The following is a 288,358-nucleotide window of genomic DNA, read 5'->3' on the forward strand; positions in this document are numbered from 1 at the left end:
ACTAAGAGTCTCCTACTCTACCGAGTGAGCTATCTCAGATGACCCAACGGCTTCACTCAATATATGAGCAGTTTCCTATGTACTACTACGATTAATTAATAGCAATACATTTTTCTTCAAAAGGCAGCTCAGCGGGACTTAAACTCTTTTGAAAAAAAATCTGCAGGTGGGCTGTTGTTTTTCCTTAAGTGTCTGCCCTTCCTCCCCTTTTAAAAAATGTAACTGTCAGTGAAAGGTGATTTTTGTGAGCTGACACTCCCCTCCTCCTCCTCCTTACCGTAATGTCAAATGTTTCTACCCGGGCAGCTATTTCAGAGTTTGCACCCACCCACCGTCCACCCCGTCTGCCTTTCTTCTTATTCTCTGTTTGATTTCCTTTTGTTGCTAATCTCCGGAGATTTAAAACAACAAGAACAACAACCCAACCCCTCTCTCTTTTATATTTTCTGGGTTAGCTGGCCCGCCTTACCTGTTTGCAGCGTGTGTCCGCTGAGCGGCAAAAAAAAGCCCTGATGTTTGGTAAATGGCAACGATTGCCAATGATTGCGCGTGTGCCCCCTGCGCCGCGCCACCTGTGCGGATGTGGCGGTGCTGTTCAAACTGCGCGGAAAAAGAGGCCGGAGACTAAGGTGCCAAGACATTGTGATTGTTATGACGCCGCTTGGAGGGGTTGAAAGGGTCAGAGAGTCTCAACAAACCCCTCGCCCCCCCCCCCCACAGTGCAACTGTCTTCTTTGCTACAACAATGCGCAGGATTTTTTCTTGGTGGCAACTGGTGGTTTGGGGTTTTTTGTTTTTGTTTAACTCAGTGAAGGTATTAGCTTTGGAAAAGGGGAGGGGATTCCTCGGGAAAGCACTTAACAAAGTATGTGCCGCCAAAGGCCATTCAGAAGCCTTTTCCTCCAAAGTGTTAGTTCCACTACTAAACCCGGGAGAGGATTGTTTTGTATGTGTGTGTTCTGAAAAGCCACTGAAAAAATGAAAGGAAAGGGGAACTAGGCCTTAGGCTGAGAATCGCTGACATTTATGCGCTGTGCATGGGTGGAATGGACCCCATTTTGTGTTTGTGTGATGCACATAACTGGGAGGCGAGCAAAGGTGGCTTAAAAACTTCTTGGTGATAGTGTTGTTGTTTTCTAGCTCCGAGCTTGCCTTGGCCTGGGATTGCACACACCAGCTCAGCTGCAATGCAGCTATGCAATGTGCAATGGGTCAGGGCGATCCTGTGCAGGTTTACTAACAAAGTAAGTAAGCCCCACTGAGTTCAATGGGGCTTGACCCTTCCTTGGTAAGTAAGTGTGCAGACAAGAGCCGTGTAGAGGGTGTTCTGCTGTGTGTCGGTAATGGCTTGTTTCTATTGTTATTCCTATGGCTAAATACAATCCTGTCAAGACGCTCTAGTATGTTTAACGTTCTCCTCCACTACAGCAGCCTTAGGACATGCGACTCCTTTATAGTCTTGGGAACTGGTTTGCACAGAGAGAGAACCTGTTCAAGACAGGCCCCAACTCAAACGCCCACTGGTCACAAAGGACTCCTAGGTAATCTTGGGGCAATCGTCACCTCTTGTCCTGGACAACTGTGAGAAATCCAAACCCATAAATGAGCCCACACCCAAGTTAAAGTCACTCCAGAAAAGGTTTAGGTTCTTTGTGCAGAAAAGATATAGGTTCTCAGTTCCTTGATTCATCTACCGGTACTAGTCCGGATTCAGTTTATCAATTAATACCAGTCTTATGCTGAGCTCTGCTTAGCGTGAGCACTAGCCAACCTCCCTTATGCATCTGGAAGAAAGTTCCACGGAATTCTATGGGACTTTCTCCCTAGTTAATCTATATTCTCCCCCGGCTGCAAGTCTATGTGTATTTACTTGGGGAAAGTACCACCAAATATAAGGGAACTTATTCTCAAATGCTCAAATACTGGTCTGCAGCCTCCTCACCCCTCTTAGCTAACAGGTTACTACCAAACGAGAGGAAGAATCGACCCAAACCAATGGCAGTAGTTCAAAAGAGCTACTCCGCTTGTGTGCTTTGAATCTGGAATCCTCAAAAGGGTGTGAGTGGAAATCCAGATAGAAACTGTTTCTTTCTTGATGGGGGTAGGGGCGATTCTCTTGACCTGAGCCTGTGCTGTTGGCACCCAAACTCTCAAGAGGCAACATTACACACACACGTGCACACACACACTTATGTTTAAAAACAAATATTAGGAAGAAATTGATTTTGGGTACTATCAATTTATTTGAGCGCTACCAACGGGTGTAAATGCAAACTACAGGTTTTGCCCTTCTAGCTATTCAATACGCACACATTGAGTGACAATCAATAGTTTAGGCCAGGGGTGGCCAACTTCCAAGAGACTGCGATCTACTCATAGAGTTAAAAACTGGCATTGATCTACCCCCTTTTGGGGGGTTCAGGTCAAAGTTGTTGAGCTTTTAAAGGAAGGAAAGCCCTGTTTTGGGGGGTTCACGTAAAAGTTGTTGAGCTTCTTTAGGGAGGAGGAAAGCAACATTGACACTGAGCTTTTTTTTTTAGGAAGGAAAGCCCTGTTTTTGGTGATTCAGGTCATTTTAGGGGTCCAGGGCAAAGATGTTGAGTTTTTTTTAGGGGAGCCAAAAAAAATAGCTTCTTTGGGGAGAGCCACTGATCTACCGGTGATCTACCACAGACGTCCAGTGATCTACCGGTAGATCACAATCTACCTGTTGGACATGCCTGGTTTAGGCAGAAAGGTGTATATGAGTGTGTATAGGCTCACCCAAACTCACAGCCTGACTGATACTGAGTGGGCTGACTCCTATCCATGCAAGTATATAAGGGCATCTATGGATAATCAGCAAGCACGTTTCCGAACAGGCTAATACATTATGGAACATGTGCCAGCTGATATGCCTGTTACGCATAGGTGTGGGTGCAGGCATTCTATGTGCTGGTATCTTACATGGCTACGGGTCAAAATAGGTACAGAAATGCAACACATGCCTTCATTTGCAAGGGAGCAGTCAGACCCTCAACCCAGTTAAAAGCGTAGTTTCATTGGAACTGTCCACACACCTGATTCTTCGATAGTTAGTACCTTTTGTTTCAGTGGAATTTTATGTCACCGAAAATTGTATTTCTAGAGAGAAGCCTGCACCAGTTTAAAGCTAAATGCTGCTGCTTAAGTAGAATGCAGATTTATGCATTCACACGCAAATAGGTGTCTGTATTGGTATCCCCAAATTGTCACATATGCCTTTATATTAACATCTCTCCTCTCCCCCTTTCAAATCCAAAACAGGTTTACTTTGAATTAGTCACACAGATCTGAATAAAGCATACACCCAGCTGCCCGATCCTAGCCATGTTTACTGTGAAGTAAGTGCTTTTGCTCCCGGTGAGGTTCACTTCCCTAGGAAAAAGGCGTTAGATCTGATTGCATACGAGTGTTTCAAGGTGGGAATGAAACTTCTCTTTTACTCGGGTGCATATACACATACGCGCGTTCACGACGCTGCAATGCCAGAGACGCCGTGACGTCCAGCCCCGCTGGTGAGGAGCCACGAGGATGGATGTTGCCAAAGGAACTGTTTGCCTTCGAAAATCCTGCCCTGCCCCCACCCGCGCCGCCCCGGTTGTTTTCATTCTTCCTTTCTGAATACCTTGTAACACTCTGCAATTGGGGTGAGGGTTAAGTAAACAAGTGCAAAATCTTTATAGGGTTGGGTTTTTTTTGGAGGGATATGAAAAACAAAGCAACTTCCCCCCTTGTAAACTAGGATCAAGGAAGCCAGACACTTTTTTAAAATGGTAAAATTCGAATATGTTTTTACTGGGTTTAGAAACAAGTTCCTCTTTACGCAAGGAGCGTCCTTCATATGACACCGCATTCTCTTATAAGTCGAAAGGGGTGTTTTTATTTCAGAGTAACCAAAGCGTGTGTGTGTGTGTGTGTGTGTGTGTGTGCTATTTATATAATATATAAACAAATAAGGTGACTGAGACGTTAGAAAAAAGGGGAAGTAATGCAGCTGAAAGCAGAGGCAAAATATGCAGAAAGTCAATTCGGACGTTTTTCTTTTTTAAAAAACGCAAATAGCTGCGTCTCGAAATATTTTGATATCTATTACGTTTGGGATACAACTGACACATTTCTCAGGACAGTTCTCCTGCGCAAGGCCCATTGTAGCGTGTTGGGAACTCGTGGCTCTCCTTCGTCTCGCTGGCGGTGGGGTTTGCGTAAGAGCGTTTAGCAAAGGATTGTGTCCTGTGACGTGCAAAAATGTCCATCCGAGGGAAAGTGGGGCTGTGCTCGGAGGCGCGATGGGGAAGACCTTGAAGCGTGTTGGAGATGTAAACATTAAACACCACGGTCCCAATACATTCACCTGGAAACAAGGGCGCTTAGTTAGAACAGAGGCGCCAATATTTTGAAGGTGGGGAAACACTTCCCCCTTGTTTATCAATCCGGATCCTGTGCATGTTTACTGGGTCCTGGGTCCTACTACTTTCAAAGAGGCTTAGCCTAAAGGTTTGCACATTGATGTATTATTTTATTTATTATTACAAATGTAGAGGCCCTTCCTCCTCCTCAAAGGGAGCCCGGGGCGGCTCAAAATAATAAAATTGCTTTAAAAGAATAGACTGCAGCAAAAGAATTCTACTTCAAGTAAACCAGATCATTCTTAGTTTTCAGAGGATACTCCTCCTTCCTCTTCCTCTCTTCTCATCCTCATCGGTTTTAATCGATCTTACCTACACCTAGCTCCATCTGTAACAAAGCAATTGTATTATTTTCATCTAATATAATATTTTCAAACCTGCGCATGTTATTGTATGCTTGTGTAAAAATCCAGTTTTAGGTCTAAGCTTTCATAAGTAGGCCTATTGTGTGGGAAAGGCGGCTCACATATTTATGAAATAAATAAATAATTTGCAATGGCACATGACCTACAAGCAATGGAGATTTATTGCAAATAAATAAATAGACGAACGATTTTTCTGTTATGAGGGTTATTTTCCCGGAGTTTGCATGGATTTGCATCCTGGTTATATGAACGGTTCACTTGCAAGGAAGCATTATTGCGGATAAGCAAATTTCCAGTTTTGGGTTACTGAAAACAATACGACCATTGGTATCATTTACTGTACTGGGATCCTCGAACCTTCGATCCTCAATACCTTCCAGGTTCTTTTTCTTTAAAAATGTGATCTGTTGTTTCTCAAATGCCTTGAAATTTGGGGGGGGGCAGGATCTAGACAACCTTTAAGTCATTACAGCCCCATAAATATCAGTGGGAGAATTAAGCAAGTGCTTAAATATAGCCTGTTTAAATCAATGGACCTAATCCTACGTACACAAGACATACGAGTAAGAGCCCTGTTTGAATTACTTCCCAGTAAGCTATTCCACTAAACAGTCACAAGCTATATAGCACAATGACTTGGAAGTAAATCTAGTTGACCTCAGTGGAAGTTACTTTCCAGTAAACATGGGGCAGGATTAGACAGCGTAAGGACTTAAATTTGGCTGTGTTGTGGAACATACGCGCATGCTCAGCAGGCTGGTACACAAGCACACACCATGGACATTTTCCATTGGCAAATGTTTTGAGAGCATGATCCAAACAATTTACTATGTGTTTGCGTGGAAAGGACTAAATCCTGGGGAATGTAGAGTTTATTTTTCATAGGTTTAGTTTTCTTTTTTTGTTTTGGCAGAAGATACTTTATCTAAACTCAGATTATTTTCTCCCATGTCCCTGTTGACGAACTGTGCCTAAGGTGCCTTAAGGTGATTGAAGAAGGCGGCCTGTTGGTTAATTTAAAAGACCAAAAGACCCACCTTTCAATCTGTAACGGAGACAGGTAGCAGTTTAGCTCCCCAGCAGCAGGAGGAGGAGATGTGGGGGGAAGAATGCTTTTTTGCCTCCCTTTGCATGGTGAAGAGAATTATTTTGCATAAATGGACCGTTTGCCATTCTATCGATATGGGGTCTTTCTCACCACCAATATTGTTCATTCGCTCGGTCTACTTCGCGTTCCTAAAACTGAACTCACTGAAGCATCCATCTCTTCTGCACTCGAAGGGAGAGAGGTGTGTGGGTGTGGGTGTGTGTATGGTCTAGATTAAGAAACTATTTTGATACCAAGTTCAACTGTAATGGCAGACAGCAAAGAATGAGTGGCTTAGCTGCCTGGTGGAACAAGTAGATTTATTTTAGACAGGCATGAATATTTCAAAATTAATCAGGCCGACGATTACAGTGAAGGAAATTAAAGTGCAAAGCCCATTCCTTCCCACCCCGCCCCATAGTGTCGTGGCTAATATTTAATTTTCTCTTTAAAAAATGCCACCCCTTCTTTATTAGAATTGAAGGCGTGTGTGTAAGAGTCTTACAGCCTGTGTAAGAATCGAGCACCTTCTGTGGAAAAAGGCGGGGACAGACGGTCAGAATACGGGCTATTAATATGTTTGGATAATACAGTCTCTCTCTCCCTCTCTCCATCCCTCCCCCCAACTCCCAACACGCGACGAATGAAAGAACTGAACGTTTCCCATACATCCTTTACGCGGACGATCTGGAAGTTATTTCCAGAGATTCCGTGCCTTTCTGTACAGCTATGTTAGGAGGCACTACTGTGACTAGTGAGGACGGGACGTCCAAAGATGAGTTGGCTGTGTTGACATATGAAACAAATAATAAAAAGAATAAAAAAGAGGACATTGTTTCATTGCACACGCCTATAAGGACCATTGGAACATGGCAGCACCTAAAACATGCATTGACTTTGTTGCGTTTTATAAACACGAAAGCAAATAACCCTTCTTTATATCCCACAAGGGAAACTGATATTTCGACTTCAAAATAAGAAATATATAATTACTTTGGGTTTTTTTTTACGTGTTCTTTCTTCTTCTTGCTCTCCATTCCCCACCTCTCACCCAGGCGTTGGCTTCAATGGCAAGGGTTTTCCCCCCATCTCCTTTTCTCTCATTCTCTTATTTTTAAATTTGGTTCGGTTTTATTTTGGAGAGCAATGTGCAATTTTAAAAACTCTAGGCGAATACGCTGCCAAGAGCGCTCTCTCTCTCTCTCTCTCTCTCTCTCTCTCTCTCTCTCTCTCTCTCTCTCTCTCTCTCTGTGTGTGTGTGTGTGTGTGTGTATCCTTCAGTCTCTATTTATAGTCCCATTTAATGGTAGTGAATGGGTTTTTAATGAAAAGTTGACCGGCCACTTTACTTTCTCTAAATCCTGTACGTTTCAGTTAAATCAAGGGCGCCTTTTCTGCCTCCGCCTTCCTTCCACAACGTTGTTCTGTAAACAGCTCCAGTAACAGTTTAAGGCTGCAAACAAACTTTGATTCCTGCTACAACAGATGTCAGAGCTTCTTGAGTTTTGGCTGCGTCTGGGGACATCTTGTGATGTTTTTAGAGAACAGGACATGATCTCACATGGCGAGAAGCTCTTTAGTTCCTTAATCATTTCACGGTTCCTTCGGAGGCTTTCTTCCCACCTAAAACGTTTAGTTTCAGCTCACTGATCAGCTGCAAAGGCTCGACGGGGAGCGGAAGAGTTGAATTATTCCAACCTGCAAGCAGCCCCTAAAAAAAAGGAAAAAAAGTGGAAACTTTTTTTTTTTACCCCTCTCTGTCCATTTCACCAAGTCCTGAAAAATCAGAATGGAATTAGAGAAAAACTACACGACTCCCAGGACTGGCAGATCAGGTAAGGACTGAGATTATTCGTTTGAAATGATGCAAAAGAAAACTTTTTTAAAATAAATAAAAAAATCTTAGGGTTTAACATGTGTTTCAAAAGCTATAGACACATATACAGATAGAAAACCCCTGGTGTCTATAGATTTATATAGAAAGGCTGCCCGGTTAAATAATATTACTCAGGAGTAGTCGCAGGGAAGTTCCATTTGGGTTACTCTCGAGTAAATTGTTGACGGACTGCATTTATTTATCGCAAAGCACGTCCTGCCAAAAATCGGAGCTCTGAGTTTGAAGAAAATGTTATTTTGGGTGTCAATAAGAAGTTACGATTTAACGATACAGTGTGACTGCTATGTGTGTGCCTTTTAGGTGCGTGGATGTACATTTTCTGTCTGTCTCTTTCTCTCTCAATGTGCGTCGTAGAATCTTCTTCAAATAAGTTTATGTGCATAAATGTCCTGGAGACAAAGGCAGTAACCGGATCCTAAACATATTTTAACTTGGAAGGAATCTCAGCTGCCACATCGCTAGGATTTCTTTCTCGTTTGGGACCGAGATTTCTTTTTCTTTTTCCCCAAGTCTGCTGTGAATACAGCTTGAAACGCCCAGGTTGCAACCTGCATGACCGGAAACGCTAGACCCTTTCCATTACTAAAGTCAGTGGAAACCTCCGCTATGTCGGTTTAATTGGGGTGGCGCGGTTCCGGCTGCTGGAGACTTCAGAGTCGACCCGGATTATCTGAAGCGGTGGCACGGGTGCTACTACCAGATCCGGGGAGCCTTCAGGCTGTCGGGCAGGAGAGAGCGAGCGAGAGAGACAGCAAAGCGACCTGCCTGCCTGACTTTTTGCTTTCCCTGTGGCATGAGCTGCTGTGACTGCGGCCACTTTCGAGCTCTACGGCCCCTGCATACTAAATCCACAGCTCTTTGGCCTCTGGAGCAGAGAGGGGTGGCGGTGTTTGTAAGGAGAGATTTCAGAGCCAGAGAGAAATTGGGTCAGCAGCAGAAACAGGACATTTTCCGACAAGCCTTTTTCGAACATTAGGACGAGCCTGCCATGCGGCCTTTTCTGGGATCTTCCAAGCTCCTCAGGGTCTCCTTTCTCTCCTTCCAGCGGGAAAGCCCCAAAGCTTAACTCTGGGGGCGAGCGCGCGTTTGGAGAGTGCCCTGACAAGCTGTCTATAAATAATGTGATTTCAAGGCGATCGATGAGCTCTTTTATTAGTTAAATCGTCTGAATAATCGTTTCATCGATAAAGCATTTCATTGCTCTTAGCTCCGGGCCGGGCCAGGGTGGGGTGTTAGGGGGTCTGGGAAGGCCCACAAAGAAGGGAGGTGACGAACTGAATTTTTAAAATATATATATTCTGTGCCATCCGCCCGCCCCCTCCGCCACCTGCTCCTCCGTTCCTTCGGTCAGCAATTCCAAAGGTGACTTGCATGCTGAGCACCAGAGACAGCCCTCCCCCTGTCCTCCTCCTCACCCCCGGCACAATTCGCTAGCCCGTCTCCCGGCCATCCGATCTCCTTCCGCATTGGTTGGGTCGGTGGGGCGGCGAGAGAGGAGGGGGCTGTCGGCGCAGCAGCGTCTCCGCGCAGTTCGCCGCGATCGATTACTTAGCAATTATTGTTGCACAGGGATGGAGCTGCGCGGGGGTTGATTCTCTGCGGGTTACGAGGAGGGCTGGTGGCTACTGCAGGCCAACTGGTCTTCTGAGCTTGAAGGCCTATGTGTATGTGTGTGTAGGACAAGCCTGCGATAGAGATATCCCAACCCCACTGGGGAGATTAAAGGCAAAGGGGGGGGGGGAGGACGAAAAAACCCCACCCCATCTCTCTCCTTGGAGCTGGTGGGGGAGAGATATTCTCGGTACTTCTCCTCCCCCTACGTAATGTCACTACACGCGCCTGCTGCGCACTGGCTGCTGGCTTGGCTTCCGGGGCCGCTTGCCAAGAATCTTTGCCTACCCGCCGTAGTACAAGGCAGGCAGTTGTTCCACCGCTCTCTTTCCCTGTTTGAAATCGCTGCTCGTCACTCAGGCACTCTCTGATTTGGGGGCACCAGTCACGTCTCATCCCCTTAAAAGTCGTCTCACGGCAAAAAGTCGGCAAAAAACAACTCCCCTAAGGTTGCGATGGCGCTGAGCAAGCGCGCTTAAAAACGGCCAATGCTCACATTTTGGACACTTCGGGCCCTCTTCGGTTTCAAAGATCAGCCCAGGACAGGTGGATTTTAAGCCAAGTCGTGCCCCCCACTCCCGCCTCCAAATAGAGTGTGCCTGGGAAATTCTTCTCTGCTCTGGGGAGATCAGCTTGTTTGTTTGTATAAGGGGGGTAAAACGCTAGACATAACACGCGGCGTAAAGAGGGCGGGGAGGGTAGGCTGAAAGAGAGCAAAGGTCATGGAAAGGTGACCCCCGAGGTGATAATGATTGGGGCACGTCGCATAACTGTTGTTGTTGTTTTTTTAAGTGGGGCGGGGGGGGGGAGAAAAAATGGAGACGTATGGTAGTAGGGCATTCTGCAAGAGGCGGAGAATACTTTTATAGTGTTTATTATGTTCATGACGCTTAATCGAGTAACATAAGTAGAGAGACCTGCCCGGCAGGGTTTGCAAACCGGATGGGGACAATGGGTGGAGAAAGCAAAAGAAGGACTCATTTTGTATAGCCTACTCTTTGCTAAGAAGGAAGGGCTACTCCTTTTCCACGCTGAATGAAGTCTATCCCCCACCCGCTCCACTCTCTACTAGAAGCTTCAAAACAATACATACAATACCCCCCCTACAGTCTTCAGTTTATTTACTTCTGAGTCGACGCTTCGAGCTCCGTTTAAGCCACTGGCACTAGTTTGCAACTATCCTCTCAAGAATGTGGCTCCATTATATCTCAGACGACGGGCTCAATCCACTGGGAAGTTCTGCGCAAAGCCCCACTGGAACTAAAGGGAAGCTGCCCATGTGCAGAGCCTGCTCTTTGCCATGGATTGTGTCTATCCTCGGCCAATTTTCAAAGACACCTTTCCTTCCCCTGGAAAGAGAGAGAAATGCGTCATGACAATTTTCCATATTTGCTCAGCCCAAGACGTGGTTATTTACTCCGAAGAAATGTCCTCCGAGTTCGTGCCAGATTACAATAGTAAATACATTTACCGCGCAGTAAAATGGAGCTAAATGTAAACATCCTTGGTTTTAAAGATCAAGCTTAGGCTCAAATGTTCCTCTTCTGTGTCAAGTCTAGACCTACGGTACGGTAGTACTTGGAAAGGAAGACATATTCCTTGATTTCATGGAAGCGTGGCTCCAAGCCTGGGTTGCTGTCCTGTGGCTGTGATTCTAAACATCCAAATGGAATCCTAAGCTTGTTTATTCGGAAATAAAAGCTACTGAGTGAAGATGGGTTTACTCCTTAGTAAGTGTGGCGAGGACAGAACCTAAAGGGACTTATGCTGCAGGAAACACCTTCGATGCAGGCCCCGTTACCCGCACGCAGCTTTAATAGAGCCTGTCCCATCCACCCATGCTCCAAATAAAATAGGTAGGTCTGATTCTTGGTTCAGAATGCCTCTTTCAGACACAGCCCCCGCCATAGAAAACGTCCAGCAGGACTGTGAGCTTGGTTGGGGACGAGGAAGTGATGCAAGCCCATGAGCGTGAAAACGTAGGCCAGGCGAAGCTCGATTGAGAGCCGCCTTGGATCGACGGCGTGGGGGCTATGGGGAGTTCACTTATTCTCTGCACCGAAACACTCTCTCTCTCTCTCTCTCTCTCTCTCTCTCTCTCTCTCTCTCTCTCTCTCTCTCTCCTTCATTGAGAACAACGCCGTGTTGATGGACAATCCCGGTGCCTCTCGTGCCACTGAATCCAGGCAGTCTGTTAAGGGAGGCGCTTTTCCCCTCTGTGACCCGTGAAATAATCTATAGAATTGTTTACTTTCAGCTCTGATCTCACTGTCAAACACACTCCTGGGTGCAACACACGTGGGACCCACGCTTCCACTCTCGGTTTGGGCCATCCTGGGTGGGTAACATCGTTACTCGCCTCGTTTTGTAGGGTATAGTTCCTTTTCTGGTAAAAGAGAGAGAAAGAGGGGGGGAATCTGGCTGTTCTTGAGGGCGATGGCAGGAACCAGCCCCACCATTTAGCTATGGGAGAACAGGAGAGGGTGTGTTAAGAGGTATATGGGGCCTATGGGCAGAAATCAGGGGAGATTTCGCCTGCAAAGGAAATGTGGGCAGTCCAGATTTAAGTGGAAGGGAAATTTTTTAGCAAGGACCCGTCTTAAATCAATCTGGGAATGAGGGTGATGGTGGGAGATACTCATTTAGTGTGTTTGTTATTACATTACATTAACCAGGGACAGTGTTGATAACGACAGGCGTTTCTACCACAAAGGGCAAACTGTCACCCTTGTTATTTTTTATAAAAGTAAAAGGATTTGCCGCTGTGAGGTACACGGTACATAAGGTGAGGATAGTGATAACGGTGATGAAGATGATAGCTGGTAGCTTGCAAGATACAGAATGGTCGTTGCTGCTGTTGCTGCTGCTTCTGCTATAGCTCTCTGCGTGCCTGGCACTTTAACAGAAGCAAACTATTCCTTGCACCATGCACAGAGGACTGTACACTTTGGTTTTGCTCGGGGTGGCGGGGGAAGGGTGTCACTAACTGCGTAGAACCAGGGAGTTGGCCTTAGAGGAAAGTGTTCCTGAAGAATAATCAATGGTGATTATTGGAAACGCGGGTGTCTGTGTGGGCTGCAGTAATGACACTGATGTGTCCCCCTCCCAGCAGTCAGGAAACGGTGAGCGACAATCTGACAATGCACAAACCACTTGCAGTAAGGAGCTAAGATTAAAGTGACGACAGCAAGCGGGGATAACCTACAGGCCTACGTCCCTCGCGTTCAGGTGTAACTGGATTGCGAGTCATGCGGGGAACGTGTGAAAGAAGATTGCCACCCGGGTTCTAAACATATTTACTCGCAAGCGAAGGATTTTAAAATGGAATTTAAAGGCGCGCATAGCATCCTGGTGCTAAATACAAATAGGCTGCGACAGACTACAGGAAAGCTCCTCCTCAGCTAAGCTTCTTCTCCAAATATTTTTGCGCGTTAGTGCTGAGTTCTGAGCGCCGAAGTTCCCCAAGCGTAAAGCTGGTGGCAACACCAGCCTGGCTGAAAATATCTATCCCTCCGCTGTTTCACACTCCCTTGACCTACGCAACCACAATGTTATTAAAGGTAAAAGTAATAGCCTACTAATACACTGGCTTCAGTTTTGTTTAGCATGGAATTTAGAATCTCTTCCCCTCTCTTTCTCTTGTCTCTCAAACACACACACGGGGTGGGTGGGGCTTGCAGGTTTCCTTTTCCATTCCAAAATAAACCCCGCGGGCTCCACTGCTCAATTGGCTACAAGGAAATACAACAGCAGATGCGCCAAAAAGTGAAACGCGCGCCCTGCAACGCAAAAATGCGAAGGAAAAGGCGAAATATGAAAACGTTTCTTCCCAGGTTGTTGGTTGTCTGAAAATGAGGGTTGATGCAGAGTATCTCCTGTCTTCTTCCCTCCTACCTTCCTTCCTTATTTTGCTCAGGAAATCTTGAGGAGGCACGTGCACCCTGCTTTAACTTCAGAGAGATGATCTGCATATAATCCAATTAGTCTTGCTTTCTGTACAAACACAACGCGCCTGCAACCAGATTCCCCCACCCCTCGGCCCGTTGTTCAACCTGCTTCAGTTAATATAAGAAAAAGAAAGTAAGAAGATCTAGACGGGTAACAAATTAGGCGCCATTAACACCGAATGCCATAGTCCATCAGGGAGGTTCTCCCATCGAAATGAATTGGAATAGTGCTCCCGCGCTGGCCTCGTTTATCTCAGTGGGGCTCGCTGTCCTCGTTTCGAAACGTTTACATTGTTTATGGGCGCGTTTTGCAGGGGAGAGAAAGAAAGGGAGCGTGTGTGGTGGGACTTCTTCAAAAATCTGCTAAAGTTGCTTCTTTTCGTTACGAATGGCTGTGACTCATGAGTGGGATCCCAATCCACAAATTAAGGGGAGGTCTGGCATGAAAATAGAACGGTTTGAGACCTATATTTACTAATTGATCTCAGACACCTGTGACTTTCGAATTCTGGAGCCAGGATTCCTTGGGAGAACTCATTTTCTGAATACCCTCTTTGAACACCAGGACGATCTTGAAGCTAGGTGGTCGCTGGCAAAAAGCTTGACTTTTTAAGTGGTGGCTCCAGTCCTCACTAATCCCTTCTCTAGGGTGTTAGCCACTGGTCTTGAGGCTCATGGTCAAAGTTATTATTCTTTTTTAAACGTATTTTCGTCGTTAACTGCCGCGATGGCTGGTGCTCTTATCTCACTTGATTGCACGACGGTTGGTTTAGTAACTCAATGCATATTTTTTTGTGTGTAAAGCCCACACGGTTCAATGAAGCTTTCTTCCAGGGTGGTCTACAAAGGTTTGGAAATTTAGCTGTGGTGTTTTATATTCTCCTGCGTCTAGACAAAATGTCTGTACACTAATAGTAGTAGTAGTGTGCATCTGAAGAAGTGTGCATGCACACGAAAGCTCATACCAAAATATAAACTTAGTTGGTCTTTAAGGTGCTACTGAAGGAATTTTTTTATTTTGCTTCGACTCAGACCAACACGGCTACCTACCTGTAAGTAGTAGTAGTAGTAGTGATGGTGATGATGATGATAGTAATAATACTAATACTTTCAATGGGGATAAGCAACCAAACCCCCTCCATGCATCTCCTCTGACGTTCCCCCTTAAATCGGAGGGTTGCGTGAATCTCTCTCCAGCTTTATCTCTCTATGTGTAAAACCGAGCAGGATTCGTGAGGTTTGAGAAAGAACTGTGCAGAAGGAGAGATGTGCTATGCTCTGGATTAGGAGGGGAAAAATAAGCAGTGTAAAGACCAGTGTAAATTCTGCCTACTAAATCAGTGCCGACCAAACCACATATCCTGGGGCACTTTAAAAAAGTTATTTCATCGGAGCATTCCACACGCGCTTGGAAGGCAACAGTCTGGGCACACCCTTAACTTGGGTTGGGAGCACCAAAAGGATTAAATCCATGGGACCTAAGAGATGTGATGGGTCGTAGTGCACATCTCTCTGGCTGAAATCACTGGGATTTAAAGTTGCTTAATGAATGAATGAATGAAAATCGGTCATTAGACTGAAGACTCCATTGCTTTCAATAGGGCTTGGTTCCAAGTTAATGTGTCCAGGCATATTGGTTGCAGAACGTGATCATTATCATTGCTGTTGTTTAGTTGTTCTTGAAGTGCTTCACCTCTCTAGCAGCAGTGCTAGAATGACCGAAGAGACAGAGGGTTTATATACTAACTACAACATCACACACACACACACACACACACACACACACACACACAAAACACACACACACACACACACACACACCCCGTCAGAGGACAAAGCGAGCGCTCTCTCACGCAGTTAAGCCTAAGCACTTGGGCTGAAGCTGTGAATTCCACTAATTTCAGCACGATTGAGGATCTGGGTTCAATAAATAGGACACTGCCTTTAAATCAGCGGTTGCCTGATCCTCGTAGATACAAAGACGCGCGGAATTATAGCCCTCTGAGAACGCATTGTGTGTGTGTGTGAATAAAAACTGGCCCTGTATTTTGTTATAGCAGCTCACACTGAGCATTATTTTGCAAACAGAGAAAGGGTAGAGGGGAAGGGAGGCCCTCCCCCCACTTCGCGATCACGCCCCTAACATCTCTGCTTTCTATTTAGTCGAGTATGTACACGCTATGCGAGCAAAAGTGAAGTCGACAGGCGCTTTAGAATAACTTCGGCATCCTCACCAAATCCCATCTAGCTGTGACAAGCGCATTGGGGAGCTGAGCGGGGGCAGGGCAGGGCAGGGCGTGAGGAATGAAGCCGTGCTATGCCACTTTTACAGCCCCACCACTACCGTATCATAATCCTAAACATGTTTGTTCACAAAGGGGTCTAGGAAAGTATTGGAGGCTTAAGCACGAGCACACAAGTGTGCTGTTCACACGACGTGGACGTTCTTTTCTCGAGGACTTCCAATGCCCAAGGCGTGGATGTAACAACCCCACAAACGAAACTGATATAGGAATGAAAAGACATTGTATTTCGCCATGCTGTGAAAGAGCCCTCTTAGTCTTTTTTTTAATCTGGGGTGACTCATTGACATACAGGTTTCACCCCTTCATACTGTAGTGATGAATGTGCCACGCATGTACTGTATATATTGCGCTTGGGTGTTTGCATTCAGAACTGTGTGTGTGTGTCCCCCCTCTAGGATGTAAGCTATATTGACTTTCTCCCAAGGAAGCTTGTCTGGAATCGGGCTGCACATGAGCATAGCCAGGATATTTTTGGAGGGGGCCAGGCCTTTTACTCCTATAAAAGTGTGCAGAGCACTGGATGTCTAGGAGTTCAGTGGAAATCAATGGGATTTCCCCCCAAGTAAATGTATTTAGGATTGGAGTGTCACTGTTCCCATTGAAATCAGCAAGTGAGGCAAAAATGGATGACACATCTCTCCCTTCTTCCCTCTCTCACAAACACACTCACACACTCTTCTATGACCAAGTCTAAGCAATACCAGGTAAGCACAAAATCCCAGGACCTTGCAGGTAGGAAGCTGCCTAGGTGGAGAGAGGACTCCATCCAAAACCTTTGTTGTGAGGAATGTGGCCCCAGGGTAAGCCAGGAATGTGGACCCAGGGTAAGGTTTGCCAGACTGGAACTCCCCCTGCTGCTAGTTCCATAGGGCTGCAGCAGTGAGTTGCCCACCATCACAAGGAGGATTGGATGGGCTTCTTTTTAGACCAGAAACATTGTTAAAACTGGCACGAGGGACTTGTTCCCCAAGTGGATATTTTGGGAGGAAAGGCCTAGAGGACTCCAGGTTTACAACCCTGGGAATGTGGATAGGCAGAGCTGGAAGGCTCTATTTGCATGCCAACTGAGCAATGGCTAGTGAATTGCTAGCCATTGAGGTCAGATAGAGGTGGTTGCTGCAGTGGGAGGCTGGAGTCCAGGGGTGTTGATGGGATTTGATAGGTGACATTTTAACAAGGATTTTGGTGTTTTGAAATGCACCTCTTTATATTTAAGAGCCCACTGAGGCCGGTGGCCTCTCTGGTCTAATGCTTTTTCTCACGTGGCTAGCCAGATGTCTGTGGTAAGCAGGACCTGAGCACAAAGCACTTTCCCAACATGTTATTCCCAGCAACTGGTATTGAGAGGTGTGTGAGTGTTTTTGTTTCTGTGTGAATGAGGTATATTTCCTCTGACAGTGGAGGTAGAACATACCCATCAGGGCTAGTAGCTATTGATTGATAACATTTTCCTCCTTGAATTTATCTAACCATCTTTTAAACCCATCCAAGTTGGTGGCATCACATCTTGTGAATTCCACAGTTTTAACTATGCACTGCATGAAGAAGTACTTTCTTACTTCACATACATACACCTAAGTGGCTTTTTTAACCTAAGTAAAGCATATACTGAAAAGAACTCATACAGGTGTTTGAAAACACTGATACCACACAGGTATTGGGCTGGGCCTTCCTGCTAATTGTACACTCAGTAGAAAACAGGTATGTCACTCTGTAATGTGTGAAAACAGGCTGCAGAATCCCTTCAGAAGTGATTAAAAACCACTAACAGTTCCATAGGAGCCAACTTCTAGGGGCTGAGGTCCCTTTGGCCCCCATAATAAAATATTTGAGGGGGCTGCCCCCCAAGTTGATAGGCAGTGCCATTCAAATGGTGTGCACACCACATTTTGTGATTGATTGTGCAGGGCGGGGCTTACCTGAGCCCCCCAATATTTTATTCAAATTGGCACCCCTGAACAATGGCAATCTTCTTTGTGCCTATTTCAGAGCAAAATTAGCAAATGAATCTTGCAGCCTAAATTAATTTATCAATCAACTTAAATCCAATGTGTTTTTGATTAGCTGTTTTGTGGGTGGTGGCCTAATGTTGCTGAACTCAACTGATTCAAAACAGAACCTTGAATGTAGTCATTCCCTTTCCTTGCTGAATAAACTGTTATTTTTAATTAATGTCTAGGAACATTCTATTATAACAGCAAAGTGAGGATTTGAAATGCCTAAGGCTGTTGTTGGCCTTATACAGGACACGGGCTGTTTCTCCTAACATGGGAGCAAAATTTAACAGTCCACAGTGAGGTTTAGCTTTAGAAATAATCAGGCATAAACATACTCAGTCACTCTCAGTCTGAACACAAATCAACCCCATGTTTTCTACAGGAAAAAGAGACAGATTTGAGAACTGATGCACATACAATTGCTGCAAATTCCAGCAAGGTGCTGACATGGAGTGGAGGGTAATATGAAATGGTTAGCATTGACTCTGGTGAGAGCATATGGGTGCAGCAAGTTTGTATGGGGAGAGGCGTTCATCAATGACCGGAAGAAAGTGTCCAAGCTTGAATACAAAAGGGAACCATCTTCAAAGGCTGTTGAGCTGGGAAAGGGGGTGGGAGAAATGGGAAAGAAAGGAAAACCCAAGACACTGGTCTCTGTGCCCTGAGAAATCTTTGTGTTGTTTTATTTTCTCTCCCTCTTCCTCACCTAAAGTTCCTTGCAAATGAATACATGTTGAAAATTCACAGCCTGGTCCATATCCCACTCATAACGAAAGCACACTTGAACTTAAGAATACCATTTGACTGTGTTTTGTGGAAGGGGTGATCAGAAGTGATTTTGCAGCCGAAAGAGGCCTAGAGGAAGTCATTCTTATAGTGGGTGTCTCCTCTCAAGGTCCTTGACAAATGCAGTTTGGGGTTACTATGGAGCTGAAAGATCACATTCTGAGACATTTCCTTTCCTTTGTAAAAGTGCCCTTCACCCTCTGTTGTTGTTATTTAAAAACATGCTTCTCTGAGCTTTAGATCTAACTAGGAGTGTCATTTTAGATTTCATTCACACTGTGTGTGTGTGTGTGTGTGTGAGAGAGAGAGAGAGAGAAGGAACAGATTCAGTGGCAACCTTTAAAGAGCACAGGATAGCACCCTGCATTTCAAACTGATGAACTATGTGCTAACATGAGGTATAAAAGTAACATGGCAATGCTCTTAAGACAATTGTTTCTGGCAGTTAGTTTATCCAAGAGCAGGCCTTTGAGTCGTGCTCCCTCTGATAATCCCGTCAAACATACTCTGCACTGCAAGAATCAAACACTGGCTATTTGAAATTATATTCAATATTGAATATTGAATATATTAAATACTTCTGCTGGTTGAAATGAAAAAAAAAATTCCAGTACATTTTAAGACCATTTTTCGGTGAATTTTAAAATGCCTCATAATATCAGTATATCAGCCACACTCCTTTTGTTTAAGTCAGTGGATTTGTGGCTTTGCCATAGGGTATAGGCCCATTTAATGTAACCACAGTAGAAGCCTAGTGAGTCAGTTTACCTGAAATATGTGATTTGTAAGGACAGCCAAGTGGCCTTAAATTTGAGGTGGTGTGTGTGTGCCTCTCTAAATGACATCCCTGGACTTACTCTATGAATGAAACATATGATAAAATAAACAAGTAATTGGTCAAAGCTGCATGTGAGAAAAGCCCACCCCTGATAAAACACACAGTTGGAGGTCTATTTAAACAGTGAGGCAATTGTCTTTCTTGTGTTTCAGACCATATGTGATTATTACCAGAAAAGCTCTTTAAAAACATGCAGCTTGGTTTGTAAATGCCTAGGAGTCAGACCTTTTGGATAGGTTCAAAAGCAGATATTTTCTATGAATCTTATCCATCCCTCCAAAAGGCACCCCCTCACACCCCACCATTACCACAAAAATCAGAAATAGAACTCCCATATACTCCAGGAGAACCCAAGAGCCTCCCTCAAAAGGAAGCAAACTCCTATATACTATCTTTACTCAGAGACAGCACCTACCCAGACCAGTGGGGTGTGGAGTTTGCCTAAAAATGGTCTTTGGCTTGTGCTTCTTCTGGAGAGAGGGACACTCTGCAAACATAATGCATAAAAGCAAACACCCAGAGCACCAGCTTCCCCATTTCCTACCCTGACCATCCAGAACTGTGGTCTTAACCATGGACTGGGCTCTTTGCCTCTCCCGCTGACATCCATTGGAAAACAAATAAGCAAGAATTGGTTAAAGGGCTACAAAGCCATCCCTGAACTTTATGTGCACACAAACTCCACCACTCTTTTCAAAACACACAGACCGTTCCCAGCACAATGGAGGGGAAACAGGTTATTGGCAGTGGTTAAGGACAGCCGCTGCCCAGTGTATCTGAATGGCTAAGATTTAAACCAGGGGTGTCAAACTCAAATTCATCGGGGGCCGCATCAGCAGTTTGGTCACCCTCAAAGGGCCGGTTGTATCTGTAGGACAATGTGTCCACTCTTTATTATCATAAATTATTGTCACTGCATTCAATTATTACTGTTTTTGTAATAATGTAAGTAATAACTAGCTCTGAAAGCAGAAACATAGTCAGAATAATGGCAAGTAGATATTCAAATGTACAATTATTGTACAATTTATTGAAAAATGATTTTTGGTAACTGCACTGGGTGGTGGAGGCTCGCTAGGGTTTCATGCAGGACCTTTGCAGAGCTACTAGTACCTGGAGATGCTGGGGTCCTTCTGCATGCAGGACATGTTCTGCCAGTGAGCCACCACCCTTCACCAAAGGGACTGGCTGAGGTTGACTCACTGGAGCTGCTCTCCTGGTTCCAGGGTTTAAGGGCCAGAAGTATAAAGCAGCATCCTATGTTTCTGAGGAGAGGGAGAGGGAGAGGGAGAGGGAGGGGAGGAAGGAAGGAAGGAAGGAAGGAAGAAAGAAAAGAGGGAGTGGGAGGGAGAGAGGAAGGAAGGAAGGAAAGAGGTGAGAGAAAGAAGAGTAGGAAATAAGGAAGAGAATAAAGACGGAAAGAAAAAGAAAGAGGGAGAGAAGACGGAAAGGGAGAAAGAAGGAAGGAAGTAGAGGGAAAGAAAGAATAAGAATGAGGGAGAGGAAGAAAGTTGGGAAGGACGGAAGGAAGAAAGGAAGGAAGGAAGAAAGAAAGAAAGAAAGAAAGAAAGAAAGAAAGAAAGAAAAGAGGGAGCAGGAGGGAGAGAGGAAGGAAAGAGGTGAGAGAAAGAAGAGTAGGAAAGAAGGAATAAAGAAGGAAAGAAAAAGAAAGAGGGAGAGAAGACAGATAAAGAAGGAAGGAAGGAAGGAGAGGGAAAGAAAGAATAAGAACGAGAGAGAGGAAGAAAGAAAGGGAAGGGGGGGGGGGTCGCCGCCTTGATTCAGTGCCAGAAAAGAGCGCGAAGGGACCCAGGGGCAAAAAGCATTTCCCCGGCCCCAGCTGTTTGTCAGCGCTTTGTTGGCGCGGCGCTTCAGCAGCAAGGTCCCACTGCTGGGTCCCACTGGCTGGGGCGCTCGGCGGGCCACATGACGAGGTCTGGCGGGCCGGATTTGGCCCCCGGGCCTTGTGTTTGACACCCGTGATTTAAACTGTTCCAGCACCATTTTTGCTGCTAGTATTAATCTGGGCACCATCATCATATGAATGACCTTATGGCATTTACTGAGAATTCTGTGGACGGATTCTGGGCTTCAAACTGCAGGTGAGGGGTGGGTGAGTGATGGTTTTGTTGACCCCTGCCCCCACGTAAAAAACAAAACAAAAAAACAAAACAGCAACAGCTCCCGAGGACTGGTGAGCTAAACTAAGTCTTTATCCACGATATGCTAGTTTTCTATGTGCAGGCAGGAGTTGGGGCGGGGCGGGGCTAAACTTGTGTGAAAGTGTTAAAAAATGCAGTCCTTTCACTATCACCATTTTAAGCTGCAGTCCTAAAGAGTAACCTGGGAACTAAGTGGGAACGTCTGAATAGAGGCGCTTAGGATCCTCGCTGTCTTCCGGTCGACCCTCTAAATCTGCGTACCTTTTCGAGCAGCTCTTGTCAGTCTGATCATTCTTGGGGATGGATGCTTGATGGATGGGTGGATGCCCATCAGAAAGAGAGATAACTGTGTGTGCGTTTGTCCCGATTTCCACTGGCAGCAAGGGGCCAAGAAGAAGTCACACTTGTGACGCCTAACCAGAGGAAGTTCTGTCCGTCAGATAAGCCAACTTTGGCTTCTGACACCGCCCTCTTTCGTCCCCCTACCCCTCTCCCTATGGGCTCTCATTTCGCCAGCACTTCAGCGTCTCCCCAGGGCGACTCGCCTCTTACGATTTCCGCGGAATTCGCTTCCAGATCAGGACGATTAGGATCGCAGCTTGGTGCGCCCTCGACCTTCCTCAGCTATCGATCTTTGCGCGCACCGTGGGGCAATTAATTCTGGAAGTACTCTAGAAAGAGAGCGGGGAACAGGGCCTATTTCGAAGGCCACGCGTTAGGAGTGAATTTCCCCACCGCCTCACAAACAACAGCCCTAGATCCTGGGCTTGCTCATTGCCAGGCAGACTCTTAGTGGTGGGACGCAGAAGGTTCTCGCGCTCATCCTCGCTAACTGGGAAAATGGGGCTGTTTTTCCATCCTTGCATTGGATGGGCCGGCCGGCGGGGAAGCAGCAGCATCTTTGCTGGGAATGTCCCATTCTGCCAAAGCCTCGTGACCTTTGCTGCCGCTTTTCGCAAAGTTTGGAGCTCTCCCCGCTTGAGATCTGCTTGAGAAAAAGGAGCAAAAGGTTTAAGAGCTTCTCATGTCGCTGCGCACAAAAAGGTCTGTCATCAGGCCTCCTCGCACACAACGCTGCTCAGTTACAGCAACCCGAGATATCAAGAGCACCATGTTCAATAGGCCAACCTATAGATGGAGGAACACCACTGCATGGTGGGGAAACGTGCGCACAAATTGGGGGCCTTGCTGTCCACATTTCACACAAGGTTTTTCAGTGATCCTTTTTGCTTGCGTCTTTGCTAGGTGTATGCGTTACATTTTTGTGTGTCAAGACATACTGTGAATTGTACGCTTTGGTAACAACTCTTTGTTCAGACGACACAGAAATGTAGCCTGTGTTTCTTTGCTGAAGGAACCCTTCCGAAATCGCCACACTATTAACTGCAGCTGTAGAAAGAGAGGCATCCTGGGAGGACAGTGTAGTTTTTATTTTATTCTTAAAGGAACTCCCAGACATGACTGCAGCTGAGCAAGAGGCATTCAGATCCAGCTCTGTTAGAGTCATTGGGGGGGGGGGTTCTTCTGATTTCCAAGGATGGGTCGTATCGACGTAAAACGATACTTAATGTTTTTTGGCATGCAATCTGGGAGTGACTGTGCCTACGGCCGCAAATATTCACCTGTGCTCCTGTAGCAGATACGAGTGCAAGGATGTATTCAACTAAACGCAGTACACTGCTAAGTGTGCATTTACGATGCTTTAATTAGGTTCAAACGCCCATTAATACAAAAAACTTATATTACATCTCAGTGATAATGCTATGCTATCTTGAGCGTGTACGTGTGTATACTATGTGAAAACAGGGGAAATATAAAATGGCAGTTATACAAGACATAAGCATATTCACATATAGAAGGCCATGAAGGTTGTATAGGCGCAAGCACGTCATATGACACCTTGAGTCATATGACCAATATTGCTCTGTGTGTTTTCCATCACGTGTACCACAATGTTTTAGGTGCAGACACTGTTATGCCTATTGTATTACAGTAAATACAGGACAGCAAAACAAATTTGCGTCTGAATGTGTGTTCACACATATCCAGGCATAAAAACAGGCGCTGTCTCCATTTGTCTGTAGCTCACTGCGAAGCACTTGCACTTGGAAGCAAATCTCATTAATTAATTTCTGTGGAACTTCGGCGGTGCATTCGGATCCTAACGATGTTCATGCAGAAGGAATTCATTTTATTTCTTATTTGGGGTTTTAGTAAGTCTTAACCCCTTAACAATATACCTTAACATGGCTGTGCGTTGTTCCCCGCTTGGAGGGCGCGCGCCTGTATTTCTATGCACATAGGAATATTTTCAAAATATTACCGACAATGCACGGAGATCCAGTCCTCGCGTTTTTATTTTGTTATTTTCCCCACAAAGTAGAATGACAAAGAGCATAGTTACTTAGTTCTACCATGCATATGAAACCATATCCGGTAATAACTGTACATTTCATGAATTCTGAATAAAGCAGGCGAAAAGACCGTATCGAGTCACTTTAGGGCGGCGAATCATGTACTATTTCTAAAGCCAAAGAGAAGAGCGAACGAGCGGTTGCTCCCTATATTTAATGATCCTTATCTCGCTTCTCTCATTTTGAAGCCCGCTTTATAAAAGGGAACACTCTGATTTTATATCTCTCTCTGTGTAGCAACAGTTTTAAAAACAATCGCAATAGGGTTTTAAAAATAAAACAGACTTAAAATGCTCACACACCCATCTTAATGGGGTTTTACTAAAATGCAGACCATGACAAGTGGGACTCATTTCCTACTGGAGGAGGAACAAGTTCAGGACTGGGCGACTAGTGAAGGCCTTTCGTTGCGCCCAGGGCACGAGTGGATCGCGTCCTCTGCCTCAACCGCCCGCGTCAGTGGCTAGGGCAGCCCTGAGGCCTCTTGCGAGACGGGTTTCCCCGGCTGTTGATGGGAGTTCAATGGCAAAATCGATGAGGTCGGACTTGGCAGGTGGTGAGACGGAAGGAGACGCGCTTGGAATTACGGGCGGGCAGCGGCGTCTCCAGGCGAACCCAAGATCCTCCCTCAAAAGTGGGCGAACTTTCCTAACCTCTGATGAAAGGAAACAAGTTCCTTTCCCCGAGCACCAGTGTCCCAGCTCCTCCCCACACACCCCACTCCATTCTCCGCGCCTGGGGAGGACGTTCTCGAGGCTCCCTCTATGGGGACCGAAGGAACACAAGGCTGGAGCTGAGAGAGGCCTGCAGATGCTTGGCTGATGCTCTTCATCTTCAAGAAAGGGGCGACACAAAACACATTTTATTCTCCAACACACATGTAAGTGTGCTCTTATTCCAGGTGTACCAACTTGAATAAAACATTGGGAGGGGGGTAGGTAAGCCCCGCCCCGCATAATCGATCACATGCACGCACACTATTTGAATGGCAATGCCCATCAACTTGGGAGGGACCCGTCCAGGCCCCCTCAAATATTTTATGGGGGTTCAACTACACGCAACGCAATCCTGCAAGTCTCACACCTTGTGCACAGGATTGCAGGCATAGACACACGTTCGTACACAGGCAGTTCTTTCAGTCAGAAAACATTATTATACACAAATGCCAGGGCACGAGGAAGTACAGAGACATTTTCTAAGGCCTGGTTCACACATGCAGCGGGCATCAGCCTCCTACATGACGACACCTGATGGCTGACGTCTGAACGCATAAAGAGACTCCGTAGAGAAGCATCCTGACGCGGGGCGGAAAGTGAAGCCTCGTCTGCGGTGATTAATGTGCGATAGCCAATCTTCACCTCCTGAAAATAATGGCTCGACGTGGCAGCTAGCAAGGAGGAAAACAAACCTTTCAGAGGCTTATAAATGTAAGCAAACATTTTAAGATACATCTCTCTCTCTCTCTCTCTCTCTCTCTCTCTCTCTCTCTCATACACACACAATCACACATTTCCACCTGAACGAGGAAACGGAAGCTTTCAATGTTGGGGAGCCGGGGCGGAAGGTTTCTTCTCCCGCACAAAAAGGACAAGCCTTGAATAATGGGGACAGGAAGGAAAGGGACAAATGAAATGCACAGGCCCACTGCCTAGCCTTAATGAGCAGGCCACTCTCCCTTTCTCTTTCACCTCTCCCATATTGTGTTTTGATCAGGCCCGTCGAGACCCTTCGCAACCCCAAGTTCAACTCCCGCCCAGCTCAGAAATACATCAAAGCCCGCATTGACCCCACTCTCTGCTTCCGCGTGTGTGACGGCTCCTGCATTTTGTTAGAGATTTCACTTTTGCTGGAGAAAAGAACGAAACAAAAGCTTGTGTGTGTGTGTGTGTGTGTGTGTGTGGTGTGTTTTTGCGCGCACGGCCTCGTGACAGCCGAGGGAGCAGCAATCTTATATGCGCTGATTTGGGTTTCACGGAATCGCTTGTATTCAGCGGGATTTACTTCTGAGGGTCAGATTCCACGGGCTGCAATCCTAAACGCGTTTACTTGAGCGTAAGCCCTCACTGAGGGCAGTACTTCTGCATATAGTCAGGCTTATGAGGGGCTTTACTGATTGATACACGCACTCCTGCACTATCTTTTCCCCACCCCCCACCCCCAGGTGCCTTCATCAGCCCTCTAGTTTCTTACAGGCCCACAGTCGCTTGGGGCGCGCAAACACACAGCCCGCCATCCCCTCCAGTTTGTCAATGAATCCGCCTCCCCCGCGGGGCTCCGCCCGCTGCCCTTGCTGACTGCTCCGCCGCTGGCTAATCAGGCGCCTCCTCCCCCACCCCCGCGTTCGCTTCGCCCCCCTCCCTTCGGAGCTCCCAAGCGCCGCAGCCAATGCGCGCAGGGCCGTAACTTTACTTTTCTGATTGGAGGCCGAGGAGCTGAGTGACGGGCTGGCCCGGCGGCAGCGGCCGGCAGCACTTGCCCTCCCTGCCTCCTTCCCTCCCCCTCCCCTATCGCGGGATCCCAGCAGAGGCTGAAGCCCCCCGCAGCCGCTGTCCACATGAAACTGGGTCCTGAAAGCTGCTTTCGCCGAGAAGCGCGCTTCTCCGCTGTGGAGGGGGAGACACGCTGAGGAAGAGAGAGCTAGAGAGCCGCAGGACTGTGACGGCCGGCCGGCCGGCCGAGGAGTAGCGAGCGAGCGCGGCGCTCCTGAGCAGATGAGGAGAGATTTCCTGAGGCGCCTGGAGCTTGAGCGCCCAGGTGTGTGTGTGTGAGGGAGAGAGAGGGGGGGGGGAGCGCAAGTGCGCGCGCACGGGGTGGGTGAGGGGACCCTCCCGCGAGAGCTGGCCAGGTGAAGACACACGCGCGCACACACGCCAGCAGCATACAGACGCGCAACTAGAGCCAGCTCCCTTCGCGCTCGCCAGAGAGAGAAAGGGAAGCTCCCTCCGCAGCCTGAGGCGGGAGAGCGCACGCGCGCGCTTGGCCATGGGAGAGCCGCGACGCCGGGCGCCCGAGGAGCGCGGCAAACTTTAAGCGCGCGCGGAAGTGGGCGCGTGAGGTGGCGAAGCGCGCCGCGAGCAAAACGCCGCCTCCCTCCCTCCCTCCTTCTCTCTCTCTCTCTCTCCTTGTCGCGCGGCGGGGATGCCGCTGGCAGGCTCCAGCCGCCGCCGCCGCCGCTTTCTCCTCACCTCCTCTGGCGCCTCTCCAAGCCCAACTTCCCGCCAACTTCTGGGGCTCTGAGGGCGCCCGGCGGACGGAGGTCGTCGCTCGCGCCTGCCCGGTTGGGGAAACGAGGAGAAGCGAAAAACGGACTTCTTTCCTCCGCTGCTCGACGCCGCGCGGTTCTTGTCAGGACTTGGGACGCCCGCCGAGCGAGACACAGATACATACACGCTGAGGGAGACACCTGTCCGTAGCCTTCGCGCCCTCTCTGGGAAAGAAGCCATCACCTCAGAGCCGACGCCGGAGCGGAGACCTCCAGCTTGGCTTGCCGGCTGAGGAGACGGAGGAGGACGACGAAGGGGGACCCGCTCGCCCCCAACGCACCACCTCGCCTCAGACAAAAGACTGACCCGGGGCACTTCCCGCACCCTGAGGTAGCCCTTGCCTTCGTCGCGGTGGTGAAAAAGAAAGGAGATGCCTGTTGAAAAGTAGCCCCCGTGGATCTTGGCAGCTGACCCGTCCCTGCCCGCTTCTCTTCCTCTGCCTTGGACGACCTCAGACTTGAAGAAGCGCTGGACTCAGCTGCCTGTGTGGAGACTCTTCCCCCGAGCTCCTCTTCATCTTCATTTCCCCCCTTTCTTTTTTCCCCTTCTGTATCACCGGACGGGATTCATGGCTTTTTCCTCCTGGAGGTGGGAGAAATAAGGCTTCCTCCGCTGCCGCGGAAGCCCGAGCCTCGTCGGAGCCCGGAGGCGGCCGAGCCTGGCCAGGGGGACGCGGGGGGCGGGGAGGGGGGAAGGGCGACTTCGCAGCGGCGGCGGCGGCAGCAGCGGCGGCGGGGCCCGGCGAGCCCCCCCCCCCCGAGCCCCTTCCGCTGCAAAGGAATAACTTCCGCGAGGATTGCCGTGGTTCTTGGGCTCTCGGCTCCGAGGGAGATCTTCTTGCCTTTTTGAAGTCGTGCGGTGTTTTGTTTCCAATTTGTATCCAAACAACATTACTGCGAGCAACCCTCTACTTGACCTTTCCACTCGAAAAAACAAACAAACTAACCACCCTTGCCTAAGACAAAACAAAACAAAAAGTGATCCCAGGGAGTTTAGCTTAAGGTGATCTGAAAGCAAAAACAAAACAAAACAAAAGCCTCGAGCTCCGTGGATCGGCTGCCCAGATGGAAATACACTGTAAGCACGACCCGTTTGCAGCGATGCATAGTAAGTAGAGGCGGTTGGTTCCATTTCTCTCTGTCTCTCCCTGTCTCTCTTTCTCTGGCGTAGGAGGATTGAGCTCGCCGCCGTGCCTTTCTTTGCCCCGCTCCCCGAAGCTGCCGCCCCGTGTTTATTGGTTTAACTGGGAGGTGTGGGAGGGAAGGAGGAACGGGCTGCGGGGTCAGGGATGCTTTTGGGCATTGCTAGGGAGGCACGACGACGGTATTTGACCTGCTCTTGGCAGCCAGGAGGACGAGGGCAGAGCAGGAGGGAGCGAGCGGGGCGCTTGCCCGGCTCGCAGCCTCTTCTGTCCAGTTTGTTCCCTTTGTGGTTTCAGAGGAGTTAAAGCAAAGCAAAACAAAAGAGCCACACGGACATCCTCCTCTCTCTGCACAAACACATGTCTTGGGCCACAGTATGTAGGGAATGAATGGAAAGCGTTCTCCCTTTTGCTTTAGGACATGATCCAGCCAGAGCGAAACATTTTCGAAGTCCAAGTGATTTCAGTGGGAGGGTTTGAAGCATGTGCTCTAACTCCTCCTTCCAGCGCTGGGGAACTTAAGAACAGGTTCTCTTCGATTGGGTTGTGTTCTGTTAAAGCATCGTCACCATAATTATAGTAATCATAATAATAATCACTTAATAATGATGATGATGATGATGATGATAATAATAATAATAATAAATTCAGCTGAGAGTAGACTTACCTTTGTCTCCAACGCAGATTAAGTTAGTCCAGGAAACGAAAGCCAGAGCTTGAGCAAAAGAGCAGCTTCTAATATAACAGGCATCCCTATCTATCCTAAATGCATTTACTCGCAGGTAAATAGCATTGATTTCAAAATTGCTTACTTTTGCATAACGAATCTACCCAGCAGGGTGTTCATATGCATGTCTACACAGAAATAAGCCTCACTGAGTTCCATAGGGCTTACTTTCAGGTAAGCGTGCATAGGATTGTATCCTTACAGTATTTTTTTTAATCTATAGGAACCTTCCACAAGCAGGTTTTCATTATTATTATTTTTAAACTATATTTCCCCCCTTTCCTCCACCCACTTCTGTTTTTGTGTGTCTGACTTTCTCTCTGTCTTTGTGTGTCTTTTTCAAAGTTCAGGGTGGCCCTACTTGACTTCCCCCCTTCCTGTTTATTCTGCAGTTATGCATGGGAGGGAGAAAACGCCTAAGAAAATATAATCACAACGACAGTGACCACCAGATTATTTTAACGCCTTTCTAAATAAAAAAACTCATTCCGTATATAAAATGCAAACTTGGATTTAAGAGTCACATGACCCCACAAAAGAATAAAAAAAGTTTTGTCTGTAGTATATTGTTGGCAATGTTTATTTAACACAAGTTTTAGAAATAAAAATGACCAGCAGTTTTAAAATGCTGTATAAGGATAGGATTTGTTCTCCCTTGAAAATTATTTTTAAAAGGCAAATATGTGACGACTGAATAAGACAGGATCTTTAAAAGGGCCTTAAATATTGGAAGTTGGCTGTTTAAGTTAGCAAGTCGTATGTAATGTGTTTGCTTGAGATTTGTTGTGCTTGAGAGGGCTAGAGATTTATCCATTAACACAATGTTATGTGAAATGACATCTTCTCTCATGGTGAGTTAAACGCCGGATTAGATCCAGAGATTTCAAGGAAATATAGGGTAGAACTAATCGCATTTCCCTTATGCACAAGGGCCTTTTAGCCAAAACGGATTTTCTTTTCTAGAAAAAGGGGTGGTGGAAATCCATGTGCTCTATTTATCTATTCATCCATCCATCCGGCGGCGAGATGGATGTGATCTATATATCTATTCATCCATTCCCTCCCCAATAAAACAATTTCATACTAGATCATTGGATGCATGCAGAAAGCACAACGCAGGGCAGACAGGCTGGAAAGTACGGTATGCAAGAGCCGTCACCTACAGAGAAAAGTGGTAGAGGAACACAACCTCCAGAGCTGAAATTGTCTGGAAAGGTTAAGGCTACTGATGCGCGCTCGCTCAGCCCTGCATCGGAGGGGAGAGGCTTTAAAATAAGAACATCAAAAGGGTCTTCTCTTTTCTCCCTCCCTCTCCCCCCCCTCTCCTGGAGTTGCCTTTGTGCTTATTTGAAGAGAGAGAGAGAGAGAGCGCATATGCGTGGAAGCTACCAGGGGACTAGGGGTTTCCTCCATTAACCTAAATAATGATAAATCGATAACTTCTTCAGGAATTTTAGAAGGAAAACAAACGCGAAAAAGGGAGAGTGGAGGGGGTGGGGGATAGGACCCTCACCCACCGTCTTATACTTCCCCACCACCCCCAGTCCCTTCACGATCATGTTATTTTAAAGCTGCGCCGTCAAAAAGAAGCCAGTTGTTGCTCTCGTTTCCCAAAGTAGCGGGTGGGAAATGTGACTGATATCTTTACTGGACATTAACACCAGCGCGCTCCTTTCTGCCAGGAAACGTATTTTGTTCTGCAAGAGGCGCCAGAAACTTCGGTTCAAATGCACAGAAGGGAAAAGAGCCCTCGCAGTTTCCTCCCTGCCCATCCAGAAGAATCGCCTTCTAAATCAGACACAGCCTTTGATTATAAAGGAATCCATAGTAGTACTAGAAGAATCTGTTTCCTAGGAATCTGTTTTAGATTCGCTTCGAACCATGGCAGCACTGGGCGCTAGATTAGCATTCGCTTCATTGAGGGAACTCCCTGGAAATATAAACACGGAAAGGGCTCGAAAGCCGTGCGCAAAAAGACACCAAAATCCCCTCCGGAAAAATCTGATGGATGCTAGTGGAGGTCTTTATAACAGCCTCGATATATGTTTTGGTCCCGGGTGGGTGGGTGGGAGGAAACACACGTTTTCTCACGTTAACCACCAGCAGGGTCAAAACACACAGGCAGGAGAAAACCTTCACGCCCCGTGCTACATTGTAGCAGCATCTTGAGGGGAAAACCAGACCTTTGTAGGTGGACAGACAACCAGGAAGGAGTGAGCCTGCCTGCCTGCCTGCATACAACCTTGTCGTTTCTCCGACTCCCCCTCTGTGTTCCGTTATGGTAGTTCGCATCCTTACTCATAATTCACTGTGCATATTTTCTACATAGATTAAACTAGTTGATAGTCGGAATTTTAAATCGCACGTTTCCTATACTCGATGCATTAGCTTGAGCTGAGCTGACTTTTCAATTAGCATGATAGAGCTGGGCAGGCTTGGGGGAAGAGACATTTCAGTTACTTCTGGTTAACGAGGAGATTAAAACTGGACAATCTCTCCGAGCTCACCACCCATCATATATGAAGAAAACTTTTTCTTCTCTTGGTTGCCGCTTCCTTCCATATAAAGTTTTTTCTCTTTTAACTCAGTATTCGGTCATTCGCTCTCGACGCCAACAGTTAATGTACGTCTAAAGGCACATTGAAACACGGTCAGGTTTTGCAGACGGAAGAAAGGGCATCTGGGGGTGTTGATGTTTCAAATGACGTCCTCTGTGATGGCTCCTTCAAATTATGGAGAGCTCCCAAGCCAAAAATCTCATTTGCACCAATATTTGCCACCCCATCTGCAATATATAATAAGCCTTGCTCTCTATAGTGTGCATAGGAAGGCTGGAGTGCGTTGAGAAAATGAAAATTAAGAGAATAAATTATTCGGAATTATAGGCATTAGTGTGTGTGTGTGTGTGTGTGTGTGTGTGTAGCTAATAGTTGATCAACATAAGAGATACTTTTGAGGATGGACTACAGATCAGCCTCTGCATATGATCAAAATGAACCCCCCTCCAATGGACCAGATAACCAGCTGGACCAGATAATGCCGGAGAGAGTTGAGGCTTGGACGTGCCAAAATAAAATCATGTACAATAGCCAAAAAGAAAAAAAAATGAATTTCAAAACGTCCCATCTAGGCCTTTATGAGTGATCTTACCTTAAAAAAAAACAACCACCAAGTGACAGTGAAACTGAAATAGTGTATTAGATGTTTGTTTATTGATTGCTAATGAGTTTTCACCCATTGGATGCGTGTGCTTGCACCCCGTCGCCCCACATAACCTTCTGTTATCTGTCATGCCCACACTTTAGTCAAGAACCAGCGTTGGCGATTCATCAGTCTTGTAAAACTTTGTATCCAAACAGGCGGACTGACTCATTGTACAGTATGCATAGGTATAGATATTTTTTTCTACTTTTCTTGGCGGTTTAGGAATCTAATCTAATCTATCTATCTATCTATCTATCGTCCTCGAAGGAAGCATGGAATAAAAATATGATCAGTTAAATAAAAACAGCTGCGTAAGACACAGGCACAGCTATATAGCAATACATTTAGCCATGGGTACACATACTTAATTCAGCCTGTTTTGCATGCAGATATCTATTACTGATCACCGGCAAGCACATGGCCAGAAAATGAGAAAGATTCGTGCCGAACTTGCGACACCGGCGCATAGCATCACACACTCTCATACACACGCACACACAGACGCACCCAGCTTCCTTGTGGAAGTTTTTCGAGTAGCTAATTCTATAGCCGACATTTGTTGTTCCAGCCTTACTAAATATCTGCATCCTGATTTCTCCTGGGCAGACCAATTATCCCAAGAAGACAAGGAATCTTATACTGGGCAGAACAACGAAGAATATCTTATAAGAGCTGGGCTAACTTGCATTCTGAGAAAGAACTATCTGATCTTTCTGTATCTCGAGTGTGTCTCATCAGTTCCCTTTCCCTTTCAGAATTAATGCTTTTTATTATTTAAGAAAATTCAAACACCGATAACTTCTATCTGATAATAGAGAATTTCTGCCTGATAATAAGGAAGGCACACACTGCAGCTTCCCCACGGATGGATCGTTTTCTTTTCATTTAAACTAGTTATTCCCTTTCCGTCCCATAATTTTTCCCCAGCTAGTAAGATGACCGACATAAATCCGTAGTCCCCTTTAACTGCCAGCAAGAGACTCAGGAATGACTTGTGCGTCGTTTCCTTAGCCCAGCTTGCACTTTGATGTCACGGGACAACTGCACTTCCAGCCCACCAAGGAAGAGAGTGCAGGTCTGTCAGGATTAACAGCAAACAACCCATCCAGGCCTTGGGTAGGAAATGATCTTTTTTTCTAGCATTCTCCCCAGTCCATATAGCTTTGGAATGGAAACTCTGACTGCCTTCTTACTTCCCTTCATTTTGTACTGGATGAAAACCAAAAGGCTTTAGGTTTGAAATTGGCTATTGTGGGTGGGGAAGAAGGTAATATTTTTGGAAGCAGAGTATCATGTGCTCCTGTCTGTGTCTACTCTCTCTCTCTCTCTGTGTGTGTCTGTTAGTTTTCCTAAAACATCCACTTGTTTCAACTTTCTAACTCATTTTACTATCCTTTAGCATTGAGCTCCTTAGTTTATTTACTTAATCTGCCCCACCCTCCATAAGGACCAAACATTATATACACCCAAGGTCTGTAATTCAGGAAATGTGTTACCTACCTCACCCCTGCAAACCTTTTACAAAGGTGGAATATTAATACATTGTTTGATTTTGCTCCAATCATGTGCACTGTTGGGCTGCTTAAACCTTCAAACATCAATGGCACATCCAGAAGCAATAGCTTTGATTATTAGAATTAAAATGTTCCATAGCCTTAGTGAATCTTTATGCACTAGGATGCGAGGGAATTCTCCCTTCTGTTATCCCCCCCCCTTGTCTGTCTCTGCCTCCCCCCTCTCATAAATCGTCCTTATATTTGGATATTACAGTAACAGTAATCACCTGGTTGCAACTTTGTTGACTTGGGAGGCTACATTGCTTCATTCTTTGCCCTTGCCTAACTAGTTCAGGTGCTCCCAAGTTTGTTAAGTTCAGCAGGGTTTCATTTTCTTTCAGTATTCTTATCTGTTTCAGCTGGGAAGCTGGAACAACTCTACACAACATAACTTCTAAGAGCAGGGATATGCGGCTGTCTAAGTTAACTGATAAATCCGACCCCTTTCCTGGTTGCTGCTATATTAACCAGGATTTTAAATCAATAGAGATTGCATCCAAATGTATAGCTAACCAAGACCTAAAAGTACACAGTCCCTTTGCCTAATTTTGACTTTGCAATTTGTAATCTTTGAGGATTCTTACGCAGCCAGCATAGTGAACAATATTTCTATTAAATAATATTTAATAATGTTAAAGCACATCCACTGGGATAAAAATAATGACTGAAAACCATGTTCTTTCAACAGATGAACCCTTTTAATTTTTTTTTAAAAGCTCCTTCCTTCCTTCCTGGTCCAGACAGTATTTTAAAGCTCAAAATGAAGGCACCAATAAAACAAAGAAAGCAAAAAGTGGACTCACCAAACTTCATTTAAGGGCAGAACATAACTAGTTCAGCTGAAAAATAAAAGATTCAGTTTTTAAAATGATGAGTAGCTACAGTAAGAGTCTGTGCTTGGTTGACCCAAATTATTTTAATAATCAAGTAGTTATTGTGGATTTTTCATATGTCCTGACATACGCCAAAGTTTGACAGCAGTTTATGAATTGGAAAATTATTGGGTTTAAAATAAAAGTGTTTTATATATGTAACTGGTTTGTTTAATACAGAAACGGTTTGCCTTGTCAACTGATTCTGAACAGTTCAAGTCCTCTGTAAATAGAGAGATTAGCTTATTACTTTTGCTCAGTTGTTGCCAATGATGCTGGCTATTACAATTATTTGTTTTCAACATTGTAATTTCTCTATTATAAGTAGTTTGCATGATTAACAATTTGGGAGTTAATTATATTTTCTCAGTTAGCTACATGCCATTATATTTCACACTCATTGATTTTTACCCAGTTACCGGTAGCTGCTATTCATCTATTTGAGAACCATTTCACAACAGATAGATGTTTCACCCTGCTAAAGGAGAGTAGTGAAAAGACACACAGAGAAAGAGTAATCTATTTAGTTTGTCTGAGCCAGGCTCTGTAGGCTTCTAATATTTATAGAGACTCTTCTACATCCTATCAGCTAGAAGTTATTGACTGTACATACATACATACATACATACATACATACACATCTTGAGGACATATCATAATTAAACTGTGATTTTCAAAGTAAAAGTGAATGCTTGGCAAATTTCATCTTTGATTAATTTTTGCTAAATCTGCCCATATTTTCCCTTTATGGGAAAATATTTGGGCCTTATTTTCTAACCAAGTGAGATAGGACCCCTGCTCCTAAGCACTTTTACTGGAAAGTAGGTTTCATTGAGCTTAATGGTACTTAAAAGTGGGTATGCTAAGGATTTTCAGTCTTTATATCCACCCTATCAGTTAGGCATCATGCATGATTTTACATTGCCTGATGATTTCAGGCATTGGCCTAAAAATAACTTTTGAGAGATGGTTTTGCAAATCAGAGGCCTGATTCTCATGCCACACAATCCTGGGTAATTATTGAAGTAATTAGTTACACAAGTGTAAAATTGCTATCAGTGTCAAATTAGGTCTCAGTAAATAACATTGTTCCTCCTCCTCTCAGCAAATAAACCATAGCCATCATTTCAGAAATGGTGAACTGAAACTCTTGTTTAAGAATTTGCCCAGTGCTTGATGGTAGATGGGAATCTATAGCTGAAACTGGCCTTATGTAAGCATCTTCTAAACAGTCACAAAGATGTATTTTTTTCTCTGCTTGTTTTTGTTTTTGTTTTTGTTTCTCCCCATATGTTTCAGGACATGGAGGAGTGAATCAGTTAGGGGGTGTTTTTGTGAACGGTCGACCACTCCCTGACGTAGTCCGCCAAAGGATTGTGGAACTTGCCCATCAAGGTGTCAGACCCTGCGACATTTCCAGGCAACTACGGGTCAGCCATGGCTGTGTCAGCAAAATTCTTGGCAGGTAAAAGGAGATAAGTGAATCTCATTGATTCTTAAAGAGAAAATACCATGCTGTTTGTTATTGGAATGTGTTTTAAAAAACAGTTCAGTTTGTGACTAGGCAGATTCTTGGGAGTTAACCCAATGATGACAAGAATTTCAGAGAAATCCATATCTATCTATCTATCTATCTATCTATCTATCTATCTATCTACAACCAAATCTAGGAAATGTTTTAGAAATAGATCATTGAGAATATATTTAATAAGTTATTGATTATGGAACTAGTTATTATATGCTTCCTACTGAATATGCTGGCAAATCTGTGAGTCATCTCAATACTATGGAAAAGTACTACAGTATTTAGTGAGAGGTACCCTTTCCGTTTCTAAGAAACATTCTGTTTTAGCAATTCAAATAGTAAATAGTTGAGGCACACTCAACAGAACTAAGTAAGCCACATTGAAACCCACCTGAAAACAACAAATGCTCACTTAAAAATCAAGCCATTTTTAGTCAATTAATTATTTAATTTGCATATAATAAAAATCAATGTAATGATTAATAATCTTAATTATTGAGCTTTAAGTGAACCTATCTGTTCACAGTGGAGATGTTCTAACTGTGTAGCAACAGCAGAATAGTAAAAAAAGAAAAAGAAAAAAGAAAAGAAAAGGGTAGCTTCCGTTGTTTCAGTATGTAAAGTACTACTTGACCTAGGCCGAGGAACAGTATGATTGTGGACACAATGATTTTGAGCATGCTATGATATAATGCTCCAAATTTTTAAATAAATTAATCAGGTAGATTAAACTGATGTAACTTGGTTAAGATCATAATAATCAAGTATTGGCTTTTGCAAAGGAGAGTTTGTTAATGTACCATGTTACTCTGCTTCCCATCATATTAATGATACTCTTTTCTTTAGTCACACAAAGCATATACCATAATATATTAGTCTTTAAGGTACTGCCAGGTTCTGTATTGTCTCTCTGTCCACCCATTCCCCAGTAACTTTGAATAAAATCTGGATAGGTTATTTTGTTATCTATCACTTTTGTTTTTCACCTGCCTAACCTAGAAAAAGTTAAAGGTTTTTGGTTGCATTTGAGTAATTTCAGCTGCAATCCAATTCATGCTTTTGTGGAAGTCCCATTGCACATAGTGGGGGTTACTTCTGAGTAACCATGCATAGCTTATAAACAGTATAGTAATACTATACTGTATCTTAAATTTCATTTTCACTACTATGACTTTTGTACTTCCACTGACTTTTTTAATATAAAAAAAGCTATTCATAACCAGTTGTAAAGTGTTGTAGTTAGTGCTGCACAAATACAGTTTCTTTAGAAAGTTGTGCAATTTCACACTAACTAGAGCCAAATTCTCAAGTAATTTTGGTAAATTATGGTTCATTTTTTTTTAATAAGGACGTCTTTCCATCTCACTACAGAAAAAGGAACTTTTGACAATGGGTGCAAAACCAGTCCCATTTATATTAAAATACAAAAATTCTGCAGTAAAATCAAACATTTATAGTGTTCTGTGCATGTGAATCCTTTCAGTATCCCCATTCTCTGTGTGATATCCTCAGAGTCAATAGTGGGATATAGCGAAGGTCAGCAGATACAAGTAGACCTGGATCTTTTCTGTCTTACATCTATTTGACAAAATGTCAGTTCACTGGATTAAAGAGAAGGAGCCTTGATTTTATAGTGCCATGTGTGAAAAGACAAAAAACAAGCCAAAGATGTTCTGCTAACTTTAATGGAAATACTCTTGAGTAAGTAGTTTCAGGACTGGATCCTTAAGCATTCTAATATTGCTGATATTTCTTAAAAGAGGCAAGTTAGGAAACTCAGTGAAAAGCCTATTTAAGACACTGGTAGTGTTACGATTGCACAACTTTTCAGATTTTTGTTTGTGATGCCGGAGCAGGCCAATATGTATGGTCTCATGAATGTTATTTAAGTGCAGTTTCTAAAATTAAGAGTGTCAATGGCAGCAGTCAGTTTCGTGCCATTTTATCTTTGCTACTTCATCCCACCCCAATGGCAGTCACATCAAAGTTTAACTTTTAGCTTACTATTTCTATTAGCCAGTGAATAAAAGTAATAAACAAGCAATTCATTACCAATCAGAAAGAACATGTAAAAGTTTTACTGTTTCTGAATAGATTTGTCATTAGATATATTTGCATTGCTATGGAGCTAAGAATTGGGTTCCAGAGCTTTGTCATTTAAGTTGTCAACAATAAATTGGAATTTCATAGCTCATTATTTTCATAACTAATAATTACAGTTGGTAAAATGTCACTGTAATTGGAGCACTCTCTGTGTGAATATATATATATATATATATATATATATATATATATATATATATATATATGGAACTCGCACAGAAAATATGCTTGATTCTACATGTAGGAATAAATATTTCTTAATTTACAACAGTTAAACACTGGCACAAAATAAATAGCAACAGTGGCAAACCTTTCAAAGATGTCAACATCAGCAAATTGTTTCTATATTTAATAGTTTGTTGCTGAGCCATCTTAACTATGATTGTTTAACTGGTACTGCTTGTGAATATAATGGGACCTGTATAGGCAATGCATTTTAGCCCAATAACAATGCCAGCAACTTGAATATGGGTCTAGATTCTTCCCAAGACTTGACATTGCATTCTGGGGCGTTTGGTCTCCTCAGACTATAAATTAAGTTATGAATGGGTGCAGTTTGTCTTATGGTGGTTGTTCACAGCACAAATGAAATTATTAGTCATTACTTCGTTTGATACAAATTTGCTAATTTACCTACCCTAGCATTAGATGAAAATAAGAATTACGGTCTGTTTGAATCACTCAGTAATTCACGATCCGTAGAACCAAATCCACCTATTTTGCTGTACTCTTTGAAGCCCAGAAGCCAATCTGATGCAGAATCCTGTATACTATCATGTTTAAAATATTAGTGACATTTTAACCTAATAGTAAAAAAACAGTGCTCTCAGATCAGGTCTAAACCTGCTTAGTTTAAATAGTGTAATAGCATTAGGTAACACAGGGTTATGGCTTGAACGCTGACCTTTTAATGAGCAAGTCCCTGGTTTAAATCTCACCACTGCCGTTTCACCCGGTGGCTTAAGACAAGCCATTCTTTCTGATCCTCAGGCCCTTGCTATACTTTTTATAGCAATTTAGACTTCACTTCACTTCACATGGTTCAGCCTATTGCAAGCTTCCAGACCATTCTCTGGGTGGGAAAATCAGAATTCAAATCCCTGCTTGGCCATAAAGCTGACTGGGTGTCCTTGAGCCAATCACTCTCTCTGCCTCACCTACCTCATAGAGTTGTTGTGAGGATAAAATAGAAGGGAAAATGGCACCATGTACTGTATGCTGTTTTGAGCTCCATGGAGTAGTGAAATGTAAGATAAAATAAGTGAGAGGTATATATAATAAATAAAAATGATTTCTAAATCAGCTACTGAGGGACAACAAGTGCAAAAGGATATGTAGAAAATCAACTATTTTCCATTGTAAAAATAAAAAGTACTCCTCATAAGCACAGTGACTGATGAGTGGTGACTTTCTTCTTAAGTACTTTTATCAGCCTGGTTCTATTGACTTTGATGAGAAGAATTTAAATTAAAGTTATTTTCCTTAACTGGGTTGAGCTCAGGCATGGCTGATTAAAACAGGAGAGTCCATGAAGGCATATCTTATGCATTATTTTGTCATACAAATGTACACTATTAATTATTTTATGATATTCATTGTATATACAGTGGTACCTCGGGTTACAAACACCTCGGGTTACAGACTCTGCTAACCCGGAAGTAGTACCTTGGGTTAAGAACTTTGCCCCAGGATGAGAACAGAAATTGCGTGGCGTGATGGTGGTGGTGGCTGCAGCAGCAGCAGCGGGAGGCCTCATTAGCTAAAGTGGTATCTCAGGTTAAGAATGGTTTCAGGTTAAGAACGGACCTCCGGAACGAATTAAGTTCGTAACCAGAGGTACCACTGTACATGAAAACTTTGCAGCTTCATTAGACTCAGTGCCATAATTCAGAAGGCTCTAATAGCAAGCTTAATCCAGCCTTCCCCATCCTGGTGCCTTCCAGATGTTCAGAACTACAATTCCCATCAGGCCCAGCCAGCACTGTCTTGTTTCACTAGTATTTCTCAGCTAAAGACTTGTACAACAGACAATTTCTTCAAAAACCCAATGGGAAAACATAAACACAGGATGCAAGCAACCTACATATCCTATTGAAATCAACAGCAAAAGCCTCATAGATTTTAATTGTTCTAGAATCTCACTTCAGTGTCTTGCCAGTGTGGTGAACAAGGATATTAGGCCCTGACAAAGGGCACCCAGAAAGAAGACCCCCAGCTGAAATTGTGTAGTTAAATGAAAATATGATGGGCACCAAAGTGCTGGGTCCAAAATGCAGCCCAAAATTGTATAAATTTATCTTATTTTAATATGATGTGTGTCTGAGCCTTCTGTATAGAAAAAATGATTAATAATACAGATTTATGATATTGCTAGTTAGAGAGGCTTTGGTTGGTATACAAATAATTGGGTTTTCTATGTTGAACCTCTCCTGTTGGGACACTGCTGGTTTGTTATCATGGCTGTTCTCAACAAGTTAGTCCAGAGACCTTGATAGTCTTTACTCTAGTCTACAGTAGCTGAGCATTAGACTCAAAGGGTGTACATTACCTAAATTTTGTGTAATGTAACCATGTCCATTTTACTGGTGCCTGGTAGTGCTTGGTAGATTCATCTTTCATTTGCATCAGTAAATTGCAATGGGATACTGAGGAGAATGGTAGTTTAACGGTAAAGGCAGTAGTTCAAAAATTCTCCCTACCCTGAAGATAGCATCTAGGAAAAATGTGTTTTAATTTTTGCCCTTCACAATTATGAAGAAAAAGGATGTAAAAAAGGAGAGAAATTCGTGCACTGTTTTGACTGCACTTATCTTTCCATGTTACTGTTTTACCACTTAGTTGCAAAAAGATGTTAAGTCTTAACAGTAATTTACTACAAAAAGTTTTAATAGTAATTTACTACAAATGAGACCAATGCCCCCACCCCTATTTAAGTAAAAAAATTATGCCAGTGCCAATTTATTTTTATTATTGTTGCTATTACAGATTAATAACAGATATTTTCAGTTAATTTTCAATTTTCACTTGCCCTTTAAAATCACATCATTTTTATTGCCTTCTGGCCATGAAGGAAAACACACATGCACCTATAGTTGTATATCAAACAATCTATATCGGCAAATTTAAAAAAGAATTAGGACACAAATCATATGAAGTTAAACACTTCTAAGTCTTATTGATTTCAGTGGGAGAATTAAATACATGGGTTGCAATTTACTAGGGGTCCATTACATTAGAATATATAACGGTAATGACCACTGAAAATGCATTCCTGAATTGATTTTAATTTTTCTCCTTCTTTCCTGAAATTTTGTTGTAGGTACTATGAGACTGGAAGCATTAAGCCTGGAGTTATTGGGGGGTCAAAACCAAAGGTCGCCACACCCAAAGTAGTAGAAAAGATTGCAGAATATAAACGCCAAAACCCCACCATGTTTGCCTGGGAGATCAGGGACAGGCTTTTAGCAGAGCGAGTATGTGACAACGACACAGTACCCAGCGTTAGCTCAATTAACAGGTAAGGATCTTTTGGATGGTACAATGGAGATGCATTTGGGCAGTGTTTCTTACAATTGTCTGAAAATGGAATGGGTCAGTTTTGATTATTTGCAGGGCTCTTCACATGTGTAAAAGGCATTCATAACCATTTTGTGATCTGTTTCTCATGCAATGTTTGGTGCATTGAGCATAGCTGGAAGGAGCACCTTGTAAAAATTTTTCTGAAAGGCAAGAGAAAATTGAATATACAAAATAAATAAATATGAACATTTCTTTCTCCACAACACCCATTGTCTCTGTCTTGAATTTCCATTTTTCTGCCGTCCAAGATCCTGATATTTGTTATGTGAAAACTGGCAACATAACTGTTCTAATGCGAAAAAGTGTGAGCCTACAGTATAACTTTGGAATGTGGACTGGGAAATAAGAAAGAACTAGTCTAGGACAAGGACCATGTGGTCATATTTTGCTAGACTTACCATCCATCTTTATTATTGATTAATTGAAAGTGAATCTGGGTAGATCAGTAGTGCATCTGCTAATAGAAACAAGTGTGGTAGAATCTAGAGTGTCTTCCAGTTTATTGACCTGTGCAATGTGTCTATTAAATCTTATGCAGAGGGATGATTAATTTTGCAAAATTCTTTTGAGATTCTTGCATACAAAGTGCTATCTTAGATTGTGTATTATGAAGTTTCTGTAATTTGTAATTGTCTGGTGCATGAACAGTCAGGCTTATGAACAGTGTGTCAATTACTGCTTTTCTCAAGAAGCAATCACCATCCCAATGTGCATAATTGTAGTTCATCACATAAAAAGTTAAGTATATATTTCATAGGAGAACTGAAAGACAATTCAGCTATGATCTACAGTTTACTTCACAATAGTTCTAGTTAAGTCCACCTTGTTACCCCGAAATAGATGGCTTGCAGATCACATCCTTTGTGAATTATTATGTTAAATCCCGAGAAACCAAGCCCCATTAGTGGGAAGTGTCTTGTGTTTAAGGTAGCAGCACAGCTTAAATTGGGATATTTGGATTTTTTTAAAAAAATATACAACTTATTTTAAATTTAGAAAATTCATCAAGTGGAATACTTTTCTGTATTAGAAACAACAACCCCAAAGAAAAAATTCATGGAATTTCATGTAAATGCTCTTAAGTTTATCTAACAATAACACTCTCTTTGTATTGCTGGACATGTAATATATAGCTGCAAAATTATTTTATTTTTTCTTTTCGAGATCCAAGAATCTTTGGAACGCTCACCTACTTAGTAATTTCCTCATAGGATTTTAAAATGTTTTTTAAAAGGTTAGGCCAGGGTACAAAAAATGCTGCCTTTTGAGTGGTTACTAATCTAATTGCATATTTTGACCAGATATTTTGCAATGAGAATATACAGCTTTACACATATTAATAATATGAAGAAAGTTAGTCCTGTTGAAATTAACAGGGTAATTTAAAGCACTTCCAGATTTTCACTATTATTGGATGAGATTCAATCACATACTGTACTGGCAAATTGAGGTTGTACAATTAAAGTTGATGGGGAGGTCTTGCATGACAAACCAGCTTCACCTCCAGACTGACCTTTTTAAAATAAGGAAAGTGATGGGAAAATGTGCTAGAAAGTGTGGGATAAAATTTGCTGGATGCGACATCATTTAACCTCCGCACAAGCAAATAAGAATGAATGCTCAATAGATTGCTGATATAACCTAATCTCCTTAAGAACTTTATGCAGATGAATAATGATAAATGTTCAATAAATGGGTCACCTGATATTGCAATTGATTTATGTCGCATTGAATTCAATAGATGTGAAGTGCAAACAACTTCACTTTGGCTCCAACTTTTAATTCTAATGCCATTAAGAACATTGGCTTCTGTTTCCTAAACAGAATGAAATCTCAAGCACTTATATAGAGAGCATAACCTAATAATTTATCTGCCTTTCCATATGCTTTGGTTATTTGGTATTTACGTGCCCTGTTGCTATGATCATTGCAGGACTGTGGGCAAAATTATGTGTTCATAAAGTGTCTGGCTAAAATGAGGCTGTACTATTTTTGCATATTGCAAAGCCATTTATTTAAAATGTTTGGCTAAAACTGAGAAGTAAAACAACAGCTTGGCCTACAGGCCAATTAAGGGAAAGTACATGGACTTAAACCAATTTAGTCTCATTGATGTCAATATGGCAAAGCTGGCAGAAGCCCAAATATTCCTGGGTTGGTTTGGGCTGTCTGAACTAGTTTTTGCCTGAAAACAACTTTTATATCTTATGTGTGCTAGAAACCATCGGCCCAGCTATATTCATACTACTAGTTATACTGTTACAATGCATGTATCCTGATTCTATGCATAACTAGCAAGTTACTTAACATTTTGGCTTTTGCTAACTGCCCCAAATGAAATAATAATAATAATAATAATAATAATAATAATAATAATAATAATAATAATAATAATAATACCGCACCCATCTGGCTGGGTTATGAATGAAGAATACTGAAAAAGTTATGTATCATAATACATAACTTTTATATATCAGACCTGCTGATTCCGTCATTTTATAGCAGAGGCTTTGAAGAATTGAGTAGGGTTGCCATACGTCCAGAATCTTGTGGACATATTTGGAATACTGCACTTGGAAGCAGTGTCTAGGAGGGAAATCGCTTAATGTCTGGGAAAATCCGGATGTATGGCACCCATGTCAGCAGTGTCGTTTTCAGCGATTTTCCTTAAAAAACTTTTCTGTCCAGATTTTCCCTGTTTGAAATATGGCAACCCTAGAACTGAGTATTATTAAAAAAGGCTGCTTTGTACAATATCATATATACATGAATAGACAGGTCCCTACCCAAAAAGCTTTAAGTTAAGTAGTGAAGGGGAAATGAGGGAAGGGGGGGATGTAAAATAACAAAACAACAAAAGGAGGGAGGAATTTATTTATTGCACTGAAACCCATGTGGTTGCATTAAATATGGATGCTTAAACATAGATGTATGTGGACACACAGACACAGACACACACAGAGAGACACACAGACACAGACACACACAGACACACACACACACACGCACACGAACACACTCTTCAATATAGAGCTGTGTCATGCGGCTTCACCTTAGTCTCTGGGCACATCAGAGAGGCTAAGGTAATACTGTAGTAGAGGATGGATGAGAGTAAATGCAGGTACAATTATTTACATTTTATTTTTATTTTAAAATACTAGCTGTTGGTGACCAGCAACAAGGGAAACCCATTAACTTTATGCCCTGCTTGTGAGAACACAATCGTACCTTTCTGGCCACAGCTAGTAACACTGCTGAACTAGATATATACCTGCAACTGCAAGGCACATATTATGTTCATAAAAAGAGCAGGCACGGGTAAATTTTTTGCATATTTTTTCCCTTTTAGTTACTCTTGCTGTATTATTTTTGAATATTACTGCCTAATTAGTTTAAAATGATTAGTAGCTAAGTTCCGAATAAGTAAGTCACAAAACAGGTTGGTACAGTTTGCATGAGATAACCTCCCTGATGCAATCTGTACAATCTTTCTCTTTCTGTCTCTTTTCATACACACATTTATGTACATACATGAAGGGCTTAAAGGAAAGTTGATACCTTGTTGATTTTTGCATTTCAGATAATGGCAATCAAAATTGAAAATCATTTATTTTGATTCAAAAATAGTGTTTGTGTACACACACACACACACACACACAGAGAGAGAGAGAGAGAGAGAGAGAGAGAGAGAGAGAGAGAGAGAGAATATTACGGTAAATATCAATCCTGACTTATGTGTTTAGGACTGAGGTGTTGGTCTAGTTGTTCTTTTCTTTCAATTCATTCCTCTAGGTCTGGTATTCACAGCAGAGTCTTGATTCTACACCAATAATTGATAAAACACAGTGCCCGCTCAGCTGGGCCCCTGCTTACGTCATTTGTCTACTGTGGATATATAAAAAAATGTTTGCAAGATGACAAGTAAACTTGAATTCACCCCTAGTGAATGAAATGCTTTATAGTTCTGGGAAGAGAAGGTATAAGTGGAGAGACAATAGCAAATGGGCAAATACGTGCACATTCTGACAAAAAGTGCATGCTTCTGTCATCTACTGCACAACTTGAACAGTTTCTAGGAGAGGGAAAATTGGTGTCCTTTGAAGAAGCGACTATGTCTCTTTCACCAAGTACATATTTTTGTATAGCAGGAAATATATTGATCAGATATTTTAATTTGTAAGATGCAGAATAAATAGAAAATGTGTAAATAAATAGAGTTTGCAGGGCAAAGAAAGCAGGTCCATCTGAATATTATTTGAAAACCTAATAAAATCTAGCAATATTTAGGGATGATTCATAATTCAGGTGGCATTCATGTTTTGCATGTAGCATTTGATACCGGTACTTGAATGCATGAAATGAGGATGCGTGCCTGTGAGCATAGGGTGGACATGCAACAGGGAGTCACGATCATCAGTTCATTCAAAGCAAGTCTTCTCTAACCAGTTGCCCCCACCGAAGAACGTCCCCATCTTCCTTGACTAGCTTACACTCCATGTAGTATTGCTCTGTAAAATGGAGAAAGGAGACATATGGGACATTCTGCCTTATATATTAAAATAAGAAGTGCCAGGTTGTTCCCTGGCCTGTTTGGAAGGCACCACCATCTCCTCTGTGCTCTGAACAATCCCATATGTGCATGGGGTTGTTTGAGGATGCTCAGTAAGGAGGAAGTGAACTTTGTATATACTCAAAAATGTATTTTATTTTAATTGATCAGGAAGCCACTCTGGAAACCTTTTTGGGCAAACGCTGGGCAAAATACTTTAAAATAAATACATGTGCTTCTTTCTTATACCTAAAGGGAGAGAGAGATTATTTTAAATTATGGTAAGTGCTGTGTGAAGATCCAACACCAGCACTGCTCTGAACCCTGTACAGATGCCAGCAGAGTGATTGGTGTGTAGGAATTGCACCAGTTACCTGTTTGGTTCCCAAGGCCATTTACTCAATGCAAAATCAATCTACAGTCTTGTGCAGGTTGAACAGTCAGTTGCATGCTGAGATGCAGGCAATGTGAAATGTAGCAGCTGATTTGCAGCAGTGATATACAGTCTTCAGACCTTCATTCTAGCTAGACAGTGTGCAAGGCTTCTAGTGGAGAAGCTATTGTACATTCAGAGAATACTTGCAGAGCAGACCTAAGAAGCAGAGGGTAGTGTTGCCTCATCTTCTCCAGACTGAAATTCACAACTATGGGTTCCTGTTACTTTTAGGTTTGCCTCAGTTCCTACCCGTGTAAGAAGGCTGCTCACTGTGTCTTTGTATGATGTACTGCTCTTACCTTGCTTTCTTCTAATCAAACTCTTTTAGAGGTGGGTACTTTGCTGTATCTCTGCATTAGGTGTGATCAGATCAGTTTAGTCACCCATGATGCAAAGGCAGAGCAGAATTAACCACCTTCTGCACGACTCACTGCTCTGTTCCCTGGGTTTCTACAGTCTAAAACTATGTTCAGAGCGGTGACTTGTGCTGAAACAGGCCTTGAACTAGAATTGGGGGTCACAAACTCTTAAAATGCAAACCCTTTAGTGTACAGGAGTTTTCGGTTTTACTTATTTCTTTAAAATGTGCCTCAGCTTTCAAAACTTTTGGAAACACAGTATTACTCAAAGAGGGTCCCATCCTGAATTGTTCGTTAAGTATTAACACAACACAACAACTACAACCAAACGCTTCAGGTGAAACTTGGAGTAAGCCCATTGAAATTAACAAGCACAACTACCACAATGCCTATTAATTTCAGGGGGTCTACTCTGAGTAAACCTTAGTTGAGTACCACTCATCATAATCATCTACAGTTTGGTAAATGGTGCAAAGGAAGAGGCAGATAACAGTAATTTGGCACTGTCACTTTATGAGTTGATGTTCTGAAATACCAAAGAGGAAAATGGTTTTTTTTTTAAATGACAGGGGAGTGTTCTTCTGTAAATATACTAAACATGAAAAAACAAATCTGGAAGACAACCAGGCAAAAGCTGGGAGTGTGGCCAGGAACTCATCAGGCCACAAGCTGCCAGCTAAAATATTATATTAAAACAGGAATATATACTGTGTGGAGAATTATATCAATGAACTGTGTGCTATTTGATAAAAGACCATTCTATAGTGAGTGCATCAATCTTGTTCTTATTTAAACCAATGGCAAGATCTCCATTTGTGTCACTGGGAAAATATACAGAGAAGACCTTCTGCATTCAGTGCTCTTAATGTATCTCTACGGTGGATTTTCCATTGTTAACAATTTTATTTATTTTATAGAATCATAGAATCATAGAGTTGGAAGAGACCACAAGGGCCATCCAGTCCAACCCCCTGCCAAGCAGGAAACACCATCATTTTATGCTAACTTCAGTTCTCCAACCCAGCGTTAACAAAAGCCTAAACCATATGTAGTGTACACACACACACACACACACAATTTTGCTGCCTAAAATGTTGTGTTAGCAAATATTTTGAAAGTAGGAATGATTCTAGATATGTATGTATAAGTAAGTTGGCACAAAACCTTAATTTATGGTGATGTTAATGTTTAGGGCATTTCTACAAGTCTGTTGTGATCAGTCAACAGGAATGAGCAGAGAGGAAACACCACAGAATTACTTAGTTAATGAGACATTTCCTGTTGCGAGGGTTTAGAACTGTGCAGATTTGCTCACTGAATTTGGTGCTGTGAGGAAAAGCAGCAATCGCCCACAAACCTGCACCAGGGTCCACATTTTGCCCCAATCTGGATAAATTAGTCATGCTTAACTCCAGTTGAAATTAATGAGACAATGTATTAGTGAGATCAATAATATGCGTAATTATTATTATTGCAGTTACTTTATATCCATTGGAAGTCAATGGAATTTAAGTACTTAGATTTTAGATCCTGCGTTTTGGACACCATGTTGTTTATATTGTATATTTGGCTTTGGTCCATTTGCTCAGCTGCAATTCTTTCAGTTTCTTTTGATGGGGTGATTACATATATGAGTTACAGTGAATGTCCAAGCATTGTGAATGATGACATTCACACATGAAAGTGGGCAATTCCAGTTTTGTGAATGTATTAAAGTAGACATGCATTTCCCAACTTTTCAGCTATGGCTGACAACACATTTAGGCAGTTCTCAGCTCAGTGCATCTTTTTAGTTTTCAATTTGGGAAATATAATTGTAATGAAGAGGAATAATTTTCTTGGACACTCATCATGCTTAGTTATTGTTTACCTGCATAGCTGTTTTTTGCTCTATTGTTGTATACCTAATAGTAAGCAGCCATTTGTCTATATGCAGGATTATACGGACAAAGGTACAGCAACCACCCAACCAGCAAGTCCCAGCCTCCAGTCACAGCATAGGTAACTTTTTTTAATATACTTAAAAATATATAATGCAATTCATTCTAAAGAACTTTTAATCACTCTTATGGGCAGATAATTCTGCACAGAACACTTCAGCACACGTACTAATGCACCTTCTTTGTCATTCTCCAAGGGCTGAACATGGTAAATGAATTTTATAAATACTGCTAAAAGGTTTTGAATTTTACTGATTATTATGATAAATAGCTTTCACCATGAGACAGAAAATTGAAATCTAAACCAAAAAAAAAAATCATCCCACTAATGGGGGTCTATAGAATGTCAGATAATTAAAGTAATAAATCAAGAAAGGGATAGTTATTCATAACATTTTCTGCATCATTAGTCAGTAAGTAGTTTTGAATGTGTTTTTTTCTTCTATCAACCAACCCTTCCATAATTCTTTGTGCACTTGCAATTTTGAGTGAAGAGGTAGCAAAACTTTGAAAACTTTTTACTGCTTTTTCTTCTTCTTCTTTGCCTAATTCAGATGCAGACCATCTAACTCTAGTCATTGAAGAGTGATGGACTTTATATTAGCGTTTTTTTCTTGTGGAGTCTCTGACAGATGAGCATAACCTTGCTTAAAATAAGCTCTGTTAACTCAACTACTTTTATAATATATTCAAGCTTATGTAGTCCTGTTGAACCAAATGAGTGGAGTCAAAGTACTTCGGCTTAACTGGGTTGTAAGGCATGCTTCCATAGACCACTTTGGCTTAATATTCACTGCCTCTTTCTCTTCACTGCAGATTTTCAAATTTCCCCCCTGCCTAATCCTTTAGAACTGAATTTGCAAAATTTTAGATTGGAAAATCTCCATATATTCTGAGCTGTCAGCATTTTAGAATACTAATAACCTAATCCACAATCCGGCTAAAATGAAGTTCTTAGATTCAAGACAGTTTAATCTCAGTGATTTCAGTAGGGACTAAATTGGTTTAAATCCACATACTTCATTAAAAATTATGGACTGGAGTACAGGCAAGTAATCCTTTAACCATTTACTCTGGAATAAAATTCCGGAGTCCAATTTTAGAATCTTGAGTGAATCTCATGTATGAAGGGGTAACTCTCTCAACATATAGGAGGGCAGCAAATTGTTAGTTATTTAATCTATTATACTTTTGGCTCTTGGTCTGGGCACCATTTGCACTGTGTTGAGGCAGTAGTTCAGAGGATCTAGTGCCCCCAATGCTATCTTCATCTTCCTCAAGTCCCCAAATGCTGATACAGTTGCAGATTACAGTACCAGTCATATCATAGATGTCCTAGTATCAGGGGTCCTAGCAAGAATGCAATCTACTGTCAATTTAGAGCAGCTTCTCCAAACCCCCAGATGCTTTCGACTATAATTCCCAATAATTCCCATCAGCATCAGCTCGCAAGACTATGCCTGATGGGAATTGTAGTCCAAAACACCCAGAGAGCATCAGGTTGCAGGCAGGCACTTTATTGTGTTGGACATAAATGGTGGGAGATGTAGGCTCAAATCTCTGCTTGTCCAGGGGTTTATTTGTCCAGGCAAAATAATCATAACAAACTTTTAGACTGATGCATCTTGCAGGATGACGCCATATATGTTGACCTGAATGCCTTGGAGATGCAACCAGCAATCTTTTGTGAAGTAATATAGCATAATGTTTAAGAACATGAGCTGTAAGCTACTTATCTGTAGTTGTTATCTCATTTCAGCCATGACCTCTATGGCATCAATGGATTCCCTTAGGCAGCCACTTCTCATCTTAACATGGGGGTAATATAACACTAGCATACAGGTACAGAGTTGTTGTATCAGTTCCTGATAAAATAAACATGAAGCATTTTGAGCAGTTTAGAAAAGTGCTATATCCTATGACAAGGTTAGCTAACATGGTGATCACCAGATGTCTTGGACTACAACCCCCATCATGGCATATGGTTGAGATCTCTACCAGTGTTCTCATGGTATACACAGCTGACTCTCAACTTAGGCAGGGGTTATGTTCCAGGGATAGTGCATAAAGTCAAAATCGCTTATGTCAAAATATATAGAATGATGGGTGGAATTGCCAGTCTTTCCCCCCAGAGGCCCACCCCCATTTTTATTTTTATTTTTAAAAATTATTTGCCAAGCCCTTGAAGCTGAATGTGCACAAGTTGAATGCACATATGTTGTGGGTCTACTGTGTGTATATATGAAAATACAGGGCAGAATATTTTTGCAATGCTTGATAGGTACCTGATGCTAATTTAGCTTGCTGCTGTATAAAGCAGGTTTTTCTGTCAGCACCAAAAGCTAATAAGATAGGGCTGGGCTGTAAGACATGGCAGAAAATGAAATTTCAATGTTCAAGAAAGGTATCCAGGCTGCAAATTTCCCTGTTTCCCCTCTCCCAGCCTCCTGGTTGTAGGTAGTGGTATTGAAACACAACTATCAAAGATGGCAGTCATGGAAAAGTTGTTCGCATGGCTTCCTCTCTTGTGTGGATATGCGTATTGATTGGTTTGTTTCTAAATTACAGCTTCCACGGGCTCCGTGACACAAGTGTCCTCAGTAAGCACAGACTCAGCAGGCTCCTCCTACTCCATTAGTGGAATTCTGGGAATTACATCTCCCAGTGCTGAAAGCAACAAACGCAAAAGAGATGAAGGTAAGAATAAATACATATTCCTTCCATATTCTTTTTTATAGTTTATAGAAATAGTGAAATTTTATCCTCAATCTCTGCTGCAAAATTAATTATCTCCTTGCTACGAACCTGTTTCCCACTTAAAGATACCAATTTTCTTTGTATGTTAATTTGAATTAACACACACACACATACAAGCAGATAGGAGCTAATAAATTTTTATATCAGTAAAAATTATAATTTCAAAATAACCCATTTGGAAATTAGGAGCCAAACTATCAACAAAACAGAGAGATTTGAAAAGGCTTGGAATTTGCCTCCTTTGCCATACCATTTTGGAGGACACAGTTGCGAACTTTTTGTCCAGTGATGTGACTATTTTAATTTTACTTAAGAACTGGGTGGGAGGAAAAAGCATGAGATTCTGACATATTTCCTCTTGACTAAAATGATAGGGGCTTGCGGCTTTCCAACCCCAATTACTGTATGAATTGACAACATGGTAAAACACCTTCTGTTGCATAATCATTTTAATATGAGAACTGGGCAATGCCTTTGACTCTTCTTGCATGATCAGTTTGACTGAGGGTAGATTCACATTACGGTTTTTAATGATGACTTTTTTATTTTGTAGATTTCTGAATAATTTAAAACTGGGTACAGAAAGCATTGTGGCAAATAGTGGTGGCACAAGATAAACCTTTTGTTTAAATAGACTTGCTTTTGTTGAATGAGGCTTTTGAATGGTTCAGCACAAGTTCATTAGCATCAACTTCATCCAGCATTTCCTGGTTCAAGTCACTTTCAGAATGTGCCCAGTTGCATTTTGAATTAAAATCATTTACTAGGCTGGATCTGTCTGTGCTATGATTGAAATCTGTAATTGGTTTGATTTGTAGATTAATCAACTGAAGTTTGGTTGATTAATTTGTATGACCAATTTTTTAACAATAGAGGTATGAATTAAAAACACATTTTGGTTTATTATTTTCTTACATTTTCATAGCTTTCCCATAACAAAAATTCTCAGCAGCTCATGAAGCAATATGTTTTGATTGGTATGCTAATAAAACTGGGATTTTTTTTAAAAAAGAAGGGAAAATATTAAAGATTATATTCTGTTACAAAAGGAGTGGAAGTTATGTCTATTTAAGTTATGTTTATACATCCTTAAATATCTCAAAAAACACCTACGGTGAGGTTCTGATAATGTGTAATGTTATTCAAATTAAACTGATCAGTTACCAATTAACAGGTGGTAAGTACTATAATCAGGTAGTTTTTAAAATTCTAGTGTGCACTTAGTGTGCACAAACCTGATGAAAAGTCAACTCATGTTGGCTTTGGAGCACAACTCCCCCCCCCACATGTGAACCGACAGTGCTGCCTCCAGTTTTGGAGGGCTTTTACGTAAAATGCACTCATTGGGCCTCCTTCCTAAAAAGGCCCACCTGCTGTCATTGCAATTATCTTGCTCAATCTGTATAAGCACCCATCCTATGGTGTGATCTTTGAGGATGCCCAGAGATGTCTGCCCCTGATGCCAGTGAACTGAATTCTATGATTATAATTTTGTTATGGGTGAACTATGATTAAAATAATACAAGTAAAACTAGAGCTTTTCAGTTGCCAGAAATAGTCACTTTGATGATCCAGTAATTCTCAATAAACGTGAAAGCACTGATGCATGTAAATGAAACTCGGCCCTTCCACTGAAAGGCGTGGGGAGCCTGCTTGCAATGTGAACAGGGTGCACCCAATGTTGCTCTAGTGCAGTTCTGCTTTCTGCAGAGGAAGTCTGGTGACATCCCACCAGATGTCAAAGAGAAAAACAACTACCATACTTTTAGAGGACATCTGAAGGCAGCCCTGTTCAGGGAAGCTTTTAATGTTTAATAAATTATTGTATTTTAATACTTCTGTTGGAAGCTGCCCAGAGTGGCTGGGGAAACCCAGCCAGATGGGTGGGGTATAAATAAATTATTATTATTATTATTATTATTATTATTATTATTATTATTATTAGGTTTAGGGTTGTTTACAACTGTGTGCTCATCAGGAGTTGATGAATGTATAAAGTGGTTTGCTTAAATGTGTGCAATGAATCACCAGAGAACTAACATGTTCATATCACTGCTCCCCAAAGGGTTTTCAATTGAAGTAAGTCACAAATTCAGCTGTGAGTCACCAGTTGCTGAGCAGTCCAGTTATGGATGTGCATGTGTGAACTAGTATTGAGTGCAAAACTTCTGAGTTGGAAATCTTTTTAATTATAATCTGTTCTCACCATCTGTTTTGATGGAACTTGGCCTAATCTAACAGTTCCACAGATATAAAACTAATGCTTAGCAAGCATTTGCTACTCATTGAAGGTTCAAAGCACTTTACACATATCATGACAGCAATTATTGCAATCAACCAATAAGTTAGGTCAGTATTATCTTGCAGGCAGGAATAGAGGAGATATTAAAGGTCTACATAAATATATTTAGTGAATTTACAACTGAGGTGAGAATTGAACCAGGTTTTCCTTGGCCACAGCAGTGCTCACAACGCAACAGTTCTCAACAGCACATAATAATATATAATTCATAATGAAAAAATGATGCTTTATTGAAATCATATAGTCTCATTAACTGTTCCGTTTGTTTCACCCATAACAAATAAGTTATAGACAAAACAGGCAGCATAGCTGATAAACAGATAATAGATAAAACCACTTAGTCAATGTACATTTATTATAACATCTACAAACATAACAATCTTCATTAACTGTGACCAAATGTAGGGGAGAAGTCCTCCAGATATACCAAGGATCAGCAAAATTTTTCAGTAGGGGGCTGGTCCACTGTCCCTCAGACCTTGTGGGGGCCCGGACTATATTTTGAAAAATAATAATGAATGAATTCCTATGCCCCACAAATAACCCAGAGATGCATTTTAAATAAAAGCACACATTCTACTCATGTAAAAACACCAGTCAGGCCCCACAAATAACCCAGAGATGCATTTTAAATAGAAGGACACATTCTACTCATGTAAAAACACGCTGACTCCCGGACTGTCCATGGGCCAGATTTAGAAGGAGATTGGACCAGATCTGGCCCCTGGGCCTTAGTTTGCCTACCCATGAGATATACTAATCCACTGATGTTTAATATTTCCTTTGTATTGTAGGTTATGGTACATGTGCATACCTGCTACATCTACTACAAAGTAGTACTTTACTCATTTATTTTTGAGGATCAGTTTTTGGCCAGTGTGTTTATGTTTTGTAGGGACAGAGCTGCTTAGGTATTGATGAGTACAGGTGTGTGTCTTACTTTATAAAACTGCTTACGATGCACTGGGTTGTATCCAGTTGCTTTCCTTTTCCTGAGAAGTGGCTCTTTCATCCAGCACAGCCTTCTGGTAGTGGGAGAGGGAAACCTCAAATGCTACAGAAGGTTGGGAAACCATTTGAATGGCTTGGGAAGAGGCATAGGGGGCTGCAGGGGGAAGGGAGAATCTCTGAAGATTGCCAGATCCCTGTTCAGCTGATAGAGGGCTTAGCAGGATCCCTTAGCCTTACATTAGTGGAGGGGAACCAACTGGCTATAGAAAGATAAACAAATTGACCCCAGCAATCTCTTTCTCATGTGTGGAATCCTAAAACAACAAAACATTTTCCTTCTGTTAGGTTCCTCTAGTCTAACAAATTAAAAAAGAGAAACTTGGAAATGCATTCCTATTAATACATTTGGGAGTGAGCCCTATTGAACTCAGGAAATGTGCTGCAAAATGCCCACACTGAAAAATGGCTACAGATTTGCAACAAAGAGGTGCCCCAAAATGAATTTCCCAGTTTGAATGCTTTTATAATTTTGGTGTTAAAAAGAAGAAGGATATGGTTATTTAATGATAGGAAACAGTATAATGCATAATATGCAGAAGGGGACAAAGTTAACATTTTTTTACTTTTCCAAAGTGCAACATTCAGCCTTAAATATCATTTTTACATATTTGATATATTCACAGCTCTGCTCAAATATGGTGGGAAATACAAGGCAGTAATTATGTTCCACTTGCAGGTGCTGTGTGAGCAGGGCTAGCTAGTGGTATAGAATTAGTTCTATACCTTCCTTAGTTCCTTAGAACTAATAAACTGTATCCATGACACACTATGATCCATTACCTTTTTCTGTTCACCTCACCATTGACATTCTTTAGCAGATGTCACCAGTCTTTAACTCAGTGGGTTGCATGCCTGGTAGCAACAGGGGCAAACTATATCAGACAATCTTTATTGGTTTATGTAGCTGAAGGTGTCATTTCCCCCTCCTGTTGTAATATGAATTCAGAGCAGATGTGTCTTAGTGGGGGATCGGTTGTTTTCACTTATAACTAAAGGACACACTACTGGAGACTGACAAAAGAAGCAGAACATGGACAGCAACTAGACAGTAGATGGTTGCTAAATAGAGATGAATTCTTCACCTCCCCGCTTCTTAAAAGGCAGATACTTTTAGCCACAGTGGTGTTCTTGAACATGTTAACTTGCTTAAACTTTGCTAATTTCCCACTGCATCCCCTATCTCCCCACAGTTAAGAATGCATATTGGAAAAGAAAAGCTACAGAAGAAAATGTAGTCATTTTATTTTATAGTTTCAAAGTTGCAGGGGAAGTCATATGGTATAACAACTGGCCACGTGAAAAGGAATTGTGGCTTATTATATGCTATAAATTAGTAGAGAAATAAATGCTTTTTAAATGTTACTAATGGCTATGTTTTCAAGGTATTCAGAGTGAGAACAATGGAAATGAGTCTAATTTTAACAGGATACCAGGTGAATGCCTTCTGTGATTAACTTGTATTAAATCAGTTTGGGCTCTCTCTGGTTTTTATATAATATTATTTCTGCTGTATAATGCTATTTTTCTGTTCTTGTTTTAGAGTTAGTTTCTAAGTGTTGTTTTTAAATTTTTATTCATGGGTTTTACCTCATGTTAGCCACCATGAGCTCTTCTGAGGAAAGATAGTATTTGTGTCAAACATTGCAAGCAAGTTTTTAGTGTGGAGGAGATATTTTGTTAACATTTCAGTACTTCCCAGAAATAGATAGATGATAGATCCTATAATATACAAACATTTTCCTGAGATACATGAATCCAGTTATAAGTAGTACACCAGTCTTGGTTGTACTAATACTGACAATATGATGTAAAAGCATTTGGCCTTGATGGACCAATTTTTATCTTGTCCATTGTTCCTTTTGCATCAGCAGACCTGCCAAAGGCCTCAGAGAAGCTCACAAGCAAGACATGATAGTTCTAGCCACCTCCTGTTTGTCCTCCACATCTCATATTCAGCCTTAGTCTTGTGTTACGTGGTTGATTAAGGCTGTGTGCACACTGCTATTTACTCTGGGTACATTGTACTCTCATGCAACCAATAAATAAATAAATAAATAAATAAATAAATAAATAAATAAATAAATAAATAAATAGGCAAAGGACCCCTGGACGGTAAAGTCCAGTCAAAGTCAACTGTGGGGTTGCAGTACTCATTTCCCTTTCAGGCCAAGGGAGCCGATGTTTGTCCACAGACAGCTTTCCGGGTCATGTGGCCAGCAGGACTAAACCAGAGTGCATGGAAACTCGCACTAGTGTGCTTTTGAACTGCTAGGTTGGCAGGAGCTGGGACAGAGCAACAGGAGCTCACCCCATCATGGGGATTCAAACTGCTGACCTTCTGATTGGCAAGCCCAAGAGGCTCAGTGGTTTAGACCACAGTGTCACCCGCAGCCCTTATGTCTCATGTGCAGATGACACTACCCATGATGTAGCGCTCTCCTGTATTTTTGTGAGAAAAACTGCTGTGTGTTCCCTTCAAATTAGCTTCAATCTGAAAGCACAGATGACAGCTTCATATATAGGTGTTCCAGAGGGTGGTGGTGGTGGTCTGCAGGGGCAGAGAAACAAAAACCGGCAATGTGCATCAGCTGAAGACATGCTGGCTCCCTCTCTGGTGTGTACAGCAATGTGGAGGTATGACTTGTAATGCAATGGTGGGAAACAACCTTGTTGCATTTTAAGCTGCTAATGTGTACCTAACCCGAGAGGAATAAAGAGGACATGGGAGCAGGTATGGATCAGAAGGGATTTATGCATTCAAGAAAACTAGAGCCAGTAATCAAACAAAATATTCTTCACAGTGTTTGAGTGTGTAGACCTTCAGTCTGAGTTGGAATTAAATGAATGTGTTTAAGGCTGTATTTTTGTGCAATGCATTACATACATATATTTTCTGTTTCATTGTGGCCCAGTCAACGAAGCTGCAGAGGAAGCCGCCTGTAGGCAGTAGGGAAGGAAATACTTTCAGTCCCCAAAGAACATGCCATCCCATAGATTATCTGGTTTATCTGTGTATCTTGTCTGCTTGAGCAGAGTGTGCAGGGCATTCTGTGTTTCGAAGGTGTTGGCAAAGCCATCCAACTGGTCACATCCCTTTTAATTTTGACTTATTTTATTTTGAAACAAGAAATAAAAGGTCCAAAAGGCAGAGAAGGAGGGTTTTCTTCTTTTTTCTTTTGCGTTCATAATGTAATCTGTTCAAGGTAAGGTGGATCCTATGCCACTCCTATTGGAATACGAGGACAAGAGACTTCTTTAATGATACGTTTTTCATTTGCTTTCAAGTGCTGCTGTTGCTCCCTCTGCTGGCAGGAATGTTGGTAGCTCTGGAAATCCATCAGCATGGCTGAACGTTCCTCTTCTTTAGACACTTTAGGTCAGGGTTGGGAACCTGCAGGACCTCCATATCATTGGACTCCAACTTCCGTCAGCCCCAACCACCATGACTAATAGTCAGGGATGAGGGGAGTTGCAATCCCAACATTGGTTTCTCATCCCTGTTTTAGCAGTTGCCCCTGCTTTATGGAATGAATATCCTGATTTTTTTGATTTTTTAAAAAAATAATGTATATGATGAGGTGGACATAAAAACTGATTCCAAGATAAAATTAGATCGTCTTCTGCAAGACTTTTTAGTTAGTGCTGCGAGGCTTTTTGTTATTTCTTTTGCTGCAACAGACCAACACTGCCACCCATCTGAAATTTTGTTTGTAAAATGTTCACATTTTAAGCTCTCTGGAAAGTTACACACACACACACACACACACACACACACACACACACACACACACACACACACAAATATATAATTTTCTTTCCAGATGGTTTCAAATGTGAACATCTTAAAAACAAAAATTCAGATGGGTGGCTGTGTTAGTCTGTTGAGATTTATACAAGACAAATTATATAATTAATCTCTATTCTTACTTGGTTTTAATCTCTATTCTTACTTGGTATCCGAAGAAGTGTGCATGCACACAAAAGCTCATACCTATGACAAACTTAGTTGGTCTCTAAGGTGCTATTGGAAGGATTTTTTAAATTTTGTTTTGACTTACTTGGTTTTGTGAATGTTTGTTCTGTTCGGCAAGGTCCAAGTATGAGAGAGAAATGAGTGTGAGCTATTATAGTATACACAAACAAATGCTTATTTAAATAAAAAGGTGTGCCCCATGACTTTTGGATTTTAGAAACAAATCTGGATGTAACATTTACATGAGTTACAAAAAGCAATTTTTCAGAGACTGCAATGCAGAGGTGCCACAGAATTGATTTTCCCCCTTTGAGGCTGACTGGAAAAGTAACAGCATACAGAAAAACCAGGAGGATGAGTGGAGCTCTTCTTTGACTCTTTTTAGGAAATGCTATTGAATGTTATATCATTATTGTTTCTATAAACGGCTTAGAGATTTTCATTACATTAAATGGTATAATTATAAATGCCTGTTGTCTTTGTTCATGGAGTTTTCTTGGCAAAATACTGGAGTGGTTTGCCAGTTCCTTCTCCAGGTGGATCACATTTAGTCTTAAACTCTCAGCTATGACCTGTCTGTCTTGGGTGGCCCTACCGGTACATGGCATAGCTCATAGCTTCTCTGAGTTATTCAAGCCCCTTTGCCACGACAAGACAGTGATCCATGAAGGCAGTGATCCAGAAGTGCAAGCTGGATTTTGAAGGGGCAGAGGAACCAGAGACCAAATAGCAAACATGCGCTGGATTATGGAGAAAGCTAGAGAGTTCCAGAAAAACGTCTACTTCTGCTTCATTGACTATGCAAAAGCCTTTGACTGTGTCGACCACAGCAAACTATGGCAAGTTCTTAAAGAAATGGGAGTGCCTGATCACCTCATCTGTCTCCTGAGAAATCTCTATGTGGGACAAGAAGCTACAGTTAGAATTGGATATGGAACAACTGATTGGTTCAAAATTGGGAAAGGAGTACGACAAGGTTGTATATTGTCTCCCTGCTTATTTAACTTATATGCAGAATTCATCATGCGAAAGGCTGGACTAGATGAATCCCAAGCCGGAATTAAGATTGCCGGAAGAAATATCAACAACCTCAGATATGCAGATGACACAACCTTGATGGCAGAAAGTGAGGAGGAATTAAAGAACCTTTTAATGAGGGTAAAAGAGGAGAGCGCAAAATATGGTCTGAAGCTCAACATCAAAAAAACTAAGATCATGGCCACTGGTCCCATCACCTCCAGGCAAATAGAAGGGGAAGAAATGGAGGCAGTGAGAGATTTTACTTTCTTGGGCTCCTTGATCACTGCAGATGGTGACAGCAGTCACGAAATTAAAAGACGCCTGCTTCTTGGGAGAAAAGCAATGACAAACCTAGACAGCATCTTAAAAAGCAGAGACATAACCTTGCCGACAAAGGTCCGTATAGTTAAAGCTATGGTTTTCCCAGTAGTGATGTATGGAAGTGAGTGCTGGACCATAAAGAAGGCTGATCGCCGAAGAATTGATGCTTTTGAATTATGGTGCTGGAGGAGACTCTTGAGAGTCCCATGGACTGCAAGAAGATCAAACCTATCCATTCTTAAGGAAATCAGCCCTGAGGGCTCCCTGGAAGGACAGATCGTGAAGCTGAGGCTCCAATACTTTGGCCACCTCATGAGAAGAGAAGAATCCTTGGAAAAGACCCTGATGTTGGGAAAGATTGAGGGCACTAGGAGAAGGGGACGACAGAGGACAAGATGGTTGGACAGTGTTCTCGAAGCTACAAACATGAGTTTGACCAAACTGCGGGAGGCAGTGGAAGACAGGAGTGCCTGGCGTGCTATGGTCCATGGGGTCACGAAGAGTCGGACACGACTAAACGACTAAACAACAACAACATGACCTGTCTGTCTTGGGTGGCCCTACATGGCATAACTCATAGCTTCTCTGAATTATTCAAGCCCCTTTGCCACGACAAGACAGTGATCCATGAAGGCAGTGATCCAGAAGTGCAAGCTGGATTTTGAAGGGGCAGAGGAACCAGAGACCAAATTGCAAATATGTGCTGGATTATGGAGAAAGCTAGAGAGTTCCAGAAAAACATCTACTTCTGCTTCACTGACTACGCAAAAGCATTTGACTGTGTCGACCACAGCAAACTATGGCAAGTTCTTAAAGAAATGGGAGTGCCTGATCACCTCATCTGTCTCCTGAGAAATCTCTATGTGGGACAAGAAGCTACAGTTAGAATTGGATATGGAACAACTGATTGGTTCAAAATTGGGAAAGGAGTACGACAAGGCTGTATATTGTCTCCCTGCTTATTTAACTTATATGCAAAATTCATCATGTGAAAGGCTGGACTGGATGAATCCCAAGCCAGAATTAAGATTGCCGGAAGAAATATCAACAACCTCAGATATGCTGATGACACAACCTTGTTGGCAGAAATTGAGGAGGAATTAAATAACCTTTTAATGAGGGTGAAAGAGGAGAGCGCAACATATGTTCTGAAGCTCAACATCAAAAAAACCAAGATCATGGCCACTGGCCCATGGACTGCAAGAAGACCAAACCTATCCATTTTGAAGGAAATCAGCCCTGAGTGCTAACTGGAAGGACAGACTGTGAAGCTGAGGCTCCAATACTTTGGCCACCTCATGAGAAGAGAAGACTCCCTGGAAAAGACCCTGATGCTGGGAAAGATTGAGGGCACAAGGAGAAGGGGACGACAGAGGACAAGATGGTTGGACAGTGTTCTTGAAGCTACCAACATGAGTCTGACCAAACTGCGGGAGGCAGTGGAAGACAGGAGTGCTTGGCAAAACCGGCATTTTTTGTGATTTTGTAAAAAAAAGCCCAACTTTTCTGTCTGGATTTTCAGTTTGAAATATGGCAACTCTAAATAAATTTGACTTTAGGCGTTTCCGTGTGCTGCTCTGGTTCGCCAGAAGCGGCTTTGTCATGCTGGCCACATGACCTGGAAGCTGTATGCCAGCTCCCTTGGCCAAGTTGTGTTTGCATATATAAAATTTAGAGGCACAACAAGTGACTAAATATACTTACAAACTGATCTTTGCAAATATTTCTCCTCGTTCCTGTGACTCCCCCCCTTGCTGGTATACACTATTAAATGAAGGGCAATAAAGCTTAACATACTGTATTATAAATGTGCAAGATGCATGCATTTGCTGAACACCTACCACTCCATTACCTAAGAAGAAATCAAAACTGGATTGAAATACCCGCCAATGAAAGCTGCTTAGATGATAGTTCTAATTTGCTAGTATAAAGAATATTTGTAATGTTGAGAAGGGCATGGAAATTTATTTATTACAGTTCATGCAATTATATATTTTACATTTTGTTTATGCGTTCATGGTATGTTAAATATATCAATTGAAATTTGTTTAATAATTTCTTTATAAAGAGAGATGCTGAGGATAAAGTATGGGCTTCTTTATAATTTTTCTTATTTTCTTATTTGCCTTCTGATTCCTTTCTTTTTTGCAGGGCAATTTTTGCTGTGTGTGCACATGCATGTATGGATATGTGCTCTTGGGTGTTTATATTTCGTGTTGCCAAGAATTCCATGTGTACACTGGTATTCCATGTACATATTGGAAAGTGTATATTGTTGAGCTTTGCCTCCAGTGCTATCTGGGTTTTGAGCTGGATTGTACACGGTCTTTTGTGATTGTTTCACAACCTCTTCCTAGGATTAGGGTGATTTTCTTATTGGATAAACAGCCTATGTCTCTTTTCAAAGAGGCACATGAGCTGCCACCTTGCCATTATTTGAAATTCTTGCTTTGGGTGGCTATATGAGTATAGCCTCTGTCCCTGCAGAATTTGCTATGGTCTGCCTTTCACACTAGTGACTTGAAGGGTGCCTCAAGTCTCTCACTACTTTTGTGGAACTGATTCAAGCACATACCAGAAATATACAGTGGATTAAAATATTCTGCAACAAAACCACTTAGAAACAAACACATACTTTTTGCTGTTAGGAAAGTGATGGGGAAATGCTCTGAAAAGTTTAAGGTGAACAAATGATTAACAGGAAGATGTATAAAAACCCTGGTAAGCAAATCAATATGAATGCTCATTGATTGTTGAATAACTACCCTGCAAACAACTCAGAAGGAATGCTCAATAAAGTGTGTGTATAGTCTAACTTTCTGATGTTGTGTGAGCAAATCAGGATGAATGCTAAACAGGTTGTCTGAAGGAGCCTGTAGATGGTTGTGCTATTCCAAACATCCTCCAAGTGTGTCTGGATGTTATATTTGGGGGCTGCCCAGAGAAACAGAGTATGAGATGCAGAATGACAAATATTAAATATCTGGAATATTATAATTTAGAAAGCCTGGATGATATAGTGGTTAGAATGCAGGACTGGGGCCCGGTGGATGAGAGGGCCTGGGTTCCAATTCCCAGTTTCCAGGAAACAATCTGGGTGACCTTAGCCTAACCTACCTCACAAAAGTGTTGCAAGATAAAATGAATAACTTCCACACAATTTAATTCGTATCTCACCCTTTCTCCAAGGAACTCAGGGCAGTGTTGCTGAGGTTCTTGCTGTCTTATCCTCCATTTTATCCTCATGATCTTCATCTGGATTTGAAAAAGAAAAAATAGGAATGGCACCAATATGAGAGGGGAGGGAGAAGGAAAGCTGGCATCTCAAAGGTATACAGAAACTCAGCTGAGGACACCACCCCCGGCAGCACGATCCCGGCAGGGTTCCATCGCTGCTGCCTTCCTGCCCATGCTGGGCGCCCCACCCCCAGGACGCATGCCAGCCCTGCCCGAGTCTCCGCCCCCCCGGTGCCGGAGCATGAAGCTCCGCCACTGGACACAGCATGCTGCATCTAAATGCCCTTGAGGAAGAATATACTGTATATGAAATGTGTCAAGCTATTAAATTTTTGTTCCTGGGCATTTTTGAGATTCCACTTCTCCTTTTTCTCCATCCCCTCCTCTGAATAGGGATTTGAACCTGGGTCTGTCTGGTCCTTGTCCAGCGATCTACCCTGCCCCATACTGGTTCTAACACTGTCCTCTTCCCCCAAGACTCTAAGATCCTAGAACTGCAGAGTTCTGCATTCCTTTTACAAGACTTGAACTGCTGGCAATCATCTGCTCTGCGTTCAATAAGTCTTCACACCATTGCTTTAGTTCCTGTACTGGTTTGAGACACCAGCAGGCAGGCAGGAAATACCGTATTTTTCCATGTATAAGACTAGGTTTTTTAAACCCAAAAATTAGGTTTAAAATTGGGGTTCGTCTTATACACGGGAAGTGCTGAGGGGTGTTTTCTCTATATGGAGTCCCCCAAAATAGGGGGTGTCTTATAGACAGAAAAATATGGTAGTTCTTCAGTTTGGCCATCAGTACACAAACAGCTTCAAAAGATTAAAAGGAGGAAGGAACATTAACACTGGGGATTATCTTGCTACCTGTTAGCTTGCACATAAAACTCTTGCAGCAATCCTCTCCTTGCAAGATAATGTACCCAATCTAAAAATATTGGCAGCCATGAGGAAAAAAAAATTCAATTTGTATAGTAATAACATGACCAAAACAACAACAACATCTCAGTGGGTGGATTAGCCAGATCAAGCTTTTGAAAAACTACTGTATTTCCTTTGACTAGTAGTAGCCCAGTAACTTTAGACAAATGAACAATATAGCAAATAAGAGCATCTGTCTCATGCCAGCTTCAGTTTAGGATGCACAAAGACTGTATCCCTCATGTTGCAATGTGATTATTACTATCTGCAGGAAAGCAGCACAGACATGAAGTGTAGATAGATTTGCCAAGTTCTAGAGCTGTAGTCCCTATAACTCAGGGAAAGGACCCTAGGAGACAATGGATGGTGCCCAGCTGATTGGTGGCTGGAGCCTGTGGCACAGTCTGGTGATTCAGGAATGCAACTTGATAAACACAGAAGTGGACCCAAAAGCAGATATTCTCATCATCCCAATCAAAAAATGCCTGGCACCTGACCCTAAGATTTTACCTGGAGACCGTAGAGAAGGAGACAAAAACATTTGAAACTTCAGATCCAACAACTTTAAGTTACTGTGCACATACACGTGCAGTAAAAGAGGACACTATCAGAATATATTTCTTGGTGTGTGAGCAAAATGCTGAAATATTGGTAACAGACCTTAAATTTCAGCACAAAACACACTTTTTGACAGGATAAATATAAAATAGTTTTGGTCCTGAGAAGGCCTTAGTCTTTATAAGCAATATAGATATGTAACTATTTCAGTATAATTTTCGATGTGTTGCAGTATCCTAACTACAGTACTGTAAATACATTTGAGAGGGGGCACTTTCTCTTACATTCTTAACATTGGAAATTTGTGCAAATTCAGTTTATACATAATTTTGATCCAATGCTCTCCACTACACAGTTAAGAATGGATATATGGCATGGCCTGATAATAGAATAATAGCACCAAAGAATTGTAGAGTTGGTAGGGACCATGAGGGTCATCTAGTTCAACTCCCTGCAATACAGGAATCTTTTGTCCAAATGGAACTCGGATCCATCTGAGATTAAGAGTCTCATGCTCTACCGATGCAGGCCTTACTTTGTAGAATATCTCTAGCTGCTACAAGCCTGTTCATAAAACTTTAAAATGTTGTTTTTCAAGGTGTTCCTAAACACCACACCTCTCAGAAAGAGACCTGATTTTCAGATCATTTGAGACATAGTTGAACCAGTTTCTTAGTTCAGGTTTAAAGATATCCTGAGAAGTCAGCCAGGGAATCTGTCCACTCAAAACATCAAACAAAGAGCACTCAGGCAGAATGCAGTATCTTGATCTGGGAAATACCAAGTGCAACACTTGTATGTTTAAAAAAGGTGTTATGGATATTGGCTTCCTCTTTGATGTCTCATCCACATGCATGAGGAATAGTTTTTAATACTGTTTCATACATAGGAGCCAACTCCAGGGGGCTTGTCTCTCCTGAATGTATTTTTATACATTCACAACACCAATAATCTTTTCCATAGGTGAGCACATATCCTATGCTTACCTACGGTACTCCTACGGTACCTACGGTACTACCTACGGTACACACACAGGGAAATATCATTAGGGAAAAAAGCAGTGGTCTCTGGGTTTGTTTCTTTCTCAATCAGGTTGGGAAGATAGGGATGCTGAGAATACAGATACCCTGACAAATCCAGATCTGTTCTGCTGGGGGGCATTTTATTTATTAAATTTCTGTACCACCCTTCATCCAAGGCTTTCAGTGGCACCCTCCCTGTGGAACGCTGTCCCATCAGATGTCAAGGAGATAAAGAACTACACAAGGCAGCCCTGTTTTTAATGTTTGATATTTTACTATGTTTTTGTATGGGCTGTAAGCTGCCCAGAGTAGCTGGGGAAACCCAGCCAGATGGGCAGGATATAAATTTATTATTATTATTATTATTATTATTATTATTATTATTACCGTACTACTACACAATCCCCCCAGTTTGGACTGTTTAATTAGGCAAAGGCCTGAGGGAAGAGAAACGTTTTTGCTTGGTGCCTAAAAGATATGCAACAAAGGTGCCAGGCGAGCCTCCCTGGGGAGAGCATTCCACAAGTGGGGAGCCCCCACAGAAAAGGCCCATTCTCATGTTGCCCAAAATGGGTTCCACAGTGAGAACCAGTACTTCAGTGGTTAGGTGTTCTTTGAAGGATTTCCTTCTGAAATGAGACTCTGTGTTTTGCTTCCATGCTTATTGGACATTAGGTGGTCATGTCTAAATGTGGTGGAACCTGCACTGGAATTAACCATTGGTTTAAAAGGTTTTAAACATTAGTGTGTTGACGTGAACGTTCACTCAGCTGCCTGCATTTTAAAATTTAGAGTTCTAGCTGTGGTTTCTTCTTCTTGTTGTTTTTAATCTTTCCAAAAGTGCTCAAAGTATTTTACATGTATTATCCCAGAAACAATATCATTGAATAGCAGGGCAACATTATTCTTCTCATATTATAGATTGCAGGCGGTAACTGAAGCTGAGGGCAGTTTGTCAAAGGCAGGTTTGACAATATAAGAGGTGAGAGTCAAATCAGGCAATTCCTGGCTCACAACTCATGGGGCTTACTCCCAGGTAGTTGAGCATAGGATTGCAGCCTTAATTACATGACACTAGCTAATTGGATGTGGCTGGTGCTAACGTTATGTATTTTATTGTAACATGCATTTATATTTTTTATTGTAACACTCTATGGAAAGAATATCCAACCACAAAGCCCTAAATAAGTAGTAACAAATGCTTGATTCTCCTGCTAACCCCCACCAGCTTTTTCTTATCCTTAATAAGTTCTAAACGATCTTACAAACACTGTTTAATTACGGTAATCTGATGCCCTATTTCTGGCCCTACATCAATAAATCCAGTTCTTTGGGGTGACAATAGTTTCAGCTTATTTGACAGCTATGGGAAGCTAGCTTTGCTGAGTGCATGTGTGTGTATGTTTGTCAGATATAACTCCATCACTGTTGCCTTTCTCTCCTTCACTTCTTTTCTGTTTGTTACCCTTCCATTCACAACTGCTGTGTGTGTTTATTTGGGGGCAAACCAGAACAAGATGGTGTGCTATCTGGCTGTGAAATGGCTGCTTTTGTGTCCCCTTTTGGCTAGCCTCTGAGAGGTTTTATGAATGGAACCGTGTTTGCCACGGGGATCAGGTTCTGTGAAGAGCTCATTAATGGATAATGAATTCTACCCCCCTCCTTCTCTGAGAAGGAATGGTAGTGGTGCTGATGGTGGAGGGTGCAAACAGCAATGACAGGCATGATCTGCCGATGAATAGCTGCCCGCATTGAAAGGGTGACCGGGTGGCAAGCAGCACTGCTGCCGCTCTGTTCTGTGGCTGTGACTTTGATCTTTGGGAGTGTTGGTTTCTGCTAGGCCTCTCAGGGCCACCTATTGAAGCCTTCTTTCCCCTCCCCCAGGCAGAACCCCTCCCCCCCATACAGAAACATGCACAGGATGCTCAGCTAAATGCTAATGCCTTCCATCTAATACCCATCCGCTCCCCTAATAAAAGAGGAATGGAAAGAAAAAACATTTTAGTTTATGCCTTATAGGCAAATAGTAGTGAGTGAGGGTTTCTTTACTGGAAACATTAAAACGTGCGTGTGTGCATGTGCGCACACAATTTTTTTAAAAACATGTGTTCTGCTTTTCTTTTTACACAAAAAGCGGCACAACAGACATAGAAAGTGGCAACTTAAAATACAGCATTAAACACTTTCCTTCCTTAAGCATTCAGAAATATTTATATGTTCATGTCCTGCAGTAAGCAATCCCAATCACACCATGTGGATACATTAAATTAGTTAAACTCCTCATGTACTTGGCATTTAGTTGCTTAACTCTACAATATGTAAATTATCCGAAAGCGACTAAAAAAAACAACACAGAAGCTTAAGGGTGGGAGGGAAAATGGGGGTATTTTCTTATCTTTTTCATATGATGGAAAGCTCTTATCCATTCTGTTGGTTATGATGTCAAACAAGTACTTCTCTTGGCTTACTTTCTCCACCCCAACCCCCAAACTAATAAGAGGATAATATGTGTGGATGGGGTTGCCACTTTATTAGGATGAAAACTTATTCTAGTAAATTAGTTATGGTTCTGCCTTATATAATATACTGCTGACATGTTACTTATTTTTTTATATGAGAGGGATGCTGGTGGCTGTGGTCTAAAAACCATTGAGCCTCTTGGGCTTGCTGATCAGAAGGTCGACAGTTCGAAAGCATGCCAGTGCAAGTAGGTAAAGGCAGGAAGGTAAACAGCATTTTTGTGTGCTCTAGTTTCTGTCACGGTGTTCCGTTGCGCCAGAAGCAGTTTAGTTATGCAGGCCACATGACCCGGAAAGCTGTCTGTGGACAAATGCTGGCTCCCACAGCCTGAAAGCGAGATGAGCGCTGCAACCCTATAGTCGCCTGTGACTGAACTTAACCGTCCAGGGGTCCTTTACCTTTACCTATTTTTATAAACAAGATGAACTTGAGCTCTTGGTACAGCAAACTAAATATGACATAATAGGCATCACTGAAACCTGGTGGGATGAGTCTCATGACTGGAATGTAGTAATAGAGGGATACAATCTATTTAAGAGAAATAGACCAAACAGGAAAGGAGGAGGAGTAGCTTTATATGTTAGGGATATGTATACCTGTGAAGAGATCCAGGATTTAAAACTTCAAAGCCAAATTGAGAGTATCTGGGTCAAAATTAAGGGAGAGAAAAACAACAGTGATCTCATTGTGGGAGTTTACTATAGATCCCCAAGCCAAACTGAGGACACAGATGATGCCTTCCTGGAACAGATGGCCAAGCATTCCAAAGGAAGTGAGATAGTAGTAATAGGGGATTTCAACTATCCTGATATTTGTTGGATGTCAAACTCAGCCAAGAGCATAAGGTCGAACAGATTCCTCACTGGCCTTGCAGACAACTTCATTGTCCAGAAAGTGGGAGAAGCAACAAGAGGATCAGCCATTTTAGATCTGGTCCTAACCAATAGTGATGACTTGGTTAGTGGGGTAGAAGTGGCAGGATCATTAGGTGGGAGTGACCATGCTCTTCTGGAGTTTATTATCCAGCGAAAAGGAGCAACCAAGCATACTAAGGTCCAAATTCTAGACTTTAAGAAAGCCGACTTCAGAAAACTTAGGGAAACGCTGGGTGAAATCCCATGGACAGTAATACTAAAAGGGAAGGGAGTTCATGATGGTTGGGAGTTTGTTAAAAGGGAGATATTAAAAGCACAACTTCAGGCAATACCAATGAGACGGAAACATGGAAGGTGCCTAAAGAAGCCAGGCTGGCTATCTAAAGAACTTTTGACTGAGTTAAGATTTAAAAGGGATATGTACAAAAAATGGAAAAGGGGGGAAATCTCCAGAGAGGAATTAAAACATATAGCCAGCACGTGTAGAGACAAAGTCAGAAAAGCTAAAGCACAGAATGAACTCAGGCTCGCCAGAGAGGTTAAAAGCAACAAAAAGGGCTTTTATGGGTATGTCCGTAGCAAAAGGAAAAACAAGGAAACAGTGGGGTCACTCAGAGGAGAAGATGGTGAAATGCAAACAGGGGACAGAGAAAGGGCAGAACTCCTCAATGCCTTCTTTGCCTCAGTCTTCTCCAAGAAAGAAAACAACGCCCGACCTGAAGAATATGGAGCAGATGATTCAGCAGGGGAAACACAGCCCAGAATAAGTAAGGAGGTAGTACAAGAATACTTGGCTAGTTTAGATGTATTCAAGTCTCCAGGGCCAGATGAACTACATCCAAGAGTATTAAAAGAACTGGCAGAGGTGATTTCAGAACCACTGGCAATAATCTTTGAAAATTCCTGGAGAACAGGCGAAGTTCCAGCAGACTGGAGGAGGGCAAATGTTGTCCCTATTTTCAAAAAGGGGAAAAGAGAGGACCCAAACAATTACCGCCCAGTCAGCCTGACATCAATACCAGGAAAGATTCTAGAGCAGATCATTAAGCAAACAGTCTGTGAGCACCTAGAAAGAAACTCTGTGATCACTAAAAGTCAGCATGGGTTCCTGAAAAATAAGTCATGTCAGACTAATCTGATCTCATTTTTTGACAGAATTACAAGCCTGGTAGATGAAGGGAACGCTGTGGATGTAGCCTATCTTGATTTCAGCAAGGCCTTTGACAAGGTGCCCCATGATATTCTTGTAAAGAAGCTGGTAAAATGTGGGCTAGACAATGCTACCATTCAGTGGATTTGTAGCTGGATTACTGACCGAACCCAAAGGGTGCTCATCAATGGCTCCTCCTCATCCTGGAGAGTAGTGACTAGTGGGGTGCCACAGGGTTCTGTCTTGGGCCCAGTCTTGTTCAACATCTTTATCAATGACTTGGATGATGGGCTTGAGGGAATCCTGAGCAAGTTTGCAGATGACACCAAGTTGGGAGGGGTGGCTAACACCCCAGAGGACAGGATCACACTTCAGAATGACCTTAACAGATTAGACAACTGGGCCAAAGCAAACAAGATGAATTTTAACAAGGAGAAATGTAAAGTACTACACTTGGGCAAAAAAAATGAAAGGCACAAATACAGGATGGGAGACACCTGGCTTGAGAGCAGTACATGTGAAAAGGATCTAGGAGTTTTGGTTGACCACAAACTTGACATGAGTCAGCAGTGTGATGCAGCAGCTAAAAAAGCCAATGCAATTCTGGGCTGCATCAATAGGAGTATAGCATCTAGATCAAGGGAAGTAATAGTACCACTGTATTCTGCTCTGGTCAGACCTCACCTGGAGTATTGTGTCCAGTTCTGGGCACCACAGTTCAAGAAGGATACTGATAAGCTGGAACGTGTCCAGAAGAGGGCAACCAAAATGGTCAAAGGCCTGGAAACGATGCCTTATGAGGAACGGCTTAGGGAGCTGGGTATGTTTAGCCTGGAGAAGAGAAGGTTAAGGGGTGATATGATAACCATGTTCAAATATATAAAAGGATGTCATATAAAGGAGGGAGAAAGGTTGTTTTCTGCTGCTCCAGAGAAGCGGACACGGAGCAACGGATTCAAACTACAAGAAAGAAAATTCCACCTAAACATTAGGAAGAACTTCCTGACAGTAAGAGCTGTTCGGCAGTGGAATTTGCTGCCAAGGAGTGTGGTGGAGTCTCCTTCTTTGGAGGTCTTTAAGCAGAGGCTTGACAGCCATCTGTCAGGAATGCTTTGATGGTGTTTCCTGCTTGGCAGGGGGTTGGACTGGATGGCCCTTGTGGTCTCTTCCAACTCTATGATTCTATGATTCTATGATTCTATGATTCTATATGGTAGTGTCAGGGTGGCTGAATGGACAAATATTGATCCCTGCCCCCAAGCAGATTACTGACTAAAATAGAAAGTGGAGTATACAGTATGATGGGGAGACCCTGGATGATAAACTGGACAGACTTTGGTAGTGCTTTTCTTTCTAGTTTTTACACCTCTTTAGAGCCATCTCTAAACTTGGCTCTCAATAGCTTGGTCTAGGATATATTGAAAATTTTTATTTAAATCACTGTACTTTAAAATATTTCTTAGACTTATGAAAAGACTAAATTGTCCATTAATTCCCTCAGCCATGTTGACTGGGAAGCAATAAAATGGACTGAACCAGCAAACAGGAAGCTTTCACTTTAAATGAGCATTTACCCGAAAAGCCTCACTAGCAAATTTGCCTATCCACATTGGAGAGGCTGGTGTTGCAATTTTGTTCATTAGCTGAAGAGAATGAATAGAGTCACAAATCATAAAAACATAGAAAACAATGGAATGCAATAATTTGAAAACAAAGTTTTGTGAATTCCCAATGTGTGAACAGACGATGGCACTTCAAGAGCAAAGGGCTAGTGTGGACATAATCCTCCACTGATACAGCAAAGTAATTGCCATATTCTTATGTGAACCCTGCAACACATTATAATGAGCTCCTGATGACTCACCACCAATCAGGAAGAACTACATTCTGCATTAGCTATAGTTTTGAAGTATTCCTGAAGGACACCCCCTAGAAGAATGTATTAATTATATTCTAGTCTTGAGGCTACAAACATATGAATGAAAATCAGTAGGTTGAAACTGGAGAAAAAAGCTTGCTGCTGTCTCAGTGGCCTGAGTTGGAGGAAAGTTAGGGAAGCATAACAAGGCTTGGCTTGAGCAACAGTAAGAGGTCAAATTCTGTGAACAACAAACCTACTTGATTAAACAATGGGCTGACCAATTTACTAGGAGGAGCAGATTCAGATACAAGAAAGGGCTCGTGATTTTATGTGGAATTTTAGCAGCTGTAATTTCCCACATTATTTTATCATTAGAGGCAAAATATATATTTTCTGTGCACCTATTAAAAGTTCAAGAATTATGTCAGAAATTATTGTTGTTATAGGATTTTTCTGTTTTATGCCAGAAATGAATATTACTTTGAGGAAAATTTTTTTTATTTTCATTTCCACACCTATTTCTGTTTCTTTGAGACTCAACTGTATACAATTCCTCTTTGGACCACTTTACAATAACAACTTTTTATTTTTAATTTGTTATACAAAAGCAACAAATTACAGTAGTGGCATTAAGGGGCGAAGGGATGAAAACCAAGAAAAATGTAAGATTTATGTGTGTTCTGTTCTGTCCATATAAGTAAATTCCAAAACCTGACAATAGATTTAGTTTGACTTGTAAAATAAATCTAATAATATGTCTACTGCTCAGCTATGCAGTACTAGTAGGCCTTACATTAAAGGAGAAAGAGATCAGCGTGTTCAGTGGCTGGTGCAAATCTGCAGGTGCAGGCCCGTAAAACAGTTCCAGCCAAGCAACTTCAGTTTTGTAATTATGGGTCAGTTGACCTCTTAGTGAAGGTCAATTGGATAAAATCTGCTTTCAATGGGCCAAGTATAAGGAGGTGAATTGTGACACCTGCTGCCAGGCTTGAGTGGAGCAGCCCAGAACATTACATTTTGCCGCAGCCTGCTGACAATCTCATTTAAAAAGGAAGCTTACGACATGACCAATTATGCATTTAGAACCCATTAAAAATTCTGCTGCAGGGTAGGTGTAGAATTATTCCTGGCTGTGCTCTTTTACTCTTTCTTCTCCCTCTGTTTAATAAATAGGAAAGGGAAGCAATCAAACCAGAGGAGTTGTGTCATCTTTTGGACATGGACATCATATATATATATTTAAAACCTGAATACTGCTTTTCTATTAAAAATACAGAAAGCATAAACAAACAAGCAAATATAGGAAGTGACATGCTGTATATTTAATAATATATAAAATACAGAATGTGGCAAACTAAATATTTAATATTTACAGCATGGGAACCCCCTGTTCATTGTGAAAAGTCTTGCATATTGGGATACAGTGCAACTGGAACAAATTTGGTGTCATGTGGCCCTGTGAACTGCATCGGTTAACTTTTGGTTAAAAATAATAGTAATAGTTAACTGACGTGCAGGAAAAAAAATGTTTGTGCAACTTTTTTGGGAAAGGTAGCTTCCAGTCTTAAAAGACATTAAGTTCCCAAGGAAGTGAAACTGGCAAATACTGTAAATAAAAGAAAAACCAGCAAAATCCCCAAGGAAGCAGAGACATTATTCATCCTATGTGGAAATGAAACTATTTTGAGTGACCTCAGCTCAGTCTCTAGTGTGAACTAGCCTTTATTAGAATGTCATAACTACTTTTTTAGCTTTCTCTATTGTAAAACTTGTTTGTTTCTTCTGAACCTTTGCTTCTTATTATTTGCTTCTTGTTGCTTCTGTAACTAGTCCCTAAAATAATCCATCTTCATATTCAGCAGCTGTTAAGGGCTGGGTAGCATCCTTTGTTTTTGGGAAGGGAACGCAGTGTATGAGGAAACCTTGCAATCGGTCTGACCTAGTAGCAGGAAGCAGCAGGAGTCAGGAGAGCTTCAGTAGTTCTTTTTATTCATGGACAGCGGAACAATAATTTCACATAGCATATAGCATAATTTCACTTGCTATATAGGCAAGACTACATAGTTCTCATTCAGCTATTAAACATACCAGACATGTCTCTTAACGAGACAAGCCACACATACTATAGGCTGGCCAATATGTTATGGATATTACTAGCTGGGTCCTGCCTGTATTTTACATGTACCACATCCTAGCCCTCATATCCAGGCAGCTTATTACTTAATTCAAGCACATGACTTTGGGACATTTTTTATTTATTGCTTTGTGTTTGCTCTTGGCCTGCACCACCAAAAGGTGGGGAAAGAGCAGTATAAACATCTGAGTTGACTGTTCACATGCCAGAAAAAAAGTCCTTCCTGCCATTGTTTTAGTTAGTTTATAAACTTATTTATTTGGTTCTGAAAAGGGCCTTCATGGTGGCTTCCAACATTAGGGGCATACAATACAAAAACTAAAAAGTTAGAACTTTAAAACAGACAGACAAAAAAGAAGGCAAGAATTTTAAATGGGTCAAAGGCCTGGTGGGAATTCCAGAATTGAGGCACCACAACTGAGTTGTTTGGGACTGTGCCCTGTCCCAGCCAACTTACACCCACTGTTTGTGGCACCTGGAGCAAGTCTTCTGATGATGATTGTAGTGGGAGGAGGTAGTCCTTCAAATATCCTGACCTCAAGCCGTGTGTTTGTTTGTGTGTGTGTGTGTGTGTGTGTGTGTGTGTGTGTGTGTATCTCCAAAGTATATTACCAGGCCCACTGTTCTGCCAGACATTCCTTTTTTGAGGCTGAGAGCACAGATACACACACTTCTCTTTCCCAGGCTTAGTACCTGCGAAAGACTTCTGACTATACAGATACTAGAGATTCCACCTGGTACCTCCTACATGCAAAGCGTTCACTCAATTAAACAGCTATGGCTTAACTTTTGCTGGATTGTGCTCATTTTTAAAAAAACAAAACTGTTTCTGCACTTTCATAATTTGCTGTTAGCATTTTTTTTTTACACTTCTCTCACATAACCCCAATGCCTCCTCGATTAGCTTTCTGCTTCTGGTGCATTTTAAATACCTTTTGTTGTTGTCACCCATGGCATTTCCAGTGATTTGCCATTAAATTCATTCTTTCCCTGACTTACTACTGACTTACATTTAAATTTCCAAAGTCTCTGCTGCATTCTATAATCTGCTTATACAAGAGTCCACAATTGTTTCTGTGTTGTTGTTGTTTTTAAAAAAACTTAATTGAATTTGCTACTTAACTTTGTTGTTATCTTCTTGGCAGGAATGCCAGTTCCATGCCTAAAGATAGGGTCTGTACTACTTAATGAGGATGAAACTGTTACAGTATTTCTATGTTTTCTGAATGACGGTCGAATAAAGAATGATGATGATGATGATGGTATTTCTATGCTTTACTCCAATCCTTGGGGCAAAGCTAGAGACCTGTCACCCTCAGCAGGCAGGGATCCTGGGGGAAAAGAATGGGCTTAACTGAGGGCCAACTAATTTCTAGTTGTGGCTCTCCAGATGTTGGACTACAAGTCCTATTGTCCATGATCTGGGAGAAAATGGTGGAAAGTGATAGAGTGCCACAAAGTAAGTATGGGGATGGGTTGGGTTTTATATGCAACTAAAACACCCTCACTTTAAATGCAGATAGTGCAGAGGTGTTTTAAAATACACACAATTCCCCTTCGTGTGTATTTTGGCCCGATAAAAGCTAATCACAAAGGATTGGGGAGGGGAGAAGAGAATGAGATTGGGACCATGAAGTTGAGGAAGAGGGAGTTTAACCTTTTCCCACTTTACCATTTTCCTTATCTACATCATCCCCCCCCTCCCCACAAATGTATTTTCTCTGCTGAGGAAAACCTGAGGTATGCTTTGCCAGGAGACCAATAGCAGCTTTTGAGAAAGGAATATTAGATGAAGAAATGGCACAGGTGGGTTTAAGGGAGCGCAACCGGTTTGCCTCCACTGGATGCCAAGCCGAGAGGGTGGCTCGGGGGGGGGGGTACCGCAACAATGAGTTAGAATGGAAGGTGAGAGGTGGGGGACACCAAATTTTGGCGTTGCAAAGGTGCCATTGAAATTTGAAAGCCCAAAGTCTGCCACTGGAAATGACATGAGGGAAAGGGTTAAATCACTCCCCCACAACATTGCAGCCCTGACCCAGTTGATCCCATGCCCTCTATGGATGCTACTTAAATTGTTATTTAAAGAAAACATTCAGAGATCTGATCACGAATGTCCCATGTTCCATTTAAGTTGGCTTGCTCATTCTGGTTCTTACAGTCAGAACCTACAAATCTTTACTGAGAGGTATGGGCTGAGGTCAGTTGTATGTATTCACTAATAAGTCTGATAGGACTGTTTTATTCAGTTTCTAGGGTTTGTTTCCTTATAAACACACACCAAGTATACACAGTGTTGCCCTTTGCTTGCCCTTTCTTGTGTGCATCTTTCCTCAGACACTTTAATTGATTTAGTTAATTGTCATTTTCTTCCATGGGTGTGTTGTCAGCTCCCATCCTGTCGTTGCTACTTGTCGTCTTAAGAAGGCTCCAAAGGGATTAAAACTATTAAAAAGAATTAGTGGAAATCCTAGTATTATTCCATAGTTGTGTGATGTGTGCATAACAGTCTGAAACTATGTTTTGTGTTTGGGGAAGGAAGGGGATAGGATAGCCACCTTACTACTGCAACATCACACATTGCAATGTTGCACCAATGCAGCAAAATCCATGCTTGCAACAACGGCTGAAAAAAGAGCAAAGAATAACAATTGACCAAAACCAGTAGTTCTAAACTAATTGCTATAAGTAGCAAACAAATGGCCAGTGGCATTCAGTGCTACTAATGTTGCAATCCTATGCACACTTCCTTTGAAATAAGCCTTAGCCTTCTAAGGGAACAGACATAGGACAGGCTGCATAAGTTTATTTATTTTTCCTAAGATTCTGAGACAATCCTAAATTTGCATCCAAAGTTTAACTTTCATGGCTCTCATCCAGGAAACTTTGGGGCATTGTATTTCCATGAAAGGACAAGAGGTTTTCTTAACCTTGTTTGACCTCTTACTGATAAGCTTATGACAGCTGAACTGGTTTTAAACTGGTTTACATCTGTACAGTAAATGTAACTGAAATAGGAGTGTGGAAAATGTGTGTGCGCGCACCCCCCTCCAATAAAACAAATGACACAGTGAGATTTAAAACTGTCACACTAATGCTGACATTGTCAAAATAATGGAGTAAACAATTTGGGATTCTATAAACAAAAAAATAGAGATAATTAATTGGTATATAAATACATACTGAAATCACTTATATAGCTTAATGAGGAACTTGTGTTACCTCCCCACTCTTCTTCACCAGTTTTCAGGCTGAGTTGATGAAATTAATTGTTTATATATAACACACTGGCATTTTGCTTACAGCTCAGACCTGAATTTCTGCAGGAGCTATTGAGAGGCAGCAGATACTTATGCTGCAGCAACTTGGTTGACATCCTTATGCTATATAAGTTGGGTGGGATGCAGGTGGCGCTGTGGTCTAAACCACTGAGCCTCTTGGGCTTTCTGATTGGAAGGTTGGTGGTTCAAATTTGTATGACGGGGTGAACTCCCATTGCTCTGTCCCAGCTTCTGCCAACCTAGTAGTTTGAAAGCATGCCAGTGCGGCGGCGGGAAGGTAAATGGCATTACCGGGCACTCTGGGTTCCGTCATGGTGTTCTGTTGCACAGAAGTGGTGTAGTAATTCTGACACATGACCCAAAAAGTCATCTGTGGACAAATGCCAGCTTCCTCAGCCTGAAGGAAGATGAGTGCCACACCCCATAGGCGCCTTTGGGACTTAACTGTCCAGGGGTTCTTTAACTTTTTTTTACCTTGCTATATTAGTTATGCAACATGTTCAGACGGCTAATGAAAATTGAATCAATCACTGAGGAAATGGAAAACACACCTTTTGACTTTTCATTATTACCCCCTGATGTCATGCCTATTACATATGGCTCAACTCAGACATCACTAGAAATAATGATTTGCACTAAACATAATTTAGAACCCCAGTTATAGTTTGAGCCAGCAAATCTTATTGTTGATCCATGGGTTAAAGCTGCTTTTCTGCGTTCTTTTCCTGCCCTTTCAGCACTCAGTTTATTTATTTATTTATTTATTTATTTATTTATTAATTATGTTTATGTTACACACTTACTCTGAGGAGCCCAGGGCAGCCCACATAATTCTCTCCTACCTCCCCAGAACAACCCTGTGAGGTTGATGACTAACTCAAGGTCAGCTGGGGAGGATTTCAAGGTTGTGCTAAGACAAATGTTTCATCAACCCAAGCTTCCCTGATTTTCTATCTCCTCCCTACACATGCTGTTCTAAGGATTTTCCTAACCCCCACCCCTGAGCTTAATTGGGGTTGGGGGGTTGAAGGAGGAAGGGGAAAGCCCCATTGTGTTAGTACGTAGTTAAATCCAGCACACAGGGATTTGAACCAACATCTCACCAGTTATAGTCAAACACTCGAAGTCTATGCATTCCATCATGCTGGTGGAGACTTATGAAGGCCCGATCCTTACCTTGTGCAACTTTTGTGGGGCTGCCCATCTGCCAATCACTGACATCAAAATGATGCCAGGTAGCCCATTTTCCTTTGCTCATATGGTTGTTGATACCTGGGACACCCTGCTTTCCCTTTGCAATCATCCATGATGGGTTGGTACTTACAGAGGCACAGGGCATTGCAAGCACCAACAATGAGCGAATCAGCATTGTCCACAAATTCTGCTTCTGGCAGGGAGCTATGCCTTTACCTGCCCCAACCACATGCCCAAGATGAAGACAGGTGTAGGGCAGATGGATGTAGCTTGGCCAAAATGGACTTGCAAAAACTCCAAACAGATTTAAATTGGTTTGTATTTGTAGTGTAGACTGGACTGAGTCAGAAAGTATATTGTTGCTGATTTTACCTGTGTTTTTGCTATAACATGATTTGTGATATGATGAATGGCTGTAACATGCTCGTGCAGAGGAGTCTTTGAAGTAGGGTGCAAGTCCTTCTTTTTCCTTTACAGGGGAAACGTCTTTGCTTCTTTCAAATAGCTTCCCTTGCTTGTGCAGCAGGACAGATCATCAGGGTAGTTATGACCTTGAGGCAAATTGTCTATCTGTTACTGTGGAAGGCTGCCAGCTACTTTATGCTCAGAACCCTACATCCTCTCTTGCTTGCCATGAGGGTAACTGTTCTGCCTTGCTGAAATAAATAACTGTTCTGTCCTGTAATAAAATTTATGTTGCCTTATTTTCCTGAGAGATTCTGTTTTGTAACTCTTCCAGTATTAATTACATTTGGCAAAAGCAGCTTATAAACTGCTAGCATTCAGGGTTTAATACATCCACTCAGATTTCCATCTGATAATCCTTTAAAGAAGGAGTTGTGCTATGTGACCCCAGCAAATGCAGCAATGGTTGGATTCCTGAATTAAGATTATACTTCTATGTGCATTTTTTGTGTGAACAAGCAGCCCAATCAAGCAGCAAGTTTTATTAAATTCATAATTTGATAACAGTGGCTATGTTGCCAGTTTATTATTTCAATGGTGAATGTATTAAAAATATGCTCCTTATGTTATTATTCTGAGGTTTTTGCTTGATACAACATCATTTAACCTCCCCACAAACTAATCAGAAAAAAGCTCAATAAATAGCTGACATTGTCTAACTATCCTGCAAACTATGTGCAAACAAGTCAAGGGGAATGCTCAGAAAACAGGTTGTCTGGAAGCCACATCATCCATGAGGGGTGAAGAGAGGACCTGATTCCCAGGATTGTTTGCTGCAGTTTTTGAAATGAAAAGCTCCAGAATCACCACATGAACCAGTGTAGTTAAGTGTTTAACAGCATATTGATACATGAAGCTTAAACTGGCACTGAGCCTCCCCTGTGCTAATTGATGCACAAGAGGAAACAGAGAGAGAAAGCATTTGTAATGCAAATGCTCCATTCAACACAGTTTTCCAATTCATATTATAAACTTTATAGGTCTTTAAGCTGCATGTGTGAAAATGCCCTAGGAGTGTAAACTGGAAAGTTCCTAATTCAGATTTCACTCAGGACCAGATTTACTAAAAGGCAAATTATGCTTTTGCCCACGGTCTAGATATATTTTTATTTTTTTGAGGCCTTGAAATTGCTGAAGGGAAAAAGAAAGAGCGACCCTGTGACTAAAATTACCCCTTGTTTAAATAAAGAATGTGACAGTACAGAAGGCTGCTTTGTTTAACCAGTAATCCAGGAGAAGAGTTATTGACTAAAAACACAGTGGGCTAAAAATACATTTTTTAGTGACCTTCTGGAGTTTCCTCATTCATTTCTGCATCAATGGCCTGTCTCTAGTCTGAACAAGAAACAATCTTTAAAGAATTATGCAAAGAAAAATGGAAAGGGGCAGTATTGTATGCACCAGGGCCCCCAACATTTTTGGACCAAAGAACACATTTAGAAATCTGAGAAACTGTCATTGGTACCACCACAAAATGGCTCAAGGATTCAAATCATTCTTTCCTCCTGCCTTGCTGATTTAGCGGTAAATCACCTTGATTTAAAACAATCCACTTTACCTGCCACTGCTAAAAGTAAAAGAAAAGAACTATCTTCAAAATGTAATTAAAAACCCTAATTCACGCAACTAAAACAAAATATAACTGTAAATTAAAATATCATAAAAACAGTTTTCTATAATGCCCCAATGTGGAATATCTAAAAGAACAACTAAAAAAAAATCAACTGTAAGAATTTTAAAATGGGAAAAAATGTAATTATGATGCTGGCACTAATACTTATCTATGCATAGGCTTTAAAATGAGCTCTGAATCAGGGATTTCCAAACTGTAGTCCATGCAACACCAGTGGTCAACGAGCTTCATTCAAGTGGTCTGCAGCATGTCTGTAAAAATACAATTAAAATTCATAAAGCATCTAGCACAGCACAAAATATTGCAATTGCTAAAACTGTCAGAAAAGTCATTAAGTGGCCCACCAAAATCCTCAGCAATTTTAAAGTTGTCCATGGAGAGAAAAGTTGCAGGATCACTGCTCTAACTCGTGTTTGGCAGGATTCATCATAAGCTTTTCTCTACTTCTGCTTCAGCTATTGCTTTTGCTGCTTCGTTCTCTTCAGCTTCCGGTTATAGTATCAGTCCATTGCATTCTTTCTAGTGGAAAAGGTCATTTGAGAGCAATCATGTAACTGTCCAACATGCAGTTATTGGAATGACCTACTTTGGCTTAACAAAGTTCACTGAATAAGTTCGAAAATTTCTGAACTATACCTGAAAGACGTTCCTATTATTGCCGAGTGAACTGTTTACGGTAGTACTTTGATTTCATATTCAAATTCAAATTCTCTTATGTGTCCTTTTTTCTCTTTAGGCTCATTGGGCCTTTAAGCATGAATATAATAATAGTTGGGGAAAATAAATTCAGTAATTAACATTCCACTTTTTCTGTGTTTTAATGTTTTCTTGGTTGTTTTAAGTATATTTTGTATTTCTGCACAGTAGGTTGTAACATTCTGCATGCAATCTCTCTCTCTCTCTCTCTCTCTCTCTCTCTCTCTCTCTCTCTCTCTCTCTCATTTGGATTAACTTAAACTGTGACCTGAATGTGAATCAAATTACTTTGTTTTGTAAAGGGGTGAATGTGAACTAGAATTACCGTATTTCCTTTTGTTTTTGGACATGTTGAACTAGAACTAGTTCCTTTTTAAAACAAACTTTCCAGTTTCTGCCAATCTAGGCTGAATTGCTGTATATTAACAAAAGTTGGCTAGACAAGACACCATTGCATTCACCCAGTTCCATCCAGTGGATTTTTTTTTAGAAGGCCTGACAGGTTTGTGAAGCACCTGCAGATAATAGTGTGCCTTCTTTCCAATTTGGACTCCACTCTTGTAGTGGTGTCCCGTCCCCCCCCCCCCGACCAACCTGGCATATAACAGTAGCAACCAATGGAGCGAGGGGCAGCTGACTGCCTCCAGGAATCTGTTTGTTGAAGAACAGCCCAGAACAAGTGCTGGTCATTAATTGCCTTTTAATTTGCTCCAGTCACTTTGATTTCTCTCTCTTTTTATTTAAATGAGATGGGGGGAGATTATATTAGTATAACCCACTTTGATTTCTAAGATCCATCTACTCTTTATCCTTCGGAAATGCAAAAACTTAGATACACACACACACACACACACACACACACACACACATTTCCACAGTGTTAGTAGCTCTTATGGCACTCATCAATCTGGCAGGAAATCTTAAAATAATAATTAGGGCATATTTTTGTGCATATTTTTTGTTACTAGCAACTATACAGAATCTAATTCTATAGTGTTACAGCTGCAAAAACATATAGATATGGGCTGTGTCCACTAGTAAACATACACACAGCAGACTCATTGAATTCAATGAATATGACTACCATACCTCTATCAATTCCAGTGGGTTTGCACTCTTTCATTTACCGGTAGTTGGCTTCAGCTCTTTGTCTGTACTTATAATCTGAACATAGCCAGTTGTTCAAACTTTTCTCAGTTCCTTTTTTGTTGTTGTTGCACATTGTAATAAATTGCTGGAACAATTAAGACCATTGGCTGTTTTGCTGTAAAGTTGGGCGTGCAGCCATCCATAATGGTCAGGTGTGGATTCAGAAGGCATTTTTAATTGATATCTGCATCGTCACAGTAATGATAGGGTGTATGAGTGTCCCACTATTCTAGGTGCAACACTGATGCATTATGAAACCAATCTATAATGTTTATTAACAGGAGACTAGATTAGAAGACAATTGGCTATCTTAGTCCTTAAATCTCAAGGGACTCTAAGAGGGTCATCTGCATCAAATTCCACTTTTGTACATGGTTTGTGTCTGAGCCAAGATGTTGCCAGTTAAAAGTTCTTTCTACAGAGCTTTAAAAACCTGTTGGTGGTTCTGACCTGCAGCTGAAAATACATGGAAAAACCAGACCCATAGCACTGATAAAATTGTACACAGTGTTTAAGTCTAAAAAGTTAAGATGCTCAGATGCAAAGGAGCTCTTGCCCATTCAACAGTTGTGGATTAGGAGGAGTTTTAGCAGGGGAGAGAAAAGCTGCAGTTACTGAAATTTCCTCTTCTATGTAACCAAGCTACAGCATCTAGAATCTTGTGATTATGGACACAGACAAAAATTGCATCTTTCCCAGCCATGCATTGGATTGCATTCTGAACAAATGCAAACTACAGATCTGTGGTTATGTCTATATCTGAATGCCTTTTGCTCTGAAGCTGCTTGGACACAGACTGTTATATATAGCCTTTAGAGTTCACAGAGGCCACTGATGGTTTACACACAGAGAATTCACTTTCCCCCACCTGCCTTTTTTCATTTTCCAAAGGCCTTTCATTCAGTTATCACACAAGAACACACTGCCAGAAGGCACTAGCTTCTCTTGATATCCCCATCTCCTCTTTAGATCCCCATCTTTTAAAGAAAAGAACAGTGTTAAAATAAATGACAGCCCGTTCTTTTCAAGTTTACTAATAAAGCAGATCTCATCAAGCAAGTTGCTTGTATTGGTGGTGTGGGTGGAAGGGAGCTAATGAAGTCCAAAGAAAAACATAGAAGCCTGATAGTAACATAGGTTTCTGTGTGTGTGTGTGTGTGTGTGTGTGTGTGTGTGTGTTGCATGTATTATATATATATTATAACAAATTATAAACTGAGCAATCCTGGATACAATTGCATGGAGATGGCAGAGGTCTTTAGAAGCACTGATGGGCTGCCGATAGTCAGCTGAAACAAATGGTCCGATAGTGTGATACCTCAGCTCCCAATAACATAGGGCAAATGGCCTTCCAGGAGGAGATATAGATTTTCCTTTGAGATATGGAAAGGGAAATAAATTAAATTATGTTGGAACATAGTTTATAAGAAAAGGAGAGGGAGGGAAAGGAGAAGGGGGAAAATACAGCAAGGTAAAAAGGGGAAAGTGTGTGTGTGTGCGGGGGGGGGGGGGAGAGGAGGGACACAAAGATAGAAAACCAGTTTTTGCAGGCATTTGCAATTTAATTGATATTTGGCGGCAGGAAGCCAATCAGTATAAGTAAATTGACGTTATAAGATAAAAATAATTGCTTAATGGGATACCTTCCCCCATGGCTGAGGCAGGCCAAATAAATGTAGCCAGGCACACAGAACCAGCGTGATGGCCGTTACTGGTTGCAGCCTGCTGCTGCCTTACTGGCAGGGTTCTGCTCGGGCTGCAGTTTATTTTTATGGCGTCTGCCTCCTCTCCCCGAGAGAAGGCAATGAGCGGTTTCACATTGATTGCCGCTCCAGCCAACGGCGGCCAAGAGAGAGGGCCATAATTAATGACTTTATTTGCCGGAGCACTGCTGAGAACAATTGAGTTTGTTATGGTAACAACTGATGCCAGCTTTCCTAGAGGCTCAGGGGAGGTGTTTTAGTGTGGAGTCCAGCCGCCAGAAGCCGGGCAGTGTACCAGATGATCCACATGCAGCGGGAATGCTTTGGCAGATGAAGTGTCAATAAGCCTGAGTGATTCCACCTTGCGCTGATGGAGCCAGGGGCAAAGCATGAGGGGCTGGGATGAAGCACTGCCTTCTCTGGTGCGGACTTCCAAGATTCATTATTATGATTCTTCTTCATATATATATATATATATATATATATATATATATATATATATATATATCCATCCTGGCTGTAGGAGCTAGTCATCGTGGGAGAGCTAGCTCCTCTTGTTCATTAGTCTCCCTGTATATAATATCTGGGACAAAGCTACAGTTAAGAAGCTTGAGGCGAGATGTATCGATACTGCAAAACTTTCAGAGAAACAACACTTTTCCTCCTGCACCCCCACCCCACCCCAATACTGTCTAATTACTCAGTATCTCTGCTTCCCTGTAGCAACAAGGATAGCGTTTGAAAGGAAAAGGAAAGGACTCAAGCAGACAAAATCCTTCTGTTGCCCCAAGCAAATTCCTCACTTTGGCCCAAAGCATAGCCCAAAGTGAATGTGTGCATGCCATAGGTAAATCTAACATTTGCTATATATGAACTTTCTTTTTTCTCTTTCAAAGGCCATTGCACTCTAAAGCAAAACGTATGCTGAATTCACGCCATGTCTCTTGCCCCCACCATTCTATGCTGTAGTTGCTCACCTACCATTCTTTGTTCCAAATTCCTATCTCCAGCTACTTTACCTGCAGATGATTTTATACATACAGTACAAGTGTTATCTTAGAACTCTGCATTTGACAAAGCAACAAATTGCCCCACTCCTGAAGTGGCTTTTCCAGAACAAGGTGGAGTAGGGTGGCTGTTGTTATTCAATCACATGCTTGCAAAGTGAAATGTGTCTTTGCATTAACATGCAAATAGCAGCTACTGCAGGGGGTGGGGGAGTAGGCAGGTATGATAACTATAGAGATTGCAGCTGGTGTGAGGAAAGGAAGTCTAACTCTTTCCTTCTCGGCTCTAGTCTTCAAAAAATTATTCCTTCAAAGCTGCAATTTGCATCAGGAGGGAAGTTCCCACTGGCACTTTTAGTTTCTGTTCACGTTTGCTGGCAGCTACTAAATTTCACTTTCACAGCTTACAGTGGTGGGCGTTGAAATTTTTCATAGTAGAACAGTTGGGGCCAGAGGCACTAGCCTGCGAGGGGAGTCAATGTCATGCATGTGACCAGGAGCAGAGGAAGGGGTGTGTGGTGGGGGTAGGTCGCCCTGGGTGTCACCACTGAGGGGGGTGACAAAATGCCCAGCGGCATTCACCGTGGGGCCTGCAACACGCCCGAACCACGTGTCTCTCCTGGGAGTGACGCAGTGGCTTGGGTGCCCACAGGCTCCACACTGCCCCAAACTGTCTGCCCACTGCCTCCCCCTCAGCTGTAGGGCGGCTGAGTGTGAGGACAGAGGCAGACTCCTCGGAAGCCCTGTGGTGTGTCCTGCCCTGGCTGACCCCGCCCTGTGGGAGGCTGGCCCCGCCTCCGGGTGCAGGGCACACACGGCGCCCCAGACGCCCAATCGGCTTGCTCCGCCGCTGCGTATAACGTTATGATGTCACATACGAGCATTGTGCCGCCTTCCTTAAGCCAGGCAGAAGCTTACCGGGCTTTGCAAAGGAGGTGCCAGGGCTCTGACAGGAGGGTGGAGCCCTCCTTCCTCCTCTCTAAAGCTAGATGGGCTTTGGGAAGATGGTAGGACGGATCCTGGACCCATCAGAGTCTTGCGCCTCCCTCCCTAAGCTGGGAAAAGCTTCCTGGGCTTTGGAAAGGAGGCACTAGGGGAACATTTAGGTGAGTAGCCTAGTCTCCTTAGTCCAATGACCACAAGCCACTGACAGCTTACACATTTAATCAGAAATGAGGTCAGATTTGTTCAGTTGGGAACTTTGAACTCTCAGGGTGGCCCAGTGGCAGCACACAGTGTACTGGGACATATTTTTTGGAGGGAAGGATATGTGTCTCTCTGAATGGTGGTGTTGCCTACTGACAGGGGAGTACTGTCAGTGGAAGCTTCTACCTGTCCCCTCCTTTGGTGGATGGAGCAAGGACCTCCATGGCAGCTGAGCCTGGCGCAGCGGGGTGAAGGGACACCTCTCCCCACTGTGTGCTGGATCAAGGTTTTTAATTGCTGTGCCCCTTGATTAATTAGCCTGGGCAAACAAGGCATGTGTTTATTTCACAGGCTATTTTGGTAATGGTATGTTAGAGAATGAAAAAGGAAATGCAGGATGGCCTTTCCTTTCAGCAGTAATTGGTACTACACATCTTTGCTTTCCCTGCTGCCTCTGTGATTTTTGGCCAATTAGATTTTGCATATTTTTGAAGCACTGCTAAACTTCTGTTGGAACAGAAAAAAATGAATATATCAAATAGGTAAAAGGTAACAATACTGTCTTTAAGTCTCTGAAAAACTACTGTCTGTGCCCAGCCTTTATGTGCTCCTATAGTAGCTTCTAAGTACAAAATGTCTTTTTTGTAAACTTTAAATTTTTTTTAGATCTATTAAAACTTTTTAAAAACACACACACACACACACACACACACACACACACACACACACACAGCTAGATCTATAATGAATCCAAGCCCAGGCCATAGCCTTTTCAGATGCTTCTGTATACAAATGGTGGGAAATTAAATTCATTGTATTTATTCAGGTAACTACAGTGAATGGAATATTATAGACATGAAAGCAAAAGGAAGGAGTGATGGAAAGAATTTTTATAGTAATTCTAGTGTGATTTGTGGAGTTTTATTTCCTAGTCATTATGGCTGTGAGACCACAAGTATTCATGAGGGAAAAGGGGGGGGGGATTCCGAGTTCTTATAAACTTGGACATAAGACAATAGACTTTGGTAGTGATGCTGATCTCTATGTATCTGAGACCAGCAGTGGTCCAAGTATATCTAACAGGTCAAGCTTTGAAATGAAGAAGCAATAAGCCAGTGAAATGGTACTATCACCGAAACATGATTGATCAATTGAATTCTATCAGAGACAGTGGACAGTGAGATTAACTCAGGCCTGATAGGTTCAATGAGTTAAAGCATGATGTTCATTTCAGCTTCATTTCACCAGTCTTTGCTTGTGAAATTGGTCAATCAATAGAGGTTGAAGATCATATATATATATATTGGTGACCATCTTATAGGGAATATAATCTAGTGTTGTCAGCTCCTGACTCCGGCTGCCTTCAGTGGGTAATGGAGACAGAGCTGAGACTCTATCAGTGCCATCAAAATGGTCTGATATCTTCTCCAAATGAAAAGTATTTTTGGATCTCTGATGATTTATCTTTCTTTCTCTCTCCCCAACCTCCCCCCGCTCCTCACTTTGATCTACAGCGAAAGCCCATACCCATCTTGGAGAAATATAGTGATTTCTTTAGAAAATATTTGTGGAATGATCAGCTGCATACACTGCAAAATATAAGGCTTTTTTGTAATATTATCCTTCGGAACAAAAAACAAAAACAAACAAATAGCACTTAGGAAGCACAAATAGAGCACGTGCAAAGAACTCTCCCAGTGTTTATGATTTTCAAATCACAGCTTAGCTACTTAATAGAAAGTGGCTATACTGCTTGCCAGATAAAGGTGGGAGATTTCAGGACTGCAGTGCACATTAGCTTGTAAACAAAGCTTCCCAAGTGGTAATTAAACCAAGTGTGTCCTAGTCTCAATTAGAAGAAAATGCAGCAGGAAAAAGAATTGCAGTTTTTGGATCATGGTAATGTCTTGCTTTCCCAGTTTTAAAACCTGTAATTAACACCTTTGTTAGCTAACCTGCATCTTCTTATGAGGTGAAATAATTTGGTTATATTATCAGCTAATCAAACTCGACAGTGTAGGCCTGAGATTTGAAAAATGGCATTTTTCTTGAACAAGGGCTACTGACATAGCATTATATCCCATTGCTTCTTTATTTCTTAAATTAGCATTATGAAAACCTCTTAGGAAAATATAAGTATACTCTCCAAATGTTGTTTTATATCATTTACTTAATAACATCAGAAGGGAATTTCTTACATCTTATTCCACTTCTTTGTATTTGGCTTTTCCATAATAATAGCAATTTCAAGTGGGGGACAAATATAAAAGATTTAAAAATGCATTTCAGCTACTATCTCTCTCCACTTTTGATTTCTCCATGTTTTGTAACTGCATTTCCTCTTAAATAATTGCCTTCTGTTACTATCTAGAATGCTAACTGAGAGCCAATGCATCTCAGCAGCTACACTAGGGTTAGATTTGGGTTCAGCTAGTTACTTTTATGTGGAGCATAGTGCAGATGACCTCAAAATGAGTGCAGTCAGCAAGTGGGCTTGGGCAGCAGATTGGGATTATGCCCACTGACTCTATCCCCAAGGCTTGTCCAAGACATTTTGCTGCCTGAACTCAAAGACAATATGTACATTCCATATACAAAAGACAACTAGAATAGCAGTTGAATCTTACCTTGCACAGGCAATCTCCAGATTTAGGGAGGAGAAAGTGATTGGAGGAGAATGCCACATAATTGAGAAGGAATTAAAGAAATACAGTGGTACCTCTACTTACGAATAACTCTACTTATGAATGTTTCTACTTATGGATGGAGTTCCGTCCGCCATCTTGGATGAGGTTTAGATAGGATTTTTTCTACTTACGAATTTTTAGATAGGGTTGCTTCTACTTACGATTTTTTTCTCCCAATGCATTCCTATGGGATTCAATTTACAAATTTTTTCGACTTACAAATGTTCGTTCAGAATGCATTAAATTCGTAAGTAGAGGTACCACTGTAGAATAAAAAAATTGTAGAGTTGGAGGCACAAGGATTCACAATCCACATTATCTCGAGTTATGGACAGCTCCTTAGTCTCGATTCTCTTCCGAAAAAGTGGAGATAATAGCAGCCAAGTGAGGACAAGTGCAATAAATATGGTAAAGTACTTTGCAAATTTAAGAGCAGCATATGAATTATTGGTAATAGTAGTGCACCACATGTTTTCATGAAAAAGAGATTTCTGTTGCATGAGAAAGTTAAGTAACTGACATATCTTGCAGACATTAAACAATGTAAATCAATCACATGAATCACACTCTCCAGGAAGCTGTTGGAAGGTGCTACAATCTGCCATTGCCTCTTCAGCATCCACCAGTAAGGCTGGGTTAAACAGTACCGCAAGCTGCAAACCTGATCCTTAGTGGGGAGTGGTATCCCATCCAGAACAGGGTGAATGCCAACTAAACCGATAGACCAAAAACAACTTTGTCTTATTTGGTTTGAGCTTCAGTATGTGTGGTATTCATTAAATTAATCTGCAGCTATCTGAAAATAGTGATAGATTTGTTCAGGAGAGTGGCCGGCCTTACATGGTAAAAGGAGTGTCACTCTTACTGCTAGAAACTTTTCAGGAGTTACGAGTGGCTAGGGCTTGAAACTCTAGCATACAGTTGGGATTTGGTATGCTCTTTTATATGAATTATTTGTCAAAGCCAACCTGCCTTGAGACTTAAAGATGACGTGGGCTGGGCATTGGAATGAATATGACTACAATCCTGTGCACACTTACCTGGAAATAAATCCCATAGAAATCTTTGAAATTTCAGGGTTTCTGTGAGGTCAAGGCTGTGTGACTGCACCAGCAGAGCTGATTCATGTCAGTGAGACTATGCAGCCTCACCTCACTGCCACTTAGCCTTGCCTTTTAGCCCCATCCAGATAAACTGCAGTGATACCAGTGTTGGGAGGATGGCTCCACCTCACTACACAGACTGCTGATGATGTTATGGAGTTGGCCATCTTCCTTATTTTTCTCCATAGTCCAGCCATATTTGAAGGAAGTTAGTATTAGCATATAAATAAGCAATGTTACTAAGGGCAGGTTTATGCAACAACCTTGAAGGCTTGTGCTCTGCTAGTGGATTTTTCAACTTTTTGTTTTAGAGTATCTTGTATTCATATCATATAATGAATTGCTTTGGCAACTTCACGCCTGTTGCTGCTGCTGTTTTTCAAGTACATTCTGCAGCAAGTCATTGATGCAAAAATAGTGCTTTAGGGCTTATCCATACTAACCTTTCCTCTGCTCTCTCCAGGCACAATCTGTACTCCATGTACAGGCTCCATGTTGGAGTGCCCCCCTTTTGTTTTGCTGCAGAACTTTTCCTGTGAAAACCTGCTCTCTAAAGCTGAATTGGAGCAAACGGCAATCCATGGAAAACTACCGGTATAACAGCTGTTCACTCTGATTCAGCTTTAAAGAGCAGGTTTTCATGGGCAAGGCTCTGGAGTATAGCTCCTGGTGCTCAGACACAGAGCTTTAAAATGTGGACCTTTGTCTGGAAAGAGACGGGAATAAAGTAAATATAGATAAACCCCAAGCTGTGGATTTATACTGGATCATCCACACGTTGTTCCACTTTATTAGTTCTGCAATGGTTCCCCAGTGTTGCTACATTATTGCCAGCTGGAGGGGTGCTCTTACACTACAGCACAACAAAAGCGGAAGAACCCACCCCCCGGAACATTTGTGTTATAACAAATTACAAGATTTTATGGGTCATGTATCTATGGGTCATGTATCTATTGCAAATGAAGCAGTGTTACTGCCCCCAGCTTTTTGTATGAACAAACAGAGTTGAAAGTGTGATCACATATAACATCACCAATAATATAATAAGCCCAAATAATGATGCGTGCTCAGTAAAAACTGGTGGGGCCCTCTCCTCGGTTTCAAAAGCAGTTTGCCCTGCATCTGATAAGCTCCTTTGCTTCACTGGTTCTTTGGATCAAGGCCTGTGTTTACTGAAAAGTAAATCTCCCTGAGTTCAACGGGAGCTTACTCCTAAATAAATCTACCTATGAGTAAAGAACTAGTGTTATTGGCATTGAAGCATGCTTTTCCTAAGTGATGGAATGACTGGATGAAGAATTCCTTTACTGCTCCCTGGAGCATTTTTATAATTTAAACTGTTAGAAGTCTGCCAACAGTATTTTTAATTATCAGAGATGTTCTGGTGTAGTCAAACAATGTCTGATGGTAATGGTAATTATCTCACATTTATGTGAGTGTTGAAATGAATTACCATGGGAATTGAATATTTGACAAATTCCCAGCATTCGTGATTGTCAAATTCAAATTTGAATTGTCACAAATTGTTCAAAATAACACAGAACTTTGATTTCTGTTACAAAATTCATGTTTTGGTTGCAAAACACAGTTTTTGAGTTCCTGAAACTTCAGTTTTTGTGAATACAAAAATGTACCATTAATTATTTTAATTATTTATAGTGCTATTTCAAATTTAACACTGAATTAATTTCAGGCTTAAGTCTGTATACTGCTGTCCACTTACAATAGGCCCTAAAACTCATTTGAATGTTCATTTTTCGTTATACCTGAAATTCTTATAAGAACAGTGCTATCAATAGCTTATTGAAACCTTCCTAAGGAAATGTGACAAGCTTTAAAAGCACATCACAGTAATGCCTAGCAGTTTCCTTCGTGTCAGATGATAACTTATTAAACTGCTGTCCTTTTATACTAATTTAAGTCAAAATTAATATTACTATACCTGACTGAAATCTCAGAACTGTGTGCATGTGCATGACTATACACATGTTTATGGGTATCTGTAGTGGTTGGTGTGGAAGGTAAAGTTTGCAAAAGTAGGCACAGTTAATTAAAGTCTGAAACTGGTCAGCAATGTGACACTAAGCATGTGATCAGCTCTTGTGTGCTTGGTCTTTGCTTACTATATACAGGTGACCTTCAACTTACATGGGGGCTATGTTCCAGGTAGTTCATAAAGCCAACATTGTATAAAGTCAAAATATATTGGTTGCAATGGCAGGTGGGATTGCCAAAGTCCCCCCACCCCGAACCTGCTCCTTTCTGCCCCCCCTTTTTTGCAAGGTGTGTAAAACTGACTGAGTACAAGTAAAAAAGCATGTAAGTTGTGAGTTAGCTGTAGCAGCTAGCACCTCCAACTGTGAATCTGGACCGCAGCATGGAAAGATAAGAAATTTAAACCCGTTGTTCCTACTTCAGTCATGATCCATATTTGGGCTTCCATGGCTGCATACAAGGGGGAAAAATGTCATTGGTATCGATGTCAGTGTCAGCTTGCTTTCTAGGGAAATTGGCAGCTGAGGACAAAGGAGGATCAGTATCAAGAGGACTGTAAAATCTAACCCCCCCCCCCCCAAGAAACACCATGATCTGAAACCAGAACTGGTCTTTTCATGATAAAAAGCATATTTAATTACACGTTTAATTTGGCCATAAGGAAACAGTCTATTTCTTTACCCGCTTACCTAGTTAATACACATGTAAAAAACAGAACAAAGTGTTGGAGGGATCTATTCAGAGCGATGAAAAGCAGAATTATTCCCAAAATGGGACCTGTCAAATGAAACTGAATTAAATAATTAATTAGGAAATATCTCACTCTGAGAAGGCCATGTGTACTCTCAAAGCAATTTGTATAACTGGATTGAGTTGAAATAAAGTCAGGAACTAGTGAAATACCCCCACAAAAGCAAATCAACTATTTCCCCTAGATTTGTGCAACACGTGTGTGACCAATATTAATACCTTTCATTTGTTTTGTTTTTTGGCGCTGAGACAAGCATTTTGAAAGGGGTTGGAAACCTGTGGCTCTAGGGCTGCATAAAACTTTTTAATGGAAGTGGCAAGGAGGGGGAAGGGGAGGTGTGCAAGGGGAGTTGCCAATAGAAGGGCTCTGCCCCCACTCACCTTTGTCTCCAGCCCTGTCCACCTTTTGGTCCCAGTTCTGCCATTGTGTAGTTCCTAACAGCTTACTTCTGAGGGAATGCAGCAGGGGAAAAAATCCATTATTCACCTTTGGGTTTGAGAGCAGGAGAGGTTGACTGACTATTTTTGTAAGACATTTCTGATAAATCTACTATGGAAATTGCAGCCACATCTGAGAAATCTGGTGAAATACTTTTATTATGGAGGGTGTGTGGTCTGACTGATAGTACACTTGGTGCTACAGCTCAGAGGTTGAAACTCATATTGCCTAGATGTGAATTCTGGTTCCCTGTCCCAATTCTAGTTACTTTTTGCTTAGAACAACAACAACATACCCTTCTACACAAAACCCATTCATGAGAAAACTTGATTCTCTCTGCCTTATTATGGCATTGAGTCCCATTACACAGACAAAAAAATAATAATTCGGTAGTGTGACCTTCCCCCCACCCAGTACTGCTCACATGATGCTTTCCATTCCACTATTTTCTATACAATATAACTCCATCCTTCTACTTGAATTCTAATGAAAGCATGGAAAATAATAAAACGGTGACTGACTACCAGATGCTGCAGGCTTGCCATTTGATCATTCCTATGTTGTTCAGTCAGCAATAGAACTGTAAATTCTAGGTAATTAATCAGTTAATGTATTTAGCCCTGCAGAATTATTTTCATCCGGCCTACTTAAATTTAGTAGATTTCATACTAAATCTACATACTTCTAAGAAAACATGTATAAGATTGCAGCCTTTGGGCACCTTTCCTCATGATTACATCTGTGAAAAATATGCCTGAACACTATTCTTTCTAAATGGAGATATCTACAAATACATAAATACAAAATCATTGCATCTGATGAAATGCTTTCCCCACCATGAACATCCTATTGCTGCAGACAAGAGTTTATTTACCTTTCCAAAAAAAGCAGTGATTTACTCCCACATTAATTCAGCAATAAAGTACTTGATTTCTGTGCTGTCTGTACTACTGTTTCAGTGAGAAATAAACTACTGCTGTTCCTCTTTGCTTTGCCCATATAGCTAAGAAGCAAGATGTTGGCTATCCCATAATCCTATTCAGTAAACAAGAGAGGCTTTTAAAAGGATACTCTACCCATCTCTTTCTGCCCAGGAAGACAGGATTGCTGAAGTGTCCACACCATCTATTAGCATTTCAGGGGAAACTGGAATAAATTATCGCTGAATCTTCTAGCTAGGCAGACACATGCAGTAGTGGCAATCCTACAAATATATTCAACAGTCAATCAGCGATAAAGTTCCAGGCTGTCAGAATGCCTCCAATGTTTTGGCTTCTTTGTGTTTGATTTCTTTTTCTTTGATTCTTAAAGATAGTGTTTAGAAGCTAAAGCAAACAAACATACAGTACTGCAAGCAACCAATTGCAATGAGAGGATAGGACCATGCATGGAGGATAGGACCATGCATGGAAGTGAGCCTTTAATCCACTCTGTTGCCAAAGCCTGATGACAAGACCAACCTGTGCATACTGGTTCACTAAGAAATTGTGGCTGGGGTTGTGATTTTTTAAAAAATAAACAGACCCCTGTCCCTTATCCTGTGCTTTAAAGAACATTTTGAAACACAGACATTTACAGCGCAATCCTAAACTTGTCTACTCAGAAGTAACTCCTGCTGAATGCAGAGGGGCTTACTCCCAGGTAAAGTGGGGTTAGGAGTGCAGCATTAGCCATGCCAGAAAAAGCTCCCACAAATACACACATATATATGGCAGGTTGCTGTTATAGACACAGGGGCAAGGGCAAAAGGTAGTGGCAGGTAAATTTGTGATATTGCTGCAAATGGCTTGGAAGCAAATGCAGCAGCAATTTGTTCTGACGTCATTAATCCATTGCCATGAGATGAGGCTACTGGTTTAGATGGCTTTAAAAGGGAATTAATACATTTTAATGAAGGGTAAATCTGCCAATGGCTTCAAGCCAGGACGGCTATGTGGAACCTCCTGGATCAGAGACAGTACTGTATTATTTTTCCACTTTTACTCTAAAGAACTCAGAGAAGCTCATATGAGGTACACAGGGTATCTTCCATGCAAGCTACTTACTTAATCAGGTAGTCAGGCCTGATCGGGTTCAGCAGTTCATGTACCTTCTGGTCATATCCCAGGCCTGAGGCTGTTTCAGCTTCACAGAATCAGAGTTGTAGAGTTGGAAGGGACCACAAGGGTCATCTAGTCCAGTCCCCTTCAATGCAGGAATAAATGTGTAAAGATAATTTGCTCAAACTTCAACTTGCATTAATAATGCATTCTGTATGTGTATAAAGGTAAAGGGACCCCTGACCATTAGGTCCAGTTGTGACCGACTCTGGGGTTGCGTGCTCATCTCGCATTAATGGCCAAGGGAGCCGGCGTATAGCTTCCAGGTCATGTGGCCAGCATGACAAAGCCGCTTCTGGCAAACCAGAGCAGCACATGGAAACGCCGTTTACCTTCCTATTTATCTACTTGCATTTTGACGTGCTTTCGAACTGCTAGGTTGGCAGGATCTGGGACCAAGCAACGGGAGCTCTGTATGTGTATAACTTTAGGTAATTGATGAGTGTGCTCCATGAAAGTAACTGAAGGTACAATGGATTTCAGTAAAGTAGAAGCAGAATCTTTTTGTTTCCATTTCACCAGAAAAATGTAAATGCATGACTTTTAAAGCCCAATTGCAAATAATATTGGTTTAACCTGAAATTTTAAAACAAGCATTTCCATGCTCTGTTACCTGGTCCTTTCGTAACATGCAGCTTCCTACCAGACTTTTAATTTTATAAGCTATGGTTGATTAAACCCAGCACTCGTTCTGCTAGACATGATATAATTTGGGAATGTGGGAAAAAGATAATCTGCTTTTTATATATTTGCACTTTACCGCCCTCTGTGTGCCATAATGTAGTTCTTACACAAGTTCAAGTTTCCCTCAGTTCAAGTACCTGAACAATTTACCTTTTTGTCTCAAGCTAGCATTGTAAAAACTGAACAAAAGTAAAAACAATAGTTATTATTGGTGTGCATCATCAACATCATGCCCACATGTACAAAATCACCACAGAATCCACAGATTGTTTTGTGCCATTGGGCAAAATTTGAACATGGTGATTATGTTGCCTGGATGTTTGAACAAGGTCCATTTATTATACCTTAGATCGGGTGTAGCCACTTCTATATTTTCAAGGGCTACTCTGTTCTTCAAACCGGGGGGAGATGTGGCCAGATCAATCAGTTTTGCATTCATTTTGTTGTTGTTTAGTTGTGTCCAACTCTTCGTGACCCCATGGACCAGAGCATGCCAGGTCAAACTCATGTTGATAGCTTTGAGAACACTGTCCAACTATCTCGTTCTCTGTATGCATTCATACCTTAGATATTTATCTCTTTCTTAAATTGAAGCAACAATGCTTCATTACTTTCCAAATGAAGACCAAGATATGGCAAGAAAGAAATATTCACCACCACCTATACCACATTTTAGCATCCTGGGGGAAACAGCAAAAAATACAACATAAATGTAGCATCCATGTCAATAAAATTCAAAAAATTCAGGGTCATTTTTTGGGGAAAAACCCCAGTTTAGTAAACCTTAGGTGATTGCCAGGGCTAACTGGCCAAGTTGGTCCTGCTAGGGCCAGCAAGGAGACCAGGGAAGAGTTTAAATGTGGGGTCCCAGAAGGGCTTCTTCATAGAAAAAGGAAAGGGAAAAGAGAATGGAGGATCAGGATAAATTGAAGGCCAGGCGGAACAGCTCTGTGTTACAGGCCCTGCGGAAGGAGATCAAGTCCTACAGGACCCTAGTCTTGTGGGATAGAGCATTCTACCAGGTCGGAGCCTTCACTGAAAAAGCCTTGGCCCTGGTGGAGGATAATCTGGCTTCTTTAGGGCCCGGGACCCTTAAGCTATTATTATTCATGGACCTTAGGGTCCTCTGCGGGACATACCGGGAGCGGTGGTCCCGTAAGTACAAGGGTCCTAGGCTGCATAGGGCTTTAAAGGTCAAAACCAGCACCTTAAACCTGACCTGATACTCCACCGGGAGCCAGTGCAGCTGGTAGAGCACTGGGTGAATATGCCCCCATGGCAAAGACCCCGTGAGGAACCTCGCTGCAGCATTCTGCACCCGCTGGAGTTTCTGGGACAGTTTCAAGGACAGCCCCGCATAGAGCGAGTTACAGTAGTCAAGCCTGGAAGTGACCATCGCATGGATCACTGTGGCCAGGTCGGGGCGGGAAAGGTAAGGGACCAACTGCTTGATATGGCAAAGATGGGAAAATGTCTTCTACGATCAGCTATCCAGCTGCTGTATCATCTTAAAGCAATTCCCCATAAACTCTTCAAGGATTAATTTATCTTCTGAATGTAAATACATAGATGTAAGCAAAGGTAACAGGAAAATTAAAGATACATTTTAAAATTGAAGCTGCCTATATTTATAATTTTTTATGTTATGCTATTTAAAAAACAAGAGAAAAAGAAATTGTGATTATCACTGTAATAGCTATATATCTGTTTCTGTATTTTTTCCCTCTTGGAAAGGCATTCAGGAGTCTCCAGTACCAAATGGCCATTCTCTTCCGGGTAGAGACTTCCTTCGGAAACAAATGCGGGGAGATCTTTTCACCCAGCAGCAGCTAGAAGTGTTGGATCGAGTCTTTGAAAGACAGCATTATTCTGATATCTTCACAACAACTGAACCCATCAAACCAGAGCAGGTAATATTTGGAGCTGAAACTAATCTGCCTGAGTTTTGTCCCCATATCTACTTCTAGGTCATCAACTCTTGTTTTGTATCTAGTCTTTCAAATTTTACATTTAATATTTGGAACTGAATTTGATACTCTTCAGTATCTGATAATCTGTGTCTGATAGTTGTTGGCATCTGTCTGTCTGTCTTGAGACAATGGAGTGAGTCTCTGCAAGTGAAGTCAAACCGCTGCATTAGCAGCACCGAAATGACTTCCCTGGGGCACAAGGTTGGGCAGTGTGTATGGAGGTCCTGGGATGCCCAGATGATGTGGTCCAAAGAAAAGAAAAGCATCATGTTTGACACCAGCTGGACTGTAGGTGTTGCCAGAAAGAGGCGTGCAACACACCATCCAACCTTCTTAGCAATTCCACTCTGGATTTGTATATAGAGTTTACTCCTTTTCTTCCTCATAAGATGTATCACAAGGCAGTGGAGGTTTAAGATCAGAGTTTCCCTTCTCCTAAATTGGCTACCTTCCAAGGTTGGTGAGCTCCATCTGCACCTCACTTCCCTCTATAGCATGTGCAGAAACTGCCTGCTTGATGGTTGGATTCATTTTTAGTCTCGCCCACCCAATCTGTTGGAGTCTGTCTTCACTTTTTTTTTTTTTATAAAAAACATTATTAAATTTTTATACTGCCACTCATCTGAAGATCATAAAAACACAAAAATACACAGCATAAGAAGAGGAAGAAGAAGACCTTGGATTTGATATCCCCTTTATCACTACCCGAAGGAGTCTCAAAGCGGCTAACATTCTCCTTTCCCTTCCTCCCCCGCGACAAAAACTCTGTGAGGTGAGTGGGGCTGAGAGTTTTCAATGAAGTGTGACTAGCCCAAGGTCACCCAGCAGCTGCATATGGAGGAGCAGAGAGGCGAACCTGGTTTACCAGATTACGAGTCTACTGCTCTTAACCGCTACACCACAACAAACAAAAATGATACTCCTCCACTTTTTGAAAGGCCATAGATTGTTTAATTAGCCAAAGGTCTGGGAGAAGAAGAATGTTTTTGCCTGGTGGCTGAAAATATACAGTGGTACCTCGGTTTTCTAATGTAATCTATTCCAGAAGACTGTTCGAGTTCTGAAACGTTCAAAAACCAAAAATTCAGTCTTCAGAGGCAGTCCCATATATAATACGTTGCAGTAATCTAACCTAGAGGTTACCAGAGCATAGACAACAGAAGTTAGGTTGTCCCTGTCCAGATAGTTGTTCTGCTGGGCCACCAGCTGAAGCTAATGGAAGGCACTCTGTGCCACCACGGCCACCTGAGCCTCAAGCGAAAACAGAAGTACCCCCAAGCTGTGTACTCACTCCTTCAGAGGGAGTGTAACTTTATCAATAGCAGGCAACTTCCCTTCCATCCATTCTAGGAAACCACCCACTAACAGTGCCTCTGTCTTATCTGGACTGGCTCTCGTCCAGTCCCTTACTGAGAGGCAAGACAATGGTTCTGCATACCCTACTGCCCCCCCCCCCCCCGCTGATGTGACTTACACCACACTCAGAAGTTCAATGGAACTTATTTTCAGGTGAGTAGAAGATTGCAGCTTTTACATATTTTTACTTATCCCTAGGCTAAGGGGGTGGTTTAATTCTGCCTGAATTATGCCCTAAGTAAATTCCAGCTTAAACTGAAGAAAGTAGGAAAAACCATTGGTCCAGTAAGATACAATCTAAATCAAATCCCTTATGAATACACAGTGGAAGTGAGGAACAGGTTTAAGGATTTAGATTTGGTGGACAGAATGCCTGAAGAACTATGGATGGAGGCTCGTAACATTATACAGGAGGCAGCAACGAAAACCATCCCAAGGAAAACGAAATGCAAGAAAGCAAAATGGCTGTCCAACGAGGCCTTACAAATAGCGGAGGAGAGGAGGCAAGCAAAATGCAAGGGAGATAGGGAAAGATACAGGAAACTGAATGCAGATTTCCAAAAAATAGCAAGGAGAGACAAGAGGGTCTTCTTAAATGAGCAATGCAAAGAAATAGAGGAAAACAATAGAATGGGGAAAACCAGAGATCTGTTCAAGAAAATTGGAGATATGAAAGGAACATTTCGTACAAAGATTACCATAATACAGTAAAGGACAAAAGTGGTAAGGACCTAACAGAAGCAGAAGACATCAAGAAGAGGTGGCAAGAATACACAGAGGAATTATACCAGAAAGATATGGAGGTCTCACACCTCAGGTAGTGTGGTTGCTGACCTTGAGCCAGACATCTTGGAGAGTGAAGTCAAATGGGCCTTAGAAAGCACTGCTAATAACAAGGCCAGTGAAAGTGATGATATTCTAGCTGAACTATTTAAAATTTTAAAAGATGATGCCGTTAAGGTGCTACACCCAATATGCCAGCAAGTTTGGAAAACTCAGCAATGGCCAGAGGATTGGAGAAGATCAGTCTACATCCCAATTCCAAAGAAGGGCAGTGCCAAAGAATGCTGCAACTACCGCACAATTGCGCTCATTTCACACGCTAGCAAGGTTATGCTTAAAATTCTACAAGGCAGGCTTAGGCAGTATGTGGACCGAGAACTCCCAGAAGTGCAAGCTGGATTTCGAAGGGGCAGAGGAACCAGAGACCAAATAGCAAACATGCGCTGGATTATGGAGAAAGCTAGAGAGTTTCAGAAAAACGTCTACTTCTGCTTCATTGACTATGCAAAAGCCTTTGACTGTGTCGACCACAGCAAACTATGGCAAGTTCTTAAAGAAATGGGAGTGCCTGATCATCTGTCTCCTGAGAAATCTCTATGTGGGACAAGAAGCTACAGTCAGAACTGGATATGGAACAACTGATTGGTTCAAAATTGGGAAAGGAGTACGACAAGGTTGTATATTGTCTCCCTGCTTATTTAACTTATATGCAGAATTTATCATGCGAAAGGCTGGACTAAATGAATCCCAAGCCGGAATTAAGATTGCCGGAAGAAATATCAACAACCTCAGATATGCAGATGACACAACCTTGATGGCAGAAAGTGAGGAGAAATTAAAGAACCTTTTAATGAGGGTGAAAGAGGAGAGTGCAAAATATGGTCTGAAGCTCAACATCAAAAAAACCAAGATCATGGCCACTGGTCCCATCATCTCCTGGCAAATAGAAGGGGAAGAAATGGAGGCAGTGAGAGATTTTACTTTCTTGGGCTCCTTGATCACTGCAGATGGTGACAGCAGTCATGAAATTAAAAGACGCCTGCTTCTTGGGAGAAAAGCAATGACAAACCTAGACAGCATCTTAAAAAGCAGAGACATCACCTTGCCTACAAAGGTCCGTATAGTTAAAGCTATGGTTTTCCCAGTAGTGATGTATGGAAGTGAGAGCTGGACCATAAAGAAGGCTGATCGCCGAAGAATTGATGCTTTTGAATTATGGTGCTGGAGGAGACTCTTGAGAGTCCCATGGACTGCAAGAAGATCAAACCTATCCATTCTTAAGGAAATCAGCCCTGAGTGCTCACTGGAAGGACAGATCGTGAAGCTGAGGCTCCAATACTTTGGCCACCTCATGAGAAGAGAAGAATCCTTGGAAAAGACCTTGATGTTGGGAAAGATGGAGGGCACAAGGAGAAGGGGACGACAGAGGACGAGATGGTTGGACAGTGTTCTCGAAGCTACGAACATGAGTTTGACCAAACTGCGGGAGGCAGTGGAAGAAAGGAGTGCCTGGCGTGCTATGGTCCATGGGGTCATGAAGAGTCGGACACGACTAAACGACTAAACAACAACAACAATTCCTCCCCATGTGCTGAGATATAGTATGAAAACTGCAGGATGAAGCAGATGTTTTGGCTGATGCTCTAAAAATGGAAAGTATACATTGACATAAAATTCCTAGAGTGACAGTTCTGATTACCATTACAGAGAAATGATCATCCTCATGTTAAGGAGAAAAGGTTTCTGCTTAATTTATGGGTTTGCACTGAATATAAATCTAATGTATTTGTACAGAAGCTGAAAACATTCACACAATAGTATGTTACAGGTAGGTAGCCTTGTTGGTCTTCAGGTACTGAAGAAGTGTGCATGCACACGAAAACTCATACCAATAACAAACTTAATTGGTCTCTAACATGCTACTGGAAGGAATTTTTTTTATTTTGTTTACACATTAGTATGCTTCATGGAAATATTAAGCTAATAAGTGCTCTGATTTTTGCACATGTGTGAAACAGTAAAGAGTGAAATGCTTTTGTGTACCATTAGGTGGAGTTCACTTTGCCATTGATGGTGGTGGTGATGATACTTTGTTAAGACTAGCACAGCAGAAGCCCAGATCTCAGGGCATTTTATTTTTATAAGAAATACACGAAGTTGCCTTTAGCTGGCTTTCTTTAGCCCATCAACTTCAGAGTATTGAAACTGAATTTAGAGGAAGCAACATTTTGAGAAAAGGCACTGTAATAATTGTTTTATTTTGTGATATTTCAGACAACTTTTTAAAAAGTTAAGTGGAAGTAGTGTCTACATGGCATATTATAAGATCACTAGAAACCTCACATAGACCTAGTGAATTCACTGCAGCACACATCTGTTGAACAAAATCTGATAACAGCTAATTTCTTTTTCACACAAGAAATGTGAGGTTCTATAGCAGGCTAACCTTTTTATTGGCCCAAAGATTGCATTAACCTTTGGCCAACAATTCTGGGGAATAAACTCCAGTGCTGCATGTGACCAAAAGTGTGTGTGGTCATTGCATGCACCATACGTACTTACAGGACATATAGAGCTCCCTTTGCAGATCAGCTGTGGAAGGGAGCTGTTGCACCTCTGTGCTCATGAAATTATCATTCTGATGTCTAGAGCAGTGTTTCTCAACCACTGTTCCGCGGCACACTAGTGTGCCGCGAGACGCTGGCTGGTGTGCCGCGACGTGCGGCGACAAGAAGGGCGGTTTGCATTGTCACGTGCCTGGCGGCCACCAATATACACCGCTGACCCACCGGAAAGCAATATTTCTCCTCCTCTTTACCAAAGCTCACTGCAAACGAGCCTGGCGGCCGCCAATACACACCACTGACCCGCCGGAAAGCAATATTTGGCAAGTGTTTCTTACAGTCATAATTATAATATAGGGCGGCACAGAGTTAAATTTTTTAACTTTTTTAATGGTGGTGTGCCTCGTGATTTTTTTCACGGAACAAGTGTGCCGTGGCCCAAAAAAGGTTGAGAAACACTGGTCTAGAGAGGGGGCAATTTCCATCTCCATCTGACCCTTGGGCTGGGTGAAGGGATTTAAATAGGACGTGATCTTACTATGGGGGATATAAGAAGTGGGTTTGCCCCAGTACCAACATGCTCTTAATCTTGTACATAAGTGAGCTGGAGTTGGGGTGAGCAGTGAGGTGACCAAAATTTCTTATGACACCAGAACATTCAAGGTGGTCATTTTGTTGTTATTGGTTGAGAAGATGTTTAGAATCCTTTTTAAACAATTGTCTGTGTTTCTGGAGCACATAGCTGTTAGTTTTGATAGTACTGATAGTGGTAGTATGATTTCAGATAGCTGTTCCCCCTTCTGTTGATTAAAGCTGCTAAAGCTGATGGAAGCACCATTTTGTTTGGTGGAAGAAATCCTCCTGTACAGCAGCATGCAAATGTATATGTATGGGGCTCAAAATGGGAAAGACTGAAAAATCCTAAAGAAATTAGAAATGGTGTGAGAGATAGAAATACCAAAAGGCTTCTGCTGTTTTCCACAAGCATTGGATTGGTCTGGGAATTCCCCATAGATATTTGTTCCTAGAGCTTACATAACAGCTATACTGTACAACCTTATTTACCTGAATGTTTTGGAGTAATAAATAGATTTGAAATAATATTCATAATAAACTTGATATATCTACCTTTGACATGTGGTGATATTTGGTTTTTAATATTGGGTACCATTATGCTTACCCTAGTGGTGAGAAGTTCCATGGGTGCATTGTTTACCTGGGCCTTGTTTCCTTTGGAAAGCTCACTGGGAGGCTTATGGCATTTTTAATAGTTGAGTTTATTTACAAATACAAAGGCTTAGCATAGGTGAAACCACAGTTTAAACACTGCAACAGACAGCCAATTCCACTACCCTGCACAGATCTCCACAAAGAGGCAGCTCTTCCCAAAAGGCACTTTCCAGAGCTTGCGGAGCCAAAATATCAGCTGTCCCCTCTTAGTAGTCTGTCTACCTTTCCAATCTAAACTGCATGGTCTGTGTTATTTATTTTCATATTCAGACTTATGTTACACCGTTACATAGGAATGGGGGAAAGAAAAGTAGAGGAAGGAAAGAGCCCCTTTCAGGACTTTTCAGATATATTCTAGAAAGCACCCACTGGCCATTTAGCCAATAATCTCACTAACAATCTCGCCAATTCACCAACTTTAATCAATCCTGGCTCAATTAATCTACTCCTGATGAAACCCCCCAATCTAAGCAATAATACTTTATTTCAATATGTAATATTTGATTAACGGTGTTTGATATTTAGAACTCACCAAGGAGTTCAGGATGGCATTCAAGATTCCATTCTCTCCTGTTTTATCCTCACAACAATCCTGTCGGTTAGGCTGAGACCTAGTGACTTGGGACTGCCCAGTGAACTTCACAGCTGAGTGAGGACTTGAACCTTGGTCTCCCCAATCCTAGCCAGACACACTAACTGCTATACCACGTTGACACTCTTCACATATTACATTCAAATGGTATTTATAAACTGACAGCTTTTGTCAGTTTACAGCTTGTGAGAACAGATATTTGACACTGGCCAAATAAAAACAAGAAGAGTTGTTAACAAGTCTAAAGACCCAGAATTTTCAGGTAAAAATTATCTTTTTTAAAAAATGTATTTTTATTAAATGTTTCTTGGTTTACAAAAGTATGTGCAATGTCTCTTTTTTCTACAGATCAGTTTAATTTGTTGAGACATTAGTGTTACATTAGGAAGAAAAAGGGGGAAAGAGGTGGATGGGGGAGTGGTGGGTGGGGGTGGGGTCATAAAATTTCTCTTTTGAAACTCAAAATTCAAATTCAGAATTCCACATTCAGAATTTGCATATGTAGTAATACTGGGAAGTTGAGCTTACTGTAAGGAAGAATGCTGTTATAGATGCAGGCAGTGCTTTCCCCCCAGGGAGTACTCAAGGGTACGCAGTACCGGCACCTCTTTTTGTTGTTGTTAAAAATTATGGCACTTAATATAACAACTTCATGGTGAGTACCGGTACCTATTTTTCTAGAAAAAGAATGTTTTTGTTTGTGGGACCAAAAGTACAAAAGTAACTATTGTAATGAAACTTGTAACGTAGGAAGGACAAATAAACTGTCTTAAGAGGCAGATACAAATGACTTTCAGATCTGTAGATCTAACTGTGCTTGACAGGGGAACAGATATATCTATCATTCCACTTGCAAAAAAATTAATTTTACCTGTGACTTAGGTGTCTTTCTGTGAATGAAAATGTAGGATGCATCCCATTTTGTTTTCAAATAATTAACCTTAACTTTGCCTCCAGTCTGAAAGCTAACAATAAAGGAAAGTGCAAATAGAACTAGAGGGTTTTTTTTTTTAGACACGTTTGTAACAGTTTAGTCACTAATGTGTGTCTCTTTCAAGTAAAAAATACCTTTGGGTCTGTCAGTAGTTATCTTGGCGGGAGGAGGAGCAACTTCTAAATCCAGCACAAGACAGCACATCAGTAGCAGAGAAAACCTTCCCATATTTACTCTCAGTAGACTATTAAACAGCACAAGGCTATTAATTTGGATTTTGAGTCTTCACTAAAGCCCATAAAAGTGCACAGTTGTCGAATGGAGTTCATTTTAATTTCCTTTCAATCACAGTAAATTATTCAGGTGATAAATCAGCTGGGGCAACCTCCTGGCTGTAATAGAAACCCTAATTCCTGGCTAATTATCCAGCCCATTGCTGCCAACAGATCAATACCGCTACAAAATGGAAAGGGCTAAGGCCCTGCAATGGGCAGAGTGTCAGAAAGACAGCTGGGAACAGTGACATGTGTATGACCCCCCTCAGAGTTCAAAGGTCAGGAGAGGTTAAACTGCTATGGTGTCTCCACCCCCCCTTTAAGGAATGCATCCTCTGCTAGTTGTTAATTTAATCCAGAATTGACAATATTTTCTTTAATTTTGGCACAGTTTTACAAAAATCTACAGCCGATGAACCCACATTGTTGGATTTCTCCTGACTAGCTACATGCGTCTAACATCTACTAGAATGTTCATGTATATTTCAGATAGCACTTGCTGGGCATTGTGTGCAGTGGAATTTGGTTGGCTTCTATAGTGTATGTGTGTGTTTAGAGTGCAATACCTACTATGCTTAATTGTCTAGTATACAGATAAGTGCATGTAACTCATGCCAAATAATTCAGGTCTTCTGATAATGTCATTCATTTTATTTATGATATCTAACCAGAAGCACTAACAACAACAACAACAACAAATAATTTTTATTAGTGGCAATATAGGCAGCTATCTCCATTTAGCATTGTTCTCCCTATACCACATAAATTCCTGGAGTTAATTTTATATCTTCCCAGGATGGCAGAGATAATATCAGAATTGGATAGGATAATCATTTTTCTTGTCCAAGCCAGGAAATTTCAGATCAAACACAATTTTTTTTAAACCCCACATTGGGCAAAAATATTCCTTCACAGCAGTAGTTTGGACTAGATGATGCTTGTGATCCCTTCCAACTCTAACAATTCTATGATTCTTCTACCAATTTCCATGTAGCATTTGACTTCTCTTACTGATTCAAATAATATAGAATTATCTGTTCCAGTGGCTATCTGCTTCTAGTTATCTGGAACTATTTGGAATAACCCTTTGAAAGCTGGAGCATCCTAGGTAGCTTAAGACTCTTTTGGTCCATTCTAACTCTACCATATTGATATTAAAATAGTTGTGAACAGTATCCAACCAGAGGCGTCAGCTTTTCAACATGATTGAGGGGGCCTGATGTGACATCGCGAGGAGCCAGGCAGCAGAGCTGAATGCCCTCTGAATATTGAAGGGGCCTGGCCCCCTAAAAAAAAGTTGGGGGCCTGAAAGTGCTTTGGCCCTTAGGACCTGGAGCCTATGTATCCATCTAACTTGACCTCTCAGCACAAAGACTTCTGCTTGCACAACGAAATTTCCTTTCCTCCCCCAGCACTCCCTCTAGATCGGTTCTGTGCCCCTCCAATCCCCCAGAGCAGATTTGTTGGAGGCATGAGGCACATGCCTTTCAGTACCTGCTACACAAGCCCTTCGGTACAACGTTGCTAACTGGCATTTTGTGCAATGACCAGGTTGCACCAGCATCAAAGGCCCACTTTGCATAAGCAAAGAACATATTTGGTTCACAACAAGCAGGAGGCACTTTTTACATGACAGAAGGGAACAACCATTCTTTTAACTGGCCTTTTGCCTGTGAAAATTGTGATTTACAGCGATTTAATTGTTTTGGTTGCATTTACTATGCAAGGATTACAGTCGTATAAATAGTCTATGAATGGTCCCTTTTAAGCATGAGAGCTGAAGCCTTCAAGGGATCTCATGCCCCTCTCCCCCCATTTCTGACAAGCTGCTTTTGTGTGTGTGTGCAGTTTTCTTGGAGGACTGTATAAAAATTTCCTACACATTTTACCATGTTGCAGCATGTCATGTTGGGTGGCATCAGTCATATTGTGTTATGTTATGTGACAGAACATAACACAGCATGATTGATGCAGCCTGGCATGTTGCATGACAATTGGATTATGGTAGCTGAGAAGTATTATGAAAAGAATACCTGCTGGACTCATGTATGCAGCTAACAGGTTTTGTTTTTGAAACTGTTTAGGCCTCCTTTGTGAACTTAGAAACAGTCCTGTGCTCTCCACATCCTTAACAGCATGATCCCTAAGACATGCCATTTCAGCACACAAGCTCTTAGCATGGGGTGTCCTCTCATAACAGCTAAGCAAGTCCAACATCAAAGGACATGAAGAGTCATCTGTAGTGTAGTCAGAAGTGCTGGATCAGATGTGCGGGTATGCTTCAATATTTCATTCAACACATTCTTATTTGTTTGCCTTCTTAGTAACCTTATTCATGGATTCTTTTCAGCAAATGCTGCTTGTCCAGGGTTTTTTGGGCAGATTATATTAAAAATATATCAATAGGTGAAGCTGGTGAGACAGTTTATATTCTGCTGCTACTGTTTCCAGCTGCTACTGAAAACAAACCCTTTCCCAATGCAGGAAACAACACATGTGCATATTTTGCCCTATTTTCCTGGATATCATTGCAGAACCCAGTCTCAGGCTATTTCAGGGATGGAATTTTCTCAAAATATTTAAATCAGAACATAATTTTTCTAATTACTGGGTGGAATTAAACATAATGATAAGGCAATTGTTCTATCAGCTTAAGCATTTGGGCTTGCCAGTTGGAACAATCTCCCTTTCCTTCCCCATGTGTTGTTTCAGAGTTTCTCCTGACCTCATCCAGAGCCAATTTTGGGGAGCACACGGGGAGGAGAGGGGGAAGCCCATTTGCTCTAGCAGAAGTCCTTGCTCAGGACTTCAGATGATGGGATTCATTAGTAGTTGATTGGATTCCTTAGTCGTGCTCATGGAATGTCAGGAGAATAAAGTTTGTTTAATCTTTGTGGTTTCCCTAAGAATATGAACTATTGCCACATATTTTATATGCATTATTATATTTATAATATAATATAATATGCATAAAGTGCAAAGCTTCTTAAAGTAACCAGCATAAAACCAGATATATGTAACAATGCATATAACTATATACGATTTACGTATTAATACATATAAATTATGCTGCAGCAATACGGTACCACATGCAGCATGACTCTTTTATACATCTCAGAAATACAATATACATATTTTCTGCAAATAATTTAGCAAGTACATAGAATTTTTGGGGAAAAAACAGCCATGCACAATCTGCTCAGACATAAGCAGGCATTTGATGCAAGAGGCAGTCCAATGCAGCTGAAACTCTGTCAGGTCAGAACCCCCAAATTCCTAGTGTAAATTCATTAACAATTGATACATCCTCATCCATCCCTACTTCATGAATGAAGAGGGAATACCCACAGCCCAACATCCCACTCTTTCTGTGTAGTGGCTTGCTTATGAGGCAGTTATCGTGTGCTCTTTTCAGATGTTTCTAGTAATTCTTTTGTCCTGGACTATATGTGTATCTAGTTCCTGAATGGATGAGAGGGTGCTACTCAAAAGGAAGGGAACCTGCACACTGTCCCAGCTGCATGGGTTCAAGAGATATGCTATCATAGTAATGGCTGAACTTCATCTATTTAGTCCAGCTAAGTTTTGGAATAGAGCTTTCTCTTCCTTCTCATATGCTTCTATATTGGTATGCTTATTTATAGCAGAGAATACGGACTGTATTATTTCAAATGGGGGTGAGAAACCTTTCTTTTGTCTGGATGTAAAACTGTTGATTTTAAATTGGCTAGTGTTCTGCACCCTAGAGCTCACAAGTGGTAACTCAGAATCTCACATTCAGTTTTACACAAGCATGCAATCTCTCACTCATTTGCACATTTGATGTGCAAACTTACGCAAACGTATATAAATATGAATCATGCATTCATTCTAACAGGAGCTAGTTAGAAAGAAGACATTATTTGAGACATAGGCCTGGGATTCCCTGCACCAGGTCCACAGAGGCTATAGCTTTTCTACAAAATTTTGTTCATATACACAAGGTATAAGCTGCCATATAATCAAAATTCCCAAAGCAAACACAGATTAAAACAAACAAAATTACAACAACTGAACAATACAACAAATACAAAATCACTTTAGAACAGAGGAAAAGAATTTTTGCAGCAATTAGTAACATAGGGAGATTGCCATGTAAATGTTACGAAGCACAAAACTCTTGCACAAATCAATGAGAATGATTAGAGAATTTTTTAATGTTTGATGTTTTATTCTGCTTTTAATCTGTTGGGAGCCACCCAGAGTGGCTGGGGAAACCAAGCTGGATGGGCGGGGTATAAATTGTTGTTGTTGTTGTTGCTACTGCTTGTTACATTTAACAGCTTATTAAACACCCCCAGTGTGTTTTCCTTCTAAACCAATTACATGATGAAATCCACGCACAAGCATTAAAATAGCCCATTCCCAACCAATCAAAAGAAAACTAGAAAGATGATAGCTGTGAAGAGGACTGTTCCTTTCCTAGCATTCATATGTCTGACAGATAGCAAATGGCAACTCTATAAGTCCCCAATGTCATAGATAGTAGTGAAGGAAACAACGGACTCTGCACATGAACTGAGGCAGAGTAGTGATTTACTGGCCATTCATCAGATTTTCAATATCATGTCAGGATATAATATATGAGTGAGATGAGTACAATATAATTGCTCACATAGTCTTTGTGCCTTTGAAAAATAATAGAGCCAGGGAGATCATCCATGCAGTTTACAGTGTGTATGTGATGTTCACTGCTTGCACTCAGAAAATAGATATAGAACTGTCTGCTACTGGGCATTATAACACAGACAACACAATGCTGCTTTGTATGGATGCTTCACTTTACACAACATTGACCTACTTCCTGCTGTCTACATTAACCCTACAGGAGAGTGAAAGAGAAATCTATAAGCAAATAAACTTGCCTGTTGACTTGTATAATGGGAAGCTGTGATAACCCAGAGCCTACTAATTTAAACAGAAAGTCTTTGTGCTGCATTGCAATTGAGTTTTGAAAATGGCAAGAAATATTGCACTCAGTCTCAGCTAACGGGACAATCCTGCTATATTCGTTCAAGGCATAACTCTGCAATTATCCGTCCATTTGTTTTTGAATAGACCAGAATAGAATTCTCCCATGTTTAGGTCTGTAAATTGCTAATATTCTCCAGCTCATTTTGTGGGCATTTCCTACATTTATGAGGCAATTTACACTCCAAAGGAACATATTTTTAAAGCAGCATTTCTCATTTGGCCTTTAAAACATGGTGTATTGAGGTAGTGCTAAATTATTTTTAAAGACGTTTCTACAACTTGACAATATTATTTCAGACTTTGCTGAATGACTGAGGCGAAAATGTGTCCCAGCATTGAAAGCTGCACAGCAAAAGTGGTCAGACTTCATGCTTGTGAGATAAATTTTGGCTTTTTTCCCTACACCCCATGGTCCAACAACTGCAAAATACTGGCCTGGGGTGGCAGGTAGGCATAGAATTAAGAACTGGGTAACAGAGGACATACTCAGCCCAGTAATTTGTTTTCATTACTCAAAGAGAGCTCATATAGTTGTATTCAGTGTTAGTTAGACTCAGAGTAGACCCACTGAAATTAATAAACATTACTAACTTAATTCCTTTGGAATGTATCCAGCTAAGTCCTACTCAGAATTGATGCGTTGAAATTCATGAACCTAAGTTAGTCATGCCCATTAATTTCAATGGGATTACTCTGACTAATGTTTGACAGAGCCCTAACATTTCAGTGGATCTATTCTGAGTACAACTTGTTGGATGTGACCCATAGTATTTTAACACTAAAACCCACACTTGGTATCTCCAATACTTCCTTAGTTTTAGCAGCTTAATTTAGGAAGCCAAATTTATGTTGTTGCTATTGTTAAATAACTGAGAGTCAGTTATTGCCACATCCCAATCTACCTTCTCCTTCCTGTGTTCTAGAACCTGTGGACACTTGAACATGGCATAATTTAGGCTCTTCTGAAACTATCATTAACATGAGGGTCTAATAATAAGCAGAAGCCATCACATTGGTTCTGACCATGACATTCTATGGATTTCATTAGAATTTAGAACACAGAAACTGACATAATAAATGTCGGGTTTTTGTACAGCATGGTCAAGGTTTTCACCAATTTTGAATAACTTTACCGTTTTTGCTTCTCATTGCGTATTGACTTTATTAGTTTTACTCTGTCTGGTCTTGTTGTTCATTTTTATGACCTTTCTGCCTGCTTTATTGTGTTACTGTTTTATCAACTAGTTTTTAGAGATTGTGGCTTTTTATTGTCCAAGCCCTTTTACTTTTTTATGGTATACTTGTGATGCTGTAGCTTTTGTTTGTAATGTGTTAAGTTTTATTTGACTTCAGCTATTTGAATGTTAGATTTAATTTTATTATCATTTTAAATATACAACCTCTTGAATGAAAGGTGACATATAGATGCCATAAACAAACAATGCTAAAGACTTATGTTTGTTCAGATACAGGATTCTGCTTTCAGAGGTAAAAATTCTACCCGAAATATGTTTTTTAATTATGTGCAAAAACCCATAAAAATGTTATGTAGGGGGTATGTGTGTGTGTGTGTGCGCGCGTGTGCGCGCGTGCACACACACACACACACAATTTTTTAAATTATGCTTTCAAAAGTTTACTTCAATACATAATAAATTTGTCTTTTTTTTTACCTCCCATCCCATTTTCCATGGTGTTTTTGTCCCATCCCCCCACTGCTGTTAGTTTTGCCAATTCAGTATAGTCCATCACCTGTAAGGGCATTAAATGAGACATGCAGAAATATGTTTAAGAGAAAGGAGTTGAACCGCAGGAAAAAAAATACATCAAAAGACAAACCTGGAGTCTTTACACATATTAAAAGGGCCAGATTCTATTCTTAGTGCTATATCTGTGCTAGTTCTGATTCAATAGATGTAGAGGATTGTTCCAACCCCTCATAATGTGTATGTGTTTATGGATGGATTTGCACAACCATGGTTTCAGTTACCAATCATTTGGTCATTCATGCAGCATTCTAATCACATGTGTCAGAACCTGTTTTCAAAATGTTACCTAAGCTGAAAAGCAGGTTATAAGTTGCCTAAATAAATAAATAAATAAATAAATAAAGGAATAATGCTGTTCTTTCTCTCTTTCGCAACACACAGCTAGAGCTCTTGACAGAATGAAATCTAGCTGTTCTCTATGAAAAGAGAGGGGAACTGCCAGTATGAGCTCAGGTTTAACTGTTTCTTGGAGTGCTTTAATACGTTGTTGATTTCCCTAGCTCTTAACAATTATATCTACCAGAGTTTTAAAAACAGATAAATGCTTCTGAGGAAGTGGAAATTCGCAATATGATGCAAGGGTGGTGCATCCTGTTTCACTGCTTGAGGTGAAACAGGAACATGGGACGCCCCTGCCGCTGCCCTCTCACCGCCCCTCTCTTACCCACGTTGGTACCCATGAAGTGCTGGCCGTGGTGCTGGCGTCCTGTGAGAAGTTGTGAGATCTCAAGTGCTTCATGTGATCTCATGAGATTTTAGTGAGATCTCATGAGATCGTGCCAGTAACCAGTGCCTCTTCTCCACTGATGGCAGAGGTGGAGAGGTAGCAGTGGAGGTGAGGTGGGTGCTGCACCCTGGGCTTCTGCTGCTTGAGGTGGGCGCCTCACCCAGCCTCCTAGTATTTATAGCAAGCAGGCTTAACCAATCCAGGCCTATTCTGTTCATTGTCTGGAGAAACCCCAGCATCCATTGCACTTAGAAGGTTTCACTTGAGATATAAAAGGACAAACATGAATCTAATGCTACTTTTAGTCCTGTTCTAAGGCAACTAGGCTTTACCATAAGGTGCCCCAAATCGTCCTGACTAAACTTTTTTGCTAGATGCAGTAGAGAAAGCCCATCATTGTCATTTGCTACTTGCTTACGTCTTCCACTATACTCTTCTAGTAGATGCACCTTTCCTTCCTTCACTTTGTGGAATGACGTGTTGGCCATTGCATCCATACACTTATTACTGCAGTTTAATTGCATAAAGACACATAGTATTGCATAAAGACACATAGTACTTCATGTTACTTAGAAACAAGTGCAGATTTGTAGAAAATAAAACAAAGCCCACTGTTGTGTCTATTTTGCTCCTCTTTCTATTCCTTTTCTCTCTTTCTCTCATATGAGAGCCAGTGTGGTGTGAGAGCCAATGTGGTGTAGTGGGTAAGAGCAGTAGACTTGTAATCTGGGGAACCGGGTTTGCGTCTCCGCTCCTCCACATGCAGCTGCTGGGTGACCTTGGGCTAGTCACACTTCTCTGAAGTCTCTCAGCCCCACCCACCTCACAGGGTGTCTGTTGTGGGGGAGGAGGGGAAAGGAGATTGTTAGCCGCTTTGAGACTCCTTCGGGTAGTGATGAAGTGGGATATCAAATCCAAACTCCTCCTCCTCCTCCTCCTCCTCCTCCTCCTCCTCCTCCTCCTCCTCCTCCTCTTCTTCTTCTTCTTCTTCTTCTTCTTCTTCTTCTTCTTCTTCTTCTTCTTCTTCTTCTTCTTCTTCTTCTTCTTCTCCTCTTCTTCTTCTTCTTCTTCTTCTTCTTCTTCTTCTTCTTCTTCTTCTTCTTCTTCTTCTTCTTCTTCTTCTTCTTCTTCTTTGTGTAGTTATATCTGCATCCTGATACTTCCCATCAACATTCCTTTTATCTTTATCCTCTCTCTCTCTTAGCATGATTTTCTCTCTCTTCCTTATAAACCTTTTCTATCTAACACCACTGCACTATATATTCACTCCCCACTTAGGCTCAGAAATTGTTGCCTTCTCCTGTTTTCTACCATGAAGCCCACAACAATGGTAAACAGCTAGCTACAGTTTTTCAAATGTGTATACCTTTAAAATCTGCTATTACTACCCCAAAACATAGCTGCCAAGTTATCCCTTTTTTACAGGGATTTTCCCTTATGCTGAATAGGCTTCCTCGCGAGAAAAGTGAAAACTTGGCAGCTATGCCCCAAAATTCTAATGTTTGTCCAAAACTTTGCTCAGACTTCCCTGCTGTTGGCACCCTTTTTTGCATGTTGAAAGTGTCTTCTGCTCATAAAAGGGCTGATTTACACACTTTTGGTGCATTATGTTGCATGAAAAGAGTGAAAGTATAACCAGAGATGTTCTTCTACTTATGCAAGAGCTTTGTGCAATCTCTCCCAGAAATATGGATGCATGAGAACTGCTATAGAACCTATCTGCTATAATACTGCGTGAACTCTTGTTTAAATATTTGTAGAACAGCACTAGAAGGCACTAGTGCTCTTCTGCTCATGCTTTTTTGGAATCCAATACAAAATGTGTTCTGCACATGTTCAAAATGTTTTCAGTATTGTCAGGTTCATTTATCTCTCTGTACATGCTCAGAAATGTGGGCATGTGCACCTGTTGCCTGTTTGCTGTTTCCCCCTTAAAAAAACATTGCCACCTGTTTAGGTAACTTTATTTATTAATAGCCTTTTTGAGCAGAAAGCTTGTTTCATTCATTTTCTGCCTACTCTTCCTAATTTCCCCACTATGTTGTGTTGTTACTCAAATGACCCTTTCCAGGCCTGTGCAAAGGGGGCAGGCAGCTGGGCCCACTTGCCCTGGGTCTCAGCAGACTGGCCGGGAATTGGCTGATTTTTTGTTCAAGTTTATAACTTTATTCTAACAAAGCTCCCCTGAGCCTCAGACAAGCTCTGCACTGGCTTGACCCTTTCCCTGGTTCTCACATGTGTTTTCTGACTGAGCCATTTCCCCAGTGCTCAGTCTTCTGCATGCACCCTACCCTCAGCTACCTGCCATTGCTTCTTTTATGTGCCCCTGGAGATGCACCACCCTTGATGACTCCAGAGACCTATTCCTGCTGTCTCCTTCTACCTGTTTTTGCACCCCAGTACTTTTAAATGGTCAGGGACCCAGGTGGCGCTGTGGTTAAACCACTGAGCCTAGGGCTTGCTGATCAGAAGGTCGGCGGTTCGAATCCCTGTGATGGGGTGAGCTCCCGTTGCTTGGTCCCAGCTCCTGCCAACCTAGCAGTTCGAAAGCACGTCAAAATGCAAGTAGATAAATAGGAACCGCTACAGCGGGAAGGTAAATGGCGTTTCCATGTGCTGCTCTGGTTTGCCAGAAGCAGCTTTGTCATGCTGGCCACATGACCTGGAAGCTATACGCTGGCTCCCTCGGCCAATAATGCGAGATGAGCGTGCAACCCCAGAGTAGGTCATGACTAGACCTAATGGTCAGGGGTCCCTTTACCTTTACCTTTTACTTTTAAATGGGCCACAGCCCTAGTTAAGCAATAAATATTGCAGTTCATCTTACAGTGTGAAATAGCTGAGTTTGAGATAAATTCTCTGGCCTTTTATTCAAAAAGTAAACAAATGTCAATAGCAAACACTGCAGCCACAAGTGCCAATAATTTTTCTGCTATTTCATGTATTCCAGTGTTCATTTTGGAAATCTTTGGTTTGTGTATGAGAGAGTGAGAGTGTGCATGTGATTTACGGATCTGTGGCCTGTCACATGTCTTTAAAATTACAGTGCCCATTTTCCGCCGAAATAATTTCTACAAAGAGTGGCTCCTATTACAGCAAGAGGAGCGTGGACGTCATGATTTATTATTATTTATGGTCCCAGGGCCTTGTTTATGCACGATGGGTTAGGTGCGCAGGATAGAAATGCCATTATGCAAATGACATTGAATGTCCTTACCGAGCCTAAATAATTTTTGTGTTGGACGATTAAACCTCATCTGTTATTGATATGGGCTGCAGTCAGGCTATTAAAGAGTCCCAACAGTACTTACTCCCCGTAATGGGAAAATTGAGAGGAAGAGGCTAAACAATTGCCTCAAGTGTGCTGTGATTGTCTGGTAGGAGTGGAACATAACAAACCTCCTGAATGGAAATCGTGTTCACTACTTAGGGATAAATAAAGAAGGGAGAACACGCAATAAATTATACTTTGTGATTTGAATCAGTGCACTAGAGAATTTGTGTACGTTCAATTTGTTTATCTAAATATTTTTTTGGGGGGGTTGTTGGTGGGAGGGGGCTGTGTTTGAAACTGCCAGTGATGGCCTCCATGCAGTATTATTGTGTTCTCTCTCTCTCTCTCCCCTGCTCCGGAGGAACGGACTTGGGGATGGGGGGGGGACAGGGGGATGGACTAGAGAACCAATCTTCTTAGTGAACAAGGGAGCTACGTCGTCATTGCTCCTTTCTTTTTTGACACAGCTGTGCGGTCACATTTTGATCAGTGTTGATAGCTTATGAATTCCAAAATTGACAAAATTTACAGAAAAATGAGGATAATCCATCTTCCTTAGCAGCCTGTCAGGAGCTGGCTATACTTCATAATCCTCAATTACAGATGCTATTTTCAGACATTTACATGCAGATATTAGGAGAAAATGAAAATGAGAAACAAAGAGAGAATGGAAATGCAGCTATTTATATGTATAAAAGAAAAACAACAGGTAAATTCTAGGCATTTAGATTGGATTTGGGGGTCCCTTTACAAAAGGCTCTTAGTGACTGTAATATATTTGCAGATTTTAGTAGGAAATGCAGCATATATAGCTTCAGCATGCAAATAATAAGGTTTAGGTCAAAAACAGGTCAGTTATTCTGAAGTATCGGAGTAAATGTGTTCATGGCAGGGTGCACTAAATAATTCCCACTCTTTTAAAAATGATCTCCAGGGAGTGTCGTGATTCTAATTGGATTTGGGTGAAAATGAAATACAGCTGCTAATTTTTTCCTCCAAAAATCTTTTGCAAAGGGGAGATTTAGAAATGTTTTGAGTGACAGAACACAATAATAACAGGATATTATTTTAAGTGTTATATGGAACTCCTGCGTTTTTTAAAAAGTCAATTGACAAATGTTATGTAAAAAAAGGGGATTTGGAATACTGCCATAATTGGCTGTGTAAATAGGATTTACCCCAAAGAAAAATTAGTGTCATTGATAGTGCAAGGTGGAATTGAAAATGTGATGTAAATGATAGATAGATGAGGACAGGGGTGAGGGGAGGACTCATTTTTGATAAATGGTCCATCAGATTCTTGCCAGTTCAGATCCGGGGGAGTCAAGGAGGAGGCTTTGGTAATCAAATTTCAATTCCTATAAAATTTAAGACAGAGGAGCACCAATGCCCATATAGCTGTACATGTCACAGGGTTTCTGCAAAACTGGGGAGATTAATTAGAGCTGCTTTGGATTAAAATCTGTGAACCATGTCAAATGTTACAACCGCCCCCCCCCCTGCTTTGTGGCCTGACATTAGAGCTTTTGTAGAAAACCTGGTTCCTAATATAATCCTTATATTTTCCCCACTCAGTTTGGGCAACACAACATTGCTCATGGTTGTTGACACAATGAAAATGTAGACAGTTCCAATGCAACATACAGATAATTTCTAAATATGTTTATTTCTTGGGTTTAAAATACTTTCACTATATGTGTGTATCAAGAAGTACAAAAGCATCATAATAAATATATTTACCAATATTTTTATACAGCAAAAAAGGGAGATTCTTTCTACAGAAGAATTTTTGTGTTATTTTGGATCCAGTCATATTTGGTAGGGAAATGTGAAGAAATTATCTTTGTGAATTCTGATATCAATTCAGATAGAAACTTCCTTCTTCACTGCCACTCCCTGAGTGATCCAATGTAGTTATTGGCTCAAAAAGGTACCAGTAGACCCACTCACCTCTTCGTGAGCGGCTGTCGAATGCCGGGGTCCATGGTGCAAGCCCAATGGATATGCTTACCTCTCCTGCTGGCTGTGGGGAGTTAAAATTTGTCTGCCTGTGGAATTGCCCAATCACAGGCGGACAAAGTTGAGCATCATGGGGAGGGGGGGGGGCAAGTGAAGACACATTGCGGGTTTTCACTTGCGTCTGCTCCCTGGCCTTAAATAAAGCCTGCCTCCTTTTTCAGCACCACAGTCGTGCTTTGTTCTGAGGGGTTGTTCCTACTTGATGTATGTCATAGGACAATCCTATCTCAAAATTGACCCCATGACTGGCAGTCAGCAGGTGGGCTGACTGATTGTGAAATTACCCAATGCCTAAGCCAAAACACTTGCATCTGTAATCAATAAAGCTGTAGCTTGTTTCAATCCAAGAAAAATGTCTTGTGTGTCTGTGATCATACATGCAAGACATCCAGGTGGCAGGCAATATGCACATTTTGAGGGGGAAGTACATTTGAGGGGAAATATGTTTAAGATATTATTTAAACCTGCAATCCTAGGGTCCCTTGGAAAGTGTCTCTCTCCAGGGCTGGTCCATTCATAAGGCAGGCTAAGGCAGCCACCTCAGGTGGCGGAATCCAAGGGGCACCTCCACTGGAGAAGTGGCTACAGCATCCTCTGGGTTTCAGAGAGATCTTGAGAGGCTCTTGCAAGATCTTGAACCTAGAAGCTGCAGCCGCATAACCCTGGTAAGCGAGGCTTCAGTGGGGCTGGTGTGTGCAGTGCTCCTGCTGGGCGGTTACATTCCCATTTCAGGTGGTGAAATGGAACAGGCCTCCCTGTCCCTCTCCAAATGTGGAGAGAGTTCTTACTTTGGAGAGAAAAATCCAGTGTTGGATGCCTCCTCCATGCTGCCACGGAAATCTCTACAGTCTTTACTGACGTTGGAGCTCTGCCACCAATAGGGCTGAAGATGGAGTGTGCCAGCAGCAGATTAGGGGAAGGCTATAGATCTGAAGGCCTCCAACCTGCCTTCAAGCTAGAGAGGAAAGTACTCCAGTTCTGGAGCTTGAGTAGTGGATTTTCCTCCTATTGGGAATGAGAGGGAAATGGTTAAAGATGCCTATACTGTAGAAAGTGCACAAGCAATTGCACTCTCCCCACTGACATTCAGAGGACTCTGCCCAGCAACTGTCATTCAGAGGATTCTACCCAGGGCTTTCTTTTCAGTTGGAACTTGCCGGAACTGAGGTTGGTGCCGTTGTCATTATAAGAGAATGAGGGAGGCATTGATGGTGAGTTCTGGCACCTCTTTTTCTATATACAATAGCACTGATTATACCACCTCTGATAACAGTTGAGGGAGGAACCTGTTGGAGCTGGACTTTTGCAGAGCAGGTGGAGAGGCCCTGAAGCCTCATCTATCTAACTCTCTTATAACCAGATAGAATGGCTGCTGCAGATGACAGTTATAGGTGAACACATGTGAAAGTGACATGGACCAGAAACAGAATGAGTTACACACCTCAAAAATACAGTAAAAATTTTGTACAATTTTGTGGTTCCAAAGTATGAATTATGTATTGATGAAAGACACCAAACATGGCTAACAGAGACCATTTGGCCTCAGATTTCCAAAGAGATACATATTTGGGAATGAAGACCAACCATATTACATATAAGCCAAACGAGAGAAAATAGAAACTATTATTTTTATAGTGGTCGTTTCAATTGGAATACTGTTTTCCTTCTTGCTACAATGTTAAAAAGAATAACTTCAGTAGGCAAAGAGAATGGGGAACCATTGAAGTGACTCAACAAACAACTACATTTGCAACCAGTAAATACTGCTTTTCCATATAAGTAGTGCATCACAAAGTACGTTTTTAGGTGCCTTTCCAAAAAGCCTCCAAATTGTTGTAGGCAATAATTACCTGATGATGAATGTGTATAAACAAATTATTTTGCCTATATTTAAAATAGGGCATGGGGATTTGGAATTGAGGATACAGATACATTGGCTATTGAAATAAGAATAATGAATTCTTTGTGGGTATAATCCAGGGATTTCATGAATGATCTGGATAGAAAAGTGTTAAAGTCTATGTGAGGAAAAGGGGGGGAAACTTATAATTTACAGTATTTACCTCTACTGTGATGTCACAAGGTCAGATGGGCAACCAGTTTTACACGGCAGGTAGCCTACTTAATATTCAGTCTGTTTGAACAGGTCACTCACTGTTGGAAGTCTACAGTAATGGTGAAGTGCCCCTAATCTAGCATCTATTTTCACTTGCTGCAGATGAGGGGAGTGAATTTATAAGCCATGGAGAATGCGTTGGTCGGGGATCTAACCTCTTAACTCTCCTCGGCCTCCAGGGTCAGAAGAGTGTTTTAAATGAAAGCTTATATTGTATGTTGTTGACAATATTATTTGACCCATGTCTCCAAGGCCAAAATCAACATCTCTTTTGTGTAGACATGTTACTGGAAAAAGTGATCTAATAAACAGTAAAGATGCCATTTTCCTTCTAGATCTTTTTATGTTCTGTTCCACATCTAATGCAAGTTTTGTACCATACTTGTGGAAAAGGTTTTGTGCTAAGCACTTAGGAGCATAATCTCCCAGGAGCTACACCTGCACATTCCTCATTCATCTCAATAGGGCTTGTGCAGGAGAATATACCAGAACACTTTGGTTCATATTATATTATTACATTATATTACGTTACCTGCCCTTCCTGCCAAAGTAACCCATGGCAGCAAACAACAAGTGATGAAACAAATAAAAATATTGAAAAAACACAAACACACCTTAAACATCTTTAAAACAATTCTAATGTAGATGTAGACTGTCCCCTTCTTTTTTTGGAAGTATGAATGACTTTACAGATTATATCTATCTGTCTGTCTATCTATCTATCTATCTATCTATCTATCTATCTATCTATCTATCTATCTAAACACACACACACACACACACACACACACACACACCATATACAGTTGCAGAACACCCTGGAACAACCAGGGCTGTTCATACCCAACCCTGTCAGAAAATATGCACAGTTTGTCAAGGAGTGCCTACTTCATCCTCTTCAACAGCTGATTGGTGCTGTGATAATTTAGCGAAAACTACACACACAGCCCTGGGGCCTCATCCAGATAGTTATATGTGATCACAGCTTACTCCTGTTTATACACCCACCCCCCGACCAAGCTGGATTGCAACATATTTCTTTTTATTTTTATTTGAGAGATATCATGAGGATAAAAGTACCCTGAAGGGCTGCTGGAAGCAAAGCTGGTTTAGATGACCCCTTTCTTCCATGTTAAAATTAAGTGCTGGTCAATCAACTGAATGTTCCATTCACACTGAATATTCCATTTGAAGAATAATTTCAGTAAAAAGTTTCTCTAATTGTTCAAAAATCAAAATGATGGCTTTTTATTTAGACATTTCTGACAGTTAATTCAAATGTTTAATTTCAAAGTTGTCAGGCATAACAGCCTGCAAATGACATTTTCTGGGTTAAAAACCTGAGATCTTATCACTCCTGTTTTAGAGGGAATTACGAAGATTCATTTTAGAAAGAATAAAGGAGGGCAGATTCCCCCAGTTTTCAAATACCTCTATATGGCACATATACACATTTATGGGACAGCGGGCAGTGCTGTGGGTTAAACCACAGAGCCTAGGGCTTGCTGATCAGAAGGTTGGCAGTTCAAATTCCCGCGACAGGGTGAGCTCCCGTTGCTCGGTCCCAGCTCCTGCCAACCTAGCAGTTCGAAAGCACATCAAAGTGCAAGTAGATAAATAGGTACAGCGGGAAGGTAAATGGCGTTTCTGTGTGCTGCTCTGGTTCGCCAGAAGTGGCTTTTTCATGCTGGCCACATGACCTGGTAGCTGTACACCAGCTCCCTCGGCCAATAATGCGAGATGAGCGCCGCAACCCCAGAGTTGGTCACGACTGGACCTAATGGTCAGGGGTCCCTTTACCTTTTTTACACATTTATTCAATTGAGTCTGGCAGGATGGAGGAGAAACCAACATACACATTCAAGAGGAGACTGTAGTTTACTAAAGTCATAGGGATGACCTCAGTGTAGGACTATGGCAATCATTCTGTCAGCACTAGTTTTTTAGCTTCCTGGAAGCTTCCCAGTGGCAGAGTGTATGTTATCACTGCCTGGGGTGTGTGTGCCTTGTGCTCTCCCCCAAGAGGGCAGGCAGGAGAGGGGTGGTAAATTTGCTGCAAACTCTTCTCTCTCTGCCCCCCAAAAGTACAGCCCAGGGTGGTCCACTTCCCACCTCCTAACTACAATAGTGCTTCTCCCCTGTGTGCCATTCTGCAGGTTCTCGTACTTCCCAAAGCCAGTTTCAGGGTGTGTGCTGGGGGTGTTTGGGGAGAGAAGTGGGAGGAAAGCCATTGTGAATTTAAATAGTTTTGCATATATAGTGATCCTCCTGCCTGGGTCAAATGCAGTCCACCAGCAATGTCTGGTGTCCCTGCAGGATGCCCCCCCCTGTTTTTTTCTTCCTGCTCAGGGCTGTGAAAATACAGCAACTGGCAAGTGCCTTGCAGACCACAAGGCATACCTAAAGGACTGAGTTTAGCCTTGTAGCTAACATGTTGTGTTGGTTTGATGTATACGCTGCCATCCCAGGGCAAATTCTTATGAGTAGATGCAGGAGATTTAACCCTTAGCCAGGCCATGGTCTGCTAGTACATTTGGAGTACTGTCTCTGAATTTTGCAGCAGCTCTTGAAGCTCTCTGCCTGTTCCCTGAATCCTTTTGTCCAGAGACAGAGATCAGATTTGCATCCTCTTGCAAGCAAAGCATGTCTGAATGAGCTATAGCTTAGCCCATTGATGGCGAACCTATGACACACGTGTCAGACGTGACACGCAGAGCCCTCACTGCTGGCATCCGCCCCATTGGCCCATTTGCACTGTTGTTGTTTTTTTTTCCTCATTTGTTCTCCCGCTCCTCCTACAGCTTGTCTCCGCTACAGCTTGTCTCCGCTGTTAAAACCCGGATCCTTTTTTGTTGTTGTTGCTGCTGGTAGCGAGAGATTGGTTTTTTAACCCTTTCTATGCTGTTTTTTCTGGCGCTTTGGCAGACTATGATTGGGTGTAACAGCGTTCGTTTTTTAACTCATTCTGTGCTGGGTTTTTTGGCGCTTTGGCAGGCTATGTCGGTGCTGCGTGTTAGTTCCAGTGAAGGTATTATTTGTCATTTATTTCTGTTCTCTTTCCCCCAAAAAAGTGCAGCAGCTTTGGGGCATCCCCCCCAAAGCAAAGCAACTTTTGCACCCCCCAAAAAAACCTCCAAAACTTTGGTCAGCAGCTCCCCCAAAAGCTCAACAACTCTGGGCACTTTATGATAAATAAGGGCTTTTTTGTTTGGTTTGGTTAAATAATTAGTTTTTGGTTTATTAAATACAGTTATATATTACAATTATACATTTTTGTTATTTAAACTATAAATATCGTGAAATTATGGTTTTTTTCTCGACGTGACACACCACCCAAGTTATGCTCGGTTTTTTGGTGAATTTTGACACACCAAGCTCAAAAGTTTGCCCATCACGGGCTTAGCCCTAAGAGTGTCACACATATTTCTTCATATATTGCTACCTCCTGTACATGTATTTGGAGCATTCAGCTTTTTGCTGTGAAACGTGTACCTTAGGCTGGTGCAAATTGTGACCCACTAAGCTTAATAGAGCCCATCAGCCAAGTACGGTGGCCCATCAGGGATTTGATAAACCTCTTACTTTTGCTGCCTGCTGGAGTTATCAAGCACAATGGCAAACCACAATGCATAGCTAATGGACTGTGTTCAGTTTTATGGGTCACAATTTTTGCAGACTTACCATCCTTTGAATGATATTCCTGTCACAAGCTTGGGCAGTTTGAGATAGCTAGGCCTGTATACCATAGCTGCAGTTCCTACTTTAGGTCACCATGCAATGCTACAGTATGTCAGTTTCTTGTTGAGTAGATTGGGGCACAGGAATGATAGGAAAAGAGAGTGCTTTCATAATACAATATTTAATATATATATATATATATATATATTTATTAAGTTCTCACTGCACTCTTTTTTTATTTAATATATATTCTCCTTACATTTCTGTTTTTTTTCTCCTTCATGCTATGGCAGTGGTGCTCCATGCTGATGAGACAATACTTGGTGCAACCCCAGGCAGTCATTTTTCAGGTAATTTCTTAGGATACCAAACTCCTGACTCATACTTTTTCATGTATGAAGCAGGTCAGATTCCCCAATTATGGCGGGAGTACCATGGCTGTACCCAGATAGACTGGGGAATCAGTCTAATTCTGCTCATGCCCACACCAAAGCCCATGCAGGTGGAAAAGGTAACATATACTTTTTAAAAAAACTTAGGCAATTAGGATATTAGTACGAATAAGGCCCTAGGTGAGACTTGCCCAACTTTTCGACCCATTGAATTGCATGCGGGCTTGCCAGCTATGTAACAACTTCCTTGTTTTGTTTTGTTTTACTTCCAGGCAGGTATAAAAAAAGGAGGCTTATTGAGCCAATAGTGGACTGGTAGCTTGCATTTGGCTCGATGGTCTCCCTTAGTTAACCAATGCTCTTTCTGCACAGTTTTTAATGTAATGAATGCAGGGTGGTTTTTGTTGTTGTTGTTGGTGGTGGTGGCAATATTGAACACATAGGCCACATGGTTTTACACAAGGTTATTCACCTGTTGCAGAAAAACATTGCATTTCCCCAACTCTCCAGGTATAGTCTGCATTTGGTAAAATGTGGTTCTCATACACCAGAGAGAGCATTCATTGCTAATCTACACAACCATCTACTGAATATAGTTTGTGATGTCAATGTCAATGAATAGTATAGCCCTTAGAGTTGCACAGACACAGAATTGATTTCCTAGCTGAGTTACTTTTTATGGTAGTGAATACCAGCGAGCATAGTTTCTCTGTTTCCACATATATATTGCACTGCATAGTAAATTTGTTTGAAAAGAGCAAACAGTAGAAGAACGGCCCCGCCAATGTGCAAGCAAGCATCTGTCCCTTGGAATAAAACTATCCCCCATTTTTTATATACAGGGTATTGTGCTATTTACCTTGGAAAAGGATTTGCAGGAATATTGTCCATAAAGCTAAAAAGAAGTATGAATAATTTGGCTTATTGTACAGAAATGCCCTAATCCTAAAATAAGAGATATTTCAAGATCAGGAGGACACAGTGGCTACTCATATATCAGGCACCCCCAAACTCGGCCCTCCAGATGTTTTGGGACTACAGTTCCCAACATCCCTGACCACTGGTCCTGTTAGCTAGGGATAATGGGAGTTGTAGTCCCAAAACATCTGGAGAGCTGAGTTTGGGGATGCATGTCATATATCTACAAAGCTATATGTGAGTGCAGACAGGTGGATTTTTAAAAAAAACAAAAATCCCATGGCAACATTTCACATTGTTGAAGAGGCCAGTCGCCTTTCAACTGGAGATATGGCTTGCCTCTTCAGCAGTTCATGTGGATGAACTTCAATGAAACATCCAATTATGTGCATGGTTTTTCTGCTTAAATCATAGCTGCCAAGTTATCCCTTTTTAAAAGGGATTTTCCATTATGCTGAATAGGCTTCCTCGCAAGAAAAGGGAAAACTTGGCAGCTATGGCTTAAATTGTGACAGAAAAATGGTTTGGGTTTGTTTCACCTCTTTTTGAAATATAGGCCAATAACAGGATATTTGGATTGACCAGCAGAGCTTTTGATTTGCATTTGATTAAGGTCCATAATTAGAACTATGGCATGGGGAAAGGAGTCTTGTCTAGTAGGGTAGGTTGATTCCCACAGAAATATATTGTCTAAAAATTTGCGGGGGAGGGGAATCTAATTATGTTACGAACATAATTTCCTAAGTGTGTTGGCCTCACAACCAACACACTTAGGAAAGGGTAAATATATCTGAGAGAGGTAAGAGCGCAATGGGGCAATGACTGCTGATGTCACAAAAGCCCTACTATTAGCATGCCTAACATCTGTGCTGGGAGGGTTGACATGGCAACCCTCATGGTCTGATCCCAGCATCCTGGTTGCTGGCAGGCCAGCAAACAGATGCAAGTGGATTTATTAAAAGCACAAGGAATAGGAAGGAAGGAGGCAGTGGCTTAGAGTGATAGTACAATTGAGAAAGTGGAGAGAGAGATGGATGAAGCAAGAAATAGATATGAAATGGAAGGAATGGTGAGTCAAATCCAACTTGGATTAGATGAGGCAAGCCATGACCTTATGCCCATAAGTGTTCCACTATTTGGGCTGTGTATTATGTTGAGCACATTCATAATTACGGTACTAAGGAAAGGCTGAAATCCTATGCATACTTGGGAGTAAGTCCCATTAAATGGTCCCACTTATGTGGCTGCAGCTGTATGGGGTGTTGTACAGTATTAGAGAAGTGGCTGCCAAATGGCTTGGTATGAATGTGAACAGGGGTGTCAACTTCAATAAAATATTGAATCAATCAATCAGTAATCAATCACAATACACAGTGCATGCATACCATTTGAATGGCAATGCCCATCAACTTTGGGCTCCCCAGACCTTTCAGATTTTTTTTGGGGGGGGCCAATGGGACCTTACCCCCTAAGAGTTGGCACCTATGAATGTGAAGGTGCCCATAGGTGTATTTAAGAAAGGGAATTGGGCACATTCATGGAGGATAGGTTAACGAATAGCTTTAGCTATAAATAGCTTCCACATACAGAAGCAGTATGCCTCTGTGGTAAAATGAGGGATTGGCAACCACTTCCACGCTGAATTGTGAGCTCCCCAGTGAATCTGGCAGGCCAGATTCTGTTGAAAACAGTATGTTGGACTAAATGGGCTTTGATCTGATCCAGCACAGCAGTTCTTATGATTCATGATTTAGTCCCTCTCTGTGCAGCCTTATTAAATTGTTCAGAACCAGTTTGATGACAGCTGAAAGTGCGTGTTCCTTGATAAACACTGACCAGCTACATAAGCAAGTGACTAGACAAATATGGAGCAAGAACAGGAGCTCAGGGCTATATGAAATGTCACTTCATGTTTAGCTGGAACAAAAAGAGCTTTTGGAAATCAAGACACCAGCCCCAAAAGAGATAAACACAGTTGCTAAACTGAATCTATGTATAGCCACAGGCTCCTGGCATGGGATCAATTTGACTCTAGCTAGTTTTGCATCCCTTTCTTAAAGCTTATAGCCTGCATAAGTTTCAAAAATAACCAGTATTACCTTTGGAACATTTATTTGCCTTTTGTGGTAAGATGTGGGATATTGGTCAAAGGAAGGTTCTATTCACACAATCACGTCAGGAAGTCAGGGCATGTAACAATAATTCATTTAAAAAGGCAATACAGTATAGAATAAAGCCACAAGAATGCCTATACATAAAACCATGTCATATTTCATGCATTAGCTTTACTAAGTCCACAATGTATTTTAAAAATTCATTGTATATGCATATCAGCAGTTTTGAGTTGAATTCATGAGTAAAACAACTGAAAGCAAAAGTTGTACAAAGATAGTTCCCCTTTTACGTGTGTGTGTGTGTGTGTGTGTGTGTGTGAGAGAGAGAGAGAGAGAGAGAGAGAGAGAGAGAGAGAGAGAATGAATTTATCACACCCCCTTCTCCCTTGGAAAATGAAGAAAGGTGGTTTCCTCAATGGTGAGTAATGTACACATTGCATTTGTCCCATTGTAATCACTGGCCTAACAAGCTTTGTAGGTTTTTGAAATTCTATAAAAACATCACAAAACCTGTTTGACTACAGCCAGTAATGGAAAGCATTGGAGATTGGTATATATATTGTAGTGGAATGCAAAAATAGTCTGTTAAGACTGCTGGTTGAAATAATAAAGAAACTTAAGGTTTATTACTCCTCGCAAACAAAACCATTCTGAGTATAAGTTTATACTCACATTGGAGGAGAAAGTAAGTAAGTAAAGCCTGAGGGGGGGGAAAATATCTTTGGAGAGTTACTTAAGAAGGAATCAGTAAGGGAAGAATAGATGGACTTTTTTCTATCAGCCCTGATTTGTTCAGGTAACCAATTACAAGTGTTGTTGCTTTAGTCCCAGCAGAAAGATGGTGTACATTTACAGATAAAATGCAATGATTAGTTCCATCATATAATCTTCAGTAATTTGAAGGGGGGGGGGAACTGGAAGAAAAGAAGAAGAAAATGTCAGCCTTTTGGCAAAATCAGTTGGATGGTGAATGCAATAATAGCTAGGGATGATCAAGGTATGCATGCAGGGTAGCTGAGGAAGAAATAAGGTTGAATAGAGCCGAAGACTTAAGAAGTGTAGAGAAAGATTTCAGTTCAAGCTTCATTGAGTGTGACTGTGACTAAAGGACGGAGTAGGAAGCATTACTTTTCTTGCTGAGAAATATTATTAATAATTCAATTTCTTACCCATCCTTCACTGTAAAGTCCCAGGGCAGGTTACAGCAATTTAAAATGCAATATTTAAATCAGTTTAAAACAAACTACAACCATATCTATCTATCTATCTATCTATCTATCTATCTATCTATCTATCTATATGGTGTCAAAGGCCAGGATAAAGAGTTGTATCTTCTGAATACACTACGATGGAAACTACATAAAGAAAGTGCAGTGCTGACCTGCCCATGGGGCTCAGTGAGGCAGTTGCCTCAGATGGCAGATGGGGAACAGTTGGAAGGGGAGCAGATCCATGCCATGCTGTGTGCCATGCTGTTTATCACCTGTTCCTCCTCCTCTATCACTCACTCTTTAGCCTTTTTTCTCCCAATGATGGAAGGGGGAGGGAGACTGCTGCGTTGGGTGGGTGTAGTTTTGGCATTGGCAGTGGTGGTGGCTTGAGCAGTGGTGGTGGGTGGTGGTTTTGAAGGTGGTGGGAGACAGCATTTTCTGTTTTGCCTCAAGCAGCAAAACATTGCTGACCAGCGCTGTGATGGTTCCAGATGACCCTCTGCGGGGAGGGAATACCACAGCTTAGGGGCTGCCACAGAGAATGCCCTCTTCCTGGCAGCTGCTCTGAGCTTCTGGGGGTTGTGGAACCTGAGAGCGTCTGAAGGGAAGGAGATTTGGGGCCACTGGTGGAGGAAGAGGAGTGCAGTGGGAGCACACTGCCTCTGACAGTGCGATCCCCGTAGGGTGCCATTGCTACTGCCCCCCGCCCATGCTGGGTGCCATGCCCCTGCAGACAGTGTGCCCCGCCCCCCAGGAGGCATGCCCGCCCGTGTGGGTGGTGTGCCCTGCCCCCAGGATGGACACTAGCCCCACCCCACCTGCTCCGCCCCCCGGTGCCGGAGCATGAAGCTCCGCCACTGTTTGGGGCCCAGTCATTCAGGGCTCACTAATGTGAGGGCTTTGAATTGGGCCTAGAAATGAACTAACAATAAATCAGAAACCTTGTCAATATTATGCAACTGATATATAGCTCAAACCTAAGAACACAGTGTTATTAGCGATTTCTAGCTTAGGTTATTTGGTAGTCTTCCCCTTCTGGGTCAATTAATGAAGTTGGGTAGGCTTATGCTTCCTTTTCCTGCAGAGATAGTGCCTGAAATGGACTCTGTGTAGCTGGATAATGGTATATTTTCAGAGACTTGAAGGCAGTATATATTTTATTTATTTGTTGCATAAAATTTATACACCACTTAATTTGTAAACAGCAGCAGCAGCAACAACAACAACAACAGCTCTGAAAGTATGACAAACCATTGCTTGAAGAGTATACATGTTCATTTCTAGAAAAATATCTGTAATGCTTCCACTTGCATTGCTGGAGGCAGTGTGCCTCTGAATATCAGCTTCTGGGACTCACAAGTGCAGAGAGCACTATTTTGCTTGCAGGTTTCCCATAGGCGCATGGTTGCCCACTGTGAGAATAGGACATTGGATTAGATGGACCATTTGCCTGGTGCAGCAGGGCTTTTCTTAACTGCTTACATTGTTCTTTGGTCAATAGGTTTTGCAGGGTTTTTCTCAATGCAATACAGGAATAACATGGTATCACTGTATAGTTTACCTGAACTTACACATGTGACTGTCCACTGCCACAAGGGGGCTCATTATTTTAAGGACAGAGAGGCAGTTCAATAAAATACAGTAGTGTTGAGGACAGAATTTGACAAAGTTAATTGATAGTGGAGTGTGCAGAAGAGGCAACATTATTGCAACTCAGGAAAGAATTTGCTGACAAAATGGGGTCTGAGAATCTGGCAGAAGGATCAAGAGGTGAGAGTGGAAGAATGAAACACAGGGAACAAATAAGATATGTAGCAAGAAGAAGGAAAAAGGGTGATGCACGAGGAAATATGTGCACAGTTGTGTGTATGCTGTGAGTTTACAGCAGCAGAAATAAGCCACAGAATGTGGTTTTGTCTGTACCGGTAGATTTCAGCATTTTGAGATTTTCAGTTTTCTTTAAAAATGATTAAGTTTCCAGACCTTGTGTTTGCAAAGACATGGTAAACTGTAAGTTGATTAAAACTGTTTTAACATTGTTTTTTAATTGTTGCAACCCACACTTGGACCTTAGGGTGAAGAGTGGGTTTTTATTACTATTACTATTACTATTACTATTACTATTACTATTACTATTACTATTGTGTTGGCTGCACCTGGTGAAATATCAGCAATCTAAAGAGTAGCCATTTTGGATTTCCAGTTCTAGGGGTGGAGATTCAGTCATCTTTTATCTTCCCCATATTCAGATTGAAACATTAGGAGTAATGGATTATTTACATATAAAATCAAATTTTATTTATTTTTATAGTATGCAACTATTTTTTGCAAACTTTTGGTGTTTTAAATTGTACATCACTATGGGTCCTTTGAGGAAGGAAGTTTAGACTTTTGCTTGTGTATTTGTATTTACATACTCTGAAAATAAATGTGACAGGAATAATAGTGATGATTTCTTCTTCTTCTATTTTCCCCCATTGTGATTTCCCCCCTATTATTTTAACAATGGTGTATGTTCCTTGAGTGGTACGGCAAGTGATAAACACAGTCCATATTGTGGACGTTGTTTATGCCACAAAGACAGAGTTACATTGCTGTGCCTTATGACCTTGAGCAAGAATGACCAGCTTCTTTTGCCCAGGGAGGTCAGAAGCTAGTCAAGTTGTGAGGGGGCTAGATCCTCTGGCCACAAAGTTGCACTTCACACTTGGGCCCACTAGCCAGAAGAGTCCTCTTAGCAATTAATGTGAGGAAGCACAAGAAGCTTCAGGGATTAATGCAGACATTTCTGGAACATTTGGGGTTGACAACTACTGACAACTTTGGAGAGAAGCTTGCTTAAGAGTGTCACTGTGTTTTGCCAGGCTAGCAATTCTCTAAGGCTCAACCCTGTCTCACTAGTTTTGCCACGCGAAGAGAGGATGCCTATGAGACCTCTGCCATATCACAGAAATCTGTTGGGTATTATGTCATGGTGCTCAGCACTGCTGCATTACACAGCATCCTGTTTTTGACCTGTAGCAATTCAAATGCCTTTGAAATGTGAAGCATTGTTGTGTGGGAGAGTGGGTAATCTTGTAATTTTCCCCCTTTAAAAAAGTTGTATGAGTGCTTTGACAGATCATTGGATAAGTTTTCACATATCTACAGTAAATATCCTTCAAAAACTGTTCCATAATTGTTGAGAGCATGAGATGGAGTTAAGTTTGTTACTTAGTATGGAGCTATGGGCATTCCCTAATAGGTGGTCAAGACAATAGCCAGACCATAATGTATATTGCAGAAGAAGCACTGATTGCATTGCTGATGTGTAGTTCTGGTTTCCCCAAAGTATAAGCCAGGCACCCCCAAACTGCGGCCCTCCAGATGTTTTGGCCTACAACTCCCATGATCCCTAGCTAAGATGACCAGTGGTCAGGGATGATGGGAATTGTAGTCCAAAACATCTGGAGGGCCGAAGTTTGGGGATGCCTGGTATATGCTCTTGCTCTCTCTCTCTCTCTCTCTCTCAACAAGCAAGACCTTTCTATTTAAAGAGACTTTGTGAATCTGTGAATCAAGGCCGGGATGTTTCTCAAATCCCTGGTTGTCGGATGTGTCTGAAAAACTATAGGCAGGGAACGTTCTGTCCACACAGGTGAACGTTCTGTCCACACAAGCAATTCAGCTTGCCTGGCAGAATGTTATTATATTATATTTTATTTATTAAATTTCTATACCACCCTTCATCCAAGGATCGCAGGGTGCTTTACAATATAAAAACAGAATAACAACATTTTCCCCCTGCCCCAATTTAAAAGGCCTTAGATTGCTTAATTAGCCAAAGGCCTGGGGGAAGAGAAATGTTTTTGCTTGGTGGCTAAATATGTGTAACAAAGGCACCAGGCGAGCCTACCTGGGGACAGCATTCCACAAGTGGCGAGTCACCATAGAAATAACCCGTTCTCATGTTGCTATCCTCCAGACCTCTTTCAGAGGAGGCTCACAAAAAAGGACCTCAGATGATCACAGGATTTGGTTTGGTTCATAGGGGGACAGGCAGTCCTTGAGAATATTAGCCTCTCCCCCCCCCTGTGTGTTGCTCTGGGGGTTCTGAGCCAATTTCAAGGTAGGGGGCACAGGGAGAGGAGGGAGGGGGAAAGCCCTGCTGCGCTTGTAGAAATCCTTGCACAGGCTTCTGTTAGTGCGACTCATTAGTTGTATCAAGCCCTTAATCTATACAGTATTACGAACACTTGTTGAGACTTGAGGGGAAATCCTAGTTCCTACCTGCTTAAAGGCATGTGCCACGGAAATGAGTGAGATTCATTTCCAAGTAACAATGTATAGGAGGAATGGATTTGTATGTCCTATTGAATATAGGGCACTTGTTTTCATGCTAGCTCTATAAGATAAGGGTGCAAGTATTTCACTGCAAACTATGTTATGTTATGTTATGTTATTTATTTTTGTATGTTCCTTTCTGCCACAAAGTTATATTCAAGGCAACTCACATGTCATTTAAAAATTAATGAAGTAAAAATATGATAGCAGTACAAACCCAAGAGCAGGAGACACAAACCATATCTGAAAGCAGCAGTAAAAGCAAATCAAAGCAGTAACAAACAATATCCATATCCAAAGACAATGACATTAATAAGTATCAGCTACTAATTAATGTAACAGAAACCATTAAGCAAAAGGTCAGGCAAACAGGACAGCCTTTTCCGATACTTGTTACAGTCATGCACACTGCTGGCTTGCTACTCTTTGCAGTGATTCTGGTTTTAGTTTGGTACTGGACAGGAGGCTTACCATCAGCTTCTTATTTCAAGGAATGGTACCTTATTTATGAACCTTATGAACTGGTGAGATGCACCATAACTGCAATAAGCAATTTTGATTTAATACATTACACAAAGTATTGTTCATGTCCTGAGGCATGCAATACATCATTTTCTTATGGCCTCACAATCTGTTCCATATTACGAAGCTCTTCAGGTGGCAACCTAATAGTAATGGAAGTCATGGCAGAGGAAAGCCTGAGAAGCACCGATGAACAACATTGCCAGTACTTAACTGTATGCACTAGTAAAGCATGTTATTTTTCACCAATGTTGTTCTGCCAGAGCTAAATCCTTGTTTAGACATGCAACCATTTTTCCACTACAGCAAGAGGAATTTTATGGAGTCACATCTTCATACTTTCCCCAAACTAGTGTTTTAAACTTGTGTTGGCCAACACAAATTCAGCAGTCCCCCAAGTGCATAAGTTCTCAAAGTGTCAAAGTTATTATGCTCAAAATGTTTTACAAATTTTGCCTCTGATGAGGGAATTTCCTAATTCTGTAACACATTGGGGAAAACAAAATGTTTATGCACTCTGAAAACTTGTATTCTGTCCTCCCCCCAGCACATACTTAGCAAGCTACATAGTTTAAGCTTACAAAACTTGTGTTAGCATATGATCTAATCATAGATAGAAGCTATCCACATGACATGTGAAACAAATAATAATAATACTGTGTAAAATAATAACAATTTTCACAGGAATCCACCTCTATAGCTTGGTTTTATCATGCATTAGGCACTGATTTTTTAATACTCAGTAGATGTATTAAGTTATCTCATTTTTTTCTGCTCTCAGTCAACAGAATACTCAGCCATGGCATCACTAACTGGTGGATTAGATGATATGAAGGCTAATTTAACAAGCCCTACTGCAGCAGAAATAGGAGCCAGTGTTCCAGGTCCACAATCATATCCTATTGTGACAGGTAAGGAAAACTAGATGCTCTACCAAGAGCATGTTATCAATGGACATACTGTATGAAATGGCAAGTGGGAGAAGCTTGTGGTTATGTAATAGGTAGTTTTGCCGTTCCTTGTTGAAGCTGTCTTAGTTTTGATGTTTGATATCAGTGATACCTATGATATGTAAGGTCCTAAGCAGCCCGTGTCCAGTAAAGGTTTGCCATATAGTTGTTACTTCAAGGAGTGATCCATTATTTGTTTGTGAGAGGCACCATAACTGCAACATTAATACATATTGGCTAAACTCCTAGGGAAGTCAGCTCAGTGTTACATTAAATATTTTCTGGGAGATCAAATTCTATGGGTAGTGGCTAAATTTTTACCAGTGGAAGGATAATTTTGGGGACTTCAATTGTTAATGTGTACATTGTGTTTGTTTTTACTATTATTACAGGTCTATTGAATGTATTAAAATGATGATGGTGAACATTACAAGAGGAGTATAGCCTAAAAAGTCTTACAAATTTTCTGAAATACGCTATTTTCTTATGGTCTCCTTATTTTGGAGCTTGGCAACTCTTTGAATGATTGATGGGAGAGGCCTTGTTCTGTATTCCCTTGATTTGGTGCTTGAGGTGGGTTTTGGAGAGGGTGGGATGCCATCTAATTTACTTTCAGGCAGACCTAAAAGGACTCTACTTCTTTTCAGTGGGTTCAATTGACTCTGGCCTAATTTGAAGCTAAACCATCCCAGTTAATTTGGGTGAGGGCAGGACCGGATTTAGATGAAGAGAGGCCCTAGGCTACTCCACTTGTGAGGCCCCTCCCAATCCCTCACCCTCACGACTAGAAGAAAATGGAAGAGTGTTATAAACAAAATTGAATGAAGCCAAGGATTACGATGGGTATTTAAAATTCTGCAATTTCTCCTCTAAAAGACATCAGAAAACTTCATCAAAATTTATTTGTCTAAGTTTGTCACTTTCAGTGTATAGAATACTCAGTGCGGACAACCTCTCTTGAGACATCGTGGCCCTTAATTCATTTTTAATTCTTTTGGGTCTTGAAAAACTCCTCTCTCTCGATCAATTAGTGACCATAAAGCTAAGAAATAGCTGCAAAATTGCTTCCACATTAGGAAAGGTCACCTGAGTTTTTCCTTGTATATAATTTGATAAAGGTCTGTATGAGACAAAGAGTGCTCTGCTGTAAGCCCTTGACTTTGTCTCACGTACAGGTGAAAGTGCAAAAGTTCATCAATAAGTTTCAGGTCAATATTTTCTGGGTATGCTTCCATCAACAGTTCAACACCTTGCTTAGATGCTATCAGAATAGCAAGAATGGAAAAACAATTGTGCCACATCACTGTACACATTACTTCTTTTTAAATTGGCTTTAAGTGCATCTAATATAGGACTAAAGGATTTTATCCTAAACTTATCTCTTGAAGAAAGTGCATCTAAGCACCAGGTGCACTTTTGTCATTTCTTTGCTGTTCCCTCACTCTTTGTCTCCTTGTTTTGTAGTTAACATTTAGCAAGGTGGCTTTTGCTTGTTTCTCAAGCTCATCAAAATCTTATCTTTAAAAAATCCAGAAGTGAACTATACAAACTTGCACAAGAACGCAATAACAGGTCTGGTTTCTGAAGAGCTTTGCTGACCTTTTGAAAATGACCTAGCACACAGATTTATATCTCTAAGATTCTGCAGATTTTGGCTGTGAATTAGGGCCCCACAATTTTTTTTCAAGTTGGGCCCTAGAGTTTCAAATTCGGCCCCACTGTCTGGTCCTGAGTCTCACAGTTGCTGGGCCAAAGTTGCCCTGCCCTCACATGAATGAAGACTTGAGTTTGCAATTTTGGGAGAGGGGAGATTGCCCGCTGGGGGGAGGGCGGGCTGGGGAGGCCCTCTAGATTTAAAGGCCCTAGGCTTCATCCTACTTAACCTATACATAAATCTGGCTTCTCCTTTGCACTCACAAGAGATCCAGCGCCGAGGCCTTCTGCCGGTTCCCTCACTGCGAGAAGCAAAGCTACAGGGAACCAGGCAGAGGGCCTTCTCAGTAGTGGCGCCCGCCCTGTGAAATGCCCTTCCATCGGAGGTCAGGGAGATGAACAACTACCTGACATTTAGAAAACACCTAAAGGCAGCCCTGTTTAGGGGAGTTTTTAATCTGTGATATTTTAATGTATTTTTATATTTGTTGGAAGCCGCCCAGAGTGGCCAGGGAAACCTAGCCAGATGGGTGGGGTATAAAGAAATAATAATAATAATAATAATAATAATAATAATAATAATAATATCAAATGAGGGCTTCTCCTTTGCACTCACAATATCAAATGACCTGCTCAGCTTTTGCCAATAGTTGAAGACTTTCCTGTCATCAAGAGCATTACATGATTATGTTGATGATTGGCTTATTGGATTAAGCTGATGATTAGCTACTATTTCATTCTTAATTCCTACATCTATAGCATGTTTAAACTTATATAACACATAACACAGTATTTGAATACCTGTTGTAGAAAATCAATCAACAAATTATTGTATAAATAAATAAATAAATTACACTACACATTGAGTTCAAGGGTTTCAGGCCTGCAGTTTGTATAGATAAATGGCTTTTGTAGACCATAGCTGTCAAGTTCTCCCTTTTTTAAAGGGAAATTCCCTTATGCTGAATAGGCTTCCTCGTGAGAAAAGGGAAAACTTGACAGCTATGTTGTAGACTTATATGAGAAATGCCTCTGTCCTTTTCATCCTACCTCTCACCTAAATACGTACAGTACAAGCAGCAAAGATTTGCTTTGCTTTTATGCCGGAAGTCCAGAATAGATGAATAAGATGAGGATTTAATTAGCTATGTTTTATGCTGGTTTATTTCAGTGCATGAGCAATGAGGACCATGGGGGTGAGTTGTGGGAGAGGAGGATAGTTAAGGGTTGCCTGTCCCAGGCAGATAATGAGCTAGAAACAGCTCTGGGCATGGAGATATACCTTTTCTTTCTTACTTGTGGTCCACATTTAGTGTGATCAGATTGAGTTTATTTTTAAAGGGATGCTTGAAATCCTTTTGGGGTCAAAGAGGTTTGTATTTGGATACTATGTAGAATTGGAGAGTAGTGATTACTTTATAGACAAATGGACACAATGTAACTGGCACATTAATTAGCTGAAATTTTTGATTTCTTGAGAAGAGGCAAACAATAAGTCTTAAGTAATCACAAACCTTTATGCTATACAAAGTCCAGAATAAATTATGCCTCTCTCCACACCACTGCTTTTCTCTCCCCCTCACCCCTTTCTAACTCATAACACCTTTATTCTGTTTGTATTTGGCTTTTTTGTTTGTTTGTTTGTTTATGTTTGTTATGAGGCTTTTTTTGGGTAGGCTGTCTACCAAGAGCCTTCAAATCTCTGGATCCAGCAAGTGTTAAAATCCATTCCTGGAATAGTCAGACTAGATTTCTAGTGAGGTAATAGGCCATTAAGGAAACAAAGGAAGTGGCTCTTTGCCAGAGAACAAATGGGTGGGTCCCCTCCCCTCCCCCTCCCCCTCCCTCAACTGTCATGTACTTAGAAAAACAAAGTTGTTTTAATGGTTCCAACGGTGACTGACATCTGTAGACTAAATTGTTATCAACGTTATTTATATGATAAATGCACATAGGAATGAAAGATCTTCCCATTTTGGTTATTTTAGTTTCTCATTTTTCTAATCTTAAATTCAGTCCTCCACATTTCTGCAGCAATTTGTGGTGGTTGTTTTTTAAATCCTCATGAAAATTCAGCATTTTAGTGTGAATTTCTCCTTAAAAACACATTTTTGCAAGCATTTCCCCTGAATATACTGCATTTTTTGTATGTTGTTTTCATTACTATATAAATTTTTGTGCACAGTTTCCACTAATATATGCATTTTGATAAACAATGTTTGGCTGGAGAACTGCAGTGCAAAATTCAGATAAGTGTGGATTTTGAAGGATGGCTATATTTTAGTTTTCTTATTTATTTTGAAAGTGTGGATTTGATAGTTTCACCTTTAAATGTGAACTGAATTGAATTTCTTTCCCCCACTCCTAAATGCACCAAGAGATTCTGTGCTGTTGGTGGTGACAGTGATGGCTCTCCTTGTCTATGACCACCTCTGGCAGTGATTGGCTCAGCTGTCTGTCTATAATGGAGCAGTTGTATGGTGGCTCTGGCAGTAACTGACTAGCTGCTTGCCAGTCAAAATGAAGTTGGCACAGAAGGGCCTCTGGCAATCATTGGCTGAGCTGCTTTGATCTGGGAAGGGCTGGGCAGGGAGATGTTTTAGCAGAGGAAGTGCTAAAGGAAATGGGGTTTAAGGAAAGCTAGACTGAAAGATGGGATGCTACAGGTGAATGACGGCAGGAGATTAGGAGGGAAAAGAAAGCTGGAAGAGGAAATGGGAGCAGAACTGTAGAGGAAGGCAAGATTTAGTAAGCCTCTGGATATGTAGAAATCATTACCCTATTTTTGGGTGGCCTCATTCAGCTCCTAAACTGAAAGGTACTCAGCCACCCCAAGCGCTCTATTAACAGAATAAATGTTGCAGCAATACTACAATGGTACCTTGGGTTACAGAGGCTTGAGGTTACAGACGCTTCAGGTTACAGACTCCGCTAACCCAGAAATAGTACAGTACCTCGGGTTAAGAACTTGGCTTCAGGATGAGAACAGAAATTGCGCGGTGGCAGCGGGAGGCCCATAGCTGCCAAGTTATCCCTTTTTTTTTTTAAGGGAAATTCCCTTATGCTGAATAGGCTTCCTCGTGAGAAAAGGGAAAACTTGGCAGCTATGGGGAGGCCCCATTAGCTAAAGTGGCACCTCAGGTTAAGAACAGTTTTTGTCTCAATGTGCCACAGTTCAGTGAGCGTCTTTTATGGTTAGGAATAAGAAAAAACATGATTACCTTAGTAATATTATTAAATGAATGTAAATCAATATTCAACATATTCTGCTGTTGCTTATGTTAGTGAGCTACTCTTGGTTATAATACTCTACCTTAAAAATATACTAGAAATAAAAAGAAGCCTCGAAAAGGGCAAATAAATTAGGGTTGCCACCTTTCCCAGAGGGGAATAAAAATCTGTCAGTGCTCATTTGCATATGATTTATTTAAGCACATGCACATTATTAAAAAAAATCAATTGATTAGAATTGTCTGGGTGACAAAAAATAGTCAGTTGAAAAGGAGACATCTACCCCCACCCTGGCAAGAAAGAAAGAAAGAAAGAAAGAAAGAAAGAAAGAAAGAAAATTACTCACCCTTTAAAATAAAAAAATAATAATAAATAGTTAGTGGCATAGAAAGCCTTCAGTTAGATGGAAAATGTTTAGCTTGGAAAGCTAATAAGCAAGCAAGCAAGCAAGCAAGCAAGCAAGCAAGCAAGCAAGCAAGCAAGCAAGCAAGCACCATTATAATATACAGAAAGTGCTAAATTGCTTTTATTTCCTTTAAGCACATGTAGTTCAATCATATGAATGTTTACTCAGATGTAATCCTCCGGTAAGTGTGCACCAAATTGCACTATTAAGACGAAAAGTTGTAATCCTCTTCTCTGTAGTGGGTTGTGCACAATCATCTAGTGCAATTGTCTTCAACTGGTGAGTTAGAAGAGCATTGACACCAGGTTTATGGGGGCTGCAATCCACTTTCTCTCTATCGCAACCACTCCATGTTCTTCCCCTGCCCCCCCCCTTCTACTCTGCTGTGTTCTCTTCCCTTCAGTGCTGTCCTGGTTGTTTCATTCTTGCCTTTTCTCTTCTATTATTCCATTATCTCGCTCGCCACCCCACCCCACCCCTACTTTCCCCATTCTCTTTCTCCTTCCATAAGCTTGCCAGACAGGAAAGTCCTACCTATCCCCCTTTTTTCTTTCTACCTTTCATTTTCGGTGAACTCTACTGCCTGGTGGTAGGCACCTTTCTTGCAATGAATTATTTGGCACTACTGTTTGTCAAGGGTTGCTGGGAATTGTAACTCTGTGAGGGATAAACTATAGTGCCCAGAATTATCGGGGGTGGGGTGGGGTAGATGTGCTTTGTAGTATGCACAGAAGCCCTAGTTTGAATGTGTAAGGCATTTTCAGAGTTGTTAATTGACAAGATCCTTAGGGTCACTTAGTACACCTTTAGTTATGTCTTAACTTTTAAGAGAGCTTGAGTTTGCACCCTTATTTGTAAATTTAAAACATATTGTTTGGCTATGGAGATTCTAGTAAAAATAAAAAAGAGTAAAGAAAAAAATAGCATAGAGCACAAGTAAGCACACTCTGCTTTAGATGTATAACAGAACCAAACTTTGTGAAAATCTGAAATTTCCTATATTGGGCTATTTGGAGTTAGCAAGGCTAGCAAGAATACCATATCTTTCAAAAATCACAAACCTATATGTTATAACATCTTCATTTTGTGTGGGAGATCCAAAAGTAGTGTTTTGCTTAAAAAAAGAAAGAATTGTAAATGGCACCAGAAGTCATTGACTGAATAGAGGAAGTAGTTCTGTTTCATGAAAATAAAACCGCTGAATTCCTTAGTTCTCCACGATTCAACACCCAGCAGGATATTAATGTGCAAAATGCTTAAAAGCCCCCATATTCTGGAATGAAGAGAGTTTGAGAAATGGGTTTTATTGTGGCCAAGAAAACTAATCTGGTTCTTTTGATAGGGCTGAGATCTGCAGTTCAAGCTTCAGCAGTTTTTATGAGAATGTCTAGGGACAGAGCTTGGCTTCCATTCACAAACTGACCTACGTCTAGTTTGTATTGTGAGTCCTGAGTTCTTAAGCCAACTCATAAAATAGTTTAATCAATGCAAAATAGGCTGAGCACCCTGCAGATAAGAGAATTATGGCCACAGTGTTTCATTGTTCTTGTTTTCAAGCCTTTGGCTGCAGTAGGAAAGCAGCATTGAGAAATAATAATGTAAAAGATCCTCAGTGCAGCTGTGGTGTCAGTCTGAGGTTTGCATTTCCTAGCAGATTTGCAGATCTGATCTGTAGTAATATCATTTGAATGGGGTGGGGTGGGGGGAGTACTGTTTAGACATTGGCATTCACATCAGCATGTCCATAAAAATGGGCCTAAATTATGGTAAAAGGAATTTTTGATGACACTTTTCTATACTGCTTCATCCACCAACTTGCTTGTGGTTATGGACCACTGGCTGAACATCTGATTAGAGAACTAGTTGATTTCTCTCCATCGTTTTTATGCCACATTAAATATTAAGTTAAAAAACCCCTCGCTCTTACTGCCTGCTGCCACGGTTCATAAGCGTGCTCTCCATTTGCAAGCCAATGACATGTGCCCAGCTCATTACTGCTGTAGTCAGCATTTCCTGAGCAGCCCCTGATTGTTACTAATTACCTGCAGATGCATTTTCTCTGCTCTGCTGTGCTGACTTCAGCTTGGTCGCTATCACTTTGAGAGGACAAAGTGGCACTGAAATTGACACCTTTGCTCGCCTCTCCAATAAGGCACAGAGGGCAGATTGACAAATCCACAGGCAACTCTGACTGCAGCTGGTTGGAGAGTCACTTTGCATTAGCAGTGCCCAGAAATGAGTGGATGAGAGTGCTAAGCGACCTAGCAAAAAGGAACTATATGAGAATATTTCACTTCAGCGGGATCAGATGTGAACTGTACAACACACAATTCCAAATGGCATAACTGCTTTGTGGGTATGCCTTTAGAGACCGTTCAGACTGACAAACCAGGTCACTTAGTTCTTCAAGAGCATTTGAAGTTTTGAAAAATCTCTCTTTCCCCAACACACTATCACTATAACTTGCTGTGTTACGTTCAGTAGCCTTCTTGGATGAGTGGCTGAGCCAATCCATACAATGATCTAGTCAGCATACGGTAGTCTCATGTTTTTTCCTGCACTGCATCACTTCAGAGTGTAGGTAGGGGAATCATAACCAGTATGTTTGAACACATGAGAAGGTTATCATAAACACATGCAGCTTCCCCCAAAGCCACTCCTGAAATGCAAGCGATCCTCAGACATGGTTTCCAATGAAATACATAGAGCAGCGAAGGAAAATTTGGGAGATTAATGATGCATACGTGGAAAATGGTTAAATGAGCACATGAGCCTCTTGGAATCTCAACCATAAAATGAGAAAAGTCTGTTTTCTAGAGAAGATACTTGCAGGGCAAATATCTAGAAGTGAATCCAGAAGCTGTGAACCTTTCAGGGGAACAAACTTGGTATTCTTTTAGGCATTACTGTCTGAAATGGGAACATAGACAGAGCAGGGCTGGAGCTGAGAGACTGACCCATTTACAACTAACCTCTCCGATGGGGAGGGAGCCTTGATACACAGTGCTCCCCATTGAAGAAGTTTATCATAAACGTGTGTGTGTGTGTGTGTGTGTGTGTGTGTAGGGGGGGAGACTAAATGGGCATCATCCCTTCAGCCCTGTTCTACTCATGCTCCCTTACCAAGTGATGTCACTTGAAGGGGGCTCCTGTGTTTCCATATTACATCTTCATTAATAATAAATGAGTGTGTTTGCACGCACACAGTCACATACACATGCACACATACACCTTTTAAAAACAGAGTGAAATAACTGTTATCTTTGCCAACATTGTATTTTATTGATTTGCCCCCTACCTTTCAAGTGCCCATGAAAAGGTCCTGGCTCTCTTGTTGTTATCTGTGTCTGCACCCTCAGAGAGATATAGAGAAATGAAGAGAGGATCACAATCTTATGATTTTTCTTCAGCTGCAGCAGCAGTGAAGTTACTGCTCACTTTGGATTCATAGTGCCAGGGATTTGAATAAGGAACCTCACATGGGGTTGAATTGGGACCCAGTCTTGGTACCAGCATCTTCTTTAAGCAAAGCAGAGGTGTGTTGCCATGTGCAACACTGGCCTGTGATCCCTGTGATTGACAGGAAGTATAAAACCTCTGGATTGGCTGGACCTGCTACAAATTCCAGAAGTACATGCTGGGCCAACAGAATAGTGGCTTCTGCCTGCTGAACTTCAGCCAGCCTGCTCCAGACCAGACCCCCAGCTGACCTGGGGTGGTGGGTCACAAGTGTCAGAATAGTGATTACACAATATGTCTAGATCAGGCATCCCCAAACTTCAGATGTTTTGGACTACAATTCCCATCTTCCCCGACCACTGGTCCTGTTAGCTAGGGATCATGGGAGTTGTAGGCCAAAACATCTGGAGGGCCGCAGTTTGGGGGTGCCTGGTCTAGATTGTGCTATGGTTGCCTGCAGCCCCACACCCTGGCTGTAATAGAAAGCATTCCCAGGGCCGGCTCTAGGTATAGTCCCGGTGGCACGGGGCGCCAGGTGGGGCACTGCGCGGCAAAGCCGTGCGGAAGCCATGCTGCGCGCTGCGAGGGCAGGGGTGCTGGAGCCGGAGCGATCTCCGCGCCTCAGCGCCAGGGCGCCCGACCTGCTCGAGACCACCCTGAGCATTCCTCCTCACTGTGGCAGGCTTTGACCCACCATAGGGGCGAACTTGTGTGGGTGATTGGGGTGTGTGTGACATTGCACATGTGTCATCAGGAGGAGCTGGAGCCAGCCTTAGGGAAGGTGGCAACAGGGCTCTTGTACCCCGTTGGAGCACCACACCTCCCCCCCCCCCAGACCAGACAGAATCTTCCTGGGCTTTGGGAAGGAGGTGCCAGGCTTCTGACAGGATGCTGGAGCCCTCCTGTCTCCTTCCCAAAGCTCCGCGCTTTTGGGACATCAGGGGAGCCCGGCCCCTTCCCCAAAAATATAGAGGGGCCAAAAGGAGCACCTAAAAGCCAAAACCCTGGCACCCACCACAATACAGTGGTACCTCGGGTTACAAACTCTTCGGGTTACAGACTCTGCTAACCTGGAAGTAGTACCTCGGGTTAAGAACTTTACCTCAGGATGAGAACGGTGGCACGGCGGCAGTGGGAAGCCCCATTAGCTAAAGTGGTACTTCAGGTTAAGAACGGTTTCAGGTTAAGAACAGACCTCTGGAACAAATTAAGTTCGTAACCTGAGGTACCACTGTACACATACCTAAATGCACAGAGAAAGAGGAGCTGGCATAATGCTGGGAGCAAATTCCCCTTGAAAAATGTCACATCAAACTGCAGAGGGGCTTTATGAGGAGGACCCAGTCACCTACAATATTTCATTCACAACTTCAGTTTAAACTGAAGTACAGTGAGGGCACTGCACCTGGCTGAAATGCATTCACCCTCTCATATAGCAACACGTGCTCTGTGTATTAATTCTATTTCAGAGGGGCTTTTGTAAGGCATGCTGAGATAATGCGTGGGAATACTGCAAAGAAACATAACTGGGGTAGTTGCTTTTATTATTAATTTTCTGGACCCCCTTCCCCTTTTTTGGAAATTGGTGTTGATTTTAATAATCTTCAATTAAAAATATTTGAAGGAGGCTGGTTGTAGTGAGTAATTATGCTATTTGGGTAAAAAGATCAATAATTTCATATTATAGTACACTATTGAATTAAATAGGGATTACTTATGAGTAGACAGGATCTCCGAGGACTTCTAGGTGAATGCCATCCACCTCTGGTGACCAGATACTGACATAACATTGTATCATGGGTGAAATTTATACTACTTTCTATATGCAAACCTACATGAGTAATACAAATAGCATTTATCAGAATAACCATAATATATTTTGCAGTATGTTTAGTAATATGATATCTAGGAGGCAAATGTAAACAACTCATGTGTATCCTTGTAACTAGTGAAGCAGAAGTCATGTTCAGATGCAGAAAAAACCCCTGTAAGCTATAGAATAAAGCAAATCTAGAACTACTGCTGTTTATCAAGCAGGAAGCTACCCAGACAACCAGGCTGTGAAAAAAAAACATTTAAAAGGAATGGTTAAGGAAGGCAGGGGAATGAAAGAGAAGCTATATGAATCCATTTTATTATAAAATATGCTGGAGCGGTACCCAAGTTTGCGTGGATTATTTGCGTGGACATGCGGAGTCCCCCAAACCCTTGGTGGCCCCCAAGTGGAATAACGACTCAAGACAATGTGCTATGGGATTAAAATTGGCCACAAGTTTCTTATGTTTCAGATGTAGCTAGACCTTGGCTCAGGCATTGGGCGTTTATCCCTCCCAGTCCCCCGCCGGGGATCTGGGGAACATCAGGGTTATCCAGAGTGTGTGTGGGATGGGCTGGCTCTGGAACATATGTTCAAGCAGAGAGCCCACCCACCCCCATTATGCCGCCATTGCAGGGGAGAGCAATGACAACCTCTAGGCGTATGGCCAATGCCTCCCCTCAAAACAACCCCTTTAATGGGGAACCCTGTGATCACCACCACAAAGAGGAGGGGGGCGTGGGTCACCGCTACATGCCCACCCCTATTTAGGGAAGATAGACTAAAGGATTCCGCCCAAGGCCTGAAACCACCAAAGTTGTGACGTTTTGCTACGGGAAAGGCAAAAACCTGCCAATGCTGGAAAATTCATTTCCGGCCCTTCAACAGCGACCTTGACGTAGCAGCACCCGCGTACCTGTGGAGAAAAGGTTAACCTGCAAAAGAAGGCTTAACTGAGGCTGGGTAGGGCAGGAGAAGCTCTGGAGCCAACTGACGATTCTCAGGTAAGATCCTTCTTCTATTGTGTGGGCAGGGTGGTTCCTCCCCCTACCTAGCCTGATCACCTTGGCAGCGCCTCTGATTGGGCAACTGGCTGAGGTAGGCGGGGACCTCCATTTATCCCACCTGGGGAAGGCAAAGCCAAGCCTATGCTGAGGGAGCCACATAGGGTCCAGGGGGCTGTGCGTGACCACACAAAGGGTGCCCCCCATTTAATGTGGGGAACGGTCATTCTGGAAGTACATCTGAATCTGGTTTCTGGCTTCATATTAGAATGTTACTGCCTTGGTCGTATTGGTGGATTATGTTCACCAGGAATAAGAGCGGGAGCTGGCGAAGAGATAGTACAACCTTGCAATGCTGATTCTTCTTTGATACCATGAACTATAGCATCCTTCTATGCGGCATGGCAATGCTTCCATTCCTACCTGTCAAGGATACAGAAACGTATGCTTGGGGAGAATTGTTCCACCCTGTAGGAGCTGTCCTGCAAGGTGCCACAAAAGTTTGATCTTACCCCACATGCTGTTTAATATCTATGTGAAGCTGCTGTGAGAGGTCATTTTGGAGTTCGCTGTCATCAATATGCTGATGAAATCCAATTATCTCTCTCCATTTCTATCTCTGATTTCTAATATTATAAGGCAAAACTTTCTCTGTGCTTATGTACAGTTGAAGAGGTAACATGCTATCACTCTCCTCTCTTAAAACGCTAAACTGTATAATTTCTTAGTCAGCAGTGCTTGGGGGAAATTGTGTCATTTGATTTTTTAAAGTATGTCTACCCACCCTTCCCACCTGTTCAAGATAGCTTACAAATATGACAAGACCATCTTATCCTTTTCTTCCAATTTGATAATAGCTTACATGGAAAACACATGACATGATATGCGTAAAACCCCCAAGGTGCTTGTGTGAGAGGTTGCTGACCAACTCCAGGCACTCTTGCATGAAACTGATTGAGATCCATTTCACTTGGGTTTCAGGCCTGGTTCTGGAATAGAAACTGGCCTCATTGGCCAGTGGAATGACCTTTGCTGATTGGGGAGAGTACAGCTCTGTTCATTCTCTTGGACCTCTTGGTGGCTTTCAGTACTATTGGCAATGGTGTCCTTCTGCTTAGGTGGTCCAAGCTGAATGCTGGAGGTACAGTTTTGCAGTGCTTTCACTCCTATCTTGATCACCAATTTTAGAAGATGGTGCTGGGGAATCCATGGCAGTTATGCTTTGGGGTCCCATAGGGTTATTTTCTATTCCCCATGCTGTCAAACTTCTAGATCATGTCATCCGGAGATCTGAACTGAGGTGTCACTAACATGTGACACCTAGTGTATGTCTCTTTTTCCATACAGCCACACAGGTGGGTGGTCTCGAAATAGGTGAGGTGAATCATGGTCAGATCACTTTCTGGTGAGGTTTGGACTTGCAGTGACTATTCTCCCCTGCAAGGGTGGAGAACCAGTTAGAGTGGTCCACCCTTGGAGACTGATGGAATCTGACTGATTCCTGACTGCTCTGGAAGATTTCCCAGATCCTGTTGATGCCATAGTTTCACTATGGAATGGTGAGACTTTTAGGGCCATTGATTCTGAGTACCCTTTCCCAGCACTGTCCATTTTGCCGCTTGGTACACCAAGGAGTTGTGGTGAATGAAGCAGGCTTAGAGAGGGTTGGAGCGTAAGTGGCATGCATCTTTCTTAGGAGTCAACCAAGCATGTGTTCAGACTTATAATCAGGCCTACCATGTGGTGGTGAGTGCAGCAAAGAGATCCTGCTCCTCTGCCTCCATTGCATTCTCAGGGAGCTGTTTGATGGAGCTGTTCCATGTGGTTTGGAAGTTGGTTACTCCTGACCAGGTGAGATGTATGTGTGCAAACCTCTGGAGCGCATAGTAACTGGCTGTAAGTGGATGGCTAAACACTTCAAGGATAAAGTTGCTTGGCTCCACAGTGATTTAGATGCTGCTTTTGTGACAGTATCAGCTGAAGTGTCTGATTTAACATTGAGCCCAGTGTTCTGAGATAATTTCCAGTTGATGTGGCCTGAGGATGTGGACAGGATACTTACAGTGATGTGCTTGTTCATACTGGCTTATTAAAGCTAGTTGGGTGGGGGGAACGACTGAATGGGCCAAGGGTGTGGTAATTGCATCCTTGCATAATGGAGTGGTGCCCTATGCCCTTAAAGAGGCAGTGGTGTATCCACTCCTCAAAAAGCCCACCCTAGACACAATGCAGTGTAACAACTATAGACTGGTCGCCAACACCCCTTTCTTTGCAGAGGTGGTGAAGAGGGTGGTTGTGGAGCAAGTGCAGGTATTCCCAGAAGAGACTGATTACTTAGATCTACTACAATCTTGGTCCAGACGGCTTTGGAACTGAATCAGCCCTGGTCGCCCTAATGGATGATGTTTATTGTGTGAGGGACAGGGGCAGTGTGATGTTCTTATTTCTGCTTGATCTCTCGGCAGCTTTTGAGACCATTGACCATGCATCCCCAAACTGCGCCCCTCCAGATGTTTTGGCCTACAACTCCCACGATCCCTAACTAACAGGACCAGTGGTCAGGGAAGATGGGAATTGTAGCCCAAAACATCTGGAGGGTCGAAGTTTGGGGGTGCCTGCCATTGACCATGGTATCCTCCTAGAACGACTTAGTGAGTTGGGCATTGGAGGCACTCTATTACTGTGTTTATGTTTGTATCTTCAAGGTTGTGTCCAGAGAGTAGCACTTTTTCATGATACAGCGGTATATAAATATTTTGATGAATAAGACAAATAAATAAATAAATAAATAAATAAATAAAGTCCTGCTGTGTGGTAGACTACATCAAAGCAAAACATGATTTTCACAGAATAGGCTTGTATGCATTTGTAAAACTTGTATGTGTTAGTAAAACAATTTATACCAATTGCCTAGAGTAAATGCTTTTTAAATTTCTTTCACAAACAGGTTCATTCCATATCATCACAGCTGTTCTCTCCCCCCCCACCTTATCTCTTCTTCATTCTAGTCATGATGAAAGGAGAAGAAAAAAGTTTAACTAACAGATAGTGCTTTGCTCCCTTCAACCCCTCTGGGATTGATGCCAAAGAAGCGACAAAGGGCCATTTATCATTTAGTTAGACCACCTTATTTGACCTGCCTTTTATGACCTATTTTTGGATGATGATCCAAAATAGCTAAATTCCTTTTGTGTCAAATTGAAAGTGTAATGTGAAAGTGAAAGGTGGAGAAGAGGGTAGAAGAAAAACAAAAGAGGGAATGAGAAATAACCAAGTTTATGGGTGTTTTCTTTTACATCAAATCTCTTTTGTTTTCAGTGTTTAAAATATTAAATTCCCTCAATTTCCATTTACTCTCACCATGACAGCAATGACCACCAAACAACTGTCCCTATGACCATAGCCTTCAAAGTATATTGGGTTGAATAATAATGTAATGAGTGGGAAAAAGGACAGAATAGTGAAGTTAAGAATTGTCAAATCACTGTGTGGAAAGCGGCAGAAGTGCTGAAGGATTTGATGTTTTTATGTTATGTTTGACTGTTGAATCAGTCTCTTTTTCTAATTAAATGTCTTTTTAAACTTTTTCTATTTATTTCATTTTTCTCTTTCCCCTTTTTTCTCTTCTTTTTTCTTTCCTTTCCTTTCTTCCTTTTCTTCCTTTTACTTTTTCCGCCTCTCGTTGATTTCTCTGTATAGTTGCTTTCCAGTGCTACAATCTTGATAGATATTAGAAAAGATAATGAAATGCTCCGATTTTGAATATTGTGTATTTTAATGTATGTTTGTGATATAAAATAAATCTTTTTTAAAAAACAACAACAAAGTATATTGGGTTGAAAGAGCTAAGAATAGGAAAAGAAAAGAGGGGGATGGAACAGAATGGAGTTTGGGAGCATCTGAGAGGGAGCACTGGGGGTTTGCTTCATATTAGTGTACGATGGGACTCTTTATTTAGCATAGAGGTTCAAATGTGGAGACCACATTGATCTCACTTTTAAATTGCAGCTTTAGTGGCTGCATTTTGTAGCACCAATTGCCATAGCTAAAAAGATTCAAAGAACTAATCACTCCACTACCAATGGAACCAAATAATGGAGAGTGAGGGAACCATCATAAGCCCTGGGCTGATTTACTGGGGAGGCACTTCAGAATTGGTGCAGGCTTGATTGTTTCCTTCTGTCTGACTTCTGTGGTAAGCATGCTTTAAAAGAGCCTCTCTTGCCTTTGCAAGAAGCCAATGCAAGCTCTCTTTAGGGTACCTAAGCAGCTTTATGTGCACTTTTGGGATGGTGGATGCCAGCCAGGCTGATGGACTGGCATGCATTTTTAAAAAAGACAATTGAGCAATGGGATATTTCCATAACTTGCTATGTGGTTTATGCTTATTTTAATTATAAAACATATGGTGATAAAATCTTAAGGAGGAATAATGAAGCAACCCTTTTTATTTTAAAGAAAGGTAGCAGCCTAAAAGATAGGTTTATTACAATCTATATTGTAGAGAAACCTTTTACAACCACACTGTTTTTTGAAAAAAAGTTGCTCTATTATGGCTACCTTCTCCCCCCCCCCCCAGTTGGAGGCAGTATGCCTTTGAATAACAGTTGCTCAGAATCAAAGTGGGGAGATTTATTATTACATTGGGTCTTTGGCCTGATCCATCAGGGCTCGTCTCACATTTTTAGTTTGGTTGCCAAACGAGATGTGATGTTAAATGTGTGATTGCAAAGGATGTTGTTGTTATTATTATTATTATTATTCATTTCATTTCATTTCATTCTATACTGCTTTATGTTTTTAAGAAAAATCTCAAAGTGGTTTACAGCATATTGAAACATCAATAAAACAATCCAGAATCAAACATTTCTGAAGAAAGTCAAATATAGAGTACCTATACAGTCAAAGCAACATAATTAACAGAAAACTAAAATATTATCTTAAAAATTTCAAAATAAAACATTACAAAGGAGGTCAACTACAGAATACATATTTAACACAAACCAAGTTAACAAAAATCTTAAACATTTCAAAAAAGAAAAATTGCTAAGTGAAGTCAAATATAAAATACACATTTAAAACAGCATAATTAACAAGAGAATAAAATATTAACATAAGCATGACACGGCTGTTTGGCAGGCACAAAAAGATGGGGCAAAAGAATCCAATAGGTTAGGATATGTTGTCAGGCATAACGATGTCCCTCTGGTCTCACCAGGTGCCTCTTTAGTAGAGCTGGGTGGGTCTGGGGCTTGCCCCCTTGGCCAGGTGGAAAAGGCCTTTCAGGGAGCAGCCTTCAGCACTCACAGCTGGGTGATAATATTAATAAATTAAACTGAAGCCATAGTTGTGGATGCGGGTGGTGAACCACAATCAAATTCACAGTGTGCAAGGAAGAGGTTAATTATTTTTCCCAACGCTGACATCCCTATGAAATTTGCTTTGTCCCAAATTACTATTGCCCTAGAAAGCAAGCTGCAATGGTGAAAATAAAAGCTTCCCTCCTGGGTCATTAGGATCTTTGCACGGAAGGGAAAGGGTTAGACACCCCTCCCCCTGCACCACAATATCAATCTTGGCCCCTCCCTGTTATTTCATTTTTTTTTAAAAAAATAGTCCCATTTATTGCAATCACACAATTTCACATCTAGTTTAGCTCTTAGATGCCTGGTAATTACATAACTTTTTTAAAATGGATAAAAAGTGGGGTGGGGGAAGCCCCTAGCTCCAGACACTGAGCTCAGGAATCCTGGATTGGAGAACACACATTTCAGGATTGGACTTGGGTATAGAGGCCATAGCCCTTGGCTGTGAAAGCAAATACCAAGTTTTGTTCTGAAAAATCAAGGCGCTGAAACCTTCTTTGAATGCTAATGCTAAAATTGTAAAAAGGCTTGGGCTGATAATAGCAGATAAACAAACAAAACAGCTATTTCTGTTGGGGCATTTGAATGATACTGAAATATAATCTTCTTGTAATACTGTAGAGCAAGGGTCAGCAACCCTTTTCAGCCATGGGCCGGTCCACCGTCCCTCAGACCATGTGGTGGGCTGGACTATATTTTGAAAAAAATAATGAACGAATTCCTATGCCCCACAAATAAGCCAGAGATTCTATAAACCATACATTCTATACTCATGTAAAAACACCAGGCAGGCCCCACAAATAACCCAGAGATGCATTTTAAATAAAAGGACACAATCTACTCACGCTGATTCCCGACTGTCCGTGGGCTGGTTTGAGAAGGCGATTGGGCAGCATCCGGCCCCCGGGCCTTAGGTTGCCTACCCCTGCTGTAGAGTGTTGATCTGCACTATCATATACAGTTGGGTGTTAGTAGATGCCTTCTCCAAGAGCAGCACAATACCAGATTTACAGCTCCCTCTCACTGTACTTAATAGATAAAAGTGCAGATGCATTTTCCAATAGTCTATTTGTCACTCCAAATGGGGCCTGTCATGTTAAGGACTTGGCAAAGAGGCACATAAACACTCTTCAAACAGCAGCCAGTTTCAAAAACCAGAAGTGTCATATTTAAGTGTTCTTGTCTCTCCATTAGACAAGAACTAGGTTTCAGTGTGGGACGTTTGCTGCCTTATTCATACCATTAGTGGTAAAACTGCAACATAGATTCCAAAAACAACAAAGACAGAGCAGGTTCATGGAACACCTGGGCAGAAACATAATGGTTTTAGCTGAATGAAGCCCACCAGCAAACTGTGTATGGCAGCCCACCTTCTGGTTTTGTTCCCTGCTCCTGGGACTGCAAAAACATGGGTTTGTCAAGCACTTGGGAGGACACAATACATAGCTGCATTCAGCTTGGTGGGTCATAAATTGTGAACTGTCAACCCAGAATTAGATCTGTGCTTTTGTCTGTCTTTCCTGCCACTGCACTACTGCAACATATGTATGGCTTGATATTTATTGGAGAACATACTAGAAATGATTTGTCTTGCTTTGACCCACTCCCCACACTTCCCAAAATAGACATCTCTGATCTTGGTTCAGATTTGTAATTTGTGGGCAAAAGCTGATACTGGGGTTGATGAACAAAGTCACACATAGCAGACCTTCAAAGTGTCCTATTTTCTAGGGACAGCTCCAAATTTACACAAGCCATCTCGGTTTCTGATTTGATCCCAGAGCGTCCTGCTTTTCCTTAGGATGACCCTATTTTCACCAGAGAAATGTTGGAGGGTATTGAGTTAGGCAACCTCTTAACCAAGGAGATCCCGGTAAGTAACTATACAACCTTTAGAAGACATCTGAAGGCAGCCCTGTATAGGGAAGCTTTATAATGTTTTATTATGTTTTTATATACATTTGAAGCCACATATATATGTTGTAGTATAATACTACTACTACTACTACTACTACTACTACTACTGGAATAGGACGTCCCTATTTTCATCAGAAAAATGTTGGAGGATATGACATAGTCAACTTTCCAGGAGGGAGAACTTAATGTTTATGTAGTCTTGCAGACAGGAAATGAGTAAGGTGTTCCCAGCAATCTGCATGAGCTCCATGTCAGGTTCACTCTAGTCACCTATGCAAATAAGTGGTTAACAATTCCACTGACCATGAGGAATGGGGTGGTATGGTAGCAGATAACATCTTCGGAGCCTTTAACTAGCTGGGTAATTAATGGTTAAACATGGAGTTATGATGAGGTGGTCCCCCCCAATCTGCAATTAGTGGTTTACTTCCACCAAGGAAATCTCCTGTCAAGGGGCAGAGGGGCTCGGTGACTCATGGTCCAGGGGACATTCAGGGTGGGCATAGGATGAAGCAATATGAGCTGAGCTGAGCAGAGGATGGTAGGCCACAGAGCCTTTGGCAACCTTGGCCCTATGTGACTTGTTCCCTGGGCTGGAAATAAAGATAATATATAGAGAAATGGTCTAGCTAATGAAGAAATTAGTACTGAATGATAGTTTCTGAAATAAAAGAGTAGTACAGCACAAAAGGTTAAAGATTCCATTGTTTCCTTGAAATAAAATTTCTGGACAGAATGGTCTGTACATTTTTTAAAAAAACTTAGGCATACAGACGCTGAGTCATTAGAACAATATTTAACAGCTAGTCTAGAGATCAGGAGAACAATAAAAATCTCCTATGATGACAGCAATGAGAGAGGGTTTTTTAAAATAAAATAAAAGCTACACTGGAAAGTAATAATGAGCAAATTCAATTGCCCAAATAATAACTATGTTCTGCTATGACTTTAATCTGTTAAGAAAGGCAATTTATTGACAACAGAACTAATTACTTTCTGGGGCACACTAAATGAAAGGGCACCTCTGACTAAGTCCTAAGTAACACACTGGAACTGGTTCAAAATTGAGCCACTAAATACTGACCTATCTTATAATTAAAGTTCAACACTTCTATTGGAAGGATCATATCATAAACCAGCACACTGACATTCTACCTTTTAATGATTTTTAAATGAAGAAATCTAGTTGGATGGAGCTAGAAGATGCAACATTAAACAAACCGTAGAATAAAAACGTCTTCCACAGAAACTGGAGCCACCTTTGGATGAGGCAACTACAGTTCCTTGGCAGACAGAACTGTTGTTTAGGGTCCCAACTTGGAGACTTTAAAAATATTTCATATATCATGAGACTTTAAGGAAGGAATGTAAGGTTTAAATATGTATGATGAGAGATCAAGAAAAAAGCCAATGTGCTAACAATAACCAGTTTTGCAGAGGGGATCATGATGCTCTGAACTATTTATAGCTTCCTGAGGACTGACAGTTCCATGCATAAGTAACCATCTTGACTGCAGACCACTTACTAAGTAGCAGAAATGAATATTTCAGAGTCCAGGCCATAATATGATCAATGCCAGTAGGAGGATATTTGACTTATTATTTGTGTGTATATTCTGTGAATCTGAGGTAATGTTAGGATACCTGGCAGGGAATTGTGAGAAAAGTGACCTAAGGCATAAGTCTCCGGGTGTAGGTAACCGCACAGGGTTTACACTAGGTTAGCTAGTGTCTTCAAAAGATATTGAAACTCTTATTCCTACTAAAAATGCCCTTAGGAGCCAACTCCTAGGGGCCGAGGGGTCTTCGTCCCCCAATAAAATATTTGAGGGGGCTAGGCCCCTCCAGAGTTGATGGGAATTGCCATTCAAATGGTGTGCATGCACCACACCATATGATTGATTATGCGGGGTGGGGTTTATCTGCCCCCCTATTTTATTCAAGTTGGCAACTCTGAAACTGCCTCTTGCTTGTTTTGCTGTTTTTGTTGTCTGCCTCCCACCCCACACACCAACTTTTGGCCTCATGGGCAACACACCATATCCTTACTGCATAATTCTTACTGCCAGGCTTCCAAGGCCCTTCAAAGTGTAGTGCAACTGTGGGGATGATATTCATCCCTTTCTACACCTCCAAGAGGAAGAGGAGAGCTAGGAACAGTCCCTAGCTCCCTCCCTAGCTCCAAGCTTGGGGCTAGAGAGGGAAGTAAGAGATTATTTTTGAGCTCACACAGTTTTGAAGGTGGAGTGCAAGGTCTGGAACCAGGCACCATTCCTTGAGGGAGGGAACAACAAATTATTGGCTGTCCACAAAAGTTAGACAAAATGTGTTGATCCCTAGTTATATGGTCAGGGACTTGTTGGTTTTGCGTTGCCTCTATGAAGTGTTCTGAGTGCCTTGGAGATGCAGTGGCCAAATTAGCCCGCCAAATAAGATCCAGAGATTAAAAGAGTGGCAGAGGCTTGTCAGTTCAGTCCTACATTACTTTTCCAGTTTCAAACTGCCTGTGGTGATGTGCAAAGCATAAAGAAGAAAAAGCCACAGCTCACTGGTAAAGGAAGGTCTCAGATCCAGCCTCTGATATATCCAGATACAAATGGGACATGTTCCTCCTTGAAACCCTAGAGCGCCACTGCCAGGCAGTGTAGGCAATACAGAGCTAGATGGACCAATAGTCTGTCTCACGATAAAGCAGTTTCCTATGTTTCTGGATTACAACTCCCATCATCCTTGCCCATTGGCCATGCTGGCCCCCATGCTCCCCATCCCTGCTTTTGAGGAAAGTATGGAAGGACCTTGCCATGGGGAGAATGGCCTGGCTGCTATGCTACATGACCAGGAGCCTGGTGTGGAGACAAACCGGCAGGGAAGGGCTATACTGTCTTTTATGGAGCAGCTCTGTAGTGGGGTAAGCAGAGTTGGACCTTAAGACACAGAACACAGAGACAACATTTTGCAAGAGATTTCCATAGCCAAGCGGGTTCCTATGGGAGAAGGCAGTCCTTATTTATGGGTCACATACATGCTCATATATGAGGTGTGGTGTTCCCCTATCTCTTTACCTGTCTTTCTGTATGTACTCTGACACTGGATGCAGCATGGCTTTACAGCAATAGCACTCTTCAAGTGTCAGTGCTGTGGTCTTTCTGTCTGCCAAAATACAAACTTGTTTCCTGGAGGGATTCTTTCTTTTGACCTTTATAATTATTCCTGTTCAATCTTTCTTCGTGTTGTTTTTCCCTTCCCCACCCCCACCCCACCCCCCTCAAACTCCTGCACTCCTCTCCAGAGTATTAGGGATGTGAGTGAAATTGATGACTAGAACGTCTCCAGTCTTTATGATGATGAATGACTTTCACTGCCAAAGCTTTTATTGTCTGTGATTTGGGAAGAAGGGGGAACTGATTTATCATGGCTCACTGTCATGGCGTTTAATACAGTTATAAATCCTGACGTCACCCACTCTCCTGCAGAATGAACTGCTCTGGCCAACCACCCCTCCCTTCACCCCCATCTTCATTAAACTTTTATAGATTCTCCCTTTTCGCAGCTCTTTGCTTGACTGTCACTATTATACTCATCAGAGGGTAGCATTCAGATTGTAATTTAAAAGCATGGGAGTCCCCAGCAACCAAAATCTCCACCAGATGCTCAAGAGGGGAGGCAGAGAGTAGTGGGGAGAGGTGGGGCAGGGATCACATCAAATGGGTGATTACACTGGGCTTTCAAATTGCAATGCTAACCTGGGATTTCAGCAATGCCAGACAGTGCCATGTAAGAACAGTGCTAGATAAGAACTATAGATATGGGCATTTTACATCACAGGTGTTAAGTGAAGCACCTCTTGGTAGATCAAACAATCCATTCCCATGTTACCAGACTCTGATAAGGGAAAGTAAGTTTAAAATAGACTTAAAGGCTATTAAGAAATGCCCCTCCATTATGGTTAACTTGTTTAACACATGTTGATAACCTCACCCCCAAACTTGTACCAAGCTATGAATGTACGTTGTATTTCTGAAACCCAAAATATAATTATAAAAAGTTTCTGAAATCATTATTTGATTAACATACATTTTTAAAGGATTTGTTCCTTGGTGAGTGGATACCAGCAATTCCAAAGAAAATAAAAGGAAACTAGTTATATTCTCAAAAGTGTTTAGCGTTGTAAGTCACTTTGAATTACTTTTGTTAAAAAAAGCAACAAATAAGTTTAATTAATTAATTAATTCTAACAATATTTTCAAAACAAACATTTTTTCAAATAATTTTTATTCATTTTCCAAATACAATATCACAAAAAAACAAAAAAAAACGTAAAAAAAGAAAAACATCTCAATTCTTGTATTATTTACTTAACATTGTTGACTTCCTCAATTCCCCCCTCATTGGGTCCATTTTAAAAATTCCAATTAAGCAGTTTTCATCTTATATCTTAAATCATTCTAACACATTTTATCATTAACACTCATCATCTATTCTCCACAATAATGAATCAATTTATCCAAATCAAAAATTATTTCCCCTTCCTTCTATCTTCTATTTCTCCCCTTAGCCTAAAATTTTTACCAAGAACTTTCTATAAATTTAAATATTAATTCTATCATACTAACATTTAAAACAAATTCAGCCCCCCTTCCCCTGGACTCAGGCTCTCCCAGATTCTTCAGCGAGTTCCATAAGTCATTCCAGTTTTGGACCATCTAAATCAATAATAATAATAAAATCACATCCATTATTACCCCTCACTCCACTCCCGCCCTGTCCCAGCCTACCCACAATTCTTCCTCAATCACCCCCTGCTGCCTCCCCAATTCTTTGAATACTGTAGTACAAAACCATCCAACATTAATACAACTTTCCAGCCCTATCTGAGTTTTTAGTCCCTTTAAATTCTGGCCCCAGTATGGATCCTGCCCTCCCTCTCTCACTGGGAGGACATTTCTCCATGCTGGTTCTTTTTTGGAGAGTCCTTGGATCAAACATGCGTTCTGTCCCCCCCCCCCCTCACTGGGGGAACAATATTCCATGTATCTTCCTCCTCTTTTTAAAATTCAGTTACACTGTCCAAGACTGATGATTGTTCCTCTTTCTTGACTTCATTCTCTGTTAAAATTAATCCTTTTCCACTGTCTTGACAATTCTGGTTTCTTTTACGCCATTCACGCAGTTCCATATTATTTTGTATTAATTCATCTCTCAGTTCCAAAAGCGATTCCAAAAGTTCTTTCTCGAAGTCCAGGCAGTCATATGATGTTGAGACTACAGAATCCTGCTCATCACAGATTTCATGGGAACAGAAGAGAGCAGGAAGTGGAACAGATTGTATTTCCAAAAACATCAAAGACCAAGTTCATATCCCAACTGGTTATAGTGTCATTTTTTAATTCTTCTTCATGTACTAAAATTCTTGTGTCCATTTATGAAAAGAGCAATTGTAAAACTTCTTATACACAGCCTTATATTTTACACTCTCTTCACAATGGACAGTTCTCAGTCTCAAAGAGATAAACAAATTCCTTTCTATTGTGATGTCATAATGGCGGCTCACTGATTCCTCCAGGGACCCGATTTCAGCTTCCAGGGGGATTTCACCCAGTCCAGATTAAATTTTTTTGGCAGGGATTTTAATAAATTTAATCCTTTTCCCCTTTACCCTGCCTCCGGGGGAAGGTGTTAAGTCCAATCCTTGATAATTAATAGGTTCCTTTCAATTTTCTGGCTATAGGCGAATTAACTGCATTACACTCCTCTCAGTGAGGGAGATCAACTTCCTGTTTAAATCTCCTCCTGTGGCCAATTCATTCCAATTAAAAAATTTCCCCTTAAATTTCTCCTTTTACTCACAGTATCCAATGTCTTCAAATTTTTCCAATTTTAAGGAAGAACTGATTGCTGTTGCCTGGCAGGATCGCAGCTTCGTGCCTCCGAGATAGCTATACTCCGTTGTGCCGTGTTAGCTCAAAAACCCCTGCTAGGCTAGCCGAGGGAGGGGGGAGCTTGCTTCTGGCATCTGCAGGACCCACATCCCCGAAACGCTCGATTCGGGGTTTCTTCTGGGGACCTGCTGCGCTGACACAGTCCCCCCTTGCCTCAGGAGCACCACATTCTCCTCAGCTGAGGAGAACAGTGCCTGCCATTGCTGCACGATCAGCCGGAAGTCCTACAAAACAAACATTTAGAACTGCTTTTCAGTGTTGATAAATGGCACAGAGTACAATCCATTCTGCTGATGCTGGAAATAGGTTGGTCAATGTTTGATTCTAAAAGAAGGTGAAGGGTTGGGAGGGAGAGGACAGGAGCGAATGGAGTTAGGATGAATTCTGGTAGATGATGGTCAGAGCCTGATGGATTGTGATTGTGCAGCCAGGAAAAGAAATGGAAAAGGTTTTGCCAGTCCAGATTTCCCAAAAATGGTTGCTATGAGATTCTTATACTAGAATCCTATGCATGTCTACTCAGAAGTAAGCACCACTGTGTTTGTGATGGTAAAAAGGACTAGAGATTCAAGAACCCACTTTTGTCAATTGGGTTCTAAATTTATTGCCGCTTCATACCCTCATCCAGATTATCTTCCTGAGCTGTTTTACTGAAGTAATGGCAGTGTTCTTTAAAAGCCAAAGTATTTATTCATTCTAATTCTTAACATTTTAAAAGCTTTTGTTTCCACTAATGAATAATTAAAACAAATAAAATGTAATAAAAACAGCTAAAGCATTTAAACTAGAAAAGCCCCAACAACTACCAAGCAAGTCAGAACAAATACATTAACAGCAGCGGCAGCCAAATCAACCAAAGTACTCCTTAAACAGAAACCTTTTCACATTCTTCCTGATTGGCTAGGCAGGCCTCAATAGGCAGAAAATTCCATATGGAAGGTGCTATCAGTGAAAAGGCTCTGCTCCTCTTTCACTAAATTCCTTCAGTGGGAAGAGAAATTCTTCAACAGTTTAACAGGAGCAAGTTTCCCTATTAACAACAGCTGTAGCATGCCTTCATTCTTTTTCGGATATCACCCTTAAGTTTATAGGAAATGACTAAACGTTTACCAGTCACTTAATGATAAACCCATAGCTCCATTGGTCACTGTAAATTGAGGGAAGGGAACCTGCGGGCCTCTGGATGTTGGACCCCATCAACCACAGACAGCGGTTGCTGAAGGCAGGGAAGTTTTTAATGTTTGATGCTTTGAGAGCCACTCATTTCCTAACTTAATTTGGCTGGGCAAAAACCTGAAACTGGTAATCACCATTATTTTCACTGTGCCACATTCTAAATTCTGCTGACAGAATTTAGCAAACAGGCATTGGTGATTCTCCTGTTTGTGGTGGCCTAGCAATAATTCTTGAGGCAACACCGTCACCGTCATGCATTCAAATCAGATGTTAAGGTTAGGGCTAAGCATATTTTCCCCCCAAACCCCAATATTAAAACCTCTGTTCGTTGCATTTAAAATCATTCTGAATTTTGATGTCTCTCCATTCCAAATTAATTCCAGATATGCAGATCATAAATATTGATTTTTCTGAAATAGGAAATTTAACATGGGATTAACTCCTCTGTGACATAAACCAATTGAAGTTTTCATTCCCAAGGCTTTTGTTGTTACTTTAATCATTGACTTATAATATATCTCTCTGGTTCATAATTCTGACTCTGTCTGTATTATGGAACATTTCTTTAGTGAATTATTTATGCTAATTTGTAATTTTGAAGATTCTTTCCTGTGATATCCCATCCTTCTCCAAAAATATCCCTGGTGAAGATAATTATGTTGTAGCAAAGGACAATTGTGTAACTAGTGATTGTCTTTGGGGTAAAAATCTAGGAACCTGCAGCCAAGACCCCCTCCCCCCCAAATCACCACCCAGAGTGGCGGATAAAGGGCAGTGAGAAACAGGTTCTGAATCAGCACCATTTTATAGTCACAAGCCAGCTAGCTGGGTATGTATATGGTTACAGGTGCCCCCCCTCACTTTAAAAGTATATTGCCACTTTCTATAGCAAAATGGTACAGTACTTACCGTATTTACCAGCAGGGCAGCAGATCTTGGGCACATCCAGACCACAGACCAGAGGCACCGAATTCTGAGGGAGAATGGGGGGGGATGGGACATTGTGTGCGTGATGTCAGGATGTCGGGAGGAGCCAGGGGTGGAGCCAAATGTGATGGCAGCATGGCTTCAATGGCTGGCGGCTCCTCCTCATGCTCATGCATGGGAATGGGAATGCTCATCAACTTTGTGGGGGCCCATCCCCCTCAAATATTTTATTGTAGGGGTTGAAACCAGCACAGCCTCTAGGAGTTGGCTCCTTTGAGAGAGGATAATATTCTTAAGACAAAGTGTTGTGTCTTGTCAGAGAGGTTCTGAATGTTATGTCTTATGCTTCTATTTTTACATATAGTAACTGCATTCAGATGTCTGTACTGTACATTCCTTTCATTTCACTTTGATATTTTCTTTGAATATTTGTTGAAAGAGGAAAAAAGTAGGCAGCTCCCAACCAAGCAACCCCTAAGTCCTAAAAAAACTCATTTTAATAAAATAAAATTGGGAGGTGTAAGAGGCCTTGTTGGGTACTGGGAGATGTCTGAGGGTGACATGGTTTCCATTTTGGGGACACCAGCACTAAGGTGATCTGGAGGTTGTGCTATTGCAGGGCCGGCCCTACGGCAAGGCTGGGTGGCACAGGGCACCGGGGGCCGCCAGGGGGGCGTCACGCGGCTAGGGCGCCAGATATGCGTAATACGGCCCTGTGCTATTGTTCAGGTCATTGCAAAAAAAAAAAAACCCCAACCTGGATTGCAGTCTGAGAAAAGTTGGAAACAGCACAGAAAACCACAGGAGGACAACGATTTGATGACAATATTGTGTAAATAATAGAAAAAGAAATGGAGTGAACAAAGTGTGGTACTTCCACAGTAAACATCTAGTATGGAAGGTTCCCAGCAAAATTATTGTAGCACAAGTTTTGGCAAGCTATAGTTCACTTCATCAGATACATAAAAGTTGCAATCTGTGTCACAGTTGTTTCTCACCCAACAGCCAGCTTAATTCTCCCCCCCCCCCACCCTCCCAGTAACCCTGAATGCATTCCTTTCATTTTTTTTTTTTAATTTATTATTTATACCCCGCCCATCTGGCCGGGTTCCCCCAGCCACTCTGGGCGGCTTCCAAAAAAAACAGAAATTCTAAAATACAGAAATCCATCAAACATTAAAAGCTTCCCTAAACAGGGCTGCCTTGAGATGCCTTCTAAAGGTCTGGTAATTGTTCTCTTTGACCTCTAGTGGGAGGGCATTCCACAGGGTGGGTGCCACTACCGAGAAGGCCCTCTGCCTGGTTCCCTGTAACTTGGCTTCTCGTAATGAGGGAACCGCCAGAAGGCCCTCGGAGCTGGACCTCAGTGTCCGGGCAGAACGATGGGGGTGGAGACGCTCCTTCAGGTATACCGGACCGAGGCCGTTTAGGGCTTTAAAGGTCAACACCAACACTTTGAATTGTGCTCGGAAACGTACTGGGAGCCAATGTAGGTCTTTTAGGACCGGTGTTATGTGATCTCGGCGGCCGCTCCCAGTCACCAGTCTAGCTGCCGCATTCTGGATTAGTTGTAGTTTCCGGGTCACCTTCAAAGGTAGCCCCACGTAGAGCGCATTGCAGTAGTCCAAGCGAGAGATAACTAGAGCATGCACCACTCTGGAGAGACAGTCAGTGGGCAGGTAGGGACTCAGCCTGCGTACCAGATTTTCCCTCATATGTTAATGTCTGCCATTCAGTCCTGAAAAAAATATGAAGTGTTATACTTGGGGACAATCCTGCCAATGAGCAAAATGTTTTCTGGTTGACCTAGGGATTAACTATGGAATTTGCTATTGCAAGATGTGGTGGTGATGACCAACTTGGATTGCTTTAGAAGAGGATTAGAGAAATTCATGAGGCCATCCAGTATCAGAGGCACCGTGCATCTGGAAATCCTGGGAAACTGAGTGGCTCATGTCCTGCTTCTGGTTTTCCCATAGGCATCACTGTGAGAGCAGAATGCTGAACTAGATAGGCTTTGCTCTTGATCCAGCAGAGCCCTTCTTTCATTCTTGACTTGTTCTGCTATGTCCATATAACACTAGTGAGATGCAATACACAGAGCCTCTACTCCCCCAAAGTGATTGCTGCAATATGCAGAGCCTCTGCTCACATTTTGGCAGCTCCTCCCTCCCACAACAGCCCCTCAAGCCCCATCCCACCTTATTCCAGAGGGTCCCTCAACTTTCAGGAACAGCTTTTCAGGAGGGCAGGGGGCTAGAGTCAGGAGCTGTCTAGGTTAGGCAGTACTCCATTCACGATGCTCACCAAGACAGTTAATCCTAATGTGCACCAGAGCACTCTAACATCCCTCCCTGCCTGAACTACCAGTCTGTGGTGGTCTAACAAAAGTATCAGCCAAATTAGCCCATCATCCCTGATGACTGAGAGTATGCAAAATGTGGGGAAAGGTGCTCCTGAGGCCAATTGAAAGAATCACCTGAAAATTCCTCCTTAGTCCCCTAACAGGTAACTGGTTAATCCCATACTCACTTAAGGGAAGGGTGAGTGCACAAAGCCAAAGAGAAAAGGCTGAGGGGTGGGATTGACTTAAATAGCAGCTGCTGCCCACACACAGAAACCCTACATATGAACATAGCTTGCACACCCATGTGCCCTTCTACCTTTTGAGGATGGGGTTAGGATAAAATCTGAGTGAGAGATTTTCTCCTACCAGATGGAATGAAACCCAAAGCAGTAGGACCAGATGTTGACTTCTAAGTGAGAATGACTGTTTGATTTATTTAATATTTATAACATACCTTTCATCTATAGATTCCAGGGTGGGATACAGAGCATAAAATTAAACCAGACAACAAAAAAAAAAACATAAAACAAACAACAGTAGACAATGAGCACACCATGAATGACCCATCACATGTCATCAAATGCCGCAGCCAAAACATACAGATCACTTCACATCATTTTAAACACGATGCTTTTTACAAGCTACAAGTCATGTAATGGTAAATCATCAAGTGAAATATATGCATGTGTGAATATTTACTCTACCATAGTCCTCCCTATGTAATTAGAATCCTCTTTAAATTAAGATGACCTTAAAAAGAGTATAAAGGTGGATAAAAAAACAGAGTTTCAGGTTTTACTGTGCTAAGGAAGTCTAAGGAAGGACTGACTATGAAGCTTTTAGCAATTGCTCTTCTTCTGTTTAAGTTTCTTCCTAAAATGTTGGAAATATGGAATACCAGTCGATAAGTATTGTGGCTTGAGCTGCTCAAATTATTTTCAGTAGTTTAATTAATTGCCCCCAAATATCCCTGTAAACATAATCTTATTAATTGGATCAGGATTGCATAAACCTTTGTAAGTTGATATTTCAAATGGGAGGTTATCTTTAAAATCTTTGCAGTTGCTAATACTGGTGGAGAGATACTAGGGAGATGTCCTTTAAGTGCCTGCTGAGCTGCTCTTATTAAAAGTATTGCTGTGCCACTGAAAGGAAACAACAATAGAGGGAATGTGTTGCTCCGGCACGCGTTAAGAGCACTGATCAAACCACATGAGATCCCATTTCAGGCATAATGTGCATCAGAGGGCAAAATTAGATTGAGAAGTAAATGGAGCCTAAAATTTCCATAGCTTTATCCGTCAAAAAGCTGTTTCATTGCGTGGTTTTAATTCTCCTAGTTCTTCCATTCACTGCATATAGCATGCTGGCTGCAGTACATTTCAGAAATAATGGGGTGAAAAAAACCCATCTTTAATTTGGCAGTGGTGGTGAGGTGCATCAGGGCAGTTCGATACTGAAATGGAAGTAGATATGAAATAAACGGTGCACATTGCACAAATGCAGAAAATGGCCCTTCCCCATGAGTTTACTCCGTTATTAATATTTTATATCTGTTTGGAAGTTATTCGTTAGATTAAATTTTCATTTCATTCCTGATTGGAAAACTCAGAGATGAACATAGCTCATCATGTACAAAGAAGATCATTTTGTGGCGTTTAAGCTCACCATTTGTGGTAAAACCAGTTGCTTTTCCTTTGTTAAAAAAAGGCTTCCTTTTGTTTTAGTTTTCAACATGTCTCTATGACGGGAGAAGGTGAACTGGGCTCTCAAGTGAATAGACACATTGTTGTTGGGTTTTGTCTTGCTTTTTTTTTTGCCTTTGAAGGTAACTCCTGATGTTAGTTCAAAACTAACACAGATTGCCAAGCAAAACACCAATGTACAGGGGAAGAATTCCCTCCTGAAATTGTGCAAAATTGTAGTTCTGTGTAATTGACACCAAAGGTTTTTTTATATATATAGAGTTAGCATTCTTTACCTTTTCTTCAACATCACTTTGTGAGATAAATTGTTCACTACATTGAGTAAATTTTTATGAAAGGCAGTGGAAGAAAAAGTTTAAATAGAACTGTCTTGATTCTACAGGGCCTTTGATGCAATTCTTATTTTTTTTGCGTATGTGGAGGAAAATATATGTGCTCTTTTATACATCTTTAATGAAATTAAAATGGCTTTCACAATCAGGCATAAGGGTCTCAGTGTGTGTGGCTCTGAACAAGCTTTGCTTGCAGAAGTTCCCAGGTTCGGTTAGGTAGCACTGGGAAAGACTCATGCCTGAAACCCCAGAAAGTCAAAGCCATCTATTGTATTGTGCCAAATGAACCACTGGCCTTTACTGGGCACAGGTATCTGCCTATATTTTTAATGCAAGGAGTTTATAATCAAATCCCAGCCAGCATCAGCCCCTATATTACAAAATAGTCCCTGTTAAATTAATTGCAGTGACTCATAATTATGGTACAACTCATGCAGCTGAATTCTATATAAGTGGTTTTCTTTGGTCAGCTTGGGAACTGGACAGCTGTGTCCCCATTACCAGGTGTGGCATACCACTTTAGTAGCACTGGTACAAAATGCTTATTTGCAATGCAAGAACTAAAGTAAACGTAAAATTATGAGCTAACACACAGGATCCTTCCATTGAACAGTATCAAGCAAGAACATGATTTTACAAACTTGTGAGGAGCTATCATAAAGTGCTTCAACCTTTTTTAATGTTATATTTTTTACAGTATTTCTTGGTTAAACCACTGGAGGATCTCTTAAGGAAGTTAATGTCTTTTGTTTTGTTTCTAAATTAAAACTTCTTTTGACATTATTTGGTAACTTAATCTCTAGTTCTGGTGCTCTAGACATCTTTTGGGGCCCAAGGGGCTATGAGAGGCAGGAAGAGATGCAGTTCTTTTAGTGACATGGTGTCTAAACCACATGCAAAGCAATCTAGAGTTGATAATTTCCTATCCTTCAAAACAGCTTAAGTGGACAAATGGACTTTTACTATTCTACTGATGACCTCTCAGGTGAGGACTGAACTTACTAGCAGCTGACAGCTGTTTATGAGTTGTAAAACACATTCTGTAGTCCACTCTGGAATTTGGAAAGATTGGCATTAGTTCACCTCAGGGTTTGCCAAAATATTCTGAAGCAGAATCTAGTGGTTCTACCAATCCTGACTTAAATTTGCTATGATTGACAAATAATACCTTCAAATTGTAAAAAGCTGGGGGCTGGGATGGAGGAAGGTTGTGAATATATTAGAAAGGATGTGGAAGGTATAAGAAGGAATGGGCACATTGTTGTAAAATATTGCAAATCTTGCTTTCTTTTTGCTAAATAGACATTTATGGCTTTTATGATATTTAATGAACCAAGTTAATTATTCCTTCTGGTACATTTAAGTAATTTTTAGTCAAATAGTGCTTAGCACTCTTTTATTGTTTCATGTTTTGTGGAATCCCAGTATAAAACTTTAAGACCTACTCCTTTAGAGCTTGTTTAAATAGTGATGAAAAACCAATTTAGTAAAACCATATTGATGATACATTTCAGCTTAAACCATTCTGCTTCAGCTTAGCTTAAATTTCAGTAAAATAATTTAAAGTTATATGGAAACATAAAATTTAAGCTAAACAGTTTCACTACATTCCCTACATAGGGCACTGAGCCAGCTAAATAAAAACCAATGTCAATTTGTCTCCACCATCTTTCTTGCAATGACAAATGTATGTTTCATTTCCCTACATTTCTGTGTGGGTAAAGCATGGCCAACAACTCTAAAAGGTAAGTTCCACACCTTGATGTTGCTGTTTTATAGCAAGAATAAACAAAGCAGCATCTGGACCATGATTTCTGCCGTGTTTGTAATTTGAATTTTACGGCTTTAGATATCAGCTACGAATACTGCTGTCAGAGACAAACAGCAACAGTGTTAGTGGGCACTGTACGTTTCAACACATCCTCTGCTAATCTTTCCCCCACTGCTCCCATTCCCTGGCTGCTAATTTCACGCAGGCACTTAAACATGATGGATAATTGTGTTCTGCTTATCAATGTTTAATTTAAGGGCTGTTCTGTCTGACCTGGATGCCCTCTGCAAAGAGCTATGCCTCATTATTGATTTCACGGTCACACCTGTGACATTACCTGCTTTGTAGAAAGAAGACTTTGACATTCCTGTGAGGCCATGGCAGCTGGACCTAATTGTCAGAAGAATAATCGAGCTAACAAAATCATTACAGCTGATCTCTGTGTTACCACTGTTTTATCTCTCTCCTAATTAGGTGCAAGAGAGGTAGCAGATCATAGTAAGCATGCTACACTAGATTTGATGGCCATACATATTTGCTGGGCAATGTGATAAGGGTAAAAAAGGACATTTTGACAAGTTCATTTGGGTATTTTTATTTAATTTAATCTCCTAGCACTGTCAGCCCTTTGTATGCCTTTGTTTTTGGATACAGCAGTATACAGTACACACAAACCAGTTGCTCTTGACGTGTTTTTGGAAGAAGAAATGTTAGTCTTGGATCCAACACAAGTTTTGCAATAGGAACTGATTTTTGGTGGTAGTGATCGTTTACAAGTTTTATTTATAGAGTCAAATATTGTATTAAGAGCAACATCAAACAGACTTTAAAACAGGTTGTTTGGAACTGCTATATGGAACCTAAAATGTTCTTTTCGTCTTCAAAAATAAGGTTGCTTTAGAATAAATAGGATTACAGAGTCATTTCTCCATGGCAAGATGCAACTGCAAAAATTGTCCCTTCTTTAGCAAATCTGTTTTAGCAAAGTTTCTGGCTATGGACTTGAAGTGTCTGTTTCAAAGGATACATCTCTTTATGCATGTGGGATGTAATGAATCATCTTGAGTCTGGGGGCTAAACTACATGTATTGTTAGCTTACATGTAGGACCCCCCCCCCCGATTCCACACACCTTCCTCTTTGAACTGCAGAGGCTGCAATTTTCAGTGGAAGACTCATTTGAGAGGAGGAGTGGTCTCTTAACCCGTTTCCTTCTGGCACTTCCCCCACTAAAACCAACATTCTAATAATTGCTTTAACTCATGCTGTGGGAAATATATGGGTAACATTTGTATTTTCTCCTGCTGGGGGAAGATTTTTTTGCAGAAAAAAAAATGCTGAAGGGGAAAGGGATTAAAAATTGCCTGCCCCTGTGTCAGAGTTGATCTTATCATTTAGACTGAGTGAGGTGCCTTCCATAGGCAGCTGATTTTAGTACCATTTAAAGGGCAACAAATGGTCAGTTACTGAATTTATTATTGTTGTATTTTTACAACACAATAATTGGGATAAACGCTTGGGGTTTATATGCTTCAGAAACCAAAATCACTTGGTTAGCTTCCACCTTGACTTGGTGTGGTAGTGTTCCATATGCTATTCTGTCTCAGGCAGCAAAACATCTTGGACCAGCCCTGACTTGTCTGCATCTTCTGCTTTGGATTTTGTTAAAAAAAGAAAAAGAGAAAATATATATGTGAGCATCACCAGGATGTGGCATTATGATAGTAATTGAAGTATGCCATGGCCTCAGTCATGTATAGTCATGTATAGTCATGTATAGACTCAGTTGAACATGCTGCCACATAAGTGGTCCAGAATAGTAATCCTTGTGTGGATAGTGACCTGGAAATGTAGAACCAGGTCACATGGCATGCCCCAGAGGTCCTGAAATCCAATCCAGCAATGAAGATGCATTCTAGTAGGGAAGAGACCCTTTTGCCACTCAGCTTAGACCACGCAAGACAGTAGCTCAAACTCTCTAATGAGCTGTTTCACTAACACAGTTTTTCTTTATCTGAGATACTAATGAGCCTGCCAAGAGACTACAGAATGCCAAAGGAATGCTAGACTCTAGGCCAGAGTGTAGCTGTTTGAGAAATCTGATCCTCATTGAGCAGTGGTGCTTGAATCAGTTGTAATATGGTGGTCGTCAGGAAAGTTGTGTGCCAGGGAGCTGTCTATGGTTTTGCATACTTGGTCTGCATAATCTTTGCTCTTGCACTTTCTGCACATGACATGCTTCACTAGTTCTACTGTGGCTCCCTCTAATCATAGGGCATGGCAATCTGCTACCACCTATGCCCTACATGGCTTCATGTTGTTTCCAGTTTACTTTGACCAGCAGAAGATGAAGGAGAATATAATTCTGGAAGATCTGCTAAACTCTGGGACTGTAGGAGTGATCACCTTCAAAGAGAACTTCCCACTATTATTTTTCCATTCTGTAAAATAATCTAGCCAAAATTCTCTTAATTGCTTTCAATAGATGTTGGCTTAGACTTTGGGTGTAGGGTTGCCATATTTTGAACAGCAAAATAAGAGGACACATTTGCTGACTTCTACTTTTAACTATGGATCGTTATGATGACTCTCAATTGACAATACCCATGAAAAAGAGGACATATCCTGGAAAAAGAGGACATATGGCAACCATAAAATAACTTTGATAATTTCTGCCATAATGTTTCTCACAGTATTGATATGACTGTATAATGATAACTGCTTTCAAAGTCAGATTTGAATGTTTAAATGCAGTCACCTGTATATTTGTCTAATGAACACTCAAAACATTACATAAATTTACAGTCCCACAGAGCTGTGTTTCAAATAATGGGGTATCTTGTCCATATCTTAGATCTAATAATGGGTTGTATTGAGCATCTAAAACAACAACAATAATTGATGTATAATTTTTTGTGCACTTCTGGGGACTGAAACTGTATTAAAAAATCTGCAGAAATAGGAAATCCAATTGATAGTCATGCTCTGAACTGCAGGTTTGGGAACATCAAATCATGTTGGTCCACTGTGAAAAGCAGATTGAACAAAGTATTTCCCCATTACTACTTCAAGAGGATCCCTCCATCCCGTGAAGCCTCTTTAATGTTCATCTTGGGAGGTACATACAGGGAACCCTGTTTCCATATGAAAGTACTCACTAGCTGAATTAGAGCTCTGGTTTTTCTTTGAGAAGAAAAATAAATTCATATATTTAAAAGTTAAGTCACTAAAAACAGATGAATGAAAAATGAAATGCAAGTAATGGAACAAGAAGCTACACTGAAAGGAAGAAAAAAATGAGATTGTTTGGCAGACTGTACTAGATTAATATGACGGAAGTATTAAGGGCCAGAAGGAGATACAAATCAGGTTTAATGTTTTTCCAAAACTAAGTTGGAAATCCAAAGAAGGAATTCTTAATGGAAAGAGGGAAGTGAGATGATTTGGCCAAAGCTGAAAGTACTTAAAATCCACTGATTTTAATTTAAAGTAAGTCCTTAGAAACAACACATACGGTATATATATCATCATAGAAAGAATACTATTGCATTTACTGTACATTCCTGCGTAAAAGACTACTTTTTAACCCAGGAAAATCTTCTCAAAAGTCAGGGGTTGTCTTATACGCCGGGTCGTATTTCTTATATGACAAGTATATTTTAACTGGAAAAGTTGGGAGTTGTCTTATACGCCCAGTTGTCTTATACACCAGAATATATGGCAGGGGTCCCCAAACTTACCTCGCTGAGGGCCAGTGCTGCCAGCACCAATCACGCTGCGGGCCGGAGCACGTGGGAGCGCGCACACATACACGTGTGCACACACGATTTCCGGCGCACTTCCGGGTGGCCAGAACACCGGAAATCACTTGTGCGCATGCGCACGGGCCTCCTTCGGCCCAGATGTGCACTGCAAATGACGCTTGCACATGCACACAAGCTATTTCCAACGTTCCCGACGACCTGGAAGTGGGCAGCTGTGTCACGCCAGTAAGAGCGGGCGGCGGCAGCGGGCAGCAGGGGGCGCTGGAGGCCGCATAAATGAGCCTCGTGGGTCGCATCTGGCCCCCGGGCTTTAGTTTGGGGAACCCTGATATATGGTATGTCCTATTTGCAGCTTCTCAAAGGTAACTGGTTGGCCACTGTGGGAAATATGATGCTGGACTAAACTGGTCTTTGGTCTGATCCAACAGAGCTACTATTATGTTTTTAAAAAGGCTTAACTTTGACTAGATAGGGTCCTATGTTTTAAAACATTGTTTAACTGTTCATATCACATAAGGAAATATCAAAAGTCAGGCGCATGAACATATAAAAAGGAAGAGAATTAAGATTAATTCGGGTCTGTACAAGTAGCAAAGTATCAACTTACCCACCATGTATGGTTTTCCACCAGGGACTAAATAAATTCTGTCTTACTGGAGCTACAACAGCACAAAGACTGCAGATCAGTGTTTCCCAACCAGGGACCAAATGGCCCCCTGGGGAGTCCCAGGATATTCCAAGGGGGTCACAGGTGAAAAATGCATAAATGGGGGGGGGCACAGAGGGAAGTGAAAAGTGAAGGGGGGGAATCATTTATTTATTTTGTTTAAAATCCTGATTGGCTGGCTATCCACTTGGCCAATCACAAGCGGGTAAGGGGGTGGCACACCAGGGTCTAATGCTCCTTTTTGCATGTGCATTTTCTTGGAGCAATCCTGGTTTGTTTCCGGTGGGAGAGGGCAATTGCTTATGCTCCCATTTTGACCAGTAGAGCCTGTGAGCCAGAAGCCCCACGTCAGGTATGTGCAGTGGTGGGGTGGCAGTGGGTAGGGCTAGGGGAGCCAGAGCTGCTTTTTGCTGCCACCAGTTCTGGGCTGGAATACATTATACCAATCCTGCCCCTTGGACTGAACTCTTTTTAAAATACGGAGCATGGTGACTGTTATTCATATTATCTAAAGACTTCTCAAAACTTTGATAATCTAGTAAGGCCAAGGTGTACAATGCCACCCCCAATCAAAGAAAAATGGGGGGGGGGGCGACTATGACAAGGAGGGATGAAGATGGATGAGAGTAAAAGAAGCTGTATCTGCATTTTGGTTTTCAAAAAGCCCTGCCTTCAGATGGAGGGATATAAGCATGCTGGAATATAGGTCAGTACAGAGTTCCACATGCCCTTTCATCTAGGTTTTCCTGCCGTTGTATATTGACAGTGGAATTCTAACACTGACACTAAGGAGGATGAAGCTGAGAATAAGTAATTAAGAGGGTAGGCAGGTCAAGATTGGGTAAGGACAGACTGAGGTAGGTGGGGGAAGTGTTCCATTTGCCCTAATGGACACACCTCAAACATTATATTCCTCCATATAGTCTCTAATACTAAGGTAGTCATCATTTCTATTTTTTCCATATCCACCACTATGAGATTAATTGTATCTTGTTTATTGATTCATAACTAAATAAGAATATGAGGCACCTCTGCATAAGCGTATATTCACATACCACGTAAAATACATAAAAAGACTGAGGCATCAGAATGAAAGCTGGCATTCGTGTTCAGGTCACAATTCTGCATTTCAAGTCTGAACTGCAGCTCATCCCCTGAAGCTTTTGGGGAATGGGGGAAGCAAGATGCAAATACATTGTACTGTGACATATGAAATGAGGCCTCTTGAACACGAATCTTTACAATACTTCTGTAGTTTTGTGTTCACTGTGTAGCTTTAAGTAGTTTCACTGGCTCTGATTAGATAGCAGGAGCATGAAGGTTCATCAAACCAGGTTCTTTCAGAATCTGACAACTTTGTGATGGTTGTGAGTTGCACAAAAACTCGCTAGGGATTAATCTGTGGCAATCAAAATCATTTTTACGTGTGACCTATTCTAAATCTGAACTCTGATCCCTTGGGAAGAGAGGTTAGTATATTAATCCAATACACTGTTATATAGTGCCTGATCATGGCTCCTATTGTGTAACTTTGCCAGTGGCCATGAAAAAGGGAACAAATTCTCACATTAACTGATAAATGCTTATACTAGGGAAGGTTTCTTTTTTCAGTATGGTATAATTTAGGAATGAAGCAAAAAGCCTGCGTAAATAAGTAACCGTAGCATGGGTAAGTAAGTGGCTTTACAACCCATCCTACTACCACCTGCACCCCCTCCTCATTTTCTAATGTATCTTTTGCAGTAATTAATTACATCTCTTGTGGATTCCTTTCTTTCATACTGTTGCTGGCAATCAGGTAGATAAAGTGAAAAAAATTGTTGGTGCCCTATGGTATTAAAAGTGAAGGGTTTTCACACTGTCAGGGTAATGAATTCTGCAAGGGTTTGAAGCGCTTGAGTGTGGGGAGACTCTCTGTGTGTCATGTGTCTGGGAGTGACAACCCCCAGTGGTTAATTACTGCCACGGATGAGAGCTGAGCTGGTAGCAAAATGAGATAAGTTCATTATGAGCTAAATTTGAAGTTAATTGGATTCACATTTTCACCCATTAGTATACAAAGATACACCCAGAAAGGTTCTCTCTCTCTCTCTCTCTCTCTCTCTCTCTCTCTCTCTCTCTCTCTCTCTCGTGAGAAGACAGTTGTATGTAAGCAAGGCACAGAAAAAGACCCCATTGTCTTAGCTTTTATGTCTTCATACCTATATATTTCCACACACACACACACACACACGGATTTTTATAAAACCTTTGCTGCAGCCCTCCACTACTTTATAATGTTCAGCTGGAGCTCTGTCTGCTCAGAGGCTAGTCCCACTGAGATCAATGGAACTTACTCCCAGGTAAATGTGCATGGGAATGGAGCCTACTCCTACTGAAGTTAATGCAATTTAAGCAGACAGACTGTGTGCACAGGATTGCAGCTCACAGGGGCAGACTGGCTAGGTCAGATCAGTGGTCCATGAAGCCTGATATCCAGTTTTGTGATAGTGTTCATTTCAGGATATTTTAGAGGAAATACATACAACAACAGGGTATATAGCTTCCTGATATTTAGCTCAGGATGCAGGAAAAGAGCAAAAAATGGAAACATAAGACCTCAGAACTTTGCAGTATTTTCCAAAAATGACAAAACATTTATAGAAGCATATTTTATTCTCTTCTTCACCTAGAGGCACAATACTTAAAATTTCATCCAGTGCCACAAGCACTTTTTAGAATGCAAATTTCTGCCAGGACAAGTCCATATTGTGTTCACCTTGTCATGCCAGCTAACATATATTAGTTATGACATATAAGCAAACAAGCTATAAAACAATTAATTTTTTATAGCTTGTTTGCTTATTGTAGAATGTGAAAAATCTTACTCAGAACAGATTTTCATGAACAGAATTCCACTCATTCCACTACCGTGTGTCTCTTCTTCATGTCCCCTAACCACCTCTAACTTCTGAATATGTACAGTCATACCTCATGATATGTCCGCTTCATGTTGCGTTTTTTCAGGTTACGGATGCGCTGAACCCGGAAGTCCGCATTGCGTCACGCGTGTGCGCAGATGCGGCGTTTCATGTTGCGGCCTTTTCATGTTGTGAACGGGCCACTGGAAGGGATCCTGTTCACAACATGAGGTACCACTGTACTATGGAGGATTGGGGGGGACCCTCTGGTAGAGCGGGCATGAGGGGCTATAGGAGGAAGGTGGAAATCTCCTTCTCTCACAGTTCTCTAAATGTTGTTGGACTCCAACCGCCATCGCCCTAGGCAGCATGACTAATGGTGAGGAATGTCAGGAGTTGTGGTGGTGGGGAGAGACCTTTTTTGGCAGATCTACTGCCAATCTGCAACTCTGTCAGCTCACCGGGTGGGGGGGGGGAGGAGGTGAGGAATGGGAATGACATCCATCCCTCACTGCAGTGTGTACGCTTATGTTTGCTGAAACCAAATGTAGAGGTGCATATGCTCCACATTGTTATTGCTATTGCTTCCCCCCATTTGATATGGAAAATCTTAATAAACTATTTGGAACCCCCTCCACAACTCTGCCTGGCCCAGGGCTGGTACAGTGGTACCTCGGGTTACAGACGCTTCAGGTTACAGACTCCGCTAACCCAGAAATAGTACCTCGGGTTAAGAACTTTGCTTCAGGATGAGAACAGAAATCACGCCACCGCTGCGTGGTGGCAGCAGGAGGTCCCATTAGCTAAAGTGGTACCTCAGGTTAAGAACAGCTTCAGGTTAAGAATGGACCTCCAGAACGAATTAAGTTCTTAACCCGAAGTACAACTGTATAGTTTTAATCCATGGCCTCTTATAACATGCCCCGGATTTGTGCCCACCTCCAGCAAAGCACTGCTGGTGGGACAGCGACCACAGTGCAGTTTTCTACTGCTGAAACAAGGAGGTCTCTGTTCACAAAGAGGGGAGGGAGTTCAGAGCATCCAGTGACTCCTCAGGTACCTTCCTCCAGAGTTTAAGATTATTTCCTCAGACATTTTCTCCTGAAATTCAGAGTCTCACAGAAGAAATTAGCTGTACCAAGTGTATGACTGTCTGAAGACAAATGAATCTTAGTTTCTTACTGTCTTGTGCCTTTCAGTGGGTTTTATTTGAACAGTACACTGATTGATTTGTATTATAGAACTTCAAAACATAAATGTTTGTTGATAATCTTTAATGTTATTGAGTTTCTAATTTTTTGCAATATACAGGAAAGGGTTCCACCCCTGCATATTTGGTGCAATTCGCAGAATTTCAGTAGAAATCATAGCCATCTCTAAAACATTTTCCTTAATATGCTACTATGTGGCATGCTGTTATTTAAGACTCACTTGTGGGTAAAAGCTACAAGAACATCAAATCCAGGAATGAGAAACCAATGCCTTGCATGTTGTATGCAGTGTCTGGGTGGAAATGGTCAAAATCCGGATGTATGGCAACAACTTTTGTGTCCGGATTTTCACTTTTTGAAATCTGGCAACCCTAGTATTTGGTCATTGTGATATTCATTGCTATTATTTTTAATGACATGTCAGTTAAATGGTATATAAGTATTAATTTGTTTAATATGACTTTTAAGATACCATATCATAGGAAAGTTGTTATGATGAACAAAATAACAATTTTAAAGGATTTAGTGACTTTCCAGTGTGTGTATAAAAAGGGTAAAGGTAAAGGGACCCCTGACCATTAGGTCCAGTTGTGACCGACTCTGGGGTTGCGCGCTCATCTCGCATTATTGGCCGAGGGAGCCGGCGTATAGCTTCCAGGTCATGTGGCCAGCATGACAAAGCCGCTTCTGGCAAACCAGAGCAGCACATGGAAACGCCGTTTACCTTCCCGCTGTAGCGGTTCCTATTTATCTACTTGCATTTTGATGTGCTTTCGAACTGCTAGGTTGGCAGGAGCTGGGACCAAGCAACGGGAGCTCACCTCATCACAGGGATTCGAACCGCCGACCTTCTGATCAGCAAGCCCTAGGCTCAGTGGTTTAACCACAGCGCCACCTGGGTCCCGGAGTATGTGTATAGCCCATGGATATATCAAATATTAGTTGTTTATTGTGCTGCTGACTCTGCATATAGTGGATGACATGCATATTTTTAAATAAATCATTGTTGCTATTATTATTGTTGGCATTATAAGGCAGTATGACCTTTGCAGCAAGTTATTTCATGTAGCCAGTGGCACCAGACAATGGAGACAGTGGATTGCTTTAGCTGCAGTCATATAGTACCTAGGAAGCAGGTTTCATTAGGACTGAAATGGGATATAATCCACCAAAATTTGTCAAGATACATTAGAATGAATAGGAATTGCATAAGAACACAACTGGCACAAAGCACCCAGAAGTGCACAGTGCTGTTTTTTGTGAAGATCTTCTATGGCTCTCATTAAAATGTGCAGAAGTGGCTTAGGAACCCCCCTTTTATAGTGTTTAATATTAAAGAGAGTAAAGTAACAGTTGTAATAACATATTTGCATTTTCACAGAAGGTCGAAAGCAGTTGATTATCAGCAAAATATAAACTGTCATTTGTCAGCTAATCAATTATCTGGAGGGCTCAGTGCTAACAGTAGACAATACTCCTGTTACGGATAGACAAGAGTGAGCTGTATATGTTCCCTCTGTCACTGACAATGACATACAGTCAGCCCTGTTTGAGCTGACATAAGGTCATCTTTTCCTTCCCAGTGAGACTGGGCAGCTCTAAGAACTGTCGGCTGGCATTTTAAACTATGATATTACAAACTCCACTGGCTCCTGTGATCTGTTTTACATTCCTTTGTTACTGAGTTTCTTGAGCTTGTGGAGATTGAGTCAATGAATTTCCTGATTCCTAGACCCTGTCCTTTCTTCTCTTTTCTGATTTAATTTTGATGAACAATAAAGGCCAACATTTCTAGCTAACTGTTGTTTCAACTCCCAGTTCTCAGCCAATTAGGGGCTGCTAATAGGTAATAATTCAGCAATTGATTTTTATCCCTCCCACCCCGTTTAATGGGACATCTCAGGACCATGCCATGTTCAGTGTATTTGACTTCTGATTGAATCCTATATTTTAAGTGATAGAGAAAGTATAAGCTTGCAACTAATTTGACTGCTGCTGCTTCTACTAGTGCACTGTAGTTATTTAGCACCTATAGTGCGAGCATTGTTCATAACATAGAAGCTACATGGTTCTTGTCTAGACAGCTAGCATCACACATAATATCAGGGTTCAATGGCATTCTTCTTAAGGTGGATTTACATATTTGATTTTAATATGAGACTGGTTGTCTATAGCTTGGATTGCATTTTAAATATGTGTAGGCATTAACCCATCAGTGACAGAAAAGTCTCCCTGTGAAAAACAAATAACCACACAAGTGGGTGGTTAGCGGGCCACCAATGGGTTTCTTAAGCACAACAGCTTACTAAAATACAACAAAAATAAAATAAGAACCCCAAGAGGGAACTGAACATAAAAACAAAAAATAAGGGGGGCAGGCAAAAGAGTGTGTTTGCCCCCCCCAATATGTGTTGGGAGTGGGTCAGGCCCCCACAATGCTGAGGGGACAGAGGAGGCCAAGTGTGGAGCGGCCTCAGTGGCTGGCTCCTCTTGAGCGTAAGAGATGAGCCGCCACTGGCCACTGAAGCTGTGCCATGCTGGGCTCCACACTCTGCCTCCTCCCAATGATGCAGCATTGTATACATGAAGTCACATGTGCACAATGTGCACTGGGCCCCCTTAATCTTGGGCGCAAGTTGGCGCTTCTGCATTGGACTTTTAAATATCTATTTCCTCTAGCCCATTGCTTTTTATGCCTACTTCCTGCGGCTTATCATATATTTCTTTATTATGACTCATTGGGGTATATTAGTTGTACATACAGTATTTTTTTTTTGCAAAATATTACATTTATAGTTTATGTGTACAATGTTTTACCCACCCAAAACTCTGAGCATAAGAAGGTATATATAGCAGTAGGTACATTCCTATCTAAATTAAATGTCTTAGATATCAAAGTAAGGATGTGATTTAAGTTAAATGGTTGGCTGCTACCAAGGAAGGGTCTTGTAGGTGGTGGTAGCCAAGTTGTGGAATACCTTCCCCAGGGAGACCTGGGAAACCTTTACAAAATGTTACTATATTCTAAACCACCGTTTATGTGTTGTAGATTCTGGTTACTTGCTTTGGGACATACTTGGACATTTATATGCTGCAGATTGTTATATGAGCATATTGTGTTTTCAGGTGTACTTTATTGCTTAATGCCGAAGGCTGAGCTTTTGTGTCTTCTGTAACCTTGATTGGGGATGCTTCAGGTGAGCCAATAGCCTTGGGTGACTGGCAGATTGACTCTCAGACTCATCAGTCCTAACTCAAAAGGCCTGAGCTGCCAGGCAGAGGGTCATATTCTTCTCAGAAATATATACTCTGTTTCTGGAGTATTTAGCGAATGTGAGGCGTGATTCTTGGGTGAGGTCCCTGCTAGAAGACACACTCAAGAGAGTCTTTGGGCCAGGTTGAATTTTTTCCATTGATTTTAATTCTGTCTTTGTGAGTAGATATTTTGAGTCACCAGGCACTACTTGGGTCTGATTCATTTCAGTGTGGCCTGTGGCAGGATAAATATCCTTTTGGACTGTGCACACGATATAAGGAACTGTTATTTATGCCAAAAATGCAGCAGATGCTTTATAGTACTGAAAACCCAATAGGCATACAGCACAAATCTGATACATTGTTGAGACTGACAACTATTGTATGTATGTATGGCTTTCTCTGCATTAGAACCTCACAAATTATTTATTTGAAATCTAATCCTGCTGACATCATAAGAAACAATTTGTCAGTGGATAATTCCTGGTAGTGGTTTGACAAGTTGATTAAAGAACAATGACTGTTTGCTATGATCAACAGTGCTCTGAAAAGTAAAGCTTAGGTAGAGATAGAAATGTAGCAGTTTGAAAATGAACAGGGTTAACTTTGCAGAATCAGCCACATTTTTGCTACCTCTAAGAAAAGAGAGTTCCACTACAAGGATGGCATCGTTAATTTCTCTGTGTGCCCTTGCTGTTTGGACTTAAGTTTCTAGCTAGTTTGGTGAAGAGGTGTTCTTGGTAATCCTAAAGTGAATGAAGCATAAGAGAGAAAGAGTGGGCTCTGGGGTAGGTGTGAGCCACTTGTGTTAGGAAAGCATTGGGAAAGACAGGGTGGTGGTTGAAGCATCTGTATGACTTTAGGCTTTCAGTCTCTTGCATTGTCTTTCATGAAACTTTTTGAGCAACCATCATTAAAAATACAGGGTGTTTTTTTTAAGGGGGAGTTATGAGTGTTTGGTTGCTAACATTTAATACCTGTCAAGTGTTCAGTTTTAGAAATGTGGAAAAAACTAAGATCACTCTCACCTACTCAGACCTTCAAAAAAGACATTCAGTCAAGCCATCATCAACATGGCAGGTAGTTACTAACAGTACATGCCATACAGGAAGGTCATTGCTGATTGGTTGGCTGATTTAAAGCCTACCCTTGCTGATTGCCTCTGAAACTATAGGTTTGCCTGTATAGAATAATTTATTGTCATTATTGTTGTAATACACTGGGAATGTGAGTATTAGAGTGTGTAGTAGCATAAACATTGCAAAGCAAATATCAGTTCATCGGTTCATTAAAAGTCTATTGAATATAAAGCCTCCTTACATCTGCAGCTTATTTTTTCTGATTTCATTATGTCCAGGTTATTGCTATACCTTACTCTGATAGCTTTAAAAAACCCCAGCCAGTACTTGACCTTTTCTAGTGGAACTGTTTATGGACTATTTTCTCATCTTGCGTGTGTGTGTGTGTGTGTGTGTGTGTGATGTGTATATATAGCAAAGACAAGAATTATTTAAAGCTTTATTGTCTGCAGATTAATGTTCAGTTCTAAACACTCAAGAAAAGCATGTGCTACAGCACTGCTGAGGTTGCATTATTTCAGAATGTAGCTGTGTAATGCCATATTTGAATTTTCAGTTTGCTCCTTTCAAAACTCCTTGCATGTAAAACCTACTTTGCCAATAAGAGAGTTGAACTAGAGCTCAATGTCCTGATACTCTTATCTCCCATGCAAGGCTGGGAGGCAAAGTGAGACAATTTCAGGCTGGCAGTGCTGGCACTGGAACAGGCAATGCTCCTTTTGACTTTGGAAGTGGTAAAGTTCCAGAATGTTCATACCATGTGCCCTTACTGAATGTGTAGATTGCTCTCATGGCAAGAAATGTTGCTGAATGTAACTGAGCTGTAATGGTTATGTTATACTTTTTTTTTTGGCCCCTAAGGATAAAGGTAAAGGTAAAGGGACCCCTGTCCATTAGGTCCAGTTGTGACCGACTCTGGGGTTGCGCGCTCATCTTGCATTATTGGTCGAGGGAGCCGGCGTATAGCTTCCAGGTCATGTGGCCAGCATGACAAAGCCGCTTCTGGCGAATCAGAGCAGCACATGGAAACGCCGTTTTCCTTCCCGCTGTAGCGGTTCCTATTTATCTACTTGCATTTTGACATGCTTTCGAACTGCTAGGTTGGCAGGAGCTGGGACCAAGCAACGGGAGCTCACCCCGTCACAGGGATTCGAACCGCCGACTTTCTCATCAGCAAGCCCTAGGCTCAGTGGTTTAACTAATAATGTCCAAATATTGCCTTTGATGTTTGTTTGAACTTTTGACAAAGGCAAATGTAAATATTGTAACAGCGGAAGATCTCTGATCTTACTTTTGTACAGAAGTAAATCTTCTTCAACACCAGAAATAAGCTTTCAAAACTTTACAGTACAGTACTTACAGAACTTGTTTCAAATGTTATAAAATAACAAAGATACATTGTTTTCAGTTTTACAAACGTTCTCCCACTGGTCCCAGTGTGAGCCTCTAAATATATTTTACTAAAAAGTAGCTTTTCTAGCTAAAGATCAAAATACCATGTCTCCCTCTTTCTGCTGCATGCATTATGGCCAACACCCAAAGACCAACAGCTACATGGATTTATTTCTGTGTTTGTGTGATGCAAGCAGCTTCATTTACATATATAAACACTAGCAAAGGTACTCAGGTAACAGCTTCTCTCACCACTGCCTTGTGATTTAATCTGTGATCCAAAGGTAAAACTCAGTCACAAGGTAGGCTACCACAATCCATATGGAAAAATACTGGCCATGTGCCTAAAGGATTCTTTATAGCAACTTGAATACAATGCAACTAAAATACAGCATGCTATGTAACATTAAACATAATTCCAGCAAAGTCTCTGACAAATTCCTTTTCCTTAGGTTCAATAGGTTTGAAACCTTCCCTTTCACTCCTTTCTTTTTGATAATGTTGCTTGCTCGGGTATTAATCTGAGCCTTGCAAAGCCCACAGAGCTGAAGGAGAAAGTAAGAAAGAGTGTTCTTCCAACTTCCACCTTCAGCAATATATACTTTTCACATGGTGGAAGGTAATTACTCTTTCCACCCCATGATGAAGGGGCAGTAAGTAGGACCCTTATTTTAGTTGGGGTGCTCAGAGGTTTCACAGGCACCCTAAGAGGTCCTCAGGGACATCATTGCAGCAGTTGGGAGTGTGTTGGTTACAAGATCATAATATTTGTGACAGATTCATCCCAGAATAAACAAAACTGCTTATTAGAATCAATGAGTTTCAAGCCCCTGGTTTTTCCATTGACAGATGAGTAATGGATATCCACAGGAGGTGAATATTGAAGTTTCTTTTATTTGACAACGTATTTTAGCTGTTCACAATAAATGGTATGTTTTGGGAAATTGGGTATATCTGGGGCATTTCTGTTTCTTTCATCCTTATGTCCTTTAGGATGAATGATGACAGAATTCTGTTCAGGTATACAGTATTCAGAACATAATGAATTTGCAGGTTCCTTTCTACATTTCTTGTGCATATTTAAATAGCCCTTCTTATCAGAGAGGTCTTCAGGTTGCGTTCTCTTTTTCGGTCATTAGGGAAAAGACACTGAAAATCTTGCACTCTTGGTAGCTCACCCCATTGTGCTGTTAATCACAAGTCTTAACCAAACCAGAATGGTGATGGGGGTGTCAAGAAAAGGGCTTATTTTATCATATGTAGTGGGATTATAAAATTGCAATATACTTTTGTAGTTCAGTTATTTTGCTGAAGTATCAAAAATGATAAAATAAATCACATAAGTGAACTTGTCATAAACTTTTTTTAGTCAAATAACTTGACTTGATATAGCCAAGAGGTGGAAAGACTGACACACCAGACTTTGGTGTCAAAGAGTGTGACAATTAGCCCTGTCAGGAAAGTTAATACCATACATTAGTTCAAACCCTCAGAAGAACAGACTGTAGCAGATTTGTTTTTATAACAGGGTATCCTTTAATTCAATAATTAATGTCAATGATGGTCTCTCTCAGATGCCACACATTTCACCAGTACTTTTACAGTGAGATATTGAGATGGCTCTCACACTAGTGGTGTCCTTCATTCAGGCTATGTTATCTTCAGGCAGTTTTTTTCAGTGAACCTGTTTACTGAGCATTCATTCTGAGTTGTCTGTTGGGAGGTTATATGATATCACATCAAAGAATTGTTATCCAGTATTTTCCAGTGCATTTCCTCATTCTTACCACTAAGAGAACTTTCCTTTCCTTTTTGAACTGGTTTTGTGCAAGGGTGCCATGCAGTTGAATTCCACCTGTAGTATAGCAATAGTCTAGTAGTGTTTCTGTTTCTATTTAATAAGATTATATTTTACCTATACTCTGATTGAAATTGTTTTATTTTGGGGGGTTTGTTTTGCCTCTTACATTAACTTTTTTTAATTCCAGAAAAGGGTCCTCATATCACTCAGAAAAATAAATGTTTTCAATCTGTTTGACAGATCAGATCTGCAAAGAAACTTAAGAATAAGCAGGAACAAGTAGAGTTCGAAGCTGGCTTGCTACTAACCTGTTTACAGTGCTGTTTGCCATTGCTCTCAGTCTCTTACTTTGTGGCAGCTTATAAAGAAAGGGAAATCTTTCTCATTTCTGCCAAAGCTAAGGCTGGGGGGAAAACATCCCACTTTGGTATTTGCAGTACAGTTATGACAAATGCATGGCCTGTGTTCTGAGTGTTAAGGGAAATGTAAAAACATGTCTAGTTGTTGTGAATGCTCACATGGTGATTTGTTGGTTTGATTCTTCAGGTCGTGATTTGGCAAGCACAACCCTCCCTGGATACCCTCCGCACGTCCCCCCTGCTGGACAGGGCAGCTACTCTGCTCCAACGCTGACAGGGATGGTGCCTGGTGAGTTTCCATTTAAAAAAAGAAAGGAAAGAAAGAAACAGCCTTTTAGCAGCAAAGCCAAGTGCTGCCTTTGTGCTCTGCTTTCATACCATTGGCAGGCATAGTAATGGCACTGAATGAAAGAGGAGATGTAAAACAGGCAAATTGAACTACTGCCTTTCTCACAGTCTTTTAATTTCACTATACTGCTGTTCTATAGCTCAAGTAAACTGAGTTCAAGCTGGTTTAGGTCTACTTGAAGTTAGAGGGAGGCTTAAATCCATATGATCTGGGTTACATAGGACTGTGGACTGGAAAATGAGAATTTATTCAGTCAAAACATGTAGGAAAAGAAGTGTCTAGCCTTTCTGCATGGCTGTTGGATACACATGATAAAATGCACATAAGGTTAATCTCAGAGTTACCTCACTTCTCTGAATTTTTGTCATGTGAATCATTTTAATTAACTTTGCTATAAGCATTTCTTGCAATTGTGCCAGAGGAATCTCATACTTTGAAATTATACTGCTTAATATGGGTGCCTGCAAATGATCTCTTCCAAGGCTTTTTCACACATGAGATCTTAGCCATTAATGTCTCCAGTGAATCACCTAATGTTCCCTTATGTTCACCTTTGGTCTTATAGCTGCTTTAAAAGAAGCCAACCATTTCCTGGGCTGTTATTTGATGTAAGAACATCTCAAGCTTGGGTATGATAATTGAATGTGCCCTCTGCCAGGAGCAGGGCTTTCAAATTTTTCTGACAGTGGGGAAGAGTTGAAAAAGTTTTACTCAGTACTGTATTTTGTATCATCAGACTTTAATAATGCATGCATACTGGGCAATATTTAGTAACATTAGGAACTGGTGAATTATTGCCCCATGTTTAGAACTGTAGTGAAGTGGTAGAAATATTAAATTTAAGAAAACTGTTACTGTTTACAGAAAGGGACTGGTGGAATTTCACATACATTTAGAAATGATACTTCTCTTCCCAAACACTGGAAAGCCACATTTTCAATTCACTGCGAAGAAGATTCAGGAATGTTCCATCCTTGACAACTGCACTCTGCTTCCTCTGGTCATTCAGGCAGTCAAAGTTTATTGGTCCAAACACAAGTAATATAAGCAATATTATCCACTCTTCTCCTCATTGCCATCAATTTTTTGTTCAGTGAATCTATGATGGATTAAATAATTGAGCCCCCCTCCCCATTCATTGTTACCAACATAAATCAACCTCTCTATACTTCCCTAGCTCAAATTAAAAATGTAATCTGAAAATCCCAAAGATCTTCTCTGCTATAGTGCTACTTCACACATGTACCTGGCTTTAGGGATGAATGAATCTGTCATGTTCAGGATCTCCTAGTTTCTCATTTTTCCCATCTTAAATCCCATTCCCACATTCCTGCATCAGCTTCCATTATTTTAAAAAAAGTTTTCAAGAGCATTTGTAAGCATTTTAATGTACATTATCCTAATTTTTTGCTAGCAATTCCCCTAAATTGCATTTTGTATACTATTTGCACAAGCGTATAAAATATATTTTTCTACACGTTATTTGCTTGGTGAACTGCATTGCAAAATTTGGAGTGCAGATATTAAAGGATCGCCAAATTTTGGGTTGTGTGTGGTTTGAAAATAAATTAGGGAGCCACATTAAAATGTGAATGTAACTGAATCCCCACTGCCCGGCCGGTTACCTAGCTTATGCAAACTGAATGTTGTACCGGCTTCCTGAAATCCTCCTTCACACTCTCAGAATGGGCATATTTTCTTACAGTCATTACACACAACATGGACTAATTGGAGAGTATGGTAATAATTCAGGCTGGTCCTTTAGACAAATGTTCTGCATACTGGGCAGTCTCTCTCCCCCCCCCTTTCTTTTACTAACAGTCTGTTCCTCTGCCACATTGCAAGCTCCCTTTAAAACTTCTGTTTTAAAAATGGTTGGCCCATCCCTCATGATGAGTTGCTATTAAAATGTTAAAAACCAAAGCAAGTATTTGGTGTCAAGTCACATGAAGTAGTACTTTTGGAGTATGGAGTACTCCTGTTTAAGTATGGAGTTCTCCTGTTTAAGATTTCAGCCAGCCAGCCAAGCAATTTCTTAAGATATTCCATTTTATTCCATTTATGTCCAACAACAGACAGTCACAGTTCTGTATGTAATGGGCATATTCAGCCCTCATTGGATTGTTTTTGCTCGCCCCCCCCCCCCTATACTCATATATTGGTAAAAGTGCATTGGGGGCAAAAGTACTGTCATAAAGGTTGTGTATACTGTATATATGTTACACAAGTGTTACACAAATATGATTCTTCCCCTGTGATCTGTTCTAGGGGTTGTCCTGACGCTCCCCCAGGGTTGGACCTTTAGAGGCCCTAAGTACTTAAAATTGTATCAAACACAGCACAAAGTAACCGTCCTGTCAGTGCAAAGTTTACAATTGTGCAACACTACTTCCCCTCCTCACCTCCACCCCCTAAATCTGTTCTGGGTTTTCCCCAACCCTCTAGAGCAGATTTGGGGAGAGGGAAAGGGTGTATGTGGAGGTGGGAGGAGGGGAGGAGCCCTATTGCATAAGCATAAATCATTGCATTAATGGGACAGTTGCTTAGTCTCATGCTCTACTGACTGAGCTAGCCGGGTGATGCGACAGTTGCTTAGTGCTACATTGAATAGAAAACTATGTTTCTAACAAAGTATACCTACAGAGATAAAGCTCCATGTTTTCTTTTAATAGCAACATTCTGCTCTACAAAAGTGAAAGTTATCTGCTGGTTTTAAAAAGTCTTCTTGCTAATTTAAACTAGATTTTGCTAACTAGCATCCAAAATAACTTTTTGATAATGTCTTGTCACTTATCATTTGGAGGGGCAGTTTCAGAAGCCTCTTATGAATGCATGCAGTCTTTTATGATTTGGCTCTGAAACAGCCGGCAGATCAGCTTTATTACACACACATCAGTGTTTGTTCTCTAATATGACTGAATTATTTTGTCCTGACATTTATACAAGGAGGATTCATTTCACCAGTTCTCAGAAACTCACTTCTAGACGTACTGATCTCCTGTAATTTTCAGAGCATATACAAAAAGTGGAGACAATAAATCATTTAATAATTAGTCATGAATTATGCCAATGACTAACTAACATGGGGTACAAGATACAAAGCGCATAAGGGAGTTTTTGTTTCATGTTTTTTGACATTGCTATATAGTTTGATCCACAAGTGCTACACTAGGGGTGGCCAACTCCCAAGAGACTGCGATCTACTCCCAGAGTTAAGAGCTGGCAGTGATCTATCCCCTTTTTTGGGGTTCAGGTCAAAGTTGCTGAGCTTTTCTTTAGGAAGGAAAGCCCTGTTTTTTGGGGGGCGGGGTGGTTCAGGTCAAAGATGTTGAGCTTTTTTGGGGGGAGCCAAAGTTGTTGATCTTCTTTGGGGGGGGGAAGCAAGTGATCTACCACAGACGTCCGGTGATCTACTGGTACGTCATGATCTACCTGTTGGAAATGCCTGTGCTACACTATAGTCTTTTAATTTCGATACTATTTGCCAAAGAATGCACATTGCATGTGCCAAGTAATTTGGAAGCAGAATTTGTGATAGGCAGGTCAGAACTGGGAGGCAGCTGATTTGGATCTAGGTGTCCCTATAGCTAGCAGATGAAAGGCTAGACCAGGAAAGCACCTAACAGATTTCCCCTCAGGAATGCCTGTACAAGTAGCCATCACACTCACCAGTGGAGTGGGGGAGGACTAGGGACCAAGCCCCCCCCAATTTTCAATGAAGGGGCTGCCCCCCCAAGTTCCATGGTGGCTGTGCACCCCAGGCCCCCTCAAGCATGGGGGCAAGGGGGCACACCTGATCACATTGAGCAGGTGCATAGTATCAATCACTTACGGCATCATCATGGACAATAGGGAGTTAATTTAAGCCAGTTTGGATGGTTTCTCACCTCATATGATCACCACATAAATATTTTTGCTCATGACAATGGTACATATGGCAAGGATAATGTTTAAAAGTTTGTTGTGTGCACAGTCCCTTTTTTGTGTAATAACCACATGCCACTACTGCATGCTTCTGGTAGCAGTGGTAAAGGACTCCTGGATGGTTAAGCCCAGTCAAATTCAACTATGGGGTATGGCACTCATCTTCGCTTTCAGGTCAAGGAAGCCGTTGTTTGTCCACAGACAGCTTTTCTGGGTCATGCGGCCAGGATGATTACGCTGCTTCTGGTGCATGGAACACCAGAGCTCACAGAAACAGCATTTACCTTCCCGTCACAGCAGTACCTATTTATCTACTTGCACTGGTATGCTTTCGAACTGCTAGGTAACAGTAGTGCTGGTATGCAGCTATTACTCATGTGAAGAACTGCACCATATATGGTTCTTTCAGGTGTTGCTCTCCTGAGTGTTGGCATGAGTAAGGCAGTTTCCATTCCTGCAGTCTTCCCATGGGAGAGCAATGTCTAAATTGGCCTTCTGTGGCATATAATTGGGAAATAATATGAAATGTGGAGCATGATCCAATAAGCAGAGAGGTTAGTATGATATACATAAATACTGCATGAACCTGAATTTGTAGATGGCATCTCAATGGTTACACAGCCCACAGTTCCCAGGCTGGATGTAGATTATCTCATTTAACGTGTCATTATATGTGCTTCTCAATGTTCATGCACTTGTGGATATTGTACTATTATTCTCCCATGTATTAGATTCTCACAAATGATTGGTGGTGTAGACCTATGGTAGATGGTTACAAACATGCTTTTTGTTTTGGTCTGCTCATTTACTTATTGGGATTTAGAACCAGTTATAACATGACAGCATTTCCAGTTGTTGTTTTTGCACTTGAGTAGCTAAGATGCAATGCATGTATTACTGCTTTGTGGTGTGGTTGTTGTTGCAAAAATGTTTCCCATGATGAGATCTCATGGTAAATCACTAGGAGTCCTTTAGGGGAAGGAGCATAGCTCAGTGGTGGAGCAAATATATGTTTTGCATGCAGAAAGTCCCTGATTCCATCCCTGGCATCCTGCCTGAAACCCTGGAGAGGTACTGCTAGTCAGGGTAGATAGTTCTGAGCTAGATGCACCAATGGGTTTGACTCACTATTAGGCAGCTTCCTCTATTCCTACACACTTTGAGATTTTTAAGGAAAAGGGAGATGTAAGTATTATAGATGGAGCTTTTGGATTCTGGAAAGACAAGCAGAGCTATTAAATGTTTGGTTTCTTTTTTCTTTTCTTTTTTACCAGACTTTGGCAGCAAAGTAACAGGGGATGGCTGTCATGCTTTGCTTGTGAGCTTTCTGAGGCCATCTTGCAAGAGACTGTAGGCGACAGGTGGACTCTTTGGTTTGATTCAGCATATTCTTGTTAGTCATTTGTAAGAATATTTATCATGTGTTCTGCACTTCCACTGGAGCCACATTGTGATGCAGGCACACAATGTGATTAGTGCTTGTTTGAGAGTGTGGGGCATGTGGAGGTGAACAGTGTTGCAGCAGCAACCACTTTGCAGAAATAACATGAAAACCGTGTTTAAGGCTGGTTGACCCTTAATGGCAGTGACACTTTCACACAGCTTCTTCCTATGCCTTTCCCATAACATGATCAAGAAGAACAAAAAGGGTCGGGATCAATAATGTCATTTGGTTCCATACAAACATTCATTGGCTATGTAGAAGAAGAAGAAGAGTTTGAACTTGATATCCCACATTTCACTCCTCTTCATAGAGTTGGAAGAGACCACAAGGGCCATCCAGTCCAACCCCCTGCCAAGCAGGGAACACCATCAAAGCATTCCTGACAGATGGCTGTCAAGCCTCTGCTTAAAGACCTCCAAAGAAGGAGACTCCACCACACTCCTTGGCAGCAAATTCCACTGTCAAACAGCTCTTACTGTCAGGAAGTTCTTCCTAATGTTTAGGTGGAATCTTCTTTCTTGTAATTTCAATCCATTGCTCCATGTCCGCTTCTCTGGAGCAACAGAAAACAACCTTTCTACCTCCTCTATATGGCATCCTTTAATATATTTGAACATGGCTATCATATCACCCCTTAATCTTCTCTTCTCCAGGCTAAACATGCCCAGCTCCCTAAGCCGTTTACTAGCTTCTTTACAAGAATACCATGGGGCACCTTGTCAAAGGCCTTGCTGAAATCAAGATATGCTACATCCACAGCGTTCCCTTCATCTACCAGGCTTGTGACTCTGTCAAAAAATGAGATCAGATTAGTCTGACATGACCTATTTTTAAGAAACCCATGCTGACTTTTAGTGATCACAGAGTTCCTTTCTAGGTGCTCACAGACCGTTTGCTTAATGATCTGCTCTAGAATCTTTCCTGGTATTGATGTCAGGCTGACTGGGCGGTAATTGTTTGGGTCTTCTCTTTCCCCCTTTTTGAATATAGGGACAACATTTGCCCTCCTCCAGTCTGCTGGGACTTCGCCTGTTCTCCAGGAATTCTCAAAGATAACTGTCAGTGGTTCTGAAATCACCTCTGCCAGTTCTTTTAATACTCTTGGATGTAGTTCATCTGTAGACTTGAATACATCTAAACTAGCCAAGTATTCTTGTACTACCTCCTTACTTGTTCTGGGCTGTGTTTCTCCTGCTGAATCATCTGCTCCATATTCTTCAGGTCGGGCATTGTTTTCTTTTTTGGAGAAGACTGAGGCAAAGAAGGCATTGAGGAGTTCTGCCCTTTCTCTGTCCCCTGTTTGCAATTCACCATCTTCTCCTCTAAGTGACCCCACTGTTTCCTTGTTCTTCCTTTTGCTACGGACATACCCATAAAAGCCCTTTTTGTTGCTTTTAACCTCTCTAGCAAGCCTGAGTTCATTCTGTGCTTTAGTTTTTCTGACTTTGTCTCTACACGTGCTGGCTATGTTTGAATTCCTCTCTGGTGGATTTCCCCCTTTTTCCATTTTTTGTACATATCCCTTTTAAATCTTATGGACCCAGGTGGCGCTGTGGTTAAACCACTGAGCCTAGGGCTTGCTGATCAGAAGGTCGGCGGTTCGAATCCCTGTGACGGGGTGAGCTCCCGTTGCTTGGTCCCAGCTCCTGCCAACCTAGCAGTTCGAAAGCACATCAAAATGCAAGTAGATAAATAGGAACCGCTACAGAGGGAAGGTAAACGGCATTTCCATGTGCTGCTCTGGTTTGCCAGAAACGGCTTTGTCATGCTGGCCACATGACCTGGAAGCTATACGCCGGCTCCGTCGGCCAATAATGCGAGATGAGCGCGCAACCCCAGAGTCAGTCACGACTGGACCTAATGGTCAGGCGTCCCTTACCTTTTAAATCTTAACTCAGTTAAAAGTTATTTAGATAGCAACCCTGGCTATTTTAGGCACCTTCCATGTTTCTGTCTCATTGGTATTTCCTGAAGTTGTGCTTTTAATATCACCCTTTTAACAAACTCCCAACCATCATGAACACCCTTCCCTTTTAGTATTGCTGTCCATGGGATTTCATGCATTTCCCTAGGTTTTCTGAAGTCGGCTTTCTTAAAGTCTAGAATTTGAGTCTTAGTATGCTTGGTTGCTCCTTTCCGCTCTATAATAAACTCCAGAAGAGCATGATCACTCCCACCTAGTGATCCTGCCACTTCTACCCCACTAACCAGGTTATCACTATTGGTTAGGACCAGATCTAAAATGGCTGAACATTTAAAGACTCTTAAGGAGTCTCAAAGCGGCTCACAAACTCATTTCCCTTTCTTCCCCACAAGAAACACTGTGAAGTGAGTGAGGCCGAGAGACTTCAGAGAAGTGTGAGTAGCCCAAGGTCACCCAGCAGCTGCATGTGGAGGAGCGGGGAAGCGAACCTGGTTCACCAGATTACGAGTCCACCGCTCTTAACCACATCATGCCAGCATGTACATATGGGGGGAGGGGATATGACATTTGCACATAATTGCACCCACATAATTCCTTCATAAACACTTTACTGGCAGCACATCATGGGAAGAAGCTACTAAGTGTGACCTACAGTATGTCCTTTTGGCTCCAAATTTGAATTGTTCCTTTGTTGTCTTCATACAGGGCCAGCTCTAGGCCCAGGTCTGATGGCGTGGGGCACCAGGGGCGCCGCTGCGCCCACTGCGCCCGCTGCGAGGCGTGGCGGAGGCCGCCCCAGACGCGCCTCTCAGCTGTTCAGCAGCTTCAGGCCGCTCTCCGGAGGTGCGCGGGCCTGGGGCTGCCTCCGCCACGCGCAGGGGCGTTGCAACAGGGGACGGGCAGCGCCCCCTGGCCCAGGGCCGGCCCTATGTCCAGGCTGGGTTGCGCAGGGTTCTGGCTCTCCAGGCGGCAGCCACGCTGCACCCACCCGCCGCGCTGGGAAACAGGGCGGGGGCGCTGGAGGGATCCGTCACGCCACTGTGCCAGGTATGCTTAAGACGGCCCTGTCTTCATACAGCGATTAGTTTGTGCACTGGACAGACTGTATACAGATCCAACAAGTTGTTTTGTCCATTCTTGCTTTGTTTCTGCAGCATGCTATATCTTGGGAGATATGGATTTATTTGTGTGATGTCATTGGTTGGATTAATGTGTAGTGTTATGTCTTAATTTGTTGGGGATTCTTTCATAAAGCAAGAGGGTAGCTCTAATGTTTCGTTTCTTCAGATCATTTCCAGTTTTTGTATTCTATCATCTGATTCCTATTTTGACACCGAAACTGTCAAACCATTTCATGGATGGATATGTAAAAGCGTGAGTTCTATTACAGGTTAACAAGGTTTGAGGATGCATTTTTTATGGAATCACTGAATATGTCCCACAGAAATGTTCCACATTTAGTATGCTTTTTGTCTTTTACTGTGAACACAGAAGGCAAGAATGGTCAAAGAGATTAATTCAATGAACCATAAAGAACAAAGCAATATATTTGCCTCTGCACATCAGTTATGCTAGTAGTTCAATCAGAATACATAGATGGGATAAGCTGCCTTTAAAACAGAAGATACTGTGTAGAAGGAGGATCCAATGTTACAGACTATTACCATACAGTAAAGCAGTTTTGGCTAACCTGTGGCTCTCCAGATGTTGTAGGACCACAGCTCTCATCATCTCTGACCACTGGCCATGCTGAGGTTGATCTGGATTGGAATCCAACCACTGAACTAAACCATAGATTTTCAGAGGAAATCTAGTGTTCCCTGAAAGCTTGTCAAGGGTTCAAAAGTGAGAAGACCAGGGATGGCAGACAGTTTGTCCACCATTGTCAATCTTCCCTTACAATGCACTGTAAAAAGCGGTTGGTGGAAACAAGTCAAAGTAAATGCAGCTAAGAACATTAGAAGAGTGGGCTGGATCAGCCCAATGGCCTATCCAGCCCCAGTGGCCAACCAGATGCCTGTGGGAAGGAAGGAAGCTGAACATGAGCACATGTGGTTTCCAGCAACGGTGGTATCCAACTTTGGGGGTACAGCATAGTCATCATGGCTAGTAGCCATTGATAGCTCTCTCCTCTATGAATTAGTTTAATCCTTTTAAATCCCATCCAAGTTGGTGGCCATCACTGTCTCCTGGGGAAGTGAGTTTGATAATTTAACTATGTGTTGCATATCTAGAAACACTATCTCTTTGTCATGACTGGAACAAATACATAGAGTACATGAGGGTAGTTGAAGTTTCCCATTACTATAAGATCTCCCTAAGCATTTTGATCAGGGGGACAATAGCACGTCCCCTCCACTAAATTATTCCTGATCCTGGTAGCACCACCCACAATGATTCTGTGGAGGAGCCTGGCTCTTTTTGGTTTTCTTGCTTGCCGGACTCAATGCCAGAGTAACACCACTGTTACACACTGGCAGTATGCCCTTCCTTGTCTTTCCTATAGAGTTTATATCCACAAATATTTGCTGCTAAATCAACACCTTAAAAATAAACAAATTTGCAATGGCATACACTTTCATAGACTAGAGCCCAATTTAAATGATGCATGAAGTGTAAGCCACAATTTGCAAGGAGATATGCGCGCGTGCACACACACACATACACGGATGTAAACAAGGGAAAATGTAAAGATTTGCTTTACATGGCAATGACATAAAAGTAAGTTTTTGGCTATATCCAATGGTGCCTTTCTGCTTGCACAACAGAGTTCTGCTTCTGCAACAGAACTTCTATACCCTCTCTTCTCCGCTGCAGCTCCCTGTGCACCCTCAAAAATCTCCATATGGTTGGGATACCCTCTGGAGTGGCTTTTGGGGGTGCACAGGGAAAGAAGAGGAAGGCGAAGTCCCATTACATGAGCAAAACGCTGCATATGCAATTTTGGATAAAACTCATGGTCTGTGACAATACAAGTAGAGCTTAAATGTATGCAAAATAAGAGTGATTCTTCACAATAAACCCAAAATTATACAATTGAACTTATTGGAAAGAGGTGCTGTTTGAGCAGCACATGACTACCGGTAAAATATATTGGGTGTACAAAACTAGTTAGCAACCCTTTTGATACTGGCTAATCCATGGTGTTTGGTTTTTTTTAAAATCCTACCTCCTTAATATTAGTGTTTAATTCAATTTTCCTCCTGACCTTCAAGTGTGAGATGCAAACAGCGAGTTAATTTTAACAAATACCTGCCTACACCTGAGGAGAGCTTGCTACAATTTCCTAGCCCACCAAGGGTCAGAAATAAAAATATTTACATACATACATACATACATACATACATACATACATACATACATGCATACATGGGCTGGGCATGTCCAGTATGAGGAGGAAACTGTATATTTTACTGTTGCTTTCCAAAGAAATGTGTTACTTCTAAAATGGCAGGAGCAGCAACACTGGATATTGCTCATATAAAATTTTTCTTGTTTTGTGTTGTTAATGCCTTTCATTCAGCAAAGGCTGAGCAGCATCAGTCATTCTCCTTGTTGTTTTTACATGGAGAATCAGATACCTCTGAGTGACTGATTCAGATCTGCATAGCAAGTGTGCTCTGTGTGTACATGCATGCACTCAATTCACTCCTCTCAGGTTGGAAAACATTGTCCGTTGCAATTTATATCAAAGTACTCATGCATTCTATGCATCATAATATCACACCACGAAGCCTGCTTTCTCTAGGTGTTACTTTTGATCAAGGAATTTTGTCTGCAGAAATAACATGTTTTTGACTAGTTGTATTTTCAGCATGAAAACTTTCTAAACATCATCCAAGCTTGTCTTGCCCTGAGGGCTTGTCGTGTTTTATAATTGAATTGGAATAAGCTTATGCTTAAATATAATCATGCTTGTTCATTTAAATATTTGTTCTGGTTCTTGTATGGGAAAAGCTGAGACAATGGCCCCTGTTACCCTCTGGATATTTTTTTATTTCACTTGTACCTTCTTCCTTTCCCTGGGGACTAAGGTTTTGGCCTCATCCCTCATGCTTTGCCATTCACTCGACTGTCATTCTCATTGTCCTCTTGGGGCTCTAAACGGAGGGTGACAGGAAAGGATAGACCGTCCGGGATAGTGATGCTGAAAATATAGTCATTAATGGGACTCTGGAAACCCAGATGTCCTTTCTGAACATTGGTAATTTGTTTTTAATGAAAAACCATGCAGTGACCCTGAACAAATGAATTTCCTTTATACGAAGTCTATGTGTGCAATTACCTGAATAAAGGGATCTGAAAATGATCAAATTCAAACCTAGGGTTCACTAAAACATACAGTAGCTACAGCCTAATAACCTTTTGTTTGAATTGCTGGGTCAAAAACACACAGGATTCAAAAGACCTCTAGAACCACATGCATAGGAGTTAGGGGCAAGTAAGAAGAAGGGGAGAAATCATATTTGAGAAGAGTAATCAAGAAAAAGAGTTGTTTTCATTATTAGATTCATTCAGTTGTGAAACTCCAAGCATTTTCACTTGTGAGGCTTAGAACGGTTCTTGCTTCAATTGACTTTTAATACAAATATAAAAATCTATGCAGGCCAAAACTTAATTCAAATGACAAAACGGCTCTTTTCTACATTAACAACAAAATACTTATGTAAACCAAATGAGGCAATTTAAGTCTTAAATGTGAAAACACTCTACAATTCAACTAAACCTGCAAAGAAATATATTCTCAAGCTCCCCCAGAAAAGAAAATGCAGCACATATTCTCTCTACCACTACTATTTCTGGGTCTAATGCAGTTGAGCTGGACTTGAGGTCCCAAGAATATAGGCTCTCCTGTAGCATCTGTTTCCTCCATGGACATAGGAACACAGCCTTATAATGAGTCAGATGAATAGTCAGTCTACTGTAGATCAATGTTTTTTACACTGACTGGTAGCAATTCTCCAGGATTTCAGATAGGGAATATTCCCAGTCCGACCTGGAGATTCCAAGAATTGAATGCAAAGACAATGTTCTGCCATTAAGCTACCTCTCTTGAGAACATTTACATGAACATAATGTCGTTTCAATTGTGAAATTATAAAGTAGTGCTTAGCATTAAGCCACTTTGAATCTTCCAAGAGGCCTAGGAATTGAAAGCCGCCTATGCTTTTTAACTGCAGGAGCCAGTGCTGACTCCTAGTGGCTGAGGTGACAGTATTGGGAACCAGTGTTTTCCTTCTGAAGGCTTACATAACTTTTACAGGGGTGTGACTATTGAATTTAGAATTACACAGATATGAGTGGAAGGAGAAACATGCTCTTTTCAATCCAACTGTTCTCTGTCCCAGCTCTGCTTCATAAACCGATAGTGTGACAAATGGTTTTTCAACACTCTTGTGGTGGCAGCTTATATTGTGCTCCAGCAAAAGCAACATTTTACAGGCTCTAAGCACTAACTGTGTGAGCTGTATGCCTCTCTTTCTCATTTGCTCCAGATAGATTTTCTATTAAGTATAAAAACAGAAAATTCATGGTCAAGGCGTAGGTGTTGCTGTAAAGTGAGCTGCTAGTAGCTTTTGGAGTGTATTCATGTAGGAACTTAAGTGCTACCTGGCGGGATCAGGCCAAGGTCTGACTAGCATTCTGTCTCCCAGCACTGGTCATCCAAATGCCTCTGGAAACTGATGAAAAGGGCATGACAACCATTGTTTTTCCCACCCCCTTGCTTGTAAGTAGTTGGTGATGTACTACGTCAAAGGATGTAAGGTTACCAGATTTTTTTCAATGAATCTGGGGACACTTTAAATAAATAAATAAATAAATAAATAAATAATACATACTACACGTTTGGGACGTTGATGCTGCAGCGATGGCGGTGGCAGAGGGGTGGCTGTTGCCTTGACCTCAACCACCATGTTTCCCCTTCCTCCGAGGCTTCTATCTCCTTTCTCCATCAGCTTGGGGAGCCCCTGAGTTGTTGGTTCTTTGTGGTGGTGGTGGTGGTGGTGATGGGGAAGTGGGGCACAGTGGGTCAGGCATTGAAGGCGGAGAAGGAGGGTTGAGAGCGGCCGCGGCAAGGCTCGGGCAGCACTAAGTCTTCCTTCCCATCGGAGCAACCCCAATCCCATTCCTAGCAAGCAGCAGGGGGCAGGGATCCCTCAGCTGGGAAGCGAGGCTTCACACTGCCTTTTGGAGCAGCCCCATCCCAACTCCTACTTGCGTGCAAGCAGGAGGGGGTGGGGAGTCCTCAGCTGGGAAGTGAGGCTTCCTGTTGCCTAACTGAGAGATCCCTGCTCCCTCCTGCTTGCACACAAGCTCCAATAGGCAGCGTGAATCCTCCCTTCACAGCTTAGTTGCTGGGGTCAGGGAAGGTGGAGGCAGCCCAGAAGCTGCATCTTAGAGCCCCTGCACCACCATTAAATGGGGACTTCTGAGCAGCTCCTGAAGCCAGCAAGAGCCAACTGCTCTGGGCTGCCAAGACTGCCGCTACTGCATTTCCCGGGGACATTAGATGAAATCTGGGGACATTCCAGGGATGGAATTTGTCTGGGGACTTATTTGCAAATCTGGGGGTTGTCCCCGGGAAACGGGGACATCTGGTAACCCTAATGTCCTTCAGACTCTCTAGGTACATCATTGTACCCCTGGAACAATTCAGCTGGCTTTTGTGGGAAAGTCATAGGACTGAGGTAGTGTTCCATTTGCTATACTTGATACCAGGCTATGCAACATGATATCCGCCTAATTGTACTCATTTTAAAAAGACAACATATGAAACAGAATGGTAGAATTGGCTTCAAATCTTTGCACAACCATGATACATACTGATTGGGCTTGGGTCCTTGTCTAACTTACCTCACAGTGTGCTGTGAGTACAATATAGGATAATCCTATGTGTTCTGCCTTGTCATGAGTTCCTAAACTGCTAAAGTAATTTTTCAGAAATCATTGTCCTGTTTGCATAAGTAAGTTTAGGCAAAAACGGGGCCAATGTTTGTGAGTTATCAGCCTATTACATATTATCATTTAAACTGTGAGATAAAGACACTTAACATCTTACAGTGACCCTTTCCAGATTCTATTTAAAAGCTAGTAAAATCAACTTAAAGTCCCTTGGCATCAGCAGGCTCCAAGTAAGAATCTGCACAGACTTTTTTCATACCAGATTTAACTCATAGCCCTTGATCTTTCCCCATATGGTTTACAATTATTCAATTGTGCCCCCTTATTGTTGTGTGCAAGGATAAACTTTGTTCTCAAGAGGAATGCTGCATAGGAAACAAAACTGGGAAATTAAAAAAGAAGTGTATTGGCAAATAATTCAACTTCTATTGGAAGGTAGATATTATTTTCCTACACGCTTCACTATACTTTGTGGTTTAAGATGTGATCCAATTCTTGGTACTAGTTTGGATTACATTTTGATGGTCTCATCACCCATATCATTTAGCTTCAATTTTTACATTGCTATTTTTATCTTTTCAAAAATAATGTTATTGTTTGTTTTTTAATGACCATTTCAGAGCTGGCTGAAAACTCAATGAGCCAGTAACTGCCCACTGAAGTATGCATCTTGTCTCAGAGTTACTGTCTGTTCAAGTGAAGATGAGGAGGTGAGGGACACACCACCTCTCTACTGTTCTTTAGCATGAGATGCAAGTAAAACCCTTTTTGGTGACATTGACTGCAGTTTCTGGCTGTAGTTTGGCTAAGTCACAAAAGTGTGGGAAAGTTTAGCAATAAAACAATGAACATTAATAGTTGGTTAATAGCCAATATAATCACCTCCAAAGTGAAGCAATGAGGCAGAAGTTAAAGTGAATGCACATTTCAGCAGTACCCAGTTAGCAAATAGTTAAGATCAAATTTTGATGGTGACTGGTAGCTGACTAAATCTTATTGGGAAAAATGTTGCCACAATTGAAAAAATTATTTTGTAAAGCCCCACCTGATGTCTGGGAAATCCACAGAAAGTCACTTCAATCAAGACTGCTTCACAAAGAAAGTGAACAAGCAGACTATGTGCCAGTTTGAGGCTTCGTCTGCTTATAACATCCCTACTTAGATTAAAAGCCAAAACATGTAATGTAAATTAGTCTTGAGCCACTTAAGTCTAGTCCAGACCATTCATTTATTTAATTTATATTTCACCTATCTCACCTTTCCAAAGCGCTCAAGGTGGCATATATGGTTCTCCCCCCTTGGCATTTTATACTCACACAATAACCCTGTCAAGGCAAGTTAAGCTGAGAGGCAATGAGCTCTGAGGCTGAGTGGGGATTTTGACCTTGGTCTGCTAGGTGCAACCCTTTAACCACTATTCTACACTGCTGTATGATGTAGTACCACTCTAATGTGCATAATAGTACACATGCAGTGCCTCTGTGGTTTTCTGGGATTTTTTTCCCTTTCCCCCCTTTTCTGGGAAACAACCAACAGTCTGATGTAGCCGGGGCATCCAGAAAGCCAACCGTGTTTTAGGGTTGTGGTTAGAATGCTTAAGGCACCTGTTATCTCTGTGTTGCTTATAATGCAGCACTTCCAGAGACATCAGGGTGTGTGTTTTTTTAATTGAGCCGCGCCCCCCACAAGGGGTGATGGTGATACTTTTTCAGGATCATGGTGGTTAGGGAAGGGCTAAACCTCTTGTGCACTGCAGTCTTGATCCATACCCACCACCCATGCTTTTAATTTTTTAAAATTTAATTTAAAAAAGACCTTATCATCACTTAAAGCAGGCATCCCCAAACTTCGGCCCTCCAGATGTTTTGGGCTACAGTTCCTATCTTCCCCGACGACTGGTCCTGTTAGCTAGGGATCATGGGAGTTGTAGGCCAAAACATCTGGAGGGCTGCAGTTTGGGGATGCCTGACTTAAAGCAACCCATGCAAAGTAACACACATGGAAAGGCGGAAAATGCAACCATTTCTGAGATTCACCTCTAGATATTGGCATGCATTATCCCTGAGGTCAGGATATGCTAGCACAAATATAAAGGATTCATCCTTTTGGCCATGGACCTGTTTACCTGGCGGAAGTATCTTGCAGTTAAGCATTTGGCAAGGGAATGCTTCTCTCTATGCCATTGACAATGTGTATTGAGGGTACATAAATCAGAATATAAGCAATAGCAGAATATATGCAATGACAGAGAAAAAATTGTATGATCTCTTTGTGTTGCTGCACTCCATATAATGAGATGCCAGGTATTCAATACCTGAGTCACCTTGGGACCAGTTCTGGTGGATGGACAGGCTGCAGGTGATTTGAGACAGGCAAGGGTAAAGAGAGGGAGCTGTGGTTGACTTCCTGTGGTCAAGGCATGTAGCAGACTGGGCAAGCCAGGGTCAATGAGGGGCAGCAGGCAGTACAAGAGTACTGGAAGTACCTGTCAATGATGCCTGAGAGCAACAAGTTGTCCAGACTGTGAACTGGACCAGCAGTTGAATCTTTCTTCAACAGGAGTGATGCACCTACAGGGGTGTAGTGTAGTGTGCACAGCTGTGTCCTTAAGCAGAGGGGAATGTCCTTGGGGTTAAGGAGGAACAGACAGTGGACTGCTGTTGCTGCCCCTGACATCTGTCACCTGAAGCAGTTGCCTCACGTTGCCTATTGGCAGGGCCACCCCTGACTGAGTGTGCAGCAGAGGCCCTGTTATAATTACAACATTTGTGTGTGGTGTACATATTTGTGAGCTGTCCCATTTTACTCACAACAACCCTGTAAGGTAGGTGGGGCAGAAAGAGAGAGTGAGTGGCCCAAGGTAAATCTAGCATGTTTCATGGCCAAGTAGGAACTGAACTCGGGTTTCTCCTGTCCAAGCCCAAAATTCTGTTCACTATACCAAACTGTCTATCTTGAAATTTATAGCAGGAAATGGAGCAGACTTTTGCTTTTCTGGACCAATTTCCCACTAGGACTCTCTTCCCACCAGTGTCCTAGTGGAGGAAACAGTCGGTGCCTGGCCTGCAGGGCTCCTACTTCTAACTCAGAGATGCCATGCATAGGTGAGCCTTTGTGAAAACTGGAACCCACAGAAATAAGTGCCATATTCACTATATTGCTGTTTTAACTTGAAAAGACATATTTAATGCTACATGTAGCTTTGTCAAAATATGAGGATGGCTTCCATACAAACTTGTACTTGGTGTGTGGAACACTGTCCCTGGTCCCTTGGTCTGACACACTCTTTGATACAAAATAAAAAAATTCCTTCCAGTAGCGCCTTAGAGACCAACTAAGTTTGTCATTGGTATGAGCTTTTGTGTGCATGCACACTTCTTCAGATACACTGAAACAGAAGTCACCAGATCCCCACATATAGTGAGAGGGTGGGGAGGGGCACCACTCAAAAGGGTGGTGGGAAACTGGACTGTTTATGACTGCATTTGGTCTTACAGGAAGAATTTACGACTGTTTACTACTGCAATTGGTTCCACAGGAAAAGCAAGGGGTGAGATGGCTAAAGATAGCTTTATCATGTATAATGAGATAAGAATCCAATGTCTTTATTTGGACCAAGTTTCTCCGTGGTTTTAAGTTTGGTGATAAATTGCAGTTCAGCAACTTCTCTTTCCAGTCTATTTCTGAAATTCTTTTGTAATAAGACAGCTACTTTGATATCTTGTATAGAATGTCCTGGGAGATTGAAGTGTTCTCCTACTGGTTTCTCTTTCTTGTGATTCCTGATGACATTCAGACATCAGATTCAGACAATGTTGTTTTCAGACATTTAAATACATCTTGATTTGAGTTTTTAAAATTCGGTGCACTGCTGCTGTTTTAACTTTTTGTGTGTGTTTTATTGCTGTGAACCAAACTGAAAAGCACATTGCAGATATTTTAAATCTATTCATAAAGATGGGAAGAGTTGTGGGTGACATGGCAAGCATACCATCATAAGCCTCATTAATCAGATTAATTTGCCTGACAACTTCCTTTGCTGATTTGCTGTTTGAATTGCAGTGCAATCCTATGCATGCTTACTCAGAAGTAATACAGGCTTTAAGTTCTACTGTGTTCAGTGAGGCTCACTCCCAGTCTGCAGTCCTAACCTCACTTGTGAGGAATCCCTGTTGGATTTGATAGGACTTCTAAGGGCTCGTCCACACCTCTGCTTGCCCCACTGCTTTCCCCTGAGAAAACCCATGGTTTACCACCAAAGCGAAAGTGTGGGTGAATGAACCCTTAGTAGACATGGTTAGGATTGTGCTGTCAATATTTGTCCATAGGTAGTATATACAACTTGAATATGTTACAGTAAGAAACATAATTTTTGTTTTCTTGATGGTGTTACAGAACTGGGAGGGGTCCCCACAAACTCTGAAATTAATAAATGCTAGTATTTTGGGTTATTTATGATAAGATGGGAGAATATAAGCTGTGATGGAATTCCTGGGTAGCCTTAACAGCCTAGGGCTGTTAAGAGAGCTATTGTGGGTCGTTAACAAGACAATGGCACTTCTAGCCCCAGGTGTGACTGACTGGAGATTTGGAATGTTGCCAGGGTAACTACTCTGGGGAGGACAAGGGGCTTCTGGGAAGGAGGAAGGAAGGAAGGGGGGAAGGAAGGGGGGATCCATATTGGCGAGGGAGAAGGAAGGACTGCGTTCAATGCTCTGGGCCATGCTGTAAGATCTGGACTCCTTCCATGCAGACTGAAGGTGTAAATATGTGAATAAAACCATATTTCTTATGTCTTTGAGGTGTCTTCCATTCTCCAAAGGGACACACACCCTGTGTGTGTGCTGCTGAGGCCCCATGCACTGTTGCCACAGCTTGGCGGAAAGAGGGGGAGGCACTGGGCTTTTGTAACAATATTTTCTGATTTGTATAGAATCAATATAGTACTGCATTTAGTATAATGTCTTCATATTTATCATCATCATCATTATTATTCTGAAGTTACTTTGGTAGAGACAGATAGGGTGACTCCATCTTTCACAAGCAGTATTATTTTTTTAATGAGGTGGATTCTCAGTGGCAGAGTTCTATTTTGACTTATGTAGACCTGTGCTGATTCACACCACTTGAGGACTTGGTAATGTATACAGAAGAGCTAGTCTACTTTTTTTTTGCTCTATATCCTCATTTTTTCCTCCTCCCTTTTTAAAGTGAAACATTATGCATATCTAAACATAAGTAAGCAAGGCAAAGTGTGTATAAACAAAAGCCTCCATATTTAGAAATGGGAAGGAGGAGAGAAAAACATATTGTATTGCTCCACTCTTTGGAAATTTCTATGCATTTGTAATAACAAAATTACCATAATTTGCTCGTTAACGCAGCTAGATCAGTCAAGCATTGTTCCAAACATGCGGAGACTGCTCCTCGCTCTAGGTCTGCCAGTGAGTTAAGCATGGTGAAAATTAGCATGCAAATAGCCCTAATTCAGTACTCGAGCTGTCAGATTCACATTCAGTGGCTTGTTTCCATTTGAAATCCCTGACAGGACCGGTTTATGCAATCCCACCCTCAAGTAGTTCCAGCCAGAGGAGGCACCAAGGGGGCACTTACTGAGTGACAGTTTGGCCAGCTTCACTCAAATAAATCAGTCACGTCAACTGGTAGCAGTGAGCAAGCTACGCTGGAGGGGAAGGGGGAGAAAGGGCAAGAAGGCCAGCCTTTTCCAGCAGACCCAATAACCCAAACTTTCCGTGTCCCATCAAAGGCCTACAGCAGGGAACATAGGTCTCTTGGTGCTCCCTAAACAATTTGTTTGAAACATTGCCTGTGGGGGCAAGGGAGTGCATCAAAAGATTTTTGTATTCAGATATTGATTTTCACAATGTGCACCGCAAAAAGACTTCCCATTCATAGGTGTTTAGTACTATTAGGAGAAAGCTTGTGTTCATAGCAATTTCTTTTTGCATCAAGCTGAAGGCCCTTGCCTTCTTTTGCAGCAGCTAGGTTCATGCAGAGTAATTGAAGTGGCTGCCATATATTAGTAAATAAACAAGGTGGTGGTGGTGGAAGATTAGTGGGGGGGGGGAGGCCTAATTCTGGTTTTGTGTGCCAATTTGTTTGAAAGCAGTCAGTTTAAAATATGGCCCATTGTCAAACACTGAATTTGATATAGAGGGAAGAGCAGGGGTTGCCAGAATTGTAGGTCTTTCGACACATACTGTATATTCCTGCATATAAGACTACTTTTTAACTCAGGAAAATATTCTCAAAAGTCGGGGGCCGTCTTATACGCCGGGTCATATTTCTTATACGGCGACTATATCCCAAACTCTATATTTCAACTGGAAAAGTTGGGGGTCGTATTATACGCCCAGTCGTCTTATATGCTGGAATATACATAATTTAGATTAGCAACTGCCGTAAGCACCACCCCCTGGAGACACTTTTCTCCCCTCTTCTCCTTATTGGCTTCCACAAGGAGACAGAAAGAGGAAAAAATGTGAACACATAACACTTTGCTTTCCAGGGGACCTGAGTAAAATGGGAAACAGTTGAATTATTCTGAAATTTAGAGAGCACATAGAACTGAAAGAGGAAGCTATATGTTCTTCTTGAGGGAGAATAGTGTAGCCACCCTCACCACCTCATGGACAAGGAGGCAGTGAATTTGAGAGGGTGGGGCTCAGAGGTTTTGTAGGCACCAGGGGAAGACCTCAAAGGCACCATTGTGCTCACAGGCACTATGCTGGCAACCCCTGTGTTAGGTTCAAATTCTCAGTCTGCCAAGATGTTCACTGGATGGTCTTGGACCAGTCAGTATTTCCCAGTCTAACCTACCCACAGTAGGGTTGTTGCGAGGATAAAAAGAGGGAGAAGAACAATGAATGCTGAAATCCTTGGAGGAAGGGTGGGATTCAAGTGTAATGAATAAATAATAGTTTTACCTAAACATTGGCCTTTTCCTATCAAAAAACAGAATTTCCCATCCCATGGACTTGGGGTAGGCTCCATAGATTTTATGTAAATTATAATACTCCCAATTACTTTAAATCTGACATTGTCTTGGTTTAAACAACCCCTGACATCCAAAAGCCAATTTAAATAAAAATGTATACCCCACTTCCAAAATACAGAAGTAGTTGGGCTTTGGTGAATTAATGCTCATGCCATTATTATACATCCTAGGAGGCTTAGTTTGGTCAGAATCGAGGATACACTTCCAGAGTTAATGCTAAATACATTATGTCTGGTAAATGAGCCACCATAGCCACTAGAGGGCTGTGAAAATTTGTGTCCGGAGTTTTTTAGACTCGTCTGCCCATGTACTATCTGAAACCAAAGGGAGGCATTGGTTGCCAGATGTGAATCCACCCCCACCCCCAGTTCTCCTACCCTACTAAATAAAGTCCCCACCACAAATTCCTCATATGAAGTTTCCTCTTGCTCATCTGGTCCTGACAATTTAGGAGTGGGAAAGCAAAACTGTTCAGCACTAGCCAATCTTCAATGCCAAATTTCATATTTTGTATGGGTAAAAAAATTAATCAGCTTGCAGATCACAATAAATACAGCCCATAATATTTATCTTGACTTTACATTTTTCAAACCCTTTGAAAAACCTGAACTCCCTGACTGCTCCCTCACCCCAAAGTTGAAGTAGTTGGAGACTAGGAATGATATAATAAGCAGGGATTATATTATTTGATATTTATTTCACTAAGTATACTAATACATTCTTTCTTTTCTATCCCCTCCTCAGGCAAATAATAATAATTGTGATCAGTAGATTGAAATGACTTAGAAACTTCAGGAACTTGCAACATTTTAATAATTCCTGTTTTTTGCTCAGAGCTGCAAAGAACAACAATTACCTACCAGTGACTAATTAGTTGTGGATTAAGGTGGGCAAACCTTGCTGTGAAGCCACTGTGCCATTCTTGACCTGTGCTACCTGCCATAAAAATTTAATGTTGCCTTGGACATCTTTATGAAATATCTCAAGAAAGTCTTTCCAGGGAGACAAGTTGATACTACATCTGCAGTTGCTATAAGCCTACTGAGTGTATGTTTTAAACATAGCATTTAATGTTAATATAACAAAAAGTAGGTTGTGGGAGAGAACAATAAAGTTAGCTATGCCTAATCTAAGATTAGTTTTCTAAATTGGAAGATAACTAACATGTCTGCTTATATGATTGCAGCTGCTATTTTCCCTTCTGCGGTTGTCTTTTTAGCACTGTTAAGCTCAGAAAGGTCTTAAGCTTAGTGGACTGGACGGTAAGACATAAAAGATAACTTGAAGCACCAGTAGCCTTGAACTATATGTAGTTGGCTTCTTAGCTTGGGTTCTCTTCATTTCACCAGGTTTCTGTTATCCCTTCTATATCTCTATGCTCTCCTTTAAGACAAAGTGCCTCAGTTCACCCTGCTTGCCTTAGAGGCTTCTAGCATTAGCATATAAGCATCTATATATGGCAGGCATACCCAAACTTCGGCCCTCCAGATGTTTTCCCATCTTCCCTGACCACTGGTCCCAACAGGGATCATGGGAGTGGTAGGCCAAAACATCTGGAGGGCTGCAGTTTGGGGATGCCTGATATATGGTGTATCTCTCCAGATGTCTTAGTCACGTGTGAGTGTTTTACTTTAATTCTCAGAAGATTTGGAGTACCTTACTTAGGGTTGCAATACGTTCAGAATTTCCCAGACATATCTGGAATACTGCTGTCTCTAGCAGTGTCCGTGCAGAAATCGATGAAATGTCAGGGAAAATCCAGACATATGCCAGTGCTGTTTTGCCAATTTCCCTTAAAAATAGCTCAAAAACAGCTTTTTTTTGTGATTTTGACAAAAAAGCTAAACAACTTTTCTGTCCGGATTTTCACTGCTTGAAGTATGGCAACCCTAACCTTACTCATGTACACCCAAATCCAATTTTCATGTGCAGCAGATGTGGATGCAGTGGTTGATTGCCTGAATTGATATTTGAGGATTGTGATGAACTAGATTACAGGGATAAAATTAAATTAAAAGATGCAGTTTGACACACACTCCCTATGAATACGTCCTGCTAAACACCGTGAGACTTCTGAATAAACATGCACAGGTTTGAACTGTTTCTGATAGTGGGGGAGTTGCTGATGGATAGATGGGATCACTTTATATCTGATTGGCCACTTCACCTTTCTGAAGCATATGGACTTTGCCAGTTTGCTGCTATACTTTGCTAACCTCCAGGATTGGTTACTACTATAATACATAGTGTATGGTCTTTCCTTTGGAGATTGTCCAGAAACTCCAGATGTTGCACAATGCTGCTGCCCAATTCCTGACTGGGGAGGGTTGCCAGGAACACTCCCATTCTTCAACAGTCCCACGCTATTCCTCTTCATTTTAAGAATAATTTGAGGTTTTAGAAATTGTCTATAAAACTTTTTATGACTTAGGAAGCACTTTCCATAGAAACCTTCCCAAATGGGCATTCATCTCTATCCCATAAAAAATGGACAGCTCACAAAAGCACTGCACAATATGGCTTAACAAACAAGCAAGATGGGAAGAGTATGCCTGAGCACACCTTATCCCCATTGCCCTCTATGTTTTCCAGGGCAACTGGCTGCAATGCGGAAGCCATCTGTACTCATAGAGGCTCCTGCATGTTTTAGAACCCTGGTTTTATTATTTATTTGTTAACTGCCAACATTTATAATCTACCGCTCATGGCATGGTCCTGGGGCAGAAACGCATATAATGTTAAAACACTAATTAACATTTTGAACAACATATCATGCACATAAAAATAGTAAATCAATACTTTAAAAAACCCAACAACATCCTTCACAAAGGCAGGCAAACAAATAATGCAGATAACACAGCTTCAGACACTAAACCTCACCCTCTCCCAAAGGCCTGGGTAAGGAGGTGAATCTTTACCTGTTGATGAAATGCCAGTAACATTGATGCATGACACATTTTAGAGAGGAAGTTCCAAAATGCAGAGGAGTCTCCTTGAATATAAGAGGCTTCCTCACTAAGCAGACATACCAAGTGGCAAGGCTTTCCCACACCTATCCCTTGGTAAATCTATAGCATAAAACATTGAATGGGGAAAACATCCTGAGCAACTGGGTATATTGACTGGAATTGTGTTTAAGGAATAATTTATTTCCCTTGCTTTTTTCTCCCTTGCTTTATTGTAGTAGACTGGCATTGCAGCAGCTAAAAAATGTGGCACTGTCCTGGCATTTCCTATGGCACAAATGGCTAGATTTAAAATACCAGTACTGTTGTTCAGATTAACAATTGCAGGGAAGTACTCTTCTTAAACAGAGGAACTTTTAAGTTTATCCACTGAAACTTTCCCTCATTGTATTTAAGTCCACTTGCCAACAGCCCTCTTTTAGTAATAGATTTTAAAGCTGTGTGTGTTTTAACTGCTATTTCATAATGAGAATACATAAAAAGCAAACTGTTTTAGTATACTTAGTTCGCTAAATGTAGTATTTAGCCCTGTTCTCCATGCAGCCATGCATATCTCAACGCCCTGGTTAATGACTACTATGGGGGAGGGGGAATTATGAGCCATGTTCCTCCAAAAAGAGAGAGAGGAATGTTAAAGACAGAATACCAAAAAGTCTGTTCACTTATGGAACTTAGTTATATATACTTTGGCAAGTTAATATTTAATATCATTATCTCAAAATTGGCAAAGCTTGGGATTTATTTTTAAAGAATAGCAGAAAAACAAGTTAGCCAAATCACAATTTTCCCCCAACATTTGAATCTGGGAATTTTGTTTCAGATATAACCACCATCAATTTTATTAATATTATACAAGGGTTGTGGATAAATTATACTTACAAGTGGTTAAATGGCTGCCTCCATCCCCCTGTCTTAGAAATACAAGGTATCTTATGAGAAATAGAGACAGTTTTTGTCATATTTTTACATCTTTTAATTATTATATGTGCACTTCTGTACATATAATTGAAAAAAGGAAGTGGAAGCATTCTGTTACAATTTCTACAAGTATATACTAAAAGACAGAAAAGTGGGTGGGAATCCATTCTTTCAACATGTTTTAAGAAAGAACAATTAGTACAATATAGTGGAAGAGTTATAGGGGATAACTGGAATTAGAGTTTCACAACTGTCTTTTTTAACTTGGCGATGTTATTAAATGCCAAGTTAGTATCTACTAGGTGTGTGCATCAGCTCTATGCACAACCTGAATTATGAGGCAAGTGGGGGAGATTTAGGTGAGGTTTTCATGTGCCTGAGTCAGATTGCACCATTAACAAGGTCCGTGAAGTCAGATCTTCCATTATATTTTGTTGGAAGCTGCTCAAAGTAGCTGGGGCAACCCAGTCAGATGGGTGGGGTACAGTAATAATAATGATGATAACAACAACTTATTATTGTTATCATCACACCACCACCATCTGATTCAGACCAGATTCATAAGTTAAACTGGCAAGACACAAAGTGAATGCAAAACAGATTGAGTTTTTAGTTTTGTGACCAGTAATGATGTCTCAGGATTAGTCAAGCCAAACATAGGCTCATCCTCACTTGCCTCCATTCTAATGTGGTCTCCACTTTGAGAGTATCAGTATTTGAGATGTATAAAATTTCTGTTCTTGAATCTAAAATGCAGGTTCTTAATTTCTTAAGTTTTAGGCTGAAACTAGTTTGTTCAAGAGAGCTGAGGGGGCAGGGGGTTTGATAGTGTTGCATTTTTAAAATCTGGCTAGATGAAGAAAATGTGGATGGGTCGGGGGATGGCTACAAGAAGCAGCCTTAAGGAGCTGCAAGGGTCTATGTTGCTTTGGGGTGGGTGAGTAATGCTGCTTTACAACTAGAACTGTCTGTCTGTGTTTCTGTTTGTCCTCTTGTTCTATATATTTGTAAATATGCAGGTACTTCACTAGTTGCCTCATAACAAAATTTACCCTGCCAAATTGTTGCGTGTTGAGACTCCGTAACCACCCCCTTGAGGAGGAATAAAAACACTAAGACACAGGATATAAGGTTAATGTTACTGGGCAAATTTAGGCCACAACTTTATTGGTTACAGAATGTGAGCGGTATTGGCTTAGGCATTGAGTAGACCAGGCTATAGCTGACTCCTGCCCGCTGCGCAGCCTGGTACTTTCTGTTTGTCCTCTTGTTCTATATATTTGTAAATATGCAGGTACTTCACTAGTCGCCTCATAACAAAACTTACCCTGCCAAATTGTTCTGAAACTTCCTAACACTCCAGAAAGTGTTGAGTGTAGAACAATGTAAGTCTCAAATACTGCCAGCCAACCAGACATGTATTTTTGTTGACCAAATTTGGATCTAACAAGCCCTGTTGCCCTGTACTGCCATGATTTAAATGAATGATACTTAATACTGAGTCCAGCAGGTTGTCAGCTAGGTCAGTGGTCCTGAATTACAGTTATAATAAATCTTGACCTTTCTATGGAAAACATTAGAAGCATTTTTTAGAGTCATGGGACATAGGCAATGGAAATCATTGTCCCATTTCTTTGTGTGTTATTGGTTGAAAAACATTTCTGCATTGTAGGTGAGTGACATGATAATCTTTAAAAAGGTGCTGTCTTAATGAAGGGCATAGCTGCATAATCATTAAGAAAAAAACCCTCCACAATGTATTGAACCATCGTTTTGCAAAATATTTCATTTCCTAATCGTCTACTTCTCTCACCGCCACCCCTCCCTACAGACAAGCACACACAACTCCCCTGGGTAGCTGATGCATAGTTTTGCTTTTGACTGGGCTGATCATTAAACAGTGCTGTCAAGAAGTATATCTGATGGGTGCAGGAGTATCTGCTGGAAATCACGAGGCACTCATGCAGTGTTCATTCATCTCGTTTAGTTTCACTGTACTCCTGCTCCATTTGTCTGTCCAAGGCCTGTGATGCTAATAGGAGGGCTGGTGGCTTTCCTTTTAGTCTCTTCCTACCCATTCTGTTTCATGCTTGCTTCCCCCCCCCCACTCTTTTTTCCTTTTGCATGGCTGATGGATATGCAGAGTATGTGGGATGAAGCGAGCAATACTGTCACCGAACTGATGGTATTCAGTGACTCCTCTAGCTCTTGGTTGGTCTGTACTGCAGGAGTCTGACACCCTGACCACTGAGGCATAAAAAACAGAGAATTGGAAGCCTCAGCCTGTCAGGCACTAGAGCGTCCCCCAGAGAGGCCTAGAGATGTGTGTGTGTGTGTGTGGGAGAGAGAGAGAGGATAGCAGTGAGTAGAGGTGGAAGTAGTGGTGGGAACAAAATCAGAGAATGAAATGTCAGCTTACTTCAACTGATACTTGTGCAGGAGTGTTGATTATTGTTAGAAAAGTGAAGTTTCCTGCTTTACAACACACAGGCAGGAGAATGGCAGTCTGGCTATTCCTGATTAGCTAGCTGCAGGAGTATGGAGGAGATTTACCTGAGCCAGAGGCGGGGAGAGTTCATGAGACCTGCAGTGGGCCTTCCCCCCCCCCCATACCATATGGTGATGATGGAATAACTCCTCTTAAAAAGCTCCCCATTGTGTGAAGAGGTGGCACAAGAAACATGCAAGATCCTTTAGGAATGGAGTTGCATTTCAGATATTGAGAATAACAAACCTGTTTGTTATTGTAGCTCCCTTTTAGGGAAATTGAGGCACGTTCTGAACTTGCGTTCTTTGTTATACTAATATCCCACTTGCTTCATGTACTAGGTTCACCAAGGAGTCATGAATGAGCAAACTGGCTCATTCTAACTCTATGGCTACAGCTAACTCCATGGGCTGAACCAATCCAGTTTATGCTGTATGGTGTGTCTGTGTGTAATGCTTATATATGTTAAAAATATAGAGGTAATGTTTGTATAATGACTATTTAATTTGTAGAACATGGTTAATCAAACCTTGCATGGAATAGAAGCAGACACCTGAGTAAAGGGAAAGTGCTGTATGCCAATAGTGCAGAAATGAATCTCTCTGCAGTGTCATAGCATACCCCTCATCGTTATCTGCATGCTGATGTGTTTTGCTTGTTTCTCAGTTAATAAATTTAGATGCTGTGATTATAATGGTAGGCATAGCCTAACTGGCAATAGCCCTTGGGACTGGAGCAAGAACCTGAAAATAAACATTATCTTGTCCCTGACAGTCCTTACAGATATTGCTCAAAATCATTTAAAAAAACTTAGTTTACACTTTCACCACAAGGGAAAGCAAAATGTTTTCAAGTTTTCAGGCCTAGGTAGATGTTCCCATGTATTATCACCCTAGTAACATCTAGCAAAATAAATGTGTAATGTAGTGTCATTGCCTTTTGCATTTCCTTGCTCTCCAGTTATAGTTAATGACTTGAAATGGACTTAGGAAATGCAGAAAGTAAGGAAGGCCAGCATGTGATATGTGGGGAAGCCAATGGGTAGGTGGGATCCATTCATTCCTTGATACATCTAGTTACACTGTGGATTAACACATCTGTCTTTTGGGTTTTGTATGTGATGCCCTGGCAATGTCAGAACTAGGGAGGGGGAATAGGATTTAAAGCCAAATGTATCAAATTCACATTTTTCGTAACAAAAGGAGAACTGAAATACAGATGTCCTTCAAAATTTGATATCCAATTTTTGCAATGTTAGTTCTCTAATCAAATAATGTTTGCAAAAATGCATACATTAGGGGGAAATGTGCATAAAAATGAATATATTTCTGAAGATAACATACAAATGCATTATATTAAAAGAAATTACTTGCAAAAATGTGTGCTAGTCAAAACTGCATAGAAAAAATATTGGGAGAAACTTGCAGTAAAATGCAGAAGAATTTCCTGTGTGTGTGTGTGTGTAGGGCAAATTGGTGCAAAAATGTGGAGAACTGAATTTAGGATTGGAAAAAGGAGAGACTGGGAGAACCAAAATCTATGTATTCTTTAACTGTGAGATTATGTCAGCTTTATTAGGCAGCCTGACCACTCATGAAGAAGGTCAGTTTGTAGGGCAAAATACTTTTCTGGACCCCTCACCCATTCCCCAGTATGGAGGACAGAGTGGCCTCCAGGATTAAAAAATATAGAAAATGGTCACCTCACCACTGATATATGAAGTTATCTCTTAATAGCATTTGTTATATATAGCAATGTCAATGTGATTTTTTAAAAAAAAGTAATTTAGACAATACCCAATTAGAATATGATGTGTTAAGGGGACTTCTGCTCCTTGCTAATGGAGAATGGAGTGCAAGTCCATTTGCTCTGATAAGGAGAGATGGGCTTGAGCCCCACGGAGAGGGGGGGGGAAGCAACAAGATGAGTTGCACCTCTTAAAAAGCCTCAGGAAGCTTTCCTGAGGTCCAGAAGGGTCCAGCGGTTTGCAAAAGGCTCTCAAGCTACCTCCTAAACTCCTGTCCAAAAGGAGGGGGGGCATTGAGCCAGCAAACTTTGCAGTATCAAGTCTCTGTGGGAATGAAGTCTTAAGCTCCGACCTGCAGCAAGAATCCTTTCAAAATAAAATATTCCAGCCGAGCGAAGGTAAAGGAACTAATTTGGATTTGGATTTAATTGGTGGGCATTACAGCTAAAGACGGTGGATGTAACAAGGAGGTCCATTCTCATCGCCTGGGTAACTTCAAACTGCATAAAACAACTTGCAAGTGAAGAAGTTACATTGGGACATTTTCTTGCCAATGCGAATACTGTACTGTATAGCAATATAGGCGATTGTGGCCAAGGCAGAAAGCTTACAAAATGTATCTCTATGCTCAGATAACTTTTACATAACAAATATCATGAGAAGGCACTGTTCCCCTTTAGGTAAGGAGATAAGCATGTTACTCATCCAGACACTTAATAAACATCTTGTTATCCCATAGGCTTTGCTACTAAAGCCAACTGCCAATGGGGCAACATCTGAGGAAGCCACTTGTAGTCTCAGATGAAGAGGGGGAAAGAAGGAAAGGAAAGAAGATGGGGTTTGAGTTGAGCAAGCAGGAAAGGAAAAGGAGTCAGATGTACAGTTTTGCTAACAGAACCATTTGTAAGATTGAAATATTGTTAAATTTGGTTCTTATGTGGGGGCACATTGCAGGTTTATTTAGATATTCAATCTAGTTCTTGTCTTCCAGTTAAAAAAGAAATGTAAATACCTTTTTCACACATGCTGCTGGCAGTGTGGCTGAAGCAGAAAAGATAAAGTGAAAGGGCCCTTTTCTCCTTGTGAAGTGGCACCTAAGGAGTTGGGGCTGATTTATCCAGTCCAGCTATGCTTCCCCCACCCCTGAAAGAGCTTGTTTTGCTGGCACAGCTAAAATCAACCTATTTTGCCAGCTATTTTGGTGCTACTTCATACAAAAACAATTCCTGCATTATTTTCATGCTCAGTTTAAGCCATGGTCCATTCTGGGACTACCATCTCAAGTTTCATTGGAGATGGGGAGTCATTGTTTGCACATCACACCTTACATCAATTCCTTCTACCTCACAAAGAGATATATGGCGCAGCTTCCAAAAGTAATGCTCCCCATTAAACTGAGGTCAAATAGTCTTGCAGCAGCTTAGCCAGTTAATATTTGAAGTATATATTTTTATTGGTGGGGAAGCAGTGTTGATTCACCTTCAGACACATCCTGAACTATCTTGATGAGGTTTGAATGTGAAGTCCGGTAAATTTCCTGACTCCCTCAGCCAGAGTTGCATGTGTACCCAAAGCTGATACCTTAATCACATATTGATGTTAAGTATCAATAAATGACCTGTTCCATCCTTGTCATGTCAAATTTCCTCCCAATCATCCTTGATCAGAATAATTTGTGGAGAAGATGTGAAGCACACCTCTTACTACACAACCCCAGCTGTGTGGAGAAAAAGCTGTGAAAAATCACTATGTGAACTAGTCCTTTTTTTAAAAAAAAAGATAATTTTTATTAGGTTTTCCAAATAAACAAAAAACAACAAAACAAAAACAATTATATTCCATCTTATATTCCCCCTTTCAGTTCCTTATGCTCTGCCGAGCTGTGACTTTCCTCCCTCTCGTCATTCGGCTTTATTTCTCACTCTTATCTCGCAGTTCCTTTTTACAAACATGTATAGCTTAAGTTCATAGGATTTATTTCAGTCCTGCCAGTGTCCTTAAACTTCTACAGTTTTTCTCCATATAGTAAATGAATTTACTCCATTCCTTCTGGAACTTTGTCTCTCCCTGGTTTGGGATCCCAAAGGTCAACTTTGCCAGTTCTGCGTAGTCCATCATTTTCGTCTGCCACTCCTCAATTGTTGGTATCTCTTGTAATTTCCATTTTTGGGCTGAAAAAGTCCTCGCCGCAGTTGTAGCATACATAAATAATCTCTGATCTCCCTTTGCTATTACCTCTCCAAATAGTCCCAATAGAAAAGCTTCGGGCTTTTTGGGAAAGGTATACTTAAACATCTTTTTCAACTCATTATATATCATTTCCCAAAATCCTTTTACTTTCTCGCATGTCCACCACATGTGATTAAATTCACCATCTTTATCTTTACATTTCCAGCATATTTTACTACTCATCCTATACATTTTAGCTAATTTTACTGGTGTTAAATACCATCTATACATCATTTTCATTACATTCTCTTTCAAAGCGGTACATGCAGTAAATTTCAATGTTTCATTCCATAATTTCAACCACGTTCAACCATGTTCAACAACATATTCAATGTTATGCCCAAATCTTTTGCCCATCTTATCATCACATCTTTTGTCATTTCATCTTTTGTAAACCATTTTAACAGAAAATTATAGATTTTCAATAACAATTTCACTCTGCCTTCCAACAATTCTATTTGAAATTTGGACCTTTTATCTTCAAATCCTATTTTTTTATCTTTTGAAAATACGTCATTCACTTGGTGGTACGTGAACTAGTCCTTTATAACACTTTCTGTTTTATCATGCACCTATGATGGAGGTCATAAAAATGCAGGATACAGATCAGGCAAGCAGAGCCTAGGTGAAAACATTCTGTTTTGAAGCTATGACGAAAGCATGGTTGTTGTGGGAGGAGCCAGTGGATAAGTTCCCTCCCCACCCACACATATTCATTCCACATAGAAAAGTTGACTAAACAGAGTTTGTGTCATTTGCCAGTTTCTCTTTCTTATAAATAAATAAATTAAATAAGTGAGTGAGTGCCATATTTTGCCTTGCTGTCTTGCTGTTGTTACTCTAACACAAACTGCTACCAGACAACTGATTTTGTACCAACACATTTTTAACCATATATTTAATGGTTAGGCCTGTGTTTAGTTTGCTTGGTGGCATAGAAAAAGTTGGCCTCCTTCCCTTGTTGTGTTGGTACAGGTAGTGGCTTCCAGATGAAGAGTAGTGTTAGTTTTCAACTCATTGTAGAAAGTAGACCCTCCTTAGTCATGGGCAGTCACTTCAGAAGGTCTGTTCTGAGTGAAACATGGTTGAATACCAACCATGGTTCTAAAGAAAAATAATAGTACACAACCCAAGAGGAAAGTGGCACAGTATACACACAGCAAAAGACGCTAAAGCGGCGACCCTGGCTAGAACACACATCAGAAGATGTATCTAGCCAGTTCAGAGGACCTTTGCAGGCATCACAGTGGGAATGGGATGCACATCCAGATGCACATTTGTATTCTCAGCTGCTACCATGCACAGTGAAGTCTACCTTTCATTGGTGGAAAGATGTGTCTCAGGTTCAATCCCCAGCAACTCCAGGCAGGGTTGAGAGAGTCTCCTGTATGAAACCCTCCACTGCCAGTCAGCGTAGACAATACTGAGCTTGATGGATCAATGGTCTGACTTGGTATGTTTCTACGCACAGATCTCCCTTCCTGGATTAGTTAGGCAGTCTTTTTGCTATGCCAAATAGTGAACCTGAAAACTTGAGAAAGCAAATACACAGTAAATGTGAAAGTTCATGCTGTTGAATTTTATTCAGAAACTGCCATTCAGATATTCAAATGTTGTCAAATAAAATTTGGGCTTTGTAGACACGGAAATTAAAGTTATTTTCAACTCCATTTATTTGCTGCTTGCTTGTGAAAAATCAATCTAAGACAGAAACTTTATTTGAAATTCAGGTCTGAAAATAATGCCTAGAGAAAGCTTTTCTCCAACCTTGTGGTCAACAGGTATTTCCCCCATATATGCCTATATGTGCAGTTAACTTTTATAGATTTCCATCCTGTTTTTTCAATACAAGTATTTCTAAAGTGGCTAGCAATACTAAAGCAATAAAATAAAAACAACTGTAACACAGATAAAATACTACTAGAATATGAACAGTAGGTGCAACTAGCAGTTTAAAAAGTCTTGTAAAATAAAAAAAAGGTATTTGCCTTGCACCAAAGAAGTATGGGAAGCAGGCAATCCTCTCTGGGGGGAGCATACCACACATTAGGCTCTACTACCAAGAAAGCTGTCTCTTACTATCAAGTCATCTGCTAGAATTCAATATGTTTCCATCAGTCAATTACTTTAATCTTGATCTTGATTATTAAATTTTATATAATATTCCCTTTCTTTTTGAATGCAGGGAGTGAGTTTTCCGGAAGTCCATATAGCCACCCACAGTATTCCACATACAATGATTCCTGGAGATTTCCTAATCCTGGATTGCTAGGTAAGTTTCCCCCCATTACAACGGGATAATCAGCAACATAGTTCAAAAGGCAAGTGGGGGGGCAAGCATGGAACCGCCATACTGGCTATAACTGGGAAAGATGAGTAGTGATGGGGATGGATGAATCAACCATTTTCACTTTCTCTTAGCTTTTCATTTAGTGCAAATGAAGTACAGCACATGCAATACTACACATTATATGCCATTACCTTTGAAGCATATAAGGCCACTTTCTGGAATGACTTTTCTATAGCTTCACAGCCTTTCATTATCCCTGCTGAGCAGCAATCCATCTGTAAACTCACAGCACATTCCTAAATAAGTTTAAACTTTACTCAGAAGCCTTTCTGATTTCCATGGGGTTGACTTTTAAGGAATTCTGTTTAAAATGGAAAGGTGTATATTTACTATAACTCTGTAGAAGATGGAGACTGGCAACAGTTTTGTTTGCACATAATGGTGAACCAGTTTAGCATTATGAGGATGAACCCCAACAAGCCTTGAGTTTTCTGGCTCCCCTCTATTCCCTCAGCACAGCCATTGGAAGCTTCTGCTTCCATTTAGATTAATAGTTTAGTATTACATATAAACCCTCAATGGTGGCTTATCTTAGTTATGGTTTGCTGTAGTAAGCTTGCTTCACAACCCATGGTTAATTAAGAATACGGTAACTACAATATGTTTACCTTTGAACTTAACAAGAAGCTGTAGTTAATTTAAAATGAAAGAGCAAAAGCTTTTTAACCCCTCCCTGCAGCCAAAATGAAGAAGGGTAGAGCATGAGAGCCCAAGGCTTCCTGCAGGTTGTCTTTGTAACACTGGTTATGCACAAATTCAGCCATATTTATTTTGGAGTTGAAGGCAGATTCAGAGTGCCACACTGGTCATTGTGTGTAAGTTAAGGGGAATGTAATTTGAGCAGTTAAAGTGCATAACAACTGGCCATTGTGCACACTCACTAGGCCTCATGGGAAATTTGCACATAATTCTTTTATGAAGAGGGAATTATTCACATTTCCCTGTCAAGAGGCATAATTTCCAAGAGAACTTTGGAAATGTGCATGTGACTAAAATTTGTATAATCCCTGAATTTTGTACATTTCCTGGGCAAAAACAAAACAAAACAAAAACTCCAGTCTGCATCCAGAGTTTCCAAGAAACATGCATTTTTCAGAAGTGTACAATCTCTGTACCCAGGATGCCTGTAGCCCAGTGCCTATTCTTACCTGGCCCACAATACACCCTCCTGCTGAGCAGCAAAGAGGTTTAAGGGGGACTCGAGCTAAATATTAACTTTTTCTGCAGGCCAGCCCCCTTTTCATCATTTTCAGCTGTTTCTCAGCTTGCTGAGCAGCACAAGAGGTGTTGCAGGGAGATGAAATTTTTAAAATCTTCTCTCCCATTTCCACCACACAGATGGAAATTATCCCCATGCTGCTATTAAGGAAGGGAAAATGCTTAATAGCACCATGGAGTCAATCACCATGAGAATCGCAGGGGAGGGAAGATTTAAACATTTAGGAAGGGCTTAAGGGAAAGCTGGCTGAGAGAGAAAGAGTATAAAGTACAAAATTCAGTTGTTATATAAACATTTCCAAGGGCTGTTGGAGATTATGTATATTTACTGGGAAATGTGTATGGAAGGATTATGTGCACTTTCTGACACTTATATACCAGCTTGATCACTGAGATCATCTGCAGGAACGTCATTGGTTGTCCCCCAAGTTGGTAAAGCTCATTTGATAACAAGAAACCAAACCTTTCATGTCATTGGTCCAGTATTGTAGAACACTTTGCCAATGGAAATTGAGCCGGTGCCTTCTGTTTCAACTTTCAAAAGACCCGCCAAAAACTTTTCTGTACCATCAGGTTTATGCAGGCAATGATAAATGCATATTGCATATTTTTAGAATAGCTAGATGGTTTCTGATTTTAACATATGTGGTTTTTATTGTGTGGTGTTATAACTGTTGTAAACCACTCTAATACTTTTTATGAATAAACCACTCTGATACTTTTTATGAATAGTGGTAAAAAAAATTATACATACAGTCGTACCTTGGATCCCGAATGCCCTGGAACTCGGATGTTTTGACTTCCAAACGCCACAAAGACCCGGAAGGGATTGTTCCAGTTTGTGAAGGTTCTTTTGGAACTCAAACATCCAATGGGGCTTCCACGGCTTCCGATTGGCTTCAGGAGCTTCCTGCAGCCAATCAGAAGCCGTGCTTTGGTTTCCAAACATTGTGAAAGTCAAACGGACTTCCGGAATGGATTCCGTTCGACTTCCAAGGTAGGACTGTGTGTGTGTGTGTGTGTGTGTGCGCGCACACACACACACACACACACATATATATATATATATGTAGAGAGAGAGATTCTCATATTCCTTAGCAGGTTATTATGCACATTAACCACTCAACTTACATTCCCTTAACATATACTGTATATTTGCTCCACTTTAATCTCTGCTAAATAATGTGAAACTCTGGAAAACCTGTTTAACAGCAGAAGAAATGTGTCCAGCAGGAAGCCAAAACTTTTCATAAGCCCATTTGAACTCCCTTAAGAACTATTGGCAGTAATCAGTTTTTGCTGCTTGCTATACTTTATAATGTTTGCTTTCAGTTATTAAATTGCAAAATGATGAAGGAAGAATACTAGGGTATATGAATCCATGTACATACTGGTTTTTGACTGGAAAAAAGTTATTTCTCCATATTGAGATCCAAATATATTTATACCACATAGTCTTCAGTTTTTATGACACTATGAACGAAAGCAGTTTAGCTTCTTAAAAAACAACAACACGTTTCTTCCAGGGTCTCCCCCACCTTCCTCAATCTCTTGCCTGTTCATTTTGATTTCCCTTACAAATGTGCAGTCCAATGTATGCATGGCATGTTTCAGCAACATACTTTTGCAGTTAGGCAGAATCCCATTGGTTCTGGAAAATCTCCTGGTAGGCGCTTGGCTTCTGTTATAGCAAATCCCTGAGTAGCACACCCACTCCCTCACTTTAATAAGGAGGATAAGCAACATCCATTTTATACTACTGTCAAAGTCTGGCCCACCCTGACCTTACATGTGTGTAGCACATGGTGATTAGAATTCTCCAGCATAATCTATGCGGATGAGGTAAGTAAAATACCAATTAATTGTCACCTCTCTAGCAGAGAGATATTGTGCCTTAGAGACTTACAGATTTATGGATGTCAAGGTTGTTATGTGCGACCTCTAGCAGAGAAATTATTTTGAATTTTTGTCATTTTTTAAAATTCAGTTTCTTTGTTTTAAGTAATTGAGTCCCTAAGTAATTGAGCCACCTAAGCTCTACCCATCACATTCCTTGCCCTTAAATCCTTTGGGAATAATTGATGGCTACAGCATTCTGTGTCACACTGCTTTTTCCAGTACAAAATTGCCATTTACTATGCTATAGCTAAGGGTCTTTTTGTTGCTTATGGCCCAAATGGGAAGCTGTTTCCTATTACCGTTTTGTTACTCTACTCAATGCTAGTTTCAAAACTCTGTATGAAAGCCATAATCCCATGTAGAGTGGATTGAAGTGTCAACTGTGAGGTTAAAAAAGGCATGGAGGGCAGCTCTTAGGGCTGGATCTCACACACATGTACATAATTTGACTTCTCATTGCTTGGCTATTTAGCACTTGGGGACCAATGACAAACACCTGGTCTACATGTATAGCACAGTGAAGTGGTATGGTCCTGATAATGGGTTCTGCCACTTTAGACTACAGTTTATTGTTTTTCAAAGCATCCTCTCAATGTCCCACATGTATAACTCCCTGCAAGTAAAAAGCTAGCATACCACAGAGACAGGCCATAGTTCCCTGCAATACCAAACCATCCAACCAGAAATCATTGCCCACTGCCAGGGCTCCTCAACATTCCTTACATATTGCTGAAGACTCTCTCCCCGCTGCTGTATATTTTATTCATATGTTTAGCAATAGTCTGCCCTGCACTGCCTGCTGAAGATTTGTAACTAAACTGATCATAACAAGATTAATTTTTTGAAAAGAAACCTAATAATATTTAACAGAATGCTTAATCACAAAATTAATCTGGTTGTACCTATAGATAGCTTAAAGTTCAAGCTAACTCAAACACATTCAGCAATATTTATTATCTGCTAGACAGTTATGGGGAGGGGCATTTTGCATCTGAGTGCATTCCTTTCTGTACATTATTACCTTCTAGAGGCCTCTGGGAGTACTGAAACTTGAAGATCTCTAGTGAATGCTTGTTTACTGCGCCCAAACAAAATGTTGCCCCCTGTGTCTCCCCAAAAGGCAATAGAGGGGTGAAATGAGAATAGTTATTTGCCAGGGGGAGAAACAGAACAAATTAGCACTGCTGGGGGGTAAATATGCAGGCTAGAGATGCTGAGAAGGTAAAAGGCTGGCCATGTGTGGCTGTAGCAGCTGTTAAAACTAATAACTGCTACAGCAACTTGGTGACTTGTTACCATGTGGAAGCCTTATTTAGGGCTCTTGCATAAACTAAGTCAAGGTTGCATTGATAGCATGTTCTTGGCTGGCTGGCAGAGCCAGCGCAATGCCACAGGACTTGGTGTTCTATCAGCTGCCCCACATGGCAAATGCTTGTCAGCACATCAGTGCATAGCACAGTGTTATAAGATTGTTAAAAGGTAAAGGGACCCCTGACTGTTAGGTCCAATCGCGGACAACTCTGGGGTTGCGGCGCTCATCTCGCTTTACTGGCTGAGGGAGCCGGTGTACAGCTTCCGGGTTATGTGGCCAGCATGACTAAGCCGCTTCTGGCAAACCAGAGAAACACACGGAAACACCGTTTACCTTCCTGCGGGAGCGGTATCTATTTATCTACTTGCACTTTGATGTGCTTTCGAACTGCTAGGCTGGCAGGAGCTGGGACAGAGCAACGGGAGCTCACTCCATCGTGGGGATTCAAACCACCAACCTTCTGATCAGCAAGCCCTAGGCTCTGTGGTTTAGAACACAGCGCCACCCGCATCCTTTTTATAAGATTGTTAGTAAGGCCTTTGTCATGACCGTCATAAAATATCACCCCTTTCTGATTTGTACTATTTAAATTATACAAAAATCACTGGTTCTTGATACAATTTGAGGTTGATACCATTATTTTAATATCATGGATTAGAATGCTGAAGTTGGACTGAAAGGCTTGTTTACTGTGTGTTTGCAGCTCTTTGTGTGTCCATTTAATTTGCCTAGTCCACATGACATCATCCTCAAACAACACAAATCCCAAACCTTGCTCTTCTACTCTCCTTTCCACGTCTGCTACTTCCTCGATGTTTTTTTCTGGCTGTTCTTGTAATACTTTCTGGCTCAATCTTGAATGGAGGAGCATGGCCTTGTTGTTGTTTTCCTTCTCATCCCACACATTTGCACAAAACCAGAACCCTGCACAAGTAAGCCACATTAAAAAAAATATCCACCAGATATTGGGAAGCAAACTGAAAGTGGTGCTTTTCATTACTTTTTTCGCTATGCTAGAAAAGATTTATGGCATGCTCCTGAAAGGAGTGGTGTCCCATTTATACATATATATTTTTTATCCCTCAGATTTGCACAACACCAGAAAAGTGTAAAAGCAAACTACATTAGCTTTATATATATATATTTATTTTGATCTGTTAAGTTTGCACAAAACCGAAAAACTATGGATGTGTGTGCTGAAAATTTACAATTGTCTGAATGTATGCTTTTTGCTCATTTCCCAAAACAAAACAAAACAAAACAAAGGTGCACACATAGGTATTTGTGCACATGCCCTGTTGGTACTCAATTTAGAAGGAGGAACCTTGACCAAAGGGAAGACCCTACTAGTATGAACAGGAAAGAGTGAAGTTGTTCCTCATAAACTAATTCCAATAAAACTGGGTGTGGACTAATCCAGTATAATTTTAATGGGGGGAAAGTGGATTAACAGCTAAATAATGCTCAAATGTGGATAAGGTCTTAGATGCCTGCCTTCAAATCCCTACACATAGTGCAAGCTCCTTGATAGCACAGTCCCAATTATGTCTACCCACAAATAAGTCCCATTGAGGATTACGGTACTCATAGGCAAATAAATATAGAATTGCCAACTGAATAGACTTTGACAGGTCACTATTTTTCAGACATATTATAGGGTTGAGAAAATAGAAGAGATAACCTACATCGGTGATCATGATCTTGTTGGCGAAACAGTGTTGTACAAATGGGACAGACCAATATTGTTCACTTTCTCAAGGCACCTTAATTTCTATTCTGAACAATGGGTCCCAAAATATTGCTCTTTGTGCTTTGTGTAGATAATTTTCATTTCTACTTCCCCCCACAATAGGAGGTTGTAAAATGAACAGGATATAACTTAAGTTGAATTTAAATGTTACATACACACACTCTATGTACAACAAAAAGATTCATTTCCCCCACAACCTGAACATTTTATCAATTATCTTGCAGTTATAAGACATTTTGAAAAAAAGATTTACCTAACAACAAAGAAATTTTTTTATGACAAATGCTACCCTTAATTTAGAATTTTGTATTTTATATAGCCTTCCCACTTATCTGTGATGAAGCTAAACTCAACCAGTGCGGACAACCCCCCCTCCCCCCATTATTGTAATGCATAGACTAGAAATGCTTTAATATGTTTTTGTCTTCGAGGAACTTTTCTAATGAGTGTGAAAGATTCCCATAGCACTGTTTACTCCCCAGCCTGTTCTTTTGAATGCCATACTTGAGCGATACAGCAAGCAGAAAGATGGATGAAACTGAAGCAATCTAATAAGACTTCTGATATGTATTTCCTTACTTCACTATTCGGAATGTCATCTGATAAGCACATCAGTTATAAGAACATCTAAAGATGACATAAATCATGTTGCTGATGTCAGTAATCTCAGCATAATACTATTTGTACTATGCAGGGCCTGACTGCAACCCATCACTGTGGTATATGAGCGCCTTCCTGTGGCTCCTTAAATGACCTGACTGGCACCTGCCATGTGTCATAACTCACAGGCTCATTCATTTCAGATTCTAGTAAGAAAATGCTCAATTGTGTTACTGAAGTCTAAGGGGTTTTACAACTAACTTTGCTTGAAGCAATCAGGCCTGCTAATTCAAGCCTAGGAATTTGAATTTAGCCTTGAATTATGCATATACATTTACTAAAATCATACTTTTATTTTAACCACTCCCCCCCTGTATTTTGCTTCCACTGCATACTCTTGTGTAGTCTATGTTATTTTCAAGCAAGGTCTTGAATTAATTTCGACATTTGTACAGCACCAGACACACTGCAGAAGCAATAATAAGATCTTATTGACTGACTTTATTGGTTTTTAATGTCCAGCTTTTCTAACTTGACACAGCTATGAATTTAGAAATATTTGAGAAAACTGTGTACGGTATACAAGCACTGAAATATTGCTGCCCTGGTTTTTATGAATGCTCTCTCTCTCTCTCTCTCTCTCTCTCTCTCTCTCTCTCTGACACACACACACACACACACACACACACACACACACACACACCAAGAGGTTTCAGTCACTGAAGCCTAGCGAGCTTGCGTGTTTAAAGTCTACTTAATACAAACATGCTAAAAGTGGATAATAGCAACACAGTCTAATGAAGAAAAATGATTCAATTTCATGCTGGTTTGTTGTAATAACTTCTTTACCATTTTCACTCATTACTTTCGACTTGATGTTGATCATGGCGGATCTTGTTTGATGCACTGTTCTCTCTTCTGAACTGATGTGATTTGTGCACATTGTGAAATGTAAGTGAGCCTGACAGGGCTCCCTTTTGGCCACACCTGAGCTATATATATAGCTGTTGTTACAGAGGACGGGGTCACAAGATTGACAATATTGGCATGGCTTCATATGAGGTGAAAAGGCTTGAAACCAGTCAATTAGGATTAGAATCAGTACTTCTATGGGTTTCTATAAAAGGATTAGAGAACAAGTATGAGCCAGAAATGACTGTGTCAAGAAATAAATTGATGATAATATGAATTAAAGGGAAAAATGACAGAAGAATGGACAAGTTTATTCTAGAGGAGAGTGTAATGACAGGGTGAAAGAGTGAATGTTTTGCAATGTGAAGTTTTCATTTTTCAGTTTAAATGCAGGTCTTTTTGATTTCACTACAGAAATGTGAATAGGAGGGGAAAGTCAAACCCTGGAGATATATAAAACCCTGTCAGGGAGCTGCAGAGAAAAAATGTATTTTAATAGTCAGATTATGTTAAAAATATCACATGTAAGAAATGAAACAGAAGGTCAAATTTGGAAGATAAGGAAAAATAGTGGCCTATAGAATCATTTTCATCCAAAGGAAGTTTTTCTTATACTGTTTTCCTAGTTTTTACTCATTTTATTTTTTTTCAAATGTCAGTTGCTAAAAAACCTCTGATCCTGACTGAGACCAACTGCTATGTCGAAGTAAAGTTCAAACAAATATTTCTGAGTGTGGAAGCTGATAGAGGCAAGCACAGAGGCAAACTGTGTTCTGTGTTCAACAGAATATGACTATGGCTATACTGTATGCTTCTGAGAGTTATTTTACTCATGTGCACTTAATCTCTCATCAGTTGATGCCTCCCAGCTGAATGCGTCAACTGTGTCTCATTGAAATATATTGTGTATGCAGAACTGGGCGATCTGAAAATTATATTTGTGGTTGTTAATACAGAATAGTTCATTCACACATATTGTTAACTTGAGTGTCAAACAAGCTAGAGTGCATGAATCCTGACTAGATACAGATACCACATGCCTAAAATGCTACATTCTTTCCTTCCCATCCCATCTGGATCTATCTTCCAGTGGATGCTGGTCCATTAGAGTGAATGGAGCATTGTCCCACCACCCCCAGTCTGCAGCCAGTCAGTCCCCATCTGCCATCTGCATTTCCAGTCCCAATGAGCACTAACCACCACTGGTTTTGTCCACTGACATACCTGCAGAGGTGGGGAACCAGTTGTGGTCCTTGGAGACTGATGGATTTGTTTTACATTTTAAAGATAAAAATTACTCACATTTCTTCTGACCCCAGATAACGCTGTTTTACCAGCCAGAGAGGAATGTAGCTAGGGTCCTATTTAATCATGTTGCCTTGGATAGATTTCAGCAGCAGATAAATCTGCACAGCCTGATAACATGCAAAACAATTCTTGGAGGTTTGAGAACTACAACCTGTCCTAGAGAACCCTGCCCTTCTTGCTTATTTTAAAAAATAATCTGTCAGGTTAGGACTCACCACATGAACCACAGAAGTAGTTAATGCTTTCTGAGTGTAGTGCCCACTACCCTCAAAGAGGAAGCAGTTAGACTCAGTGGTGGTCTGCTGGGCAGTGGGGCTCACCTGACTTCCTGCTGCTTATGTTGCTACTCCAGGAGGTAGAGGGCAAAGGGCAAAGTGGCAGTGTAGTTGATGCAGTGCAAACACACTGGTGGAAGCACTGAATTTGTTCCACCAAAGTACTTGCACACCACCTCCCCACTCCATTCAATTTTCCAAAAAGAAGCAGTGACACAGGCTACAGGTCAGGTGAGCCATATTCTGCTGACTGCTAGTGGTTAGACCCATGTTTAAAAAGCAAACAAATTTCGGACAACTATTGGCCAGTGTCTGGTTTCTGATCTGGTAGAGAAACAACCTTGTTGACCTGGTGGATACGTTAGCTTGGAAATGGGTGTGGGTTGTGTGGCTCTGTTAGTTCTCCTCTAAAGACCTGGCTGTTTGCATCCACTTTGAAACGATTAATTAAAGACTGGTCTGGGCTTTTAACTTAACTGCTGCTATTTTTTATTTTTTATTATTTTAAAAAAGACTGAATTATTATTGTTAAATTTGTATTTTGTACTTTTATGATGTGAAGCACCTTGAGAGTGCTGTATGACCTGAAAGGCCATGAAAAAATACATCAAATAAACAAAAAGATTAAGGTGGGGTCAGAACCATAAGGTTCAAAATATGGTAAACATTGCGACATAGTGTGGTGGCTGCTTAAAAAACTATGACATATAATGTTGCATAAGCTTCTACAGCAGGATCCTTATTGCTTTTGTAGCAGCACATTCTGCAGCAAGTGTATTGCTGCATTTGTTTCTGAGGTTGCAGTTCATCCAGGGAAACCTCAGAACGTTCTCAATGAGCACAGATCAGTTTATTAAAGATATTCTCAAGGAATGCTTGGAAAGATGTTACTTATTTACTCTTGCCCCTACTGTGGCAAGCATGGCGTCTGATGAAAGGTCTTTCCTGTTTTGAAATATGTGCCAATTCCCTCCCCTTAAGTATTATATAGAAAGTCTTTTTCATCAGTGCCGTGCAACGGTGCCTCTAGTCTCCTTTCACAAGCTCATCTGTTTGAAATATTGGTCCCTTGCACATGTCTTGAACTTTGTGACTTCTCCATGATGTCTGTCACTATAGTATTGATTTCTCCCTGTTTCTCCTCCTTTAAAACTGTCAGTAGAGTCCTCTACAACAGGGAAGGTTTGCTGGTTAGCAATTTCATTGCTTTTACAGTATGGAGAAGATGTATATGTTTTTATTTGAAAACAGGCTTTTGAGAAAGTTTGAGTCATTTTGGAACACACATTCACACACTATTATCATGCTCTCTAGAACATCTTTCACTTCTGTTGTGAGAGATTTATTAAGCTGCCAGATCTAACTCCCATGTTTATTGTCTGCTTCTTATGGATAATTTATTGTCAAGAAAAAAAGCATGGGATGTAGGCCTCCCAGGATGGTGTATTTTGAATTCACTTTCATGCAAAAATCTCATTGCATTTGGAAAGCTGGTGTATCGGGGCAGGCTTCTTATCAAGTACTTCCTAAGTAAAGGTACCCTCTTTTAGTTTGCATTCTTGTGCTGTTTACTTGTTTTTGTTCTTCAGGGTTTTTCTGTATGATTCACTGTTACCTTGATCTTATGAATCTGTACCAGGCTATTGAAACTTTGTTTGCTGTTTGATCATGCAAGGCAAAACCAGGGTTTAAAAGGAATGTGTGAGCGTGTGAGCTCCTGGTGAGGCAATCACATATGCTTTGCTCATTTTGCTGCTGCACCATGCTGAACACAATCCAAAACTGAAACTCTGTAAGGGGTGGACTCTTACTCAAGAACAAATAAATAACCAAGGCCTGCTGATGTAGGCTTCATCACAAAAAGCAGGCACAAACTAGGGATGGGGCAGCTGTTAAGCTGAATCTGCTGTCCCCTAAGCCCAATGGTCTACCTTAGAGCTTTTCAGTGTAACCTGAAATGCAGTCACAGACAGAAGGCAATGCCCAAACAAAAAGGCACAACCTGAGGGAACTGGCCAGGAGCCCATTTGACCAAAAAGCCTCATGAAATGCTAGCAGCATTGTATCTCATTTTTTATTCCTCAATCAAACTAAATAAACTAAAACTTTTTTTTCCAAATTGACATCTAAACATTACTTTAAAAATACTAACTTAAAATGAGATTAAAAATACAATTTATTTATTTGCTGTAGTGGCATATACAAATATACTGTCAATTTTCATGGTCTTTTTCTTTAATCATATAATGAGCTAACCCAAGTCGACCAAAACAGATTGTTTCTTCTAGTGAATAAGACAGCGCTTACTGGGTGTGAGCAAAAGGTAGTGAAAGTAGCTCAGACAATGACAGAGCCAGAAGCAGGCAGAAGAAAAAGACTGGAATGGATCTGCAGCAGGCAGAGGCTGAAGATCCATTCCAGCATCCCCCCCCCCCGCCTGCTCTCTGCTTCCTTCTTCCTCCCTTTTTAAAAAACATTGGGTGTGCCTGGACACAGCCTTGGTAACAGGGATAGTTGGCCCATCACTAATTTAAATCAATCCACCCACTCTGAGTAGGTATGCAAGCTGCTCTAGGAACAAGTGTGGATTACTGATGTGCAACTTGAGTCACCTGGGTATATGCTACAGTTGTCTGTATTATTTATCCTGTAGGTTTTTCTAGCACCTTGTGTTTACATTCTGATTGGAGAAACATGGGCTAAGCAATATGTTAGGTGCTGAACAGGACACTGAGGAGGATGGTTTTGTTACTCTTTCTCTAACTCCTTCATTTGCTTGGTGATGAGTAATACCTCTGAAGATTTGTGATTTACACAATGGCATCTCTTCTCTTCTAGGCTCTCCTTACTATTACAGCGCTGCAGCCCGAGGAGCAGCACCTCCAGCAGCCGCTGCTGCTTATGATCGCCACTGACACATGGAACCAAGATGCACTTATTAAACACATTATGCCGGATGACACAACTGGAACCACCTAGGATGTAACTGCAGAAATCAGACTACAAGGATGGATAAGAGAAAATACCCCACGTGAACCCATGCAACGATTGCAATGTTATTCTTTCAGCTAGGTGAACTGCTTATTACTGTTTTTAATCATTGAAATTCTAGTGACCTTAACTGAATCTCCCATAAAAAACAGAGCAAACAAAGAATGAGTTTTGCTGACATTCCCTGTGGTTTGCAAGATGCAGTAGCCATGTGATACGCACAGTCTTCTTGCTTCTGGACTAACTAGCTGGTTCTCTGGTTCTCCTGACCATGTCAGGGGAACCGAAGCAGTTCTAAATGTTGAGCAGTCCTCCATTGAATGGCTCTCTTTAATGTGCATTGTAACAGGATGTGTGATTCAACATGGACTTTAAGGGTTGAAGTTTATTTTAGGGAGGGGGCATTAAGGGGGGGGGGAAATGATCTTCTCAAATGACAAAGCATCAATGTAAATAACTTGCTTCTTTGTGTTACTATGGAATGGTATAGCATAAACAGCAACAAGGGACAAATGAGGAGTTTAAAATACAGTGGAAAAATGTGTTTTGATACTGGTGCACTGACTCCAAGAATTCAGTAAGCTTTAAACCAACTTTGAACCAGGTTAACATTCATTGTGGCTATTTCTGGGGCTGTTGTTCTTTCTTGATACATAATTCAAATCTGATGGTCATGTGGGCATATATGCACCATATGTTGGCATTGAACATGTGAGCAAATGACAGACATGGGCAATTAGTGACATTTTAACTGCTGAATATTAATTTATGCTTATTTACAGTTACTATTAGCAAAGTTACACACACATTGGCTGTAGCTTTAAATGTTACAGAAGAGATTCCATATAACGAAAGCCTTATGTTTATTGCAATTGCAGAAATTTAAGGTGGTAGTTTTCCCAAACTGCTTAAACAGTGGTAATTGGGGGCCACTATGAAAGCCACACTAAAGTTCCCTTCACATTAATAAAGGGGCAGTGGTCCATGTTTGCTCCGTTCCCTGACCTAAATGTCTATGTGTTGAGTTGGAATGGAAGGATCTGTCAGTTTGGGTTTTCTTAATTACTCCAATATTAAATTTAGTCCTCCACATTTTGCAGCAATTTTTTTCTTCAAAAAAAAACTTGTGAAAATTCATTATTTTACTGTGAATTTCATATTTTTATATGCAGTTTTGACACAGTTTGCAAGCAATTTTCTGTAATACAATGCATTGTACATTATTTTCACATAGATTCATTTTTATTCACGCAAAAAATGCACTTTTGTAAACATTGATTGAAGACCTACACCACAAATTTCAGATTAGTGCAAATTTCTAAGAATAGCTATGTTTTGGGTTACATATTGTTTCAGAAACAGCAAATTTCATAGGTTCGGCTGTAAATGCACAATAAATCAAATTTCCTCCTGTGTGTAAACATCTTAAGATAACTAGAACTCATGGAGGTTACAGACCTCTACTGGAGTCCCTTTTACATTAACTAATTAATCATTTTATTTGTATGCCACCTTTCCATAGTTAAAACCATGCTCAAGGCGGCTTACATGAAAAAGTGCACAATTACAAACATAACAAAAGTAGTCATAAACAATAAATAAAACTCATCAAAAAGTAAACAACCAAACTGAACATTTTCCACATAACTCTAAAAATATATTAAAATAAAGATACAAAAAATTAATATCAACAACAACCCCTCTCCCAACAAAACCCCTGAAACAACACCCCAATGCAAGTCATCACCCATGTCACGATAGGCAGCGGGCAAGAGGCATAGTTTATGTTAGAATCCACCCAGACCAAAATTCATCCATTCAAGTTCTGAAGCATGAACTTTTATTTAATTGAGGCACACACCCACCAGTGCAGGCAAGTAACATCTACACAGTTGTTGTAATTCTAACGTCCTGCCTAAGCATGTCTGCTCTAGAGTCTCTACAACTATCCTATCTCTCATAAATGTATTTCATTGTACCCTTCCTCTCATTGTCCATCTCATCTTCCTCTAATCCACTAATTTCCAACTGGCACTCCTTCCCTCTCTTAGCATTCTACTCCTCTTACTGTCAACCAGACTCCCTTTCAGACTTCGGTTACACACGTGAATGAGGTTTACAGCATTCTGATTTCTAAGAGTAGGCTGTGACAGAAGTCATGTCATCAGGGGATACCTAAATTGCTCACATTTCTCAAGGCACCTCAGAAAACAACACAACATGCAGTGAAAAAATAAAATCATCTGAAGCTGCAATAATTTCACTAGAAATGCATTTACACCATGGAGTGTGTAGATTCTCATCTTCAAAACTGCCCCCCAAAGGAACTAATAGTTCTTTGACATTTTATTTAATGTTCCATGCATCCCAATCCATACAGAATGAAGTTTACAAATGGTGGAAAAGATGGGCATCAATCAATTGTGGAGGCATAAAATTCCCTTAACTCAAAAAACAGTCATTTTATTCCTCTTAAATATATATATATACATACATATATATATATATATATATATATATATATATATATATATATATATATATATATATATATAATGACCCAGTGATGGTCTGTCTAAAGAAAGGAAAATTACAGGGGAAGAAATGGCTCCTTTTTCACAGAAGCCAGTGGAATAAAAGTTGAATGGTGTTAGTGAATGTTTCATGTGGCTTCCTGACATGTGTGTCGTTTCTGTACAAATATTTCAATTTCTTTGTTTTGTTTTTGCATTACTTAGGCAATCTTGTATCCACTTCCCTGGGAGAAAGCCCTATTTAATACAATGATCTCCTTCTGTTTGAGTAGACCTGTAAGAAATGTTCAACACCACATGCTTTTTGCATGGCTTCTCAGGCAATCCATCACTTTCAAGAACAGCAGCTCTTAGTCATGTGATGTCTGACTGGGATCCTGGGGCCTTGCTGACTATCTAAAATGTGTCGGGAGGAGAACTTCACAGGGAGTTAAGTTCTTAGCCCTTCCCACATCCACCAGGTCTTTCCTGATTTGCCCTCCTTCTGCCACCTTTCCCCAGTCAAAGTTCCCGGGTGTGTGTTAGCTGTGGCTGTGAGAAATATTACTATTGGAGAGAAGTGCAGTAGAGAGATAATGGATGAACGATTAAGCACCCCCCTCACACACCTGCTGTTCTCTTCTTCAAATCAGACCCTCCCACTACTGCTCTTTACATGTTTGGCAGAACTGTTTCTCCACTGAAACTTTGATTTGTCCCTTAGCCTGTAAAATTGCAACTCCCCTTTGCATCTTTCTCTTCAAATAAGCTATTGAAGAAAAACTGCATTTTCTGTTGATCATATCAGAATTTCTTATTTCAACATTTTGATGTAAAAAATGCTACTTGGTAATACAAACTAAATATACAGTACACAGATAACCAGTAGATTACTTCAAGCCCTCCAGGAGTTCACAAGAACGGTGCAGAACTGTGAGATGGATGAGATTTTGTGTAATGCCTTCTAGTCCCAAAGAGGACCTCTGGGATATGTTCCAGAGGTAGACATGCCAACAAAAGCCATATCTCATGCATTTCCCATATTCTATTTGCTAATAAGATGCATGTATAAAACTTCCATTGTCCAATTCCTCATTTCCATAATAGATTGCTATTGGTCCCTATTTTAGAACTATCATATATGAAAGGGATTCAAGAACATTTACAGTAACAAAATTAAAGAGGCCTTAGTATAAAAAGCACACACATTTTAATAAAAGTCTGACTGCATAATATTAGTGACATTTTCAGTATCAAAAGCCTGCATGGCAATTACTAGATGTTTGTTTGATTCAGTATGCTCATTGCTAGCTGGAATGAAAATTGATTTACAATCCTATGTGTGACCATTCAGTTTCATAGCTCAAGAGAAACACATTTTGGCCTAACTTTCAAATTATTTGTATGAAAGCAAGGAGAGGGTTGAAAATAAGAGGTTCATCTGTAACTGAAGGGGAAATTATTTCCCCCGATTTCTAAGAATATTTCAAAAAATTAAGAAGTGGTACATCAAATGTTAGCTTTTACTACCAGAACCAACTGGGTGCTATTTTAAAAGTCCATGTTTCCCCATACTTCATCTTTGCTGGCACCATTGTAAGCCTTTATTTGTGAAAAATTATAGTATTTTTTACCTGGGGGTAAAATCAGGAACAAAACACAGTTCAATTGAATTGGGCAGTCAGTATATAAACTTTAAAAGTTCTCTTAGCCCGTGGTTAAAAAAGAAAAAGATAAAATGGAGGGGAGGGGGAGTATGAACAGGTAATCTGAAATTTTAGCACATGAAGAACTTTAGCCAACTACTCTTTATTTCTAGTTAAACCAAACAATTCAAACTGTATGGCCAGAGGAGTTATACAAAATTTGGTTTATCTTTATATTATGTATGCTGCATGAAGCTTTAAGAAATTGTTTTTCTAGACATAGTTCATTGGGACCTTCTGTATGAATGAGACTGCAATCCTACACCCACTTCCCAGGGAGCAAGGGCCATTGAACCTAATGAGATCTACTTCTGAGCATCAGCGCCGGGGCTTGCTCCCTACTGTGGGTGCCCAGGGCCATGGGTGCCATGCAGCATGCTTGGCCCTGGCGTCAAAATTTGTGGGTGCCCACCCCCTTCATGTGGAATTTTGTGGGTGCTCAGGCACCCACGGACCCTGGGAGCCAGCACCTATGCTTCTGAGTAGGCATATAGAGGATTGCATTGTAAGACTTACAGAAATTCCAGGTAGGCTGTGGCCACAATTTTGGAGGATTGTGGGTGCCCTTCAACTATGTACAGAGGGGTCAAAGCAAGGCTCAGATTGCTACAAACTCCTGCTTCCCACCTGCACCTTTGGTCTTATTGAAATAAAAAACTGCCAGTCTTCTGTGTGTAGGTAGATTTGATTTTGCATTGCATTCTCAGCAGACACACACAATGTATAGTCTGCAAGTGTGAAAAATAACACTATGGTATTTACAGGAGTGACAGGAATTTTAACATGGGGTGGAATGGCCTAGATCTGCTGGCTTCACACTAATAAAACCCTTCCATTAGATCTTTTCCACACTTTCCATTTGCCCTGCTCTTAGTCTGCACTTTAATGCTGTGTGACTGAGTTGCCTCCCCCCCCCAAAGAGCTTTCCCTGCAAAAAAAACCTGCTCTTTAAAGCAGAATCTGAGCATATGGCAATTTAAACCTCTGATTCAACTTTGAAGAGCAGGTGTTCCCAGAGAAAGTGCCAGAACAAAAAAAAGGGGGGGGGTGCTTTAACCAATTTCTAGCCCAAATTGGTTACTTTGAAACTATGGATTGAAGGCAATGTTCTTACAACAGGCTCTCACATCTGCTTTTTAATGCCAAAGCAAATGGTTAAGGTGTCCATAACTCACAAAGGCAGCCACTCTTCATGATAGCAAACCAAGAACCTTTTCTTCCTCTACCACAAATGTGTGGCTTCTAAGGGTCAGCTGAGGTAAGCTTTTATTCTTCCTAGGTGCAGGCAGCCAAAAACACCCTCACTTATTCTGTGTCCTAATGTTAAAATGCTTTTTACTTGCTGAGTATTTGATGTTGCATACATACTAGGCACGTTGATGGGGAAAAGCAGGATAAGGAGCATTCAAGCATTATCTGATTTGGCATGGTGCCCCAACACAACTAGGAGCTTTTCAACAGCTTGCGGTAGATCAGGAAGATCTTTATGTATGCAGCCTTTGAAAAATCCACACTACAGTGGTACCTCGGGTTACAAACGCTTCAGATTACAAACGCTTCAGGTTACAAACTCCACTAACCCAGAAATAGTACCTCAGGTTAAGGACTTTGCTTCAGGATGAGAGCAGAAATCATGCTCCAGCAGCACGGCAGCAGCAGGAGGCCCCATTAGCTAAAGTGGTGCTTCAGGTTAAGAACAGTTTCAGATTAAGAACAGACCTCCGGAATGAATTAAGTTCTTAACCAGAGGTACCACTGTACTGGTTCTGCTATCACCTATTGATTAGGTTCTAGTCCCTCACATGTACAGTTGGAGTACGGGAGCTGAGCTTATGAGAAAAGCAGGGTGAACATGCTGGATGGAATATTCAGCAAGAGCAGCCTGCAGCTATGTTCCCATTCAGAGATGTATTGTATACTGCAATTTTTAAGGTTACCATTGATATACATGTACTTGGGAGAAAGAAAATACACCTCCATCCTTAATTCTAAGTCTACAATGTCCACTGGGCTTTATGAACATCTGAAAAAACAATTATTCGTTATATCCCCACAACACGCATTTCAATGATACTGATAATTATATATATATATATATATATATATATATATATATATATATATATATATATTAACTTGTCATCATGTCCATGCAACATTCAATTTAAGTTTCCTCACAGCCAGTTTAGACAATCATATTTATTAATATATGATAAAATCAGCAATGTAAGATAACACAATGAGGACAGATGAACCACCACATTTACAGCTCGTTCAACCCTTTCCCTCTCTTGCAACCCCATAAACATAGTAGGACAACAAATAAGCATTCATTTGCTGACATAACATGTGCTGAGGTCAAGCAAGTGCACATTTGCATATATCTTTGACAGATTCCTAGGATCTAACCTTTTTCGGTTTTTGAAAGACTTGCAGGGAGCAGATGTACAAGCATGCATAGGAGCCAACTCCTAGGGGCCATGGGGACTTCAGCCCCCACAATAAAATATTTGAGGGGGCTGGGCCCCCACAATGTTGATGGGCATTCCCATTCAAATGGTGTGTGTGTGTGCACTGTGTCAAGTGATCAATTATATGGGACGGGGCTTACCTGGCACCCCACAATACTTTATTCAAGTTGGCACCCCTACATACATGTATGCCCGCATCATAATATGATCATTTGTGGTTGAGGCATACATTCATTGCCCCAACCATGTACACAAAATTCCCAAGTAAACAAGTGTGTGGACCAGCCCACAACAGTCTATTATCCTGTCAATAGAATCAAGTTTATTGAGGGGGAAATATTATCAGTTGCTAACTATCAGGTCAACAGATACTCTTGAGATCCAATTCAAGCTTTACCTTTCCACTTTGAAAGCTGCCTCAGCATGGTTTGCTCCCCCACAGTTCTATTATGTATGAAATACTGTGGGACAGCAGGGGCTAAAATGGTTGCATCCAGTGCTGCTGATACCAGGGTAGCCAGTTCACAACTCAGAATGCCTTGAAGGTTGCTTTTTGCTGGGTGTGAAGGAGGAAAGGCACTCTCCTCTCTAATATAAACGCCATCATGAAAAGGTGGTCTAATCACTGTCCTCACTTCTGGCACTGGGCACTGAAAGGGGGGGAAAGGAGGGATGACTTGGCAGTTGGCTGAGGGTGCTGTCACCTTGTGTGAGCTATGCAAAATGTGATGGCGGTGGACTGTATCATGCCCTATGGATCATAGTGTTCACCTGTGAACTAGACAATGCTGAAGCCGTTTCCATGCTGCAAAAGTAATGCTTTAATTACCTTCTTTTCGACTGCTGAAACGGCCCTAGGAACTTTTTCATCCAAAAGGGTAGCTGTGTTAGCTGTTAGCAAAAACAACAGTCTTGTGCTACTTTACAAACTAGCTAATTTATTAAAGCACAAACTTTCGTGGACTAGTACAGGGGTAGGCAACCTAAGGCCTATGGGCCGGATGCAGCCCAATCGCCTTCTCAATCCGGCCAGCGGACGGTCCAGGAATCAGCATAACCTCTGGGTTATTTGTGGGGCATAGGAATTTTTTCATTATTCCCCCCCCAAAAAAATATAGTCTGGCCCCCCACATGGTCAGCCCACGGCTGAAAAAGGTTGCTGACCCCCGGACTAGAATCAACAAAAGCTTATGCCCACAATATATTTATTTGCTCTTGAGGTGCCACAAGGGTCTTTTGTTGTTTTATCTAGCAATTCTACACTCACTTTAGTGAAGATAGGTCAATATATATCAACTAAAGATCCAGAAAATGTTTGGGGTTTAAGTAGAAGTCCTGTATCCACTGCCTTAACGGTGCAAGAGAGAACACATTTCTCTCCTTCTAGAGATACTTTGCAGGTGGCTTAACACTCAGTGCCCTTCTGTGTTTACTCTGCAAGGGACAGTAGTGTCCCAAGCTTAACCAGAATATTATTAAAGGAGACCTATTGTTTATGGAAGGAAAGTTGGTGGCAAATATCTCCAGTCCTGAAACTGCTTACTCAGAGAGTCCCTCCAGCTTTAACTGGGAAGTACATGGTTTCATAGTGAAAGCAATCATTTACATCTGTTGAATATTGATTGGTCACTCTCAAAAGATCTGGAGGTGTGACTCTCTTTTGATAAGCCCTAAAAAGAGTGGATGCTTATCTGAAGCATCTCCAGTTCTTTTGAGGTTTAACTTTCTATACCCTTTCCCGACCTCAAAGCTTTTTCCAGTGGAGCTACATTAAATATATTCTTTCTCAGAGAGAAAAATGTATACTTTATATAATGTATCTTTATATGATCATATTTTTACAGCTTCTCTAGAAGATTTTAGCCAGGATAGGACTCCTTTATTAAAAAATATTGGCAGATTTCTAGTTCAATAAATCTCGTATGTAGAAAACTGAATTTGATAAACTTTATGAAGTTTTAGAATTTGAATTTTCAATTCCTTCTGGAGTGTTCTGTTGTCAGTATTTTATATATAATTTTCAATATTAAATTGGTTTAAATTTTTAGACTTTATGTTCTGAACACAAGTTGGCTTTTGGGGCATGGGGGCATTAGACAAAGGAAATTAAATTAAATTTCTAGTTTTTCAATAGTAAAGTGACTTGTGTCACTTTATATGTTTCTAAGGTCTCTGAATGTATGGGGCTTCCCTGATGTATGGGCCTACCCCAAACCAGCAGGAAGTATTTAAAATATCTCCACTAAAATTAACAACGCTGAATAAAGGGGTCCACAGACCATATCTGTGGAACTGCTTGACAATGTATTTTCTCATTTATGGTCTGATATTTACTCCATCATATCTTAATTTTCCTTGGAATTGAAACAGGGAGGAAGCTCATAAATGAAACCACACATTTTTTCCAGCTCAAGCTGCAACTATTGTATTTATGAACGTGACAAGCTAAACTTACTGAGTAATCAGTCAACTTTAAATTGCTACACTGTATATACCAGAAGACACCTGAAGAATGTGTGTGTGTGTGTGTGTGTGTGTGTGTAAAATCTGGTTCCATCCTACATGCTATCATTTTATGACTGGTGTCAACATGACAATGCCAAACAAAATACACCATGCAAGGCACAGTACCAGAAATATCATTAATGCCGGATAGCCTAGTTAATCTTTATTACAGTCAAAGACCAGACAACAGAAATAACAATAACAACAACAACACACCAAGGGATAGAAGCAGTAGGCGCAATCAAAAGTTTCATATATACTTATTTACATTAAAAGTAGCACTCCATAAGTCTATGATGCAGAGTCTAAAATCAGTATTCATCAGCTAGCTTGGCTGTCAGATCATGTGACCATCTTTACATACTGGACAGCATCCAGACTTGGTTTCTGATGAAGAGAAAAGCTGCTTCCATCCATGGGAGGCTTCTGATTCAGCAGAGGAATCCCACCAATGGAAAAGCAATTCCAGAATATGATTTTGTTGGTTCTCCCTTCCCCTGCAGTCCCCTATGCCCCCTCAGATCTACTCTGGAAGGTTGGAGGACTCTCTGGAACAGCATGAGAGATGACATTGAAACGGCAGGGGGAAGGGAAAATTGGCCAAAAACAAATGCCTCTCCTCTCTTCCGCTGGCAAGAACATCCTGAGTGAAACCTGGTTCAGTGGATGCCACCACCGGTGCGAGAAAACTCTGGATCCAACCTATTGCTCCTCTTTCAATATCATTGTGTACTCTATGTTTCAATATAACAGCCAAGACAATACAAAGAGCATTTGTTGGCCAATGTTTGCATCTTTGTGTGGATGCATACACATCCCTATTGGAATTGGTCCAAAGTCCATTACAATCCTGGATTTTCCAGCTTGTTTGTGAGGTCTGCAATTACACTGTCAGTCGTTGAGATTTTTTCACCCTGCCTTGCAAGGCAAACCTAAGTTAGGTGGGCACTTGCATCCACATTGCTTTTTATTACTCCTTGTTTTGGGAGGTAATTATTGTCCTGCTGCAAAGTAGCTTTAAGTCTATCTCCAAACAATTCATAGAGGTAATTCACCTCTGAAGGAGACTCTATGAGGGAGGTCATGGAAAGCCTAAGTGTAACGTGGGAGTCCAAAGAGATACATAAGGGGTCCCCGAGTGCTCGGCTGTGTCCAATGTGATGCTAAAACCCTTTCTGTTTTCAACAGCAGATGCCTATGCCATATCACAATTAGCTTTTGAAAGTCCCCTTCATTTCAAAAGTGACTTGCCATAAAACACTGGAGGCAACACAAGCCCCGAGAAACACAAGCCCAAAGCCTTCTTGGGGGCATGGAACTACAGTAGTTGTGCTGTGCTTTGGATCCTGGCCAATGTAAACAGCTGGCAACTAATAAAGGATAAATCTAATTCTCCCCTGGAACGAATCCTGCAAAAAACATAATGCATGCACAAACCTCTTCTTTCTTTTGTTTTGCTCAGACCTGTATTGGAAAAGACACTGTCCTGGTCTGTCACTTTCTAGTGGCCTTTAAAAACACAGAAACATTTTACATTGCAAATGGATTCCTTTCTGAGTGAATGCTAATTTTCTTTCAAAGACAAACTCCCTTTATTAAGGGTTTCCAGCATCAAAGAAATAAATGTCGATTGTATTCACCAAAGTCTCTGATGGCTGTTTAGAAGCTTACTTTTGAAAACCAACAAAATAGACAAAACAAATAAAAAAACATAAAAATACAATTGAATTGCCTTTGAACGTAGGAGATGACTGTCTCCACACAGATAAAATTGCTTCTTAAAATGTGTATGTTTTGTATTCTTTTTTTCTAGTAGGAAAAGAACTGACTTGAAATCTTGGTGTTTTTTTCTTAGTGTTGTGTGTTGCTTTTGTGTGTAATAATATTTGAATGTAATGACAGCAGTGCCAATTTGCCAAAGATGTCAAACACTTTGTTTTGTTTAATTTTGTTTTGGGATGTTTTTGTTTGATTTTTTTTTATAGCTGGGTGGGTGTTTAAGGTGTGGGTCAAAGGGAGGGGTGTTTGGGGAATAAGTTGATTTCTTTTTGCTTTGGTTCTCAATTTTCCTGTCAATACTGGACTGTGATTTTTATTCTAAGTTAAATGGTTGACTGCAAACATTTTATTTTAGATTAGTTGAAGAAACATGCAATAAGATTGGCGTAGTTTCAATATCTGTGTGTCTTTTCATGAGAGTGACTGTTACTTGTGGACATTTTGATTTTATGTAACCTTTATGTGAGATAATTATTTGTAAATATTTACCATAATTTTATTGGTTCCAAAAATAAAAATAATTTTTTTAAGTTCAAAGGATATAATGTTGCTTTTCTTCCCGAGAAGAGTGAAATGGGTTGACAGCAAAAAATAAAAAAACTCTTGATATTAGCTGAACCACTGGATTCTAAATAATCTCTCAGGGCAAATGTACCCTTCAAGTAAATATATATGTATTTAATTCCCCCTCCCTGGAGAAGAGTCTCTGGTGAAGTCAGCAGTGATTGGAACACTGATGTCTTGTTGTGTTTCCATTAAGGTAAGATTGCCAGCCACTGCCAACACCACTCATTTGCTATATACTTCCAATAGCAACTTGCACTTTGGTTTGGTGGCTGAATTCCACTTCCTAACAATGATGGCTGGTCCATTAGGGCTAATGGGGCACTGTCCCACCAACCGCAGTCTGTTCTCAATGGTGGACCTATATTTGTGGAGCTTGAACTCCAAAACTTCATAACAGCATCAAGGTCTGTATAACCACTGTTATCTTCTTCAGTGGGGTTGTTCCATGACAGATCACCACACCTTTACAACATCTGTGCTACTGACTCTCAAACTTTGGGTTTGTTGAACTATATACAATAACAAATGAACCAGTTTGAGTTTGTGCCACTCAAATTGGGTCTGCTAGGCAATGTGAGCTAAAGTTGCTTCTGGGGTCCCTGCATGATTTGGATCCCTTATCTTCCAGACCAAATCCCAAAGTAGGAAAGCAGACTGTATAGTCCAGGAGGCCCCAAAGAGACTAATATCCAGTCTCCTAGATGGTGCACAAGTTACCTTGGAGCAATTTCTCCAGAAGTTCCACTAGCTGAACCTGTAATTAATATTAAATTGACTTTAAAATAAAACATATGTTATTACACAAAAGCTTTAGTTTATGAAAAATCAATTATTTATTGTCAGTGAATTATGAATAATCAGATTATTTAAAGTTGACTGCCTTCAAAGTAAGGGAGGGGGAGCAATATTACACATTACTGGTCTTTCCCCCCAAAAGCCAGCAGTTTCACCACACTTTCCCAGTGTAAAGGAAAATTTAGCAACCTGTGCTTCTCTTATAAATTAACTGTACATATAATGTGCCAGAAAGGTACCATTTACATTTATTTATGAATGGAAAGAGTGCCCCTTATACCACTTTGCTTCCAGTTTATCCATCTACACTGATTTTAGTTATAAAAGGATGAAATCCACTGGGCATCACTGCTCCATAAACCTCACTGGTAGGAAGGGAGTTATGCAAGAGCAGAGCAGGTCCAGGTGGACTGTGTCCAAAAACGTTTGATGAAAATGTATGTTTAGACATATATAAGGTAACATTACATATAATTTCAACCTTTGCATGTGTTTGTCAGATAGGCAACAAATCCTCCTCCCCTTTACTTAAGATTCTCACTACTGCCCCCCTTGTACTTCCAGGATCTCACCATCCAGTTGTGGAGCTGGATCACTAAATGGCTGCTCAGCCATGGTGGTACTACAGAGTATAAAATTGTTTACTGGTTAAAGTTGAAAGTGCACAAGGCGGGGGGAGATGGAGGTTAGAGAAGAGGCAGAAGTGAAACAAAGCTGCAGGACCACCGCTAGCCAAAGGGAACACTTTTGCAAAATTGTTTACAACTTGACTGGAGACAAATTAGGAACATCTTAAATACACTAACTGGTGTCAAGCTGGTTTGAAAATCAACATATTAAACAGTAACAACAACATGATGCGTATGCATTTTGGATACTGTTGTGTAACCACAGATCAAAAACCCAGGACTGGAAACACGGTGAGTGCATAATAATTCCCAGTGTGACCATAGCTTGAACTGGACATTATGCCCACTAGTTGTATATTAAAGATGAGGGTGAAAAACTGTCTATCAAAGTAGGCTCACATTGTGTCCAAATCATCTCAGAGTGCTTTCACAACACATTCTCCATTGTGCTGATCCTGACCAGCTTGCAAATTAGTAGGAAGCTAATGGGAAAGATTACAAAAAACTTCATTACCCAGCACTTCATACCAGCCAGGGTTCATTCATTTGATCGAATAAACTGGAAAACATCCTTCTGTATGCATGCCACCGCTTCGCCACATTATGGAGCCTTGGCTGAAATGGGACATGGAGGGTGATTGAAATGGTGCTACTAGATCTGAAATATCAAAACTTTCAATAATTCAACAACGGGAAAGCTTAAAATAAATAATCTCCATAGGCAACTACTGAAGTAACAGAGCTGTGAAATCAATCAGATAAATCATGTATTATTTACCAAAGTCAATAATTCATTGTCACATCCTCACAGAGTAGCAACCAGTTAAGTATAACTAAACTGATGCACTCCTATTTTGGGAAACAAGCAAGACAGAGAAAACCGCCAACATGAAATCCCTTCTTTCTCATGGCTGAACTGGTCAACCCCTAAAATGAGATTTATCATACCCTAACAAACTGAGACACAGAGAGATATTTTTCAGGGCCTGATACTGAAAGCTCTTCAGGTAATTGAGATTCCCATTTCTATAATTTTTATACTTCAGATATATTTCTGTCAAGCAAATGTATGAGTGGAGATGTCTATTGGTTCTGATTTGTTCAGTCTGCCTCCTCTCCTAATAATAAAAACCCCTCCCTAGCACTTGATTTGAATTGCCTTTTTAGAGTAGTTGGAGGTATCACATCTGATTAAAATAACCTGTAATGCTTCTGCCCAAGGTATGGAGGACATTTCCCTCCCTTTAGGTGTTCAATCCCATGCTGCTCCATTCCTCATTGGATGCCCTTCTAACATGCAAATGGGGAAGTTTTCTTACACATGGGTATTGAGTATTGTCATTCAAAGTGTGCATAAATACGAAACTGCAAAGAAGAAAAGAATATTTGTACTTCAAACTCTATAATCAAAGGAAATACAAACCAATGAAAACTAAAAGGCATGTAAGAACACTGCTGTTAACTGGATTGGACACTTTAAAAAAATAATCACGTTTTCAAACTGCAGACCAAAGACTGGAAGGCTAAACCCAAAAAATAAATGAAATGAAAATCAATGTTCTACTCCCCATCTCATGTTAAACATCGTATGGGTTTGGAAATAGCTTCTTATAAAACTGCCCAGAGCTTGTTTTAAACCCGGTTCAAATGTCAGGCTTAGTTGAGATTCTTTCAAAGTGAAACTAAATTTATCAGAAATTCTCCTCCTAGCTACATCCTAGCCCAACAATTCACTCAGGCTTGTTGAGTTCATCCAGATGATGCAACTGGCATGCAACATGTCAACTAGGGACTCAGCTATACACTGCAAATAAAACATTTTAAATGTGTTATAATGTGTAATATACAAATGTGACACTATGCAAAATTCAATGTATTTTTATAAACGTTTTTTTAAAAGCATTTTTATATGTGTGTAGATTCCTCCTATGACATGTTGACCTGCTGAACACAAAGTTCTGAATTGTCATATTCATTAGACAGAGGGAATTAAGGCCTCACAATCAACATTAACTGATGAAAAATCAACAGACATGTGAATCATTTTTTTCTAGTTACAGGTAGGTAGCCGTGTTGGTCTGACATAGTTCCTTCCAGTAGCACCTTAGAGACCAACTAAGTTTGTCAATGGTATGAGCTTTCGTGTGCATGCACACTTCTTCAGATACAGTGGAACCTCAGTTTATGAACACCTCGGTTTACGAATTTTCGGTTTACGAACGCCACGGACCCATCACTTTCTATTACTTTCAATGGGAAAGTTCGCTTCAGTTTATGAATGATTCAGTTTATGAACAGACTTCCGGAACCAATTACACCCATGCTTCGGGTTAAGTACGCTTCAGGTTGAGTACTCCGCGGACCCGTCTGGAACGGATTAATCCACTTTCCATTACTTTCAATGGGAAAGTTCGCTTCAGTTTATGAACGCTTCAGTTTATGAACAGACTTCCGGAACCAATTGTGTTCATAAACCGAGGTACCACTGTATACATTTTTTTCTACAAACTGTCACACATTGGACTGGAAGTGTCCTTGCACTGTGAGTCTTACTAGTATTAAAAATAAAACTCTTCAATCCTGCAAAATAGGAATCCTGTTTTCCTTGCCCCTTGATGACATTGATTTGACACATACACATCTCCACACTGGCAATTTCCAAAAGTTTGCTGAACCAGAGAGCTATAGCAGGAGCTCCATTGCTCTTCTTCTGGATGTTCTCTTCATAGACTAATTTGTTGTTTAGTTGTTTAGTCGTGTCCGACTCTTCATGACCCCATCGACCAGAGCACGCCAGGCACTCCTGTCTTCCATTGCCTCCCGCAGCTTGCTCAAACTCATGTTGGTAGGTTCGAGAACACTGTCCAACCATCTTGTCCTCTGTTGTCCCCTTCTCCTTGTGCCCTCAATCTTTTCCAGCATCAGGATGTTTTTCAGGGAGTCTTCTCTTCTCATGAGGTGGCCAAAGTATTGGAGCCTCAGCTTCAGGACCAGTCCTTCCAGTGAGCACTCAGGGCTGATTTCCTTCAGAATGGATAGGTTTGATCTTCTTGCAGTCCATGGGACTTTCAAGAGTCTCCTCCAGCACCATAATTCAAATGCATCAATCCTTCGGCGATCAGCCTTCTTTATGGTCCAGCTCTCACTTCCATACATCACTACTGGGAAAACCATAGCTTTAACTATACGGACCTTTGTCTGCAAGGTGATGTCTCTGCTTTTTAAGATGCTGTCTAGGTTTGTCATTGCTTTTCTCCCAAGAAGCAGGCGTCTTTTAATTTTGTGACTGCTGTCACCATCTGTAGTGATCATGTACCCCAAGAAAGTAAAATCTCTCACTGCCTCCATTTCTTCCTCTTCTATTTGCCAGGAGGTGACGGGACCAGTGGCCATGATCTTGGCTTTTTTGATGTTGAGCTTCAGACCATATTTTGTGCTCTCCTCTTTCACCCTCATTAAAAGGTTCTTTAATTCCTCCTCACTTTCTGCCATCAAAGTTGTGTCATCAGCATATCTGAGGTTGTTGATATTTCTTCTGGCAATCTTAATTCCAGTTTGGGATTTATCCAGTCCAGCCTTTCGCATGATGAATTCTGCATATAAGTTAAATAAGCAGGGAGACAATATACAGCCTTGTCGTACTCCTTTCCCAATTCTGAACCAATCAGTTATTCCATATCCAGTTCTAACTGTAGCTTCTTGTCCCACATAGAGATTTCTCAGGAGACAGATGAGGTGATCTGGCACTCCCATTTCTTTAAGAACTTGCCATAGTTTGCTGTGGTTGACACAGTCAAATGCTTTTGCGTAGTCAATGAAGCAGAAGTAGCTCTCTAGCTTTCTCCATAATCCAGCGCATGTTTGCAATTTGGTCTCTGGTTCCTCTGCCCCTTCGAAAACCAGCTTGCACTTCTGGGAGCTCTCAGTCCATATACTGCTTAAGCCTGCCTTGTAGAATTTTAAGCATAACCTTGCTAGCATTTGAAATGAGCGCAATTGTGCAGTAGTTGGAGCATTCTTTGGCACTGTCCTTCTTTGGGATTGGGATGTAGACTGATCTTCTCCAATCATAGACTAATATCTATGCCTAAACCTGCCTCTGACCAACTATCGTTCCCATGCTGTCTTTTGTTAATGTAGATACACAGTATTTCTTTAAAACCAGATGCCTTGACTCATCTGCCATGCTAAAAACCAATGCCTCAAAAAGCATGAGACCTCTAGGGTCTTGCTCCTGAACCTTCCTTTTGGAAACAAAGTGCAGGATCTGATGGATATTAAGCCAGTTGACTTGGACATTGGCTAATTTATCTCTCAGTTGTTCATCTGTAGGTGGGATTAATCAGGATTGCCATACTTTCCATGTGATAGATATACACCTGGTGAATGCATTAAGGAGTTATGCTGGAAGGAATGTTAGTGGGAATTTTGTGCCCACAGAGGAACATCCACTGATTATGACAGTTTCATCTTCACTCAGGGCTTGTCTATTGCTTGCTATCGGATAAATTAATTGACACAACTGAAAAGCTTCATAACTCAGAATATTTAATCTGTTTTAGAATGTTTTTCATTTATTTATTTCATAAAATTTCTACACTCCTTGATTGTAAAAAAACACACACAGCAAAGTAGTTTACAAAAAAAAAAGCTGTTGCTTGGTTTTTGCTTTTAAATTCTGTATCCGTTTGCTGTCCTGGGCTCCTTTGGAAGGAAGCGTGGGCTATAAATTCAATAAACAAAAATTCAATAACTAATAATAGGGTTTTTTCAGATGCGGAATTCAACAACATCATGAATTGTCCTTTTGTATAGTAAATCACAATGAAGTCTGGTCTCTTTATTCTGAAAAATAACGTTGCTAATAGAAGTCTGCCATTTTCCAAGTACATTTTAAGCACGCACACACGCACACACACACAAGTTGAACATTACCCTTATCATGTTTTAAACCCGCTTTTTGAATCCCACCCCCTAGGAACTGCTTCACATCTGCTTTATCAAGACCATTCAAACTGCCAACAGTCATCAGAAAAGGTCAACTACCGGTATTTGATTTAGGCATTTAAAAAATACTTGCACAAATTGGCTTGGATCATAGTAGACAGCAGGCTTCACCAGCCATTATTTCTGATCAATGCAAATAAGATGGATGTCACTCAAGAGAGAGGCATTGAGAACAAGCAGTATAATCCTCTGAAAGGAGTGTGTGGAGGGGAGAGGGAAATGAACATGATACTGATTAGCATCTAATCCAGTGTTTCCCAAACTTCTAAAAACTGGAGGTATACTTCACTTTCATATCCCAAAAGGTTTACATTAAGCATGTGAAAGAGTAAAAATTACCTTTCTACAGAGGAACCCACCCCCTGGTGTCTCTGCATGAGTCCCTGCCCTGATAGGAGAAAAGGCGAGCTCAGAGGTAACTAATGCAGAAATACAACAAACAGCTCTGAGCGATGGAAAGAAATTGTGCTGCATCTATGCTTCAGGTGTGATTGGTTCATTCAGCTGCCCTAAATGCAAAGACACAGCAGAATTAGCCACATACACACAGAGACAAGCTGTAAGGAGACACTCCCAGAACATACTCTGGGCCCCATCTTCCTTCATGTGTGGGTGCTATGGTCCTCCCAGCAGCCATTAGTTAAACCGATTTATTTTTAACAGCCCTTCAATGGATCTCTCATCACATGCTTGTATGCCCAAGGACATGGTGTAGTCAGCATAGTGTAATGGTTAGAGTGTTGGACTAAGACAAGGAAGACTCAAGCTCAAATCTCTGCTTGGCCTCTGGCCAATCATACTCTCCCAGTCTGGACAACTTCAAATGGCTAATTATCAATTATGATTATTTTATTACAAAGAGAAATACAAAACAATATTTAAAAGTAAAAAATAGAGTAATTAAAACAATAAAAATTGATAAATCAAAATTTTCTTTCTGCTGAAAGAAAATGGAAGGGACATCATATAGGTTGTCTTGAGCTCCTTGAAAAAAAGTTCAATTAGGAGACGTATATATAACTAACCATTCAAAAGTGTGTTTGACATATTTGTTCTGAAACACACACCTCCCCACCAGTCTATTTGCAGGTTATCCTTCTTCAGAGGAGCAACGTCTTCTCTCAAGATATGGGTTGGTTTAGCCAGTCTTCCCCATTTTGCAATTTGGATGGCAATGAAACCAGCATTAGATTGACTTCTCTATGTGTGGTCTTTCCATTTATTCTGTTGATACTAACAATGCCTGTTGCTTATTCACTGATAGTACAGTAGAGTATATAAAGCAATAATGCATATTGATCAGACTGTACTGAACACCAATTATTCATTTTAAGGAGAGCCCAGTACCTTCTGGGAAATGCATTCTTGCCAAAGGCACATTAGGAGAAGGAATTGTGTGACAAAGCAGTGAGCTACTAGAAACACTGTGTGGAAGAAAACAGTTATTGAGCTTTAACCAATTCCATGATCCTGCTCATAAAACGTTGGGTAGAAAGATGGTTCCAAATCCAGAAACACCAGCTGAACATAAAGCTTGAAATGCCACAAAGAGCTGAAAAATGTCTATAAATTCTTCATTTAAATGTGATATGTCTGCTAGGAAAGAGTAATCCAGAGAGCAATTGAAAGCCATCACCATGCATTTGAAATGAATTTTGGCCAATATTTCAGTGTAGAGTGGATGGTTTTCATCACAAAACATGAGACAGATATAAGAGCAAATGCGTAAATTTATAAATAGGTTGTAACAAAATTCTTTTAAGCATGGAAATATGAATCTAATTATGTGGTTCTAACTCCAATATAATAATAATAATAATAATAATAATAATAATAATAATAATAATAATATATTGGCCAAGTACATTTTCCAACATACTTGGAATTTGTTTCAGCTACATTGCAATACACACACTGTTCCACTCACAATACAAATAAGCAAAGAAACCCACCCATAATTGACCTCCCCTTCAGCTACACATCTACCGGTACAGATTTAACAATTTAATGGCACAAGGGAAAAAACTGTTCCTGTGCCTGCCCGATTTTGTATATGAAGACCTTTAGTGACATCCAGATGGGAGTAAATCTAGCAGATGATGACAGGGATGTAAAGGATCTGCTGCAATTCCCTCTATTAGGGACGCGGGTGGCGCTGAGGTCTAAACCACTGAGCCTAGGGCTTGTCGATCAGAAGGTCGGCGGTTTGAATCCCTGTGACGGGGTGAGCTCCTGCCCACCTAGCTGTTTGAAAGCACGAAGTGCAAGTACCGGTAGATAAATTGGTTTCGGCTGGAAGGTAACCAGTGTTTCCGTGCGCTGCTCTGGTTCACCAGAAGCAGCTAAGTCATGCTGGCCACATGACCTGGAAGCTGTCTGTGGACAGACGCCGGCTCCCTTGGCCTATACAGCGAAATGAGCGTGCAACCCCAGGGTCGTCCACGACTGGACCTAATGGTCAGGGGTGCCTTTACCTTTACCTTTAACTCCAATATTGCACCAAAATTCCAATTAGTCTTATTCAATTCTGAAATTAAACCTTTTACACTTCAGTTAAGCCTTCTACTGATGCTTCCATCATCAGTGCTTTATTTCTTTAAAAATATTTAGGGGTACTCTCATTTTGACTCAAGAAAACCACCATTTTATAGTTCAAATCAGGAAAAATAAATGCAGTAAATGGACAAAAGTACAAAGACTCACAAAATGTTTAGGGGTATGTGTACCCTTGCGTCCCCCCCAGAAAAAAGCACTGTCCATCATCACAAACATTTTGAATGTGTGCAATTTTCTGAACCTTCCTCTTACCTCACCAGTCACATTTTTTTGTGATCTTTTACTTTTCAAATAATTTCTATACAACTGGACATAATGACCCAGGAATACAAATGTATTTAAATTGTCTGCAGAGCTCTTAGGACTCCTCAAACCATGCGACTTATTCTTTCTAGACTCAGAGTCTAAACAAAATGGAACCATTGAGAAAAGCAGCAAAAAAAAAAGTGGTCAAAATAGTAAAAGATTCAGTTCAAATGTGGGCTCTCTCTTCTTTAAGGCTGGGAAAACAAAATCATTATCTTAATATTATCTTTATCAGGTGACTGGTGTGACCTCTACCATAGACAATTTTCTATTTCTATCCAGTGCTAGTCATACTCAAGAGTAGACTCATTTAAATTAATAAACATTACTAATTTAGGTCCATTAATTTCAATGGATTTACTCTGAGTAGTTTGTTGGATTCAACCCCATGTGTGCAATGCAGCCCCCGCTGCAGTAATGCTGGCAAACAGAGGAGATACATTTACCGTACACTGCATCATTAATGCTCAGTGTGTTAAGTGGCCTTTAAATTAAACTAAGTTAAATAAACCCTTCTTTAATTTCCTAGTGAATCTTTTTCATTAACAGACACATTAAGGCTAAGCTCATTTACATATAGCTTATGCAAGCACATGATTCTGGAATGTCCAATTAATGAGACATAATTTGACTTGGAATGGGCAAGTAACACAAGGGGTTGTGTTGAGTTGTGCAGACACCACGTCTGTCTCCAAAGGAGCACTGTGGCTCCAAGTCCTGTGCAAATTGAGTGAAAAGAAATAATGTGATAACTGAGCAGTCCAAGACTAATGACCCAGCTATAGAAACAAGTAATCCATTTCAGCAGTTGAAGTAAAACAAGCAGATCAGCAGCACACATTTGTTTGTACAAAGTAGGGACAGACAAAGAAACTAGCTAGGTGGGTGTATCAAATTTTGCACAAATTCATATATTGAAAGTAAACATGTAAGTAATGCTTTGGGTTTAGAAACTCAATCAAAATGTGAGATATCCCCCTGATTTGGTTTGGGGTCCAATGTGGTGATCCTGATAGGATCCAGATCAGAACCAAACCAGTTTTGGCCATGAACCAAATCAGGGGCCTTGTCTAGTCCTAATGTTTAATTAGAAAGGGGGGGAGACATACAGGCAGAGACTCTTGCCTGCATCATCTCAGGGTCATGGGTTCAACCTGGGAGGAAGCATCCTCACTGAGACTCCCTCAAAGGCTCAAAACCAATGGCTGAGTTTAATGGGGAGCCAATACATATTCCACTGGGGCAACATGCCCATTAGAGAACATGGCCACAGAGGCAAGTACAGTAGTTATAACAGATTTATGAAATACATTACCAATACCTGTGTGCAGAAACAACACCTGTGAATGAGAAAACAAGGCTCAACAGACAATGTAGCCAGGATTTTGATGTTACAATACTTCAAGATGATGGTGCACTTCATTAGAACTTTCCCATGTCACCTCCTGTCGAAAGAGTTTCTCTGTCTCACATCTTCAAGGGCAATCTAAAGCACTTCACTGCCTATTAACATGAGGTGAGTCGAAAGATGGTTAATTTCTAAACTTTCTTCATTTCAGCAGCCTAATTGAAAAGGGGAGAAGCATGTTGGTTGTTGCTGCCGCCATTTTAAAGTTTAGCAGTTAAACAATTAGGAATTGGAACACTTTGTGATCTACTGTAAATCACTGAGAGAGATCCCAATATCAACCTTCTGCCACCAGTATAATTGGCTTCCAAAGTATACAATGAAAGCCAACAGTTTCCACACATCCATGGCCTAAATTAGAGTTTGGACAGAGTACAGTACTGAAGATGGAATTATCAAATGAGTTAAACAAGCTTAACCCCTCTGGAATCAATGGTCAAGAACATTCAACGTTGAATTGTACCCAATGAAGTCATGATGGAGGCAGATGCTTCTCTTTACTTCATATATTTGTGAATTCTGATCAATGACTTGAGTCTTCCCAAATTTTACATGCATAAGTGGCTATTTTAAGGCTCACCAAGCCAGCATATCCCTGTTTACCATATGACAGATTAATACTTTTATTTCTATTATGCAAAATCATTCCCCCAACCCTCCCAATCCCTGGAAGTCTCTCTTCTTTCTTGTCTCTACGTGCCCAGCATGCCCTAATGACAAAGGTTGATAAATAAAACCAGAAGGCAGGGGACTGTTTGGCTCAGTGACTTGCCCACTTCTGGGATGAGGGTTTTCAAATCATTGACTAAAAAATAATTCTGATTAGATGACTATAAAAGGTGAAAAGTGTAATAAGTTTAGCGTCCCTGCCTGGGAACATCAAAGGCACACAGCCTCTTGAATATTGATCAGGTCTGAAAGAAAAGCCAAGGAGGAGAGAGAGAAGGAAAACCAACACTTCTTTGGACAGCGATAACTGCATATCATACCCAGGCTTCGTCCATAGGGAACAAGGCAACACAAACCCATTAAAATCAATGGTAAGGCTGACTACAATGCAACGTGCATTTCTGCCTTGATTTACAACTTAATGTCTCTGACATCCCTCCACTTTCAAAGACAAAATTATTTTGCATGAGGAACATTGCATTTTACTGTAATACCAAAAGGCAACTTTTGCACTTACAACTCGGTGGCTATTGTCAACACCAGATCATTATTCCAGTGGGCGTTGAACTAAGTGTTCAATCAAAGTGATTCCTGGTCATTTAGCACTTGAAACAATAGTGTGCTATTGTAGGTTCCTTAATGTATAGACAATTGGCTATTTAAAAAGGGGTTGCACAACTTCATTGAGATCTGGTGTCCTGGTTAAGAGACTAACTAAAGCTTATTCACACTTTTCCCTTCACTCTTTCCAGGCCTGGTCCGTGCTTTAAAGCTCTGTGGCAGAGCTTTAAGTCCATGCACAAATTGACATTTGCTCTGCTTGAGTGCTAAAGAGTGGGTTTCCACGGGGAAAGCTCAGGGGCAAACAAAACAAAAAACAAAACAAACAAAACAAAACAAAACAAAAAACACACACTGTTAAGCATGGACCTGTGCCTGGAAAGAGAAGGCCAAAAAGGTAAGTGTGGTTCAAATCTTGCTTCTGCCATGAACTCACTAGGTGACATATGAGAAGGCCTGAGCTTCCCATCTGCAATAATTGGTGTGTGTATATTAATATTGACTTAACTTACAAGACTGGTTGTACAGATTGCAAGCAGGTAATATATGTGAAGTGCATTGAACACTCAAAAGTGTTATTCAAATGCTATCACTGCTGTTGCTGTTGCTACTACTACCAGTGGTGCAGCATGGGAAACTAGGGGGCAGTTGTCCAGGGTGGAAAATTGTTAGGGGGTATAGAATTTCAATACCTGGTGCTGCCTCAATACAGTTGTGCACTTCCGTCACTGGGATCCGTCGAAAACGGCTTCTCCATATGAATCAGGAAGAGACGACTCTTATATCTGGGGCTGCAAGGTCCTCGGTGATGCGGACGCCGTTAGGTAATTGAATGTGCATATGTACTCCATCCATTTCCCTCTTTCCCACCCACCTTTCCACACAGCCCCAGGTGCCGGTAACCAGGGCCGTCTTAAGCATATCAGGCGCCCTGGCGCAACGATCCCTCCGGCGCCCCCCGCCCTGTTTCTCAGCGCAGCGTGTGGGCACTGCAGTGCGGCGCCCCCCTGGCGGCCCAGTGCCCACCTGCATTGCGCCACCCAGCCTTGCCTTAGGGCCGGTAACCCAGGCTATGCCACTGACTACTACTGACAGCTACTCACAGAAGCAGTACAGATGACAGTGGACGGCCCTTACCTTAATTCTTTCCCTGAACTTCCAGAATGATCAAGCTAACTACTCTTCAAAATGCACTCCTGGGCTACATGAACCTTAGAACAATCTCATCCAGCAAGGCAAACACTTCTTTCTCAAATCAGATGTATTTATTTTTTAATCACTAAAGCTTATTGAGCCCTTTGTCAACCAAGATGGCTTTTTTTTTTTTGCTAAAAATAAAATCCACATAGGCACACAGCAGCTTTTGGGGTATCCCTGACACCAAACAGCTGAACCTGGGTATGCTGAGAGTTATCACTTTTATGTGATGCAAACATTCCTTAATTTTTTCTCCATACAAATGATGTGAGATCTGTATCCCATATATACATATGTGTGTGTGTGTGTGTGAGTGTGTGTGTGTATACCGTATATATGGAACATGCCATTAAATCATGACTAGAATTCAAGTCTAAATACTGTGTTTCTTCAAGCGAGTCTGCATTTGTTAATACAAAAAAGGGGGGGGATGTATTCTGGTATAAAACCCTTGAGATGGCACATTTCATTTCCAGCAGGTCATAGGAGACAGCAGGCACTGTTAAATTTGTTCTATTATTCACACATGTACACAATAAAAAAAAATGGCAATACAATTACCTATGCAAAGTCCACGATACTGTGAACTGTCAAAGGAGGCTGGGAGGCAAACTACCAGAATTTAAAACAAAATATTACCATGAAACACACTCGATCTGACACTGCAAAGCCTTTTGATAGTCCTAAACATATTGAATGCCCAGTGGAAATTTAGCTTTTCATTCCGGCCCAAATTTGATTAAGCATGGCAGGAATGGAGAAATCCCTTTTCAGCAGCAGTCTGAGGTCACCGTCGCTTTCAGACAGGTGCAGAAATGCAGCTCAGGGTGCAATATCTAAGCATAGCTGTCAAGTTCTCCCTTTTTTAAAGGGAAATTCCCTTTCCCTTATGCTGAATAGGCTTCCTCGCGAGAAAAGGGAAAACTTGACAGCTATGTATCTAAGGCACAATTTCCAACAATTTCTAATCCAAAGCAACAAACAGCAGGGCTTGTCCAAGTTATGCTGCTATTCACAACCCAGTCGAAGAGGTGGTGGTCTTAAATATATCCATTTGTTCAGACAAAAGCTCTGTTTGAAACAGTGGAATTTAATTCCAAGTCATTTAAGATCTAAGTGGTAGCCACTACCATCACCATCACTTTATTTGTATGCCGCCTTTCCATAGTTAAGACAATGCTCAAGGCAGCTTAGAACATGACAAGATTTACATAATTACCAACATAACAACAAAAGTCATAAACAATAAATAAAACACATCAAAAGGTACACACAACCAAATGGAAAACAATTTCCACATAAATCATAAAAACTAAAACAAAACATACAACATTAATATCAATTTACAATATAAAATGACATAGATAAAAAATAAAAACAATATTAAAAAGGAGCCCTCTCTGTCCAGCAGCAGCAGCAGCAGCAGCAGTCCTTAAGGGAGCCTGTCAGGCCCCACCCCAAGCCAGGCAGAGAGAGGCAGTGCAGTGCCCTTCAGCCTCCCAGCAGGTCAGTTATAGATGGTTGAGAAAAGATTTCCAGCATGTACACAAATCTCTCCCACAAAATAGTAGCAAGTATTCCAAAATGTGTCAGGTTCTACAAGAAACTGACACCTACCCAAATGCAGAAACCCAATCTTTCCCCCTTATCAAGGGGACCTAGATTTCCCATTTCAGGACCTCTCAGTCCAGTTGCTTGGAAGGAGGAGTGTAAATCCCAGCCACATTTCTGCCTGGGGAAGGATTAATTCTTGCCTCTTGTCAACAGAACAGAAAAGTCCTTCTAGAGGACACCGTGAAGACAGCAAAGGACAGAATCCTGGTCTTCTGATTGAACCCCAAGACCAATTCACTTGCCAATTAACACCCTGTTGATAGGAGCAACTGCCTTTCCTGCCAGGGGTTTATTTAGCAGGAAGCACATGCTGATGCTGAGATGATTTTCAGTGTGTTATATCACCTTTGCAAGATAATCAATAAAAATTTAAATGAGAAGAAGTTGGTTGGTTCTTTAAATCCCATTAAACTTGAGCACCAATTTATAACCCTCTGCAGAATTAAGTGTTTTTAGAACACCAGTACTGTGTAATAGCATTTGCAAAACACTCGCTGTCCTTTTGTTGATGTGATTAATCATTCCTATGGTATGTTTTGAATATTCCAGTTGCAGGTTTGCAAAACTGTGTAACTCATTTCATAAATTTTGTTCTTGCTGGAGTGGTTCCACAGGCATCCTCATTCTGCCAGGGGAACAATGACGGCTGCTTCTTATTTGTCCTGTTAATTCTGCAGTTGTGAAAACTAGAGACAGTCATACTATGTGGTACTAAATTTATGTATTGCACAAATTTAATCTATTCTTTAATACATCATACACATGATGCTTGCTAATCCAAAATGAATGTAATAAATCTGAAATTTCTAATGTTACTGTGAAATAACGCCATTGATAAAAAAGCACTTTGTACGCAACAAAGATTTTCATGTTTTATTGGGGAGGGGGAGAAATATGTAAATACAACAATCAACTCCAACATAACAACTAAAATAACTTTTAATTGTTTTCCCTTCCCTTATATTTTCTGCATGGCTGACTTTGCTTACGGCTTTGTGAAAGGCCAACTCATCAGTTTTAGTTGTTAATCAAGAACAGTAATTGTGTAAGTTATAAACATACAGAACGATACTTTGCCTAATAGGATAACACATCCCAGAAAATGCAAAGTGGTGGAGTTTTTTCGTGCTAATAATTTGTAAGGCTTTTATTTGAATAAAAAACTCCCAAAGAGGCATTTGAAATCGAGACATTGTGAGTTTTTTCCATGCACATTTATGAAACAGAGGGTGCCCATTCAGAAAAAAGAAGCTTGTCTTGCAGATCTGAAAAACGGATTCCTTGCTGTGCTCCTTCAGCTTGAAATCTGTCTGGTGCCAAGGAAAATCAGGGAATACCCCTAGCTAAACTAAAGTAACAACTATGTTATCCGTTTTGGTGCTAAAAGCATGAGATGCCTCATGTGGGCGACTTGCTGAAGCAAAAGAGATGCTGAATTCTTCTTATACTTCATGGCTATGAATGGCAATTCAGCCAGTATACATTTAGGATGGGTTGCATCTCTCTGCTGTTATTGTAAAATAGTGGGTAGACGACACAGCGATTCTTCAAAAGCAGCTCTTTATTTGGAAGCTGGAACAGAACTGAACTGCATTGCCAAGAGGCTGGCTCAAACAATGTATCGAACATAAGTCAAAGTTCCCTCCTAAAACAACTGTCAAGGACCTGAGGACCTGAGGGAAAACTATATACACTAATACATAACAGTTATGCTTAGTTCATGAATTGAATCCTGCTTAATTCAACCCAAAGTGAAACATGGAAGTGCTTAAGACACATTTATCTCAGCTAAAGTCAAATCTGTCTCATTCACACTCCTTTTTCTGTAATTGAGAAATCAAGGAGGATCATTAAGGTTGCTGAGCTTTGACTAGTTCCTTTTGTTTAAGCTCATGATTATTCTAGCTTCCTGAGTTGAATGGATAGCTGGCCATAACCTTAGCCACGTTCACACATAATGCAAAGCCATGCCTGACACAAGCAAAGGTTTATAAACTAACAACCATGGCTTATTTTTTGTTAAATTTTATTTAAAAAATACCCAAAGTAACCAAGGTTCATCATCATCATCATATTAGTATACTGCCCTATACCCACAAAATAAATGGAATTCCTGCTCCCCCCAAAAAAATGGAATTCTAAAGAGAAAGGACCTGGGCTTAACTCCTTTTTCCTAATCCACTTCAAATGGGAAAAAGTAAAGCTACTGCCTTAGTATGTTTTGGCGACCCCAATTGCAATTTCATTATTAACAGTAATGCTCAAATGCAATGCAAGGTTTGGATAGGGTGTTTGAGCACTTAAGTAAAGCCATATACTGGCATCAACTCATAGCCTGACAGAGAATCTTGTGTGTTATTAAATGGATTTAAGTGGATGAATTCTGGTGCAGTCTGCTCAGCAATGCATGAAGAAAAGAGTTTGAGGTGTAAAAAATGTCAAAGAGCTTTCTCATATGCATTAAACTGTTAATAAAGATAAAATGATCTTTATGTTTTGGGTTTCTAATGTCTCTTTTATGAAAGTAACCAGGAGCTTTGATTCACGATTCGTTGGTTTCTGAACGGTCTGTCATTACTTAGAACACATCAATAATAACTTGTAGACAAGACACGGAGCCTGGGGGAAAAGCTGGCAAAGTGAGCTGGAATACCTGCAGCTTTTGATACTGGGACTCACCTATTGTGGTTGTTTCTCAGTGGCACCATGGACTGGTGGTCATTTGTGGAGGTAGAAAGAGTGAGGGACAGGAGACCATTTAATTAATAAGTTACAGTGCCCCCAAACTGGAGCAGAAAGCAGTCACAAAACTGATCCCTATCCATTGGACTGAAGTGGGACTGAGCTATGTTTCAAGGAAAAGGACTGTCCTGTTCTCCCCAACAAAGGACCAAAAATACTCAATGGCGTAGTGGTAAATTTTGAGGAAGAGGAGCTCATTGTGACAGCCCTCATAGCCACATCCCCAAGGAGAGGACAAAAATGCAGCCAAGGGAAACCTGAGTCCACATACCAGATGAGCCATGAAGTTCACTGGGTGACCGTGGGCCAATGACTATCTGAGCCTACCCTACCTAACAAAGAGATCATGGGATGTATTCAACTACATTTTAGTGAGGGTAGACCAACTGAAATTAATGGACCTAAATAATGTTTATTTATTTCAATGGACCTACTCTGAGTAAAGCTCAGCTGATTACCACCCTCTGTGCCTGCGCAGACCTGTCCTCCAGTCCCAAGTTACAATGCTGACAAATACTGCTCCAATAGATGACCCGGTTGGTCCTGCAGTGAAAGCAAGCACTGAAACTATGCTCCCGCCCCCTAGCCGTGTTCCTCTTCATTATACCAGTGAGAATAGCCGTTCTGCAGATTTCTAATAGAAAGTATTCAGCAATTCACAAAAGCACAACTTCCATGCATCTCTAAGGCAGGGGAAAACAGTTAAAAGTTTAGGGGTGTGGCTTTGTATCCCTGTCCTTTCCTTCTCCCTAACCAATTATCTTTTTGTTTTTACATTTTATTGCGTGCACAATTTTGAGAAGAGTTCCATTCTTCTTGATTTAGCAGTACCGAAATATTTATTAATTAAGTAAATGGCCAGATAACATGCCAATTATGATGGTGCACGCTCCTCAGCCCATTCTGTTTATTTATTTAAGGAGTGTCCAGATTGCCCTTCAGTAATCTGAAAAAAATGGTCAGGGAAAGCAAGGGAACAAGCAAAATGCTAAAGCAATGTATAAAATCTGAACTAAAAGTGACACAGAACAATAAAAGACAACACTAAAAAAATCCAAGTTGAACAGACAAGACCAGTGTTAAAACCAACTTACACTTTACATGATGAAATGTCTAGGAGAAGAAACACTATATAGTTGGTGCCACAAGGTAAGCCTTTCTTAGGATGGCCATGACTGAAAGGCTACCCCCTCAGTCAGCACCCACATAATTTCAGACTGTAAATTAGCCTTGGCAAGTTTAGTTGAAACATTTTATAGCAAGGAATAAAGAGTTAGTCCGTTAGTTATTTAGTTAATTCTAACATTCATGGAGCTCCCTTATTCAATGAAAAATGTCTCCGGATTTTCCCAGGACTTTTGAAATATTTCACTGCCAGACAGTGCTATAGATGCGAGACCTATGCAAAATCCCAGGTCATATTTTGAATTCAAGTCAGCCTGTCGAAGTAGAAAAAGACCCAACTTCATTCATTAAAGTTCAATTAGAGCTTAAAATTAAATTAATAACTGACAGACCACCTTTGAATGACACTGGAAGCATAATATGCAGGGGCACCATTCCAGATTTTAGAAGCGAGGACCAGGCTCTCATCAAATCAGCTCTTGGATTTACTTAAGGTTAAACTATGAACAAGCACAACAACACCTCATTTGTTTATTCTGTAAACAAATTATCAATCTCATTTTTTATTAAAAAGGTGTCCATAAGCAAAGCTCTGCTGGATTAGACGCAAGGCCCATCTAGTCTAGCTTTCTGCGCTACCATTAGCCAATCAGGTGCCACTGGGAAGCTCAGAAGCAAGGCATGTGCAGACATCCCCCAGAAACTGGTATTCAGAGACACGCAGCTTCTGATACTGAAAACAAATTGCTATCAATAATAATAATAATAATAACAACAATTTTATATACTCTGCCCTTCCCAGTTCAGAAACCTGGGCTCAGGGCAGCTAACAACAAATTTAAAACAATTGTAATACAACATAAAAGCAGCATAAAAGGCCAGCGAGGAGGCCAGGGGAGAATTAGCTGTGGGGTCCCAGAGAAGGTAATCTTCATAAAAAGGGGGGAAGAGAAGGGAAATAAAAGATCAGGCTGAGTTCAAATTAAAGGCCAGGTGGAATAATTCTGTCTTATAGGCCTGGCGGAAGGAGGTTAAATCCTGTAGGGCCCTAGTCTCATGGGACAGGGCATTCCACCAGGTCGGAGCCATCACTGAAAAGGCCCTGGCAGAGGATAGTCTGACTTCCTTAGGGCCCGGGACCTCTAAACGATGGTTATTCATGAACCTTAAGGTCCTCTGCGGGACATACCAGGAGAGGCGGTCCCGTAAATATGAGGGCCCTAAGCCACAAAGGGCTTTAAAGGTCAAAACCAGCACCTTGAACCTGACCCTATACTCCACCAGGAGCCAGTGCAACTGGTAAAGCACTGGGTGAATATGCTCCCATGGCAAGGACCCCGTGAGGGACCTCACTGCAGCATTCTTCACCCGCTGGAGTTTCTGGGACAGTTTCAAGGGCAGCCCCGCATAGAGCGAATTACAGTAGTCAAGCCTGGAGGTGACCGTCACATGGATCACTGTAGCCAGATCGGGACGGGAGAGGTAAGGGACCAACTGCTTAATGCGGCGAAGATGGAAAAATGTCGCCTTAGCTGCTGCTGTAACTTGTGCCTCCATGGAAAGGGAAGTGTCAAGGATTACATCTTAACGGAAGGCACTGGCACTAATTGGGCCCCCGCAAGAGAAGGTAGTTGGTCTCTCATCCCCATGCCATCCTGACCCAGCCAGAGGACCTTGGTCTTTGAAGGATTTAGTTTCAGTCGGCTCCCACGAAACAATCCAGCCACAGCCTCCAAGCATCTGGTCAGTGTGTCCGGGGCCGAGTTGGTGTGGCCATCCATCAGCAGATAGAGCTGAGTGTCAGCAGCATATTGGTGACAACCCAGCCCTAAGCGCTGGACAATCTGGGCAAAGGGGCACATAAAGATGTTATAAAGCATTGAGGAGAAGATTGTGCCCTGCGGCACTCCACACACCAAGGAGTGGTGCGACAACATATCCCTCCCTAGTGCCACCCTGTCTCCGACCAGAGATAAAAGAGCACAGCCATTGTCGGGCTGTGCCCTGTATCCCGTCGGTGAGGCGGTAGTCCAGAAGATCATCATTGACCATATCAAAGGCTGCTGACAAATCTAAGAGAATCAGCAGTCCCGACGCGCCTCGATCCAGTTGTCTACGGAGATAATCCGTTAGGGTGACCAGAGCCATCTTGGTCCTGAAACCAGGACAGAAACCAGACTGAAATGGATCTAAAGCCGATGTTTCCTCCAGAAACCTACCAAGCTGTTCAGCAGCCGCTCTCTCAATTTCCTTACCCAGATACGGAAGATTCGAAACTGGGCGGTAATTGGATAGCTCTAAATGATCTAATGAAGTTTTCTTTAAGAGTGGACACACCACTGCTTCCTTCAGCTCCTCTGGGAACGTCCCCGTGCCAAAGGAACAAATTGATAATTTCAACCAGGGGGATTCGCACACACCCTAATCAGCCAAGATGGGCACGGATCAAGGAGGCAAGTGGTGGGCCTGCCATCTTGGAGGAATCTTTTTTTTATATATAAAAATATAATTTCACTTTAATACACCACAAAAAAGAAGAAATAAAAAAATGAACAAATATCCATCACCTCCTGACAACTAAACAAACAAACAACAACCACAGCAACAACAACACATTGATTAATGTTCACAATAATGTTCACAAGTATACAGATCATTTTTGTTGTTGTTAAAAAATATTCAGCTCGGAGGAATTTATCCACATCAGCAGGGAGTATCCGATTGAAATGGTCCAACACTGGACCCAAAGACCGTTGAGGGGCCTCCAGTTCTATTATTAATATTATTATTAATAATGATAATATTGCTCATATGCAGCTTTATCCAATCATTTTAAAGTTACATATAAATAGCAAACTATGCAATATAACCTATGAAAAACAAAATAATTTAAAGCAAAGTATTAAACAATTAACAAAATCCTTCCATTCCCTAAAATAGTTCTACTCATCACAGGCAGCTCCCAGAGGAGGAAAATATATCCCCAGCTATGGCAAAGCAAAAGCAAAATAAAGCACTCGAATGCTTGCAAGATATAGTCCGGGAGATATATAGCCTTTGTGTGGCTATTGACAGCCCCCGAGAATTTCTGTAATCCCCTTTTTAAGACGTCAAAGTTGGTGGCCGTAGGTTAACTATGTGCTGTGTGGAGAAGAGTGTCCTTTTTTGTCCAACATTACTCAAGGAGATGATAAATAGGAGGAAGCAGAGTGTAGGCACAAACTGAAAGGGGGTGAGGTAAAGTAGTGAGATTCTCCAAGGACATAGACCGGTGCTATTTAACCTCATAATTTGGAGTGAGCAGTGAAATGGCACACCAATACCACCCCTCTTGCTAACACATACCATCTGAGTTTGCCATTAGGAGAGATGGCGTGATCAGTCACATAGCGTGGCAACATCTGCATGTTTGAACTCCCTGTGTATTGAGATCAGGCAGCCCCATTGGCTGTACACAGTCGTACCTTGATTCCTGAACGTATTCAGTCCCAGAAATCCGTTTGACTTCCAAAAAGATTCGAAAACCAAGGCACGGCTTCCAAACATGAATTTCTTTGGTTCTTAAAAGCACATATCTTCTTTTTATATAACACAGGCTTGTTAATACAGCTCCTGCATCCCTCCCTGACACTCCACTCTCCACTGCCAACCCCCAACTCCCAACTGCCATTTAGAATGCCATCTAGCTCCGCCTCCCAGGGAACACCTGCCTATAATGGGAGTGATAGATTAACCCATGATGAACCGGAATCATCATCAGGCACCATTCCGCCACATCTTCCCCAAAGGATAATTTAGAACAACAAACGGAGGAAATAGAAGAAAAAGATGAAAAAGAAGCAAAGGAACTAAAACAAAAGGAGCAGCAGATTTTGAAACCTGAGCAACTTGTGAGAGAGGCTGCAAAGGACAAATCTCTTAATCAGAAGGCTCCAGTCCAAGAAAAAATTCAGGATCCTGTACTCTCAGTGAGAGAGGGAGTTCAGGCTCCTGTCAAGGACAACCAAGTAGAGACAAGAGATCAGAACGAGATTTGACATTGGGGGGACAAGAAGAAGGAAGATTGGAGTGGGAGTGAGGGACAGGAATTGGAACAACAGAAGGAGAGGTGGAGAGAAGGGGGTGGCTTGCAATGGGCAAGAGATGGTGTGGGATGAAAATTACAATGAATTTTAAACAAGGGATGGATTAGATGGTTTGAAATTGGAATGGTATTAAGAGCTGGCTGTGGATCCCAGGGAATTGTCAACCAGGGGATGGAGGGTTTTTTTTAAAGGAAATAAGGGTAATTGGTTAAGAATGAGGGTGACAGATTTAGCAAATGGGAATATTTTTTAGGGAAATTTGTAGGCTAAGGGGTTTTTTATAGATGGAATTTTTTTTCTCTTCTTTTGTAAGGGATTTTAGGATTTAAGAGTATTAAATTATGTGAAGATATAGAAAGCATTATTAGATGAGTATGTTATACGGTGAAAACTGCTGAAGCTGGGTATAAAAAGGACTCGGGAAGGGTGGGACGGGGAAGTCAAAGTCATAATAATGATATAGATATATTGATGTTATTTTTTCTTTTTTCTTTTTTCTTTTTCTTTCTTTTTGTGGTTTTTTGTATTCTTTTTTTCTTTTTTCTTTTACTTTATGGTATTGATTTTTTCTAAATTTTAGGTTATGTTGTTATGATAAGTGTTTTAAGTTGAAAATCTCCAATAAAAATTATTTTTTTTAAAAAAAAAACACCAAAATCTGGCCCTGCAACCAAGTAAATTAATTTTGTTAAATAAATGTATGTGAACTACTGTGTGAACTTCCAGTAGCCTCATTTTTTTTTAAGGCTATTGCAGAGCTTGGAAAGGTGCAGAAAAGGAGAAGGAATTGGAGTACCTTCTCTATGGAGAAAGGCTGAATGGCATGCCACTTTTCAGTTTAGATAAAGCCAACTAAGGGAAGGAAACATGATAGAAGTTTATAAAATTAAGCATGATATGGGGAAAATGGACCAATATTTTCTTCCTCTTTCATAACACTAGGACTTCAGTGAAACTGACCACCAGCAGATCAAGAACAGACAAAATAAATTACTGCTACATATGATGCATACTTAATTTATGGACTTTATGACCAATATTTTCCCCTACAGTTGAGAGGCAATGCTCTTGCACTGATCCCATCTCCTATTCCAGGGCAATTTCCTCTGCAACAAGCAACACTTAATGAGCCTTGGCAAATCTACATAATCCATTCTTAAAAATCAAGTAAACTAGTGGGCCATTGCAACACAGCATCTAGAGGAGCCAGCAGAAAAACGTAAGAATTGAAATATGAACCTCCATTTAGTCCCTCGATCACTATCCAAAAAGGATATGCACAACATTTTTAAGAATTTCAACTGGAATTGCAACATGTGGAATCAAAACACTACGTAGCTAAATCCAGAGTAAGATTAATATACTGGATTCGCAGCTTATTGCAGCATCCTACAACTTGTTTCTGGTGAATGGAAAATGAAATAACATTATTTCTTTATGGAAGAAGTCCTGAATGGCTTGAGACCTGAAGAAGCATTGACTTAAACACTAAAGCACTCCAGAAGGTCCCCTGTGCCCCACTTTGAACACCAAAACACATGGCTCAAATGCTATGTCTTGCTTGCTTCTTGTCCTAAATCTCCAATCATTCTAGTGAAATATTATGGACCATACTTCTGTGCAGGAAGAGGGCAATGTAAGAATTTATTGTTTGAAGTGACCCCTACAGATTGGGGATAAGTTCGATTCAGTTCGCATTTAAAGCTGAATCTATCAACTTCATGCATTCAGAAACAATGTAAGACTCAAAACATAGGCAGCCTTTGAAATTCACACTTATCTGAATTTTGCACTGCAGTTCTCCAGTCCATGTTTACAACAATGCACACATTATGTGAAAGCGAGCATAAAAATGAATACATTATTTAAAATAAGATACAAAATGCACAGTATTAAAAGAGCCTTGCAGAAATGTGCCCATTCGTCAAAACTACATACAAAAATGTGTTTATTGGGTGAAATTCACACTAAAGTTTCATGAGGATTATTTTTAATTAATTGCAAATGGTTGCAGAATGGAATTTAAGATAGGAAAAATGAGAAACAGAGAGGACTGAAATGGACAGATCATTGCCTCTCTACTGACGACTCTATTTGTGATTTCACTCAGAGTTCAGCTGAGAATTGTTTTTTAATGTTTTACCAAACAAAAAACTGCTAACAAGAATTAGTTACAATTAGTTGTACCTGGTTTTTATTTTTTTCGGGGAGGGCTCCTGAAATGAGCTTCAGTACCCAAGCCAGACATGACAATGCAGTTGAAGAACATCACCCATCCGATAAACAGCTTGTAAAGGTCTAAGTGTGCTACCAGAGCTGGATGAGGGGAAGGTTGGCAGCTCTATGGTGGAAATTATCCACCCTCTTTTGGAGCTTTAAGGGGAGGATTTTCACCTGCTCCAAAGCCTTTTGATGAAGAGACTGAGCTCAGCATGGTGAAGCTACACCTAAAAATGTTGACTCATGTTATTGAGTGGAGGGAGTGTGATGCTCACACAAGCATTGCCCATAAATGGGTAATTTCCACACTGGAAAAGCTATTTAACAGACAGCTGAATTATGCAATTAGCACACTGAAACCAGCTCCAATTAACGATACATCTTAATTATCTATGTAATGTTATTTATGTTCCACTTGTAAAGTCCAGTCTGGTAATTAGAATTTGAATGTTAAGAGAGAGAGGATTTGGGGGAGGACGGGGGAGGAGGAGAATGCTTCGAAGCAGAAACGAAGGAAATACATATTTTGAAAATGATCAGAGATCTAAAGATGAATTCTTGGGACTCTCAGCACAAAGCTCATTGGGCTTTCTGAATTCCCTTATCCTAAAAAGAAACTTTCCTTAAAAAATAATAATTGAAGAGTGCAATCCTAGTCAGCATATCCTAGTGAGTTGAATGGGACTTACTCTTAGATCAGTGCAGCTAAAGAAGGGGGTGTGTGGATAAAATTTTAATTCACTGTGCATATTTCTTCCAGAAATTGGCAACAGAGGACTTCCACCTGTGACCTCATTCCTGCCTCTTGCTAGGATAGATATTTCAGGTTCAAGAGATTCCTTTTTCTTTCTTTCTAACAAATGTTACCGAGTTCTTTATTTTCTGTACAGCATTACAAAGTTTAGGCTATTGAATTATCCATTTGTAGTTCTGTTTGGGGTCACTTTCTCCTCTGGAAACACACTGAACAGACACTTTTTTCTTGACTCTGAGGGGTGGGATTCCTGAATAGTAAGAAGGCCCCCATCAAGCCCTGGAATGAAGATTCATGCTTGTTACAAGTCCATGTTAGTTATGACGTCCACCACCTTCCTCTGGTAGGTTAACCTCAGCCATATGTCTGGATTTCTACTATGACACATTTTGGAGAGTTTGATCCTGTACTGGAGTACCTGTCACACACAGGAGTAAATAACCTCCCCACTTTCTGATCTGAAGCATTCAGATCTGGATAACCTATCACTGCACAATTCAAATTTAGAGAATTCAGATCTGTTCCCGGATCTTGACTTCCAGGTAGAGTAACTATGAGAGATACGGTAGAAGCCCTCCTGACCTATGATAAGTTGAAACTGGAGCACATTTGCCTGGATTTGCCACCTGCTGGGTCTGACTCTAGGGTAGGAGTCATGGAACCAAGATCAAGAGCTGGAGCTCAGGCGTGAAATTGAGGCTTCAAGTGTTGCCACTTGAAGATCAGTGCCCTAAAATTGGTTTTTGCATTCAGGTAAACACTCCCCCCCCCAAGGTCTTAGACCAATGATACAATCTACTGCCTCAAGATAATTATGTTCTGACAATCCATTTTATCCTCAGTGATGCCTTTTTACTGCTTGTTATTTGGCTGTTGTATTCTTTTATTGTTGCATCTTATCCTGTATACCACTTCGGGTGTTATTTATACAGAAAACTGGGATGATGTTAATCCAACAACAACAAACAATGGCTTTGATCATCTTGGCATCACCTCCCCCCCCTTCTGTTTCTCCTAGGCCCCCCATTTTCTGGCTCTCGGCAGGAGAGCAAAGGACAAAGAGGCCCTATGCACAAAGTGTGATACATGCCACGGTGGCCTCTAGTGGCCACACAGCACAAGCTCATGTCACTCCAGGAGCGCAGGAACATTCAGCTGCCAGCAGGAGATTTCTAAGGATTGTAGGATAACATTGGAGGGGGAAAGTTGTGAGAGATGGACTCAGGATTATTTCATGCAAATAAGCATGCTTCAACTTTAACATGCTTCAAACATCTTGTCATTCTTATAACCTTAAGGGGTGAAATAAGGTGCATCTCTGCACAGCAGCCTTTTCAATGTGTGCTTATGGGCAATTCTAAGCACAGTGTAACAAAGGTTCTGCTCTAAAGGCAAGAGAATGGGTGCTTCTTCATGCAGAGGTGCAAACCTTACAATAATCCACAGGTGGCAATAGGGACATTTTTGTTCAAGTGTAATGCCCCTTCTCACACCAAAGATTATTACTGGTGCCATCACCACACACCTCACCCCTAATACACACCTGAAGGCGTTCCTCCTTCTGCTCCTCCTTCATGCATGTTAATCTTATCTGCACATTATGGTATACGTGGGTGGCACTGTGGCCTAAACCACTGAGCCTCTTGGGCTCGCCAATCAGAAGGTTGGTGGTTCGAATCCCTGTGACAGGGTGAGCTCCCATTGCTCTGTCCCAGCTCCTGCCAACCTAGCAGTTTGAAAGCACACCAGTGCAAGTAGGTAACTAGGTATCACTGTGGTGGGAAGGTAAACAGTGTTTCCATGCGCTCTGGCTTCTGTCATGGTGTTACGTTGCACCAGAAGCAGTTTAGTCATGCTGGCCACATGACCCGGAAAGCTGTCTGTGGACAAATGCCGGCTCCCTTGGCCTGAAAGCGAGATGTGCACCGCAACCCCATTGTCGCCTTTGACTGGACTTAACCGTTTGAGGGTCCTTTACCTACTTTATGGTGAACACAAGCAGAGATGGGAGGGTAGCATGTGTTGTCCCTGCTTATGGTCTCTGCACAATTGAGGAAATGTCTGCATAGGACACACATGTGCACAGTGGTATGTATATCAGCCTCTTTCCAAGTTTTCAGCTGCACAGAAAAGAGGCCCTTACACATGCAACTGTACACATGTAGACCGAGGTGCCACCTTCTCCTGAGGATGGAGGGGGCCCTGTGCAATGTCCTGACATCACGCACATAATGTTGCGTGCTGTCAGGACATTGTGCATGGGACCCTCTGAACATTGAGGAGGGACGGGCTCCTAAAAATAATGGGGGGGGGTCCCCAGTGCCTTGGCCCCCAGGAGTGGGCCCCCTTGTAAGCAGGTGTTAACCTGAAGACAAGTGTGTTCTTGGTCCTCCACCCAATACGGTATCAATCATCATGTATGAATTAGGGCTTCTGCAACATCCTGTAACCCACTAGTTTAAAACAATTTACAAAGTCACAAGTATAAAGCAGATGCTAAAAATTGAAGTATCTCAGGTGTCAAAGCTCAAAGGCCAGGGGAAAGAAGTATGTTCATTGAGCATACAATGGAAACTACATAATAAAGTTGTGGGGAGGGAATTCCACAACTTTGGGTCTGCCACTGATAATGCCACTCCCCAGTGATCCCCCTCCTTCTGAGGGTGGTCGAACTACTACAAAGAGCCCCTGTGCTGATCTTAATGCAGACTAGATTTTGAAAAAGCAGAGAGAAATTATGCAGATTTCCATCAAGTTGCAGAACTCAGTTGCAGAACTTTTATTATTTTAAAGCCCTGCTAATGATCCTATGCAGCAGCTTTAGTTTTCAGATTATGTGTGACTAGCTAACAATGCTGATTCCAGTATTTGAGGGTTTTAATTTTTCTTTCTTTCCCTTTGGCACATTTGCTGCCATTGGAAGTCTCCCCCTTCCCCTTACAGACTATATATTTGAAACAGAAGGCAAGCCTGACAGAAGCTTTACGAGACACTACAATCCTGCTCTCACAAACGGTATGGACAAATAAGGACAATCCCTAAAAAAAGGTATGACCTCAATTCCACAGGACACTTCACACATATAGACAAAGAAACAAGCCAAGAAAACAAAGGTTTTCATTTTTATATCATGATGTGACGCCTCTCCTAAGAAGAAGAAATAATATCCATCTCAGTTTATGACAGAGAGTGCATTTCACTAGGGAAATGAAGTAAGGTTTGCAAAGTTATGTGCCTGCAAAACACAGACCCGACATGACCAGTGGTCACAAAGATAAAGGCTGTGACTCACCGATTCACCCCAACAGCCGCAAAAGTTGGGAACCGTGACTGACATTTCAGTGAGTGACTAGAATAAACTGCAAAAGTACAGCAGAAGGTTGCTGAGTAGTGCAAATAAATGCAGATCTGTTGGAAGTCAACCACATGCACCAACCAAAGACCTGGCTGTAGATGTCTGGCTTTATATTTTCTACACTCAAACAAATACTGGCCACCGATTGTATTAACTTCCTTCCCTACAGAAATCAAAAGGTCACCACTGACATGTGTGGAAGAAAGTAGAGGGTCTGCAGTAAAAGGTGGGGATGAAAGTTCTCACCTGTGGCTGAAGGGCAGCTCAGCAATCCTTGATCTGCCCCTTTGCAATAGCTTTGTCATTCCACTGAGCTGTTTGTGCCTCTGTTGGGGAGTGCACATAGGGCAAGAGAGACCTAAGCCCTAAACACTGTCATATAGAACAGCATACCCTCCAACACTTCTCTGAAGTGCTATTTTTCTAGAAAAAGAGGTGCTGGAACTCACCATGAACATCTCTTGGAATGGCAATGGCACGCACCTAAGAAGTGCTGGAACTGAGTTTCGGTGGGTTCCAGGTGAAAAAAAAGCCTAGTTATTCCACACCCTCCAACATTTATCCAATGAAAATAGGATATATTTATCCAATAGAAAATAGGAAAATAGCATCCTAAGGAAAAGCAGCACACCCTGGAATCAGATCAGAAATCAGGACTGCTTCTGTAAATCTGGGACTGTCCCTGGAAAATAGGGACACTTGGAGGGTCTGGAACAGGGGCTTCCCAATTTCTGGTCCAAAGACCAGTAATGGTCTGAGAGCTTCATTCAAGTGGGATGTGTCTGTGAACAACGAGGGGAGAAGGAGCTGGTCACAGTGACTGCGACTGCAAATGGTGGGTGCAGCACATCAAGCATTCATATTGACTTTTAATTTTATTTTTCTCTGTTTATTATTATATTTTCGATTGTGATCTATGGAACTCAAAATGTAACGCAGTGGCACCTCTGGTTAAGAACTTAATTCATTCTAGAGGTCCATTCTTAACCTGAAACTGTTCTTAACCTGAAGCACCACTTTAGCTAATGGGGCCTCCTGCCGCCGCCGTGCAATTTCTGTTCTCATCCTGAAGCAAAGTTCTTAACCCGAGGTACTATTTCTGGGTTAGCGGAGTCTGTAACCTGAAGCATTTGTAACCTGAAGTGTTTGTAACCCAAGGTACCACAGTACAATAAAATACAATGTAAGAAAGAAGCAATAAAAATACAATTCAAAATCATACGGCATCCACTTCAGCATATAACAATTGCTACAGCAGGAAGAAAGGTCATTTATGGAGTCTACAAGGACCCTTGGCAATTTCCTAGTGGTCCATTGAGGGGAAATGTTTAGGAACCACTGATACAGAATGTCAGCTAAAGCCAGATCCCGACAATCCATCTTGCTCCGTGGTGTGAAAAAAACAGAACTAAGCACATGGCCAAGTGGATAGGAGCAGACTTGATTCTGAACGGCTGCAGCAACTTGAACCCCCATCCCAGTGGTGTCACACTGGAGTGCATCAGTTTTATCTCTCCTATACAAGTTAATGGTTAATATGCTGCACTTGGTGAGGCCCAGTTAGATAGTTAATTATGGTTATTCAAAGTGACTGAAGGAAGCTGGATCTACTAATTTTTTGTAGGCCCAAATCATAAGCTGGTTATTGAAATACAAGCAAGCAAAGGTATGAATATGAAATGAAAGAATAACATAGCAACAGTCTAAGGGTGGAGTCCTTAGCACCAACCCAGCATTTATTCTTTCTTTCTTTCTTTCTTTCTTTCTTTCTTTCTTTCTTTCTTTCTTTCTTTCTATTTATTTGGTGCATTTGCACCATGTTCTTGTGCGTGTGTGTGTGTATCTATATCTATCTCTTCCACTCATCCATCTAGAGTGGCTTTTGTTGTTTAGTTGCCTTAGTCGTGTTCGACTCTCTGTGACCTCATTAACCAGAGTGACAAGACACTCCCTGCTTGCAGGTTTATCATTAAATACACAAAATACAAAAGGAAAAAGTGGCAGGGAAGAAAGATGGGGGGGGGAAAGCAAATTTAGGTGCCATTTTTAAAAAGTTAAATAGCAGCTCTTACAAATGACCAGGTCGTATTGGCATAATTCAGGGGCTGGAGGCTCCTGCTCAGAGCTGGTGCTTCAACAGAGCTGACAGAGAGAGCCCTGCTTCCCCTCTCTCCCAATCTCAGAGTTTGCTGGAATGGCTGGTACCAGGCGACACTTCAGCAAGAGCAGGCCTGATGGACCCAGCCTTCATTATACTGCAGACTTAAAGTAATCTAACCCCACCATTTCTCATAACTATACTCCCAATGACTTTTTCTTTGCTCAAAAACAGCTGCTGAAAGTGGATTGGAGCTGTATCTGTCTTTCTGAGCGATTTGTGGATGCAAACCTGACTGGAGCCCTGTGAAAGGTTTTGCCACAATTGTTAACTTTTCACGTACTATCTATATTGTAACACATCGAGACTACAGTAGCGGCATTTAAAAGCAAATTCGGGAAAACATTATTTGATCATTTTCTTTTCTTTCATTTTCTTATCTGGTTTGGCAGTCAGTGAGCAGACATCTGTTGTGTATATGAGAAAAGATTCTTTTTAAAAAGGACTCTCTGTGATTCCCACACAAACTGAAGAGGGGGGGGGGAGGCAATAAACCTATTTTTCATGTCCCTTTTCCTGTTTGTGAAAATGTGTTCCTAGCTCTTGCAAAATTGCAATCTGGGAAAAACATGAACCTACTGTAGGCAAGCAATGCTACCTGACACAATGTATTTATTTTTCCCTATTTAGGGTGCTAACATCACCACCCTGATGCCTTGGAATGGCCAAAACATAACAAGGGCCCATTCAAACAAATAAAAATCAATAAACCATAACAAATATTAAAATCCAACTCACTTATAGCCTGAATCTCAGCTACCCAAAGGCAACTGGGAACAACATACACAATCACAACTGAGGCCTAAGCACATTTATTTGGAAGCGAGTTCAATTTACTACTGCAGGAGAGCTTTATTCCAGTAAGTATGCTGAAGACTGAAGACTGAGAAGGCTTCCAAAAATGCTCAGGCTTTGGGATGCCTTAAGGGAAGAGGCTGAACTTGAGGGCAGGAGCGACCATGCAGATTGGATCTCTATGGGTCTTACAGTGCTCTAACATCACACACAGGCTGTCAGCTTCAGAGAGCATCCAACCCCAGCCTTGGGGTTCTTCTAGAGGAAAGATCTCAGAGAACAGAATCCTAACACACACAAAAAACACCCACAAGCCACATGGAGACAGTTGCCAGTCCCTTTGTTGAGTGCCCCGGAATGTCTATTCTGAATTGCCAAGTTGCTTTGGGTTGTTTTCCGACAACCTGTTTCTTGAGCATTCATCCCGATTTGTTTGCACAAAGCTGATGGGGAAGGTGGACAGCATCAACTGTTTACTAGGCATTCCCTCTGATTTATTTGTGGCAAGGTTAGATATGTTGCATCAAGTGTTACCCCACACTTTCCAATGTATTACCCCATCACTTTTCCTTAGTGATTTTCCTTTGGGGGTAGCAGCAGGGCTGCACAAGAGCTCCAAGTTATTGTGCAACCTGCATTTGCCAGTGTGGCATTGGATCCCAATCTGGGAGCATCCTTCCTTCCCTAAAAGCCTCACCTCTTTCCCAGCCAGCTTGGAAACAAAGGACCTCAGACAGGGAATTTAGTTACCTTACTGGCCTCTCCCTTCTTATATTAGAAGACATTACCTAACTGCTGTAGATAATATTGCACAGTCTGAAGCAACTGGATGCATGAAAAGTGACTCCTTTTGAAAACTGAGCACTCGCAGATGTGGGGAGGTATAATGAGCAGGTTCATTAAAAGATTTCCTCCAAGCCAGGGGAAGGTATGCAGGTAGGGAGTGTCATGGAAATTCTTCTCCATATTGATCCAGAGCAGATTCCAACGTATAGTTAGCAGAGCAGGTTTCGCAAAAACAGACCAGAAGCAATTGTATTCCATCCAGCAGAGCTTTACTGCTACTGAAGGCAAATGAGCATAATGGTCACAAATCCAATACATTCAGGATTGGCCCTGTCCATAAGAAATCCAGTTGCGGCAGGCTTAACTTAAACTTGCAATAACTTTTAATACAGTAAGTCTAAACCTTAACACCACATCAGAAGGAAGAGAGAAAAAGTGAAACCCATGACTCTTATAGTAAGCATGACCTTGAAGAAGAGATAACAGAACCAGTTTAAGTCAGCCGTACTCAGCTTCTCTGAACGAATAACCCAAATATCATCAACCTTCTGCATGTTTCTTTCACACAAAGAAGCTTCCAGAACACACTTGAATTAAGTAGAATAGCAAAGATCTCTACACACCAGATCAATACTTTCTGTGCTTAGAAATTCAAACTGACAGGGAGCAGGGTTCCAAGGCCCAGAAAGACATCCAAATTACAGACTGAGGAGGTTAAAAGTTGTAAAAGGTTTTTAAAAGGCTGTAAAAATAGCTGATAAAACCTTTTTTGGAGGAACAATGCCGAGCCTCTTTATGCAACTCCCTGCCATCTTCCTCTAGGACTAGGTAGCTCAAGGTCGAAATGGAGCATTGTCCGGACCCATGAAAATACTATTCAAATTTTACTAGCAGAACTGTTCAAAATACTTCAAATAATAAATCAAAAATATCAATACAACATCTTGAGCTGTCCAGCACAGGCTCAGCATCTTACAAAACAATGAAATAATTCCAACAGACTTAAGAAGCAGAGGTCTGTCTCTTCCCACAACTTCCATTTTTGGCCTGGAGCTTGTTATAAGACAAAACTGCTCCTTTCCCCTTATGGGGTACCCAAGAGCGTGTATAGCAGGCATCCCCAAACTATGGCCCTCCAGATGTTTTGGCCTACAACTCCCATGATCCCTAGCTAACAGGACCAGTGGTCGAGGAAGATGGGAATTGTAGTCCAAAACATCTGGAGGGCCGAAGTTTGGGGGTGCCTGGTGTATAGAGTCCTTAAGTAGGTTATCTTTTGGTAGAAGAAAATAACAGAGGCCACCAGAGAATATTGAGAAGCAAAGCAGCTAGTAAGCCTGATCTATATTAAACTGCTGCAACAGGGTGCTCACCCTCACCCCACGCCGGAGGGAGGAGGAACCCAAAACAATGGTGTGCAAGCCTTTATATAGACTTTTGAAATTGCCACCCTGTAGCTCAAGACCACCACCCCAATACACCATACATACACCACAGAAGGGGCGGTCTACAGCAGAATCCTGTCTGGCAGGAAACCTGCTAAAGGTCACTGATTGCTTTTACCTGGGCATCCTGACCATTCTTTTGTGATGGTATATACTCAGTTCCTAAATCCAGGTCACAGGCTCACCCTATTCATACACAGATACGCCCTTAAGACAGGATTTGTGAGCAAAGAGACAATGGGGAGGCTTTCCCATTTCCTTCCTCCTTGTGGAGAAACATTTGAGGTCAATTTGGGAGAGTCGAAATGGTTTCAGGATTGCTCTCCTGTACTATTTCAGACATGCAGTTTATATACTTATGTATGTGTTTGCCTTGTAGATTTATGAACATGCGATTTATATATATGAGACCTTAGAATTCCTATGACAAGCTGTTTTTTCTCTCTCTCAGTCAGAGAGGGTCTTCTAAATAACCTTACTTCACAGAGCCTTGAGACAAACAGGAAGCCAACACTCTTCAAAATGGAGATTTGCAGCCCAACACCTTCATCACATCATTTAAGGTTACAGCACTCATGTTAGCTACCAGAGAACAACAATCAGTTAATTATCAACTCAGCAAGCACTCACGAGTGCTCTTCTTGGCTTTTTCCATGGAAAATCTCCATATTAAACATTTTCACCAATGCACATTTAGACATTCTCATTTCATTGGCAATTAAACTATTATACTTAACTCTAACTGAGGGCTCACAGGTGGTTGGGAGAACTTGGCTATGACCCAAGCCCAATGTTGTCTCATTGTCAGTTTGGAATCCTCAGGGACTGAACATTCTTATTTTAATTCGGAATTTTCACATGTGTGGAAAGAACCAGTAACCTTCTTCCAACTTTTAGGCCTATTCATATCAACTAGAATTCTCCTGTGCTATGGGGTGGAGTGGGAACCCTGGTTGGGGCAACAATATTAGCAAAGCAAACTTACCTTATTTCTTAGTTCCCTCCATTCTCTTGCTGTTGCATATGGCAAACTGCTGCTGTGGAGTGCTTTTGCACAGGTGATAGGTTCTCTCATTCAGTGAATCTAGGGGGAAAGAGAGGGTTGCAGGTGTGAATACAGTTCATTCCCGGGCCAAGGGGAAGTACTTGAAGAGGGAACTTCCTATGGAGCAGAGTGGGAGGAGTAAGCCAATGTGGACCTGGAGGCCCAGGAATAAGCAGAGCTCCATGTCTGCTGTACTTAAATAAAGCTGTTCATGTCTGAGTTCACCTCAAGTGCTGGGAGTTTGTTTCTAAGAAAAGCAGCCCTCCTGGGCAACAACACAGCAGGTAAAAAACAAAACAAAACAGATTCCTGCTCCAGCTGGGGTGTCTCCAGAGTGAATGAAGACCAAATGCTTTGTGGGAAAGAGCCCAGGAGCAAGTGGAGAGAGAGAGAGAGAGAGAGAGAGAGAGAGAGAGAGAGAGAGAGCGCATCAGGTGCCTGTTCCTGCTCCAACTGGGCTTGTTTTGCTGTCTTGTGTGGAGTGTCTGTTTTTTTTAAATGTTCCCACTGCACTTGGTTGATCTTGTAAATTGCTTTGAGGTCAAAAAGCAGGGTGTAAATTTGATAAACAAATGAAACCATACCTAATCACATCTCCTAATACAGTTTGCAAGGCAAACTTTTTGTTTTACGGGAAGTCCGGAACTCATGCAGGGGTTTACATTCTGGAGATCGTGCCTAAAGCTAAAATCACATATAGTCAAAACTCATTGGGGTCAGTGGCAGATGAGATTGCCAAAGACATTTTTTCCCCAGAGGTCTGTCCCCTTTTTAATTTTTAAATATTTTTTGGCCATGCTCGTAAAGCTGAATGTGCACAAATTAAATATGTGTAAGTGCTCTCTCTCTCTCTCTCTCTTTCTGTGTGTGTGTGTGTATGTAACACATACCAATTCTACCATTGCAACCACACACTCAAGGCCTTCTCACATGATGCTTCTGGAGCTTTGCTGATACAATAAGATCCCTGGTACAGCGGACCCAAGACCCATCAAGTTCAGCATCACAGTGGCCAATCAGATGCCTGTGTGTAGAAATACTTCTTTCTGTCTGTCCTGAGCCACATACATGATCCTTACATAGGTTAACTACCTACATGACTACATTATATGTATATAAACGGCTGTAAACAGTTTTTAAACTACAGGAGTGAGGCTTCTTTCTATTCATCGGTGCTGTTACTGGCAGTACCCAATGGATATTCAGAAAAATCACACAATGAATGTGCATACAGTGGTACCTCGGTTTATGAACACAATTGGTTACGGAAGTCTGTTCATAAACTGAAGCGTTCATAAACTGAAGCGAACTTTCCAATTGAAAGTAATGGAAAGTGAATTAATTCGTTCCAGATGGGTCCACGGCGTTCATAAACCGAAAATTCGTAAACCAAGGTGTTCATAAACCGAGGTTCCAGGCCTTTTTTTTTCCAGCCAGAATTCCACAGAACTCAGTTCTGGCACCTTTCAGGTGAGCGCCATTGTCATTATAAGAGAACAAGGGAGGCATTCATGGCGAGTTCCAGCTCCTCTTTTTCTAGAAAAAACAGCACTGAATATATCTCTACCACACGAAAACACTGGTTACATTTTGGAACAAGAAGGGAGAAATTTTGGATTTTAGCTTTTAGCTCCTTATCAGGATGGAGGAGAAATTCAATTCAGTTCACATGTAAAAGTGAACGTACCTCACCTTCACCTTTCAAAACATGCAAACTATAATACAGGCATCCTCCAAAACTTACACTTCCACAAATTTTGCTATGCAGCCAAAATGCATATGCAAGGTTAAAGTGTGTATAAAAACATATATTCTCAAAAGTAAAATACACAAATGTGTTACTTTGGGGGAAATTGCTTTGCAAAAAATGTTTATCTTGGGCAAATTTGCATATAAAAATGTGCATATAGAAGCAATTCACACTAAAATGGTGCATTTTCATGGAGACATTTTTAAATGCAAACTGATAAGGAAATAGATTCAGGCAGGTAGCCATGTTGGTCTGACACAGTCGAAATAAATTAAAAAATTGTCCAGTAGCACCTTAGACACCAGAACAAACTTAGTTGGTCTCTAAGGTCCTACCGGACATTTTTTTAAAAAATTTAAATTTATTTTGATATGGAAATGTAAGAACTGAATTTAAGGCTGGAGAAATCAGAGCCTGGGTTAAACGAAAATGGGCAAAGTAATCTATCCCCAGCTCTTGAGCTACGATGAATTCCTGCTTAGCCAGGGATAGAAGTCCAAAAGAAATATGCATAAACATCAATGATAATATCTCCTGGGAATTCATGATAAAAAAAATCTGGAATTAATTAATATGGGACAATCATTTATAAAAGGAATAAAAGCGATATATTCTAATCAAAAAGCAAAATTGTTAGTAAATAATGTAATAACAGAAAATATTGAAATTGAGAAGGGTACTAGACAAGGATGTCCATTGTCACTATTATTATTCATATTGGTACCGGAAGTCCTTTTGAAGACTATAAGGGAAAATGAGAAAATAAAAGGAATTTCGGTTAGTCGAAAAGAATACAAAGTGAAAGCCTTTGTGGATGTTAACTGTAGAAGAACCACTATCTAGTACTAAAGAAGCATTAGAAGAAATGGAGCAATTCAGACAAGTAGCAGGTTTTAAACTAAATAAAAAGAAAACAAAAATTATAGCCAAAAATATGAAACAAGATCTGGAAGATATGCTGCAACGACAGACTGGTATAGATGTAGGTAAAAAAGTGAAGCATTTAGGAATATGGTTAACGTCAAAAATTTTTGATTTATTCCAAAACAATTATACACCAATGTGAAATGTAATAAAGAGAGATCTAGAAGTATGGGGAAGGATGAAACTATTCCTATGGGGTAGGATTTCAGTTACCAAAATGAATGTGCTACCAAGGATGTTATTTTTGTTTCAATCAATTCCAATAATCAAGGGGGAAGCTATATTTAAGGAAAGGCAAAAAATGATTTCAAGATATACCTGGCAGGGGAAGAAACCAAAGATTCAATTCATGTTATTAACAGATATTAAAGAAAGAGCGGGCTTCGCCCTGCCAGACTTGAAATTATACTATGAAGCATCTTGCCTCTGTTGGTTGAAGGAATGGATACTGTTAAAAAATACCGACTTGTTGGACTTGGAAGGCTTTGATAATAGATTTGGTTGGCACACATATTTATGGTATAATAAAATAAAAGTTCATAAAGGATTTGGTAACCATATATTCCGAAGAGCTCTACTTGAAGTTTGGGATAGGTATAAAAACCTATTAGAACGTAAAACACCTTGGTGGTTATCACCCTTGGAAGTTATGAGTGTGAAAAAAAATAATATGAGTGAAAATTGGGTTACATATGAAAAATTAGTGAGAAAGGAAGGAAATTAGTGGAAAATAAAACCTTATGAGGAGGTCAAAGAATATGTTAATGATTGGTTGCACTATCACCAGATTAATGAAATGTATAAGGAAATTTTGAAAGAAAATGGATTTGATCATAATAAATCAAAATCTGAAAGTGAAATATTAAATAGTAACTGTAAAATATTGTAAAAAATGTATAAATTGCTGTTGGAATGGCATTTGAAGGAAGAGGTGAAGTCGGTTATGATTTGTTGGGCCAAGGATTTTGGGTATAATATACAGTTAAAAGATTAGGAAAAGTTGGGAAAAGAAGGGGGAAATTTACAGCTCGCAATGCTCTGAAAGAAAATATGATGAAAATGATGTATAGATGGTACATTACACCAGTGAAATTAGCTAAAATGTGTAAAATAAGTAACAAATGTTGGAAATGTAAAGAAAAAGAAGGATCATTTTATCATATGTGGTGGGAATGTAAGAAAGCTAAAGGCTTTTAGGAAATGATATATAATGAAATGAAAAAGATGTTGAAATATTCATTTGTAATAAAACCCGAAGCATTCTTGTTGGGCATTGTAGGTGAAGATATTAATAGACAGGATAACAAACTGTTTATGTACTCGATGACAGCAGCAACAGTATTGATGGCACAGAAATGGAAGCAAGAAGAATCACCAACAAAAGAAGAGTGGCAGAGGAAATTAATGGACTATGCTATGCAGAACTGGATAAGATGACGGGAAAAATTCGAAACCGACGGGACCAGAGGTTCTTAGAAGATTGGAAAAAATTTGCGAACTATTTGAAAGATAGCTGAAAACAACAGATTACGCTAGTAGGACTAAAAAGAAGTTCTGTAAGGAGGATTATATGAAATATTGCAGGGGAAATTTGGGAAGGGCGTTGAGTTATGGTGTATTTATAGGTAATAGTGAAGATAATGAAATGTAAGACTAAGTGATGAAGATGAGGAAATCTTCAGGCAGGGCTGAGGGAAGTCAAAAAAATTGTATAGCTCCTGTGTAAGCCTTAGCATAATCTGTCCTGAGCAATAACAACATTTGGAGGAGGAATTACAAGGAACGATTTTGGCAATCTGGCACAGACGCACCTCACTCCCGATACACATGACGGATTGCATTTGTTGGCTAGGCTATTGTGGCACCACTAGCTTCCTCCTGGAAATTCAAGGGTTTTGTTTTTGTTTTACTAGCAAGAGATGAGAAGGGGAGGGGGACAGAATTTGGGTATGCAAGCCTTCGGCTTTCCCTGGACAAAGGTCTAGACGCTTAAAGTACATTTCAGGTCAAGACGACCAATTTCAAGGCAGGGGCTGTACACAGGTGGCGAAGCCCTTACCATAGAAATAATGTGAATATTAAGTTAATCAAAGAGCTTGCATTGGAAGGGAATTAAGAGGAGTGGGTTTTTTTAAGGGGAGGGGGAAAAACAGCTCGTAACAAGCAATCCATGTCACTTTTTTCCCTCCTGCATACTCTTGCTCTGTCCCATTTGTCTAGCAGTAATCTACATTTCAAATGATTACATGGGAAGCTGAAGTGGTAGTGACAAGGATAAACGAAGCTTGTTAAACTAATAGCTGCACTAATGCCCAAATATGTGAACTTCCCAGAGTCAGGCAGCATCCGAGGCTGCCGGAGCTGTCAGCCTGGCTCCCCCTGGGCTCGTCCGCCAGCGGCTGCCACATGATGAATGGCCCTGTCGAGTAAATTCATCCGGGGCCCAATTAAACAGGCAGAAATGAACTAGAGCCGTCAACCAGGGAGAGAGAGAGAGAGAGGAAGCGAGAGAGAGAAAGAGAAAGAATAAGCCAAAGACAGAGAGAGAGAGAGAAAGTGGAGGCAATAAAGGAGAGAGAGGGAGAGAGGGAGAAGAAAAAGGGAAACATATTCTCCACAAAGTCAAGGAAGCGCCAAGGCAGTGAAGTCATTCTGTCAGAAAATGGCCATTTAATGCTTTGCCGAGCTCACGACAGATATGTCATCTAAAGAAGCTTTAGTGGAGTCCCAGGGCATTTCATTTATTAATTATCAGCTTCAAGAGGGGGATTGGAGGTAGCCATGCTCCCCCCTCCCCGCCTTTCCTCTCTCTTAAGCACTGTCAGCTCCCAGCCTTCCTCCTGTCAGAGCCTGCACAGGGCAGCTGCAGAGAGCACAGGAGTTTGGCCTATCGTGGAAAAAGCACGGTGATGGGGAGAAGAAAACAGGAAAGTTTTTCCCCTTTCCCCCCATTTTTTATTTCACTGATAGGTAGGAACCCCTCTACAGGTTTACTAAAAATTCCTCAGATGTTTTCCCCCCTTGCATGAGTAGGAACTTTGCTGTAGCTGTAATACTGTGGCATTGTAACGATGGGGAAGAGACTGAGGAATTTTGCCAATGCTATTCATTTATATACCAATCCCCAACCCCTCATGTCATTGAACTCAAGGTGTACATATTATTTCTAGGCACCCATTGGTCACCAGTTCAGACACTGACCAGATCCAGACCAGCTTTGGTTAAGTGGTTAAGTAAGGTAACATTCTCACGTGCCTTCCAACCATATCCTAGGATAGATTTTCACTTTTACAGTGTTTCTGCACCCAGTGAGAGATTGCAGGCAACCATTTCACCAAGTGGCTCGATGCACTCTGTAGTAAATTATCAAATAGTTCATCTACAGTATGTATGATCTGAGAGTGAGGAACTTTTAGAAATAAGAGCAGAAGGTAAGTGTATGTGAAAATAAGATTATGGGAGTTTTCCCATGATCTCACTTCAAATTTATTTGCAAATTTGGTTGCTTAAAATTCTTCAGTCTCTGAAAATGCATTGAATATATACCTCTGTTTACCAGCAGCCTCATACCTAATGTTGCTTGGGAATTCTAAGAAACCAAAACAACAGCGAAGTTTTGAAAGGTTCAGTCCACCATCTATATTCATTTTTTAAAATATTTTTTATTTGGTTTTACAAAATCAATCACACATTTAACATTCTTGAAAACATTATAAATAAAACAAGATTCTTTCGACTATTAGAACTTCCCTCCTCCCCTCCCTGGATTCTTTAAATAACTAAGTCAACCACATATTATAATTAGTCCTCCATCTTGATTCAAAATGGTGTCCAACTGTATTCAAACATAAGACAAAAATCTGCTCCTTGATTCCAGGAACCACCATGCAAAATTTGATTACAGTATCTTAAGAGATGTCCAAATGCATAGAGAAGAGACAAGCAATTTTCTAAAATACATAGTAGAAGACATCTTATGAGATGTGGCATTTGATATTTGTAATAGCAACCATTTCATCGCGTTCCACTGATGTGTGCATTGGTGGTACATATTTCTGAGCAAGGGTGTCAGAGGAGACAGCCTAGCTGGAATACATTCAGAGCTCTTTTTTGTCTGCCTCCTAGGCTTTCCTCTGAGATCCAGGAAGTCCAGTTCCTGACTCATGCATTTTCCTCAGAGCCAATGGGGTGTTAGAATAATAGAATTGTAGATCTGGAAGGGACCACAAGGGTCATTGTCCAACCCCCTGAACACAGGACTCTTTTGCTCAACATGGGGCTCAAACCCACGATCCTGAAATTAAGAGACTCTTGCCTTTCCAACTGAGCTATCCACAGTGTTGTGGTCAGACTGGGACCAAGGAGACTCAGGTTCAAATCTCCACTAGGTTATAACACTTGCTGGGTGCCCCAAAATGTTATTTTTATTTCAATCAATCCCAATTGTTGACAAACCAAGTTGCCTCAAGGAATGGAAAAAGCCGCGAATTAAACATAAAATTTTGATTGATACAAAAGAAAGAGTGGGGTTTGTCCTGCCAGATCTACAATTGTACTATGAGCTGGCTTGCTTGTGTTGACTAAGGGAATAGATTGTATTGGAGGGTGCACACATTTTAGACCTGGAAGGCCACGATATGAAGTTTGGCTGGCATGCATGTCTTTGGTATGGGAAAGCTAAAATATATAGGAGTTTTATGAACCATGTTATCAGGAGAAATTTGTACAGTTGGGGAAAACACTCAGAGATGAAATGGGAGGGTTTCCCCCCCTCCTTTGTGGAATCTATTTGTGATTGGTGGGTGTGCAGAGGGTGGGGCAGGAGAGAAATCAGGGCAGGGGACATAATAAACATCAGTGGAGGAACCTCATGGTGGCATACATGGTTCTCTCCTCCCTCGTTTTATCCTTACATCAACTCTGGTAAGTTCGGCTGTGAGATAGTGGCAGGCCCAATATCATTCAATGAAACTTATGCCTCGGAGGGTCTCCACAGCTCCAGCACTCTAACCATACTAGTGGTGCTACTCTATGTAGGTTGTGATGCCTGGAGGCACAGGAAACTTGAAGAATCTGATGTTGGGGCAGTTCTTAGCTTCATGAGGAACTGGCTTCCATTTGTATGTGTGAGTGTGCGTGACGGGGAGGACAAGTTTCTAGCCCTCGTGGCTGTGGATATATGCTTGATGGTATGCAGGCAAAAGCATTTGACTCTGTCAACCACAGCAAACTATGGCGAGTTCTTAAAGAAATGGGAGTGCCTGATCACCTCATCTGTCTCCTGAGAAATCTCTATGTGGGACAAGAAGCTACAGTTAGAACTGGATATGGAATAACTGATGGGTTCAAAATTGGGAAAGGAGTATGACAAGGCTGTATATTGTCTCCCTGCTTATTTAACTTATATGCAGAATTCATCATGCGAAAGGCTGGACTGGATGAATCCCAAAATGGAATTAAGATTGCTGGAAGAAGTATCAACTGTTGAGATATCACCATTGGGAGGTCCAGCCGGCAACCTCCTCTTCTCCTCAGTCCCGGTGATTCCCAGGGAACACGACTCAGGGTCTCAGTGACCTGAGCACGCAATCAGCAGAGCTCATTCCAGCGATCAGCATGGTGTGGCAGCAGCAGCAGCAAGGAAGAATACTCAGAGAGAAGTCCTTGCATATTTACAAGCGTTTATTATAAAGCATCTAAAGCATCTCGGAAGATAGACCAAACCTGTCTGTCTCCATCAGCAAAGCGAAAGCAAGACTAACTAACATTACAATTACAATAGTACAACCCACGGAAATATATATCATGTGATACATTCAACATCCTCTGCCAAGCCTGTTCCTGTTTAAGGTGGAACAGAATCTACTATGAAATCCTAACATCAACTACCTCAGATATGCTGATGACACAACCTTGGCAGGAAGTGAGGAGGAATTAAAGAACCTTTTAATGAGGGTGAAAGAGGAGAGCGCAAAATATGGCCTGAAGTACAACATCAAAAAAACTAAAATCATGGCCACTGGTCCCATCATCTCCTGGCAAATAGAAGGGAAAGAAATGAAGGCAGTGAGAGATTTTAGTTTCTTGGGTTCCATGATCACTGCAGATGGTGACAGCAGTCATGAAATTAAAAGATGCCTGCTTCTTGGGAGAAAAGCAATGGCAAACCTAGACAGCATCTTAAAAAGCAGAGACATCACCTTGCTGACAAAGGTTTCCCCCGTAGTGATGTATGGAAGTGAGAGCTGGACCATAAAGAAGGCTGATCGCCGAAGAATGGATGCTTTTGAATTATGCTGCTGGAATTATGATGCTTTGAATTATGCTTATGGGACTCTTGAGAGTCCTATGGACTGCAAGAACATCAAACCTATCCATTCTTAGGGAAATCAGCCCCGAGTGCTGGAAGGACGGATCCTGAAGCTGAGGCTCCAATACTCTGGCCACCTCATGAGAAGAGAAGACTCCCTGGAAAAGACCCTGATGTTGGGAAAGATGGAGGGCACAAGGAGAAGGGGACAACAGAGGACAAGATGGCTGGACAGTGTTCTCGAAGCTAGCAACATGAGTTTGACCAAACTGCAGGAGGCAGTGGAAGACAGAAGTGCCTGGCGTGCTCTGGTCCATGGGGTCATGAAGAGTCGGACACGACTAAACGACTGAACAACAACAACAAGTGATGGGCAACCTGGTTCTCTCCAAATATTGGAACACTACTGCTCATCATTCCTAACCATTATCCATGTTGTCTGGATAATAGTGAGAGTTGGAGTCGAACAATGTCTGGAGGTGACATTCCATATCCCTGATCTACAAGAAGTGGGATAGTATGTTATGTGAACATTACATCTACAGGATTTATCTCCTTATTTTAACTTGGTCAACTGCAATGGAAGTCACAAGTTTTATGCATCTGATGAAAAACCGTTCTTCCCTTTATTCCAGTTGAGTTCACTACCTCAGTTGAGTTCACCATAAAAAGCACCTTTGCGTCAATATTTGGTTTCCAACGTTCCCAATATTTTTGCCAACAGCTTGGATCTTCCTCTTTTTTTTTCCCCTTTTTTTTTTGGATGGAAGTAACATATTACACCCTTTGGGCACTCCCTCCCACACATTCCCAGCATTCTCCATAAATTGCATACATGCCAAACACTTCCAAGTCTCTTCTAACTCTTTTTTGGCTTTGTTTTCTGGGATGATCATCTTGGCTTGGTGCCCTGCCAAGGTTTAATAGTTTTGATTACTAAACTATCTGTTCCTGTGTAAGCATAAAAGCCTTTAAAAATACATGTATTCTCTATCTTTGCCATGCCCCAGGAAAAAAAAGGTGCCTGGGTGAGGGAATTTCCCATGTGCCTTCATGACTTCACAGCCAAATC

The 288,358-nt window shown here is 41.2% G+C and overlaps 1 protein-coding gene across 1 annotated transcript; it reads left to right on the forward strand.

Moving 5' to 3' along the window:
- Nucleotides 1-7,590: 7,590 nt before the first annotated feature.
- PAX5 (paired box 5) lies at nt 7,591-135,542 on the forward strand. The gene is made up of 7 exons (XM_060268757.1): nt 7,591-7,714; nt 35,900-36,065; nt 41,548-41,745; nt 49,088-49,152; nt 51,660-51,788; nt 98,512-98,687; nt 135,339-135,542. Exons 1-7 carry the CDS (start codon nt 7,669-7,671, stop codon nt 135,480-135,482), a joined length of 924 nt encoding a protein of 307 aa, XP_060124740.1. The 5' UTR covers nt 7,591-7,668; the 3' UTR covers nt 135,483-135,542.
- Nucleotides 135,543-288,358: the final 152,816 nt, after the last annotated feature.

Source organism: Zootoca vivipara, chromosome 16, assembly GCF_963506605.1.
Source record: "Zootoca vivipara chromosome 16, rZooViv1.1, whole genome shotgun sequence".
NCBI classification, from domain to species: domain Eukaryota; kingdom Metazoa; phylum Chordata; class Lepidosauria; order Squamata; family Lacertidae; genus Zootoca; species Zootoca vivipara.

What these genes read in the sequence shown, in the direction of transcription:
- PAX5 (XM_060268757.1), top strand. Translation starts at nt 7,669, where the DNA reads ATGGAATTAGAGAAAAACTACACGACTCCCAGGACTGGCAGATCAG. An exon ending in AGCGTTAGCTCAATTAACAG is followed by an intron (nt 41,746 to 49,087) that starts GTAAGGATCTTT and finishes GTCTATATGCAG; the next exon opens with GATTATACGGACAAAGGTAC. An exon ending in AACCCATCAAACCAGAGCAG is followed by an intron (nt 98,688 to 135,338) that starts GTAATATTTGGA and finishes TTCTGCTCTCAG; the next exon opens with TCAACAGAATACTCAGCCAT.